At 38.2% G+C, this 288358-nt stretch overlaps 6 protein-coding genes and 1 long non-coding RNA gene across 14 annotated transcripts; 1 reads left to right on the forward strand and 6 right to left on the reverse strand.

Moving 5' to 3' along the window:
* Window positions 1-3912: 3912 nt before the first annotated feature.
* Window positions 3913-6870, forward strand: LOC122417742 (uncharacterized). Its single transcript, XM_043431540.1, has 6 exons — window positions 3913-3990; window positions 4066-4131; window positions 6356-6382; window positions 6469-6558; window positions 6635-6664; window positions 6793-6870. Exons 1-6 carry the CDS (start codon window positions 3913-3915, stop codon window positions 6868-6870), a joined length of 369 nt encoding a protein of 122 aa, XP_043287475.1.
* A 63573-nt stretch (window positions 6871-70443) lies between these two features.
* Window positions 70444-78628, reverse strand: LOC122418181 (uncharacterized). 3 transcript variants are annotated; one of them, XM_043432250.1, is made up of 12 exons: window positions 78612-78628; window positions 78254-78363; window positions 77104-77237; window positions 76609-77017; window positions 74144-74674; window positions 74003-74065; window positions 73027-73560; window positions 72870-72950; window positions 71580-72083; window positions 71441-71503; window positions 71073-71110; window positions 70444-70675 (listed from the first exon to the last, which is right to left on the reverse strand). In XM_043432250.1, exons 3-12 carry the CDS (start codon window positions 77211-77213, stop codon window positions 70633-70635), a joined length of 2376 nt encoding a protein of 791 aa, XP_043288185.1. In that variant the 5' UTR covers window positions 77214-77237; window positions 78254-78363; window positions 78612-78628; the 3' UTR covers window positions 70444-70632. The 3 variants fall into 3 exon arrangements, with proteins under 3 accessions (XP_043288185.1, XP_043288187.1, XP_043288186.1); XM_043432252.1 differs by lacking the exons at window positions 78254-78363; window positions 78612-78628 and adding an exon at window positions 78423-78571; XM_043432251.1 differs by lacking the exon at window positions 78612-78628 and having other exon boundaries at window positions 78254-78571.
* Window positions 78629-79449: 821 nt separating this feature from the next.
* On the reverse strand, window positions 79450-81655 carry LOC122418182 (rac GTPase-activating protein 1-like). Its single transcript, XM_043432253.1, has 4 exons — window positions 81599-81655; window positions 80859-80929; window positions 79753-80277; window positions 79450-79642 (listed from the first exon to the last, which is right to left on the reverse strand). Exons 2-4 carry the CDS (start codon window positions 80901-80903, stop codon window positions 79589-79591), a joined length of 624 nt encoding a protein of 207 aa, XP_043288188.1. The 5' UTR covers window positions 80904-80929; window positions 81599-81655; the 3' UTR covers window positions 79450-79588.
* A 4164-nt stretch (window positions 81656-85819) lies between these two features.
* Window positions 85820-203264, reverse strand: LOC122418142 (uncharacterized). Of its 6 annotated transcripts, none has more exons than XR_006262448.1 (4): window positions 203220-203264; window positions 88107-88221; window positions 86150-86677; window positions 85820-86037 (listed from the first exon to the last, which is right to left on the reverse strand). It is a non-coding gene; the product is annotated as an uncharacterized lncRNA (long non-coding RNA). The 6 variants fall into 6 exon arrangements; XR_006262445.1 differs by lacking the exon at window positions 203220-203264 and adding an exon at window positions 89236-89263; XR_006262444.1 differs by lacking the exon at window positions 203220-203264 and adding an exon at window positions 89105-89123.
* Window positions 89996-93063, reverse strand: LOC122418140 (rac GTPase-activating protein 1-like). Its single transcript, XM_043432199.1, has 6 exons — window positions 92906-93063; window positions 92361-92497; window positions 92171-92297; window positions 90952-91482; window positions 90813-90875; window positions 89996-90384 (listed from the first exon to the last, which is right to left on the reverse strand). Exons 2-6 carry the CDS (start codon window positions 92468-92470, stop codon window positions 90361-90363), a joined length of 855 nt encoding a protein of 284 aa, XP_043288134.1. The 5' UTR covers window positions 92471-92497; window positions 92906-93063; the 3' UTR covers window positions 89996-90360.
* On the reverse strand, window positions 157654-158599 carry LOC122418141 (pancreatic lipase-related protein 2-like). Its single transcript, XM_043432200.1, has 2 exons — window positions 158418-158599; window positions 157654-158303 (listed from the first exon to the last, which is right to left on the reverse strand). The coding sequence occupies exons 1-2, from the start codon at window positions 158464-158466 to the stop codon at window positions 158053-158055; spliced, it is 300 nt and encodes a 99-aa protein (XP_043288135.1). The 5' UTR covers window positions 158467-158599; the 3' UTR covers window positions 157654-158052.
* Window positions 203265-262650: 59386 nt separating the features above from the next.
* LOC122418276 (protein escargot-like) lies at window positions 262651-266359 on the reverse strand. Its single transcript, XM_043432410.1, has 2 exons — window positions 265878-266359; window positions 262651-265730 (listed from the first exon to the last, which is right to left on the reverse strand). The coding sequence occupies exons 1-2, from the start codon at window positions 265996-265998 to the stop codon at window positions 264238-264240; spliced, it is 1614 nt and encodes a 537-aa protein (XP_043288345.1). The 5' UTR covers window positions 265999-266359; the 3' UTR covers window positions 262651-264237.
* Window positions 266360-288358: the final 21999 nt, after the last annotated feature.

Here is a 288358-nt window from a genome sequence, read left to right on the forward strand (position 1 = left end):
ATCTATTTTGCTCTGAAACTTGAATTTTTTGGGATGCCACCGTGGAATTCAACAATTTACCATGATTTATGATCAGGACATGATTTGGAACCGAAAAAAAAAATTTATGCATTTTATGAAATTTCAGTTTCGGGAAAGTCCGTTTTGCCCAAGAATTCAACTTTGTGTCCACTTTGCCCCATATTACCCTATATTGTGAGCAAACTATTAAATTAACTGGTTCGGGCTATTTTAATGAAAAATTTGATCCGCATTTGCATTTGTCTGGAATTTGACAAACATCACCATCACCATGGATAGAGTCGCTTCATAAAAGAAAATCGGCGGAACATTTTTTTTTTTTTTTTCGTATCTTCTCTTGACAATACTTGACAACGACGAAATGTTGATAATTAAATTTGAATTACGTCACGTTCTATGAACAAATTTCAATCGTCGGTATAAATTAATCAGTAAGTGGGAATAAAAATGATTCTTGTAATTATAAATTGAGTTATCATGCAAAGAATAGCTAGCTGTGATGCAAAAAAATCTATATTTTTCTTCGATCGGATTTAATACCTGCCTAAAAAGTAACTCTCCCAAAATGTGGGTTTTAAATTAATTTTCAGAGATTACTTCAGTGAGTTTAACATTTTTTTTTTACCAGCGATAATGGCATAGGAATTTCTAGTTTCCTGTGTCGCAACGAAAAAATTTATATTTGAAGAGGCGATGACTCATCTGCTTAATACTAACTACGTTCCCGTGTTTTGTTTGGATATACGTCATTCCTTTTCGTTGTGCCTTAGCAGTCACAACTGTTTTCGAGGTAAAAAACGTAAAATTCGGAATTATCATGGGAAATATAAGCGCAAACGTAATGAATAGGACAAGGAAGACGACGTGGGAAAGCAGTTGAAAAAACTAAGGAAGCTGATTGAACAACAACAACAACACGATATCAATCGTCTACACGAAGAACGTAAGCATAGCCTCACTTTTGAGGACCTTCAGGGACTTATCATGCATAGCGACAGGAACAAGTTAGTTTCCTTATTTGTCGCTCGGAAAATTGCAGGTGGGTGTCAAGCACACCTTTTGCCTAGTGTCAAGTACACTTAATCTTTGATCAAGCACACCAAGAAATGCCATTGCGTTTATAAACAAGTTTTATTAGACAAAACTACTACTTTCAGGTGAGTCTCGATGACGACGTTCGCGGGATGCACACTCAGGAAGTGAGTCAAGATATTGGCCAAGTCACTCTCGTTATCGTTCTTCAAGCAGGAGCCGTAGCTCAAGAGAACGCTCTCGTAATTCTGATCGCTGCGGTACAAGATCTGGTGAGGAACGAAATATGGCGTCAGTCAGTAGACAAACCTCGCCCATAGGAGAAGAGCTAGAACTCCAGCCCCCTCACGAGCCAACAATTCAATCTGGCTCAGTTGAACCAGTTACAGCGATTTCAGCCGCACTGATGTCAGCTACTGCGGGAAAAATCTCGCAATCGTCTACGACGAATGTAAGTGATGATCCAGCTTTGATCCCAGAAATCCTCGAGGCGATGGGAAAACTTTTAGAGGATGAAAACCAGCGAGAAACAGCGATACATAATGATATTACCATTCGCTGGAAAGAAATATTAGAAAAAGGGCTCCCAGAGGAAGAACGAATGGCACTATTCAAGAAGCATCTCATACCTGAGAACTGTGCGTTCATTGAACCACCAAAATTAAACTCAGTGATACAGTCATCGTTGCTGGAACCTATTGTCGCCAAGGTAAAGAGAATTGCAAAAAAGCAACAAAAAGTTTCAGTTTGTTTAGCCACCCTCGGATCCATTTTGTCGAGCCTTCTTAAGGGCATCACCCCGGACTCGCTGACACTCATATCTAACCTGAGTGATGTGGGAAGAATCCTTGCGGATCTACAACGCGATGAAACGTTGACGAGACGGCTGATTATTACGGCAAATTTAAATCCGGCGTTAAAGGAAACTCTTAATGCGACCCAAACTGATGAGTAGCTTTTTGGAAAAAATTTGGACGAGACACTCAAAATTGCAAAAACAATCGAACAATCGACAAAGGATTTGAAACCGGCGGGAAAAACGCCAGCTTCTGTAACTTCAAGGGCTCCAAAAAACAAGTCTTACATGACAGCGGTGTAGACATGTCAACTTTTACTGCATACAGCATACGACATGCTTCTACCTCTGCTGCAAAAAGAGAGGGTATCAGAGCATCGATGTAATTCGAAAGACTGCTGGCTGGTCTGCAAGCTCAAATACTTTTGCTCGATTTTATGATCGAAAAATTACGGAAGACCAGTCAACATTTGCCATGGCAATCTTACAATTAAGAAGTAAGACTGTAAACTAAATTTAACGAATAAATTGTTTTTTATTTTAGCCTCGAAAACTGTGTTCACAACACTAACCGTACTCTTCTATGGCTTTGAACATCTACAATTGCTGATCCTAAGGAGGAGGCGCGCAATACAATTACGATAGAACTTCACTTAGGTAAGTTCGTTTAATCGTTTAATTTTGGCCTCGATCGACGTGGAATGTTTTATAGAATACGAGCCAATTTTGTAATTGAAAGTCTGATAACCCGAAAAAATATTCTATCTCCAGTTTAATTTCATCACCTGATAGCTTTATTCATTAGTAAATGCGTAGCCCCGTATTCAAATATATACAGGTGACTTTTTCATTTCATTATCGCTCTGTAGATAAGCTCCGAATCGATTCGAATTTGAAATTTTAATCACTGAGGCAACGCTTGATTATTCAAATAATACCTTCTGTGTAAATTTCCAATTTTGATCATAAAACATTATTATTTCCGCAGATCTAATTATTTTTTGGCCAGGTTTTGAATTTAACCATTTAATGAATTATTCCTTACCAGCAACTTCAATTATCGTAGAAAATGTTTAATAAGTTCGGAGATTATTGAGACTTCAACCCTAATGGACCAGTGAATCATAAAGAGTAGAAAAAAAAACTTGAAAGAGAAATCCGAATCGGATTTTTTTGCAACTGATCAATAACGAAAATCCCGGTTCGAACTGATGTGAGTGTGGGGATTGTGGTCAGGGGCTCGCTGCTCCATCAGATTCAATTCTGCCATCAATAACTCCGGTAATTCTCTAAACGAAACATGATGAATTTTACGTTTTTGGGGTCCTTATTTATCGACATTTTCTGTTCGATATTTCCATTTTTCCGGGTCTTTTCGTTTCCAATTGTATTTTCCAAATAATTTGATTCAATTTTTTTTTAAGGGGGGTTTTTGCTTTAGAAAGTCAAAAGAATCGATTGTTTTCGGAAATGTTTTTAGAATAGACAGAAATAACTCACCATAGCGAACTTTTCGGTATAGTTTCGTAGATATCTCACAAATACAAAGATATTTTTTTAATGTGAGAAATATACATGGTTTATGCGCCAAGCCTGATTGTCGAAGTTTCTCAACTGTGTACAATGTGGAAATCGTAACTATTGTCTGTGAAACGAAAATTCTCATTTTTTTTTATTTTTTATTTTCATGCATTTTCCTTCCATGTGAATCTATAAAACCCGAAAAAATTGCGAAATTCTACATTTGCAGCACAGTGAAGTGATATTCTTATTCTTTAGAAGCGTTTTTTTTTCAAACTCGCTGAAAATATAGAATTTCGCATTTTTTTAGGGTTTCTATAGGTTCATAATTCTTCGCTATATTTTGAGCATCACGTATTTTCTTGACATTTTCTCAAGTGTTTCATTTTATCTTTACGACTGTATAAGCCAATAGCCAAACCGATCGAAAAAAATATGATCTATTGATAAGGCGAAATACGCAATTTGTTGTTGAGCGAGAAGCATATAAAAGCGACATTCGTTGGTACAATGATTCAAATTCCTTCGACAAACGATTCAAGATGAAGTCGTACTTGCTTATTGCTCTATTTATCGTTGGTCTGCAGATCTCCACCGATGGGATTGTAAAAGCTCAACAGGTTTGTCAAACGCTGATTTTGTTTTTTAACATCAAGAAGACAAATGTGAGTTCAAAGATTTTTTTTCTCTTTCAGCAATATACGTGTCCACATTCTAACCCTCCAATAGTTTGTCCTCACTCTGATGTTCACAACTGTATAGTAAGTTACAATAAAATCATCGTTACTATAATCCTTGTTTAAATTATATCAATTGTGACCAAAATTTTCGTCAATTAGACTTTTTTAATGGCACAAAAATCTTTCTCTCTCTTTCGTCGATTTATTTGATCGAAAAAGATCCCGTGGGCGCCAGTCGCGAAGCGACTCGACGAGGAAAGAGAGAAGGACGGTTGACCGGCTTTGTTCAGCGGGAAGGGCGGGGCGAACTAGAGAATAACTGGCAAAGCAAAATTAAACAGATGATATTTTAATTATTGTTTAAGGAGAGTGGCTAGGGATGATACAATGTTGCCATGCTAAACCATGTAAAATACATTAAAAATTTCAAAATGATAAGAATTTAATAAAATTTGGTGAACATATTCTTTAGAGTTAAATTTGACAATACAAATTTTTTAAGATTTTTCTTCTACACAGTTATCGAGTAATTTATCATTAAAGTTCACGTGTATCAGCATAGGGTTTCCATATATATATATAGGTATACATTCCGGGCATAAGAAATCTGCTTTAATGCGTAATTACACGATAACTAAGCAGAAGAAAATTTTGAAAAAAATTGTGTCTTCGCACTTGATGTTGAAGAACATTATCACCAAATTTGATCTATTTCTTATCAATTTGACGAACGTAGCCACCCTCCTTAACAATTACTTTGAAAATTACAAACGTTAACCTCGATGAGAATTTTATCGGAAGATCGCGAAATAAAGACGGGAGAAAAAGTCGCGAACTCACACACACACCTTTCTGATCGGGAACCTACACACTCTACAAATTATACCGAGCTCGCGTTCCTTTCTGTCACGGATCTACTCGTGGTCAGAAAATAATTTAAGATGGAAAATTTGATGTTAAACAATTACGGGATGAACAAAATTATCGAGCCCCCGATATTCGGTTACTCAGCCGAGCCATTACCCTTCACACGCGTTTGCAATCCCGATCCACTCATTCTTTCTCACTCACACTTCCACACTTTTCCCGACCCGTTCCCACGACTTTGCTCGAACAAAACAATTATTAACCAAATTTGAGATTTTCGAGTCGGCCACGCAATTAGCCCGAACAATAATCTTTCTCGGGAGATCCACGAGATCGGAACACGAGCAAAAATACTACTGGCTGAATCGCACATGTCGGAATCGCCACCGTGACCGCGTTTTTCTCGAGTTTCAATTTCATATCGGGATCGATCGTGAATAATTTCTCCCGTTTCCAAAAGATTACGAAATTTGTCAAAAAGGACAATAATTTCCGGGATAATCATTCCTCGAGAGTTCACTGAACAAAACGGACAATGAATAGAGTGAGACTCACAGTATTACACGCCCTCGAGATCACACGTCTCGCACCCGCTCGATACATCACGAAAATCTGAGGATATCGATCCTCGTTACGCAGCGCGTTATCATCCCCCCTTTCCCTTTTTGCTCCAAATTTTCATACGTTAGACGACAGGTACGTCGCACGAAATCTTTACCATGGGCGTTAGACAGGGCCCCGAATTTTCGCGGGATTAATCATTCGATCTTTTTACCATTTCTATAACCCCTAGCCCAGATTCGATGTTTACTATAGGAATAATAAGGAAGGAGGAATATTCGTTGATGACTCCTTACAAATTTCAAATTCTCGATCTTCTCGAACTTTCGGGAACATTCCGTGGAAAGTGATCTGTAATTGTGTGTGTTGGTGTGACGTGATTGTATTTTGCGTACGAGCCCTGCTCGAAGTACGTCGACGTTTCAAATGTTCTGTCGCCTTCAAATCATGAACTCCTGACTAAATTCCGATCCTGGTTTTAATTTATCGGGATGACTCGCATTAAAATAAAACAAAATAAATCGCGTAGGATTAATTAGTTGTTTACCATAATTTTTATTCTACAAAAGATTTGCATAGTCGATGCGTGGCCGAAGTAACGAGCTAGCGAGACGGGAAATTGTCTTCTCGAGTCCTATTTTTTTCTCACATTCTTTATTTGTGACAACCGTGAAAAATAAAAATTGTCACACAATATTATATAATTCTATAATTTACTGGTGAATTTGATTTAGTTAAAATTTATTAAGTATTCGTTTATTCAAAATTGATGTATTTTAATTATTTAATTTTAATAATTAAATTTAATATTATATAACCAAATCTGTCAAACGGTACACTAGAGTTGTGCTCCGCTAACGAAATGTTTTTTTTTTAGGCTTATTGTTCCTCCAAAGTCCCAAAGGTCTGTAATTTATTCATTACATTTTCTATTTATTTTACCGTATACGCAAACTGCATTGTGATTCTGAAAGTAAATTTTCATTGCAGAAGCCCGAATTAGTCGGTGATGCCGGATTTCCATGTTTGAACACCCACCCCCGGCTAATGTGTCCGTCTTCTTCCACTGCTTATTGCCAGGTTAGACATACTACCTTCATATCTTTGCTTATTTGTGCAACAGTGAAATTGATAATTTCTCTATCGTATGTTTCAGACCTTCTGCGCCAGTGCTGAAAGAGCGCAGGTTTGTGTCAATTCAATCATTTTCGATAACCCTTCGATCTTAGGTTTACCACTTTGTTTTGCTGTCACTCAGTCCCCTCTGTGCCACTCGAATAAAAATTCAAACTTTCTTTTTACAAACGATATTAGCTCTATCGTTTCAAAATGGAAGGCTTGAAAGGAAGATTTACGCCGAGGCTCGATCAGCCGAGGGATTTACTTCGATAATCATCCTGAATATTTCTCGATCTCTCAACTCACATTATGCATCATTTTCTTCTGAATTTGTACTCATTGAAAATATACTTCAAGAGATTATGTGAGGTTTTGAAAACGAAAAAAGTATATTTTCTCTACTTCTGAACAATTATAAATAATTGTAGGTCCTGTCGATTACAACGAATAATTTTAGTGCGAATTCAACCAAAAAATGAACTATTTTCTTAATCTTTCGATCCATCACGAGCTATACTTATCTACTAACGAAAAGGACATCGTCGAGTTTGGGAATGAGGAAATATTTTGAATAGAACAAAGATACTTTTTCACAAGTAGTTTCATAAAGGTTTCCGATAAAATGAAGATGCGTTACATTTTACCTATTTTTTTTTTCTTCTAAAAACGAACATTTTGTCATTAATTTTGATTGAAAACAGGCTGCCGGCTATACCGACTAACCACACTCCATCAATCGATGTGTGGTGATTCCAATGTCAAAGCTCGCAGACAACTAGGCCGATGGAGTTATTGATATTTGCTATGAAAGACCCTGTGAACACCTCACGATATTGACATTCAACGATGCTGGCGAAATCCGATTTCCTGATTCTTGGCACACTTCACAAGCAAAATGCACTAGATTATGTATGTGCTGGAAGGGTGAGAAATTGTTTAACACGAATATTGCAAATATATTTGGAATATTGAATAAAAATATTATAGACAAGCAACGAGATGGAGCGTCCTTTAATTCTTGCTATTCCCTCGCTTTTTCCTCACTACAAATTTATTTAAAAAATCTGTAAGATGGATAAACTTAAGGGAAAGGAATAAGAATTTCAAATGATTGAAATTTTCAACAAGGCCAGATAACTCAGTTATTCTTTCACACATTCATTACTTTTGCATCGTATTTTTTTTTTTTTTTTTTTTTTTTTCGATAACGCCGAAAAGCTGCAAACAAATTATCGGCAAAAAAGATAAAAGAAATATTTTCCTTTTTTTTCATACTTTCATACAATGATGTTACGAGTCATCGAGTTATGACGTCGCAGCGCAAAGTCCCTAAAAATTAAACTAAAATCCATTTCTACTGAATTTTGTCGCGAATTCGTCGAGACTACGTGAATATTAAAAATATCAGAATTTGCGATTTAATCAGCCGATTCCAACTGTGGTTCATTTTGGAACACCAGATTTTTCTCGTCAACGCAACGAATACGCCGGTTACAAAGATTATTTTATCACAAATTGCACACATATTCGTCACAACCGAAGACCCCACAGTCATATTCACTGGAAATTCATTTGTCACGATTACAATAAAAATTGAAGACCGTACATAGATATCCTTTACTTCGGGAGGCGCCACCATCGATTTTCGAGAAAAATTCGGAGTTTGCAAGTGAAGTTACCGATCAGACTGGATGATGGCGAAAAGTTCAAAAATCCATCGATCGACTAGTTATGAGAATAAGTTTCAAAGAAAAATTCGAAACTCAGTGCTCGTCGAAACGATGAAAAAAAAAAACTCCGGCCGAATCTCGTAGAAGTTTATCGATCTCAGGGACAAAAAATTACATCGATGTGGTAGCATCATAAATGTCATCTTTCCACTACAGCCTGAAATATCCGATCGTGTAATTTGTTCAAAACCGAGTAACCGTGTCGAAGAATTATTGCATCACGCTTGGGGTAGAAAGATGCTCGATTTTACTATATATCATCGAAATCGTTGAATCAGAAAGGCCACGAAATTCGATCTCGATTGACCGTTCTCTAACTTCAAAGATCGTTCATCAGATCAATCCGTTTAAAAATAATTAGACGAGCGAATTAATCTGTTTCCCAACAAAATCAGCAACGCGCGTAGTTATTCCTTCAGGATAGAAGTGTTTATGCTTACGTGCTCGATTTACTATTATACAAAAACTCAATTTTTCCGCCGAATACAATGAGGTGGGACGTCCAAATCATTCGTATATTTTGCGTTCTAAATACGTTGATAAAGAAATGGCTAACATCGATGTCATATCGGATCAATGTGGAGAAAAAAAAACTGTGGATTCAATAGCAATTGATGTTATGGGAAGAGTTTTATTCATTTAACTGCAATATTTTCGAGAAGAGTGAATCTGCCATGCAGTTTGATAAAAAAGTATTTTGTTCGTTTAAGGAGGGTGAATCACGAAATCAAAATAATCAGAATTTGATCAAATTTGGTGATAACATTCTTTGGCGTCAAGTATACAAATACAATTTTTAAAAAATTTATATTGTCTTATATATTTTTAAATAATACATGTACCAAATTTTATGACATTCTTATAATTTTCAAATTCTTTATATTTTTAACATGGAGATTAGCGTGGCAACATTGTATCGTCGCGATCCACCCTCCTCAAGGAGGGTGGCTACATTCGTCAAAATGATAAGAAATTTATGAAATTTGGTGATAATGTTCTTCAGCATCATGTGCGAAGACACAAATTTTTTCAAAATTTTCTTCTGCTTAGTTATCGAGTAATTACGCATTAAAGCAGATTTCTTATGCCCGGAATGTATACCTATATATATGGAAACGCTATGCTTATACACGTGAATTTTAGTGATCAATTACTCGATAACTGTACAGAAGAAAAATATTTAAAAAATTGTATTGTCAAATTTGGCACTAAAGAATATGTTCACCAAATTTTATAAAATTCTTATAATTTTGAAATTTTTAATGTATTTAACATGGTTTAGCATGGCAACCCTCCTTAAGGAGTTTCGGTACAGGCGATACAATGTTGCCATGCTAAACCATGCTAAAAGCATAACAAATTTCAAAAAGTTCAGAATTTTATAAAATTTGGTGAACATATTCTTTAGTGCCAAATTTGACAATACAAATTTTTTAAGATTTTTCTTCTACACAGTTATCGAGTAATTGATCACTAAAGTTGACGTGTATAAGCATAGCGTTTCCATATATATAGGTATACATTCCGGGCATAAGAAATCTGCTTTAATGCGTAATTACTCGATAACTAAGTAGAAGAAAATTTTGAAAAAATTTGTGTTTTCGCACTTGATGTTGAAGAACATTATCACCAAATTTGATCAATTTCTTAATATTTAGACTTTTGTACCGAAACTCCTTAATCATGTTTAGCCTTGTGATGATCATACATTTCATTGGCACCCCGGAATATGCCATATTTCGTTGTTCCAATGACTCTTTTTTTTCAGTGTGGCAGGAATTCAGGTTTCATCTGGCTTTCTTACTGTCTTACACGATTATCCTGATTTTCTGGATTTTCATGAGATGGCCTGAATTCAAATCATACTCTTGGAGGATGTTCGACATCCTGAGATGGCGAACATGGCCAGCAATGATGAAGAAAATAATTTCAGAGTGATGGGTAACCGTTTTATTTAACTAAATAATCAATCAATGTGATGTGACATTGGCTCTTCGATTTATGCATTCATGAGTGAACATTGTTATGGTCAATACTGAAAAATACGCAGCAGCACATGTTTCGTTCGTTCAAGCCTTTCCTTTCCTCCTTATGATTCATATTACTGATTCTTGTCATCTTTTTCAATCCAATTTAGCTTTTTCTTTGGAATTTTATTTATACAATGCAGAAAAACGTTTGCTCCTGAAAAATCATAAATGATAAAAAATACGATTTATTCAACAATTCGGTAATTATGCAGAAGTGGGGCTCCACCTACAATCCGGCTAATGTTTTTTTTTTAAAGTTCTTTATGAATGGAAAACGTGATAAGAAGCAATATTAAGGTGGCGCATGACCTTATTGACCCAAAAACATCACACAGATCGCCATAGGAATTTTTACATTCGTTCAAATCAATGTTTGGGTGTACTTCCGAAAAGCCCATACCCCAGATCGATCTGAAATTTGGTATACTTATGTATTTTGACGCGCTGATTACGAATATGATAGGCAAAATGGCCGCATTTTTTATTTTTAAGGTCAAATCTCGAAAAAAACGATTTTTCAGGGTTTTTCGCGTTTATTGCGATAAATATTGACGCTAGAAAAATTTATATATGATGGGAAAACTACACTACATCTAAAGATGCTCCAGACCCGCCCAACGATTCCACACACATCCAAAAGTGCTTCAGACCCGCCCAACGATTCCACACACATCCAAAGATGATGCAGACTTGATTGGGGGTATGGGCTTTTCAGAAGTTTATCCAAATGTTTCGAATATAAGTGCAACTTTATCGAAATTTTCGGAATTCCATAAATTTTGAATTTATATAATTTTTAATGGTTTTCGCAACTTTCCGCTACCATAAAATATATATTTCCTTGCCATAGTATAGCCCTGAATTCATAAAAAAAATTTTTTACTCCCAAAAACTAAGAAATGCACTGGGATTCTTTTCAATGTTCAAAAAAAAAAAAAAAAATTCGAGTCAAAAGTCCTCAAAAATTCATGAAATTTTTTTTTACTATGTTTTTAATTCAATGCACCTTGGTATTGAATGTATTGTGAGCGCTCTCAGCGCTTACACAATACTCTAACATATACGTCGAACGCACCCTCTGTAATTCAATTCAAAATTAATGATATGAATAATAACGAAGATTGCCAATGTTTATTTTGTAAAAATTGTATTCTTTATCTACTGAATCATGGATTCAGTGCCAAAATTGTGCGGAGTGGGCACATGATGCATGTGCAAGTGTAACCTCACATGATGGTCCGCAAGCATAACGCAAGCATCTGTGCAAAACGTTTTTCACGTTTGTTTGTATTTGTATATCTGCGATTACTGCTTCGCAGATTACTATCGTAGACAGTAATCGGAGATATACAAATACTTTTTGTATATACAGATACTTTTTGTATATCTGTGCAAAAACGTTTTTTGGATATTGATTTTATTTTTAAATTCGTTTTTTTTTTCAAATTCTCTTTTTTTTACATCACTTCCAAAGTGAAAACGTTTTTGCACAGATATACAAAAAGTATTTGTATATCTGTGATTACTGCTTCGCAGATTACTATCGTAGACAGTAATCGCAGATATACAAATACTTTTTGTATATCTGTGCAAAAACGTTTTCACTTTGGAAGTGATGTAAAAAAAAGAGAATTTGAAAAAAAAACGAATTTAAAAAAAAAATCAATATCCAAAAAAAAACAAGATATTTTGGAAAAAATATGTTTCATGTTCTTTTCGAACGAGTATAAAAATTGAAAAAAAAAAGAAAAAAATATCCCTCATTTTTCGGGTATCCCGTTTTGCCCCGGTCTCCCCTATTTCAAACTGCTTCTTCCTCTCATGAATTTTTTTCGTTTTTATACATTTTTTTTGTACAAAATTCATGAAATGAAAAAAAGTGGAATCGTCGCCTCGAGTTGGGCGAAGAAATGGTTGAAAAATTCTTTCACGGATTTGACAAGAGAATATTTGAACCAACAAATTTTTTGATCGTTTATAAATCTGATTTCGTTGGATGAGCAATATTTTCCTTACCAAATTCGAAATTTTCGTAAAGATGCGTTTACAAAAAACAAGATAAAAGTGTCCACAAAATATTGAGAAAGAAAAAACACGTAAAGTAAGAAAGAAAGAAGAAAAGAGAGAAAAGGACGCGGGAGGAGAAAGATTCACTAGAGCGCGAGTGACCGAATGCACTTTCCCATCGCGGTGGCTGCCGGGGCGCACGGTTTTGCATCACGACGTGCTTGGCCACTTACAGCGTCGCGCTCCGAGCTCGCTCTGAGCTATACGGCAACTAATACGTGCCGGCTATTATCCGCTATGTTTATACGTTGCCCCGACTCAGTGCCGATCGAGAAGGGCTCAACTCGCAGGATCGCCAGTGCTGAGCCTCTCCTCGCTGGGACTTTTTCATTGAAAGCTGTCGACGTGCCCATGTCCAGTCGTGTATGGGTCAGCTCGAGGGCGGCGGTTGAAAAGACACCAGACGCCGCCAAGACGCCGTAACAAGGAGATGATCCATAGCTATAATGCATTTTATTACCTCCTCAGGCATGAAAATACTTGGTAAAAAATTTTCTGCACGTGCTTCCCGAGCCAACAAAATTGTGACACAAATCCCTTTGTATTTTGCTACTCAATGAAAAACAAAAGTTCACGGACAAACGTCTAATCTCGATCGTTTTAGAGTGCGGAAAATTTATGCAGAATTTCGTCGTGAAAAACATCGACAGGATTTATCTTTCTCTCTGCTTTTTTTTCTCCTCATTATTGGGATCGTTGAATGGGAAATAGTTCGTAATACTTCGAGGCAAACAGTTTCACTTGGGGGAACTTTCAGTCGGTTAAACAAAAGTTTCGATTAATTTATTGTTTATAAAAAATTAAAAAAGAGGGCTTGAAGCATATTTGAGCGGTTTTGTGGGATTTTTTTGTACCTTCGTTCATATTTTTCTCGATGGAAGTACGTGTGACTCGACAAGCTGGCAATGCCTGAGTTTCTATGACCTTTGAACTTCGTGGAATCGAAAATTTCAACTGCCAATTAAGAATTGTGTTAAAGTCAATCATTTTTATCGTTTGGCATTCTCTTGCCGGATTTTATTAATCGATCGATCAAAACTCATCCTGAAAACCGAAAATTTCGATTCCACAAACGAAACTGAGCTGGAGCTGCATTTTTCCGCATTTTTCCTTTCAATATAAAGCTGCAACGTTTCTTATTACTTCCGTATTATTTACATTTTGAGTTACTGCCTTTATAAATGCCCTCAAGATGTTCGTACATCACATCCCAAGAGGGTGATGTGGTCCCGGCAACGTGATTTTTTATCTCCTCCTGCTAGAGGATAATCCACCGAGAAGCCGAGACGCCTTGCACGTCGCGGTTCCCAGGCAATTCTATGAATACGAAATACGAGGTCGGCCCGCGAGGCCTCCGCTCATGCTACTTCGCTCAATCATCTCGGACACGCCCGCCATATTGACTCTGCATAAGGCCTCCCCCGTGAGTTTTTCTTCAATGAAAAAATCAACCCTGCTGAGAATTTCAACGAAAACTTTCATCACAAGAACAAAGCTTGCTTCAAGTCCATCATTTCTTACGAACGTCAAAGTTTTTCAGTAAAATTTACGATTATCAGTGCAAATCGAATTTCTCTGAAGCCTTTTTTCATTCACTTTATATTTTCATTTGCTCAGAACGTTTTCCCAACAAGTTCCTTTTCAGGGGATCCGACATAAATATCTTGTGCAATAATAACCGAGCAATAATATCCTAGTTATTTTATCCCATGCACAAAATATCACGATGTCAAAATAACCCAATACAAATTATCTCTGTGCACAAATTTCCCAAATTGTATATACAAAATACCTATAAAAAATGTTTACACAGTTTGGGAATATGTTGATATCAGGTGTACTTCTGTCCATAATTATTATGGATTATGGATTTTCTGAATAATTATGAAACAATCACAGAAATAAAATTGGAGCAAACTGTTCGTTAATGGCACGACCATCATAAAAAAAAAATATCGGAATCAAAAAAAGATAATTGTAAATATTTTTGGGATGTATATAGAGAGCCTTGTATTACCGATTATTTACGTTTATTTACGTGGACTTGTGCACAACGAAAAAGAATGTAATAATTTTTTTTGTTTCCGATCGAAAAACAATATTTTGGGGCATTGCGTCACGTATGCTTGTGTTGAAATATGCAATGTTATCCGAATATTAAGCATATGTTTGTTTGTCTTGTGATTTGTGTTTGCGTAGAATATTTATAGACTAGTTATTTATGCAGGGATTATTAACATGGGATATTTTTGACGTAGTGATGTTATTTTTACTGGGGATAATATTTATACTGGGTTATTTTTGTTTGGGTTAATATTGTCGGGATCTATTGACCTAGCGCCCGTTTTCGGTTTTAAGGTAGATCATGCCCGTGGGATCGTATTTTATGGGTGTCTAAATTCGGTCGATTTTTACTTCCTAATTAAATATATAATCACTTTGAATTAATGTCAGTTATCAATTGGAAATTGTAAATACAGTTTTTCGATATTTTTATCTTTTCGCGAATGAAATAATACAAGCCATTAATTAATCGGAGATCCATCACTAACTGAACCCGAAATTTTATTCCTCTCTGGCTACGATACTGAAGTGTTTTATGTAAAAAATCGCTTCAGATAACACAAAGGGAAATGGATAAAGAAAAAAGTGCTAATAAAAAGACAGCAGGCTACGACAAGATTGGCCCAAGCCAAGAAGAAACGAAATGCCGGAATAAACAAATGTGAGGTTATACGAGTGCTCGTTACTAACTTTGATTAATTTTTTAACTAATGTATCTCTATTGCTAGTAAAACATTCGAATTTTTTTCCAGATCTTCGTTATATTATTCATCACTGTTGTTGTGTACGCTTTTCATAAACTTCGTAACAACGTTCATTCCTTATATGGAAAGATAAACGATTTTTTACGCACAGTCCCTACAACCATGTGTATTTATTTGTTTCATATTTAAACACGTTTATCTAAATAAATTTGATACGCGTGTCAGTCGACTAGCCATTGAACTCTGTGTAAATTTCAAGCCATTTTTAGAAAATCATGTCGTGCATGAACTACCTTAATTTTTGATAGGAAAGCTGTGAGCCTCGCATTGAGACACATATTTTCCAGATTACGTAAGTTTTCACAAGTTTATTAACATCTTAGAAGAGAAATTGACTGCGCATTAAGCAGAGAAATTCATAGACAACAACCTTAAAGACGAGTATTTTATCAAACGGAAACCATTCCCACAAGGTTCAGAATTTCGAATAAATTTTGATCCTTTCATCCGCCTTCGACTTTTCACAAAATTACATTGACAAAAAAAACTTTCGATTTCATGATCTCCTTTGTTTTCATAACACCAGAAATTTCCAGGCAATTTTCATGCTTTTTTATATCACAGCTATTCCGTTCTTATCTCAGTCTAATTAAATGGATTTTTTCGTTCGATTTGTCCACCGGAACGAATAGAGGGGGAGGTTACCAGTGGAGTGAGGTTAATTGAGGTTAAGTAAGGTTTACACAACATTGATGCTCTTTCCATGCTCTTTTTTTTCTGGGCCAGCCACAGCAGCAGCAGCAGCAGCAGCAACAGCGGAACATTTATTTTCCTTTATTGATCCTTTTTTCTTGTAGTATCGTAAAGCCTTCGATTCTGTGAGTCTCTCAGAGCTGTACATGAGCAGGAGATAGTTGATGCAGCTTTTGCGAAACGAATCTACCGATGATCGTCAGAATAATAAGACACCGGCTATGTACTTACATTTCGTCCAGGAGATCGTTAGTCTCCATGAGCGAGACCGGAGCCCTCTCACTCTTGTTCTTCGTCCTCCGCGCGGTCTCCGAGGCATTCTGTCCTACGCTGTGCAACATCGGCCGCATCGACCAACCAGTCAGGTGTGACGGAATGCATACTAACGCCGGGGCATAGGCTAACGACTACCGAGAGCTTGCCTTCTTGTAATTGTTCGACCGGCGGTCCAATCTATAAATATATGTCTATAGATATGTACTTGACGTCCCGTCCATCTGGCGATGCCCTCCCGCCTCTTGGAGGCTCTCGAAATCCTTGCGATATTGGCTAATCATTCGGAGCAAGAATTAATCACTGGGCAAAAATACCAAATCGAAAGAAACTCTTGCTTTGCCAACTTTCAATTTCGGAATTATCCACAATTCCATTCTGCAAAAGGTACGTTCAATCGGTTCTTGAAATAAGAATATTTGGCACAGAAAAATTTATTGATTTTAGTTTTAGAAAGTTTTGTCGATTTTTTACGCAAATTATTATTATTGTTTTTTTTTTTTATTTTTATTGCTTCGAAGTTTTATTATTGTATGATTTCTTAGAGCTCTTCTCATTTTCTCTTTTCTTAATTTTTTAAAAATTTCCCATTCTTTTATTCTTTTATATAGTAAACAAAATACTTACTTTTGCTAAAAAGCATGCCAAATTATTTTTTAAGCATCATCAGTGGGGAAGATACAAATTTTATTAATAACTTTCTTTTTAAATCTGAAAAAAATAATGAAGGTGGGAAAATTAAAATACGAATTGAGGAAGATGTTCCGGACCCACCCAACCACTTTTATGAGTTTGGAGCAATGAATGCTCAAAGAACGAATGATTACAGTAGCTGAGAAATCGGAATTTCGCTTATAAAAACAATATTGTGTTTTTTTTTCACTTTTCCCCATTCTTTAAATTCATCGTAATATAATTTCTGATCAATATAACATGTTGCCAAAAATTTTGGGACCATTTTTCACCGATGACAATAGCGAAGAAGCTGAAATTTCATTCGGATTCTTTCAAATTTTGTTATTTTTGGTTTTTGTACATTCCCCCACCCTAAAGTGAACCCCAATTCGTTGTTAATTGATAACAATACTGAAAAAATAAATGTTAGGACCCTTTTCAACAGAACTAAGTATCGTAAATATCTACCAAATGAATCTTAGTTCGATTTTTCAACAGTTTCGTATTTAAAGGAAAAATAACACATTTCTCATGGCAAATCTCACATGCGAAATAATTGACCAATAAAATATGATAAAAAAAAGTGAAAGAAAGTTGGGAAGCTGATACGCAGCTGTAAAAATCAACGATATCACCTGGAATTATATAAAATAGAATAGATCATTTAAAACGTTTCCACAGCATCATTATTATTGTAAAAAAAGAATTTTAAGGAGGGTGGCTACCTTCGTCAAATTGATAAGAAATTGATCAAATTTGGTGATAATGTTCTTCAACATCAAGTGCGAAGACACAATTTTTTTCAAAATTTTCTTCAGATTTCTTATGCCCGGAATGTATACCTATATATATGGAAACGCTATGCTTATACACGTGAACTTTAGTGATCAGTTACTCGATAACTGTACAGAAGAAAAATCTTAAAAAATTTTTATTGTCAAATTTAACTCTAAAGAATATGTTCACCAAATTTTATTAAATTCTTATCATTTTGAAATTTTTAATGTATTTTACATGGTTTAGCATGGCAACATTGTATCGTGCCTACCCACCCTCCTTAAGGGTGAATGATACAAAAGTCGAAATAATTAGAAATTGATCAAATTTGGTGATAATGTTCTTCAACATCAAGTGCGAAAACACAAATTTTTTCAAAATTTTCTTCTGTTTAGTTATCGAGTAATTACGCATTAAAGCAGATTTCTTATGCCTGGAATGTATACCTATATACATGGAAACGCTATGCTTATACACGTGAACTTTAGTGATCAATTACTCGATAACTGTACAGAAGAAAACATAAAAAAATTCAAAATAATCAGAATTTTATAAAATTTGGTGAACATATTCTTTAGTGCCAAATTTGACAATACAAATTTTTTAAGATTTTTCTTCTGTACAGTTATCGAGTAATTGATCACTAAAGTTCACGTGTATAAGCATAGCGTTTCCATATATATAGGTATACATTCCGGGCAATATATCCTTAAGGATATATTGCACAGGCGATACAATGTTGCCATGCTAAACCATGCTTACAACATAAAAAAATTCAAAATAATCAGAATTTTATAAAATTTGGTGAACATATTCTTTAGTGCCAAATTTAACAATACAAATTTTTTAAGATTTTTCTTCTGTACAGTTATCGAGTAATTGATCACTAAAGTTCACGTGTATAAGCATAGCGTTTCCATATATATAGGTATACATTCCGGGCATAAGAAATCTGCTTTAATGCGTAATTACTTGATAACTAAACAGAAGAAAATTTTGGAAAAATTTCTGTTTTCGCACTTGATGTTGAAGAACATTATCACCAAATTTGATCAATTTCTAATTATTTCGACTTTTGTATCATTCACCCTTAAAGAAGGAAACTCTGGCTCGCTTTACAAGAATCCTCGTACTTAACTTGTGAATCCCAAATGAAATGCACCGGCCCAGATTTTTTGCAGCTTCCCATATTTGCTCGAGTAATGCATCTCGTGACTGTTTAGTGGCTGAAAAAGCAGTTGGGCTGATTCGTTAAAAGGAAATATCTAGAGAAGATGAACACGAGAAAGCCCTCGAATTCTACAGGCTTACGAAATTACCAGAAGCATCTTAGTTCAGCGAGGATGCAGCTATGGATATGTAGACAGAGCAAGAGAAAAAGAGAGAAAGAGTCTCGCTGGGCCCTGTTACACAAGATTACAGGCCGGGACTGAGCCACCTCATCTCGGCGAGGTCATAAGTCCCGTACCTGCAGGGAAATGCATTTTCCTTTATATCGTGTTCAGAAGCACCGATGCGCTATTCTGCTAATTCGGTTTATCAGCTTATTGCTAATACGAACTCAGCGAACCTGCATCCTTATTGCTTTACTTGCATTTCCTTTTAGAGATGGCGTGATTCTCGCACTCCTCGCGTTACGATTTTCCACTGCAATCAGCCTGAAAAACTATCCTCGCAAGAAATTTTATTGATAAAAAATCCATTTGGAGTTAGGATTCAAAAAATTTCGTGTTCTGACGAAATTCAAGATTGCCGAAGAATGTACGTGCTGGCGGATAAAAAAAGCATCGAAAGACGAATTTCAATGAAATTTACCAACCGGAATAAAAAAGGAAATTAAAATGAAAAACGTGGAATTCAGAATTAGGCTTGTTTTTTTTTCAGAATTTAACATAATTGTTTTTTTTCTCTCCGAATTCGTTTTTTTTTTCTCCGAATTTTATCTCGGACGCGTTTTTCACTCTTGTGCCCTTTCTGTTTTAGATTTTACTTTTTTTTTAACGATCAATGTTATTCGGGAATTCTATTGTCCAAAATGAAGGAAAAGCTTCAAAACTTGGCCACGTATATTTCAGCAGAACATTATTTATTTTATAATTTTCTGCCAATCGATGTTAATAATTATCTGAATTATTTTATTATTCAAATTAAAGATTCCAATGAAATTTTATGTTTAAATTACATTTTGAAATTATTTGATCGCTTTGTCATTTGATCTCTTTACTTTGGATGACGATTCAATAATTCCACCGACACGCAATATTTTCTCACCCCTTTCTGACGTTTCCACTCTCCATTGTTGACCCGGACAAATGACACGTGGGCGGTCGCCAGTGGTGTCCCAGTCACCTGATACCGACGCACTTTTTCAAGTTCCCGAAACTCTTTCGCTTCCTGTGTCTTCAAGCTTCGGAGATTTTACGATTTTCAGAATTTTCGCATTTAAAAAAAATGTTTAAAAAAAATGAAAATTCAAAAATTCAGTCACGACAATCAATTCGAAAGAAAGTCGAAAGAATTGCGACGCAATAAAATCTCTATTTTTTCTAACTTCACATTTGTCTATTATTCAATATTCAATCAATAATTATCAAGTTAGATTACAAATATGATTTAAATAATTTGACTTGAGAATTCGCAACTTTTTTTCGGAATATTCCATCAATTTTTTCAGGCTTGAAACTTTATATGATTTTCCTTGATGCAGCCTTTCATCACGAATAATCGTAAAATCGATTGACCCTCGTCGTGACGAATCCCTGGCAACGAAGGATCCAACAAGTTGCTAGCACATCCGGAGTTTATGCAAAAGAAGAACAAAGCAGTTGGCGCATATGAGGCAAAAAATTGCACCGGTTAAGCGGAAGAATTAAGAAAATTCCCAGGCTCTTGGATCGCGTCTATAACGGTCAGGGAACGAGAGATCTGCGGTTTACGGGTTAAGTGCGAGAGGAAAGCCGCGAGGTGTCGAGAAATACAGGGAAAGCAGAGGGAGTCGCACGCCGGAGAGACAAAGAGGAAAAAAACAATGAAAAACAAGCAAAACAGGGAGGAAAGGAAAGTGCACAGTGTTTGGCCGTTCGAACAGATGGGAAAACACACTTAAAAACACACTGAAAGAATCATCCTGAAAATCATTAAAAATGGATGAGTTCGTTAGTAAGAAAGCCAAGTTTGCCAAAAATGAATCTGTTGTTGCTGATTATTTCAGTCGCAAATTACTTTCCCACGTCGTAAAATATTCATTTTTTACATTTCTTTGAATATTTAATTTTCTGTTTCATTTTTCTGACGTTTTATTCAAAAAATGGCTAATAATATTTGAAATTTATTTTCAATTTTTATGAGTTTGCATTTCCATGTTTTTTTTTTTTTTTTTTTTTTTTTTTTCATTTTTCAAAAATGTTTTATGATAATTTTCAATCTTGTATTTTTGTTTCTTTATTCATTTTTATTTTTATTTTGCTCCTCATTGCTTTCAACGATCGAAATAAACTTAATTGATTCTCTTTATCGTTAAGTTCTTTACCGAAAAATGCGTTTCTAGAAATAATTCATTGGACAAATTTTGAAAAACGATTTCTTCGAGTTTTTCTTTAAATAATGTTTTTTTTTTTTTTTTTTTTCCCATGATTTTAACGAGGAATAAATGGGGAAAATGAAGTGTCCAATAACTGTGGCTTCGAGGCCGATTTCTGTGTTGGAATCGCAGCTTCACACCTCTTCGAGAACGAGACCGAGCTCGGTGTATGCCGCAGGCTCCTCGCAGCCACGGTGAACTCGTCTAACAGTCGCCATTATATCCAACGAGAACGGCCCTCGGAGTGGGCTTCGGCTCTTCAAGAGGGAAAAAGAGAGTAAAAGCCCCGGGTGAGGACCGCGGACGTTTGACCCCCGCGAGAGCCGCCCTCGCGAGAAATATGTGCACCTTGAAGAGTTTGAGATTCGCATGTCACGTTTATTCCTCGTGTTCGTTTTAAAACTTCTTGGAAATGTATTTCACGTCGCGTTTAGACTCGACAACGTTCAAGTACTTGGCACTTGTTCGTGTTTTCTACAATTATAGGAAAATTGTGATAAATGGCAAAGTATTCTCGTGCAAAGCGAACTGAGGTGCGGTGAGATTACGCTCATCATTGGAACCAAGTTTCCCCAGCTTGTTCGAGGCGCCGCACGATTTTCTTTATACCCTTTAACGACCCCTCGCGAGGCTTCAACAAAAAATCTATTTTTATAGAACTGGAAAACTTCTCAAAATTTTGGAAAGCTCCTTCGCTCTTTCTCTCCCCCAGACACTCGAATATTAAGAGATCATTTACCGTTTTTTTCCTATTTTAAAAAAAAATCACTCCCGGGGCAAAACACGAATTGTTTTAGTAAATTTTTCCCATTTTCTTTACTGCAAATTCAACTCGACTATCCCTCAGAAGAAGCAGTGCAAATTCTTTGTATAAAGCATTATGAAAAAAAAAAAAACAAAATTCTTTAAGGAAGTTGAAGCGATATATATAGGACATAATACGAAAAATACATTAGATTTTATTATTCCAAATTAATGAATTGAAAATTTACGTGAATCTTCTTGAACAGCGCTTAATTATGTGTGAAAAATTTGGAGAGGCTTCACCGCCTGGTAATCGAGACATTCATTGTTGAAAATGACAAGGTTAAACATGGGCTCTTATGGAAGCTTTCAAAAAATTGCTAACTTCAACAATAAATATCTCAATTTCACGACGGTGAATCATCGGCATATCCCGCCAGAAGTTTAATACTCTCTTAAGCTTTCTGTTTAAAAAATTTTAATGTTCAAAGTTGGAAAATAGTTTTAACATAAGATACGCTTCAACCTCCTTAAGTATATGAAAGAAGAGATTTTGAAAGAGTTATATTATTTGTTCGTTTTTGGTAAATATAAAAAACTATTTTACCCCAGTCGCCTATGAGATCGGTACGAAGTAAAGGCCGGACCTGATCGAAGTTAAATCCCAACAAATATGTTTTTTTTTGTTTCCACCGAAATAACTAAAATCACTATAGTTTTATCTGAAGATATGAAAAAAAAAAAAAAAACATTTTTGCTAAATGCATGAAAAGGTACTCGAGAAGATTTTGAAAATGTAAGTTCTCCCATGTAACCGAAATCTATTTTATCAAGAATATGAGATCATTAAAAATGAAAAATAATGAGATTTTTCGGTAGATTTCCGAGCACGAATCATTCATTATATGACCGCATTAATGTGGACCAGTCCAGCTTCGTCTTAGACTGTGGGAACCTGATTTGGTTGCATTCGATTCCTGACGTACAAGAGCACGTGCGTACGGTGCACCGTAGGCAAGAAACTACCCCCCGTCGAAGCTTCTCGCGACTCTTACGTCACTCTCGCCACTCAGAATCGCATTGTCCTCGAGAAGAAACGACGAAATAATAAATTCGTTCTCCTCAATGGCACCTCTGTATAGATTCAAAACCGTTGAGAAGATGGTTATCGTGTCTTTACAACGTTTTTTTGTTCGACGACTGAAAAGGGGGTTGATTTTTCGTGCTAGCTTAAAGGGGGTCCCTGTTGAATACCGGACGTACAACTTCATCGGTCCATCAAATCGTTATTTCAATGAACAAATACACTTTTCCAAGATTTTAATCCAGGAAGAAATATCAGGATAGGAAGAGGCTCGAGGAAGAGTTGGATTGAAACCTCAACGCCAAAACACCCCTGATTCTCCTGACTCGGTTGACGAATTTTTCATTTCTTTCTGTCGATCGCAAATCATAGTTAAACGGCTGTAACTAATTGGCAATTTTTCCCAATTCGTTTCATTGGCTTGAATCGACGAACTTTGAGGTTGTTCCTTAAAATTTTCGAGGTCAATAGATGTCTACAAAAATGTTTCTATTTGTTGATGAATATTTAATGTACTGTTTTCAGGAAAACTGAGATTGGCGAAATTGACAGTTGAAGTTGAGTAAAAACACTTTTTTGCTTATATCAGCCTGATTAATGAAGAAATTCATTTGAAAAACGATAGTTCGGATGAGGACGATTATATGGAATGATTTTTAGTTAACCCGCACTCAAATGATAAGAAATTACCGAAAATATGTGATTGCAATAAATTTTCTATCAACCTGCTTAAAAGATTAAGGGAGGTTCTGCTTTAGAAAGTCGAAAAAATCAATTGTTATCGGGAATGTTTTTAGGATGGACGAAAATAACTCACCATGGCAAACATTTCGGTTTAGTTTCGAGAATATTTTAAGTGTAGAAAAATATTTTTTTAATGTGAAAAATACTAATTTGTACATGGTTTATGCGCCAAGTCTGATTGTCGAAGTTTCTCAGCTGTGTGCAATTTAGAAATCGTAATTATTGTCTGTGAAATGAAAATTCGATTTTTTTTTTCATTTTCATATATTTTCCTTCCGAGTGAATCTATAAAACCGGAAAAAATTGCGAAATTCTACATTTAGAGCACGTTGAAGCGATATTCCTCCTCTTTAGAACCTTTTGTTTTTCAAACTCGCTAAAAATACAGAATTTCGCAATTTTTTTGGCTTTCTATAGGTTCATATGGAAAGAAAATATATGAAAATGAAAGAAAAATTTGAAATTTTCGTTGCAGACAATAATTACGATCTCCACTTCGTACACAGCTGAGAAATTTCGACAATCAGATTTTGAGCATAAATCATGTCCAAACTAGTATTTCTCACATTAAAAAAATGTCTTTGTACTCTTAAAACTTCCTTGAAACTATACCAAAAAGTTCGCTATGGTGAGTTATTTCCGTCTATCCAAAAACATTCGACTTTTTTGACTTTTTAAAGCAGCACTCCCCTTAAAATAAACGTATTTCTGAATAATAATTAATTTTATCATTCACAAACTTGAAGCTTTCACAACTTGAGCGCTGACGTCACTCAATGTATTATCATAGGAGCTTCGTCTCTTGCCCCCACCCTCTAAAAAGATTAAGCAACAACCTTAAACATGTGGCATTAAGTTGATCGATAACATCACCAGTTTTCTGGACCAGGTGGTCGTGGAATGGTCGTTCGCCCATTTCAAAATTCTTCCCTGTGGAGTGCCAATTACGGGGCCGTTGACGTTTCACGTAGTTTCTTTCTCTCTTTTTCTTTATTATTTTCATCATCGAAATATTCCCATAGTGCCGAGGCCACTCGATCGTCGACTTTTTTCAACTGCTTCAGCGGTCCCAGCGTCTGCGTTCCCTCGTGTGCGCACACATGCACATGTTTACACGTTGGGAGTCCCCTTTTGATGGTCCCGATCACGTTTCGCGATTGCTACCCTCCAAATAAACCGCGAGTACACTTTGCGCTGAAGAAAGAGTAAAAAAGAAACAAAAAAAAACGTCTTGAAAAAGCGCCCCACGGGGTGACCGGGCTTGCAGGGTCCTCGAGTTACTTTGAATCTCTCTCTCTCTCTCTCTCTCTCTCTCTCTCTCTCTCTCTCTGCTTGAGCAGCACAGTTACCTATGTGCGTACCGGAAATAATGAGCCCACATCAAGGCTCAAAAAACGTTGTCCACTGATCGGAAAAAACGTCAAAGACACGCTGCTCCACTGCGTGAAACTTGCGTGTCAAGAAACGCGTAAAGATTTGACGCAAAGTACTATAAAAAAAAAAAAAAAAAAAAAAAGAAAAAAATGCTTCAGAAGTTGTGCGCTTTAGAAATAAAAAATTGAGAAACGATAATTGAAAGTGACGAATTTCGAGATCCGCAGTTTCGAGAACGTTCGTTTCTTCTGACTTTTCTTCTTGGCGATGCTTTATCTCCTCAGTGAAAGCCTTATCGACCCAGTATTTTTCAATCAATCCAGTCTGGTGTAATTTAATGATTATTTTGTCCAAGCTCGCACGATACTGAAGGATAAATTTTCGTTCCACAAGTAAGGTTTTGCGATTTTCATTACAGGAGATCCTTTGCGGTTGTATGGAACCATCAATGGACTTTGCATCGCTTTCCCACATGAAGCAGATAGCACTTCTGGTCTTATATATAATATTCGGAGACAATGAGATTGGGGGGATAGTGGTTTCATTTTCTTCCTCAAATTTTTCAGGGCACCAGCAAAAATATTGGACATCTTCGGCACCATCATTGAATTGACATACGAAGTCAACCCGGAGTTGTCCAAATCCTCGAGAGACTCGAACGCGATTTCCCCATCTTCTTGCCAGGTAATGTCCGTTATTAAGGCATAAATCGTCGAGGATTATATTGCAGATAAGGTGAGTAAACAAGCAAAAACAATAGGTTCCACATTGCCACGAGGTTGTTGGGGGCGACCGAGATCCCAAAAAGTGTACGTCCGATGTTGAACATTCGCCAGGAATATAATTTATATTTCAAGCATCGCATGAAAATCCAAAATATGAGAATCACAATGAAATTTAGAGAAAACCCTATGAGTACATTTTTGGGGAATGGATCTCTCGAAATCGGAAAAATCGGCACCACTGCGCACAATCGATCGTGAACCACTGGCACTGTCCGTTGTGTATCGTTCCAGGAATCACTTCCAACGTCTTTTAACGCTGGCTGAATATCTAAATGATCCACTTCCATTTTAATATAGAGGGAGCGCGATACATCCGACTTGTTCGAAATTCGTAGTCCTATTAATTCCGCTGAACAGTTCAATTTGTTTTTATTACATCGAGCACGTAAGCACGAGGCCCTCTGTTGATGTTTAAAGTACCTTTATTCGCTTGCAATCTTAGAGGGTGACCCTGCGCATGTAGATAATTTTGTTAGGTAACAAGCCATTGTGCACTTCCGTATTCCAATTATTTTTGGTACATTCATTCGTGAACGGATCGAGCTGATGGATGGGGTGGGGATCAAATGATGGAATGGCTAAAATTTCAAACAGCTAAAATCTTGAGTTTATAATCTTCGAATGATAATATGGAGACAGATAGATTCGACTAGAGCTTTAAATGCCGAAAATAAATAAAGCAGAAACTGCAAGGTTCGAAGCACGTTTACATCGAAAATAGAATGTAATAATCGCCCATAGGACGATGACTAAAATATGGATTTTTCAAAAATTCGACTATCACTCTGTCGATTCATAAATTACTACAGTCAGCGATACTGTGAAAATTCACAATTTTGAAAATATAATAACGAAAGACCAAATATTACTGAAATCGAAAAACTGAAACACCAAAAAGTCGAACAGTCAAAATAGCGAAACGTTAGAAAGTCGATCGATCAAATTAAAGAAATGCAGTGGAGCTCCAAATATACGCGTCTCACTCACTCACTTACTCAGACCGGTGATCTCCAATTTGAAACATCGCCATTTTGACTTTCGCCTTTTCGAGCTATCGCTATTCTGCATATATCTAAGTTTTATAGGCTCGAAAAATTCACTTTCGATTTTTTCCTACTCTATATTCTGGTCTGTCTGTAAAACAATTACTCTCCATTTTTGAATTCGAAAATATGAACTTTTGACATTCGGATGGTCTGTTAAAATTGCATTCGAAATGAAAACTATTGAAATATATATTTTCGGGTAAATACGAATTCAAAGAAGGAATTTTTGATTAAACACGCAATCTGCTAAATAATCCATCGGGAATAAGAATTTCGAATTACTTATTTTTCTCCAAACTGATATTACAACTTTAAAAATTTCGAAATATCGACCGTTCTACAATTCAGTTATTCGATATATTGAACCCCACCCTCTGCTTTATTTATTTTCGGCATTCAAAGCTCTAGTCGAATCTATCCGTCTCCATATTATCATTCGAAGTTTATAAATTCGAGATTTTAGCTGTTCGAAATTTTAGTCATTCCAACATTTGATCCCCACCCGTTTAAAAGTGGTTACATCATTTTCATTCCAATGCCTCAACTTCCTTAACCGCTGTAATTACCGTTGTTCTCTGCGGCCTCGAACTCTCGTATACGTCAAACATTTCCACCAAGAGCTGTGTTCATACAATGGACGATGGTGCACGTACAACTTTCTGCACTTTCTGGTATTATTCAACACGCATTGCCCGTCGATTTACTTTTCCATCCCCCATTTAAAACGCCATTTACGTACTCTATTCTTTTAAAGGGGTGGGGATCAAATGTTGGAATGACTAAAATTTCGAACAGCTAAAATCTCAAGTTTATAATCTTCGAATGATAATATGGAGACAGATAGATTCGACTAAAGCTTTGAATGCCGAAAATAAATAAAGCAGAAACTGCAAGGTTCGAAGCACCTTTACATCGAAAATAGAATGTAACAATCGCCCATGGGACGATGACTAAAATATCGATTTTTCGAAAATTCGACTATCACTCTTTCGATTCATAAATTACTACAGTCAGCGATACTGTGAAAATTCACAATTTTGAAAATATAATAACGAAAGACCAAATATTACTGAGGTTGGAATACTGAAACACCAAAAAGTCGAATGGTCAAAATAGCGAAACGTTAGAAAGTCGATCGATCAAAATAAAGAAATGCAGCGGAGCTCCAAATACACGCGTCTCACTCACTCACTTACTCAGACCGGTGATCTCCAATTTTAAATATCGCCATTTTGACTTTCGCCTTTTCGAGCTATCGCTATTCCGCATATCCAAGTTTTATAGGCTCGAAAAATTCACTTTCGATTTTTTGCTACTCTATATTCTGGTCTGTCTGTAAAACAATTACTTTCCATTTTGAATTCGAAAATATGAACTTTTCACATTCGGATGGTCTGTTAAAATTGCATTCGAAATGAAAACTATTGAAATACATATTTTCGGGTAAATACGAATTCAAAGAAGGAATTTTTGATTAAACACGCAATCTACTGAATAGTCCATCGGGAATAAGAATTTCGAATTACTTATTTTTCTCCAACCTGATATCACAACTTTTAAAATTTCGAAATATCGACCGTTCTACAATTCAGTTATTCGATATATCGAACCCCACCCCTTTTAAATGCAGAGCTTCAGAATCCATCCCCACAGTTCCGTGTCTACGAGACAATTATTCAATTGATTTCCTCTCATACAAAAAAAATAACTTCTGACGTGGTGCATGTATGATCGTTTCGTCACAGTGACTGGACTTCAGAAGCTTTTCAACTTGACGTAAAATGTAAGAAATAGTGGCATGTCAGGTTCACTGACAAAATACGAGCATATCGAGTCTCGTGTTCTCGTCTGCTTAGGAGCGTGAGAAAAGGGCAAGAGAAAAAATTAAGGAGAATTGAATTCTCTTTTAAGGACAGATTTTTTTGAGTCTCTCGTCCCCAGGAGCTATTGAAATCGTTGTATCCTTTCGAGAAAATAAAATTAAAAAAATAAAAAAAATAACAAAAACATAGACGTATTCGAGCAAATGGAAGAATCGAGATAATAAAATCTCTTGACAGGACAGGAAGGAGATAGAAGGATACTCAATAAAAGATTCATATATTCCGGTACGTCTCACAGCAGATCTCGGGTGTGAGGCTAAAAATACACCCACGCATTTCGGAGATAGCCCGTGAACCTGTCGCTAAAGGGCGTGAGGAGTGAGAAAGAAAAGTGGGGAGATGAAAATGAAGGAGACGAGGATGAAAAAAGTGGTGATTCTGACAAAGGCACGCGGCCTCATTCATCCTCGTCGTCGCCAGCGTCTTTTTTACTCTTCTCCTGCAAACGTTTTTCATATGTTAAAATGGGGAGCCGAAGGAACCGGCTCGTCTTCTCCCTGCAATGCTTCAAAGAACATTCCGAATGCGCATTTATTTATCACGTATTCGTGCGCACACTCCGCTATGGAAATTACATGACAATTTTTATATGCAGGAGATTTTAGATCGAATCTGTCTGTGCGAGGGAGCCTTAGCATTAATCATTTTATTGCGTCGTGGATAAAGCTTCATTTTCGTGGCAATAGAATCTGTTGCTCTGTAGAAATTTAATCTTCAGAACCACCAAATTTACCCGCACTTGTGCACTTGTTGACGAAATACGCACAAAAACGAGTCTCGAGAACTGTGATCACTCAATTCTATTATATTTTCAATACACTCTCAAACCGCGTGCACTCGTGCGCACTCAGGTACGAATTGGGATTTCATGATCTCAGATAAGTTTTTAAGGGCGAAAATGAAATTAAAAGTGCAGACGCATAAGTGGAAGATTTTGAGGTTAAATTTAGTGTTCAGTTTGTGGTAATATAATGGACCATCGATGAGAAACCAGCAAGAAATATTCGTTTCAATTTCAAACAATAAGTGATTTTTTATATTTTTTTGTTATTCGAATTTTGCCAGGGTAAATTACAACCACTTCACGATTCAGAGTCAAGGTTTTACAGTGAGTAGATAATTAGACATTTGAAAGTGTGATACGACTCTCGAAATACCTTGTCCAATAATATATTTGCGTAAAAATATTCGAAAATGAAATATTTCATTGATTATTTACGAGTTTGGGAAAAGTTCGATAAAATCAGACTCGAAAAAGCTAAAATTCATTCAGTGCGTGCTTAGTTTTTTTCCATAAGTTATTTTCTAGCAATTGATTGATCGACATTTCCACTCATTGATTAACAAACTCAAATCCCCAATGAATAATTTTTTCGTCATCGCAAGAAAAAACGTTCGCAAACGAAACGTTCACCGATAATATAAAATTGGGAAAAAACTTTGAATAAATTATTTAAAAAAAAAGAGTTTTATTTTCGATCCTCGAAGAGTGTTTCGCACGGTGCCCCAAAGATGCTCCCGTTTCGGCTCTCTTTCGTTTCACCTGCGAAGGCTCCTCTGCGGATAACGCGCCGTGATTTTAGTGGCGCGTGCACTGCGGGATCTCTGGAAAGAAAATTTGACCTCGTCGCTGTTTTCTTTATCCGGTTGCACGGAGCAAAGTCTTCGCCTAATTTAACCACGGCTGGGTGGCTCGTGGAGCAAGTTGGTGGAGCGAGCGGGGCGAGTTGAGAAGGTTCAAAGAGTCCCGCTCGGAGCGGGACTTTACTAGGACAGAGACAATGAGGAGCCTCGAGGAATATTTTTCTCTTTCTTCCATTCTGTTAAAACCGCGTAGTCGCGCGGTTCGCTTTGCCGTGCCCGCGTTTGCAAGTGCACGGCGAGGTGCATCTTCGGCATAAAAATTCTCGTATCCCGCCAAGATCATCGAAAGTACTCGCAAGCTTGTACTTCACGTAGGAAAGAAAAAAAACGGTAGAAAAAAGAAGGTCGAGTTTTCGGCCGAGTTCCCCTCGGCATGATCCGTCCCCGCGCGCGCAGCAGCTAGGAAAATTCTTCTTTCACGCAAAGATTTAATCTCGGTGTTGAAAAGAAAGTTGACGAGAAAAAACGAGGATAAAAGCGACGGCAGCTCCGAGACGAAGCTTCACTGCAAAGGCTTTTACGAGTCTCGGCAAAAGAGTCCGACGAAATAATGAAAAAAGAGAAAAATAAATATTTTCCTTCGCCACAGACCTGGAAGAGAGGCGCGCGGGCATCTCCTCGAGGGAACGAGCCAACGATTAAAACTTTTCGACGACCATTCAACGCGCATTTTACAGATACATGTGTTTTTCATTGCCACGTAAAACCACCCTCCTCGCTGACCGTCCTCGTCCTCCAGTTGGTATTTCATTCGGTGCTTTATCACGATTATAAAAACTCGTATGATACAGCCTTCCCACAGTTTTTTTAATTGTCCGTTTATTCCCAACTGCGAACCCGCCGGCATGATATAAGACCGCATGGATGCCGCGGCCTGCCAAAAAATATCATCTTCGAGAATTTTTTTCGAGAAAGGAATAAAAATGTTCGAGCAGGGAGCAAGGAAGACCGAAGCAGCTGAGAAGTATTTTGTTTGTTCGTCGAAATCGAAAAAAATGCTATTCAAAATGCTGTCAAAAAGTATGAAGCCAACGAAAAAGGCGTTGGAGTAAGACAACAGGAAAAAAACGTAATCAGAAAATATCGAAAGACCGAGCAGTAACTTTTTATATATTTGTTTCATTTCTCCCCTTTTTTTTCACTTTCTTATGCGATAAAATAGTTGGAGCTGAAGTGACTCGACGCGGAGACAAAAAAATTGGGGTTTCAACAAAATTTCAATGGATTCATTGATTAAATGGTGCGATTCGCAGGCACGAATAAACACCGCACACGTAAATCGTCGAGCCACCGAATTTCTCGATTCGATCATCGAGCAAATGTTTCGCGATTATTGCTCGGAAAATTCAGGTTCGAAGGGGTGACGAAACGGAGTTTGTGAGCATCGGGAAAGCATTAAATGACGTCCAAATGGTCCGACGATAAAATAGAGCAGAAAGACAGAGGACAGGGGAACGATCACTTCGCGGAGATAGTATTTCTGGATTAACGGTCGTTTATGTACAGCAAGCCACTCGCGAGGAGCCGTTCGGCGCACGTTACGAGCCGCATTACCGGTAAATCTTCCGATATAAGAGCAGAGCAACTCAGGTTCGCGCGGATGTGGGTGTTTGTATGTGTAAATGTGCTCGCGCGTCGTTTCGATCTTCCTCCGCTCGCTCGGTATACACACATTTGTACATTTTTTTCGCTCCTCTCGCCCAACTATTTCTTCCACCTCAGCCTCCGCCTCGTGATTCTCCAGCATCCTGGGCGCGGGTGCTTTCTCGCTGCCAGCGATATACGAGAGATTAACCTGTTCCGAGGGATCCATGATGGGCGCTGAGGCCGCGCCGCAGCGCTCTATTTCTCCACTTTCGATCAATTTTCCACACACCTGAACCCCGAGGGATATTTCTAGCTCATTTTTCCAAGCCTCGCGGCCGATGGCAACTCGCACGCGTTCAGTTCGAAGGAACTTTGGAAGGAGCTCAATCGTTCACGAGTACTTTGGAGGGGTGGGGATCAAATGTTGGGCTAAAATCTCGAATTTATAAACTTCGAATGATAATATGGAGACGGATTGATTCGACTAGAGCTTTCAATGCCGAAAATAAATAAAGCAGAAACTGCAGGGTTCGAAGAACGTTTACATCGAAAATAGAATGTAACAATCGCCCATAGGACGGTGATTAAAATATCGATTTTTCGAAAATTCGACTATCACTCTTTCGATTCATAAATTACTACGGTCAGCGATACTGTGAAAATTCACAATTTTGAAAATATAATAACGAAAGACCGAATATTACTGATTGAAATACTGAAACACCAAAAAGTCGAACGGTCAAAATAGCGAAACGTTAGAAAGTCGATCGATCAAAATAAAGAAATGCAGCGGAGCTCCAAACACACGCGTCTCACTCACTCACTTACTCAGACCGGTGATCTCCAATTTGAAACATCGCCATTTTGACTTTGGCCTTTTCGAGCTATCGCTATTCTGCATATCTAAGTTTTACATAGGCTCGAAAAATTCACTTTCGATTTTTTGCTACTCTATATTCTGGTCTGTCTGTAAAACAATTACTCTCCATTTTGAATTCGAAAATATGAACTTTTGACATTCGGATGGTCTGTTAAATTTGCATTCGAAATGAAAACTATTGAAATATATATTTTCGGGTAAATACGAATTCGAAGAAGGAATTTTTGATTAAACACGCAATCTGCTGAATAGTCGATCGGGAATAAGAATTTCGAATTACTTATTTTTCTCCAAACTGATATGACAACATTAAAAATTTCGAAATATCGACCGTTCTACAATTCAGTTATTCGACATATTGAACCCCACCCCTTTGGAGATTTTCGGAAACAACGGTAATTAATAACGACGAGAAATTTTCAATTGTACGAGCTTTTAAAATGGCGGAATGAAACATTATTTTTCTGCATTACGAAAGGTTCGACATAATTTTATTTACGTGATTTTTTTGACGTTTCACGTTTAAATCGATATTGCCTACACAGTTTTGGAAAAATACCTTGTCTAGTCGTCTGCAAACCGTACGAATAAGGTTATGCTATAAAAACAGCGCTAAACTGCAACAAGCCGAACGAATAACATGCGTTTATTCTTCCAGATGAAATCGATGCAACGGCAGCAGCAAATAGTGTAATCAAATAATGATCTATTTTCAGGCGCGTAGGAAAGCAAATATTCGGAAAGCAATTCACATAAATTATCAAGTATAACCGAAAATATTCCTAGAGAAGATGTTGACTGTAGTGGAAAATAAAAATGCGTGAAATAAATTTAACAAAAGCAGTGACACATTACGAAAATACACACTTTTAAACGCATTGTCTGGTCGTCCGGTTACCGTATATTTAAGATATTAGCCTATTCGTCCGGATTATTAAAAAAATTGGTGTTAAAAACAACACCGATTTAACACCACCGAGTGGTCTATATAGGTCCCTCCGTTTTGTGTTACCAAACGGTGTAAATGTACGGTGTCAATTTTTTTGTGTAAAATCGGTGTTATTAGTTAACACCAAATCACTTAACACATTTTGGTGCTTTTATCGATTGACACCGAATGAACGTTCTATGAATAATGGAACTCACAAAATAATGACACGGAATTGTGTAAAAAATACAACTCGTCAATTCTTCAATGTTGACAAATAGTTTTTATTTTTATTTTTTTTTTTTTTATAAAAAAAAAATATTTTTTCGTTGCCACTTGACAACATTCTTCACCCTATGTGCATCTGTGGCAACTTGAGTTTCTTAAGGAGGGTGGCTACCGACGATACAATGTTGCCATGCTAAACCATGTTAAATACATTAAAAATTTCAAAATTATAAGAATTTAATAAAATTTGGTGAACATATTCTTTAGGGCCAAATTTGACAATACAAATTTTTTAAGATTTTTCTTCTGTACAGTTATCGAGTAATTGATCACTAAAGTTCAAGTGTATAAGCATAGCGTTTCCATATATATAGGTATACATTCCGGGCATAAGAAATCTGCTTTAATGCGTAATTACTCGATAACTAAGCAGAAGAAAATTTTGAAAAAAATTGTGTCTTCGCACTTGATGTTGAAGAACATTATCACCAAATTTGATCAATTTCTTATCATTTTGACGAGTGTAGCCACCCTCCTTAAGAAAAATTTCCTACCTACATGGGGGATTCGATCCGAGTTATCTACCTATATCTACGACCTAACGGGCACGCACGCTACCTATTACACAACCGACTACTTGTGAATATCTTAGAATAAAAAATGATACGAACTTTTGTCCAGTTCGGTATATTTTCAGTAATTACCACATGTTTTATTATATAATACTTTCGTTGGAAAAATCATTTGGAATGAGATTAAAGTAAAATAATAAAAAGTTGCGGTGACAAATGAACGTTCAACTGCGAAATTTGAAAGTGCCGGATACATATTGCTGCTCCAGTTGGAAGTGCAAGTTGGAAGTCCAGTTGGTCCGGACTTGTAGCAGCTCAGCGCTGTTTTGATAACATAACCTTATTCATACGGTTTCCGGACGACTAGACACAGCCTTCTTTATTTATGCTTGTTCGGTTATTTATAACCTGAAATTAAAAAATGGCATAAGTTTGAACTCATTATTGTTGTTTTTTCGCTCTAATTATATTTGCTTTTTTTCCTATTGATGCCTGCCCCCTGATGACCCTGATGAATCCTGACGAACCAGGAATCTCAAACTTTCTGCCCTTGTAGTGTAATATACTATTTAAGCAGCTCTGTGATTTTTTGGAAGCTATAAACCATTGATTGATTGTAAAGATAATGAATTTTATTGAAGAGTCATTCGTGGAAATTGAATTATTAAAAGAATCGTCCATAGGAATTAATCGGTTGATTTATTGTTTCTGAAAGGGCTATAAAATTTTTTTTCTTCATTCAAAAATTTTTCCTGTTCAATAAAACTAAAAAATCCACATTCCTTTGTAAAGTACAAAGTAGATCCGAAGCATATCTTGGTCAACTGTAAGCGCGATTTCTTCCCAGCGAGTCAAACCGTCGATTCGAATCATCCACCAGTTTTTTCCCACCAAAATGATCTCTGCGATCACAATAGGTGACAGGTCAAAAGACCCTGAGACAAAATATCCCGTGCCAAAATATCCTAAGGAAAAATATCCTCGGAAAAAATATCCTCGGGTCAAAATATCCTGGTATAAAATATCCTGAGACAAATAATCCTCGGGTCAAAATAAATTGGTATTATAAAATATACTGGGACAAAATATCCAGGAGTCAAAATATCATAATGACGTAATATCCTCGATTTGGAAATATCCTACACTTGTAAGACCGAATGTCTTGGATATTGAACCCTCCGTGTGTGTGTGTGTGTGTGTGTGTGTGTGTGTTCTACTTCCCTGCGTGCCCGCAAATTATGGAGGGTATTGTGTCTCATGATATTTAGTTCCGGGGATATTTTGACTCCCGGATATTGTGTCTCGAGATATTTCGTCCCGGGGATATTTTGACTCCCGGATATTGTGTCTTGGGATATTTCGTCCCGGGGATATTGTGACCCAGGATATTTTGACCCGGATATTTTGTCCTGGGACCTTTTGTCACGTAACCTCACAATAATTATCAAATTTATAAGAATCCGATCTTATCGATACGTTTCGAAATCGTAAAACGAGGTTGCCTCCTTTAAAAAAACAAAATATAAAATTCCCTTAATAAAAAAAGTGTCAAACCTCAGCCACTGAGTTGCACATTGACGTTTCACTCTCCCCGCCGTTCCTGATTCAATCTAGCGTTGACTGCTCAACCATCGCAGCAGTCTCCATTTACTAAAAAATTCTTTCCAAGCTCGAGCCTCGCAGAAATCGCCTGCTCGATTGATCATCACTCGAAACGAAGAAAAAACAGGGGAAAAAAAAGAAAAAACCGAATTTTCATCCCGATAACATATTGCTGCAATCGAAAGAAGAATTTTTTTTTTCAAATTAAAAAAAAAAACAACAACAACAACAACGCAAGACCAAAGAGTTACGACGAAATAAACGATCCAGTTATGTATAGCCACTGCAAGAGTCTCGCACACGTACGATAAACACGTACAGAAGTACATTTAAGGTTCAGCTTTCTAGTGGGTGTGCCCGCGCCAGGTGTTATCAGGTGTTCGCCATTCTCGCCTCACCGAAACAAACGTAAAAATGCGAGGATACGCTTCGCGTATATATAAATGGTGGTGAAATTTCTTGAGCTCGAGAATATACACGCGGGAACACAATCTTATTACAATAATCCACGAGGCTACCTGTTAATTCGTTTTGCTATCTCGACGTCTCGATCTATATATATTCAAAGCTGGCTCGCAGTTGGTTTAACGACAAATATGTAAATAAAAAAAAGGTGTATGATCGAATGGCGTGCGGTGCGTCTGTTCCCTTTTCCGTCTCGTGATCTCTCGTTGATCGTCGTCGTCGTCGTCGTCGGACCGCGCCGCGTCCCGGAACTCATTAAGCCAAATCTTCTTACAACTGGTGCTCAGACGCGTTTATTTATTGTTACTTAACCTCGATATTTTTTGTGCTGGTTGTTGGTCCGCGGAGAAGCAGGAAACGGGCCCGAGAGGAATAAGCTAATCCGAGAAATGAATTCAGTCGCGCGCGGCCCTGCCAGACACGTCGATTCTTGGCATCCGAATACCGATAACAATGCGCGCGACGTACACACACGCACGAATTCTTAAGGCCAAAGACCCTCGTAAATGGAGTTTTATAGAAATTTTCATGCGTTTGAGTCCCCCGACGTGTTTTCCTGATGGAAAAAATCCACCCCCCGCTCGCCGGGATGCCCCGTAATTAAAACAAGCGTGACGAGGCCTAAACGCTTCCGGCGCCCCGTGCATGTTCCGGCCACACACGTTTTTTCTTCCTCCTCTCCTTTCACCTCGCCATGAAGACCGGAAGCCGAGCGAGGGTGCAAAAAAGAGTAACGAGCTCTCCCAGCAGCCACGTGAGATCTTCTCCCGAACGTGTGTACGCGGTCGATGACCTTGTAATATTGAGCGAGGGATCGACTACTATCAATCATCTTCTCCGATCCCCGCTCTCCCTCGTGCCTCTCGTCCGCCGCTGCTTTTTTCCATCCCAAAAGACATCGTTGCCGGGTTAAAAAATTGAAATTTTCAAATTGCTTCCTCAAGATGGTCAAGATATGCACGATGCTCGAAGTTTCCTCTGCGAGGTGCTATATTTATCATTTTGGCTTCCTCGGAGAGAGGAAGCTTCGAGCATCGTGCATCTTGACGATCTTGAGTAAGCAATTTGCAAATTTCAATTTCCAGCATTTTTTTTTTTTGTATACGAGGAAATAATGTATTTTCTCTACATTCTTTTACGAACTTTAATTCATCTCTTTGTTTAAATCCATAAAAAACAACTGAATGACGAGCCGTCAGAAAAAACAGTTTGCAACTTTCAATTTTCATCGTTTTTCTATTTACACTGAAATTAAATGATTCCGAGAACTTTGGTGAAAAGTGTAGAGGAAGTACAGACTTATACACACAATATATTACAAAATTTCCGAAAATTAAAGCGGTTAGACGATTTTTTAAAAAACTCATATTAAAAGCTCAACCGATATTCCCCAAATTCAATACCAACCTTCCTCTATTATGATAGTCGATTTATAAAAAAAAATTATTAATAAATCTGTATATTTTCGAAAGTTAGAGCGTCGATACAATTTTTATGAAAATTTCAAAACGTCGTCAGATTCGTAATTTTTTACAAAATTCTGATAAAATTATCAGAGAATGAAGGGCTTGTACAGATCAACATCTGTGCAAAACGGTAGCCCCGTATCTCAAACCGTTTCCGTTTGAATAACACACACATCCGGACATTTATTCTAGATATGATTTTTCAATGTTTCGGAACATTTTGAGCACATTGATATTACTGAAAAAAAAATGTTTCATCGTCACAATGCAAAAACAATGAAAATATTTGAATCCCGGGCCGCAGAGTTTCCGGGGTCGAAAAATTTGCCTCGAAAGCTAACTCGCAAACTTATTTGAGTGATCTCCATTCGCGCAAAAGAAAAGCCTCTTATTCCCGAGGCCGGGAAAGCGGGAACGAACGGCGCAAGGAACAATGGGGAAGGAGATGTTTGTACAAAGATATAGAAAGGTGTATTACCAGTCAGACATTCGAGTGATGGAGAGTCGAATGAAAAAATTGGGAGGTAAGTACTTATGGGCTGCGTGCGCGTGGGCGGAGGTGCAGAAGGTGGTTAACGGCAATCATCGGCGATTGTCTTCGCGGAGGGTTATATATCCTGATGCATATGCGGCTCCGCATCGGCTATGTGTGTATATTGAAGATCAGTCACCGAACACAGCATCAGCTTGCGGAGATAAATCCACGACAATGCTGCTCGCTGGGCTTTGGTACTTGGCTGCATGCGCGCGCGCGCGCGTATTCAGATTTTATTAGGTGGCTACGGACGTGACGATCGTCACGTACACGTACACGTATCCTCTGAATTTCCATTGGGAGTGCGTTAGATCGTCGTTACGATGACTACGCCAGCGTAACAACTGCTATTCCTACTCGATTTATTCACGAAGCGAAGCTTCTTTTACCCTTTTCCCTAAATTATTGTGAGAATTTGATATTTCGCTGTCCACAAAGCGATACTCGCAGTTTCCTATCGCGCCCCGAGAATTCCCGAGGGGTGCGCCTCCTGTTGAGAATTATATGGGAGAATTCAATGTTACGAGAGGCAACGTTTTTCCTCACTTCGAAATGTTTGCCAGGAGATATTGCAAGCCGAGTTCTGTCTCGATGTTGTCTTTCGACATTTCGGCCTAAATATTTATCCTCGGCGCGCTTCCTCTCGCTCCGAGTTCTCGCGAGTCGAGTGGAATTTTGGTTAGTAATAATCGAACGATCGATGGAACGGGTCGTCCGATGAGCCGAAAGGCCTTCAAAGCGATTATTGGATATGGGAATAAAAAAATAAGTTTTTCTCTTTTTATTATGTTGGGAAAAATATAAATAATGAAATAAATCTATTTTGTTCGATCTTTTAAATCTAATTGTCATTTTTCCGAATAGAAACAAAAAATTGAGAGCTGCCCGGAAACTAAAAATACTTGAAAGCAAAGTTCGATCGAGACTCAAAGCGTTATTTTTATGCACGATCATTTCGTACTGATTTAAATAAGAAATTCTATGCATTTTATTTCGGAAAAATTTATTGGAAATATTTGAAAATTAAAATTCTATGCTTTTTATTAAAAAAAGTTTTATCAAGGGTATTTAAAAATTAACAATTCATTCATCAATATTTTTAATAGAAAATATAGAAACGAAAATCCAAACAGGATTTAAAAATCTAATAGAAATAATGGAAATATCAATAGAAACGAGTTCACTAATAGTTGAAAATGATGTTCTCACTTAAAAAATATGAACTTAATCAAAAAATTTTTCCAACAAAAGTTGTTGGTTTTGCGCTGAAAAATTTTTTGGTAATGAAAAAAAGTTATGTTTCCATTCGAAAAAAACATGTCGGCCATTCTAACGCTGCCATTTTGAATTTTGGATCCACAAACCAATTTTTATCAAACGTCCCCCTTCAACCCCTAAAAGTTTTGTTCCACACAATATTTGATCCGAGCAATATTTTCCGAGAAAAGTCAGGTGTAAGATTAAAATGGGACACCCTGTAGAACACGTCGAAAGAAATAATGGTTAATAAATTGTACCTGATCGGAATTTCCGTACTTTGTGATGCAATAAAAATCTGAAAAAATTCAGCAACATTTGGAAAGTTATGAACTACAATTATCAATTATAATATTGCCGAACAGTTATTAATAAATTGTTTAAATAAATAATTTTTTAACAATTTTACAGTAAACCCTTGTTTTTTTTTTTACGAATCGAATGTGCGCATTTTTCTGAATGCTCATGATATTTTTCAGAATTTTCGTGGATTTTTGAAATTCCCTTTATTAAATTTTTTAAGTGCCTCTATTTGTACATTTTTGATCCAGTAACCTTGAGACTTTTCAAAACTGATGGTAAATATGTTTTCTAAAACATATCCAAAATTCAAAATTTTTTCAAGAAATTTCAAAAATCCACGAAAATTCTGAAAAAATTCATGAGCATTCGGAAAAATGCACACATTTGATTCGTAAAAAAAAACAACAGGTCACCGCAAAATTATTGAATAATTAATTGTTTAAACAATTTGTTATCAACTTTTGGGCAATATTATTATTGATAATTGTTGTTCATAGCTTTCCAAATGTTGTTGAAATTTTTCACATTTTTATTGCATCACGAAGTACAAAAATTCCAAACAGATATAATTTTTAGTCGAGCTATCAATTAATAAAATAACTAAAAAAATCGATCAGCTGCACGACTCATTTTTGTTTCGTTCGAATTTCCTCTAATTTCGTTTATTCCATCAGAAATTGGTTCGTTCCACCATCAACTTGTTCCAGCATATCAACGAATTATTTCGCCTCGTCTCAAAAGTATTTCGTTGCTCGTACCGAGCTGACTATTTTGGTGAAGCGATAAACAAAACCTGTTTTTCCAGTGGCCTCGATCGCGATTTATCGTTTTTCGATAAATTCTTCATTCATAATGAACGTTACTGTCAGATGCAATCTGCACACTTTCAATGGAACCTCATGCCACGCACAGTCCATGTTTCTTCAACACGAAACAAAAAAATTACACACGCCTTCGGGGTGGGACGCTTTTTCCGCTTCCGTGGGAAGTGCCTGCAGGTTGCATTTACATGAGGAGAGATCACCGGGCACGAAAGGGGCTCTAAAGTGGTGACTGATCCCTTATGCCAGGTTCTTTCGTCTCACTTTTTCTTCACTCGTTATTTTTCCCAGCTAGTTTTCTTTCGCTGGGTCCCTGAGTCAGCATCCTTCTCTCCCCTCTCATCCCGCTCGTGCCCTTCCGATGAGAATGATCTCGTCGCATTTGATCCTTTTCCCTTCTGCTCGATTTCACCTTTCCTCGGTATACCCTAACGTACACTTATATTATTATCCGCCATATTTATTCTTCGTGCTCTCCTAAGTATTATTTACTCGGTTCTTTATGTCTACGAATATGCAGTGTTTATAAAACTCTCCGTTTTCATATATACGCCATTCCGCGTCACGTTTCCCTCTCATTTTATTTTAGATTCGTGCTGAATTGAAAAATATCGAAATTGGCTCTGGATTTGTGAGGAACAGGAAGCCAATGATTGGGCAGATTTTTCACAAATTAATCCTCAAAATTATGGGGACGAAGCGGAGCTTCGGAAGAGGAGAAATGATTAAATTCACATTTGTTAAATTGATTTTCATGTGACACTAAAATTCGAGCAGGAAAATATTTCACGAACTTCTTTCGGGTATCACGAAATTTGGGGTACTCGAAGCAAATTTTTTCACAGTGGAACGAAACTTTGATGAGAACGATTACAAATTTTTTGTAACAAAATATTTCGTTCGATGCATTCGACAGTATATTTTATGCTTCGTTTCCTGTTTAAGTCGTGAAATTCGAATCTATTGAAATTTATCATTAACGAGCCCAAAATCAGTGCTGATCCTTACCAAACGACGGTTGAAAAAATAAATTTGCTTGCCCAACGAATTGTTGGCCCATCGAATCTCACGATCCCCCAAAATCTTCGTCAAACCGACATTTGTTTCTCAGTGCAGTTGGATGAAAAAAATTGCGTTACAGAGTTCTACAAATTCATATAATTTTAAATAATAAAAAAACCCACACGAATCTGTTTTGACTCGCAGAGCTGTTCCATTCCCGTCCACCTGTGAATTCGTCGGAATTGGGAGGAGAATTCCTCATGAAAAAATGATCGAACAAGGCTCGTTTGAAAGCTCAAGAATCTCGAAAGAAAAACTGATAAATTTAGTCGCCGTTATTTACTCGAAACAGCCCATATAAGCATTTTCTATCGAATCGCAATAGATTCGCAGGTGGTTCGGCTTTATACTACTTTGTAGGCATTTTCTGTCGTCTATGTATGTGGCAAGCACTCACCATAAGCAGAAAACGAGGATAGCCGAGTCTCCGAATCGCTGAGAGCACAACATATAAATATACGTGGATATATTTTGTATGGAGTTCACCGACTGCGGTCGTGCGAAAGCGACTTCCTTCGATCACGTCGTCAACGATACTCAAACCATGCGAGATAAACTATAAGCCAATTCGATTTTATCCAAACTCCAAAGAGAAACGAAGACAATTACGTAATGTACATTATCATTTTATGCTCGTAATTTTTTTATATTTTTACACCGGTATATTATTATATAAGCTGGGATCGATCGATAAGAATTATATTTTGAGAATAATATCGAAGGTAATGAGGAGGGAATGCTTCGAGAGATATTATAAAACGATTATTAACTCGTCGAATGGATTATTATGTTTGGTTTGTGCATCAAGCACGCTGAGAAATACGTGCATTTTGTAGGGACGTATCTTGATCAATCGAAAAATAAATCGATATTGAATATTGGTGGGTGCTGGTTATTTATTTCTCGAATAAAACTCATCGGGAGAATTTTCCTTGGAAACGTTTTGTCTAACAAAGAGTTGAGTTTCGTAAACGTCCAGCAATGTTCTCGTTGACGTTTTTCATGATTGACAGCTGTCACGAACGATTTTCATTAAGTTTTTTTCCAAAAGTTTTTTTCACTCTTGACATATCGAGCGAACGAATTTTGTTATTATGGCTCCATTTCGTGGGGGTCGAAAACTCAACGTTTCTTTGACGGAACCGAAACAAAAAAGCTTCCCCACTAATCCTGTAAGTCTTTTCTGTCTTGTCAAATTCGTCTCTCGATATCCATCAAGAAAAAATGAAACTTTTTCAGTTACTACGATAGTTGCTTTCAGAACGCATGCTTCAAATGAAGAATAATGAAAAAGTAAAATTCGAACTATTGAATTAACGGAAGACGATTATTTTTAAAGCGCACATTTTGGTATTACCAAATTGGTAAACTAAATAAATAAATAAATAAATAATTTCCCAAATATTCCTGGGAATTATTCAAGAATAATGAATGCGCAGGATTCGTTATTAAAATCGAATGAAAATAAATGAAAAATTGATAAAACGTTGACAGTTTATTGCGAAAAAGGTCACGAAGACTCGAAATTCGACCTTGTGCATCGTTCGGTTGGTACGAAGCGGCTGCCAGTCTCGAGGGGTGAAATTAAGAGAATAGGGGAGCCCCCTCCATTTTGGTACCAATGGAAAAATCACGTTTGTATTACCTTGTTACGTTTTTGCCCGCCGTATAATCACGTCCTGCCATAATACGCCGAGCGTGTATTATTATATTAAGATTCTCTGCCTCGGTCCCTTTTCACCGTCTCTTTCTTTCTCGGCTCTCGTCGAACAAGATACGAGGATCAGGTGAACGACGAGCAGATTACCTCCGTGCCTTCGATCCAGCGTTTACTCAATCTATATATCTGTAAGACTCATTTTTTTACGGCGAGCATACTCCGTGATGGCAAATAACGAATTTTCATTTTCAATTAGTCAAATCGACCCTGACGCATTAATTTATTATCGATTTTTATCAAGTAAATTATAGCTATTAGGTTGTTGAGTCTCGACTTGTTCCAGTCGAGATTTTTCGTTAAAAACTCACATGTAAAAACAGTTGGCAGTATCAGTGACGAAACCATTATTTATTTTACGTTTGTAAGCAATTGAAATGAGGTTTTCGGGCGAAGAATTTGAGCGGGGTTTATTTAATCTCAAACAAATATATAGAAAATATCAGATTTTCGAAAATTTTCCCAATTCTCGAATTCTCGAACTGTTTGCATATTAAATTTTTCAGTTTGTCGTAAAACCTCATATTTGGTGAAAAAAAAACGATTCCGAGGCCAATAAATGAGTTCTGGAGTAGCATTTTGAATAAATTCCCCGAATTCAATTCGAATTTTTGTGGTGGTGCACCGTAATTGACACATTTACACTCCGGAATGTTGAGCGTAGAAAATTTTTCATTATTCACTTCACGAAGAAACGTCTGAATGTTCCTGTGGGAAAAATATTTGTCGTCCATTTCCACGAAAGAAAAGGAGAATAAAAAGTCTCGAATATTTCTTTGCCAGTGTGAAACCTTACGGAAAAGTCTGACTCTCGTTCGTCCCTTGTTATATGTCGAACGGAAGTAAACGTCGGCGAGGATTCCTTTTCGAGAATTTCGCACAGGAATGCGTTCGGGCCATTGAAAAAAATATTCTCCTCTTCAGTAGTTTATCTATAGTAGTGGAAATCTCACAATGAAAAGTGCATTCAGGGGGTTGTGTTTCCCATAGCACCTGAAAGTGACCGCAAGGTGGTCCATTGCCAGATTTTCTCAGCCCCCCTCCCCGAACTTCTTGCACTACGTTCCCCAAGGAGCTCCCCTAACTCCCATGGGGTCCCGTAGGTCCAGGACGGAGGAATATCACACCGGTCCTTGGAGCACGCACCTGTCCTGTCCTTCAGCCTAAGCGAACATTGCTACGTCATTTTTCTCATAAGCTTGAATCCTTCCTTCCTTTCTTCGGGGGTCAAATCGATTTTCGATATTAGATATGACTCGAATCTTTTTTATTTCATTATTTTTGTGGTAACAATAACTCATTTTGTGGGGAACCAAAAACCTCTCGGATCATATTTATTTTCGGATTTTTTATTTTTTCATATTTTCGGTTTTTTATTTCCATTTGGATGAAATGTTTCGGAAGTGATTTCCTAAATCTTGGGAATATTATTAGAAAATTTGTTTACTTCGAATGCTTGTCGTTCTGCTCGTCAAAAATGCGACATCAAAAGACTCGTTTTCTGAAGTATTCGACAGTATATTGTAAATATTTCAGCAATATAGAAAAAAAGTGGAAAATCTTTTATCATGCGATCGTAACACAATTGAAACTAGGATAAAGGTAAAAAGTCGTCGTGTTTCGTATTTTCATTTACTCGTTGCGTTGATGAGAAAAATCTGTTCTCCGAACCCGGACCGTAGCCGGAATCAGCTAATTAAATCACGTTTTTTGGTACTTTTAATATTCGCGACGAAATCTGTTAGAAACGGATTTACTTTGATTTTTTAACACCTCGCGCTGCGTATGCGGTCGCTCGGTGACTCCTTAAAAATTTTGTCACACCGAATGTCCGATGGGCAAAAAACTTTTGAGTCCCTCATTTCATTTAATATTCGACGTTGACTAAAAAATGTAGTTCGTGCCATTAAAAGACTAAAATATTCCTTCGTTAGTAATATCTCGTCTGAGAATCAAGTTTTTGAATGAATAATTGAAAAATAAAGCCCTTTCACCTGTCGCCCGAAGCGTCAATGTATCGGAGGCTCGGTATCGAGATCTTTCCGACTTTCCCACGTGAGAAAGAGCGGCGAAGACAGCGATATATTCCACATATAGTTATATAAAGATTTGAAGAGACGTTGGATGACTGCTGGCTAATCAGTCGAGGAGCAGCCCGCCCCCTCGAGAGAAAAAGGTACCACACGAAAACATGCACAGAGAGCCGGTAAGAAAGAACAAATGAGATACAGATTCAGATTGGACCCGAAAGTATGAAAAATCCATGTGAAGATTTTTTTATTACTCCCCCACAGAAAATTTGCCCATACGAGAGAAGTTTTGCCGATGGCTAAATCGCGATCGCTGCCATCGATACTTGCACTCCTTACTCTTTGCCATATTCTTGCAATCGGTCGTTAAGATTAGAAACCTGTACGAATATAAATATTTTATAATTTACCGCGAGGCCTCGTTGCGTGGGTGCGGTGAGTATCCATTAAGATTCATCTTTTCTTGGCCACATTGTAAAATCTTCAACATAAATTATCCAGAATTCGGTACAAGTGTGTTCGAACCTGAACTGTGAGTTGATTCGGATCGACTGTTAAAATTCAGATGATAAAAAGACCGAAAAGGTCTTTCAAAATCGTTCACACAAATATCGCTCCGCTGGCAAGCGAATGTGTGCTTATTCGAACGAGTTATAAATATGCTCAAAATCATTCCACCATGATATTCAAAATTTTCGATATATCGGCGAACGTTTTTCCAAGCATTTTCGAATGCACGAATATTGAAAATCCATACCAATTCGACAAATCCATCGAACCACCAACAAAAATACGACCATTCGCAAGAATTTTCTGTAAATATTCAAGCATTTAAATTCTCCCCAGCAGTTTCGAAATCGGATTATTTTATGATGAAATTAAACGACCATAAAAACGTGGGGGGGATTGGAAAAAGCAATTCTGCAATTGAAGAATCGTTCGAAATTCAGCAAGATTCTTGGATCGAATTGCCACGAGCGTGTCAACGTTGTTGCAGTCGTCTCCCACATTCGAGTACTGCAGAGTGAATGCAACTGGATACATTTTAATAGATTACTCAGATCTTAGATCTCTATTTAAGAAAGACATGAAAGACATAATATGTACTTATGTATATATCTTGAAGCAGCCATAAAAATGTAGCACAGGCTTTACGAGGCCTTAATAGGAGAAAGATCCCAAGATAGAATTTACATTCCCGCTGCAGCTGATGCAGTCTCGATTCTCTCTTTCGTTTTGCTTTATTTCATTTATTTTTTCCTCATTCACCTCCCCCGATTTATCGAGAGAATAATTTATCAAATGGCACATTCGACAAGTTCCCTCTCTTATCCTGCCTATCTATTGACATATACGGAATATAAAGCATGCAACGTTTGAATCCGTGCATACGTTGCAAACTTGGTGCAAATTTGGACTCTTACAACAAGCTCTAAATGCACAGATATCTTTTCGAAACCGTCGAACTCGAAACTTCTCATGACTCAATTGCGCATAATCAAGTCCGAGAGAAATCGTGATTTCGTCGAGCTATTGTGAAGCCTCTGAAAAATGATTCTGCTTCGTCAATAAAAAATTTGACGAAATCTACCGAATGAAATAAAAATATTCTGAAAATCTGATTTTGCTTAAAACGCCAGTGTTTTTAATGAAGAATAACTGACTTCGTTTCGCATTGATCCTCCCTCGATGCTCCAAGCTCCAAGTGAAAACTCGGTCGCGGACTCGAGAGCCAAATCGAAGCGCGAGTGGTGTGTTTCTGTTCGTAAAGTAACGCGAGTCTGGAACGAGGAGGAGAGCTGGCCGATATAAATTAGCGAGCAACTGGCGTAAGCCAGGGCGTACGAAAGATAAATATCCGAAGTGAGAGACACTTTCCGAGGGGTTATTCGTACATAGAAAATGTGTAGTTAATCCACGCCCTGGATATCTAAGACTCGGGGACCACCGGCGGGGCGTCGATAATTATTCGTCGTGATCCGATGCCGAATCTCTTATGAGCATAAAAATAAATGAGCGCGTTGTGCACACACGAGTGTGCCCAACAATTTCATTTCTTCTGGTGCGCGGCTGTTGGAGCCGCACGTTTTCCATGCGCCATCATTTTTTACCTTCTTACCCGGTCGAGTATCACGTCGCGAGGAAAGTCCCCCCGTCCGCGTCGGCATATCGCGTCGTCGCCGTTGCACCGGCACCCTGAAAGTGCATTCGGTCTTATAATGTACACAGGAGAGCAGGGCCGAGGCGCGAGGGGCAGGGGGGACGACAATGTGTGAGCTGCCGCCGCGCAGGGCACCGCAGATATCGCCACATGCTCGAGAGCACCTCCACAAAGTTCTCACGAGGTTACGAGAAAGCGATTCTTCGCCGAGCAAACGAGATCTATCGCGCGCAGCTCAGTTTCCACCGGGGAGAAAGAACGATGAGCTCTGCATATAATAGTCACGGCGCGCTCTCTCACTCCCGACACATTTACACACACGTGTGTTACGACGTGCTGCAGAAATCGATAAACCAATGCAGCTCTCCGATAACCTCGTGTAAGTTTACTTTCAGTATGTCGTGCCTGCGAAAACCATCGCTCGGGGACCAGTTATCAAGGACTAGTTTTTTAGGGACTTGGCTCAAAACGAATCTTTACTCAATATACTCCTCGACAAATGAAAGTCATCGAAAAAGTTTGTTCGAGGAGAAAATTACGAAGGTGGGTTTGTCCTCGAGAGGAGTCAGACTTTCGTCAGACTCTCGAATTCAGGCTCAGCAGGCTTTTCAACTCTCCGATTTATTCCTCCCGATCCCGTCAATTTAACATTTTAGGCATTCGCTGTTTCGCTCTCGCGAATACTAAATGGCGCCTGCTATTTCGCCTGATTTTTCAATTAATTATTCTAGTCGCTAGCTCAATTACTATGATGCCAAACCGAGGCACCAATTACCATCGTCGACGACAAATTGTACGCACTTGAATATTTCTTTCGATACAGATTCATTTCGATATTTCCGTGTTTTTGATTTTTATTTTCGAGTCTAAAAATGTTCAAATAAATGGCTCTTCTTTATTCTAACCTACGTTAATTTTTATTTCGATATTCTTGTCGTTCGGTCAATTTATGACTCAAAGTTTTCACCCCCCCCCCCCCCCCCCCCCCATCCAAAGATTCAAAGGATAAAATTTAGAAGGGATGGAAAGAGGGGAAAATTGGAAAAGATTTGGAGCGTCTTTCTGCCTGCGGATTGAAAGCTCTAAATTGTGTGAGAGCCGAGGAGCGATTGCAGCATTTTCAAAATCTGTTGCTGTAGAGTGTCAAAGATCTCTGCGAGCTTCTTTGGATGCGTTTGGAAGCGCCAGGTATCGGGGAATCGTACGTGTGAACCTCCTCGGCGACGTTCCTGGCTAGAATAATTTTTTCAGGGAGTGTACAACGAGTTTGAGAAAATCGAGTAAGCCTGTTCACGTGGAATAGCTTTAACATACATTTAAGGTTTAAACGTAGTTACGAAGATAAATAATTCCGCACGACAATGGATCCGTCTTGTTCCTGCATTGTAGCAGGAGTACGTGCTTAACCAGATAGTTTATAGAGCATTATGCCTAATAAGTGCGCGACGAGGAGTCCGGAGGGTAAACCGAGAGTGGAATGGTGAATCAGCATAAGAACGACGTCCTGATATATTTATTTGCAGGTCAATTCAGCGCTTCCCAATGAGAGGAAACAAGAAGATCGCGAGCGTCGTAATTGGTGGAGAATCGGCGAAGAATTTCTAGGAAAGTGTGCAAATATCTAAGCCCCCGAGTTCTCCTGACATAATAACAAAAATGATGAAAAAATTAGCTTAGTTCCCGCACTGTTGTACAAGCCGCTCCTTCTCGGACCTAACAAGAACCGAAGAAACGGGTGGGGTTCAATATGTCGAGTAACTGAATTGTAGAACGGTCGATATTTCGAATTTAAAAGTTGTGATATCAGTTTGGAGAAAAATAAGTTATTCGAAATTCTTATTCCCGATCGACTATTCAGCAGATTGCGCGTTTAATCAAAAATTCCTTCTTTGAATTCATATTTACCCGAAAATATATATTTCAATAGTTTTCATTTCGAATGCAATTTAAACAGACCATCCGAATGTCAAAAGTTCATATTTTCGAATTCAAAATGGAGAGTAATTGTTTTACAGACAGACCAGAATATAGAGTAGCAAAAAATCGAAAGTGAATTTTTCGAGCCTATAAAACTTGGATATGCGGAATAGCGATGGCTCGAAAGGCGAAAGTCAAAATGGCGATGTTTCAAATTGGAGATCACCGGTCTGAGTAAGCGAGTGAGTGAGACGCGTGTATTTGGAGCTCCGCTGCATTTCTTTATTTTGATCGATCGACTTTCTAACGTTTCGCTATTTTGACCGTTCGACTTTTTGGTGTTTCAGTATTCCAACCTCAGTAATATTTGGTCTTTCGTTATTATATTTTCAAAATTGTGAATTTTCACAGTATCGCTGACCGTAGTAATTTATGAATCGAAAGAGTGATAGTCGAATCTTCGAAAAATCGATATTTTAGTCACCGTCCTATGGGCGATTGTTACATTCTATTTTCGATGTAAACGTTCTTCGAACCTTGCAGTTTCTGCTGTATTTATTTTCGGCATTCAAAGCTCTAGTCGAATCTATCCGTCTCCATATTATCATTCGAAGTTTATAAATTCGAGATTTTAACTGTTCGAAATTTTAGTCATTCCAACATTTGATCCCCACCCGAAGAAACTCTTCGTATCCCAGGTCCCAAAAGTGGCAGATCCGTTTCGAGATAGAGATCGATTTTATAATATTGGGTCAGCAGCAGGAAATCGAGGAAAAAAAACAAACAGAAAAAACAACCCTCGAAGGATTCTAGCCCGACGCCTGGACCTCTCGTGCATCCTGCTCCTGTGGGAAAGCATCCGTCCAGTCTCTATTATGGTCCACAAGCTCCCAGGATGTTCCCATGCATGTACACCCATCACACACCGCACAGGCGTGTGCTCGTGTACACAGGAGGGCAGGATATAGTCGGCGCGAGCGCCGTATAAAAAGGAAAAGATGGATACGCTCGTATAAGTATACGGACGTATATAGGGTGGGACCGTAATATTTGCTGTACGAAAAAGATCGTCATTGGTCATCGCTGTATTTCTCGATTCGATTGGAATCGGCCGATATGTTACCGAAAATCACGGTAATTTATTTGTGAGGGTTTTCGAGGTTGCTGTGATTTCATTTTCATGTGATAAAGCATGAAATTTTCGCAGTGAAAAATTAACAAATTTCACCCTGAACCCTTATTTTTCACATTTTTTCGGGGTAGCGAATTTTGTTTGATTTGGATAAATAACTAAAAATTTTCGTGTCATATAGCATGAAAATCCATTGAAACAACGAAAAATTTCACCCTCAGCCTTCGATTTTTCCCATTTCCAAGGGTATAGTGAGGTGAAAATCGACTCAGCGAACCAAAAAACCATTGTATACCAATTTTTGTCCAAATCGGTTGAAAATTGAAAAAGTTATTTCAATATGTACTTATATGATACAAAACCAGACTTTTTTTTTGTAAATATATGATCCAATACCAGTCAACTGGTCAATCGAGCCAAAAAGACGAAAAACCTTTAATATCATAAATTCTACAGAGTTTCAAAGTCCTTTGCGGAGTTCCAAATCGAGGAAAGTCCCAATAAAAAATGAAAATGTGTTCTTACATATAATCAGGCTTCTCTTCATCTTTGCAAGCTTGATCTTTGGCCTCGAGAAGCTATCATGTGAACCTGCTGTGAATGATCTTCCGCGTAGAAACTCCGCGAAGATAGTCGTTGCAGAACTAATCGAACGTCACTGCCCTATTCCTTGATTCGAATCAGAATAAAATTCAATCGTAAGTGCAAGCTTAATAATGATTTCAGAAATATGACAAATTTTTTGTATTGTGATAAGCATAAGGTTTCAAAGTCCTTGTTTTAGAAACATGATCGTATCTTAACCAGTATTTGGTAAATAAATAACCAAGTTGGTGAAGAAAGAAAATAAATGGATAAGATAATTTTATTGATAAATTTGTAGTATACAAATTCCAGGATACACCTTTGATTTGTTTGGACAGATAGAACTCGTACTATGAATGATATCGATATGATTGATTAATAGTTGATAAATTGATAAATTCATTAAAATCGGTTTTAATTCTAAGATGCGGAACCAAAGATTATATATTAGACCACGATGAAAGGTCACAAGGTGGAAATAATCAGACAAGTATTGATTTGATGATAACACTTACTTTTGATTCGGTCGATTTAATTAATTGAACAACCCAATTCAATAAGGATTTCAAGATACTCCAATTATTAGCGACAAATAGCAGCTTCATGAATTATCTTGACCATAGCCTGATTTTATCTATTGATGAAATGCATAATATACGTCTTTCTTTTTCTTGTATGGGCTTGTTTCATGGGTTTTGGTAATACATCAATGAAAATAGAAGTAAACTTTAAACAAAATGTTTTAAAAAACGATTTAAAAAAACTCCCGACTGAAAAGAAGTAGAGAAAAAAATGAATGTTATTGAAAAACAACATTGTCAAAAACATATATGCATTTCCAAAAAATGATTTCCTTTAGAAACTCCTTTTCTTAAGGAGGGTGGCTACGTTCGTCAAATTGATAAGAAATTGATCAAATTTGGTGATAATGTTCTTCAACATCAAGTGCGAAGACACAATTTTTTTCAAAATTTTCTTCTGCTTAGTTATCGAGTAATTACGCATTAAAGCAGATTTCTTATGCCCGGAATGTATACCTATATATATGGAAAGGCTATGCTTATACACGTGAACTTTAGTGATCAATTACTCGATAACTGTACAGAAGAAAAATCTTAAAAAATTTGTATTGTCAAATTTGGCACTAAAGAATATGTTCACCAAATTTTATAAAATTCTGATCATTTTGAATTTTTTTATGTTTTTAGCATGGTTTAGCATGGCAACATTGTATCGCCTGTGCAATATATCCTTAAGAAAATAGCAGTAAACTTTAAAAATACTGAAATAAAATAGATGAAATATGTAATTAAGATCAATAAGAAACCATTTAATTGTTAAATACACCTCCCTTCAGATTCTATTCTTATGGTTAATATTGATTGATGGTAGGTAAGTCATTTATATACAAAAATACAAATTTTAATGTAATTGTCGAAGTTGAATAATTGTGCAAAGAGTGAAGGTGATAATAAAAAAAATGTAATCTCACAAAAAATTAAAATACATTATAAACACAATGGAATTTAATTTTCATCGGGAGATGTCTCTAGTTCTTATTCATTGATTTGATTAGACAAACAAAACAAAAATACAACGTCATAACATTTATCATTTTTAATACTATCCTCGCTCTACGTTGTTGAATGCTGCACGTCTGCTTCAAAAGTTTGATTTCATTTTGCCACTCGACGATCCCCTCCATCCAATGAACTTGAGATAACTCCTGTACTGCGTGCTAGTTAAATGAATGCTAAATTTTCAAAACGCTTTTAGACCAAGTTTAACGTACCGATTAAATCTATTGTAAGTGGATTTTTATTACATCATATCTCATTAGGATGTAAAAATATTAAAAACTCTAGTTTTGCAAAACCGATAAATGCAAATTTCCACGCTGACACATTTTCACTGGTATTTTTCAAATAATTATCTGCGTTTTTTCATCGATTTTATTGCAACAAGTCTCATTTTGTTGGTCAACCGGTCCTCTATGAATCCACCGTGTAGTAGTTTTTTTAACTTGATCGTTTAACTGTTGCAGCCAATTGTTCATTAAGTGAAAAAACTTTTTCATTCATAATTCCTAAAGGAATGAGTTTAAAGGAAAATCTACGTGGTGAATTCGCAGAGGATCAGTTGAGGAAAAAAATGAGACTTGGTGCAACAAAATCGGTTTAAAAATACAGATAATTCTTTGAAAAATACCTGTGAAAATGTCTCATATCATGGAAATTTGCATCGATCCAGTTGTTAGTTTTGCAAAACTATCATTTCAAATATTTTTTCACGTTAATAAAATATGCTTGAATATACATATCTACTAACAATAAGTTCAATCGGTAAGTTGAACTTGGTCTAAAAGCGTTTTTAAAATTTAGCACTCGTTTGACCTGCATGCAGTGCAGGAGTTGCCTTAAAAAACTGCTTCCTCATTCTTCGAAATTCAAATCCATTCGAAGAGACGAGTATTATTTTCTCACCCTGTAGTTATGCGCATGTATTAAGGACGTATGAACGATGCGCGAGAGATTCTCGGGCACAGGTGAAACTCGAGAACCTTATAGCCGCTCATCTCACAGATTTACCTTTTTTGCCCCTTGAGCGTTTGATCGTTGGCGATGCCCCGTCGGTGGGTACAGAGCTACCTCTCGGCCGGTTCACTTGTTCCGGTGGGAAAAAGTATCCCTTCGAGGTCCCCTCTTTTCCTCGCTTCCCCTCCGCTGATTTTTGCATATATTAATCTATTTTCGTGCCAGTCGGGGTATCCTTCTTATTCTCGCGCAGGCTTTTCGTTCTCACTGCGGAGCCTCTTCGTCATAATGGGATACCGCTGTACCTGCTAGATTCTATTATGCTTGGCGTATATACACGCCACTATTGAACCCTCGTTTTCCTTCGGGGCTGCAACTTGCCACTAACGTGACACAAACTCAAATTTTTCGCTCTACCTGTCGCCCTCGTAAACGTTTGTGTTGCCAGCTCAATGGAAACTGGATACCTACCTGTTGGTCCTGCCGATGGGAAGATTTTTCACTCAGTGCATTTACGCTTTTTTTTTTCTCTCCATTGTGTACCTTCCACTCTTTCAAATTGGGATTAGATTCTCTCGGAGCCGAGGGGGAAAAAGCATTTCGACAATGCGATAATGTACTGTCGAAAAAATCCACTGTGATTTCTTCCGTTTTTGTGTCCTTTTATATCTTTTCACCCCCCCAACGAATTATTATATAAACGGTGAAGAAAATCGTGATCCATCGTTCTTTCTACTTAACGTCGCTTTAATATTCGAGATTAGATGAAATAATGACGAACGAGATACATTAAAACTAAAGCTGGCTACGATTATAGGCATATTATGCTTCTCGGGAGTGACGTACTAAACGATGAAAAATGCCGGCTTTCTCGCGGCTCTTAACGTGATAATTTCGCATACCAACACCTGCCGCGAAGCGCACGCTTCGCTCGTTTCCTCGATGCATAAGCCCCGAGATCACCTCGCTTCCATTCCTTCACGCTCATCCTCCCAGCTTTCTGTCTCTCTACTTCGTGGTTTACTTAGTCCCGGTATGTCTGCTCCGATAATATCTTGGCGCGAGCCTTTCAACCACCGGACAGACTGTAAAGTTACAGGATTTATGTTGATTCACTGAATCTTCACTTCTTGGCTACGAGTACCGAAAGAGGCCTCGGTAAAAAAACTCTTTCGCGAAACAACAAAATTCCAGATATTTCGAATAATATATACGAGATTCGTTATTAAGAGCGGTGAAACCCTTTTGAACATGCGCGGAGAAGACTTGAATTCGTAGGTAAGTTAATCATTCGAGTGGATAGTAAGATGCATTCACAATAAAGTCGAATTGTTGAGGACTTGTATACATTTATGATGGGCAGAAAAATCGAAAATTCTTTCATTGGATATTCTTCGAGTAGAAATAAATATCTGAAGAATATTCTAACCGAATTTCATAAATAAATAAAAATTCAAATGCCTTTGCAGTGGTCACGCGATTACTAAATTAATCCGATCCACACCAAATTTATACCACTCATTTATTTATAGCTAGAGCCTGGACGAAGGATTTCGTATTTGGTTGGAAAAAAAAATTGTAACAAAAAAACCAAAAATTTAGCACCTCAAAAAATGAATTTTTTTTTAAAACAGTCGGCATTTTTTTTAAGTCAAAATTTTTACAAATCCTCCGTCCAAGCTCAAGCCATTATTATAATAAATAAGTGGCATAAATTTGGTATGTTTGGGTTGGTTATTCGTTGCATTGATGAGAAAAATCTGGTGTCCACGAATCCAGACCACAAATCCGGGAGAAATGTATTCTAGTTTGATTTCTGGACACTCGGCGCTGAGTATGCTATCGCTCGAAGACCTACCGCTGTTATCCCAAAAAAAAAAAACAACTCTCAAAAAAGTTTTATCGAAAGAAAACAAAAGTCTTATTAAAAATTTCCGTATAGAATTAAAATTCATCCAATTACCATTGCTCTTCCCATCAAAGTACTAGATGGACAGGAAGCCCGAAGATTGTGTTCTTGCAAGTCTTGGCGTGGACGTCTTCTAAGAGAAATGCAGCATTAGCCATGGTGACCTTATTCCCATAGCTCTCGTTTACGCTGAATCAGTTAAGGAAGTACCCTCGGTAAATCAATTAACAAATAGAAAATTATAAAAATTTGTAAAGATGTCAAAATCTTTCGAAAAATGAGTCAGTTAAAATTTTGTGACGTTTGGTTGACTTTGAAAAGAGATATCAATGATTTAATTTGAAGCAGTTAACACGAAGTCTTATGTGAATCTGTGATTCAGACGCACTTTTTAATTTATAACGTTGAAGTTGACAAACAGATTTTGATAAAATTTGGAGAAGATATAAACGAATGTCCAATGAACATTTTTCTTTTTGGAAAACATGCAAAGCCTGCTTGTGTTCTAAGCTAAGACAAGATTTTTGAGCAACACGCAAATGTGGCAACACCGCAGAATTGTAGGTTATGGCGCTTCATTCGAATATAAGTTACAGCGACACTTTCGAAACCGTCCGAACATGCGCAAATTGAGTCAACGATAGAAACACAGTAATGCAAAAGAAATATTATACATTTGTAACGAACATTTTGTGTGTTTCATGCATCAATTATTTTCGGAAACAATAAAAAATAGAAAATATGAAAAGAAGACACCGTCAATTTAATCATTTTCGAAGTTTTCTTTGAGGTTAGGGATGTTTCTTTTCCCGTACACACTTCGGATTTATTTACCCACTGATGAAAAACGAAACACGCAGAAGCTGGGTTTCCTATACGCGACTATACGTAGATTTAAGGAGTTTCGGTACAAAAGTCAAAATATTAAGAAATTCATCAAATTTGGTGATAATGTTCTTCAACATCAAGTGCGAAGACACAAATTTTTTCAAAATTTTCTTCTACTTAGTTATCGAGTAATTACGCATTAAAGCAGATTTCTTATGCCCGGAATGTATACCTATATATATGGAAACGCTATGCTTATACACGTAAACTTTAGTGATCAATTACTCGATAACTGTGTAGAAGAAAAATCTTAAAAAATTTGTATTGTCAAATTTGGCACTAAAGAATATGTTCACCAAATTTTATAAAATTCTAAACTTTTTGAAATTTTTTATGTTTTTAGCATGATTTAGCATGGCAACATTGTATCGCCTGTACCGAAACTCCTTAATGCTTGTACGTGAGCACGTACACTAACCCAGGGGCTACGGTGTTGCCGAAATATATACTACGTTACCCATATTGAAGACTAAAACTCTCTGACTCACTACGTACCGAGGGTACTTCGTTAAATGGGACAACTGATAGTCCCACGAATCAGAAAAGCATCCGAATCTATTGCATATAGTTTTTTCTAAATTCGGAGAAAAAAAGTTGCAACCCAGAGGCCGAATAGGTAAAGCAACTGTTCCGTTCGTGACTTTAGTTCAGGGCCACATCGATGGAGCACGTGGGTGCTCTCGGTGTCTGTTGCTTCCACACACAACTTGTCACTGTTCATGAAAATGTTGTCGCCTCTCCTGGGGCCGGGTGCGATACTTAATTTCTTTTGCCTCTTTCTTCGCATGTGACACGCTGAAGAGACCAACGATGATGGGAAGTTGACCTGGTGACTTGCTAGAGAGAAGACGAAAGAAGCAGCGGGTTGTTGAAATCGTGTAGCTGCTTTATCTTACACGGAGAGACTTTGTAACGAGAAATTGAAATAAGAGTTCTGGCCTAAAAGTAAGTTAGTGGGGGCCGGGTTGAAATTCCGAACTGTGAGAAATCAAAAGGCTCAAAATTCCAAAAATCTCCTTAGTGCGGTGCGATATATCTATATATTTAGTCCCAGCTAGATTTTCCGAATTTTGAGCCTTCTGATTTCTCTCAGTTCGGAATTTCAACCCGGCCTCGTTTAGTGAGTATTTCGGATAAAGTGTTTTTCTGTTTTTCTCAAGATTTTGAGGAGTCGAGAGGGCTGTTTCGATCTAATCAGTTGGGATCGAACGCTCGAACGAATATTAGAAATTATAAAAAAAGGACTATTCGAGACCAAAGACAAACGAAAGATCCTCCTCCTTATAATTATTGCGAACTATACAATATCAAAACCTGTAAATAAATTTCGTTCGATCTTTTAAAACCATGGAATGATTTCTTTTAAAAAACCAAATAAAATAAAATTGTTACAACTTTTATGCGAATATTTCGGATGAATACATAAAAAAATTTACTATGTTTTGTAGCAGCCCTGTTCCATATCACCATTCTGTTACATTTCACCAAAGTGCATAGTTATTTTGATGCCGAAAGCAGTTATATCAAATTCTATACTATGTACGACAGGCAAAATTCAGGTCTCAGACATTCTTGCGTCAAGAAGTAAATTTACTTTTCGACAAAGATTTACTCGGCAAAGTCCGCTCATGAGCGAAGCGATTGCTTGAGATTTTACTACGTGCGGCTAGTTAATTTTCACGTTTATACTCGCAACGCCTCATATAATTGGTGGGCGCATGAATTTTGCTACGTTATCGAGCAAAATTCAGTTCGGCAAAAAGTAAAATACGAAACTATGCAATTTTTCGTATAGCAAAGAGAACCGATAGCTGTCTTATCTTCTAAATTTTCATCAAATCATTTCATTATTTACTATGTTTTTGATCAAAATTCTCTCGCTCTTCATTTTTGATATAGCACAGCGCGTTATTTACTATGGACTGTGGTAATGGCTCCCCAAAGTTTGGCATAATCTGACACACTCTGTAGCGATTATTATTATAATATCGATGTGGTCTCTCGAGTCATTGGATAAAAAAGAGTCCGTTGGTGCATGTGCCGCAGGAGGGACTCCACCGAAGTCAGCGGACTCTGCCCTGGCTACGTTAATTTTCCTGGACAAAGAGTACTTTCCGTATCCATGTGGGTCAAGCAGTGAGAAACCGTTGTGTGTTGGTGCCCTCTGTGGTTGCTTGCTCCGCGTATTCGTGCACCTTCGCTGTTTGTCGGCGTTCTCATTGTCTTTGCGTACCCTGCCGACGAAACGAACCTCGCCAGTTAGCATGATACGCTTACGGCGCACACGTACACAAAACTTCTTGAGGCATTAAAGTCTCTGGAACTCGGTTATTTGACCTCATCGCGCCACACGAACCTTCTACTTTGGTATTCCCTTTAAAAACCCGAGCCACTAGAGTGCACGATGGAAAATTCGTTACCGAATTCATTGCTCGACGCTCGGTAAAGGCTGCTGAGAAACCAACTGAAACTTCTGTTGTGAATCAGCCACAAGACTCTCCTCCTTGTCTCTTTTTGTGCTCACCCTTCGCGCGGAGTCTCGTTGCGGTACGCGTATTTTCATGTGTCTGCCATAAGCTCGCGATTTTTATGACTTCATGCGTATCGGCAGGTTCTTCTTCGGCATACAGAGACGCGTTTATGTCTGAAATTTAAGGTGGTACGTGGCTCAATAGTTTCGAAAATTTTCGACACTCGCTGATTTACGGGTCGATTCAACGTTAGTGGAGGCCAAGAACACTTGATCCTAGATTTTTGGTCCTTTGAGTATCATAAATAAATGAATAAATGATTATGAGACTCGGTGCTTTTCAGGCAAGTCTTTTCCAGTGGGAAGGCATCTGGAAATCATTTTATGAACGCCAATTCTTTTGAAACTATCAAAAGTGATTTTATCATCGACCAGCATATCGCTCTCTGAAATGGCACATCAAAGTGAGTAGTGGGGAGTTCGGAGAAAACGAGGTACTCCAACGAATACGGGAATCCTTACTTTTCAATCTTTCAATTTTTTATATTTCTCCAAAAATCAGTCAAAAATAAATGTATTCCAAAATTTCTTTTGTTATTTTTTTTCGTTTTCATATTAAAAACAAGTTTTTTGTTCGTTTGTTGTTGTTGTTTTTTTTTTTAATACTTACTGCACAATGATGAACTTTGCGGCTCTTTTGATAAAGTAGGCAAGCATTTCAAAAATCCGCGAAAATTCTGAAAAAATTCATGAGCATTCGGAAAAATACACACATTTGATTCGTAAAAAAAAAAAAAAAAAAAAAAAAACAATAGGTCACCGCAAAATTATTGAATAATTAATTTTTTAAACAATTTTTTATTAACTTTTGGGCAATATTTATTATTGATAAGTGTTGTTCATAGCTTTCCAAATGTTGTTGAATTTTATCAGATTTTTATTGCATCGCGAAGTACGGAAATTCCAATCAGATATATTATTTTTGGTCATGCCTATCCATCCAGTTATACCTTAAGGAGCATGTTAGAAACATAAAAAATTTCATAAAGTTCAAAATTTTATAAAATTTGGTGAACATATTCTTTAGTGCCAAATTTGACAATACAAATTTTTTAAGATTTTTCTTCTACACAGTTATCGAGTAATTGATCGCTAAAGTTCACGTGTATAAGCATAGCGTTTCCATTTCTATAGCTATACATCCCGGGCATAAGAAATCTGCTTTAATGCGTAATTACTCAATAACTAAGTAGAAGAAAATTTTGAAAAAAATTGTGTTTTCGCACTTGATGTTGAAGAACATTATCACCAAATTTGATCAATTTCTTAATATTTAGACTTCTGTACCGAAACTCCTTAATTGCGAGCATTTACGGAAAGTTTTTTGATGGCTGGGGGTGAGAAATAGACAGAGCTTTGCGTCACTATGACACTATTTTGAAGGTTCAACCGTCAAGAAATGAATCAGCAAGCTCAACCAAATGAACATTTGAAGACGATTCCTCGTTATTGAGCCGGTAAGAAAACGTGAAATATTAGAAAATGGGACTTCTTATATAGTCCGTATTGGAAGTTCCACTGCAGGGAAAAATGAATCAAGTAGAATGATCGTCCTCATGAGTTTGCTGCACGCATGAGTTATTTTGACAGATCTGAAGTATGATTGAACTCACCTCGTAGTTTTGAGCTCAAGACACGAGTGAGTTTTCTCGTAATTTTCATAAACTTTCGCAGGAAAGGAGGACGCGTGGCTCTACCCTGGGACGGTGGGTCCGCTGTACGGACACGCTGAGCGGTGTTTAAAATATGCGTAAGTTCGAGGATACATCGGGTTGTTGAGTCGTTCGGCATTCGTGCTTCGGAGGGATCCTCCGGAGCACAAGTCCTGTACTCGGCCATCCGCCTTTCTTTTTCTTACGAAAGCGAAGATACGAAGATAAAAATCTAGCGCTACTTTATGAGCTGCGGGCGATTCTTTATGGCGATGGGGTCTTAGGAGTTTCGCGGGCTCGCACCTCGCAGCCCTTTCTCGCGTGTTCCTTCCCCTTCATCGCGAAAATCTTTTTCTCTCTCTCTCTCTCTCTCTCTCTTCTGCTTTATTCTTTTCTTCAGATGTTTTCTTACTTCAAGCTTCTTTTTGCTCTTTCCCGCTGCCATTCTCGGGCCCGCCACTCGCACAAGAAACCTGAAAAAAAGGCTCGAAAGACGTGGAGGCAGAATAAGTGAAAGAAGGCAAAAAAATAGCGAGAAACTATGGGATGTTAAGGCTTTTTTTACTCCTTCCAGAGTACGTACGATATCCCGCGAATTCTCTTTCCACTGCGGCCTACCGTTCGCGCCCAACAGCCGCGTTGACAGCCTCGCGCACCAACGCGAACGAAACGATTTTTTAAAACTCTTTCTCCCGCTCGGATGTGCGCTCTTACGTGCTGGCACGAGCGATGACCATCGGACCCCGAATATACGCCCGAGTTGCCCCCGGTCTGTCTCTCTCTCTCTCGCGAATTCTCTCGCCCCGACGGAAATCGATACGACCCGAACTCGCGAGGGTGGGGCTTCTTGCTTTCTTTTTTTTCCCCCGTTTTTCGTGCCTCCCAAGAATGCGAGGAAGTTCACCCGTGATTATGTATGGTCCGTTGTATCAGGGGAAATAAGGAGTGGAGAACGCGGGGAATAGCTCTGAGCTCCGAGAGAAGCCACCGTCGTCACGCTTGTCCGTATACCAGCAGTTTATTTCAATCAGGGAACCACAAATCTCCAGCTAGCTGCTCCACGCACTCACTTTCTCCCTTTTTTCTCACTCACTTACTCGACCCTTTTCTCCCTCTGCTTTCTCTCTTCTCCTCATCGTCGCAAAGCCAATTTTATTATATCCATAACGGCTTCGGTACGATAAGGATGACGAAATATTTTCATAGGCCCGCTCAAAATAATGTGCAGCCATATTCTTATTTCCAAATGATTTTGTTTTTTTTTTTTTTTTTTTTTTTTTCATTTAATCACAGTTTCTAGAACAAATATCTTCAGGGGGGAGTGCGGACGCAGGGTTAATACGGACACTGCAATATTTTAATATTCCGTAACCCCCACTCTTACGCACTCGAACTCATGCGATATGGATGCTCGCATTGTTCGAGGCGTGAAGCGGTTAATTTTCGCGGAGTCAAGATTGATGATAAAATTTCGTACATTTTTAATTAAGGTTGATGGGTGATGGCTACGTGATTATTGCAGCAATTGTATTTTTCGAAAATTTCAAAAGACGAAACTTGCTTGAAAACAATAATTTTATTATTTTAGAAATATAATTGGTAAGGAACCAACATTTTAATAGAATTTTATTATTAAAAAAACGTTTGAGGAGTTCATTTTGACTAGCGTGGTGCAGCAGCCATCGCTGCTGTTGATGCCACGCTGTCAGTTTTGTTTACAAACTTTATAGGTTATGCGAAGTGAGTTTACTGTCCAGAGTAGTATAGCAGTGGAGGAAAACGAAAAAATGAACGATCAAAAAGTTTACGAGGATAAAAATCGTCGTTTTGTAAAAATTTACAAAAAAACGTGGCGAAACTAACGAACGACAAAATATGACCGAAAGGTCAAACTGACGTCACGTGCGAACGTATATTGAATGCAGCTTTGTCAAACGTTACTGATCCATTTGTCGTGTAATCCGAATGATTTTTCATCAGATATTCTCTTTCATATTTCAGCCGATTTTCAATGGTAAGGTTTAAAAACTAAAATACTCATGTATTCTTGAATATCCACGAAATACAACGATCGATGTTTTTTTGCGAAATTTTCGATATAAGTAACGAAAAAATTCAATAACTTTTCATGTGTGTACGGCTTTCATAGAGAAAAGTCGATATTCAATAATTAATTTGCTGCTAAATTACGCGGTAACTAGCGTCGAAATTTTGGAAATCTATTCAGTACGTATTCAACCTTTTTTCCGTGCTCTCGTGATTCCTTCCCATCCAGCCCTTAATTGGCCAAACATTCGATGTATCCTCAACGCATCCATCACGTTATTACGCAAGACACATCAAGGAAATCGTTATACCCGAGCAAAATCAATCGTTTGCCAGGATTTGGTTCGTGACACGAAGCAACAACGAGTCGAGTTTTTACTGCACTGGCTTATTATTCTTGGGGAAAAAACGAAAGAAAAACAAAGTTATTGGAGTCTGCATTATTATATCTTTGACACGCTTCATCGTTCGGAACGATCAGGAGGCCGATACTCCGTTAATTATAACAGTCGAGTTCGTACAAGGTTCATCTTTACCTTAGATGCATAAGCAGATAGTAAAAATTCTGTCTGCACACCTCCTTTACTCTCAGCGAAGATTTTTCCAGCCTCAGGTGTGCTTGTCTCGTGTCCCGCCTACAAATCGTACACAAGATATCGAATTTCCGTTGTTCGGTTACCGCGCTCTCACAGCATCCCGACGAGACCGAAAGGACACTATGGAAAAAAAATGTAGCGGGAATGAGCTCGATTGAGAGGTTATCGGAATCACTTATAAGCGAGGGACTCACGACTTTAGCGCCTCGCCTAGATATTCCTTCTCACTCTTTTCTCGTCGCCTATTTCGCCTGAGATAATTGCCCGTTTCTGGACCGAAAGCTCGCACCTTTCCGCTCATATCACAAGCTCCGATCTGAGGCAACCTCAGCATCCAATTTTGTATTATGTTTTGTGATACATTCGTGTTCCTCGTGTTTTTATGCATCAAAGCGCAACCTTCTAGCTAGACGCCGAATCGTGTCAGGATAAAAGAGACATTTTGCTCCGAAGAGTGATCCGAAACTCCAAGTTCTGCTTATCTCGTCGATTTTTGGTAACAGTAAACCACAACTTCGTTTTTCATAGAGTTTCGCTGAATATTTCGTCTCTGGGGCTGCAATGAGCTCGACGAATTCATTTGCAATATATTAAATGATTGGCTCATTTCTCAATGTGCCGAAAGATTCACGACGGACCGAAAAACCGAAAAATAACTAAACAATTTTGTCAGCTTTTTTTCATCCAAAACATATTTACAAGTGTACAAAGTGTCAAACTTTTTACGTACTGTAAATGCTCCATTTCCCATGAAAGAAGCTGAAAAAATTACCGAAACGTCGAGGAAACGGTTCTGCTCAGTTGGGGAAGAAAAATCAATAAAAACTTGGCGTTTCGCATCAAATTGCTGGTTTCCGATTCGATCAAATGTTCGCATTTCATCGTAAAGAAACGTTAAAATTATGAACGCACAAAAATGAAGTCGATACTCGCAGCTCTTCGATCTACAACGTTCCTTTTTCCTTAAGGAAGTTGAGGCTGTACAGTCATTTTTTTTACCCAAAAGTGATGACCTGTACCTTTCAAAAGTTAGGCCAGTTTACAGTTTGGCAATGTTGCATACACTTTAAAGAAAAGTTGGGGAAAAAAAAGACGAAAAACTGGTGAAAGCTCAGTCGAAAACACGAACAGTGACGATCCTAGCCTCAAAAAACTGCAGGGAAAACAGATTATTATTAATATAATCTCAGCAAATCTCCTAATAAATCTGAAAATCATTGACATTATTCTGCAAGCCTTGCTCATGTTGCCCAAAAAATTTCATATTTTTAGCATCATTTTTAACGGAGATATCACTGAATGTGTCTTGACTTCCATAAGATTACATTTTTCTCAGCAACGACGCTCCTAAACTGTCTGAAAATTTAACTGATTTTTTTTTACACTTCACTTTATAAGATGCAATCGGTTTAAAAGCGGTGACATCATTTTCATTCTAATGCCTCAACTTCCTTAAGGTAGGAGTCGCGCGACAATCGATACTAGACGAACTCGTGATTTTTAAATTATATAATTTTTACGTGATAAATTTTCATATGGCTAAAGGATTTAATAGGTTACCGAAGATTGTATCAAGAAATTTACGATCAAAAACAGAAATATAACATGGCATTTTACGAGAAACCCATGGGTGGGGTTCGAGATTTCGAATAACCGAATTGTAGAATGGTCGATATTTCGAAATTAATAAATTCGTCATGTAAGATTGGAGAAAAATAAGTAATTCGAAATTCTTATTCCCGATCGACTATTTAGCAGATTACGTCTTTAATCGAATATTTTTTCTTTGAATTCACATTTATTCGAAAATATATATTTCGATAGTTTGCATTTCGAATGCAATTTTTACAGACCATACGAATGTCAAAAGTTCATATTTTCGAATTCAAAATGGAGAGTAATTGTTTTACAGACAGACCAGAATATAGAGTAGCAAAAAATCGAAAGTGAATTTTTCGAGCCTATAAAACTTGGATATGCGGAATAGCGATAGCTCGAAAAGGCGAAAGTCAAAATGGCGATGTTTCAAATTGGAGATCACCGGTCTGAGTCAGTGAGTGAGTGAGATGCGTGTATTTGGAGCTTCGCTGCATTTCTTTATTTTGATCAATCGACTTTCTAACGTTTCGCTATTTTGACCGTTCGACTTTTTAGTGTTTCAGTATTTCAACCTCAGTAATATTTGGTCTTTCGTTATTATATTTTCAAAATTGTGAATTTTCACAGTATCGCTGACTATAGTAATTTATGAATCGAAAGAGTGATAGTCGAATTTTCGAAAAATCGATATTTTAGTCATCGTTCTATGGGCGATTGTTACATTCTATTTTCGATGTAAAGGTGCTTCGAACCTTGCAGTTTCTGCTTTATTTATTTTCGGCATTCAAAGCTCTAGTCGAATCTATCTGTCTCCATATTATCATTCGAAGTTTATAAATTCGAGATTTTAGCTGTTCGAAATTTTAGTCATTCCAACATTTGATCCCCACCCGAAACCCATCCCGCCAACACTCTGATCGCAGAATTCATTTCCTTATCGATTAGATATAGTTTATGTTAAAATTGCTTCTCATAAATTATATTATAAAGATTCCAATATGACCATAAAAATATAGGATCATCGACTCATTCGAAGAGAATTTTTTAAATAATCTCGATGAAAACTCAGAAAATGGCAGGAGATCGGCTGCCATGAAGTGGCTCGATATGCTTAGCAACGTTAAGAATGTATACATATATGTATTAGGGTGCTTCAAAAAAAATCTATATTTTTTTTTTTCGTGGGCCGAAGAGGGGTGTTAGAATATGTAAAAAAAATGACTTACTCAAATTTTCAGATCTTTTGAAAAATATATAACGGTCCCTCAAACGACTTTTGTATTTTTTTTTCCTGTTTTGGGGACAAAGGTCATGAAAAAAATCATAAATCGTTATGCAAACATAAAATGCACTTCTCCCTTGAATACATGAAACTTTACCTTTGTGTTGAAAAAAAAAATCATTAATTAAACGGTCCCTCAAATGACTTTTCTGTTCGTATGACATTTTTGTTCGTACTAGTGCACTTGTACTTGTTACATTGTAGACCGTGAAGCAATATAAACAGAGCTACTGTGACCACGACAAGGACGAAGCTCAACAGCTACATGAGCTAGGGGCTTCGCAAAAAACATGGGAAAAATATGCTTCATATTCAGCGCAGAGAAAAATTATTTCCGAGCTAAATATTCAAAAAACATATAACATAATTTTGCAATGAATTTGCGTAGTATACTGAAATACACATGTTCAGCGCATTATTCCAATGTATTTTATGCTCACAATATTTCACTTATTCAACAAAGAAAGTGCATTTTATGTTTGCATAACGTTTCATGACTTTTTAAGACTTTTTCCATGACGATTTTCCTCAAAATAGGAAAAAACATAGAAAAATCGTTTGTGGGACCGCTAAATATTTTTTTTTTAATCTCAAAGTTTGGGAAAGTCACTTTTTTATATGTACTAACATCCCTCTTCTGCCCACGAAAAAAAAAAAAAATCGATTTTTTTTTAAGCACCCTAAAAAACATATATAACATAATTTTGCAATGAAATTGTGTAGTATACTGATGTTCAGCGCATTATTCCAATGTATTTTATGTTCACAATATTTCACTTATTCAACAAAGAAAGTGCATTTTATGTTTACATAACGTTTCATGACTTTTTAAGACTTTTTCCATGACGATTTTCCTCAAAATAGGAAAAAACATAGAAAAGTCGTTTGAGGGACCGCTAAATATTTTTTTTTTAATCTCAAATTTTGAGAAAGTCACTTTTTTTACATGTACTAACATCCCTCTTCGGCCCACGAAAAAAAAAAAAATCGATTTTTTTTGAAGCACCCTAATATGTATACTTTTCGTGATAGCCGGCAAGTTTGGAGGCTAGGATATCTGTCGACTGTCAGGTAAGAAGAGAACCGATATATATATATGTATATATTGAAAAACCGAGTCAAATAAGCAATCGTAAGATATTTCTAATAATAAATTATTAAATATGATCTTGTGTATGAATTTATACGAATACAGTTTAAATTGTCCTAAGATTTATTCAATACAGAAAACCTTTCTTATAACCTATTTTATTTCAACGATTAATAAATAGTCATTTGACCATAGAGTCGCGCGACTCTTACCTTAAAAAAAAATGCTGGATTCATAAATCATTTGAACGTAAAGGGAAAAATAAAGTGTGAGAAAAAAAGTTCAATTTGAAGACGACCGGAATAGAAAAGAGCCTGAAAAAATGGCACATAATGGACTGAGAGTCACGTTTTATGCAAGAACAGAGGTCTCGTGCTTTCGTCTCGCGTGTGCGTGATGTTTCTGTCCGAGATTCGACATATCACAGTGAGCTGAAAATAAAATGTCTACCTACATAGTCAGGACGAATTCCAGTGGTAAATCGTGGCTGTGTGTTGCACTGACACTTAGCCAGGATTGCATGCTAGCACTTTTTTATTTATTTTTATGGCTGTTTATGTAAAGGAAAAAAGAGTTGAGAGGAGTTGGCTCGCAATCGGGCGACACGAGAGGGCGTTCTTGCGCGAGTAGATTAGCGCTAAAACTGCTCCGAGGTGCTATGCTGCATCTCTAACCCTTCGCTCGCGAGTAGCTCGCCTCCTTTTCTCCTGTATATCGTTATAATGCGACAGGAAAGAAAATGAATGCGTTCCTCGCATCAAATACTGGCAACGGGGGGAAGGAAATAAGAAATGAGAAATACACACAAGATGTGCTCCGGCTCTGCGGAAGGCAGTGTTTCCCTATCTCGTTCTGTCTACTTACGACAACGCATTCCTCTGAATTTCCAAGGGTGAGAGATTTCTCGAGAGCCAAGGAGAAAATAAATGTTCGAGATAACCGGGACGACGGGAATTCGCTATAAACGAGCCAGAAGGTGCACCAACTTGCACCGAACCTGCTTTTCTTACTTTAAATACAATCGAGAATATATCTTTTTTTCTCACATTTCATTCATTCGTAAAATTGTTTATACGACCAAGCTCTACATTTTACAGCTCTTATTCTGATAACCAAAAGTCAAGCTGTTTAGAATCATTTTTCAATTGCTTCTTGAGAGATTTCTTGCTTGAATTTCTTTCCAAAGTGTCGTCTTCTAGTTTAAATTTTTTTTTTTTTTTTTTTTTTTTTAAATATTTCAATATTCAGAATTATTTATACATTTCAAGACCAATAGAACTTTCCAGTTTTTCTGTAAATTTGTAAATTTACATTTCAATTAGATTGTGAATCGTTGTGGTGATTGACAATTATTCGGCTACTAATCGAAAACTAGTCGTCGATAATCACGTTTACATCGTGATCATTATTGGTTTCGGTCACCTGCGCTATTATTCTCATTCGTATGTTGATTTTTCAGGGTCGAACGACGTCGTTTGTTGTTCGTATCTTCTTCTACTCTGTTTTTCCTTGAAATTCTTCAAACTTGTCGAACTTGTGTTCATGTGATAAGTGTAAGAACTCTTTATGCTTTCCTATCTTATCCGTGGTAGCAAAGGATAATCAACAAGGAGTAAAAAAAATCGGAAAAAACGTGGAAATGAATAAGATGAAAAAAAACAAACGAGAGACATAATTGAAAAAATATGACTCAACGATAACAGAAAAAGTTTGTTGTAGCAAAAAATTTGTCCATTGTGAGGAAACAATACTTTTGCAGTACGTGCCATATTGAGAAGTTGATTCTTTTGTACTCTTATCGGATGCCTCAAGTTTCTCGAACAGCATGTTCTAATTGGAATTATAAAAATGACTTATTCAACTTGCAGTAAATTTAACAATCGATTGGCTGTCAATTGTTTTCCCTCGAAATAATAGACACAGTAAATACTTCTGTGTCACGTCCTGTATTTGTTTTTCTATCGATGCTTTCTCAGAAAGGACGTAACGTTTCGGATGAAACTTCCAGAAGTGTGAGAAATTCAAATCGATTCTCAAGTCTGATTGCGCCTGATTTCTCTACAAGCATAAAAACTAATAAAAATAGTTGGAAAGAAATGAGCCGAAAATTTGAGCGAATTGGAAAGAGAGATTCGGTGTAAACTTTTGCGAATTTTTTCGATCACGAACTTTTTTTTCTAACCAAGTTTTTTCACATCTGTCGTTTTCTTGACACGGATTTTTCCGCTTCTCAAAATTTTATCCTGATTTTTTATATCATAAGAAAAATTACAGTCCATTTATTGTACTGTTCGGATGCTTGTTTCGGTATAATTTTATTCCAAGAATCTATCAATGCGTTTGTTTTGAAATTCATTTCCGATCGTTCATACTTCTTTTTATGCGTTGACTATTTATTAGCAGAACTTCTGCACATTTATCAAAATATACATGAGAACTTTATAAATCACCTTTTCACCTTTTTTTAAAACTTTTATTGAGGCCAATTTTGTATATAATAATTCATAGCCAAAGATTTATGATAACACGCTATTTAATTCTCCTTTAATAGATTTTCCATAGGCGCAGGGAAACTGCATAAAACCTTGTTGGTAAATTATAATAAATACACGAATAATTAACACCGAAGAATATGTTTCTCGCAATGGAAGAAACAATTATTTTTTTTTGGAAAGTACTGCAGTTTTCTTATTTCACTTTATATCTATGGCTGCAAAACTTCAATTACATTCGCAAGTCGGGGTAGCCTGTGGAAGAAGAGAAGAAGTTTGAGTTTCAAAAAGAAAAACACTTTCGTCATCGCATTATTATGCAAGCATATAAGGGCATTGTTTCGGACGTGTTTTAGAAACGAATGACAAATAGTAAGGGAGTTTTCTGGCTAAAAATTGTTCAGTCCGACATTAAATACGAGATGACGATGATGCAACATGACCCAAAAAATCTGGTTTTCCTATTATTTTTCGAAATCCTCAAAAAACTCTTTGTCAGAGAGCGTTCTATCAAGTACTGTGCATTTCCAATCAGAGACGCAATTATTCATCCATTTGGACGGATTTGTTACAAAAAACGAATATTTTAAGGGGGTTTGCTGAGAGACAATGAGCAAGAAATTTGATGAAATCGAAAGTAAATTCAACGTACCCAGAAGTTTCCAATTCGTCGGACTCGTCCCATAGCCGCTTTAACAAATTGAAAGCAAATGATAGCATTAGAGTCTTGAAATTCAGTTTCAGGCTGAGTTTCAAAATTGAAAGGAAAAATCGAAATTGATGATTCAACGTAACAAATGAAAAACGAATGGAAAGAAAATCAATCGCTACAGGACACCCTTAATCCGAGCATCACGTTTCCCATTGTTTTCGAATTTCTATGAAAATTCTTTTTGAAATAGTTGATTTTTTTGTAGGCGAATTTAAAAAATTTTTTAAATGAATTTTCGTATACGAATTTGCATTTTCTTTTACACCGTAGTAAAAGCTTCCAGTGGCTACGAAAGGCTGTTATATTACCTGGGGGACATAAGGATAAATGAAATCATCGCAATGCTTCATCTCCAACAACCTTTTGAAAATCTGCGAACAAAATCAAATTGATAAAGATTTGTGAAAGAGGAAAATGTCAAAGGAATAAAATTGATTAGACACCAACCCGAATTTGATGTTCTCGTCGAGAGCTCCCACCAACCACTATAGGTCCAAAGATTTCGGCGAGAAGATCAATGATTTTTTCATCTTTCTCTTCACTGAAGGCTCGTAAATGATGAACGAGATACATGAGAGTGTCGCGATTCGGTGGTGGAAGTTCCCAAATTACTGCACAAAGTTCTACACGCCAGCCTTTAACCTCAAAATTCGAATCTAGTTTGAGGAATTCATCTCGAACTTCATCGGTTATGAGTGGATCCCTCAACTGTGTCAAAAATGTTTTCAGGGTCGAGGCCACTGTGTGTATGTTGATTTTGCTCAAATCCGGCACTTCTCTGGATACGTTGTAGTATTTTGTCAACCATTCGGCTTCACCGATGTCACCGTCTCGTTCGTACAAGATATCGATCTCCAGACCACGTTTTTTAATTTCTTCTATACATTTGACCATCAAAGATGGTACGTATGGTGCCCTGTTCGGTGCATAATCAGCGATGTTTCCCTGTAACTGCAGATTTTCCATCATTGCTTTTGTATATCCAACGATATTTTGAAAAACTTGGCATTCGACTCAGATTAATAAACATAGAAATTGGTAGCAAGTCGCGTGATATACGTGTTTCGGCTCTTGCGGGGCCATCTGAATTTTGAGGTCGCCGAATTCGGATCAGATTGTCAGAATGTAAAATGACGAATCGCATTATTTCACGGATCTAGAAACTATTTTTCGTTTTTTTAATTTTTTACCGGATCCAGAGATTTTTGAGGCCACCGAAAACAAACTTTAAAATGAAATTACACAGAAATTCGGATTGCGATGCAACGGGGATCTTCCGTTGTCAAGGTCGTTGAATTCGATTAACAACACTGTTGAAGGTCGTTAGATATCAAACGAGATGATCAGATGAAACGCAACACGCGTCATAATAAAAGAAAAATCGATGAATTCACGATAGTTACTAGAAACCTTTAGAATAATCTGAAATTTAAAATCGCAGCTCGAAAAACCTGATCTGTAATATTGAATTTCCGAAATTAGACATTAAATTTATATTCAGCGATTCCGAAATCCCCCGGATGCCAGCTTTCGAACTAAAAAAATGATTTTTGGGTATTTTGACTCGCTATAAAGATTCTTCCATTTTGAATAACCGAAATGTGACATCCGATTTGAATACGGCAACTTTGGATAGCAATTTGCCAAAGCTTTTGAGCATTGAAAAAAAAATGCTCAAACAATTTTCGGATGAGTTTTTGCGCCTCACTGTAGATGCTGGGATAGCACCAACATTACCTGAGAAACAGGAGGAAAACGAGAGCGCTGAGAATAAATGAAGTCGTCACAATCTTCCATCTCCAACAAGCTTTTGACAATCTGCGAATAAAATCCGACCGATTAAAAACTGTAGAGCGTAACAATCCCAAAAGATGAAAATCGACGAGAAACTGACCATAGTTTGATTTTCTCCTTGAGTGACAAAAACGGGCGTAGCAAAATTTCGAGAGCTATTACCGACGAGTATGGGCCCAAAAATAAAGGCGAGACGATTGATGATGCGTCCTTGTGCTTCATCGTCAACGATCCGTAAATGGTGAAGAAGATAAACAAGAGTATCACGTTCCGGTTGTGGAACGTTCCAGATCGTTTCACAAAGTTGTTGATCCTTTTCCTCTTTGGAAGATTTCAAAGTGGCACTAACGAAATTCTTCCGGAGATCACTGTTGATGAGTGGTTTCTTCAGCGATGTCAAAAATATCTTCAGAGACGAGGTAATCGTGTGGATATCGACTCCGCTCAATTCCGGTACTTTTTTGTTTACAAAGTATTCGGTCACCAATAATTTGGCTTCGGCGAGATTACCATCCTGCTTGTACAAGAATTCCTCCTTCAAACCTCGCTCTTCAACTTCAGCTATACATTCGACCACCAAAGACGGTACGAATGGCTTTGCGTCCGGTGCATAATCAGCGATATTTCTCTGTACCTACGGATTTATCATCATTGTTTTCGTGTATCCAACAATATTTTGATAACCGGTAGTAGTTTGCATGAAAAGATGTTTCATCATGGCAAAACTGTTCCCCAAACCAGTCAAAACTGAGGGCATTTCTTTCTGGTTATTCACTTATTTTGTATTTTCTTTCAGTTTCCAAACCTTAAGGTGTTGGGTGTATTAAGCCAACGTTAAAATTGGGAGTCCTATCAAGACAAAAAATTTGGAAAAAAATTCTATCAGAACAAAAAAAATTGGAAAAAATGCTATCATGGTTCCTCAGTAATCAATCCATCAGGGATGGTGAGTAAATTCATCTAGCTCGCAGTATGTTTCGTCTGGAAAGGCTTTGCATCAAATTTCAGAACTGCCCAAATGATAGTGAGGTTCGATAGTGCAACGGCAATTGTATTTATTTAAGGTAAAATATTACCTTCAAGCGATAGGGGTAAATCAAGTCTACGCAGGAATCCATACGCATCAAGCTTTCAACAACCTGTGAATAAAATAAAACCGATGAAAATTTGTAAAGCATACGAAAGTTCTAGAGAACAAAAATGGATAAAAGGCTGACCTCATTTTGGTCTCTTAGCTGATCGGAAAACGAAATGAAATCAAAACTTTGAGAGCTCCCACCGAAAAAAAAGGGCGTAAAGATGTCGATGTAATCGTTGCTTAATATTCCGAAGTCGTCATCACTGCTGATGGTTCGTAAATGATGGATAAGAAAAGCAAGAGTGTCACGATTCGCCGGTGGAAGTTGCCGGAGTGTTTGGCAAAGTTTTACATCCTTTTCTGGTTTGTTGGTTATCACAACCGTGCTGAGAAAAATATTCTTGGTATCACTAGTAATGAGCGGCTCCCTGAGCGATGCCAAAAACATTTTCAGGGTCGTGGTGACCGTGTGTATGTCGACTGCTCTCATGTCGAGTACTCTTTTGTTAAAAAGGTATTCTCTTGTTAATTCTTTGGCTTCGTCGGTGTTACCGTCCTTCATGTACAAGAGTGTCTCCTTCATACCACGTGCTTCAATTTCGATCGCGCATTGGATCACCAGAGATGGTACGAACGGTGCAACTTTTGGAGCGAAGTTAGCGATATTCCACTGTAAATACATTTTTTCATAACTGATTTTTTTTAACTCCCGACTGCCCGCAGGGCCAAAAGACGGGAGTTATGCGTTTCACTGCGATCAGTGGGTGGGGGGATATTCCTTTGTCGCCAGTTTTATCGAAAACGGTGATAGTTGTCTTAACCAATTTTGTGCTTGTCTTTCTGTGAGTGGCAGAGAGTGTTCTAAAGCAAATTTAATCAAAATCTATTGAATATTTTCCTTTTTAATTGATATTTACTCAGTTTAACTCAGTTTAAATATATCGCATCATATTCGACTATCGACTACTTCACGCTGTTCTGGATCGCCTTTCATTCAGCTCTCAGCTATTAGCGATCGGCACTACCGATGGCGGCGCTCGTGTCCCACACGGAAATATGGCGCTATTGAAGTGCAATTTTGACAACAATTTAATTAGTTTTTTTAACAACGATTTTTATTAGTTTTTTTTCCTAAATTATTTCTGGAATTAACGACACGAATGCAAAAAAAATGCACCACTGATTTGTTACTCTTCCAATTTTTTTTTTTTCTATTACTCAACCCATGAATCGAGACGTCTGCTGTTTGTTGTGGACACTGCATGTGAAACGGAGAATGCAAGCTGATGCGAAGCTAATAAACAAATTGGGAAACTTGACAAAAGAAAGGCTTATTGTGTGCAGGACACTGAATTGTCGGATATTCAGCTCACAGTGATGTTACAACATTGTGTCACATTTTTGGACATTTTTTCTCGAAGTACATGTTCAAAATATACAGTACTTATTGGGACAGTTAATCATTCATTTTTTTCTTAGTACAACGTGTACAATTAATACGACGATCGAAAAAAAAAATCAACAATTTCATTAACTTTTTTTCATTCAATAAGACTGATTTGATGGTATTCTACAAAAAAATAAAAAAATAACGATTGATAGGCAAAAATAAAGGAAGAAAACTCCCGACTGAAAAAATTATATAATGTATTGAAAAATATAGTTCAAACGAGAAAATATCATGTAAAATAATAATAAAAATTATTGGGACTGAGAAATCGTAGTGAACTTTAAAAAGTATGAAATAATAAATGTTTTAGTAAATAAAAATTATTGGGACTGAGAAATCGTAGTGAACTTTAAAAATTATGAAATAATAAATGTTTTAGTAATAAAAAAAATGAGTGTTCGAAAAAACAACTTTGTTAAAAAAAATGTTTGAAGAAAAGGTTTAAAAAAAATTTATGTTATAAAAAACAACTTTGTAAAAATAATGTTTCAAAAAAACATTTAAAAAACTCCCGACTGAAAAATTGTAGAGCGTATTTAAAATAAAACGAAGTCGAGAATAAAATGAATGTTAGAAAAAAACAATATTGTAAAAAAACGATATGCGTTTCCAGAAAATCATTTTAAACTCTTTTTCTTAAGAAAGTTGCAGTAAACTTTGAAAAGACTGAAATATAAAAATAGATTAATAATAAGATAGATAAGAAACCATTTAATACAACTCACTCGAGATTCGATTTTTATGGTTAATATCGATTGATGGTAGTTGAGTCATTTATATATGAAAATAAAAATTTTAATATAGTAATTGTCGAAGTTGAATGATTGTACAAAGAATGAAGGTGATAATAAAACAAAAAATTTTATGGGTTGGTTAAGAGAATTTCGGGGATTCTCGAGCGTTGCCAAAACATCATCGAATCCTTTGCCAAAGTAAAAAAAGGGTCGAAAACATGTGTGAAAGAAGAAAAAAAGAGAGAAAATATAAATGAACGGTTTATACTAGATCCAATAAACAAAACTTGAGGCGAATCTCAAACTCTGTTGAAAATCGGTGCGTCGACCGGACTTTATTTCCTGCGCGTTTTATGACAAATATAAGTAATCTCAAGATGAAAGATTCGTGTTCACTATTCATAGAAAAAAAATAATTACCGCTGGACCAGCTCCTGTGATAGTATAAGATGGTGATATTCGCGAACCTGGATAATGAAATTTTCCGCCGTAAGAAAAAGCGATTCCGTGAGTATCGCGGCCCCTTCTTTTACCCAATGTAAACCTGCGGATCTGCGAATCATCGCTGAGGCTTGGATCAGCTTGAATTGAACCCGAGGCTCTCCTCTGATTCAACGTGAAACTGTGGATTTTGTGATCATCGCGGCCTCCAAGATTATTTTCAAAAGAACTGCTGGGTCTCCTTGGATCCAACGTGGAATAGCCGACTCGGTTACTTATACGGTTGCCAATACGATTTATTCTCTCGAACGTCGAATAACGGGACTGTACGTCGTCGTCGACGTCTTCCAATCTATAGCTGTGACGGTCTTTCTTTCTGAACGTTAAACTGCGGAAAAACATGTTCACGTTCAATGATCAATGGCTGTGTCGACGAAATATCAAAAGTCCGAATTCCTTATGAATAATGTGTACTTTTTACGCAAACCAGATAAAGCTTCCACCATTTTCCGTACTGGGGACTTTCGTTGTTGCACATCTGCAGCAGGCTTCAACGAGTTTCTATTATTCGATCCTGATGCCATTTTCCGAACGTTTGGAGCTCGAAACTAGAACGGAAAATCATCCTAACGTACATTTTTTCGATAAAAATGTTTATTCTTCAGTACGGTTTTTTTCGGATGCTACGAGATTCGAGAATTCGGTCAAGTAATGCCATTCATGAGTTAATTTATTGGCGCTATCAACAAAGGACAAAATAACACGCATGTAACTAAGCGTCTGCTTTGTCGCGAAGCGAAACATAATTAGACTAAGTTTTCGGCGCTGAATTGAATCTCAAAAAAATTGAATTCATCAATGAAAATTCGTTCGATTTCCCCTGGTTTTCATTGACTCCACAAAGTTTAAGTGCTTTTGTAAAAATTTCCATTTCAATAAAGCGGGTGTTATATTTACGTGTACAAGGAACGCGATTACTGAGTAATGAAACAAGTCCGTGAATAAGAAATAAAAATCAATTAAGCGATCGACAAAATGGAACATGCCAATAATATGGATCAATGACTTTAATAATCGTGAATATTTTGTGGCGACTCGAACAAAATTAAGAATTACTTTTTCCGTCAGCTTCTTGGGTGATCAGCAGATATTCGTTCCTTAAGGGGGCTACCCCGGGCAACGGGTTGGATTTTTCGGGCTTTTTTCGCTATTTTTCTACGCGGTAAAGAAGAAAAATATGGACTTTTGAAATTTGGAAGGTTCATTCATTGATATTTCAACTCTACATTGAAATTTTTTAACTCCGATATCGCGGGTAGATTCGGCGTTCACAGCAGTTCGAAAAAAAATCATGCCAAAATACTAAAAATTGAAGAATTTTCGGAGATAAATCGGAGTTAAAGAATTCTGCCATAGAGTTGAAATATCAATTGATATTTCAAGCCCATGTGTTTTCATTGCCACGAAAAATTTCGAAAAAAACTCGCCCAAAAAATTAGACTTACACACGGAGTTACTCCCTTAAATGGCCATCATTGGCGAATCATGATACTTAGGTGGGGTGGCTCTGAGTCACTTCTTGGACCAAAACTTATATCGAATATTTCGATAAATCGGACTTTACCTCAATGAATAGGTGTTCTAGGGGGCGTGAGAACTCACGAAATCCGGCCGAAACGGATTTTCGTTTGATTTTTTAACACTTGGCGCTGCGTATGCGATGACTCTCAAGAGCTCCATTCAAAAAACCGAAAATGAAAGAAAAAATTGAAACGATTTTTGTTATGATTTACCTGAAGGACAATGTATTGAAATCGTGGAGAAATGGAACGCCAAATGAACAAATTTGAAACTTGCGTTGGTCAAATTTTTTTAAGCAAATGTAATACTAAAAGGAAAAACACTCGCTTTATATGAAAATCACGACAGGGGGGCACAAAAAGAAGGGAGTGAGAATCGTAACGAAAAATAAAAAGTACCACCTTAAATGGTGCGATCGGATTTTGTGGAACAATAACAAAAGTTGGATCTGTTAACAGGTAACAATATTTTTTCTTCGCGTGTCATAGTCGCTTTGTATGTAATCTTGTCAAGCTTAAAATTTATTCAAAGCCTTTTTCAAATGGGATTTGTGATGAAGACTTCTGCAACTGTTAGTGGGTTTCACAATCTTGTGTATTCCATTTCGCATGAATTTATTTTTATCGACCACTCCACTTTCTCGGAAAAAAAAACGAGAATATTCTAGATGGAATTTTCAGAAGAGTGAGAAGGTGACTCAAGTTTTTTCATACTAACAAACTCCAGTTATCGTATTCAATTGTTAAAAGTCGTTTTCAAATAGTCCTTGTTGAAATGACTCACGATATCCCCTTTTTTTATTCAATAAGAAAAACATGTGGATGCAATCGAATATTCTGAGATGAAGAACGATTCCTAAATCAATTTGTTTCCTGAGTAACACAAAAATACTTATTCCTATGTACGCTGAACAATCTTTCTTTCGTTCGTTCATCATTTGTCTGTTGGATGGAATGAATTCTCATGATTCGTTATCTTGTTCGATCGAGGAAATAAATTGGAGTAAAATCGGTTATTTCACTAATTGAATAAGACCCGATAAGACTCTTAATACAACCAACAAAGCGAAGTGCTTTGTTCGTCCAAAAAATTGCGAGACCTCGTAAGCTCGGGTGGTGGCTCGTTCCATGGTGGCCGTGCCAAATCGAAAGTGAACGATACCGTCAGAGATCTTAATATTGAAATCTTGATTTCCAAAATTGCGAGGGGGAAATGAAATTGACGAGTTCACGCAAAGAATTTATTGATTTGACAGGATTCCTTTATTTCATCTTGGCACTCAATGTACAAGTAGACAATTGTCTGCATTTTTTCCAAAATCACACATCAGTTGGATTCAATTGTACACTGCTGCCAGACATTTCGACAGAGAGTAAGGTTACCAGTCATCATCGTTGTCGCAATCTTCCAATTCCAACAAGCTTTCAAAAACCTGTAAATGAGATGAAATTTTGATATAAAATGAGTAAGAAAACTGGAAAACTATAGCAAAGTAGGAAAATATCAATAGCCTAAAATTGACAAGACACGCGAGACACTGACCTGAATTTGATCTTCACGTGAAAGCATAAGCAAAGATGGAGTAAGATATTGAGAGCTCCCACCGACCACAATGGGTCCAAAAACCTCGGCGAGATTTCGAATGCTGCTACGTCCATACTCAACAACAGTTCGTAAATGTCGGAGAAGATGAACGAGAGTATCGCGATTCGGTTCCGGAAGTTGTTCCATTGCATCACAAAATGCTCGATACCTCTGTCCTGATTCATTGATTATAGATGCTTCAATAAACTCATTTCGAACTTGATCGGTGATGAGTGTGTCGCTCAACGAAGCCAAAAATTGTTTCAAAATCAAGGTAATTGTTTTTATATCGATGTCGTTTAAGTACGGCATTTTTTTCATTTTAAGGTAATCTGCGACCAATGCTTTGGCTTTTTTAATGTCGCCGCCTTTTCCGTACAAGGATTCCTCCTCCGTATAACGGAATTCAACTTCGTCTAAACATTGCATTACCAGAGATGGTACGTATGGTGCCTCGTCAGGCGCATAATCAGCGAGGGTTCCCTGTAACAATATTTTTTCGTCATGAATTCTCGTAATGACCAAAAGAATTTTCAGAAAATATAGTGGCTTTTCCTTCGGATCACGAAACGTGTTAATTGGTAGCAGGTCGAAGGTCGTTAATCAATTGAGATCAGCAGAGCGCCTGAATCTTCGATTTTTTAATATTTATCTTTAGTTTCGAATTTGGCACTGGAATTTGTTGGTTCCGGTCCTTGTAATTAATCCAAATTTGGAAGGAGCACGGAAAATTCCCTCCCAAAATACAGGCCCACGGCTGCCGATTTTCAAGTTTTTGTAGAGTCTGGAACTGATTTTCTCCACTCGGATCGATAAGCGATCGATGTTTCGGATATTGAGTCCAACATACAAGCCATGTTAGACTGTTCGTACATAGCAACAGAATCGATTTTTTCAAAATAAATTGTCGAAATTATTTTGTTTATTTGCACGTGGTGATAAATACCGAGCTCTCATTGGATTCAATTATAGGTCGAAGGAAACAGCCATTTCGAGTTTTGAAATGGATTGACAGCTAGGAATGATCTCTGTGTCTATAATTAGTACAAATAAAAAATAATTACCCTTCTCGAGTCCCATGGTTCTTCAGAATCGGATGTAGATGACATTACATCAGTATTTTAAGGCTAGAAGGCTAGAAAATGATCGTTCGTGTGTACATTTTTTCGTTTAAAAATTTTCGTGCGTTTTAATCAAGCAACCAGTTTCGAAAGTTTCAACGTCTGAAAATTTAGAGCCCTCCCAAGCGGTACGTACGGCACCGCTGAGTGGCACACACGTTATTTTTTTTGCTTTACTGTTGAGAAGAAACAAGATGGAATATATGTGCACTGTTGTGTTAGCAGATTCGATTTTTTTTTTGAAAACTCAACGAAACGAGAAAAAAAGAAAAAAATGAGAAAAACAACAACTGTCATGGAGGTATATTTTTGAGGATTCAACAAAAACACGTCGTCGTTTGGATAAGGGTTTCTATTGACGTGCAGGAAAACTGTCAATCCGATTGATGTTACTCAAAATATATCTAAAGCTCTGGTTTCTAATGAATATTCGAAATTATTTTTAAGGGACTTAAATAATCCGTATACTACTGCTATATTGTTTTATGTATCGAAAAAAGGATAATATAATGAATTACTATTAATTTGACTTTTGACTGTTTAATTAAAATTCGTACTTCAATAAATGTCACGGCAATTTCCGAGATATGTATTATCATAGAGTTCTTATATTAATCCTGGAAAATGGCAAAACGGAATATTGGATGAACAAATTTGAGACGATAAATTTTTTGACTCGTTACCTTGTTAATGAACCACAGCAATGATGATACTGAAGTGGGATAACATCGCTTGATATTTTAATAGTGGATGGGAACACCGGAGAGAGAGAAAAACGTGACAAAGAATAAAACGTGCCACTCACAAATGTGGGCGAAGAAATTTCGCGGAAGAATAACAAAAGTTTTTTCGGCACGTGGCACGAGACGTGGCGTCTTCCATCATGTTGATTGTATTTTCAACGTTGCCTCAAGTTTCGTGAACAGTGCTTTCAAATAGGACTTGTGATAACGACTTTTTAAGCTCTCAGTGGTTTTTGCAATACAATTTTTTTGTTTGTAATCATTTTCGTAGGAAACGATTTACATAATCCTCTCATATCACGTTCCAGATTACTTTGTTCTAAAGATTATTCGGCTTCCACGGAAAGTTACAAAACTCGATGGATAAAACTTCTAGAAGAGTGAGAAGTTTGTTTCGTCGTATGCTGTTGTCACAAAAGTATTGTTTTCAAATCACACTTATCCAAATGACTCACGATTCTCCGTTTGCTTAAAAAAAAATGAAGTATTCGGGGATGTATAAAAATATATTTCAACACGAAGAACAATTTCTTGATGAATTCGATTTCCGGGTAGGCAACAATTGAGGAAAAAATATTTTTAACGATATTTATCCGAAATCAATTTTTATTTACTCAAAGTCGTAGGCATTTAGTTTTTCCAAAAGGAAAGAGGAAAAATAAGAAAGCGACTAAATAGCTGGACGGGTATCACAGGCTGCGTTCCACAATAATTTCTCATTATTTATTTTTAGTACCATTAGCCGCGCATGTATTTTCAAACTTTGTTTACCATGGATATTTTCCGATGAGTTTAGACCCGAACATTAATCGCCTATTCTGGTCCCAAAATGGTTTAATTTATTTACAAATAATCACAGTCAGATTTATAGTAATGTTTGTAGCGCTTATTTCAAATCAACTTATTTTTACAGAAATAAGGAATAAATCTTTTCGTAGACATTTCATACACCATTAAATCATTCCTCTCAATTTACTCAATCTTCCGAAGAATTAGAACCCTCGCTAGGCAGCATGAAAGTGCAGATTTGCAAATAATATTTATTTTCACTTTACTGATGAAAAACAATAAAATTTATCTGATTTCTTTGACTAAGGGAAGGAGAGTAAAATGAGCTATTTAAACTATATAACAATTTTTTTTCAGAGTTTGGCCATCCTGTGGATTGCACAAAAAAAATTGTGGTTAAAGTATGTTTTTGGCAATCGTATAATAACATGACCTCATTCCGATAGGGGCTTTTAGAGACACAAGAAAATTTCCTATTCGATTGATACCTTCAATCAGAATGAATTTGGGGCTCAAGTCTCAAATTTGTATTCATTTGGAAAAAAAAACACGTCCAAAAAGCTAGACTGTCACACGGAGTGACTCCCTTAAACGGCCATCATCGGTGAATCATGATACTTAGGTGAGGTGCCTCTGAGTCACTTCTTGGACCAAAGCTTATATCGAATATTTCGATAAACCGAAAAATCGAGAATCGCGCTATTCATTAAAGTGAAATTCCACCCTAATATCAAGTGATCTATTTGATTGGACTTTACCTCAATTTACCTCAATGAGTGTTCTAGGAGGCGCGAGAGCTCAATAATAGTTTACTTTAAAAGAGACTTTAGGATGACTTTAAGAGTCATCGAGCTCACGTGACCAATTCAAAATCGAAGGTGGTGCCTCCCGTAGGGATAATTATTTATTATAGTAAATACGGTCGCTATCACATGTCAGACGCCTCGTGTGCATTCTACCGGGTTTCGTCGTGAGTCTCTATTGCAATCGTGACAAACGAATTTTATAATGATCAGTGGATTGGTGTGAATCTGGCTCTGGTTATATTCGCGACGAAATCCGGCCGAAACGGATTTTAGTTTGATTTTTTAACACTTGGCGCTGCGTATGCTATCGTTCGATGGCTCTCAAAAATGGAAGGCCAATTGAACAAATTTGAAACTTGCGTTGGTCAAATGTTTTCAAGCAAATGTAAGACTAAAAGGAAAAACACTCGCTTTCGATGAAAATCACGGCAGGGGGAACAAAAATAAGGGAGTGAGAATCGTGACAAACAATAAAAAGTACCACCTTAAATGGTGCGATCGGATTTTGTGGAACAATAACAAAAGTTGGATCTGTTATCAGGTAACAATATTTTTTCTTCGCGTGTCATAGTCGCTTTGTATGTAATCTTGTCAAGCTTAAAGTTTATTTAAAGCCTTTTTCAAATGGGATTTGTGATAAAGACTTTTGCAACTGTTAGAGGGTTTCACAATACAACTTTTCTGTAAATGTTTTTGTACGCAATAAGACTCGTGATACTCTTGTGTATTCCATTTTTATTGAAATTTGTTTTTATCAAACACTCCGCTTTCTTGGAAAAAAAACGAAACTTCTAGATGAAATTTCCAGAAGAGCTCACTCTTCTGGAGTCAAGTTTTTCCATTCTAAAAATTCCGTTTATCGTCTGCTGTTGTCACAAAGTTGTTTTCAAACTGCATTATTTGAAATGACTCTCGATATCCCCATTACTATTCAATAAGAAAAACATCTGGATGCATTTAAATATTCTGAGATTAATTGGTTCTGTACAGTACCGGCGTTAGAGCCACTGACACCCCGGGCAAGAATATTGTGGCGCCCACTTAAGGAAATCAATATCGAGTGTTAATTTTTTGCAAATCAAGAACCAATGTGATAGTAAACGTTAACGAATATTAAAAATCTTTCTTTTGGCGTTACCCAGAGCAAACGACGTGGACGTAGAAAGTTTTGTAGCTCCTCTTTTTATTTTTTTTTTTTACTTTTTTGTATTTTTTAAAATTTTTAAAATTTTTTTTCCAGTTTTTTATTGTATGCTCATTTCATGTTATTTTTTTTTCATTTTTATCGAACATTTTGCACCATTTTCTTAGTTCTTTTGATTTGATTGCATTCTTCAGTAAAATTTTACTTTTCGGGCCTTTTTATCCGCAAACATTCGAATTAAATTTGAAAAATCCAACTGTCCAGCGATTTCATTTTTCAATCGAGAGGTTAGCGAGATCAGAGAGTCTCGATTGAGAAATTGTTGATCGGAGATACGTTTTTATTAATTTTAATTTTGAAAAACTCCGGTCTCCACTTGCAGCCGTAACTGGAATAGTTGCAAAAATCCGGAATGCAATCCATACATTTGGATACAGCTCCTGAATATTGCGCTGTCGTATGAAATTGAGGACAGTTATACAGGAAATATTATCATCTGGGAGAAAGTGCTTCAAGCTTACGAGCTCGTCACATAGTGCGTTTCCGTCGATATCGGAATTAGAATTAACCGTAAGCTTTTGTTCGAGATTAGCACAGAACACCGCGAGTTCCTTTTTTCCGGAATGTTCTTAATATCATGTAAAAAAGCCCACGTTTTGATAAAATCTTTCTTTTATTGACATTAGAGTGACGTCCAGCAACTTGTTGAAGAATTCAACTTCAAATTTTTTCTCAGAAGATTCAATTGGCTCATCCATAGCCATTTCACCAGCCCGACGTTTTATACGTTGTAAACGTTTTTCCGATTTAAATTCTGGGTTTATTTGAAGTGTTTCTGCTAGATCTCTTGCAGTGGAAGTTCTGTAACGTAAAAAATTTCCAATGTACGCTGAACGGCTTTTCTATGTGTCATTTGTCATCCGGAAATCTGTCTGTGGATGGAGTGAAAGCTCATGATTCGTTGTCTGGTTCGATCAAGGGAATGAAATGGAGTAAAATCGGTTATTTCACAGCCTTCGATAGCACCTTTTAGACGAGAATTAAAAAGCGGGGTGAAATCGACTATCTTTACAAGTTCGTTGTACAAATTCTCAAACAGAAGATCAATTGAAAATTCTGGAAATTAATTATATGAAAATTTTGTAGATTGTGTCAAAATGAACAAGTTTAAGTGCAGGCAACAGTTTCAGCGGAATTTTAATGCTGACTAGAGAATAGCGAGCGTGAAAACTTTGCAAGATCGAAAATAAGTTCAAGGTCGTCGAAGGAATTGCAAGATCTGTAGGTCCGGCTGGTGGCTCGTCCCATCGTAGCCGTGACAAATTGAAAGTGAATGATACCGTCAAAGGTCTTTATATTGAAATCGTGATTTATAAAATTACGAGGTGTAATCGGAATCAATGAGTCTACGCAACGAGTTTATTCATTTCAAAGAATTCCTTTATTTCATCTTTGCACTCAATGCACCAGCAAACAATTGTGTGCGTTTTCACAGCATCACATAGCAATTAGATTTGGTATACATTCTGGTCAAATCTTTTGGGCTCATACAAATGGGTACAATATATTAGCACAAAAGAAAAAGATTACACCCAGAAGCCATCATCGCAATCTCCCAGTTCCAACAGACTTTCAAAAACCTGTAAATGAAATGAAATTTTGATTTAAAATGAACAAAAAAAAAGTAGAAAACTAGTAAAGCGGGAAAATGTCAAAGTACTGAAATTGACGAGAAACACTTGGGACACTAACCTCAATTTGATCTTCTCGTAAAATCATAAATAAAAATGGGGTTAGATATTGAGAGCTTCCACCGACCACAATGGGGCCAAAAACGTAGGCGAGACGATGAAAAATGTCGCTAGGTCCTTCCTGAATAATATTTTGCAAATGTTCGAGAAGATAATTGAGAGTGTCGCGATTAAACCGTGGAAGGCTTCGCATGGCATCACAAAGTGCTTCGTGCTTTTTTCTTGAATCGAGGATGCGAGATGCTTCGACAAAATCATCCCGAACTCCATCGGTAATGAGTGCGTCGCTCAAAGAAGTCAAAAATAGTTTCAAAGTCAAGGTAACTGTTTCTGTATCGATGTTGCTCAAGTCCGGCACTTTTTTATTTCCAAGGTACTCTCTAACCAATCGTTTCGCTTCGATAATGTCGCCGTCTTTTCTGTACAAGAATCTCTCCTCCACACCACGGGCTTCAACTTGGTATATACATTCGATTACCAGAGATGGTACGTATGGTGGCTTATCCGGCGCATAATCAGCGAGGGTTCCCTGTAACAATATTTTTTCGTCATGAATTCTCGTAATGACCAAAAGAATTTTCAGAAGTTGTGGCTTTTCGTTCGGGTCACGAAACGTGTTGATTGGTAGCAGGTAGAAGGTCGTTAATCAATTGAGATCAGTCGAGCCTGAATTTACCTTCCGAGTATCGATTTTTCAATATTTATTTTTATTTTTGAATTTTCGCGCTGGGATTCGTTTATCGCTTTATAGCCTGGTATCAGATGATTACACTTGATCCAAAAATAACTAAATATTCTTAATACAGATATAAATATTACTGACACTTCGTAACGAGCGATTGGGGAAATACTATGAAACGCTCTAGGAAAGCGAATTGCAATAAAGATGAAAACCATAAAAATTTTTGGACAAAAAAAATTTGCAAAAAATCAGAAAAAATTTCAATGAACTGGAAATGGAAAAGTAAAACTATTTTCTCTCTTAAAATTTTATGAAAAACCCCACCCTTTTCGATTTATGACAATCAATGTATACTACTTCTTCGCTGCTTCATGTAACGTGAAGATAATTTATCGTTACTAATTCAACCAATTAATTGAACTATATCCCTCAAAAAATGTTATGGGACTTTCTCAAACATTTTTGAACTTTGATGGCTCACGAAAGTCATCAGAAAAATTACAACGAGATCGGAAAACATGGAATTTTTCGAAAAAAACTTTGTTATCACTTTGCAGCATGAGCCCTCTCAAGAGATTTAATGAGGTTGCCAGCAGTAATAATTCTAAATTTTCAAGAAAAAACAAGAGAATATATGATTACACGAAACTAGGAGTAAATGCCAAAGCCGCCAGTTAAGGAGGAACATCAGCTTGAGAAAAATGGTAATAGCTTAATGAAGCTTTTAGAATACATTTTTGGATATGTTTTTTAAAGCCTCTCCAATTTTTAATCCATTTAATTCAGCCATTTTTGTGTAAATCATTTTCAAACTTGGAATATTTAACACCTACGTATGGGAAATAATTCCATACTCAAAAACAAATAAAAAAAATGGTGATAGGTTAGATTCGTACATGTTTGAATCAGGCAAACAATATCGAAAGTTTCAACGTCTGAAAATTTGGACCCCTCCGAATGTATTCCGCAAATTAGCGAACGTTATTTTTTTTGCTTCACTGTTGTGAAGAAAAAAAAACAGAATTTATGAGCACGGTTGTTTTGACAGATTTATATTTGAAATCGTTTTTAGGGGACTTACTTCCTAATCGTGGGTATACTATTTTCTGTTTCACTTATCGTGAAAATGATTTATCTTCATTAATTCAACTAATTGATTGAACTTTATCCCTCAATAAATGTTATGAGACTTTCTAAAACACGTGTGAACTTTGATGGTTCATATTAATCCACGAAAATTATCAGAAAAATGACAGCGAGCTTGATTATTACTTACCTGAAGGACTGACGGATAATCAGTTGTAATTGTGAAGAAATGGAAGACCAGATGAACAAATTTGAAATAGAAAATCTACTGGTCCGATGCGCGAAGTTTTTGGAGTCGATGTAGACTGAAAGGAGAAAAAATCGATTGACAGTGTAGTAGCGGATAGAGACGAGGGAAGAGGGAGCAGATAAACGTGACAAAAAATTCAAAGTGCCACTCAAAAATGAGCTAATGAATTTCGCGGAATAATAATAAAAGTCGTGTGTATTGTTAGGAAACGATAATTCCATGGTACGTGTCGTTTTCCATCGTTAAATTTTTCTTTTCTATAGTTTCCTCAAGTTTCGTGAACATTGTATTCAAATAGAACTTGTAACAATGACTTTTCCAATTGTTAATAGGTTCCACATTACAGTTTTTTTGATAATCATTTTCGTACGAAATGATATACACAATCCTCATATGTCACGTCTCGTACTTATTTTTTCTAACGATCTCCCAACTTCAAGAAGAATGAGTAACTCGTATTACCTCATGCCGTTATCACAAAAAAACAGTTTTTGAATCGCACTTGACTCCCTACTTGCTATTCAATAATAGAAATTTCTGGATGGATTTGCACAACTCAATATTTATATTGACTCATTTTTATGACGTATTTTATTTATGACGTAAAAAAGTTTTCCCACAGGAGCTGAATTTCTCTCCATCATTCGTCGTCTAAAATTTCGTCTATTAATGAGATCATGCCCACGACACGAGCGTTGAACAACTGAATTTTTTATCATGATATAAGGGATTGGTGTTATTATATTCTCTCAAAATTTATAGATTTAAAAATTAACATAACTAATCAATTAGTCCGTTGTAATTATCAATTATATAAAAAAAAAATATCATTATTAGTAAAAATTTGACTAGTTAACTTTTTGATTTGGCAACTTTGTTGTTGGTGGAGAGATATATCTACTACCTTGCCAACGGTAAACTGATAGCTTGTCACTCACATATGACTTGATACACATAACCAACAATTTATTTGAATTTGAGGTTACGTCATTATTTGTGATTACAAATATTTTTATTATCACAATATTTGTATAAATATGAACAAAAAACATTTTTCTATTAATTATACCGAGAAAGTATACACGCCTGTACAGTACCGATACACTAATGTAAGCACGTCAGAACTAAACACGATATACGTTGATATACATATATATAAACAGCTGATAGAGCGGTGTTGCCGATGTCGTACCGAACCTAGTATTCAACGATTCAGCGATAATCGTAGTTAATTTATGATTTCATTCTTAAAGTTTCGGTGACCTGATATTTTTATAACGCCATTAATAAGATAAATGTTCAACGAATACGTATATGATTTAATTTTTTTTTTCCAGCATTTACGATCCCTTAAATTTGATTGAAAAATCACGATCCATTTACTGCCACTACGATGTCCAATTTTTAATACTTATTTTCTTGCTTAAATGTTCGGTAACCTCCCCTCAATTTTTTTTACCATAATTTTCGAACATTTTTCTATGCTGTGTAAAAAAATCAGATTTTTCTGCAGATTTATAAATAGTGGCCATGATCTCATTAATGATGGTACAAATGTCCGTGATTCTGTAGCGGACATGACATTTTCGATCGAGGAAATGGATCGGAGTAAAATCTACTATTGAATCACAACCGAAGAGTCGTACTGCAGATGTTAAAAAAAAGTTGTTTTCAAATCCTTCTAAAGAATTCTTTGGAAAATTTTGGAGGGTCATTTTAGGTTTAGACTCTATATTTTATTGGTTCAACACTAACTGAATCGACACCAACTAAATTATTAATTGATACTCTAAATTCATTCAATTTCAGAAATAATTCTTAGTTAGTCATTTATGGTAATGTGCATTGTTTATTCAAAAACCATGTGATATTACAAAAATGCGGAGCAAATTTTTCCCCATATACATTTAAAAATTATTCTACTTCCAATACCCCCAACTCTAGTACATTTTTCATGGGCGGAGGGCAACTGCAAAAAACTTTGCCGATAAATTATACAATCTCTTCATTCAACACGAGTGGAGTCGACTTTGAAGTGAGGGCGTTAAATTGAATTCAAATCTTACAATGAGATGCCAAAAAAATTAAATTATCGTCAAGTATTGACCACGAATATTAGTTTATTTTTTGTTGCTGTTGTTTTAGTGACATTTCCATCTTATCGGAGAACATTACGATCATGTCATATCCATATTTACCAGCTGCTCAACCCCCACTCCTGAAAGAAGAAGAAGAAGATTAAGTTTAAAACGAAACAATGTCATTAGTGCTTGAGACATTCTTTGAACACGTTTTACGAAATAATAGAACATAATCAGTGCCTTTCATGTGAATTCGAGAAGTTCGAGAATACAAAAACGTCGTCTGAAAGTTTTCAAATGTTTTTTACATAAATGAATAATCAAGGATTTCCTTGACTCAACCGTAAACACCAAATGAAAAATGTTTGACCTTGACGCAATAGAAATTACGTTATTTCTTTTCGTTTTGAAAATTCCCGTGAGGTTTTTTTGAAAAGCCTATTTCAAATGATTTTTGTGCATTGCAACCACAAAATGAATGAATCATTAATTTCGGTAGTATTATAACAAATTATGGTGTTTGAATATCGCTTGAGATGGGAGCAATAAGTAGAAAGTTTCCTACCTGAGACTTGAAGGAAAGAACGTTATCGTAAAAACGACTCATTTGCAGAATACTTTTAAAAACCTGCGAATAAAATATAATCGATCAAATCTCGTGAAGCATAAAAATTTCCTAGGACTAAAAAAAATAAGAAACCGACCTCTTCTTGATCTTCTCGTCCAATGATGAACAAAGGTGGAGTGAACAAATATCGAGAGTTTCCACCGATTACTATAGGCCCAAAAACTTCAGCGAGTCTGTTGACATTGTTGCTCCGCGATATCTTGCTAATTGTCCGTAAATGACGGACAAGATAACTGAGGGTATGTAGATTCGGGTACGGAAGTCTACTTATTGCTTCGCTAAGAGCTGCATCCTTCCTGTTTTTGTCAGATATAAGAGAAGCGCGAACGAAACGATCCCGGAGTTCATCCGTGATGAGTGGCTCGCTCAATGAAGCCAAAAACATTTTTAGAACCGAAGTAACCGTATGTATATCAAGCCCCCTTAAATACGGTACTGTTTTGTGCATTCGATAGCCTCTAACCAATGCTTTGGCTTTGGCAAGATCGCCGTTCACTCTGTACAAGAAGTGTGACTTGATACCACGTGATTCAACTTCGCTGATACATGCAATTATCAGAGGTGGTATGTACGGTTCTTTATCCGGCACATAATAAGCAATGTTTCCCTGTAACGATATTTTGTCATGATCGATTTCGTGTATCCAAAGCATATTTCGCATATTTCTTACTCGCAAATACCAAAAAATGTTCTAGGATTTGTTGTGGCTTGAAAAGAAAAATTTGTGAAATTTATTTTCCCCTGACATTTCTTCAAACCAACGCATCCTTGACCGATTTTTTCTAGAAGTAGTCAAAGTGCATTGTATTCAAGTATGAAACGAGGGGAAAAAAATTCTTGAAAAAAAAAAAAGAAATTTTATTTTTTTATTTTTGGTAGAGTGTGAAAATTTGATAAAGTAGAAATTAAATAATTATGTTATATTTTCGAAGTAGCCTGGGCTCTCCTCATTGAAAAATCGCGTATTAATCCATTTTCTATGTTTTTCTCAGTATCCAAGCCTCAGGGAATGGGAATCATGGAGAGTTTTTCGATCGATCTGTTTCCTAGTATCGGGTCCGTGCAGACCGACAAAGCTTGAAAAAAATGTCTAATCGATTCCCATGCACTTTCTTGAGTCTTGAAATGCGCTTATTTAGATGATTGATATAATTCACAAGATTATTAATCTACTACATTGATTGTTATTATTTTGGCAATTTTGGATAAGAGAGCATAGAAATTTCATCAACGAAATTTTATACGAATGCATAAGCCTAATTTGGCATGTGAAATTTGTAGAAAAGAAAAATTACCGGTGTGACAATACTATCGATTGCTTTTGGTAGTGGCCTGTACACAGCTCGAAGCGAATCTTTGCAGTAAGTATGAACGAGTTTATGTAAATCACCGCTTACCCGCACTCCTACACCAACCTCTATGCTGCAGAAAAATTTGTACAGACGATTAAAAAGGAGGTTTGGATTCAGTTCCCATAATGCGTACCTTCCATGACACACAGCACATGTGTTCACTAATTTTCTTCGTTGAAAATTGTGTTCTTGCGAGTCGGAACTCGATCTCGGTGTTGCTCCAGAATACGATGTCGATGCCATTTTGTGGATGCGTTTGAAAGTGGAAGGCTGAAAAATAATTTTACGCATACAAGTTTTATTTAAATTTTCGTCCATATCTCGTCATTTTAGTCGTGATGTTGAAGTAATCAATGAAAACTCGGCGTTATTTTTTTAGATCATCTTTAGCACAACATTACAGTTTTGAAAAAAGTTTGATCGGAGAATTTCATAGTATAAAAAACTATTCAAGAATTAATCGGTAACATTTAACATTCTGCAGTCATGTTTCTGAAAATCCGATGGACAAGAAAAACGTAAAACTTATAGAGAGATTTTTATTTTCATAAACGTAACGGATTCGTTTGTGATTTGATATTCTGTCAATTGTAAACACTCTGTTGAGAGAAGCATTTACATATTAATCTCCAAAAATTATCGAAAAAGCTTCAACGAGTTTGATTTCCATCTACTTACGCAGAACTTGCTGATGCGATCAGTTGCAATTGTGAAGAAATGGAACACCGAAGACCAGATGAACAAATTCGAAACGGCCCGTAGACGAGAAAATGAAAGACTGAAAGGATAGAAAATCGTTTTATACTTTCATGAGCGATGGAGACAAGCAAAAAGGGGATTAAAAGACGTGACAAAAAATAAAATCTGCCAGTTACAAATAGGCGATAAGATTTCACAGAACAATAACAAGAGTCATGTCTATTATCGGTAAACAATGTTTTTGTATCACGTGTCGCATGTAGTCACTTCGTATGCACTTTTATCGATTCCTAAAGTTCCTCGAAAATCGTTGCCAAACTGCACTTGTGATAACGACTTTTTCAACTGTTCGCGTACTCCACAATAGACTTTTGTTTCATAATTCTTATCGTACAAAATGAATCGCACAATATCCTATTGTATTTTTTCTCAAAAAAATCGCATATCGATGGCTGAAACTTAAAAAAAAATGATTTGGTGGCTACCAAGAATCTTGGACGTGAACAGCTCGCGTTATCGCGTTCTGTTGTCGACTAAGCATTTTTTTTTCCAAATTACACTGTTTTGAAAATAAACTGCCCAGATGGATTTTAACAGTCCAATGTAAAAACTGCCTCCCCAATAATAATTCATTCCCCGCCGATGGATTTTCAGTAGAATAAACTTCTCGTACAAGATAAACATTTTCTCGGTCGTCCATCAATCGATCAATCGTCCGTGGATGAACACTCAATATGAGGACTTTGTATGCGCGTCATACTTCCGAAATTTTCATTTTCAATCAGCCCCGAATTCTTGGTCGGTGATTCGAAGTTAGTGAGCCCCCCGAATGACTGTGATTGGGTGGGGTTCAATATGTCGAATAACTGAATTGTAGAACGGTCGATATTTCGAAATTTTAAAAGTTGTGATATCCGTTTGGAGAAAAATAAGTTATTCGAAATTCTTATTCCCGATGGACTATTCAGCAGATTGCGTGTTTAATCAAAAATTCCTTCTTTGAATTCATATTTACCCGAAAATATATATTTCAATAGTTTTCATTTCGAATGCCATTTTAACAGACCATCTGAATGTCAAAAGTTCATATTTTCGAATTCAAAATGGAGAGTAATTGTTTTACAGACAGACCAGATTATAGAGTAGCAAAAAATCGAAAGTGAATTTTTCGAGCCTATAAAACTTAGATATGCAGAATAGCGATAGCTCGAAAAGGCGAAAGTCAAAATGGCGATGTTTCAAATTGGAGATCACCGGTCTGAGTAAGTGAGTGAGTGAGACGCGTATATTTGGAGCTCCACTGCATTTCTTTAATTTGATCGATCGACTTTTTAACGTTTCGCTATTTTGACTGTTCGACTTTTTGGTGTTTCAATATTTCGATTTCAGTAATATTTGGTCTTTCGTTATTATATTTTCAAAATTGTGAATTTTCACAGTATCGCTGACTGTAGTAATTTATGAATCGACAGAGTGATAGTCGAATTTTTGAAAAATCGATATTTTAGTCATCGTCCTATGGGCGATTGTTACATTCTATTTTCGATGTAAACGTGCTTCGAACCTTGCAGTTTCTGTTTTATTTATTTTCGGCATTCAAAGCTCTAGTCGAATCTATCCGTCTCCATATTATCATTCGAAGATTATAAACTCGAGATTTTAGCTGTTCGAAATTGTAGTCATTCCAACATTTGATCCCCACCCAGCCACGAGAGCGCGGTAGTCGAGCGATCGAAGGTGAAAAACTGAAGGAAATTCAAGTGAATTTGAAGAAACGGCTCAACTTAGGAGCGAAATCCGCACTGAATGCGCGGAGGTTACGACCTTTCGAATCTCGTTGGGCATCGCGGCGAGTAGCTGCAATCACACGGAATACCAATGTGCATGCAAAACCATTGAGGGGAGTTCGGTGGCTTGGATATACACAGGGAAATTTGCACACCGGGATGCCACAGCGAATTCCTTCGATTCCTTTCGCTACCGTTTAGTCGCGGCGAGTATGCGACCCAGAAACAAGACCCCGACTGGCGCACACCGGATTCGGTAATAAAACCCGTCAAGCCGCGTTATTGAAGGAACATAATTACAAAAAAAATTAAGTTACGTTGTGATCGTAATGTCGGTTAACGTGAAGGATCATTTTAATTGAGATTCTAACATGTGAAAGGTGGAGAAAGAGACTGAAGAGGTGAAGGCAATGCTGCTGGTATCGGCTCACTAATTACCCAGTGAGAGTAGGAATGCAATCAAGATTTCGATGTGACGATAAAAAAATAAATAAATCCAACAGGATAATAACGCTCTGCGAGAATGCCCACGATTACGAGAGACGAGTGTCCGAAAATCAGAAGCCAGTATTCTCGACAATCGCAACGATTGCATCACTCGCTAAGAGCTAATAACAACATCAAAGCAGTCTTGACGCACTCAATTAGATCGTAAGATCTCGAAACACTGTTCTGTAACATAAAACTATCGTGATAATCTTTTACGCGCTATAATATATGTGAACAAAGCATTTAAACTGGGTTTAAAGCTACAGGGATGCTGGACAAATGATAAGGATTGAAGAATATCATTTTTATCTGATTCTCGATTAGATAAAGGCATTTATGGTGAGAGAGATCTTGAAACAAGACTCCAAGCTGGAACATTATTTCATCTGTGGTGGCATGCTGCGGAAAAAGGGCGACAATCGGTAATATCGAGGGAAAGAGAAAAAGGTTCGTAAAAGGTTATGCATCGACACTAATGCCCAGCAGTGGCTACTCGATAATTAACTACTAATTAATAGCCACCGATAGGAGTTGGTCAATGTTCACTTTGCTTTCTCGCCACCGTTGTCTGTCTCTCTCCTTCCCTTTTGCTCCTTCGTTTCGCCACTGGCTTTAAATTTTTGAGTTCTGCTTCATCTTTTACTTTCTTGTTCCCGCTACTTGCATTCGTCCCTCAGGTAATTCGCCTGTAAAAGCTTTTTTCGTACTTTTTTATCTGCTTCTCTCGCTTCTCCACTGCGGATTATCCTCAGGCCCCGATCGAGGAGTCTCGATCGAAGATACGATCGACTTCGATACGCCCGCACTTCGGACGTGCAAAATAAGTTCTTCGGTCATATGAGAAAGAAAAAATTAAGAAAGAGATGGAGCCTCCCGGACGATCTCGACTTTCCAAAGTTCTCGTTTCTTATCGATCGCATCGTTCCTCAACGTAGGCATACCAATACCCTTGTACGAGGTGTCTCGGCAAGAATCGTCGATGTACTGCATCGTCAAGAGCGCTCAGGAGTTGGCTTTTGTCGAATCACTGGGGAGAGTTGTCGGCCCTAAAAACGGGTGGGGATCAAATGTTGGAATGACTAAAATTTCGAACAGCTAAAATCTCGAATTTATAAACTTCGAATGATAATATGGAGACGGATAGATTCGAACAGAGCTTTGAATACCGAAAATAAATAAAGCAGAAACTGCAGGGTTCGAAGAACGTTTACATCGAAAATAGAATGTAACAATCGCCCATAGTACGATGACTAAAATATCGATTTTTCGAAAATTCAACTATCACTCTTTCGATTCATAAATTACTACAGTCAACGATACTGTGAAAATTCACAATTTTGAAAATATAATAACGAAAGACCAAATATTACTCAGGTTGAAATACTGAAACACCAAAAAGTCGAACGGTCAAAATAGCGAAAAGTTAGAAAGTCGATCGATCAAAATAAAGAAATGCAGCGGAGCTCCAAAATACACGCGTCTCACTCACTCACTTACTCAGACCGGTGATCTCCAATTTTAAACATCGCCATTTTGACTTTCGCCTTTTCGAGCTATCACTATTCTGCATATCTAAGTTTTATATAGGCTCGAAAAATTCACTTTCGATTTTTTGCTACTCTATATTCTGGTCTGTCTGTAAAACAATTACTCTCCATTTTGAATTCGAAAATATGAACTTTTGACATTCGGATGGTCTGTTAAAATTGCATTCGAAATGAAAACTATTGAAATATATATTTTCGGGTAAATATGAATTCAAAGAAGGAATTTTTGATTAAACACGCAATCTGCTGAATAGTCCATCGGGAATAAGAATTTCGAATAACTTATTTTTCTCCAAACGGATATCACAACTTTTAAAATTTCGAAATATCGACCGTTCTACAATTCAGTTATTCGACATATTGAACCCCACTCCTAAAAACGTGGAAAAGTATCGAATTATAATAAGCATTAATTCGTTGATTCGTTAAATCATTTTAAAGCTGTCCTACCAATAAAAGAAATAAAAGAAAAAAGCATTAATTCAGAGCCAATTTCTTGACGGTTTCATCCTTTTTATTATTTCGAAGCATCCGCTGAATTCAAATAAGGATTTAAAATGACAAAAATTTTATAAATAATAGTAATTGGTTGCACGTTGAATAATTACAGGAAAAAACTGAGCACGATAATTATTTGTTTAGGAATCAAATGGCAACGAGGGAAAACGTGACTTGGATCGGTTGAAAGATTGCAAAATTCGAGTTAACCTGATCGTCGGTATTTTTATGTTCAAAGTATCGCGAAATTGGACTTCCAGTGATCACAGTTGCTGCGACTTGTTCGTTGCTGTTTATGAACAATAGGCTGATGATTTTATTCGATAATTCGAACTTTAAATAAGTTTTCATCGGTGTCTGCGTTCGTTTTAACGAGAATACGAAAAACGAGGATTTCGAATTCTCAAGTGAGTGCAGCTTCTGATGAAAATATAAAAAGATAATTCATATGACGAGTGAAAAGAACGATCGTCGTTGAGGGTTTCACTGCAAGGAAAAAATAGTTTTGATATTCCGATCCCTGCTCGAACGAGATCGGCGTAATTTTCTTAAATTTCATCATCTTTTCCACTTTCCTCGTTGATTTCACGGTCCATACATATGCATAAAAACGTCGAAGCTCGAGCCCCAGGACCGGGATAATGCCCTATAAGGTCATTTGTCGAATCCCTTTCCCTCTCCATGGGGAACCAGAGTTCTTGTCTCGTGAGCCGCGACTGTCGCCAGATTTGGCAAGTTTTACCTCTCGAAAAAAAATGTAAAAAAAAGTAAAAAAAAAAAAAAAAGTGTGCGAGAGATAATCGAAAAAGGGGGGAAAAAGAGATTTCTGGAGCTGAAATTCTGTTCGACTGTGGGCTGGAGCTAAATAAATGCATTTCTCGAAGCCTTTTGGGGAGGCACACCTGTGCGTGCATGGATTTCGTGAATCAATGTAACAATTTCCATTTATTTATAATAAACGACGTTTTTTTGAATCTCATTCGAATGAAAATTAGCTCACAAACACCAAAAACGTTCGAACGCCTTTTATCACTTTTTGTAGTTACGTACAATTCGTATATAAATATATATATTTTTACATGCTGTACACGCATATATTTGTACGTGTCTATATTGGCTAAAGAGAAAGTGAGATTGAATGGCCCGAGAGCAAGGAGAGATCAGAATGCGTTTGCAACCGACTGATTTGTTTCTCGCAAACAATGATAGATGTAATCACTAAAATAGCTTTTTTTCGATTATATACATCATACGATTGTTATTACCTCTCTTATTTGTCAAGACCTTGACTCCAATATTCGAAACATCCGTATCATTATACGTAACACTATTGAAAACTGGCCAAGAATTGAAATACAAACTCCGAGAACAAGATTTTTTCATTTTTTCTTAGTCTCTATTCAACCAGAGCGTTTCAAGGCGAAATAATCGTTTGGTAGGAATACGATGAAGGCGTTATAATGCACGATCATGAATCTCCTCTGACTCCGGACGATCAAGAGCTCGCACTACACATTCCTTTTTTAATATCGATCGTCGAAATATGCTGGCCATTGAAATAATAAATGAAATGTCGAGGTGAACCAAATGCATTGCTGGCTTGACTCCGTGAGATAAAAAATATCGTTAATGATAATAGCCAAGAAACAGTTCGATGTGTGATTAAAAAAACGTTTGCTGTTGTTTCGAAAAATTCGAATTTTTCATCCCTCCTAAAATATTTTATGAAATTCTCTGCTACGTTATTTCTGTACAGGATTTTATGACGACCAAATGGCATGAATTATCGTCGTGGGACATGGCAAATGCAGCATACAAAGAAGAAATGTCAAACTCCAATGGAGTTGATCGAATGAACCATGAATCGTAAAATATGTCGAATGTAACGTTTAGTCATAAATTAAATATTTATCTGACTAGCATCATTTGAATTTTGATAAGATCTAGAAAAAATGAAATTTACATAAAAATAATGATTTCTCAATGACACTCGAGTTTTTATGAAATTTGCCTTATCACGAAATTCATTGAGAGATAATTCACTAATAATTTTTCTCTATTCTCGAATTTTCAAGATCGAATGAACATATGAAAGATCAGTTGCAGTGTCATCCTGAGATTTGAGAGCAACGCGATAGCGAACCTATCAGAATCGCGGAAAAGCAATGAACCAAAACACGCGTCCCAACTCTGATTTATAAAAAGAAAAGATGGAACATTTATTCAAACAATTGGTGTTGTTGAACGATTTTTTGTTCGAACGAGATATTTATTTCAACGTCCTGTTCGCTGCAACCTTGGCAACTTTTTTCCCCGACTGCAAACTTTCAGTATATTTTAACTGCATCGCGTGGGCTGATTTTTAGAATCAACACAATCGCTGTACCGAAAAGCGTTGTCTGACAGGTGTCCGGACCAAGTCGCCAAACTGTTGGCAAAAATGAGTGAAGTAAAGAGAACTACTTTATTTCCGTCCCCGCGTCAAATTGAAATAAGAATCGAGCAAAACTGAGGCATTTCTCTCTCGAATTTGAACTCGATTAAATGACCAATAAAATGCTCGTATGCGTGGCGAGAGTGAAAAGTTTCAAGGCCAAAACCGACGGAAAAAGCATCGAGAGCCTGCAATAGAACGAAAAAAAATAGCAAGCCCAGCACCACGCGAAAAAACGGAGAATAAAGGCGCGGGGGAGTGCGGAAAGGAAGAGCGAAGCTGTGTGGGAAAGAGAGGGCTTCCTGTTGGCCGCGGATGCTCGTTAAATCGCGGCTGGGTCAAGAAGATTGAGCGAGAGAGGAAGGGGAAGCGAGAGAGTGAGAAGGAAAGCGCTAAGTCTGGCCCAATTAGCATACGCCGGCGGGTCTACATTGGGGAATACACCTGCTTGAAGAAAAAGAGAGAGATGGACAGGAAGCGGAGGGAAAGAAAAAAGAGAGAAAGAAGCCAAAGCAGCGTGGTCGCCCGCCGGCTCTTCTCTTTCCTCTCCGCGATGTTGTTCCTCCTGCTGCTGCCGAAGCTGCTGATCGCGCACAGGTTGTGAGCGCACGAAGAAGCAGGTGCCTCACCTGTTTCGCATATAGCCGCGGGTCTGAATACACACACACAGACACACACACACACACACGTGTGGACTGCGACTCATAATATTGAGCCGCGACCACGCGATATTGTCAACGATCTAAGCCCCCGAGATCCCCGGAGCTCAACCCTCAATTTGTTCCATTTCGATCCTTCCGAGAGTAGAAACTGCGCGTACGCAGTTTCGATCGAGAACCGTCCGATTCTTTTGTGTACCAATTTTTCGAGGTTAGTTAAATTCCTGAATTTTTTATTCCAAGACTATCGAAATGCGTCTAATTTTTGTACGAATCCTCGGCAACGAAGCGGTTGGAAGTCTCAAAACACTGGCACTATCGTCCGATTTTTTTTTCAAGTGATCGCTCAACTTTTGGTAACAGTCCAAAAGTCTTTTCGGAGGCATGATTTTCGACATGGCATTTCGAAAATTGTATTTCTGACTCGGAAACTGCGCCCTAGATATCGTCGGTGTAGAAAAATTGATCGGAGCCCGCGATCTGGTTTCGGTTTCGTAGCTTTTGCCAGTGAAGCGAGGCTTGAAAAGCTTCTCATTTATAGAAATAATCGTGATTGAATAACGCGAAAATTTTATTGAGAAAATCTCGATTTTTTTCATCATTTTTATCGGTTGAATGGACCCAGAGCGAATTTGTTCCAGTTCACCGGTTATTTTATTGGTTTGAACATTCAAAATCTTACGTTCACCCGAGTACAATTGACCGACGAGTGAAATCGACGCGTTTCCTCCACAGTCGCATTTTCTTACCTCTAAAATAATTATTATTTCGTTAAGGTCGATCCCCCGCGACAGCCCCAATCAAAAGTTATGTACCCTCTGCATATTAAAAGGGTTGATAATTCGTTCGGATCGCAATCAATAACTTTGTAAAGAACCTACATATACGTACTCGGTGCCAGCAGATATAGTACAAATATCATTTGCTTTCATAAAATTTATTCTAAAAGTATTTGTGATCTGACATCGCGAGTAAATTTTTTGACGGAATTATCCGGGCTACGCTTCGACACACATAAAAGGTTGCCTATACAGACGACATTCGCTTGTTCGCTTGCAAAATATATCGTATGCAGCCTAAACCTTCGTACTTCTCGAGACTGGGTGGGGTTCAATATGTCGAATAACTGAATTGTAGAACGGTCGATATTTCGAAATTTTTAAAGTTGTAATATCAGTTTGGAGAAAAATAAGTAATTCGAAATTCTTATTCCCGATCGACTATTCAGCAGATTGCGCGTTTAATCAAAAATTCCTTCTTTGAATTCATATTTACCCGAAAATATATATATATTTCAATAGTTTTCATTTCGAATGCAATTTTAACAGACCATCCGAATGTCAAAAGTTCATATTTTCGAATTCAAAATGGAGAGTAATTGTTTTACAGACAGACCAGAATAATATAGAGTAGCAAAAAATCGAAAGTGAATTTTTCGAGCCTATAAAACTTGGATATGCAGAATAGCGATAGCTCGAAAAGGCGAAAGTCAAAATGGCGATGTTTCAAATTGGAGATCACCGGTCTGAGTAAGTGAGTGAGTGAGACGCGTATATTTGGAGCTCCACTGCATTTCTTTAATTTGATCGATCAACTTTTTAACGTTTCGCTATTTTGACTGTTCGACTTTTTGGTGTTTCAGTATTTCGATTCCAGTAATATTTGGTCTTTCGTTATTATATTTTCAAAATTGTGAATTTTCACAGTATCGCTGACTGTAGTAATTTATGAATCGACAGAGTGATAGTCGAATTTTTGAAAAATCGATATTTTAGTCATCGTCCTATGGGCGATTATTACATTCTATTTTCGATGTAAACGTGCTTCGAACCTTGCAGTTTCTGCTTTATTTATTTTCGGCATTCAAAGCTCTAGTCGAACCTATCTGTCTCCGCATATTATCATTCGAAGATTATAAACTCAAGATTTTAGCTGTTCGAAATTTTAGCCATTCCATCATTTGATCCCCACCCATCCTCCTCGTTTTTTATAAACTTCCTAATTTTAGTACTAACAGTAGAATTAATAATGTGCTGTTTGCCTATGCATGGTCCATATGTTACGTGTTAATTGAGTCAATTTCAATTACATTTATCTCCGGTTCGGGATGGTGAAACTTGTTAAAATTTTATAGAGGTGTTGTTCATATGTTAAACAATACGTATGTCAAATTTAAATAATTTCCTAATTTAACTGTCTCGTGGAGGAACCACCTTAATGAAGCACCGGGGGAGCACGGTTGGTCAAAAATATAATTGAAAATTCGATAAATAAATGAGGGCCGAGCGAGTTGATGGAATTTCGTCGAACCGAGTCTCGTCGACACGAGGTCAGGACCAGACCGTCGCTCGCAAACGGCTAAATACGAGAAAGAATAATACGCGAAAGAAAGACAGAAGAGAGACGACTCGTGAATGCAAAACAGGCACAGGTTCAGCCTCCTCCCTGTACGTATTAAGCGTGGGAGAGGAAGAGAGAGAAAGAAAAAAGAGGGAAGACCAATTCTGGGACGACGAGTCCGGAGGCGAAACGCCGTGGTCCAGAGCTGAACTCCGTTGACCCCGTTGTGTGCACCCACACCCGTTTTCTACCAGTTCTTCTCCGTGTCCTCTCCTTCCACCTTCGAACTACCTTTCCGATCTCCTCTTCCTTTTTCCTTCTCTACACTCCGTGCATTTTCGTACTGTATATATAATTTTTTTTTTTTTTTTTTTTTTTTTTTTTTCAATTATTTTTCGACGTTTGATAAATTTTTATTACAACGAGGGTTTTATTTTTGAACAAAAAAACATTTTTTACATATATTTACTCAAGTGAAAACGAAGTTTGATATTTCTTTACTACGTCGAATGGAAATTCCTCGTCATTGGAAGGCTGACATTTGGAAAAATTCCGATAACGAATCGTTATCAGCAAATCAGTACACGAATGAATATATTTATTATTTTGGCTTTTAATGCTTCAGTTGACTTGCTTGTATACGCGGACAAGTTTTGGCGAAGGTTTCCATTGATTATTTCAAATAAAGAAATATTATTTGGAGCAAAGACGATTTTTTGGGTGGAAAAGTGGAAAACTTTTTTGTCGTTGGAAATCGGAGCTCACTCCTAGCATTTATTGCTTCAATTTTCTGCATTTGATTATTACATTACTGACGTAATTGGTAAACATTCGAACTCTGGTGACCGGCGATTATTTTGATCGAGTCCTCGGGAGCGGGTGTTGTAATGGACACAAAAAAACTGTTAATCGAAATTTTCACTGATTAATTATATTTTTCCATTTTTATGGCGTTCGAAAATACGCTGTCGGCACGTTTACGAAACGGATTCGCATCTCCGAAGTCGTCGAGAATTGCGGGCGTAAGACGATTATTCGATGATGCGGATCGGCCCGCGACGGACCATGAGAATATTAGTTCTTCGCGCTCGCGAAGTTCTACATCGAAAGGCGAGTCTGTAGAATCGCGCGACTTCACTGCGGAAGACTCGATCCGTTCGGAGCTCGCGAGAGAGATCTTTTGGCGAAGCGAGCGATTATCGATTTGCCACGCGCTTCGATGCACCGTACTGAGAAGAATCTCTTTTCTTGTCCCTCCCCGAGATTCAAAAGATCGAGGAACGATGAAGAAAAAAAACGTGCACGGCGAACCTGCAATATTCACACTTATCCGGTGTTGTTTATCGGCCGAATTGAAGCCCTTTTCAAAGTGTTCAATACTCTTATTGTATGCAGCTTGACAAACATCAATCTCCACAAATTACGCTTCTTGGAATATTTTTCTTGCGTAACGCTCGGTCATTTTTGTTGGTCACAACTTAACAGTTACATGCAAAAGTTAATAATAATTTAGGAAAAACTGTGCTGATACGAAACAAGGCGCTTTAGTTTTTTTACGAGGATTATAAATTTTTTAAATTTTATCTTTTTATGTCATGTTTTTAGGGATTTCGTTTTATCAATAAATTCAATAATTGATTATTTATATTGTTTAATCGATTAATGATAATAATAACAATAAACGAGAATTGCCACGAAATAGGGAGACAATTTTTCGTTCTTCGAGTCGATATCTCACGTTTCTTTCTCTCGAAAAATAGGGTGGGATTCAATATGTCGAATAACTGAATTGTAGAACGGTCGATATTTTGAAATTTTAAAAGTTGTGATATCAGTTTGGAGAAAAATAAGTAATTCGAAATTCTTATTCCCGATCGACTATTCAGCAGATTGCGTGTGTAATCAAAAATTCCTTCTTTGAATTCGTATTTACCCGAAAATATATATTTCAATAATTTTCATTTCGAATGCAATTTTAACAGACCATGTAAATGTCAAAAGTTCATATTTTCTAATTCAAAATGGAGAGTAATTGCTTTACAGATAGACCAGAATGTAGAGTAGGAAAAAATCGAAAGTGAATTTTTCGAGCCTATAAAACTTAGATATGCAGAATAACGATAGCTCGAAAAGGCGAAAGTCAAAATGGCGATGTTTCAAATTGGAGATCAACGGTCTGAGTAAGCGAGTGAGTGAGTGAGACGCGTGTGTTTGGAGCTCCGCTGCATTTCTTTATTTTGATCGATCGACTTTCTAACTTTTCGCTATTTTGACCGTTCGACTTTTTGTTGTTTCAGTATTTCAACCTCAGTTATATTCGGTCTTTCGTTATTATATTTTCAAAATTGTGAATTTTCACAGTATCGCTGACCGTAGTAATTTATGAATCGAAAGAGTGATAGTCGAATTTTCGAAAAATCGATATTTTAGTAATCGTCCTATGGGCGATTGTTACATTCTATTTTCGATGTAAAGGTGCTTCGAACCTTGCAGTTTCTACTTTATTTATTTTCGGCATTCAAAGCTCTAGTCGAATCTATCCGTCTCCATATTATCATTCGAAGTTTATAAACTCGAGATTTTAGCTGTTCGAAATTTTAGTCACTCCAACATTTGATCCCCACCCGAAAAATAATGTAGAAATTTGATTTTCTTTTTTTAGTTTTTTGAGGAATAATTCCGGAAATACAAAAAAATATATGAAAATATGAAAAAAGAAAAAAAAAGTAAAATTCAGTTGCACTGCACAAGAGTCCGTCCGAGCGCATGAAAAGGCGTTGGCCAAGTACATCAATAAGCACAATAATTGTCAAATTAGGGTCATTTGCTCTCAAACGATCGGTGCAATCGTTTGATTTTACTATCCGAAGGCGGCAACGAGTGCGAGGGGATCGAGGAAGAGGCGAGAGAAAAGACGAAAAGAGCAGAGAATGTACAAGGAAAAAAGAAGAAGAAGAAGAAGCCGATAGAATTACGCGCGTTTACGCACCTGCCGACCCGTATGTCCGCTCACGTATAACGTACTCTCGCATAGAGAATAAGATAACAAGAACCAGATTACTGTATATCTTTTATATCGAAAGCCGAGCAACGAAAGGGCTCGGGGTCGCCTGATTTTTTCGACGAGATTCTTCGAGTTACGCCCTTTTCTCTGACAGCAAATCGTCCATCGTTCGCGTACGCGTATATTGAGAGAAAGGAATATAACCGTGGGTGTCTCGTTCATTCCTTCACTTGCTCGCGATGACCAAGAAAGAAAGAGAAAGATGAACTCAGCGAAGACGACGGTGGAACAGGTGACAGAGGGCTGCTGCTGCTGCTGGCCCATACAAACCTCGTTCGTTCCACATACCTAAGCAGCCTCCTCTAACTCCCACCTATTTTTCTCTTTCCTTTCTTTTTGTCCTCTCTCCATCCTTTTCCGTGACGCATAAGCGAGAAATTTACAGGATACCCCGTCACTCCTTCCATTCTCTCTCTCTCTCTCTCTCGCTCAATATATTTACCATTCTATCCTCGACGATAATCCTCCGTCTTGAGCAACTTTGTAGCCTCTTGATTACCATTCGAAACATACTTTTCGCAGTCGCAATAATCCAGTTTCCATGTGCTAAACTTAAACTGCACTCGATACTTGTATTTCAAAAGTTGTTGGTGATATCATTCGCGAAGGAGAACACAGAATCCTGGAGGGTATTAAATAAATTTCTATTTTCATGCGGAAAAAAAACAGTTTTTTCATGCTTGCCTATTTTTTTTTCTCGAGCGAAGCATTCGATACTGACGTTTTCTTGAAACTGTCGAACGAGTTTCGTAAATTAGTGGTTGAGTAGTCAGCAATTTTAGAGCGATAAATTCTTATGCATCTCCCGACAATGTTCATTTAAAAAGATACTTTGGGTTGAAAATTGAAGAGCTTGCAATCGTTACAATAATATTTGAATCGTTTGAGAAGCAAGCGACCAAAAAAACATTTAAAAAAGAAAAACAACAAAATCCTGATTATTAGAAAAGCAATTTCGGTTCAACGATTGAATCACGTCGATTTGAAGGCTTCAATTCTAGGTGTGTTTGCGTTTCTGAGACCTTTCGTTTCCGCTATTTCGAAGATTGCGAGGTCAAACATTTTCATTAATCAACCGAGCCCTTAAACGTTATTGCTTCATGAGTCCACGAAATTGCGAATTCCTTCAAATTTTCAAACCAAAGTTATTTCTAAATGATTTCATCGACTTCTATTTCGAATCAACTTTCAAAATAATTTTTAGTGGCCTGCAGTACACGAGTCTTATTCAACCTCTTGCTGAAGGAAGCTCAGTGATATTGTGTCGCCTTTATAATTACACACGTGCTTAATTGATCGAGAGATTGCACACTTAATAGCTAATTAATACGAGTCTCTTGCGCGTCTCATTTCGTCCGTGGATCACGGGCCCAATGCCTTGTGTATCTCTCTGAGTCGAGGAGCTAATAAGCATTCGAGTTCGCGCCCGGGCAATCATATAATAACGGGGTTTAGTTCATTTTCGTGGGTAACCCCGACAAGCAGTAGTCCCGTAAAAGGCCCCCAGGGGCTTGGCTTTCGCAAGGGCCACGGTAATTGGGCCCGAACTCTCCTGATCTCCGGCCGAATAATATGCGACGCGTAATACCTTTTTGAATTCCTTGTCCCGCCACCATACCCTGATTATTGTCATTATTTTCGATCATTCAATCGAATGATTATGGAGCGATTAAAAAATCGTTGTTTTTGAGAAAATTCAAAATTTCTCAATTACCAAACTACACGGAGAAAACGGATTCTTTTTGTATAGTGAGAAATGTATGATTTTTCAAGAATTTAAAAAGTCTTCAGGCACCGATTACAAACAGCATAGTATTTTTTGAATTTTTCAATTTTTCATCCCTTGAATTCTAAACAGCTTTATGGGATAGCAAATAGTGATGCACGTCCGAGAACTATATTTCGTTTTGTTTTCGAGTGTTATTCATCATGTCAGACTGGCACTTACTGCTAAGTCGAAATTCATTGCAAGTCACAAATTTGGACTGTCAGCATAGTAAATTCTATGATAAATACACGAATGTACACCGAATACGTATGACATTTTACCATACATATAGTTTTTTTTTCAGAGTTGCCCGAGCATACTTTACAATATAAAACGTTTCAAGTGGCTGAAAACATTTTTTACTATGCTTATAGAGAAAAACACTCTTAAGTCTTTTGAATAAAATGTATGAGTATTGGTCTTTTCACTATGGTGGATAGAACAGTTCTCATTACTGCTCTTCGAATTAATGCTGCAATCCAGTTATATACTGTCCCCGAGATACTATATTCTTAGTACTTTCCTCCAGAATTTTCGGCCTTGTTTTGTCCGTGTGCGAGATTTTTTCTGCTGCTTAAAGAATTTACGGTATGCGGGATATTCGTGGGAATTATTCGAAAAAATGTCCAAATTGAGTCAATTCTTGGCTATTCGATGGAATTCCGTTTATAAACTTCAATTTCTAAGATTTTTTGCGATCATTAATGTGTTTTAATAAATTTGAGTGTTTGTTTGTTTTTTCTAGAAACTGTCAATTTCGAAAGCACTGATTAAAAGATTCGTGGGTGCCGGCAGACTTAAATCGTACAGAGTGCGAAGCAAAAAAGTTTCATTCTTTGTTGAGCGAGATGTTGTTACGTTTTTTGTTATCGAATGTCGGTTTGATAATGGTTGATAATCGAGGGATCGAAACTATTGTAACGATTTCAGGTGAACCTCGAATAAACACGATTAATTTCACGAAGAAATATTTAGGCAGAAATTGTATAGTGAAATGTTATAAAAAACAATTTTCAGTCGGCCACGTGCGATTTTAAACTGGCTGTTTTGATGGTCGTTTATATTTTTATATTTTTATTAATATTAATGGAAATGCATTGACCCCGGGCTACACTTATTAGCACCTTATCCACTTAGCCTCTTCTCGGAGAGTTCCATATCTTTCACTTCTTTTCTCGCTACGCTCAGAGTCCTCTCTTGCTGTTTTTATTCAGGTGCTTCTTTTTCTTTTTCTTTTTTTTTTCTTTTTTCACTTTCCATCTCTCGGGGCAAAGCGTGTCTCGTTTTATGAGGATTTTTGCCTCAGGCGACGTGACACTGTCGTGTCTGACGTGTATTTTGTGCGTGTACGTGTGAGGCTCTGATTGTGTGGTGTACTGAGAACGCCTGACATGGAGAACGCGAGAATACGATGCAACAAGTGCGAAATATTGTATAAAGAGGGTCCGAAGAACGAGAGAAATCAAATGGGCGAGACAGAGAGAATATCCGAGGAAAAAATAAAGAAAAGAGAGAAAGGGGAGGGGAGGGAGAGAGTGACGTGAAAGAGGAGATCCGGAGTTCTCTCGAGCGTCACGCGGAATCGTGAGTGCAAAAAAACCAATTGAAATTAATTTTCTGCTCACTTTGAACTCCCTTCGAGCTTAGCTCCAGGAACATCCAATTTTTCTGCTATTTTCTGCGGTTCAAACTCGTCGTCCGTATCAAGATACAACCGATTAATCTTTCGTGAGTCATTTAAAACCTAAAATTAAGTTCCACCTTTTTGAGATGCCATGCTCATGATCACGGTGAGAATGTCATTCCAGAAACGTCTTATCGAATCTCAAGAATAAAAAATTATATAGCAATGAAATTAATTTGATTTTCAATCACGAATAAACCTTGAGTCACAATCCAAAATTTTCTGGTACTCATAAGTTTTTATCTCAGATCGAAATTGCAATGGTTTTTCTTCTTTCGTGGAAAAAAAAACAAGTCCACGAAAAATGTTTTTCTGTCACTTCACTTTCAATTTTTTCGACCATCTGTCAACGATTTCCCAACCCCGTTATTTCGCTGCAAATATGAAATGCACCTCAATCTCCACACGACTAAATGAATCCCTCTGCTCAACTTCCTAATCAGAAATTAATACCATTTTCAAATATAATCTCACGTTCAAGTACATAACCCCAGTCACGAGAGTGGATTATAGTGTCAGATTGATTTCATAATTATTTACTAGCAGAGAAAAATAAAAATGGCTGTGAACGACTACCACGAGCAACTTATTTTTTCGAGTTTCATTTGCACTTTCCACTCGTTATTTTGATTGGGATTTCTTGCGGTCGAATCTCTTCTCTCGTTCACTTCGTGATGGCCGAATCAGACACTTCTCCTTCTCTCTCTCTCGTCCTCTCCGAAAAGGGTAAGTACCCAACGAATCTGGCAGCTTCACATATAACCTGTGTACATGCGAGCAAGCGGTGATTCCTCCGGCACCGCGCGAGGATGCACGCCGGGAATCCATTACGCGAGTGCCTCGGACGAATAAATTTCCATAATATTTGGCAGGTTGACACGCCTCTTTCGCATATTCTCAGCCAACTTTGCCCGCGGGGCCAGAGGAGTCTTTTATACATTTATATACAGCCGCGCGAATGCATACGTAATCCATAAAACGCAGAGCAATCTCCTCCCGAGATTGTACAATTCTCTGATTTCCCTCATTCTCGTATCCTCCCGCATGGAACCTTTTCCCGAATCGATCTTTTCAGCCGAATTTTTTTTTCTTTGGCTTCGGAGCCCTCCAAGATCGCTTCCACTCCCAGCACGATCTTATCCTCCTTGGAAACCGATTTTTATTAATAAATTTGCGATCATTAGATTTTGCGGATCAAATCGGGACGAGGACTGAGAGTTTCTGTGAAAAATCGAATTTTTCATTGTACAGACCGTTTTTCGTAGAGAATTATTTTCTGTGTCAGAAAATCGTCAGGATCAAATCGTAAACATCTTCATGACATATGCATTTTTAAAATAATTTTTCGACAAGATCCGATATACTTCCTGAGGCGATGCGATAAACAGTAGAGAAGCGAGCCTCGACTTCAAAACTCGCGGCATTCAATGGATTTATCAAACCGAACACATACACTGAGAAAAAAAAATCGTTGCAACAACGGAATGTCTTTAGTTGATATTTTTGTTACTTGATCTAACTAACATCCGCTTGCGATAAGTAAGAAATTGTTCATTTATCCGAATCACTAAATTTTTGTTTATGTGAATTAACTAAGCGAGTGAAATCAAATCATTTGTTCGAAGAACTCGAAGTATTTGTTTATTTCTACTTAATTCGCGTAAACATTTATGATATATTGATTTGAATATCAAGTACTGAAGTATCTAAACGGTTTTGTTGAGGATAATAAATATTTTATAAATCGAATCATACTGGTCAGTTCAATATAACTCAAAATTCGTTGAAATGTATTGTTACTTTAGCCAACATGATTTGTGGTAAATAATAAATAATTTTGATAGTCGGATCTTTTCTTCATGTTGCTCAACAAAATCTTATCGACGACGACCGAAATCAATTGTCTATACAAATGTCTATCTCGAAAGAAAGTTCAGAATAATATTTCGTGTATATAATTTAGTTAAACGCGGATTTAAATATTCCTTAATTAACCAATTAAATTTCTATCCCATCAAATCGTTGATTTCTTTTATTTCAATTGTTAGTACAAAAAACTTTTTTGTATGTATTCCTAGTTTTCGGATGCATTAACTAAGCGTTATTGATAATTAAATAAATGAATAGTCTACAGAAGTGTATTCCATAAATGAATGTTTTATTGCTTTTGATATAATACAGTTAAAAATCCTCTTTTTCTTTCGTGACCACGAAACGAAATTCTTGTTGAAACACATAGTTATTTTTGTTACTTGAATTTATCCAAGCAATACTTTGATAATACTTTGAAAAGTATTTACATCTACATCATTTTTAAATCCGAAAACTAAGCGTGCTGAATAATTAAACAGATATTTAATCCATATGAATTTTCTAGTATGGATAATAGTTTTATTAATTTGTTAATGACTTAGTTCAGAATGACTATTATTCCTGTAACTACCAAACTAAATTTTTGTTGGAATAAATAGTTTTTTTTCAGCCTAATTAATACATTGTAACGGCATAGCCTAGTACGACTTCTAGTGTGGCAGAAATCAACTAGAGGGCTACGGATGGGGCGCTTTCGCGCTAGCGGAGCACCATCCGTACGCCTATAAAATTTCCAATCTTTCCATTCTCCTCCTCATTATTCCTACCAATAGAGTAATAGTATACTCGGCCACAGATCAGAAGTTTAAGCCTCCACGGCGGGGATTTTTGGTGTTATATCAAAAACTTCCAAAAATAATCTAGTATGCTATTAAGAAATTATTGACAGTTTACTATGTGTCTTCTATTTTCTTTATGGCTATATCGCACCGATGCGAGCCATATTTTACGAGTCTAGTAGTGTCAAATACTAACAAATATTTATTTGGTTTTGAAGGAGATAAAAGATACGTGCCACAATGACAATGGAAAAAGCCTTTGGGTTTTAAAAACGAATCGACTTCGTTGTTCCGATGTGACAAGTGTTTTATTGTAAACATGGGTGTCAGGCTGTCATCATTCAGTCGAAAACTAAGAATATCTTGTATACTTACTTCATCCCAGTTCTCAGTTCCGTAATTGAGATAAGAAAAAATTGAAGGAGTAATGCGTGGAGTTAAATTTAAGACGCTATGACAGGAAGAAATGAAAAAGGTGGGGTTTTGAATATTCATACACGGAACGATGGAACATGAACAGACAATAACGGCACATGTTACATACTCATGACCAGATGGCGCTTGAGTTGCCAAACATTTTTATGAGGTCTAAGACTACCAAAGTCTATTGTTTTTGTTATATTTACTAAGATGTATATTGGGATCTGACATGGAGGCGTGGCCTAAAATTAAAATGGCGCAGATGAGGGTGCAATCGCATAGGTTAAGCCCGTGTATGGTATAGGCTCACCATGTAAATATAGCATTAGTTATAAATATTTAGGATAAAAAATGGTAGTTTTAATAAAAAGTGATATTTATCGATGATCCGGTTCAATTCATAGTCATTAAAACTTCTTTTTTTTTTTCTCTTTTTTTTTCTTTTTCTATTTTATTTTTTTCTTTTTTTGGATTATTCGTGAGGTGTAAACACATCTACTCCCATTTTTGTTTAATTTTGCGCAAAAACACTAATGTTAATTGATATGTATCAATGAGCAATGCACCCTGGTTATAGTTGGAAAATTCAACACCAGATGTCTCACGAATTTTGTCAGATCCCAATATTTCATGAACTGGCAATAAGAAAAAAATATACGCACGCAGTTTCTATCACTTGCTCCTTTAGGACTTCTATGAACGTTCGTATAACGCAGGCTAACTCATTAACACTGCGTAAATGAGAGAAAGAGAGAAAGAAAATGTGCATGCGCACCACTCTCTCTCTCTCTCTTGCTCCTACAATGATTCCAGGTCAGGGCTCAAGACTAAATGTAAGAGTGGGGACGATAGGCCTACACTGTGAGGTTATTCCTGTCTCTACCGACGTATATCTCTATTCTCACAATTTTCGTTCGCCTCTGGGTGTGATGGGTGTGATAGAGAATGAAAATGTTTTTTTTATCCAAAAAATTGTCAATTTTCGTGTTATCTTTCTGATTGAAAATACCTTATCTGCACAATTCCTTCAAATTCGTGAGAGCTGTGATCCCATAATAATCTCTTCCAGTGTCATGTCACTATCCGCTGGACATTTGATACCCCTTCGAAAATATTTACTAGCAATATTGCATTTTTGCTCTTCGGTAAGAGCTTGAATCTGTGCAGATCACGCTTGTATTCGTTCTGTCCGTAGACGGGGGCCCTGTTTTCCTGACAGCTGTCATCCTCTCGCTATTTCAATTCATCGTTACTGATTGCCCCTCTTGGCTACCTCTCCATAGCATAGTACTGCTCGATGTTTGTGTAGTTTTCCGCGTTTTTTTTGGCTTGCTAGATTCTGCTTCGTTTTTTCTTAAGGCGAATCTTTTTGACATATCCACATCGAGCCTTCCGGAGCTTCTGTGCCATCTGTCCTCCCTGTCAAAAATATCTTGTATTTATTATAAATCACTCTCTTCAGTAGATCTTCTTAATTGTAGTCTTGAAGCTCCTTTTTACTCTCATTCCTTTGAATAAACTCTGAAGTTGATTTCCGAACTGTATCTTCGCTTCTGGATTTACATCTTCTTGACACACTGTTGGGAATGCTTTCTTTTGATGAACATGTTGTTACTGCATCGTTCAATCTCCTAGGTACAGATCCAACAACATCGACTCCGTTTTGTTTGTGACTTTCAAACAAAAATTTATTATCACTTTCTGTATCTAAAATTTCTATGATATCCTGTTCGCTGCATTTTTTTGCTTTCTTCGTCCGATCTTACTATCCTCTCCGGTGCTCTAAGATTTGATAGCTCGGCCGATATAAGCACTTTTCAAATAATACGTTAAAACATCAAGGTTGAGAAGATTAACAGAACAAAAATACAAGAGATTTTTAACACTGAGGAAAGATTGCACAGAAGCACGAATATATCAAAAAGATTCGCCTTGTGAAAATATGAAGCAGAATCTGGCAAGCCGAAAAGGACACGGAAAACTACACAAGCATCGACTAGCACTATTATCCTATCGGAGGTAGCCGAGAGGGACAAATGTCAGCAACGATGAACCGAAATAGCGAGAGGATGACAGCTGTCAGGAATAACAGGGCCTCCGTCTATGTTCAGAGCGAATACGAGCGTGATTAAAGTTCTTTACCGAAGAGCAAAAACGCAATATTGATAGGGAATGTCTTTGGAGGGGTATCGAATGTCCAGCGGAACATGACACTGGAAGAGATTATTTTTGAATCACAACTTTCAAGAATGACAAGAAATTCCAGATTTTCAATCAAAGAGATAATACGAAAATTGAGAATGTTTTGGATAAAAAAAAATTTCTTCCGATCTCAAGAATCAGTCCGGATCTACTAAACAGTCTCCCAATACATTCTTCTTTGTAGCGCACTGTAAATCCTATTTCCTATCATTCCTTTGGATGCTTGGAGTATCCGGAAGGGGGTTCACGATGTCCAACAAAAAATATCGAATGATTTGGTATTCGTGAGATATCATGAAAAGGAAAAGGACAATAAATTTATAAAAGTCAACTACGTAATTAGAACTTTCAGCGCAGTACAGGATTTAATCCTTCCTCTTTGCAGTCGGGACATTATTGCATCTTTTTTCGAAGCATTTTACGGAGAAAATTCGGGGGATAACCATCAGCCAGGATTTCGAAACAATCGAGTAGCTTATTGAGTTTCTCGAAAAAATCGATCAAAGCGGGCCTGTCAACCCGGGAAAAATAGAGAAAACTCCTCAAACACTCTCAAATCCAAAACAAAATCTGAAACACGACAAAAATGAAGAACATCCATTCAGAATACCACAGTAAACTAACTGGAATAACCAGGGAGGATAGCAAAACAAATTCAATCGAGGAAATCCGAACTGGAATCAAAATAATCGAGATAACAATGGTGGATATTACGATAACCAGCGAAATTGGAATTTCAACTATAATCAACAAAACGGGAACAACCGTTCTAATTGTCAACAAAACCACAATTAAAATTGAATTCCTCCAAAGAGAAGTTGGGAACCCAACTAAGATTACAACCAAAATTCAAGACCTGAAGAAAACAATAGAGGATATAGGCCGTCAAACGACCTAAATGATCACAGACAAAATAACGTAGTAGAGCAGCAAATGCAAACTATCAAGATTTATCATCTTCATGAAAGAGCCTCAACCCCCAACGTCCACGACGAGAAATGAATAAACGTTGAACCCGTGCTCAACGATAATCAATTAAACAAAAATAAATAAACTTTACGAAATGCAACCAAAAAAAAACAAGAAGACAAAAAGAAGAAAAGTTCTTAAAAATCACAGGATGGATTAACGAAGGACCTCAACAATATTCACAGTGAAAATGAAATTAAAAACAAAATGTACGGAATAGAAGTTCCTATAAACACAATATTCACGGATACGAGAGAATATGTTTTATTTAAGAGAAGAGTCAGTGCCGATTTCAGTCTCCTGAGATTTCCGCAAAGATCGAAGGCATTTCGCTAGCTGCTGTTATATATTCAGGTTCGAGAATAACTACGAATTTTATTTGGAGTACAATGAGGTTTTGAAAAATTGTTCACTTTCACTTGTCATGGGAGTGACGGTGAAAGGTGCAATAAAAAAAAGGGTAAACGACAAAAGTTAAAAATCAGATAATAGCTGGTACAGAAATTGAAAAAATAAGGACTTATGGGAAATTTTTACTAATTTCTGGCTTAATTAAAGACGTATGTTGCTTGAGGTGGATTCCCTGTAACCACTAAAGAGTTTAATTGACCTCGGAGAAATATCTCTACAGGTGAAGTACGACTATACTTGTTGATGTAGTACCCACGATAGGGCCTTATGAAAAGCATAAAGTTGTCGGAATTGTTAAAGAAAAAATTAATGAAGAAGTTAAGGGAGAGAAAAATGAGACAGTGCAGAATAGAGAAGAAATTGATGAGCCAGAGAAAAATTTGAGTTCTACAGGAGGAAAAATTGATGAGATTTTCAAGCCAGTCTAAAATTTGATTTAAAAAAAAAAAAAAAACTCTAAAGATATAACGTTAAAAGAGCTTTTCGTTACAATTGTCACAATAATTATGACATAAAGCGCTTGTAGTTCCTCCGATTACACAATAGAACAAGCCGCATAGCGAGCGATAAGGTCGAGCCTAATAACGCGAGGATTAATTAGCGCGAAGGTGGGTTATCGCAACGTGAATTAGTCATCGCATGTAACACGTATTAACAATCCTTTCCCGAACGAAACTCCCTCGCTTTCATACGTTATTTAACCTCTCAGTTGATCTTTCATAGCCGACGGGCACATTGTGCAAATTATGAATTGGAATGGTTTTTTTTTATTTTCAATTCATTTCTTTGCTCTTATAATGCAACGCGGATAAACCTAATGAAGACACGCATTGCATGTGTTCCCTTTAGTATTATTTAACACTCGATCCAGACGTATTGTGTGGTTAAGACATTATTGTGTTGGTTTGACTATGATCAATAGGGCCATTCATTGCGATTGTCTTTTACCAAGTGCATGGTGTAACACAGTCGACGTTTTTCTTAACAGGCTGCTGGGAAGACTTATTGGCAGCGTTATCCAATTGTCAGCCACTCTCTTTGTTATCAGGCGTATTTTAATGGTTGAGATAATGACCAAACCTCGAGAGATAGGGTGCAAGATTTTTTGATTGTTTTATCTATTAAGGAACGTACGTTTGAACATGAATTCATTTGATTTAAGACAGTATTTGAAGCATTTCGCTCATTAGCTATCGTCCGATATCATTGGAAGATCACGACAATCGACGATCGTTAAATTCCACGAGTTATTCGCTATTAGCGCAATATGGCTCGTTCCTTCGTCGTTCTCTCGTTTCATGAAAATGCTCGGGTTTACGTTATTCTCTGTTTGTTTTGTTTTACGTAAAGCCCCATGCACCGAGGGTCAGCAGGCCCTAAAGCGTGGAGAAACTTCGTTACCCACATCGAGGAAGTGAAACGAGACTTTAGAGGCTCACATTACAATAACTGGTAGCTCTTGGAACGTTGCAGGATTCGGGATCGCTCTACGCGCGCGCGCCCTTCTATTCCTCTTTATCTCACTCTCAGAATCAATTTCAACCTATGAATTGTATTCGCTTAGTTAGCTTGAGATAAAAGCTGCGCGATAGCCTCGGAACCAGAGATGGTGTGTTATCGTCCATGCTTAACTGTAATATTTTCCATCGGTAGAAAATGCAGGTGCACAGGTGCATCACGAACCGATAGCCTTTTTAATCGGCTCTCCCAGCCAAATGGTCAACACAAAGTAGGACATGATTTTCTCCCGCTAATACGCTCAGCTCCCTACAATTAAATACCATCCAGCATGTACAAAGAAAAACTATCAAAATCCCAAAATAATTCTCAAATACTCCCAAAAAATAAAGTGAACAAAAAGTTGATCGTATGTTTTCCAAGTTTTCAGAGCTCCAGCATTCGTGATGTTGGCCCCTCGTATAATTACTGACGAATGAAAAAACTTGATGAATTATGAAAGAGAGTGTCGAGCCAATGCAGAAAAAAAGACATGCATAGAGACATCGAGAATGCACTATTTCTAATGTACATTTATTTATTTATTTATTTATTTATTCAGCAGAATTTCTTTTCCCTCAAGAAGGTGCACGTACTCGTGACTCGTGGACGTATAGTTTTTTTGTTATTTACTTTCTTCGACGTCTTACATACCGCGGCGGATCGGTTGGGAATCGGCACATGCTAATACAGGTAAGGTGAGTGTGCGCGATCCCCACAAGAGAGGCCCACATGCTGGCAGGTAATTAGAGCCGTGAGAAATGTCCACGAGAGGGTGACTCGTATGTATAAATATATGTGTTTTTTCAGACAACATATACCTATAGATAGATAGACATACGTGTTAGTTGTAAATGCACTAATCTCGTTTATCGTTGAGAACGAGAAGAGATGTGAGAGGGCAAGACATAGACTCGGTTTTCTGGTATACAGCCGGAGCGATCGCGCTTCCCTCAGAGGACACATCACGTATTTAATCCTCGAAGGAGAAAAAGAGAGCCACCGTTTGTCGCCGCGGGTGAGATCCTTCCTTAGTCACATTGATATAGACGGGGCACGGGAACTCTCGTGAATCGGGTATATGACGGGGAGCGATGTTCCGATATCACGCAAATATATAAAACATGGAGAGAGATAATTAATAGTAAATAATTGACAGAGAAGTTGGGAGCGAAGTAAAAGTGGCTATACAATTTATACGATAGCGGATTACCGCTGGAAGTGTTCGAGAGATCGAGATTCCTTTCGAGGAATATTCGATGTGGAAAGGTAACAAAACGTTGAAGAAGCAGCAGTTGACCAATTTGCGAGTTGTTTTTAGTGGATAAAGCAAATGAGTTATACATGTGAAAGTCATACGGGTTTATTCGCGTTCCTGGCTGATGCAAGTGTGAGAGAATGCCACAAATTCGCGAGTGCACAGTCTTCTGCGAGGAAAAGAGGAAGGTGAGAATGTTTATACACGTATAAGCGAAACGGTCTTGCGAAGATGGTGAGCATAGTGGGAGGCGGGGGAGTCTTAAGAGATCCGGAGTGCTGGGGCCGACGAGATTCAGCACAGCCAGCGAACGAGTTCGGTATGTTGTTTAAATAAGAGCAACGAGAGGAGTAAGAGTACGCGCGAGAGAGCCAAGGGCAAAAGTTTTTGTTCCTCTGCGTCGATCTACGGCGCAAGTGCTTCCATCTCCCCCTCCCCGGCAGCGTGTTCCCTCTCCCTCTCTCTCTCTCTCTCTCTCTTTCTCTCTCTTTGTCGCTTACACATTATCCTGCGATGCGCACGCGCGTTCTCTTTCTTTTCGCTGTTGCGCAGACGATCGTAAACGCGTGCGCATGCATTCTGCTCTTATTTTTCGTCTCCTTTAGTTGGTGCGATGTGTAGGTGTGTAAGTGCGTAACTGGAAGAAAAAAAAACATCAAAACCGGTGCGGAGGAGGACGCACTTCGTCGCCGAGGAAATTTAATGCGCACCCTCTTATGAGGAGCAGGAAGAACGGAGCCGAAAACACGTGGAAGCTATTCGACAAGTGCACCAGCACACAGCATCTCTCTCACAATATTCAGGTTCATGAGCCTTCCGGAAATTTATCGATTTTCTATAAAGCTGCTCTTTCCTCGAAGCAAAACTCTTTTGACTCCGACTGTATCCTTAACGATATGCGATTGTCGCCCCATTAGATGCACTTCAGGACTCGCATGGGGTATCTCCCGAGTTTTTCCTCGACGTTTGCCCTCCATCGCAGCACCAGAAAATATCCGAGTGTACTATGCACTCGGACAGGAAAAGAAGTTCCCCTATAATGCTGCTGTTTTATCTCTCTGAGGGCACATATCGTACAAAGCGTGTGTTAGCCACTCGCGGCTCCACCAGATTGGCTCAGTATTCCCGACCAGTGAGCCCTCATATAACGAGATGAGAACCGTAACAGTGCATAGACCCTGTGCGGACTCCTCGGCCATGTTCTTCCAATCTTACTCCTCCGCCTTTGTCGAACAATGGTATTTCTCCCCGCGTTGACCATGTTCTCCCATCATAACTGCTAAGATGCTCCTCTCTCACCAGAGAAAAGGAAAGATCAGTTAAAATAAGAGAATGAGAACGGTTCGAACAGAATAATGGAGAACAAAAACAGAATCTGAGGAAATAAGAAATGGACGCTATGCGCTGTTATTGATCTCATCGACTACAATATGATCATAAACTGAAAAACCATCTCCAGTCATTTTCGCCCAAATCCTCATCAAGTGAACCACACAAAAACAGTGTGCCGTTACATGACCTCCCAAGCTCCAGAGTTCGGGTTTGATTTTCTGATTTGAGCTTAAGGCACGACTTAGGGATCATCTCTAGTGGGGTTGCAGGGTCAAAATGATCAAGTTTTTGGTCCAACGTATGATTTTCTAGGATTCAAGTGGCAACGATTTTTTAACGAAGACTGTTGGCGTTCTAATAAAAATAATAAATTTATCATTTCCAACCTCAAATCCTTTGCGGACATCATTGCTGTTATTACCGTAGTTGCAAATGGCACATCTCGATCTTTATTTAAAGATTGTTCAACGAATCTGGCTTATCCCTCTTATACCAGTGCGATCCATATCTACATGGCCGACATACAAAGAGAATAGCATCGAGATATAGGTGCTTAGGTATTCTCTTGCGTAGTACGTAGGACGCAGCCATCTTAGAGATAAGGTACGCGCTATGGACACTCAAACGCACGTACCGATGCACTTCTAGCATACTCTTGAAAGACGTTAGGAACGAGAACGTTTAGAACGTTCCTTTTACGGAATATCATCGTCGTAAGAGCAGCAGTTGTGATTTCCTTCCTTTTCTCAACATCCCTGCAACTCCAACGCGACATCACCGTGATATCAGAGACCGGAAGAAGAAGAAACGAACTGCGAATAGAGGAGAAAGAGGGAAGTCAAAAATGTCGCATTATTCTCCTATATGGTGATCTGCTCGACCACACTACTCACTTGGAAAATTTATCCCTCTTGTTCCACAACACGGACACACGTAGCTTTCAACGTATCGGGTTGAGTTAGAACTTGCTTCAATTGTACTGACCCAAATATAGAAGAGAAAGGGGCAGTAAACTCAAATATTAAATGAAAGCGTACCCGAAAAGTCGTTAGAAAACTTATAAGCAGTTAGAAGCTTAACCAAATCGGATTAATACGCTCGAGTTACGGTGAAATTCATATTCGATTTATATTATTTTAAAAATTCTTTTTGCTGTTCTAACCAAAATATCTGAGCGTTTAGTAAAATATTTCGAGCACTTTAAGCCGAATTTCCATTCCACTGAAACACATTTTGTTCCATTGAACCAAAATTTTTCGCGCAATACGAACATCAAAATATTTTTGAGAAAACGCGAAAATTATTTGTCAATGTCAAAAGAAGTTGGTTGAACTAACAAAACTTTGGAGCTCTCGTTGGAGCTAAATAAATAGCTAAATTACAACTAAATATCGTCGAATGAAACTAATTTATTTATTTATCCAAACGACTACCGTTTGGTTTATTCGATAATTAGGATTAAAACCATTCAAAACCCACATAGTTCTTCAAAGAAATCTTCATGATTCAGTTGAATGAACTGAATTATGCATTCAACAAAACTGGATTACTAAATTTCTGTTCAACAAATTGGATTAAGTTCTATAAAAAAAATTCCGTTTACGCAGTGCAGAGTTTTGAAGTCCCAAACTAGAAAAATATAAAAGTGTATTCACGGTTGATGAATTTGGGATTAAAAATTTCATCGTACCATAAAAATATAAATTGCGAGCAAGTCTCCACTGTTCAAAATATCTCAAAACGGTTCTATTGAAAATATCTTTCCTTTGTTTTTCTGGATAATCAATCACTGAAAATTTGCTACGGTCTGAATCAACCCAAAATCACAAGAATCCCATAGCAATTTGTCAATATTTCAGGTGCTATCAATAATAATCAAAGAAAAGGACCTATTACTCCGTTGCTTCTCTTAGAAATCTATGAAATAATCATCGATTATACAGTCGTTAATGATCGGTACTTCAAAGTATAAAAAAAAAAAAATGTTTTTCCCATTCGATTCCGACTCTCTTGGTAATCTCGAACTATTAGGACATCTGAATCCCTGTCATATATAGGTAATGACGTGTTCCTCGATGTCGTTCTCGCGGCCTATCGCAATACACGTAATTATAGACACCGGGCGAGACGCCAGAGAGATATCTTCCGAGGTGGTCTCTCTCTCTCTCTTCCTCTCTCGAGGCTTGGGAGAGTCGATCGAAACGAGGCTACTTTTACACTGCGGTCACCGCATGACATGTCTATAGATATAAGTATACAGACTAATGCGTTATATATTCCGTGCCACCATAAGAGAGCATTATAGGGGGCCCAAGTCGCCTGGCAACTGTGACGTTTTGCATAATACGACGCGACGGCGCTCACCAGTCCTATCTATCCTCTATCTTGTCCGGCCAATACACGAGAGAGTTTACTTTCCCGATGACGTTGTGGCGACGAGATGGTGACCATATTTTTCGCGCTGATCACAGAAAGATCCCAGTTTGGAACAACGGGACCGTTCGGTACTTTCCATTTTTCTATGCGTGTCTAAATCTCTCGTTACCTCTCGAGTCTTCACTTTTTTAACATCGCACGTAAGAAGGATCATCAGATCGACGTTTGGAAGGGGAGTCCGTTACTCTCCATACGTTTATTCCCGCCTTGGAGAGGTTCCATGAAATAATTCCAAACGACGATTTCAAATGACAGTAAAATTAACTTGATAGTCGTCAAAGAATCCTAAACTGTGCACATTATTGACTGTAGAGTAACTTTGCTCTACTCCACCTGATTTGGTGATAAGTCGCCTGCACTATTCTTATAGGAAACGTTGATGGCCGAGTGATCTGCATCTGTTTCATGTAGGATTACAAAGTACTATAATTCTGATGGACTGAAGCTGCTTCCGGTAAAACGTCACAAAGTCCTCGAATGTTGATGATATTCCAACTTCAAGCTCATGGTCGAATGCCTTATCTGACGACTGAAGAGATACAACGATTAGCATAAACTCGATGGAAATTAAGGAGTTCTATGTATAAACTATTTCTATAAATCGTTACGAAGATGATATTTGGATTGCCGATCTGTATTCATCGTCTTTCGAAGGCGGAAGCTCTTGGAATTCTGGGACTTCCATGAGGAAGTGCGTAAAGTAAACAAGGGCCACCATGATGTGGTAGAACCATAGAAGCAATACATTATAAGGATTAAAAAAAGTGATCACACCCACACAAAAGCACAGGCGGCGTGATGTTAGAGTGTACAAGTGCAGAGAGCTGAGGAAGGTCTTATCTGAAATATGTAAGGGGTAGATATCTGGACCTCGTAGTGGTCAAGGAGGCAAAACATTTGCATCGAGAATTCAATATCCATGGAGCAAGTATAGATTCTATGAAGGTCTGCATGGAGGTGAGTGTGTGACCCTTATCGCGAACTGTGAGCGACCTTTCACCGGTGAGTTTGCAGGACTCTGGATGAGTGCATCTCATGCGATCCCCCGATAGATATTCTTCCTGCTCTCCCTCCCAGTTCCGCAGGCCTATAGAGATACTAAGATGTGGAGGTGGCCGTATTTGAGAGACGGGAGAGTATGAGGAGAGGGAAGAGAAGTAACGATAGAAAGAAGAATCCTTGGAGAAGCGGGCGCGCGAGCGCCTCGAACTCTTTTCATCCTATAATAACTCGAAGAGATAATCGAGCGAGGAAAGAGTTTGCACACATATGTATCTACTTTAATGCGATACGAGAGCATGTCAGATCAATGTGTGCGAGGAGTACGGAAAGCTCTGGTGAGATGCACCTCTTGAAAGGCTCTCCGAACAATAAATAAGACTTCAATGTGCGCCAAGAGAGAATGTTGAGAGCCTGAGATGATCCTACGAAAGAGAGACTGCGATGGACCGCGCGCGCGCGAGATGAGATCGATGCACCGATGCACCGAACACGAGACATCCTGGGTGGTAATAGGCTAATGCTCCATGTGGGTGCCCATACAACACCGTTACCCGACGTAATGCTCGCTCGCGTTGGCCAGTCTTCGACGTAGTCTTGCTACACTTTTTTTTTATTTCATATTTGACCTCGAGAATTCTCTCTCGGAAAAACTCAACTTCGAAGTATCAATAACGAGAATACGACGTTATTAACTGTCCCACAGAACGAGCTGTGGGCAACTAATAATCATAATCGCCATCAGTCATCGACGACTAAAAGAATTTCTCCTCAAGCATACGGGGACAAGTAAAAAGTACCGCGTTCTTCAAAGAGAGTACGCCCACGCTGCGTAATCCGCTTTTATAAAGACGAACATCGTTTACCAGGTAAGTACACACGCGGGTCACCCCAAAGGTCACGCGTACATAATTTATAAACGCTTATTATCTCTCCACCCGAAAAAAATCGACATAGTAACGAGCAAATGGCGGAGGGAGGACGGTGGAGCCAAGGGGGTTGGGGGTCATAAAAAAATATGAATAACAAAAAAGTGTCCCGGAGTGCGGGAGAGTAATTTCGCGACGCATCTCCCGCGGACATAAACTGGATATGCCCTGTACGACGTGAAAGCTCCGGGTCCGGGATAATAATCCGATTTTTCATTGGATGCTTCAGGGCGAAAGTATATATCCACCGGATAAAACCGTCTCCCGATAGAAGGACGGAAAAGAGTGTGGAACAGAGAAAGCGAGGGCTTGTTTCGTTGGAGATATATGGAGACTCGTGGCGCGCGATCTTGCCATTGCTATCTTCGTTCCTACGTTGTTTTATTATTCACGCAGCTCATGAGATTCGTTCGGTGGTTGAAGATTATTTTACTTCCATCCAGCACGTGTCTGCTACGAAACCTTCCACCGAGGGACGATTCTTCCTTTTTTCCTCCCACTTGTCCAGAGGAAATCAAGGCACTTGATAAGACAGTCGTTTTCACTTGGCTCGCGACCTGGACAAGGTCGCTCACCCAGCTGGAGCAGTTTTCAGTGATCGCAAAACTCACTCGAGCCGTTCTTCTCCCTTATCGTCCTTCAAATGTACCAATGAATTTCTCTATTCGGCTATGAACAACCTTTAGCGCGGTTCTCCCTTTCGGAAAAGAATCCCAGCAAGGAATAGTAGTTCGTAGCCACGCGCTGCATTCTGATGTCTACATATGTACGAGCACGAGGAGGAAGCCTTCTCTCGTCGAGTTTGCCCTGCGCACGCGAGCCTTCGACTCTTTATTATCCCCTGCAAAGTATCTACCCACATACAGGGTGTCCTGGCTTGATGAAACAACGCTAAAAGCTCCAATCCACGATCCAGTTCAAGAGTCAACCATTCAATGAGGCCTACTGCGATCTTCTCATGTCTCATTATTCAGAGATGACAACGGAGAAGATTTGGATTCTTAAATTTTTGTCGAGATGATTCTAATCTCAAGCTTCAGCCGTCAGACGTCATCTATATTGGCACACCCGGTACGTGCGTTCATATTTACATGTCCTCGATACGTATGTGGTCGGAACTATATGCACCAGCTACATTTTACACCGGCCACCTTAACCACCTGTGCATCGACCTCCCCTGTTCATGGTGGATGCTCTCATATACAGTAAATATACGCTCTCGTTCAACTCTTGCTTCTTTTCCCATTCCATTTTATCGTATTTCAGTCGTTTCCTGAGATGGAGCGCGCTCTTGGAAGCGCACGCGTATTCGAAATACAGCCTGTGTCATAAAACTGCTCGTAAAGAAACGAAACGAGTCGCGAAAGATCGAGACAGACCGAGTCCCCGGAGCGTGATCATAACCCACTGGATTACCATTTGATATAAACTCCGTCCAAGTAGTGTGGCAAGAAAGAAAAAATACCAAACCGGACATCGGGGAGAACATTTGCTCGAGTTCAAGTTCACCCAATACAGGCCAGAAATTGTGAGCTACGTTTCTGGAAAGGTGTCCTGTGAACACATGGACCGTATACTCTCGGCCGAGAGGACATGCAGCGCTATTCTTCAGAGCGATGGACAATCCTGGTCACGTTCATGTCTCCTGATGGCATGTGCAGTCCAACCGGAGCAAAAAAATCTGAGTTAAGCTGAATGTGTCCCAACAAAGCCTCTAGAAAATGCAGCGATATATTCGATGCAAATGAGCCCGGCTGGTTTTACCAGCAGTTCCCTCGCGCCCCACTTCGCCTTCTCTTCCTTTCTTCTTTCCGGGTAGTTACGTCAGAGTGGGTGGTGCGTTTGCACGAGATAAAGAAGGAAAAAAATTTCTCTCTGTGAGCAGGAGAATCACTGGAGGATGGAAGCATAGAACGATACCCGGGAATGAGGGAGACGCAATTCGATCCAGATGGTCTCTGTCTACAACCAAAAAGGACTGCAGCAACTCTAGCCAAGTCCAACTGCCATCTTCGTGGCCAGAACTGTCCGCGCACTGTGCGACGGAGTCTCTCCGTCACTTTTTCGTATCATGTAGCTTTGGAAGAGTCCAAAAGAACCCCCGCAAGGAGTCTCCCGGGTAACGCGATCCGGACAGCAATCACCTCCTTGTTTTCTTCATTCAGCGCTTCCACGTGGTTGCCAGAAATGATCTCCGGGCCGGTGGAGAAAGATAAATGCGAACGAGTCTGCTGAGATAACTGCAGATAAACAAAAAATCTTCTTAAAGGATTTATCGCAAATAACATGTGAGTTACAATGACAATAAGGAAAACTCCAGTAAAAATGTGTGGAAGATTGAAGACTCGAGTGAACGCAATGCATCCACGTGATAAAAATACATTTTACATAAACAAAATTTTGCTCGTATTTTAAATCCATCAAAATGTAATTCAGCAAACATTTGGAATAAATCCATCATCGAGATTCTCTTGAAATGGATTTGGTTGAGATTACAGCCAAATAAACAGTGGCCATTTTTGAACCCAAAAATTGTTGAACAAATTCAAGAAAAATGTTCTTCGTCGTAAAGGAATGTCCGGTATGAAAACCATAAAGAATAGAGTTACCAAATTATACAGAACTCTTTCTTCTCATTTCGTGTATATGCTAACTCTTAAAGTTTACACTACTCTTTCGATACTCTCCAAGTCAATATCTTTTTGAATTCATCGCCTAGTATATGAACTTAGTGCTAACATCCTAGCGTTACCCGAAAAAACGAAAATAGGAATGTTTTTTAGGAGTGTAGAAAAAAAAGTTCCAGGCCCGTCAACAACGATCTTCAACGAATATCAGAGTAATCGTTATCAATTGCATTGTCAGGCTTTGGAAACATTTTTTATGTTATTGAACGAGCCGCAGCATTTTTGAGCGCACTTTTTCATCGAATGTGAAAATGTACTTTCTGAAAATAAAATTGATTAGTTCGATACGGGGAAGAACTATACGCACAACTAGTTCATACCTCACTGCTTCGTGTCAGCGTTGTGACAGTACCTGTTAAGATTCCAGTCGAATTAGTTGAGTGCCGAAATTCCGATGAGAATGAAACGTCGACAGGGAACGAATGTGTAAAACTTTTGTAACTTTCTGCAAGGTTTCAATATCGAGCGGTGTCAAATGATTTAATCTGGCGCGAAGAGGATCTCTGTGTTTTGTCGCCGGTGGAGTCTCGGTTCTCAAAGTCACGTGAGTCGATCGTTGATGCACGCGATCGATCGGTCGAGTATGTTCCTTCTCGCTCGAGCGTATTCGTGTTGTGTTCCGCTCTAGCTTTTATTTTCTTTCCTTTTAAACGATTCTGAGATGCACCAGGGCGCCAAGCGAGTATACGAGGACAGCGCTCGGCGTTGTCGGGGAGAGATCGAGACGCGACGGCGCGCAAGCGATCGCCTCTTGGTTGCACACGAGGGATGGCGAGAGAGTTCGCTGGCCGATTAGGACGCAAATCATTCAGGTGCCCCGCTGGCTAGGTGAGCTGTGCAGTGCGGAACAGCGGCAAGACGCGGAGAATGAGCGAAAGGAAGAGAGGAAGAGCAGAGGCTGGAAGAGCAAGAGGAGGAAAGGAACAGCAGGATCATGGGATGGGCCGCAGTCACGTGTGGCCTGATCACGTAGGTTCACGTTAGCGAACGAGAGACTGCCGTGTGTGCTCGTGTGCTCCGGAGAGAGAGAGAGAGAGAGAGAGAGAGAGAGAGAGAGAGAGAGAGAGAAAGTGCACAGGCCGCTGACAAGCCGGACAATCCGCAGGGAGTGCGGCTTCTCAACTCGCCGGGAAGTCCGTGCAGTTTCGATCAAAGAAAAAATAAAATAATAAATACTTACACACATACGATCACCCAGAGATAGAGACAGAGAGAGAGAGAGAGGTAGACTTTAAACATAAAAATGATAAAATAGGCTTAAAAAAGGATGGAAAGAAAATGACGAACGTTAAGACACAAGAGACGCCACCCGTCGCAACGAATTTGCGTCGCAGACATTGCACATAGAGAGTAGAGATACAGAACTTTCATCTCCGCTGTCGGGAAAGCACGAAGGGAATAGAATTTTGTCGTGGTGGGCTCCGATCAATCTTTTCAGCATCGTGCGCAGTGACCGCTATTAATAAACGAAGCCAATGAGCGAATACGTAACGGTGATTGATGAAAATCATCCTATTGGAACTCGTTCTTCTTGGACTTCTCACGATTTTTCAATAATCCCAATCGCAATTTGCGTGCTGCGTACCTGAAACTAATAAAAAGAGGAAAAACATGTTACGCCAATAAGAGAAACGGCTGAGTCCGTTCGGATGCACCGGTACCGGAAAAAAAAACGGAGAGAAGACGAAAGAAGACCGGGAATGAAAGGGAGAATCGTGTACGCGTAGTCGCAGAAGGCAGGAGAAGCCGGAGGCCCTCTTTCCTTGCCATGAATCACGCCCACGCGACGAGCCTGGACCTCCCGATAATTAATGCTCATTTAATTCGGCGTTCATCATCCGGCCGGAAAATATTTACAAAAGATTCCGTTCGTCGTATCTTCACATACATGCTCACCCAAATATGTGTGGCACAATGCAATTCATGTATATTTAAATCGCACTCCCAAGCTGACGGAACACGTTGCCAAACACGAGAGAAACCTTATCGTCGTAAATACCATTGTGTGGTCACTTTCATCGCATTTTTTTTTTTTTTTTTTTTTTTTATCAACATAGAGAGAGATCCTGACCCTGATCCTGATTACGCGCACACCAGTCAAAGGGAGAAACTAATTCTCCATTGAATGAATTACGATGGATATGCAACAAAAATTATATGGATGCTATGGTTGATTTTACACGTATAGACGACCTAAGTGACGTTCAGTGAAATCAATTTGTTCGGTTTTTATATTGAATTCAAAATTTGTATGATCCAGACAAAAGAATGATTGAAATATAAAAATTATCCGCAGAATCTGTTCTTCAACAACTTCGGTTATAAAATGCATGCAAATATCGTCAGGTGGACACGAACTAATAGCGTATTGGAACGCTCTACACGTGGCTGAAATCTCTAATCATACAATTGGGCAAAGCGGATAGACAACATCAAGCAGGTGGTTTGTTTCGATTCCTCTTACCGACGGTTTCAGCGATAATCGAGTTTTGAAGTTAATTTTTTTGAACACTTTTTATTACGTTAATATTTGTAAGATCCTTTTGAACCAAATTGTCAGTTCTAAGGGATCTTTAAAATCAACTGATTGCCGTAGCAGACTGCATAGCATCGTTTTATACCCGTGATCTGCAGCTGAAGAAAAAAAATTGTTTATTTTTTTCAAAAACTGTACTTTGCATTGAAAATTTATTTCCTCAACATCTGGAGCCCGGTTCGGTAGCAGCGAGAATTTTCGTTTTTTATCTGTAAAATCGTCTTTGGGTATCGGACACAAAAATACATCAGTAGACACGGACTAAATAGTGAAATAATAAAAAAATTGCGTAGAAATCATGAATAAGTTTGTCTGATGTGTCATGCAGCTGATTTTGAACATCAAGATTCCACACAAATCGGTACGAATCGCAAGAGCGAAGAAAGAAAAGATCCTCGTCGAAATCGACGTTGAATACATTCATGTATGCTGGGGTTCTGTATGCGGCATGCATTGCGTTCCGGACCGATTACAGATAGGATCCTTTGTCAACGTTCGCCCATCCTTATCGGTTCTGATGCATTCTGATCTCTCCGAGGAATTGCTCTCCACAGCGGCGTGCTACACCACCGACGTTCCTCAGCAGCTCCGATAGACTCGTGTGAGCGTTTTGCAAACGCATTTGTATAAGCAAATACACTTTACCATATCCTTGAAAATTCTTCGCCGGACGCGGCAGCGGGTTATGCTAGTATTTTATGCGATAAGCAAACTGTAAACTGTCAATACGAGCAAATACCCATGACTCCATATAAATAAAACAAAGTTCGCAAATGAACGAGGTGATTGGAGATTGCTAAACGAGTCGTTACTGTTTGACTTTGAAAATTTTAACACAGATATTATTTTCGATAGAAATTTCAATAATTTAAAGAGTAATTCCAAATTTGACCGGCATTTTGTTTTTTTAAATCTTTCAGAATATTTGAAATCATTATGTCATAATGCATTTTTAACCTATTTGGGCCATGGGCAAGTTGGATGAACAGATTCATCCATTTATGCCCATCAGAGATTTTCGATTTTTTTTTAAAGTAACTAAAAAATAATTTTCAAAAATTTTTTGAGTGATAACTGCTAATCAGTAAATCAGCAGATTCCATGGACCCAGAGCGCGACAATTTTTAATTCAGCAACGTATTCTCTAAAATATTGTTCCCAAATCGAGATTTTTAGTATTAAAAAAATGTTGAGGTTGTTCAAATGTTTGTAGTATCGCTAAGCGTAAAAATCCTGGTTCCTAGAATTTGAAGTAATCTGAAAGTTTCTGCTGAACTGAATTGAAGAGAAAAAAAACAGAGAAAAGTGTGACATTGGAGGGAAGGATTTAAAGACCGGTTGGGGCGTGAGATCGCAGTGGGAAGATTTTCGTTCACATTTGCTCGGAGGGTCGTAGAAATAATGGATCTATAACCACGAGATGATTTTAGAGGAACGCAGCAGCGTGTCTCGCGTGTGTCTCTTTCAAATGATCGGTTCTTCATGCGCCGTTAAACGCACACAAACCCAGACGTATAAGCTCGATAGAGACCACCAGCGGCGCGGAAAGTCCTGAGTGAGCGTGCGCGCCATTTGCCTTGTGCCTATGTTCGCGTTCTACTACGTGACCCGCGGGTGACCCCTTTGCCTTGACGTCGCAACCGTGGCGGCGGTTGTCTGACGACGACAACGACCAGAAGAGTCCTATTGTGAGCAAAGCCCGAATCATTTGGAAAGATTTCTTTCAGATCCAGCGCTCCCAGATTGCCATCGCAGTTTTCCTTCCCGCTGCAAGCCAATAATTCTTTTGTATTACTGCTTAATTACTCGAGTAAACTCTAACAGTATTATGAAATCGTGAAATTTCATTAAAAATTATCGTTTGATGATCGAATTTTTATCGAATTTTAGTAATCGATTAAGATGAACATCATTTTCTCAGCTACGCTTTGCAGCTATTTAGCTTTGTGGCATCACGAAGATTGAGTACGTAAGTATTTCAGAACAGGCCACACTACTCTATATGACTGCGAGGAGTTCGGGTAAAGGTGAGATACGACTCGAGTCATTTAGACTGACGTTAGCTCACTACTTATTCTATGTTTTAATGACAGAAGTGGGTGAAAAATGTTCTGCTAAGCCAAAAATGTAAAGAAAAATATCAAAGCAACGTCGATGATGTAGTAATTTCTTCATATTCCAAACATATAAAAGTCTTATTACTTAGCACTCGATTACAAAAATAAAATCAATTCTTAGGATTAGTAAAACAGAAACGAAGCTACTTCATCTTTTAAACGAGGAGGCTTCGTGTTGGTCCCAGAGTGTCGCTTGGTCCTCAATCTCATGCGATGAACAGTTACGTAAATCACGTGATTGTGGAATCAATTTCGAGTGAAATCTTGCTTTTTCCAGAATCTCTCTTCGTCTTAATGGAATATTCACAATGTAATCACTCACCTGTCACAAATCCTTGGAAATCTGGAGATTTGTGGAAAAGGAAACTTCCACGATGATGCAATTTGAAAAGAAATGACAAAGAAATAGGCAAGTATTGACGACACTCAACCGAGGAATTGAAGATCATCGACGTAATGATATTTATTATTATAACTATTATTATTCGAATTATTATTATTATAGTAATAATTAAAAATCAATGGTAATGGCCGGTGTTTTTTCCCATGAGGCTAACCTGTTCTTGATCATCGTACCCTACGAGTGCCTCTTTGAGGAGCTTTGAAAAAAAATATACTTGCAAATCCATGGTTTCATTGAATTTTTATGGCGACTACGTGGACAGTAACTTGGTCGTGTAACATTAATTTTTATTCTTATTTTTAGCTCCAAAAAGAATGTTTATTTTAATCAATCGCATCCTCAATCTCATCGCTCATAGAGCCTCCAATTTCTTAACTAACTAACTTTCGGGCTCGAATCGGCAACGAAATTGGCAAAGAACCGAGAAGTCACAGCCCGATTCGTGAATCTAAAAAATTACAAATAAAATGTTTTCTGCCAGATATGCACCTGTTTCCGCGTCGTCAAGTTACGCAAAAAGATTGCACGCGAGGGTTCCGAGTACACTTGATGTCTGAATCAGGGTAGTCGGTAGCCAGGTATCGGTGAGTCGATAGGCTCCGTAGAATATCCTAATCCGTAGGAGTGTTAGTGCCTGTGGAATGCTAGCGAAGGCCACGACTAAAAGAGTGAGGAAGGGAGAGTGGTGTATGTCGAGTGTATTAACCCCGGCGGGTAGGGCGGTAATCCGACACCGTAGAACGGAAGCCGCGGGTGCAGCCGTTTCCGCAGTGACAGATGCGATCCCGTCCTCGTCGGGGTTTTGCCGCTGCTGCTGCTGCTGCTGCAGACCGATCAAGAAAGGAGGGGCTCACTACCGCGTCGCGTGGAAGTCTGTGCTCGAGGGGGATCGCGAGCATACTTCAAGATCCTACGACGACAAACCCTTACATCTGAAAGGGTACATCAACTGCTCTCTGTCAATAGCATAAAACTACTGTTAATCCAACAGCATACGTCAAAAGCTGCGCAACCCTGAGATAAGAAAGTGTTAGAAAAAATACTGGAGGCGCTCGAATGAAAGACAAAAACCCTGCCAACCCTGGGTCTGAACTTTGGAGCCTGGAAGGAAGGAAGGATAGGAACGTTCTAAGAGGGATGATATACAACAATGAGCCTCTCTTTTAATACCAGTATTATTCATGTGGCTGTAAAACGATTGTCTAACCACAATATTTGTCTGACTTTATGAATGAAGCTGAGACAGAATGTGCTGCGGTCGAGACACCGAAAGGGAAAACGACGTGTAGGAGGCACGGAAAAAGGTGTATATACCTCTCAGCCACCAAAGAGCACTCGTAAAATCATGTTCAAAGCAAACACAAACGGATCTGCTCTTTGAGGGAAAAGGGAGAGCGACCTTTGCTTATAAAACACAAGTTTTTCGTACACATCCTTATGATCGATCTTTCCAAGGTGGAACCTGAGAATGGAGGGCCAAAATGTGTTTTTTTGTGTTCCTGTTTTGTCTGGTTCCTGTTCCTTCTTGTCAGATCGAATGCTCTTGTTTCGTGTATCCAAGATTCTAAGCTTCACCTGGAATAAACATACAGTCAATAACTGTTCATTTTGTGCCAGGTTTTTATGCGAACAATCCAATTTTTGTGTATAACTTGGCCTCCAATTCAGTGCATCCTTCGGATTGAGCACTAATTTAATGAATTTAATTTAAATGTAGATTTTCTGTCTCTTGAAACTTCTGAACATAAACTAAGGACGAACCACCCAACGAAAATTTGCTGGCTTGATCCATGACTGAGTATCTGGTGTGAGCTTCACACGTGCGTTCCCATAAAAAAACGGAATTCGATCGGAGTTTCAACGACAAAGTAATTGGATCAAATCGAAGCTCGCGGGCTTGTTTAAGGTGGTTCCTCCACGAGACAGTTAAATTAGGAAATTATTTAAATTTGGCATACGTATTGTTTAACATATGAACAATACCTCTATAAAATTTTAACAAGTTTCACCATCCCGAACCCGAGATATATGAAATTGAAGTTGACTCAATTAACACGTAACATATGGACCATGCATAAGCAAACGGCACATTATTAATTCTACCGCTAGTACTAAAATTAGGAAGTTTATAAAAAACGAGGAGGAGCTAGAGCAGGATATCACAGATATTTTGAAAAAAATCAAGGTGATTGACCATATAGTTTGACAGATATAGCCTCGAGAAGTACGAAGGTTTAGGCTGCATACGATATATTTTGCAAGCGAACAAGCGAATGTCGTCTGTCTAGACAACCTTTTCTGTGTGTTGAAGCGTAACCTGGATAGTTCCGTCAAAAAATTTACTCACGATGTCGGATTAAAAATACTTTTAGAATAAATTTTACGAAAGCAAATGATATTTGTACTATATCTGCTGGCACCGAGTACGTATATAGGCTCTTTACAAAGTTATTGATTACGATCCGAACGAATTATTAAGCCTTTTAATATGCAGACAGTACATAACTTTTGGTTGTGGCTGTCGCAGAGGATCAACCTTAAGGAATAAAATTTGTGGAATACGATTTCTCTTTGTTTTATTTTGCTCTGTAAATACTTATTATTCATAACTTTAGCTGAATGCATCAGAAATCAGTGGTTGTTAAAATATTTAGTAAAAAACAATCAGAAACTTCGCAAGCGCAATTTTTTTGAAAAATGGCCGACTCCGAATGGAGTTGAATGTAGAAAAATGATTTGAGTGACCAAAGATGAAAATTCTCAATGAATAAAATGTCCAGCCGGGATGGTGATTGCAGACGCCTTCAACATTGATGGCAGACGATTGAGCCTTTCCAAAAATGAGAGATGAAAAACGAGTGACCTTCCATTTCTCAATAGTTTTCAATTTGTTTGCGGAAGGAAAACAGTGAGCGAGGGGGAAACTCAATTTTTTTCCATCAACCAGCCCCAATGAAGCGACGAGGGATGAGTTTCCCGCGTGTGCTGTTCGAGGGAATATGCAGGGGGGGGAGGCAAGCTCCCCTCATCCGTTCGGACGCTTTTCCTCAATTGGGCCGGATAAAATAGTCGGGTAATGGGTGCGAGGCACCGAGGCGGTTCCCACAGCTCAGGGAAGCGTGTGAAAAGCCGGATCGGGAAAAGCCAGGGCTCGTGAGAGACAAACGCGACAAGTGTCTCGATGTTATTGACTAGCAATGGGACTGGCGAAGATTCGTCAACGTTTCTCACGTTCTCAACTCCGTTCAGGTTACCTCTCATACTGAAACTGCAGAGTAGTTTTCACGATTAGCGAAAAAAACGTAGAGTCGCAGGTGCCTGGATCCCAAGAATGAGGCGATGGCAAATATGAAATTTTTCCCTCAGCTCGATGATTCTTTATTTTTTGCCTGTACATTTATCGAAGCTTATGCGGTACAAACAGCAATAACTTTTTCCTCTGGACTGGGGGCAGGACCGAGCCAAAGAGCCGCTCTCGCTCGACTCAGGACGATCGCGTGTTTCAACGCTCCCGGGATCCCCCCCTCATCCTGGCTCGTTTTTTCTCTTTGCATCGCTTCCTACCGGTGACCATGCAAATCCGAAGGTACGAGGTGGCAAGCGGAACGCGAATAAACCTGTCGCCCTGTCGGGCTTTCGTAAAAGTTAAAAGCGACGAGAGAGCAAGATGCAAATAGTTCAAGAGAAGAGATGCTGCGGCGCGGTAGCGAGGACACGCCGGAGAGGTCTGACGACGACGACGACGACGACGACAAAGAGGACAACAGAGCGACGACGAGGGGACTAAGATCCTGTCGAGCTCCGGTTGCGTGGCCGCCACGCAGGTTTCTTCGCGGCTCAACGCGTCGTCGCCTCCTTCCTTGCAGGAGCTTTCTGCACACACTTTTCTTCTCAATGCTCTCTCTCTCTCTCTCTCTCTCGCTTCGCTGATGCTGTTTTACTATGGCGGCTCGGAGGCAGGGATCGGTGCGAGGAATCGGCGTGGCTAAAACGGAAAGCCGAACATAAAACCGCAGATAAGAGCCGCCGTACGACTCCTCTACAAGGAAGCAAGCCCTGCGCGCGCTCGTGGATGTGGACGAACGAGCGTAGAAAAAAAACGATTTGAGGCTGGACGAATAAAGGAAAGAGAGCGCGAGCGAAACAGCCTCGGGAGAATCCTCCCCCAAGACTTTTGCCGCCGCTTGAATTACGATCGCACGATGGGCATTAACATTTTTGCCGCTCGTCCAACAAATTAAAGCAATCTGGTTCGGATCCTTCTCCTATCGTTTTTCACGTCCTTTTCTCCTGAGCCTTCCGTCTAACGTGCATGCTCAACCGTCCTCCACCACGCGAGAGATTCTTACTTATTGATGCTGCGATTACTGCTCCGAGATCGACTACCGCAACCTCATTTTCCCTTCTCTACCATCCCCTGCTGCTCCTCTTCATGACAGAGGCACATCCTCGTAAACAAGTTAAGGCTCGATGCTCCATCTGAATCATACGAATCATCTCTTTGCGGAGCAACATCGAAAACAAACCATTTTATTATTGTTTTAAAGTTTGTCATGATGGAAAATTTGTGCAATTTAATGCATTTATTTAACACGAGGAGACGCGACTCTAAAAACAAATTTTTTTTACATTTTTTTCAAGCAAACAAAGTTAGAAGTTGATCTTTTTCTTTCAAGCGAAGAATGGTTATGGAAAATTTTACTCGTCAAATTTTAATTCGACCATTAGTGAATGAATGTTGAAATCAGCAGCGGTTGGAGGTAAACTTCGGAAAAACGCTACCCAAAATTTTGAACCCGATCAGCTATCGCGGTGTAATCGAAACTAAAAACTGAAATTCCGTCGAAAAAATCAGGTCAATTTGGTTGGGCTCATTCTCGCATGTCGAAAATGCAATTTTCAGACTTTCTATAAGTAGTTTTCATTTCGCAGCTAATTTTTGTTCTGAGTTTTTCTACAGAAAGTAATTTTCCTCAAATACGACAATGATTTTGAAATTCGATTTTCAGGATAATTTTGAATTCGTTAATTCCTGAAGTACGTAAAACTTCGACTTAAAAAAAATGTTGTTCTCGGTCTTCTGAAAATTCGCTCGAGCCTGCTCCACAGTACCGGAAGCCTTGAGCAACAACAAATTTTATTTTCAAATACATTAGATTGTTCGATCAAAATGTCTCACCAGGAACGCTTTCGCGTTGGCGTTTTGATCGAAAAACAGAGAGAACATCGGTTAGTCCGTGTACAAAAGTGAATCTGATTTCAATGGATATCAGTCGAGTGAAGACTCAAACTTAAGGTTGATCCTCTGCGACAGCCACAACCAAAAGTTATGTACTGTCTGCATATTAAAAGGCTTGATAATTCGTTCGGATCGTAATCAATAACTTTGTAAAGAGCCTATATACGTACTCGGTGCCAGCAGATATAGTACAAACATCATTTGCTTTCGTAAAATTTATTCTAAAAGTATTTTTGGTCCGACATCGTGAGTAAATTTTTTGACGGAACTATCCAGGTTACGCTTCAACACACAGAAAAGGTTGTCTATACAGACGACATTCGCTTGTTCGCTTGCAAAATATATCGTATGCAGCCTAAATCTTCGTACTTCTCGAGGCTATATCTGTCAAACTAGATGGTCAATCACTTTGATTTTTTTTCACAATATCTGTGATATCCTGCTCTAGCTCCTCCTCGTTTTTTATAAACTTCCTAATTTTAGTACTAGCGGTAGAATTAATAATGTGCCGTTTGCTTATGCATGGTCCATATGTTACGTGTTAATTGAGTCAACTTCAATTACATATATCTCGGGTTTAGGATGGTGAAACTTGTTAAAATTTTATAGAGATGTTGTTCATATGTTAAACAATACGTATGCCAAATTTAAATAATTTCCTAATTTAACTGTCTCGTGGAGGAACCACCTTAACACACGAATGTGATAAACTAACCGTCATAAAAGCACGTTGGCAGCCCTCGAAATTTCCAGGCGCACAGCATCCCAAAGCATCACTCAAAAAATCATGAAGAATATCGTATTCACAAATGTAGCTCCAGTTCGGGCTGATGCGCAGGTGCGCCATTTTGGCCTAGTTATTTGTCACATTTTCAAGGCTCGCGCAATCAGAAGAGCAAGATAGTGAGACTGTCACGATGATTTTGAAAGATTCCACTCGATTGTTCCCCGTGACATTTCGTTGGCGTCTTATTATCTTTACGCCGAAGGTCCATTGTTCCATTTCTTTGAGGTCTTGATCGTAGCAGGCTCGCCGCGCGTAGTGGCTCTTAACAGTATCCATCCAAGGCTCTTCTCAGCCGAGTCTCCTTTCTGTTGAATACATTGACCGTCGGTACACAGGGATATGCTCAATACACAACGGGTGGCTCTGTTACGAGAAAAAGGAGCACCATCTCAGCTGCGGGACTGTGGTGCGCGAGAAGGCATTTTTTTCCTCTCTCATCATCCCATTGTCCTCTAATGAATCCGTAGATGCTGACGGAAGCGGACCTCTTAGGCTGCTAGCAAGACACATAGGACAGGTTGCTACATCTCTTCTTCATCGCCCTCGCTCGAGAGGCTTTCTTCCCTCGTTGGCATCCTCGCCTCTGCCCATTCCAGCTTTTGCTACCATCTTTATTCGCTCGAACTGCCTCTCCCTTAGCTCTTCTTTGACTCTGACTCTGGCCTTGTAAAGCCTTTCGAACACGAACTGTATACGCGATGGTAATCGAATATGAATGACCCCGGAGGAGTGACCCGAGTCACTGGAGACTCCGCTCGCGCTATTCAAATGAAATCTACATACCCGTGAACCCCCTTAACAGAGTAACCCTATAATGTAGTAGCCGAGAGTTATCAAGTCCTACTCGTGTCCGTCCTTTCTTCGAGTCCAACAATTCGACTCATCCCAACACCGGCTATTCAAAATAAAAGGACAAAGGATGAAGCACAAAGTTTACTTGGCAGAATCTCTCGCGCTCGGCACAACCGCACCGAGGCTCCTTCAAGGTCAAGATCCGATTCACACTGGGCGTGTGACCTTTCCAACCAGCCGCGCGCCGAATCCATTATTTACCCGATCAAGTAATAAATAACTGATGCTCCCGGTTATACGGATATTCCGGGGTCGTGAGAGATTGGCTTGCTCGGCCCGCGCGCTCGCACTTCATCCCCCGTACACACATACGCGTACCATCCTCGCACTCTCACACTCGCATCGCGATCGGTATTCTATAGTTTCGTCTTTCGATTCTTCCTTACAGGTGAACCGATACTAGCCGGAAGGTTTTGACGAGGGGGACCATATTCGAAATGCTAGTTTTTGAAGATTTTCAGGCCCAAATTGTTGAAAATTCAAAACTTTTAAACTGATAATATAAATACGAGCTGTTGATTCCAATTTTTCGTTGGTTAACAGCATTTTTTTGTTAGGGGCAAATCAAGTTTGTAAATCGAGAATTTGAAATTATCCCTCCGAAATTATCGCTTAGCGACTACGGTAGTTGACTCGGTCTCTCCGCTTTGGGACGTCATCGAGGCTGGTCGTCAGACGAAAACTTTAAAGAATACTACAGAAATAGACAAATCATCGATCGGTTGGTTTGAGAACTTTGAGAACGAACATTTACAAAAGTCGAAGTCCCAAGACAACCGACTGACGAATTCCATAAAATATAATGAAACAAGACTCTTGTTAATCGAATACAAGCTTAAAATATTTCAACGAAACTTTTGTTTTTATTTTCCTCGTCGCGAAAAGTGTTGATTTGAGCCACAAATTCGGTGTCCGAATCAAAGAAATGTTTCATTTTGTTTCCTAAATCATTTTTCTTCCACGATAAAACTTGATTTTCTTTCGATTTTTTTTCAATACCTTTTCTGATCGGAAGGAATATTTTCGTGTGAATCTGTCAAATCCGTTGGAGGCTTTAACAAATGAGAGCCGAAGGATGCGAAGGTTTTCATAGTCGGCATAAAAAATTCATGGCGATTGAAAATTGAAATATATCGTTTAGCGAGAGTCCTAAAATGTTGGTGTTGTCCCACAATGTGTCTGATTTTCACAGTAATTTTTCAAAGCTGATTCTTGGAGTGCAGCTATTCTTTGGGCCGGGGAGAGACGTTTATGGAAATTGGCTGGGACGTCGGTTGGCGCGCAGCGAGTCTCTGGATCTATAGGTATCGTGATCGGTCGTCGGTTCGATACGATCGAGAGCAGGGTATCGAAGAGGAGGCACCTGTGCACCCCGGTGCCACCGTGCGGAGAGCCCTGGGAGGTGCCGTTTCTTCTCTCCTTTCTTTCGTTTTTTCTCCCACGAAAGAGAACGGGAGGCGCGCGATCAACAAGCAGGCAGGAGAAGCTTACGACGAGGAGCGAGAAAGACGCGAGAGGACAAAACCGATCGACAGATGCTATCACGAGCCGCAGGTCACTGGCCGCGAGGGCACCTTCTATCCTCCTTTAAATATGGAAGAATCCGTGTGGGATCGCGATAAGACTCGGTCGCTCACAAAAGCTGAGCTTACCGACTCACTTTTCCTTCTTTTTCTACTTCTTCTTATTCTTCTTATTCTCTCACTGTCATGTAAATAACGTCCACGAAATGAAGCGAGTCTTTCTCAATGTCGTGATTTTGTCGTGGTTCAAACGACCCTACGAGACACTTTTTTACGAGTGTAGAAAACTTCCTCGCGCCCGAGAACGATCCCGGCTGCAAAAATTCGGTCGTTTCTTGCTCGAGTTATCGCTCGACTCGCTCTTCTTTATTCATCGACTTTCTAAGCCATCCGCGGCCTCCTTCCATATCGCGGGAATTCTCTCCTCTGTTTTTATGTGTTTTTCGATCGAGTACGCACTCGCTCCTCGACATTTCAATCGGGAATCCGGCGCGTCGACTCTCGTTGTTTATGATCCAGCGGACGAATCCAGCACCTCCCAGCTCTCGATAGATGCGTGAGCGGAAGAGGAATTTCTCGGAGATGAGGCAGGTTCCTCATTGATATTCCGGAGAAAGGAAGAGCCTCCGAGAGAGAAAAAGAGAAACGACGCGATCGTGAGGACCAGCCTAGGTGGCCCGCCACTAACTTATGCTCGCCCATCACCAAAACTATCCGAATAATACCCGCTATCTTAAATAACCGGCAATTTATGGGTTTACACGGATTATCCAACGAACTGGGAGGGCAACTTTACGACTGGTAGTTACTTAATCACGCGCTCGCTTCGCAATCGCATTCTCGTTACTCGCGCGGGCGCGCGAGCCAACATTCCTCCGAAGCACCTTTATGTGTATATTTTCTCTCATCATTCTCGAATTAACGTTTTTCTTCATTCATTCCATTCGGCTTAATGAATTCTGACAAATGTTTTATTCGAGTGTGAATCTTCCGAAGATCGTCCGACCACTGGAGAACACCGTCGATTCGTGTCCGAGGATTTAAACTTACGGCTGATGTGCTTCGCACGTTGGAATCGATGGACAAGAAAGTAAACGGGTGGGGATCAAATGTTGGAATGACTAAAATTTCGAACAGCTAAAATCTCGAATTTATAAACTTCGAATGATAATATGGAGACGGATAGATTCGACTAGAGCTTTCAATGCCGAAAATAAATGAAGCAGAAACTGCAAGGTTCGAAGAAAGTTTACATCGAAAATAGAATGTAACAATCGCCCATAGGACGATGACTAAAATATCGATTTTACGAAAATTCGACTATCACTCTTTCGATTCATAAATTACTACGGTCAGCGATACTGTGAAAATTCACAATTTTGAAAATCTAATAACGAAAGACCAAATATTACTGAGGTTGAAATACTGAAACACCAAAAAGTCGAACGGTCAAAATATTGCGAAACGTTAGAAAGTCGATCGATCAAAATAAAGAAATGCAGCGGAGCTCCAAATACACGCGTCTCACTCACTCACTTACTCAGACCGGTGATCTCCAATTTTAAACATCGCCATTTTGACTTTCGCCTTTTCGAGCTATCGCTATTCTGCATATCCAAGTTTTACAGGCTCGAAAAATTCACTTTCGATTTTTTGCTATTCTATATTCTGGTCTGTCTGTAAAACAATTACTCTCCATTTTGAATTCGAAAATATGAACTTTTGACATTCGGATGGTCTGTTTAAATTGCATTCGAAATGAAAACTATTGAAATATATATTTTCGGGTAAATACGAATTCAAAGAAGGAATTTTTGATTAAACGCGCAATCTGCTGAATAGTCGATCGGGAATAAGAATTTCGAATAACTTATTTTTCTCCAAACTGATATCACAACTTTTGAAATTTCGAAATATCGACCGTTCTACAATTCAGTTATTCGACATATTGAACCCCACCCAAGTAAACGACACTAAAATCCATATCAACCGTCGGTGAACCGTTCGGTGAATTCAATTATAATTTTTTCAAATGCAAACGTACAGCGAGAGAATCTGTGAAGAGAATCCGCATCAAAGAGAAAAAACTAGAGCAATAAAATCGTTCGCTGAGGGTTTTAACCCGCAGACACCACACACTGGAGTAAATCTGCACCCACGAAAATCTCAAGTGTCTAGAACTTCAAAACTCCTTTCTCCAGTTCTTCTGTAACAAATAGTATATTACGACCCAAGGCCCGAAAGCATCCAGCATTCGGGCCGTGGGTCGTGTACTATTTTTCTTGATCCCCTAGCCGAAGGTGCGTTAAAAACGACTTTTTATGGACAAAAACGCAGGAGCATGAGAGCTCATGTGATTTTGACGATATTTCTTTCTATCGGCAGTCCCGCGAAGTGCAGTAAAGCTGCAGCTTGCAAGAATTTTTATAAATTTATTTTTCTCATTTTACGATTTATTTTCTTTATTGTAATTACATAAAGTGATGTTGAATACACAATTGTTGAAAGTACAATTGGAAAAATACCGAAAAATACTAAATGATCTTTCGTGCGAGCGCTCAACTTGCATCGTTGTGCATGATTTTGATTGTCCGAATCTTCATTGTTTTTTCTTCTTTTACATGTAGGTGACTGAACAGTTGCCTGATTTTTGAAAGGTCGTTTTATTCCTAGCTTGGAATCTGAAGCCTCTATTTTTTTGTTACTCGTCGCTATATGGCCGAATTGTCGCCAAGCATAAGTAGTTGCCGCTGAGCATCTGACGGATGTCAAAATTAAAGTGGGCGCGTAGAGCGCACTGTCGCCACGGAAGTTGCTCTTCCTGCGGTCTGAAATGCAGCCGGAAAGTGCGTACTTTCGGTTAGGCGGGCAAGAAAACTTTATTTTTCAATTGTTTCAATGATTGTAATCGACTACCAAGTAATAGTTACCCCTAAAAAGTCTCGCTGTAAAATTAATTCCATACATTCATGGATGAAATAAAAAATTTTGAAAAGTCGAAGTGCGATGATAAGAAAATACAGCTCGTCTAACGGACGTTTCGTACTCGCAGGTATCTCAATTGTAGACTGACTTCCGAGGAAAAGAGAGTGCGAAGTTCGAGTCACGCTGCGAGACACTGCTGTGAGTGTTTCCGCTCATGATTTATTCTCAATAAAACGGACTATCCATGTCGACCAGGCAATAATTTTTTCCCCGCGGTCAACGACGTTGAAACTCGTGATTGCTCTCCAACTAAAAATTCTGCCCTAAAAATGTTCTATTTTATAAATCTGTCATATAAAAATTGAATCGCATATCAGAAGATTTCAAATTCCCCGAAGACATATAAAGAAACAACGATGCCACTGAACCGTTTGAAGCCCTTCCAAAGTACCTTAAAAAGCAAGTCCAGGTCCACCGTTCGAGATAATTGAGTTATTACTATTGACTTTCGAATCGTCAGATTTTTTCAATCGGCATACCGAACCGCAGCAGGTGACAGAAGTGTACGAACAAAAAAGTAGAAATTCGTAGTCACAAAATATGAAAAAATCTGAGCACCACTTTAGTCGTGGTGCCCGAAAAAAAAGTCTAACAGATTTAGAGGCGGATTTAGCTCCGTGTGGCTCGTGTCGTTGGTCACAAAAGTGGTAAATTCAGAAAGATGTATAGACATCTAAGTCGTTTCGATCTACAAATTCTCATATACATATATATATATATATATTAAGGGGGAGTATGGGAGATGAAGCGACGATACAGGTTGTCGGGACGTGTGCGGTTGGAGCCGCACCTGTAATCGCGGTCTCCTCTCCGTCTCCCCTTCTCTCTCTCTCTCTCTCTCTCTCTGTTTCTCGTCCCGTGTAGTCGCGTGGGCGTTCAGAGATTCCCGTCGAGGTTTCCCCCGAGGAGGTTCTCGGATCCTGACGCGGACGGCGAGCCAAGCTCATTTATAAATATACATACGTGTATGGAGACTCGCGAGTACGAACACACACAGAGTGCTTTCTGGGCGACACGAAATCACGGCTCATTTCTTTCCGATTGTATCGCAACGCGATAAAGAATCGATCCGATGATCCCGGCGTCCTCGTTATCCCTCTCGTTTCACTCCGCCGTATCCACCGCTTTTTTTATTCCTTTTATGCCCTTTTTCGTGTCGCTGCTATTATTGGATCGCGCGCGCGCGCGCGCGAGCCTCGCCAGACGGAGAGTGAAGATCTCGAAAAGCTTCGTGATCTCCTGGCTCAGCCCAGGCACCGTCGATACAAATACACTCACCAAGTATTTTCTGCATATGCAAACTCAATACAGAGAGAGAGAGAGAGAGAGAAAACAAAACACGAGCCAATGGTCACGTTGGATAAACTTATGTCCGAGACTCGTCTTGTACGTATTTTGTATTAGCGATACGAAATAACAAGTAAATCGAGAGAAAGAGACACCGAAGTGGACAAATCTCTTGGCGATTCTTGAGGAAAATTCTCTTTATCAGGTACGATGAGAATTCAATAAGATTGAAAAAAAAAATCAACAGATATTGCGCTCAATCGTATGAACTTTATTCTCATCTTTGTTAAAACGAAGAGGAACCCAGTCGAGTCTCAAACGCTCGCAGGCCATTTTTCATCCTCGGATAAAAAATCTAAAGCACTTTGGATGGCATACCAATTTGATTTTTGTTGTCGATTTCATATATTCGTAATAAGTGAATCTTCTTTTGGGCTCTCGAATCCAATTTTTTTTTTTTTGGTTTTAAATGCGGCCATTGGAGAAAAATCATTCGCTCTCCACTGGTCCCGAGTGAAGGTTACATTGAGGTTTCTACTTCTAAAATCTTCGTGAGGAAGAGGATTATGAGAAAAAAGTGGATTCGAGTTGTTCGAGTGATCGGTGAATTTGTGCTCCTGCCCGAAGAATTGTGAAAGGCGAGAAAGCGCTGAGAGAGGAGCAGGAAGGGAGAGACGATCCGTAAATTACTTGAAATAATGATGTCAGCTTTCCTAATGAGTTTAAAGTGCCGGTTTGGATTGGGGGTGGCTCATAAAGAAAGTACGTTCGAGAGCGAGGAGCAAAGATTTCTGCTCGGGCACGAGCCTCACCCGGCACATTTTTTCCCCAAATGTGGACACTGTCAGATAGGACCGTCAGAAAATTACCTCGTTTATTTGCAATATCGTAAAAAGTCTTCTCTGCATGGGCCGAGTATCTCGGCGCGGTTAAAACTCGAAAACGTTCCTGTAAAACCGACGATAATTCTCGTCCGTTTCTTTATTTATTTTCACTCACTCCTCCACTCGATTTTTCTCGGTCAAGTTCGCGCCGAATTCTTGTTCAGTAATTAATCGATTCGGATTATTTAAATCGATGGAAATTTGATAAAAGCTCCGGACAACAAAACGGATTTTAGCTTCTAAAATTTTTATTTCAACAAAAGTTTCGCTACGCTAAAACGAAACTTCGTGATGGAACGATAAAAAATTTCGTTTCGTCGACAAAATATATTGTTTTTTTCTTTTCTCTTTGATTTTTTTAACAATTGTTTATTCATATTTCATTAATTTTCTTGTCAATCTGCAGTTTTAGACTTTTTCTACCTTTTCACGCGAATCTTCGATCAAGAACTGAATAATAAAAGGCGCTCGCCTCCGCCGTCACATTTCGCAGCCCTCGTTCCGCGCGCTCCTTTCTTCCTTCTTTTTATATTTTTTTTCTCTCAGTACTTTCCTCAGTCTGAGTCGTCTTTCCGTGCCCAATGTATCGGGGGCTGGCTTTTGCATGGTGCCTGTGGACGGGATAATGGTTGGCATAAATTAAAATACACTCGATACTCGAAAAAAAGCAGGTGAGTTACGAGCCCGGGTATGAAGTAACTCCAAAAGTGCTTTCTCCCGAACCATGTAAATGGGTGCACGCCGCAGTGTTGTGTACGTAAGAAAACGGCTTTATTGGCAATTTGTCGTGAGTGATTTTCGAAACTTTTATCTCGAGAGCTCCGGCTAAGCCTGGCTCTCGATTTCTCGTTGCCTCAGATTTCTGACTCGCCACAAAAGATTCTCAATTAGTGCGCGGTGTCACCGTAATAATGTGCGAGTCCGAAAATCCCCGCGCATCGCAAGTTAATTAACAAACCGTATTTTCTCACTGCGAGAGAAAATAACTTCCAAAAATGGGGATCGAGGCATTTGCTGTTCTATCGATATGAAAGCAAGGCGATTCGGGCGTCCGGACATGGGACGCAGCATCCATAATTCAATATCCTTTCAAAAAATTGGATCCCTTCAGCCAATATTTTTGGGCAGCGCAATATTCATTACAAATCCGTTATCAAAAGGAGCGAAAATACGATTCATTTATAAAACCCAATGGAGAGATCACTGCCGCAGTCAAACAGCGAGGTGAACATTTTCAACTGCGGCACTACAATAGTTGCTGGAAGAATGAAAGAATTCGTTGAAAGGTGCACGTTCCCAGTGAGCGAAGGATGAGAATGAAAGAGAGAGAGAGAGAGGGAAGGAGAGAGAAAGAGGAGCGATTGGGGGGGGGGGGGGGAAAGAAAAAAGAGATTAAGAAGAACGAAGATAGGGAATATAATAGTGAGCAGAAGATTATGACGCCACAGAGATGATCTTTGGTCGGGCTGGCGCGTTCTGCACGAGCCCCGCAAGGTATCTAATTATTATAAGCATAAATTGTCTGAAAATAGCAGTGCCCACACTTGCAGTGAGAGGGAGTGAGAAAGACAGGAACTGTCGAAAGACGAATGAAAGTGCATTGAAGGGAGACGGTTGTGAAGAGAAAAGAAATAGAAAAAAAAAAAAAAAGAGAGAGAGAGAAAAAAACATTAAAAAGGAAAAAACGGAGAGAGCATTGCAGTGGTTTTTGCCCTTTTTTGGCCCGCTCATTCACTTTTTTTTCATTTATTTCACGATATATAAGCAGCATGAAAAAAAAAGGAGATTCTCACGTGAATCTTGGCGCATGAACGCTTTTGCTAGCGGTTCGCGAGTGTGTACCTGCAACGAGAGATAATCGCATACTACGTTCAAAAGATTCTGGACGGATGGGGGAGAGGAGGAAGAAAAAGGATGATGCTGGACCGGAAACGCCCGCGCATTCCACCCGCGTGTGCGGCCACACGGAGCGCACCGCGCGCGCACACACGAGCTATAAATTGCCGTTAATTTTGCGCGCCGACGAACGATGCATGAATTACCATAAATTTCGGCGTAAGTGACCACTCGTTAGCTATACAATGTTTATAATATCGAATATATTCACGGATATATGCGGACGTGAATTAAATAACGAGAATTCAGAAATAATCATTGTTTTATCTGCCCGGGCTCGTGCCCTCTTTCTGCGCTATTATTGAGGTTCGCCTCTTCACGGAGGTCTGACACTCGGAATGTTACCTTTTGTTTTATTCGACTCACAAAACTTCACTCGTTCCAGTGTTCCATTTGTCTACTCGACGATTTTTCACATTCCTCCGAAACATTTATCAAAATATTGTGTGAATTATGCAAAAAATAGTTTCGATGACCAAAAAAAATTGATTCGTTTGAGATTTGGCTCGCTTCTTCATTCTTTTGAGCTGAAAATTAAAAAAAAACAATAATTTTTCGGGAAATTTACGAACTTTTCCTGAGGTCACTCCCAAGTTAATTCTCCGCATTTCCAACGTTTTTCAATGAAAATTGGTTGCTTCTCATTCTTTAGAAATTCGATACATAATTTGTTCACTACTCCAATAAATAATTTCCAAATTTTCATTCGATCGTCTGAACCGTCATGTCACGCTAATTCATTAATTAATTCATTAACTTTTCAACGATCCCTTGGAATCCCGTCAAATTTCACAAGCATCTTTTGCTCCACAACATTTCGTTGCTTCCGAAATTTCATGGAAATTTCTCCTTAAAATTCTCAAAATCTGATAAATTATTGATTCACCGTAGTTTCTACATATTTAATTTACAAAAATTTTAGCTGTCCCTTCAAAAACACTCACGAAAACTCGCCATAAAATTATTTCGAGAATAAAATTTAAAAAAAATCAAAAAAAAAAAAAAAAACAAACACACAGCATCCGATGATTTCGAGCCTTCTCAGAGTGTTTCAAGTTCTCTCGGCGCGTCATTCGATATGAAGAAATGCGACAGTGGGATCATTGTCTCTCGAAGCCTTCTTAAATTATGTTGGATCAGCTCTTCACTACATTTTTAACTCGGATACAGTTTCAGGCATGCGTATAAAAGTGTGCGCAGGCGCCACGCGGTCGTTGAACAGGCGCACCGGTGATATCCATTCTCCCGAGAGACGTTAATCCATCTCGACGCACGTGAAGAAGCCCGAACGCGCGCCACACATTAGTGACGGATCAAGAGAGAACGGAAGATCTACGAAGGGCCGAGAGAGATAAATCAGATGGAAGGAATACGTAAGCGGGAGTAGAAATCAATGAATGTCAGGAAAGAAGCAGCGCGCGGAGTTTCCGTCGATTAATTTCTGTCGTACGCGGCGAAGGCGGCAAGATTTTCATCGGGCGTTTCACGAGATGGGGATCGGAGGAAGGAAAAAGAAACGAGGGAAAGTCAACTCATCGTGATACTTTTGGCCTTGCGCAGCGAGAGTACGCTACAAACGTGCGATCAAATGATCGATCGATTTGTCGATTGTGTTCTGTGTCAACTTTGGGATAAATAATAAAAACAACAAAATTACCACGTGAAATATAATATGATGCTGCGTAGACGAATCTGAAGATATCGTCGAAGATTCACCCACGAAAGATACGAAAAGCGATCGAAAGTGGCGCGCAAAAAGCATCGTGAAAAGAAACAAATTCGAAAATATAGTAGAGAAATAAAAATATGGAAATAAAAATGATCATAGCAAATTGAAAATTATGCTGAATGTCTTTGCGGCTTCCGTAAGAAAGAGAAAAAAGTTACGCGTCTCCGTGCTCGTAGAAGCATTCGCATGTATATTTTCGTGAGGATACACATCTACATCTCGCGAGCTGCTTCGCCAGAATCAAGAGTTACGAGCCGCGAGTGTCTCGTATAATCCTGGTTTATATTCGCCAAGTGCGTAACGATCGGACAAAAAAACGAAAATAAAAGAACTGAGATTCGTTATTCGTCGGATACTGCTCGTATCTGGAAGATCACACATAAAAAAAAGACTCGAGATGGACGATTATGCGGATTATTATTAAGGAGGTTAACTCACCGTAACAGAGTATTAAATTAGAAAATGATAAAGCAGCATTAGAAGGGATTAATGGTATTAATAGCAACGGCTTTCGTCGCAAACAATGTTTCGCTTTTTTCATCAGAAATAACAATCTTGCCTACTAGAATTATGCAAGCCCAATTCATAATCCATTTTTATTCCGAAGCAACATTCACGATTCGTTCATTTTCGCTGCTCTTAACTTATTTTGAGATATCAATCCGGATTACTGCTTGTCACGGTGAAACGTCAAAACATTCTAATGCCGTGCTTTCTATTCAGAACTTTAATGTAACTTTCTTCACCAAGTTTCTCATTTAGCAACAATGTCAAGAAACGAGGTTTTTCTATAACAGAATTCGTGCAGGGCTCAAAAAAAGTTATGAAATCTCGCCCTCACTGCGATTATACTCTGTAAACGTTAGAATCATAATAGAAGAAGTTGCAGCCTCGTGAAATATCTGTGAGAAGTCCAAGTAAGCGTTTTGATGAAAACACCAAAAACTTGAGCGAACGCTAGTGTCGATTTCCGTTCCTCCCATTTTCGGGGGTTCGCCAGAAGATAAATTAACTACGAATCCGATCGGAGGACACTTGAGCCCCTGCAGAACTTTGCGTTAAGTTTGACTGATTCTGCGTACAGTTCAGTTTCATACATAAAAATATATTATGAGGAAAAAAAGTTTTTTATCCATGATTTTTATACTTATTGGTAACATTCGAAAATAGAATTCATACCAAATATATTCAGATACAAGATATCTTCCTTGTGCATTATACAGAACTTTTTGAATGATAACCTGAAAAATACATTTAAAATGCACCGAACGTATTTTTCATACAAAGCGAAAAATAATCAGAATATCAATTTTTTTCTGATTCTGATTATGAATCCAAAAAGTTAATTAGCCTACTTTTGCGAACCTAGCGGCTGGTTTATTAAACTAAAATCCCGAATCGTCTGCATTGAAATAACGTCTTTTAAACCTACAATGAGATGTTTCACATTTTATGTCAATTTGACAACCGCAGGGTGCCTAATTCTTTTGCACGTGGTTGTATGACCAATTTCAACGGGTGTGAACATTGAAATTTTAGGTGTTTTTATTTATTTTATAAATAAGAATTAGTTGTATGGATTCACACAAAACTTTGTACATAACTTTTGTATAATTACAAGTGCTGTAAAAAAATTTAACAATTTTTTTCAACCTCATACGTCTGCGCACGACGTTGGAAATAAAGTGGGCACTTTTTGAATTCAGTCTCAGTAGCGTTCACAGCAATTCACTAAAATGGAACACATTTACCATTTCAAAATATCGTCTAGAAAAAAAATCCGAATTTTTGTGAAATTTTCAGCAAAAAACTCTTTATATAAATAATAATTGAAAAGTTTAAAAAAAGGCTATACGTCCGTCTGAAAAGGTACGTTATTTTTACAAAATCCTTTTTGAATGTAAACAGTTTGAAGTACAGTTTTTAGTAGTACATTTTTGTGTTCAAAATCAAGTGTACCAAATACACGAGTTTTTTGCCACTGGCACCAAGACTCTGTCCCTTTAGGACAGTTTTCGTGCATCGACTTTTTGTGCTCTTTTCGAACCCTTAATTTTCAAATTTTCACTTAAAACTTGAGATATATATTCATTGGAGTGTTAACTAAAGATTTATGAAAAAAAATGCATTTTTTAAATTTTTCTTATTTTAGTTTGACCAATTAAATCAAATACTTACCCTCCTTCGTTCGGCAACATCATTTTCGATTCAAATCCAATATCGTATCTCATTTATTTCTCAATTGAATTTTTTGGTATATTATAATTTTATTTCGAAATAATCTCATAACGAAAAAACGTCACGTTACATAATGAGAAAAATGTTTACAAAAAATGGACATTTTTTATTCACTGATTGAATTCGCTTGGAATTTCCAACTTTTGATTTTTCCGCAACATTCAATTTCCCTCCACTTCCCTTTTCTCTAATTTTTCTCATTCGATTGACCCACCAGGCTTGAAAAAATATTAATTTCAAATGATAACCAACACAATTCATGGCACGATAAAAGCCCTCATCTTACATTCTACTTACAAATGAATATTCGAAGGTTTGTTTAACGGGTAGATCCTTGCCGAATTCGTCCAGACGAGATACTGGCCTGAGGCAGAAAAGTCAGCTTTGGATGGGCCTATTTTGGCGGCTTTGTCCCAACAATTTCGGAATTCCGACCCAACCTTTTTACACTTAAACTAGGGTGCATCCCGCGCGCTGAAGCGCGCGAGCGGTTTTCTGGTAGCGCTGAACCGCTCCTTTTATTGCGACAGCATCTTGAAGCCAACCTATTTCGGAGCAGTTCAATAAGAATAAACACGAGTACAGAGGGATGGCTCCATATTTTTCGATTTCTAGGCATATTCTTCTACTATTTTCGATGCTAGGTCGACAGCTCCACAATTTTCGATATCTACCCAAGTAAAAAATTACACCTTGGCTCCCCTCTGACTCCTAAGTGACTACTGTATGTCGAGTCTTTGGGTCCACGGTGTGGCTGATACTCAGCTACGGTTTGGCAAAAGTCTGGCGTTTCCAGATCACACTATCGATAGGTGTGTTTTTTCGAATTTTTGGAGCTTCCAAACATAGTTTCAGTCCATTGCAGGCTCTTTGAACTCAAAAATCTGAGAGTTTTTTGAAGAAAAAAATATATTGACCTTGAATTTTGTCTTTGTCCTTGGATAATCGTTGACCGAGTCGATTTATCGAAAAGTGATATCGGTCGTCTTTTATAGAGCGTTGAATTCTCTACAAAAATATGCCAAGAACTTTTTGGTATCTTATGGGAAATCGACAAGAGCGATGCGCACTAACTTGATATTAATATTAAGGACTCATGTTTTAGCTGGTCTATTTTGATATTTAAACGAAACTTGTGAGCTTGGTTTCGAACGAAAATAAAAATTATTTTTTTTTTATCACCCCAATATCTAATATTTTTCTATATGTAAGCTGTCTGTCACTTTTTGTGATTCAAAGAAGAGGAAATTTTTCTATTATAGAATTCTGCCTTTCATTCAATATTACGGATATGTTTAATTACACAGGCACACAAAATAAAAAAGTTGGATGTGCGGCGGATACCGTAATACTTTTCCTACGTATTTTTAACTATCAAACCAATATTCGAGGTTAAAATTCAGATCCTGTGTACCATTTTTTCGATAACTTCAAAAAATAATGTAAATAGCCCATTATTCTCATTAAGCGTCATCTAGATCGCTATTTTAATCTATTTTAATCTTATTGTATTTATTTTTCATTTACATTAACACTTTGAGGGAAGGTACATATATGTACCACGTTCTTTCTCAAGTTTTTTCCTTTTTCTCGTTGTATTTTGCAATACATTTATACTTTTAAGTACTTTATAGATTCTTCAGGGCTCATATATTATGAGATACTTATGAGAAAAAATAATTTAAATATAAAATACATGTTTTTTTTTCAAAACAAATTGGGTTATTCTTAAAAGGAGTCTCCAAGTGCTTAAAATTTGTTTTACCTGTACTTGATATTGAGTACCATCATTTTTTTTAAGTTTTTTCCGCACGCTCGAATTTTCAAAAAAATTCTTCAAATTTTCCAAAATTCAAACTTGATCTAACAGTCTCCATATTACGTCCGCCATCTTAAATTTTTCAATCCTGATACAAGAATCGTAATTAACGATCCCAAAAAGCGTTAGATTGTCTATCAGTTTTGAAAAAATTTCAATAGAAAAGTGTTCCCTTCAATGAGTTAATGATGTTTGCACTTTTTCAACTTTTATTTGTCATTGGCAGGAATTTCTAGAAATAACGTCTCACGTTCTTCTTTCTTACCGTATTGTCGAAATTTTTTTTTTTTCTCTTCAAAGAACATCTTTCAATTTCCAGTATCATAAAATACGACGCCTATCCTAATTTCAGCCCTTTAGAATATTTTTTAGAGGTCGCTCATCGCGATTCTCTATTTCCCATTTAAATAATCCGGGAAGCACATCACTGGCGACTTTTAAATTTTGCAACTCGTGGACCGGTCAATGTAAGATAATTCCCACAACAGGTGTTTGTAGAAAATCGAGTGCTCTATAAAAAAGGTCTCTTGCCACTTTTTCAGCGAAACTGTTAGATTTATCACGATACGTTATAGGAACTTTTTTGAAGATCACGTCATTCTTACAAAAATTATCTCATAAAAAAATTCAGATTGTCATAAATTAATAATTTACTGTATTCCGAATTCATTGTTTGGAGGGGAATGACTTTTTTCATTGAGTGGGGTCATCTTGACAGCATGCATTATTGAAAATCTGCAAGCGTACATATAGAAATGAATAAACATAACAAACGCCCATATGAAAAAAAGAATGTTCATTTCAGATTTTTTTTTAACAATCTGGGAAACGTTGGCGGTGTTCTTGAACAACCTTCATAAAATGCTGCAATTGTTCCTCATGATTCATTAAACAATGATTATATCGTTCTATTGACGCAATACTACACTCTGCAACACCGTTCACCACCCTCAGATTTGTAAAAAAATTCCACATTCTCTTTATATCTTTGTGGTTAGACCACAGTGAAATATCGACTCCCAGGAAGTCGTGGGGTACATGAAAGTTTTGAAAAATGTCAGCGAATCTTTAGATACAAACTCACTTAAATCCTTCCTTAAACTTTTTTCTAATAAATCAGAACAAAGCAAAGTCAACCGAAGCGAACGCGTAAAGTGAAGTGGAGTGAAGTAAGCAATAAGTCTTTCCGTTCCGCCGATAACATAGGACCTACATTTACGGTGTAGCTCCAGGCGATTTTTTTAATAATAAAAAAAATTATTTGACAGAGAATTAAAAAAATTCTAACGTCTTTTAGAATCTCCATCCATAGTAAACATTACAAAGTATTTCCAAATAATAAACGCCATTCGCCTTCAAACAATGAGTTCGGAAAGCAGAAAATTATTAATTTCTGACAATCTGAATTTTTTTTGAGATAATTTCGATGAGAATGACGTGATTTTTAAAAAAGTTCTTGCAATGTATTCTGATGAATCTAACAGCTTCGCTGGAAAAGTAGCAAAAGTTAAAAATCTACTATCGGTTCAACTTTGACAGTGAATAACTGTTGAAAGAGAATATTTATTACCAAATGATAAGAGATTTTTTTTATAGAGCGTTCGATTTCCTACAAAAACCTGTTTTGGGAATGATCAGACATGGACCAGTCTGCAGGTTGCAAAATTCCAAAGTCGCCAGCGATGTGCTCCCCGGGTTATTTACATGGGAAACAGAGAGAATCGGGATGAGCGACCTCTAAAAAATATTTTAAAGGGCTGAAATTTGGACAGGCATCATATTTTATGACACTGGAACAATTGAAGGATGTTCTTTGAAGACAAAAAACAATTTTTTTATTGACACACCCTAATGTCTGTAAATCGACAAATATGGGGCCGTCGATCTAGACATCGAAAACCGTACAGAAATATACCTGGACATAAAAAACTATGGAGCTGCCGACCTAGACATTGAAAACCGTAGAGTTTATCTGGACATCAAAAGCTCTGGAGCCGTCAACCTAGATAGCGAAAACTATGAAGAAATATACCTGGACATCGAAAACCATAGAAAAATATACGTACAATGGAGTTGTCGGCCTAGAGATCGAAAACCGTACAGAAATATACCTAGACATCAAAAACTATGGAGCCGTCGACCTAGACGTCGAAAACCATGAAGAAATATACCTAGACATTGAGAACTATCAAGCTGTCGACCTAGACGTCCAGAACCGTAGAGAAATGTATCTAGACATCGAGAACTATCAAGCCGTCGACCTATACCAAGAAAACCATGGAGCCATCGACCTAGACATCAAAAACTTTGCAGCCGTCGACCTGGATAACGAAAACTATGGGGAAATATACCTGGTCATCGAAAACTATGAAACCGTCGTCCTAGATAGCAGAAACTATAAACAAATATACCTCGACATCGAAACCTACGGAGTCCTTAACCTAGATAGCAAAAGATATGAAAAAATATACCTAGGCATCGAAAACTATGAAGCTGTCGACCTAGACATCGGAAACTGTAGAGAAATATACCTAGGCATCGAAAGTTATGGAGCCGTTAACCTAGATAGCGAAAACTATGGGGAAATATACCTAGACATCAAAAACTATGGAGCCGTCGATCTAGACATCAAAAACTATGGAGCCGTCGACCTAGACATCAAAAACTTTGCCGCCGTCGACCTCGATAGCAAAAACTATGAAGAAATATATCTAGACATCAAAAACTATGAAGCCGTCGGCCTAGACATCGAAAACTATGGAAAATTATACCTGGACATCGAAAACTGTGGAGCCATCAATCTAGATAGCGAAAACTATGGGGAAATATACCTAGACATTAAAAACTATGGAGCCGTCGACCTACACTTCGAAAACCATGGAGCCGTCGATCTAGACATCAAAAACTTTGCCGCCGTCGACCTCGATAGCAAAAACTATGAAGAAATATATCTAGACATCAAAAACTATGAAGCCGTCGGCCTAGACATCGAAAACTATGGAACCGTCGACCTCCTAGACCTCGAAAACCATGGAGCCGTCGACCTAGATATCAAAAACTTTGCCGCCGTCGACCTAGACATCGAAAACCATGAAGAAATATACCTAGGCATCGAAAACTGTGTGAAAACTGTATGAAAACATACCTAAACATCGAAAACTGTGGAGAAGTATACCTGGACATCTGAAACCATGGAGAAATACACCTAGATATCGGAAACTATGGAGTTGTCGACCTAGACATCGAAAACCTTGGAGGAATATACCTAGGCATCAAATAACATGGAGAAATACACCTGGACATCGAAAACTATGAAGCCGTCGACCTAGACATCGAAAACCGTTGAGAAATATACCTAGACATCAAAAGTTATGGAGCCGTCAACCTCGATAGCGGAAACTATGAAAAAATATATCTAGACATAAAAAACCAAGGAGAAATATACCTAGACATCGAGAACTATGGAGAAATGTACCTAGATATCGAGACCTATCAAACCTAGGCATTGATAACTATGGAGAAATATACGCAGACATTAAAAACTATGGAGCCGTCGACCTAGAGGTCGTAAATCACGTACAAATATACCTAGACATTGAAAACTATGGAGCCGTCGACCTAGACGTCGTAAACCACGTAAAAATATACCTAGACATAAAAAACTATGGAGTCGTCGACCTGGATGTTAAAAACTATGGAGAAATGTACCTAGACATCGAAACCCAAAGAAAAATATACCTAGACATTGAAAACTATGGAGCCATCGACCTAGACTTCAAAAACCTTGGAGAAATATACCTAGACATCGAAAACTATGGAGCCGTTGACCTAGACGTCGTAAACCACGTAAAAATATACCTAGACATAAAAAACTATGGAGTCGTCGACCTGGATGTTAAAAACTATGGAGAAATGTACCTAGACATCGAAAACCAAAGAAAAATATACCTAGACATTTAAAACTATGGAGCCGTCGACCTAGACATCAAAAACCTTGGAGAAATATACCTAGACATCGAAAACTATGGAACCGTCGACCTAGACATCAAAAACCTTGGAGAAATATACCTAGACATCGAAAACTATGGAGCCGTTGACCTAGACATCGAAAACCAAGGAAAAATATACCTAGACATTGAAAACTATGGAGCCGTCGACCTAGATAGTGGAATCTGGAGCCGTCGACGTAGACAGGAAGTAGAAACGTCATCCTGGGCATCGAAAAACATGAAGTCGTCAACCTAGACAACAGAAGCCATGTAGTTGTTGTCGATCTGGGCATAAAAAATCACTATTAAGTCGACCTGGATTTTGACTACCACAAACCGTCGACCTCGTCACTGAAATTTGTAAAATTAACACGAAATTTCGGACCTTGAGAAAATTCGTATATTTTCATAATCATCCTACGATAAATCTATTACCATTCGAAGTACGAAATAAAAAGCAATTCGCATTTCAATTCAATGTAAATATTATTTCCTATTTTCGTGCTGAAAAAAACTGGAGCCTGAAAAACATGGGTTATGTTATTTTACACTCGAATACGAATACTTTTTTATTTGAATGTGCTGTTTCTCTGTGGGCCATGTAATTAAACGCTGTTGGTTGATATAATCAACTGCGCATACACGAACTGTCAATCTGACAGTTGAAACTATCAAACTAAGAGCAGGACTTTAAATTCGAGATTTCAAAGCGACCAATCACAGCACGAATAAAGAGGCTTCAAGAGTTCGATATTTCGATATAATTCGATACATTTCGAGCTCATGAACTTTTTATTAGAGGATCCGGTAAAAGATACGTTCGGATTGACCGATTCTGCGAACAGGCGTGATTTCCTTCACAATCTGGCTGATCCTGTCCAACATTGACGTAGAAGTCGATATGACCAAGAGCTTCTTCGATGCCCAGGAAGCCTGCATCCGTGTGGATTATTTCGAAGTATTGCGCACCCCCTTTAGAAATTCTCCGACCCTCGGGGGCGAACGAAAACAACGGTAGCACTGGGTCCAGTCCTGAATTGAAAACAGTAAAAACAATGATGACCGTAAAATGGGTTCGAAATGCATGAAAAATCTTCGTTCATTTCCATTCAATTTAACCGCGGAAAAAATTTTTTGGAATCGCACCATAAACGCTCTTAAGCAATCCGTACAATGCGCGACCAGCGATGCCCATTACGTGAGCACATCCTCACATTCCCATCCTCGCTCGATCGTTTCACCGATTTTAACATCAACGACACGGACTTGCGACGCCGAGATTGCGTAAGAATTCATTGATATCGAGCTCCAGTCAACAACGACCACGCTGTAACCGCCCCTTTTCAAATACGCTGCGAAGAGAAACATTTTTTTAGCCCTTAGTGTGCACACCTTCACAGCGAGACATTTCGTGCACATGGGGTCACTTCGACCCCAGGTCATTTTTGACATCGAATATCTCGGTAACTATGCGCTTTTCGGAATAAAAGGTTTAGTCACTTTTTGCAGCGAATTGATCCAACTTTGAGGCTGCAAAGTCGGATTTCCAAAAAAATCTTTTTTCATTCTTCAAAAACGTGCTCAAAGTTAATAGTGCGCATAAAAACCACTTTTTCGGTTAAATCTCTCGTAAAAAATTAAATTTTGAGTTTTGAAAAAAATCCTTACAGAGTTTTACAGACAAGGATCCATGCTTTAAAGGAAAAATAGTCCACTTTGCAACTTTTCCAAAAAGTCGATTTATTTTGGAGTATGAAGTGGCTATGCTCCCTACTTTTAGAGAGGGGATAACGATTTCTTAATATTGGGGGTTTTACTTATGAGATACTCATCTGTAAATGCTATTCATGTGAGAAAAAAATTTTGGGGTCAACCTGACCCCAGATGCACACTAAGGGTTAAGTGATTCGCGATTCTGCCGTTTTTAAAGCTCCATGAGTTTTCGTTCATTTTTTTTCGAGTCCTCACCGTCGACGATCAGGGTGCACGATGGATTGGACTTGCTGTTCATCCATCCGTGGGTTATAAAAACAGCCGGAAGAAAATAATTCCAAGCACCGGATATTTTTTTCTCGAAGGTTGTTTAATTGAAATTCAACGTTCCGGTGTCTCTTACTATGAAAATAAAATTTCACTTCGCCCCCGGACGTACAACCTTTGAATTTCTACCAAAATATGAGTCTTCAAAGATAGAAAAAAAATGTTTGTTCTTGTATTTTCAACTTCAAAAATAAAGCCAATGAATTCGGGAATTTTGGATCGTAAATTTGCATCATTTATTAAAAATTGATAATGTAGAAAAAATATTTTCCTTCATCTTTTTTGAGGATGAATAAATATGATTGGAATAGAAAATATTTCAAATTTTCAGTCCATTGCAAGTTTTCGTATTATCATCTTTCCATAAATGTAAGACAAAGTGTTGGCTTTTTTTATCTATTCAAAAAAAAAAAATCTTTCGAGTTTTTTTATTACCATTGATCCATAAAAAAGATATCAGAAAAATAATTTTCTGATTTGTTGTGATAATATCGGTAAACACTCGTTCCATGTTGATGTAATTTTGCTCGTCAATTTCGACGATTCTCCTGGTCACGAATTTCGGTGAGCTTCAATATTTTTTTCCTTCTGTACCGAAAATTCTTGTCCCTTCCCATAATGCATTTGATTTTTTGGAATTTTCATGTACAACTACCAGAATTTTTAAGTCAGACGATAAGAAAAATTAACATTTTTTCTATCCAACAGCCTTTTGAGCGTGCTTTATTTCCTTAGAAGTTTCATCTTCCTCTGCAGCTGACTCAGTGAAGCCATTTTTCATCGTTTTTTTTCTTGATTCTTTGTAAATGTATTGGCGAAAACTTGACAAGCAGAGAAGCTCGAAGGGCTCCGAGATTTTTCGACTCCCACGCACTATTCGTCAAAGTCTCAAATACACGGGCACCTGCAGAACGATCATTCGTCCAATCAATTGTCTGGTCGACGCAAAATGATGCCTTTTACGATCCTCCATAATTAGGAGTCTCATTATTTTTGAATTGGCGGTCGATCCGCGCGGGTGGAGCTCGACTTTTTGGTGAATCTTTCACATTTGAAGTTTGTATATTTGTGTACACATGTAAACACGCACAAATGATAAACGATAATGGACGTGTTGAGAAATCCAAGAGATAAAAAAGCGACGCGAAGAGAGAGAGAGACGAAAACGTCGATCGAAGGTCTCTTACGTACGGAGATAAATGCAATCGCGAAATCAACTCGACCCACGCCACTAATGGGCTGCAAAGACGTGCTTAAAACCGTCTCCCCCAAATCCTCCGGCTGAGTCCTTCCTCCTGCTCTGCCAAACATTTTCATTTATTCTGCCGCTCTCCTCGTTCCGCATGCGTGAAAAAAGACATAAATGTTTAGAATTCGAGAGGGAAAAAAATTCCAATCTTCAAAAAGGGTGGGGATCAAATGTTGGAATGACTAAAATTTCGAACAGCTAAAATCTCGAATTTATAAACTTCGAATGATAATATGGAGACGGATCGATTCGACTAGAGCTTTGAATGCCGAAAATAAATAAAACAGAAACTGCAGGGTTCGAAGAACGTTTACATCGAAAATAGAATGTAACAATCGCCCATAGGACGATGATTAAAATATCGATTTTTCGAAAATTCAACTATCACTCTTTCGATTCATAAATTACTACAGTCAACGATACTGTGAAAATTCACAATTTTGAAAATATAATAACGAAAGACCAAATATTACTCAGGTTGAAATACTGAAACACCAAAAAGTCGAACGGTCAAAATAGCGAAAAGTTAGAAAGTCGATCGATCAAAATAAAGAAATGCAGCGGAGCTCCAAACACACGCGTCTCACTCACTCACTTACTCAGACCGGTGATCTCCAATTTGAAACATCACCATTTTGACTTTCGCCTTTTCGAGCTATCGCTATTCTGCATATCTAAGTTTTATATAGGCTCGAAAAATTCACTTTCGATTTTTTGCTACTCTATATTCTGGTCTGTCTGTAAAACAATTACTCTCCATTTTGAATTCGAAAATATGAACTTTTGACATTCGGATGGCCTGTTAAAATTGCATTCGAAATGAAAACTATTGAAATATATATTTTCGGGTAAATATGAATTCAAAGAAGGAATTTTTGATTAAACACGCAATCTGCTGAATAGTCCATCGGGAATAAGAATTTCGAATTACTTATTTTTCTCCAAACTGATATCACAACTTTTAAAATTTCGAAATATCGACCGTTCTACAATTCAGTTATTCGACATATTGAACCCCACCCTTCAAAAATATGGTTCTTGAGATCGGTGCCTAAATTTTTGTTGACATTCGATTAGTCTGATCAGCAAAGATAAGATCGAAATTACTAATAATTGCGATTGACGACGACTAAGTTTTTAACGTAAAGATTTTATTTTACTTAAACGAAAAATATATTTCATTTCATTTTTCTCTCCTCGCGTGAAGAAATGATTTTTCTGAAAATATTTATTTCCAATGACAACAAGATTCGTCTTAGTCTCGGTAACGAAGGTTCAACTGGCACAGCAATGGTCTGAAATAAATGAAATTTATTTCTAAAAGAAATTCCACTTCTACAACACCGCATATCTTAATGTTTATTTGCAAATGGTCGTTTCATGTATAAAAGGTGCAATAAAATGCTGTAAATGTGCTATAATTAAAACGTAATACATGGCCCATCGAATATCGAATATAATACCCCCTGAAAATCTGTGGCTGGGAGGATACTCGAGAGAACGGATGTGAGGGAACACGAGTGACCGCGAGACCGCTCGGTTTTGCGTCGAGACAGACGAAAAGAGACGCTTGCACCGGCCCACAGCACGACAGGTGCCTCGTTCGTACATGTGTCTGGATATATCGTGAGTCTCGTTTTACAAGATTTCAGGCTAAAAACCGTTTAGCCACATGTATGTTTATCGAATATATGTACAAACATACTCGACGAGGCGATTCTTACGTCAGTTGTGCTCGCGTGGAATTTGGAACCCTCGATATCCGGCAACACATTTTTTACATAAAAATCTTCAAAATTTTATGAGCTAATAAAATTTTAGTACTGAATTTGCATTTTTTGCTCCGTACACGGCTCCTTTGGCAATCTGTTTTGATTGGGTTGACTTTGAGTAACGATTCATTGACAAATGTAAAGATTTAAATTTCAAAAAAGTTCGACAGTTCTTTGTGAGTCGGTTCCGAATGAATTTTTATTCAGAAAAAATGGAATTTACGGGATTTGGTCTTTTTTCAAATACGCTTTTCCCGTAATTTGCACGAGAATGACGCAAATTTCCTCTTTTTTGTAATTATCTACAAATTTTTTATCGAAGTCGATATTTTTCAGGCCAGTTTAGCCAATTTTTCTATGGTTTAACGATTTTTTCAAAAATACTCTAATTCGGTACGAATTCAGGGACTGAAAATTCAATTTTTTTTGTAGTTAAAAAAATGTTTCGTGCAATCGTAATATTTCAAAAATTTTAATTTTCAAAATTCGTTGAATACATTGAATTCTCAAATATGGGCGTGGATAATAATCATACAAAATTTACTGGAAAGCATTCACTGTGTTCTTCCAGAACGGATGAGGGGTCAGAGTACACTTCCTACGCGGCTCTCGACTCGCCTTACAATCACTGGTAAAGTAGCGGAGATGATAGCACATCGAATGTACTGTATCGATGAAAATCATAATCTTAACATCACTTTTTCGGTGTTGTTGAAAAGAAAATGCGATAACTTTGTCTTTCGACATTTTTACCTACTAAGAGAATGTTTCAGTTCGATAAATTTTGGAGGATCAACTTATTTCACAAACGAAAACCGTTTTTTTTTCACTCTATTTAATTTTATTAATTTTATTTTCCAACCAGATTCATTAAAGATTTTTTTATTTTTTTTTTTTTTCTTACTAAATTTCAGTTCGACAAGCTCGCTCAAATACACGAAAGTTTATTGAATCTGAGTTGAATGCTGAATTAATCCGGGAATAACGAGTAGAAAATTCGTAGTGTAGATTTTCATTGATTTTTTAAATATAAGTAACAAAATTTTACAAAAATACTAATCAGCCAAAAGGTCTCATTTCCTTTTGCAAATCAAGAAGGACTTTCGATACGTAAAGAAAAAGTTTCAGGTATCTAAAAATATGTTGATAAGCATCTTCGAGCAGTTATTATTAATCCCAGGAAATTCCGAGCCTCAAATGTGGATGGAAAATGTCAGCAGTAGAGTTCTGAAAACGACTGAATTTTTTCGTGATTTTTCTTAATGGCGAAATTACGAATATTTGAGAAATCTGAATGTCCTGCCCCAGGAAAATAGGCCGGTCAATCAAAATCGATCCAAGTGCGGTGAAGGTTAAGTGAAACTGCTGCAAGTGAAATTAACGATACGTCAATCAGGAGAAATATAGTGCAAAGTTGCCTTCTCAAAGTTAGGCAACAGACACACGAGAGAAAACGTCTCAACGATCTGAAAAACACAAATTAGATCGACGATTATTCATCGCTCGAAACATATTTTGCTATTTTTTCTTGACGTCTCCATACTCGAGTATCGAAAGCGCTAATAATCGATTGAGCCTTGAATTCAGGTGAATGAAATACGACAAACGGACACGCCCAAACAAAAATTATCCCTTTCTACAAAAACGCTTCGTTTCCACGCTCCAAACTGAATTCTCTGTGTACGTTACCTCAGCCGAAATACGTCGATCCAAAGCACCCATCATACCCACTTTGAATCTGATCGCGGTAATGAAACGAATTGGCGCGGAACAATCGAGGAGTAAATGACTCAAAATAAAGGGCATGCACAAAAAGTTTGACACTGATGATCGCAGCGAAATGAGACAACAAAATATTTTCGAAATAAATACCAAATTATTTGGAACCGCTGAAACGATTCTCGTTCGTCCAAAAAAACTTCACCGCACCTCAAATTCGAAGTTCATAAACTCGAAATTTGAGTCATTCTACAATTTAATCCCCGCCCGTCTCAAGTCCATTTTAACAGCCACTTCGTCCAACAAAATGGATCAACTCGAGTATATTTTCCTCAATAAAAACTCGTTTGTCCAAACTAAATTTTGACCGGCAACATTTACGCCCACATATGCCGCTTACTATCCTTGACCGCACTTGCGCAAGTTGATCTTTAGTAAACGTTCGGGTAAAACGGTGACGTGTAAGTTGGTGCTCCGATACATGCAACTTCATATTGAACACATGTGTTTAAAAGCCCCCAGCTAACGCGGATATAGGATTTTTTTCAAACGCATATAATATATTTCTTACGATTTCCCGGACACCCGACTACGAGATGTACTGTGACGAACACACGTGTTCGTCACTCTCCTGCTATATATAGAAACGTATGCGAGGATCCGTGAAAGGGAAGGTCGAGCAAACGCGATCTTCTCATCTCGTTGGTAAGCCCACACTCGCAAGCGTATACTCGGTGCAGCTTCCTCTTCCGGTGTGTGTCGGTGCGCGCATGTTCGGCCCACGAGATAAAAGATTGAGCGCATGGTGCAGCATGCGTCAGGTGACTATACTTGTATATTTCTATCACTATATTTCTACGTGAACAATGCTCGACAAAAGAAATTGAGGGAGTTGAGACGAGCCCCGGCGTGAATACTCTTCGGTAGGTGGCACAGGATGCTCCTCCAGGCCTCCCCTCTTTTTACGTAAGCATGCATTTAAGGTTGATGGCTGGCGGCTACGTGATTTTTGCAGTAACCGTATTTTTTGAAAATTTCAAAAGACGAAACTTGCTTGCGGAAACAATAATTTTATTATTTTACAAATATAATTGGTAAAGAACGGACATTTTTATACAATTTTGTTATTAAAGAAAAGTCTGAAGAGTTCATTTTGACTAGCGTGGTGCAGCAGGCTGCCGCTGCTGTTGATGTCACGCTGTCAGTTTTGTTTACAAATTTTATAGGTTATGAAGTGAGTTTACTGCCCAAAGTAGTATTGCAGTGGAGGAAAATGAAAAAATGAACGATCAAAAAGTTTACCGGGATAATAATCGTCGTTTTGAAAAAATTTACAAAAAAACGTGGCGAAGCTAACGAACGACAAAATATGACCAAAAGGTCGAACTGACGTCACGTGCGAACGTATATTGAATGCAGCGTTGTCAAACGTTACTGATCCATTTGTCGTCTAATCCGAATGATTTCTTATCAGATATTTTTTCATATTTCAGCCGATTTTCAATGGTAAGGTTTAAAAACTAAAATACTCATGCATTCTTGAATATCCACGAAATACAACGATCGATTTTTTTTTGCGAAATCTTGGATATAACTAACGAAAAAATTCGATAACTTTTGATGTGTGTTCGGCTTTCATATGCCGGAGTGACAAGTGTCAGAAAAAAGTCGATATTCAATAATTAATTTGCTGCTAAACTACACGGTAACTAGCGTCGAAATTTTACAAATCTATCCAGTACATATTCATTTTTGCCCACCGAAAATATCATCGCGTAATCAATGCTTGAAACTTTTGTATCCAACCTGTTTGGCGGATCGTGTTTGCGCGCGAAGATATCGAATTCCAACGATTTTTTAAGCTCGTTGTGCTCCTAGCGGAGAAGGTTTTTCTTCAAGTTTCTCAAAAACTGGATGAAATATTTTGCATTTTGGAAATTGCTGGAAGTTGAGGAGAAAATAAAATGCGAACTTTTGCGGTAGCGGTTTATTGGGCCATTTTAAATAGTATTCTGGTTGTGGGTCGTTTCTCAATAAACCAAGCTTTCGTCGGGTCGATAAATCGTGGCGGACAAACTCATCTAGAGTTTTGTTAATTCAACGACGTTTTTGTCGGGGTGAGCAATATTTATTTGAAGCAGCGAGTCAAGGGACTGAACCAACCACATTTCTTTTCGTTTGTTCAATAAAAATTGTGCTGAATCAATTAATTTGTTGAATTTTCTTTCTCGAATCCAACGAAAAAGTTTGTGGAATCCACAAGACCGTTGAATCCAACAATTTTATTGAATTAAAAAAATTATTGAATTACTTCCGTTGAATTCAACGACAATCCTGCTAAATTAACAAAATTCCTGAATCATTATTATATTGGATTCACAGAAAATTCTTTTGAGTCAACAAAATTGTTGAATTGTCTTCGTTATTCCATCAATAAAAAATTTGATTGCACCATCAAATTCTGATTCCAGTCTGGAAATTTTCAGCATGAATAAACGTGTGCAATAAACTTTTAACAAATTTTTGTACCATGATCCAAAACGAGGGTGTTTCAACAATTTCACAAGTCAAAATAACATTTGTTATATTTCCAATAGATTTTACACTCAATTTATATTTCTACAGTTGCGTATATTTCATCAAATGAATTATAAATATTTTTCATTCATTTGATCACGAGATAGAATCATTAATCGGAAAATACACGTGAACGAAGAACAAATTTATAAATTCGATTATGCAATTATAGATTCGATGATGCACTTATAGAAATAAGATGATAAATATCTGTGATTTCAATTGACAAGCTCCTAGACGTCAGGCCTGGGCTACGAAGATTATGGACAGAGGATCTCGATCACTGCGATGTACAACGAATCGCAACGAATATTATTCAACGTGATCGCGTCATTATAAAATCGAGTCGTATTTCTGTCTCGGTCGTCACGGATCAGAAATAAATTGAATCAGAATAAATGCTCGTTACAAATTGCCCAAGAAATTCTATTGAATGCCTCATCGTTTGCCAGCAGTTAAGGTGACTCCTGTACTGCATGCTAGTCAAACGAGTGCTAAATTTTCAAAACGCTTTTAGACCAAGTGCAACGTACCGATTAAACTTATTTTTAGTAGATATGCATTTAAGCATGTGCTATTTACGTGAAAAAATATTTAAAATGATAGTTTTGCAAAACTATCAACTGATAGGTGCAAATTTCCATGATGACAAATTTTCACAGCTATTTTTCAAAGAATCATCTGTATTTTTAAACCGATTTTGTTGCACCAAGTCTCATTTCGTTCCTCAACTGATCCTCTGCGAATTCACCACGTAGATTTTCCTTTAAACTCATTCCTGAGAGAAATTATGCGAATGAAAAAGTTTTTTCACTTAATTAACAATTGGCTGCAACAGTGAAACGATCGAGTTAAAAAAACAACTACATGGTGGAATCATAGAGGACCGGTTGACCAACAAAATGAGACTTGTTGCAATAAAATCGATGAAAAAACGCAGATAGTTCTTTGAAAAATACCAGTGAAAATGTGCGTCAGCGTGGAAATTTGCATTTATCAGTTGATGGCTTTGCAAAACTAGCGTTTTTAATACTTTTACATCTTAATAAGATATGCTGTAATACGAATCCACTAACAATACATTTAATCGGTATACGTTAAACTTGGTCTAAAAGCTTTTTGAAAATTTAGCACTCATTTGACTAGCATCCAGTACAGGAGTTACCTTAAAAAATGATATTTTACCAAAAAAAAAATACAATTTTTGGCAAGTAAAAATCTCGGTCAAAACCTGTCAGATGGTGCGCTCGTCACCCACGCCCCCACCGGTGCTCTCGCTCGCCGATAAGCGAGATCGTGTAATAGCTCACTTTCGGTTCGTTGTTCCACTGTTATGCAAGCTATAATAGGCTAATAATGGCCACGGGGCCGGTGCGCGAGAGATTTCTGATGAGTATATACGAGAGGGATGGATATTTAAGGGGAGCTATATCTATATGGAGGTGTAAATTTTCTTAAGGAGTATTGGGCCATAAGAACGCGCAGGGTGGAGCCGATCACGATATCGAGAACTGACGTAAGCATCTCGTTTTGCTCCTCTCTCGTGTATTTCAAGATTGCCAGACGAACTAATCTCGCCAGCAGGAGAGACGCAACATCACGATTCCGTACGAAAATATTTGGGTCACGATAAAACCTGTTTTTTTTTTGTTTTTTTTCTGTTTTTTTTTTTAAATGTCCGCCAATTACTGTAATTCGGAAAAGATTGATCAGTTGAATTTTTGTTCTCCCTTTTTTTTCTTCATTCGTCAGTGTTTTTTTTTTATTTTTTTTTTTTTCGTCAATAAATATCTCTTCGTGTCATCAACTTTGCGCATAATAATGCGTGCCGAATTGATGCGAATCTATTCCAGACGCAAGCCTCACATCCGCAATGCCAAACATTCGAGATTCGTGAAGAAGCGGATCGTTATAAATTACATCACGCGCTGCTAAGACCGTAATCCGGATTTTGACTTGAGGTCATTAATTTCCTGTCACATTTATCAGCCTCCGTAATCGATTGGGGCACAAAAAATGGAGCATTTTGCTCCGTGCGCACTCACCAGCCAACGTTTCTCCGTGTTTCGTAAGTGATTTCGTTACAATGAGAAATCACGGGATTAAAAAATCCGCTGGGGCGATAAAAAGAGTGGATGGAAATGAGCAGAGCCGACCAATCAAGGATTGAATGAACACACGCGTTTCCAGGCACACTTGACAGCCTTTTTTTACACGCAAAACAACTTGCTGGAATAATATTGTTGTCCGTATATTTCCGGTTCCATCGATATTCGACGGTGCAAATCGTTTTGGGTCTTTCGAATTTTTTCAGTCGGACAAATGTTTCAGAAGATCTCGGAAACCAAGTTTTGCGGCTTCGCTAATCTGTTTAACTGATCGAGAAAGCTGGGCTGAGGAAAACAATTTTTCTAACTTTTCGAATATTCGCTTTTCAAACGATTATTTTCGTAGTTGAAAATTGTAAATTTTTCGTGCAGTTCTTTATAGGTAAAAAAAAAGATTCTTGAAAAAAATGAAAATTTTGGGAAAAATTTTTAAAATCAAGCGATCATGTTTTATTCAGTTGAGTAATATTTGAAACAATCCAAGTCGAGGAAGACGAATTTAAAAACATGTGAATCCTACGATAATATTTCGGAGAGTTTGAAAACGTTTATTTTTTTATTTTGTATTTTCTCTCATAACGTCTATTTCCGCCTCCCAAAAATCCGACTTTTTTCATTTTAGTCTAAAACGATTCGTGAGAGAATCGATGAAAATTGAAAAAAACATTCTTCAATATTTTCAATTTACCGTAATTTGATTGGGATTTTTGAAAACTGGAAGAACGATGAGCTGAAAAAACGATGCAATTTTATGAGTCTTTTGAACAAAGGTTCATCACAAAATATGAGTGAGACCAACACGAAAATAATTGACATGGATTTCGAAGCAATTCAACAAAGGCGATAGAGTGTTGAGTAGGCTGATGTAAAAAAAAATATGGATTAGTACAATACATAAAAAAAAAGTAATTTTCCCAAAATTTAAGATCGTGCTCAAACCACTTTTCAATATTTTCCTGTTTTTTCTCAGAAATCGCAGAGCAAAAATTTTTTTTTTGCTCCCATAGCAAAAAGTGTTGGTGCTCCATGAAATCATAAATCTAATAAAAAATGTTCACTCTCAAAAAATTTAAAGGCTACCTCGCATAATTTATTTTTTTTTTATATAAATTTAGCTACAAATCATGAGATTAAAAAACGTGTGACTACAAATGGTAATTTTTGTCGTCTTTCCTGAAAAAAAGGGAATGTATTTTGCAAAAACAGTTTTTCAAAATTACATTTTATAACAAATATTTTTGCGTTTTATCGCGCGATTGATTTCACATTTCCTGTATTTTTTTCAGGCATCGTACAAAAATGAAAACATGCCAAATAAAGCTGTGTTTTGCCGAATTCCAATTCTTTATTTCAAATTCTGATATTGCACCGTAGAAGACGTTAAAATTTGGAAATTCTCCAGTTTCCAAATGGGTTATAAAAATAGATAAAATATTTTGACCGAATTAGAAAAAATGAAAGACTGATGGATGCAAAATCGCAAATATTTTCCATCAAACTTCCAAAATTGGTGTCTCATCGTTTTGGCAGATATAAAAAAAAAGTTAAATTAACAAGATCGAAATAGATCTATTGTAAAAAATTGGCATCCTGTGAAAACTCAAATAGTTCGATTGTAAACGAACCGTTCGGAACTAAAAATTTTTGCGATTTTGCATTCATCAGCTTACATTTATTTTCCATCAAAATTCAGTCAAAATATTTGACTAATTTTTATAACAAATGGAAAAAGTAGAAAATTCTAAAATTATAATGTCCTCTGCGATGAAATACCAGAGAATTTCAATTCGACAATATTTTGAAAAACTGTTTTTGCAAAATACTTTCACCCCTTGTTTTGGAAGGGCAACAAGAACACTTATTTGTAGCCACACGTTTTTTAATTTCATAATTTATAGCTAAATATACAAAAAAAAAGAAATAAATTATGCGAGGTAGCCTTTAAATATTTTTGAGAGTGAAAAATATTTATTAGATTTATGATTCCATGGAGCACTAACACTTTCTGCTATTGAAGCAAATAAAAATTTTCTCTTCGCGACTTTTGAGAAAAAAAACAGGAAAATATCGAAAAGTGGCTTGAGTACTATCCAAAATTTTTTTTAAATCCGCAATTTTGGAAAAATTACGTTTTTTTTCATCTACTAACGATTTCCGTAGGAGTTCCGAGAAAAGAAATATCGATTTTTTTTGCATCACCCTGGTGTTGAGTGATGTATAACTTGGCCAACGCCTCTCGTAATTTATGTGGCTTCTCCTGCAATTTCGATGGGCGTTCACCATCGCGCACCGACTTTTCTCCTCCGGCTAATTTTTTTCATTTTTTTTTATTTCCCCTTCTTTATCGTGTGCGCGCTCGGGCTCGCGCGAGCAAATATAACTGACGAACGAATGCGGTCGTTTCGGCAATTCCGGGGTGGGATAGGTCACGAATTCTCGGATTCTCAAGCGCGTTGCGTCATCGAAACGAGAAATCTTTGGATCAGCTGTTCCTCGCGATCCTGCTCCGAGTATCTCCAAATACCAGTAGCTCAATTTGATCGTCGAGCTATTGGGCAATCCTCTCATTTATCGTGCCATCCCGAGCCTTTAAAATCTTTTACGTCCGAGCGATGAGTCAGTCGTTTCATCAACGTTCGGCTATAATTCGTTCAACTTTTCATCAGGTTGAATAATTTCAACTGAAAAATCAAGAAACGTAACGTTGTGTTTTCCAATATTCGGGAAAAAAATGATTTCTTCTGTTTCACGATGGCAGAGCATAAAAAAAATGTTCAACTTGTTTTTTTATTGCAACTTCAATCCAATGCAGATTGACTTAAGAAGGGATCGAATAGGAAGAAAAAAAAATGTAAAAATCATCCAAAATTTTCCTCTTTTCCCATATTTTCAAATTTTTTCAAAATTTCTCTTTTTTAATATTTTTTTTTTTTTTCATTCAAAAATTTTGAAAGGATTCAATTTTTTTTTTTTTTTTTCTAGAAGAGATGTAAAAAATTGGGACGAAAAAAAAAATTTGGCAGTTTTTCGAGTTCCCAGCGTTTTAATGAGATCAAATAAATAATTAGAGCAACCGCGGACGATTTGTTGAATGAACGGAATATTTCTTAGGATGTATACTCTACAAAAGCTTGGTGCGAATTGGTTGGAACTCTTTTCTCAGCGAAATTCAAAATTGAAATCGAGCCCCCGAAGAGAAGTAGTAAAATTTCGAAACTCCCTAAAAATTGAATGAGGAAGAAGAAAGAAAATGGAGTCGAAAACGCACCGAAAGTAATAGCGATCGTAGGAGCCAGAAGCCGAAAATTGGCCGAGTCATCGAAACAGTTACCGTAAGACGCGTGCGACTCCAAAAGTTAACGGGCTCGTTAGATCGATTATAGAAATTGTTAAGGAATTCGACATGCGCCGTCGAGGAGAAAAACGATCGAGAAATCGGGCGAAGCGATTGGTCGATAATGAAGCGGGCACCGGGACGAAAAAAAGAACGGAAAAGGGCAAAAAATTGACACCGAAAATGGAATACACGCCGAGGCAAGTTCTCGAATGTGAGTCGGAAGAAAAATGCCGAAGGTGGCCACCGGACAACCCGTAATTAAATGAGGTTGAGCAAGCCGTATTTTCTCTCTTATTCGCGTGCGCGCGCGCGCACGCGCGGTCGCAACGCACATACTCGTACTCGCTTTGGCGCGTGCGCATAATGTACCGAGTGACTCGACTAAATCTTCCTCGATCTTTCTCTCGATCACGAGACTTCTCTTTCACCCATTCGATTCACTAATAAAGTAGCAGTGCTGCTCGATCGCATTGCTCCACAGTCGCGGAGCTGAGCTTGCCCAACGAATATTCATAATTCAACCTCAAATTGACCCGGTGGAGGCAAAACGGATTAACCGAAACGACGCTCACCCAGACAACGAGTCCGATATCCAAAAAAAATTTATTCCTCACACCGAACTCTCTCGTGCGCGGCGCAGGTTCAATATTAATGGAAGCTTCACCTGCGGAAAGGGAAATCGTTTGAATATGAATTGTGACCTCAGCGGGCAATCTCACTTCCTGACGAATTCATTGAAAATCAGTACTTTTTTTGGGTGGGGTTCGAAATTTCGAATAACCGAATTGTAGAATGGTCGATATTTCGAAATTAATAAATTCGTCATGTAAGATTGGAGAAAAATAAGTAATTCGAAATTCTTATTCCCGATCGACTATTTAGCAGATTACGTCTTTAATCGAATATTTTTTCTTTGAATTCACATTTATTCGAAAATATATATTTCAATAGTTTGCATTTCGAATGCAATTTTTACAGACCATACGAATGTCAAAAGTTCATATTTTCGAATTCAAAATGGAGAGTAATTGTTTTACAGACAGACCAGAATATAGAGTAGGAAAAAATCGAAAGTGAATTTTTCGAGCCTATAAAACTTGGATATGCGGAATAGCGATAGCTCGAAAAGGCGAAAGTCAAAATGGCGATGTTTAAAATTGGAGATCACCGGTCTGAGTAAGTGAGTGAGTGAGACGCGTGTATTTGGAGCTCCGCTGCATTTCTTTATTTTGATCAATCGACTTTCTAACGTTTCGCTATTTTGATCATTCGACTTTTTAGTGTTTCAGTATTTCAACCTCAGTAATATTTGGTCTTTCGTTATTATATTTTCAAAATTGTGAATTTTCACAGTATCGCTGACTATAGTAATTTATGAATCGAAAGAGTGATAGTCGAATTTTCGAAAAATCGATATTTTAGTCATCGTTCTATGGGCGATTGTTACATTCTATTTTCGATGTAAAGGTGCTTCGAACCTTGCAGTTTCTGCTTTATTTATTTTCGGCATTCAAAGCTCTAGTCGAATCTATCCGTCTCCATATTATCATTCGAAGTTTATAAATTCGAGATTTTAGCTGTTCGAAATTTTAGTCATTCCAACATTTGATCCCCACCCCTTTTTTTTATTTTTATTCCTGGAAGGATGAAAAAATCGATTTTATCTTCATGAAAATGACCTTAAAGGGTCTTAAGTAAGTCCAAATTCAATGAGCAAGCATTTTTTGAACCTTTTCACTCTGACTCACTCGAAGGATTTGGAAGCATTGTCCAATCAATCCAAAGCATATTATCGCAACGGAAGAAAAAAAGAAAAAACTTAATCACCAGAAATTTCCGCGACCCTTCATCTCCGGAATTCTTTGAAAAATAAATAGAATATAAGCGAACGGTCAAAGGCACTTTGCTGAAAAGAGTTTTTTCATATCTGATCCGATCGTGCGACGCGCTTCGCTCGCGTCGTTTTGCCAAATCATAAAAAAGCAGATTCCTCGTTCCATTGAAATTCGAAACGAATCGGTTTCGTGGTTTTCCAAACACATCGGGTGCGCTGGACATCCGGACAATTCCAAACTATAGTTAAATTCCCACGAAAATCTTTCACGCGCCAATAGTTTATTTTTCATTCTAAATAAAATAATAAATGAGACTCTCTTCTGCTGCGGCCAAATTTGTCAGTTCCAAAACAAACTCGTTTGAAAAAAGAACAGAGAAAACATATTTTCAATCGAACGACAAAATTCCAATTTTTCCATTTCCATCTCTCCATCTGCCCGACACTTTTCATCTTTTTTTTTCTATCCCCAAGTTTCAACGAGTAGCGTGTGAAATTCCAGCGATTCCGGGACCCGCTGCGCTCGCGATACGGTATTCGAAGCGCGGACGTGCAAGGCAAGCATAAAATAAAAGTAGCTTCGAGCGTAATCAGGAAAAGTTGGTATTAATCATATCGAATGGACGCAGCAGGGGGTAGAAAATAAGACGATGCACGTTTCACCTGCAATCGCTGGAAGGGTAAAAAATCTAATAGCAAAGCACTTGGCATTAGCCCGTACGATGAAGATTTTCTCGCGCTTGATGAGGCGGCTTCACCGACGTGCGAACTCGCAGACTCCCGTATCTGACCCCTCGCGCTGACCTCACTTGGCTCCCCGGCGAATAGAGAAGCACACAGCGGGAAAAAGGAAGAGTGCATATAAGAAGAAGAATAACAAGATGAAGCGTAACACAAGAAAAAGGAGGATGACCGAGAGGGAAATAGCGAGGGAGAAAATGAGAGATGGAACGGCGCCAGAGGAGCGAACACCATCGCGGATCTCTCATTCGAGGGAAGAAGTTAAGAGCCGAGGTAACACGTCTTGCTTTATCGGATCGTTCCTATCAACGGGACTTCTAACCAATATGACTGTATAAAATGTGCTTTAAACGTAGAGGCATTTTAAACCGCTTGAGCATTGCCAATGAAAACTTGACCGTTGAAACAGATTCATTTTGTTGGGATTGAAATTTCATTGGAAATGTTTGTGCTCGCTTGGGAATTATTTCGTTTTGGCAACTGGTCGATATACGAAAACTTTTAATCAATCGTTTGAACAAATCTAAATGGATTTTTATTCCAACTAGCAAGTCACTTTTGGCAAGTGGTTGATGAAACATTTTTAATCAATAAAATGCACTGGGGACAAATCATTTTTTTCTGACTGCGGCAGGAAATTTTGTTGGGACAATTGATGGACAATCATCAAATTGTGTGAATGATAATCGTTTCGATAAATAAATCAATTTGTTTTAATTTGATGATATTTTGTAGCATAAATATACGAGCATGCATTTGTTTAATCTCCAAAATATTTTGCTACACCTCCTCCCAACAGAATATATTTTTCTCCATCCGAACGAATGATTTTCTCCCACTTTTCAGCTCGTCAAAATAGAAAGATTTTCAAGCATCAACATTTTTTTCCCCGCCCCCAAAAAACGAATCTCCTCAAAATATTTTTTCATCTCATTTCAGCGCTCATCCTCGCGCGATTAATAATTTCGACTTTGTACAAAGTTTCAGTTGTAGAAAAAAAAACGCAAACGCGATTCTGACGCTGATGGAATTTTCGTGCGTTACTCGGGGATCACCCTCGCAAGATGATGGTTACTTTCTCGATTTTTTTCTCCAAAAATCCGTTGATAAAACATCGATCGCCTCTGGCAAGACCTGTCCCAATGTCCGGTAGATCGATAACCCGAAGAAAGGACTAACGACTCCGGAATGTACGTCAATAATGGTGATCAAATGTGTGCTACATTCGACAGTGATTGATGCGGTGCTGATTCACATTGAAATGAACAGATGCGGTTATGAATCTTCGCACATACGCGTCGTTTTATTCAACGAGGATCTGCGAGCCCAGTAAAGTACCAAAAATCTCTTTTCCATTAATGGCGACAAGAATAAAAAATATTTAATTCTTTTTTCCAATAACAATGATTAATAAAATTCTTATAAAATCCGTATCGAGTAAACCCGTTGGAAATAACGAGTGAGATGTCGCCTTGAGGAGTAAAACTGAAAAAAATCCCTTTTCCGACAATTTTTTCCGGCTTGAAAAAAGGCAAAAGAATAATAATAATCGGCGGAGTTATTAAGCACATATTTGAGTACAGAAGAAAAAATTATGCTTGAAAACCATTTGAAAATGAATCGATACGAAGGGAATTTGAAAAATATTCATTTCCGAAGTTTCTTAATTCGTCAATAAAACATGGTAAAAATTCAAAAACGTGCACGGAGAGACTTTTATACGAACATTTCGGATGAATTTGCTAGAAAAATTTGCTATTTTTTGTAGCAGCGCTGCTCTATATCGCCATTCTATTACATTTCACCAAAGTGCGACAACTGAGTCTGCGACATTGTCACATTGAACGATTTATCGACATGCCAATGTCACTCGTGTCTTTGGCGAAATGTTAAAAATTGGTCAATTGGACTGGACAAATTGCTTGAAATTTTACCATGTGCCACTGGGTAATTTCCATGTTTGTACTCGCAACGTCTCGTATAATTGGTGGGCGCATGAATTTTGTGTTATTGAGCAAAATTCAGTGTGGTAAAAGGGAAAATACGAAACTATGCAATTTTTCGTATAGCACAGAGAAACGTTATCTTATCTCCTAAATTTTCATCAAATCATTTCATTATTTACTATATTTTTGATTTTTTGTGATAATGGTTCCCCAAACTTTTGCATTATGTGACACACTCCGTAGCGATTATTATTATAATATCGATGTGCTCCGACGTTACTATAAAAACATAGTAATTTTTGCTATAAAGTCTCTCCGTGTGGTCTTCGCAAAGGAGAGCTTAAAAAGTAACAATAAAAAAACGAGTTTTTTCACGCCCAAACAGCCTCCCTTTCCCAGAGTTTCGAAGCACCGCTTCGAGTCACCAGAAAAAAATAGATTTACAAAAAGTAGTAGTCTCAAAAGTTACAAGATTCACTAGGAATCCCTGCGTCTTAAAACCACAATCAGATAAAATCTTTGTCCCGAGGATAAAGCTGCTTAATTGACGTTGAATGTGTGCTCGGAGTACGTGGCATGTGGCCCAATGACTGGCGAGTGTACCAGCCACAGAAGCGGAGCGGGGGGGAGAGAGTATTGAAAAACGTGAGGCGAGTACGAAGTAGCGAGGAAAGTAATGAGGCGTGGTCGATCACCTGGTAGCAGAGGATGAGCAAGCATCGTAGCGGCGTTGCACCGTTGCAATCGTGATGATGCTGCCTCGGCAGTGGCGGCATTGCTTCTTCATTTTGTATGGCTTATGAAGTTCGATCGGATGATCCTCTGGCTCTCGCTTTGCTCTCGCTCTTCCTTTATCTTTGTGCCTCATAGCACGGATGCTGGGGTTACGACCCTGTGCAGCCTCGGCGAGAAGATCGTTCGGTCTCTTTCTCGCGGGCTGCTGCTCACTTTGGATTCATCTCTTCGATGGCCGATGGAGCTATTGCTGAGGCTGAGGCGGAGGAGCGCTGCGCACAGCTTATACAACCTCAAAGCGACTTTCTTTTTCTCTCATTCTTATCCGCATCTTTCGACGGGATCCAGAGGCAAACTACCAAAGTGGACATCCCCGCGTCGCTCTCTCTCTCTCTCTCTCTCTCTCTCTCTCTCGTTGGCACTTAATACTTCTCATTACTCGCTCGTTTTCGCTGGAATTCCCATACCGACGATATAATAATCTCTAACAGCATTTTGCCCGTGTGCCACGACGAGATACGCGCGTTGAGGTGAAAAAGAAGGAACGCGCGTGTGTGCTGCGCACCGTCGCGCGAGCCTTTTGCCACGGCCATGAGTTTCGTCGTCGTGCGCAGCCATATAGCAGCCTCACTTCGGGTGTTGGAAACGAGCGCTGCTACAGCGGAGATGAAAAACAGCAGCAAGTCGCGGTTATTTATCGAAAAAGCAACTTAACTTTTTTCTATTTTCATTATCAAAGAAATTATCAAGGGATTGTTTAAATAATGTGTTACTTATTTGTTGGGATTGATCGATTTTTAATATTATGAATTGAATCTAGGTGCGATCGATGTTAAAGAGCTTTCATTTGATCTTTTCTTATATTTTATTTTCAATTTTCTCATTATTGAATTTACCCATTAGTACAAACTTCAAAGGATTCGCGTTACTATTCCTGAATTCAGACACTCGCTATTCCAGGCATTCAAAGCTTTAGTTTTTCGGTAGTGATCCAAGGAAGTGTGATTTTCGTTAATAGGGTATTTTACACAATGTAAAAAAATATATAAAAATGCATGATTATGATAGATTTCGTAAAAACGAGAAACGTCAATATTTATTCATAAAAATGCAATGCAAATATTATAATTCAGTTTTAAAAATCGTCTTTTTTCAACTGTTTTTCAAATGTCGAAAACGCCATCCGCCATATTGGATTCCAACGTGACGTCACTCCGATAGTAAACAATCTAGATTCTTATTGTGGGCTCTGTGTTATTTTGAAATTTTACAAGTTATTATGCGCGTTTGTGGACTTTTATCATTCGCATTTGATTAAAATCGCATTATGGAAAACGGTTTTATGAAAGCAGATAGTACAAATCTACCAATGATAAATATGTCGATGGTGGCGATGAATCCACTATTTTTGTGGCATTTTTACACTTGTATTATTGCATTCAGGCACGAGACACCAACGATATACCACTATAACTCATTATTTTTACAAATCTTATTACTCGGTCTTTCGCAATTGTATTGTTTACTAACGGAGTGACGTCACAAACCGAAAAACCATGGCGGCTAGCGTTTCCGCGCGAAAATTGAAAATCATAAATAAAAAATAGTTTTCAAGACAGTTTTCGGTCTTACAAAATTGAAATAAAAATTCTACTGGTTTATTACAATCACAGGATTATTTTAAAATAGTTTTCAAAAAAAAGGTGTAATACCCTATTGTTGTTTTCTCGACAACTAGACGGCGTAGATCCTACAATAATTCCGGGAGTAGACGCACGCTGTAGATTTCTAGCATATTTCCAAATTTCGATTTTCGTTCGCGCGAACTTCCTTAATCTTCGTCCCTTTTCTTATCATTATTTTCATCATCGTCCCAGCGTCGAATTTCTACTTTTCGTAAAGGAACATTTTTTCTGTATTTTGTCGAAAAAAATGTTTTTACGGTGAGATTATTGCATGTGTGGCCTTTCGTCGAAAGATCGACGATCTCTGTTGATTTATTCTCATCAGCAGATCGCAGGGGTCCGAGATCGTTCCGCGCGAAGGAGCTCGTGAAACTTGATCATTCGCTGCTTCGGCATCTCCAACTATAGAACTTGACATTAATTAATCAACATTTCACCGAGTTTCAAAGATTTTCATTTTTTTTCGAGATGAATCTTGTCAACGCGGTATCGAAAACCGAATCTCAGAGTGCGCTCCGGGCTCCAGAAATTTCTTGAGTTTAATGACAACACTTTTTTCTAACTTGGTTGAAATTTCAATTTATTAATCTCGGCTTTCCCAGCACCGGTGGGTGGCCGGTCAGCGCTCAGCTTCGGCCATTTCCCAAGCTCAGTAGCCTCGGGCCAACTCCACACACTGGGATGGGTACATGACCCCTGCACCGGCTCACGCATCAATCTCTGCGTGAGCAGGAGTTTAGCCGAGTTCCTGGTCGCCTCGAAAGACTTAAATCGTGCAATGCGAACACTGGAAGAAAGAAAATTCATTCCAAGCTAAAAAACGACTCGCTATGAACCAAATTTCGGGGGCAAAATTTTTCAGCGTTAATTATAATAATATCAGAGGAGTCTCGGAATCGATAAATATAAGACTAAATTCGACTGAGAATGAATCTCCATTGAATATGATGAAATATTTTTCAATTTAAATCTTGATATGGCTTCAACAGGGCTACCCAAAAAGATTGACTTATTGACCTCACGAGGCCCTAGTTTAAGGGTGAATATTCGCTATCCAAGATTGCGCGATGATATTTTTGGTAGGCAAAAATGAATACGTACTGGATAGATTTGCAAAATTTCGACGCTAGTTACCGTGCAGTTTAGCAGCAAATTAATTATTGAATATCGACTTTTTTCTGACACTTGTCACTCCGGCATATGAAAGCCGAACACACATCAAAAGTTATTGAATTTTTTCGTTAGTTATATCCAAGATTTCGCAAAAAAAAAATCGATCGTTGTATTTCGTGGATATTCAAGAATACATGAGTATTTTAGTTTTTAAACCTTACCATTGAAAATCGGCTGAAATATGAAAAAATATCTGATAAGAAATCATTCGGATTAGACGACAAATGGATCAGTAACGTTTGACAACGCTGCATTCAATATACGTTCGCACGTGACGTCGGTTCGACCTTTTGTTCATATTTTGTCGTTCGTTAGCTTCGCCACGTTTTTTTGTAAATTTTTACAAAACGACGATTTTTATCCCGGTAAACTTTTTGATCGTTCATTTTTTCATTTTCCTCCACTGCAATACTACTTTGGGCAGTAAATTCATTTCATAACCTATGAAATTTGTAAACAAAACTGACAGCGTAAGTAACATCAACAGTAGCTGCTGCACCACGCTAGTCAAAATGAACTCTTAAAACGTTTTTTAAATAATAAAATTGTATAAAAATGTTGGCTCTTTACCATGTATATTTGTAAAATAATAAAATTAAAATAATAAAATTAAAATCGTGATACTCGCCTTTCGGGAGCCCGATCAGGCTTCCGAATTAAGGCCCCAAGTACGTTAGGGAAAACTGATCGGGGTCTCATCGCAGCTTCTACCAAATCGTCGCACAAATTGTTGCAAACGAGTTTTCATAAGGAGATCAGATTAATCAAAGCCGAAATAAGATATTTCGGAGCCCGAAAGATCCACCGAACAAGGAACGGAGGCAAGGTTGGAGGGGGCAAAAGTAATTGAAAGCAAAATTCCTCAATTTTTCCCACGTCGAATAATTCCGTTCGTGATCCATTCATTTTCCAATTACGTGAAATTATAATAGCGTTGAAATTTCTTAATGAAAATACATCGCGGAAGGGATTAATGGGAATTAGCTTGAGCACCGAATGAACGTCAGCCCATCGTGTTTACGGATGTTTGCGAGTGACACGAGAGATCGAGATTGAGGGAAGAGATGAAAGCAGGGAACAAAGTTGGCGGAACGATCTGAAGAAGGGGCCTGAGGAAAATGCTGTAACTTGGTGTGTTCGCTACTTTATTCCCTCATTCTTGACTCGTGGTTTACACGACGAGAAAAAGAGCTTTAAAGTCCCGGTAGCAATGTGCACGAGCAAAGCGAGAGGCTGGGGAGAATCTTCTCATCCGAGAGTCGAGGCACGCGCGACTACCGGCACGCACTCTTCTCGCGTGTCTAACATTCAGCGGCGCGGAGAAGCTGAAGCAGAAGCTACATTTATTCATTTATACGCGCCCGTATATTAAGGTGTATGGCTCATTTAGCGGCAATTTGACGATATTTTTTTAAAGATGGGTCCACCCAACGAAATTCAGTTCGATGAAGAAAAATCTGGCAAACTGGACAACTCTTTCGTTAGCTATTAAATTGTTTGTTAAATTCGTCTCGTAAGGTGTGACGAATTTTTTGATTATCCGGTTAGGAATGCGACAGAGAACGAGGATCGACAAAAGTAAACATTTTTTCATGCAGAAGGGGCTTGAGTTGGGAACGAGTTTTTTAAATTACTTGTGACCATCCAATAATCAATGTTCGAAGAAATCAAACCAGACATCTGAATGCCGATTAATTTTATGAAGTTTAAGGTAGATCGTGCCCGTAGGATCGTATTTTAAGGGTGTCTAAATTGGGTCGATTTTTATTTCCTAATTAAAGATATTGTTACATAGAGGATCGATTTTGGATTATTCGTTTCTCTTGGTTGATGAAAAATATTGGTGGTTCTTTCATGTGAAAAAATTCGATGGAAATTTAATGGGGTATTTAGATTAAATTCACACTTGTCAATAAATAGGTGTTTATTTCGAACAAATTACAGACTCATGATCTCAAACAAACATTAAACTCATAAATTTCAACAAGGTCTCACAAAATCGACAAACAACTCCAACTATAGAATTTTGTGAGACGACTAATACGAACGGATGTATTATTCGTAGTTTGATAATTGTGCATGTGGATATCGCTAACCAATTAAGTAAATAATTGAAACAGAAAGGATTACCTGATCTGTGTAGATAATGACTAATAATTGTCATTTTTCACCGTAACTTTTTTAAGCAAACCATTGAATAGTCAACTGCGTAGTCATTTCAATAGGGTATTTTACACCATGTAAAAAAATATATAAAAATACATGATTATGATAGATTTCGTAAAAAGTAAACGAGAAACGTCAATATTTATTCATAAAAGTGCAATGTAAATTTTATAATTCCATTTTAAAAATCGTCTTTTTTCAAATGTCGAAAACGCCATCCGCCATTGGATCCCAACGTGACGTCACTCCGATAGTAAACAATCTAGATTCTTATTGTGGGCTCTGTGTTATTTTGAAATTTTACAAGTTATTATGCGCGTTTGTGGACTTTTATCATTCGCATTTGATTAAAATCGCATTATGGAAAACGGGTTTGTGAAAGCAGATAGTACAAATCTACCAATGATAAATATGTCGATGGTGGCGATGAATACACTATTTTTGTGACATTTTTACACTTGTATTATTGCATTCAGGCACGAGACACCAATGATATACCACTATAACTCATTATTTTTACAAATCTTATTACTTGGTTTACTAACGGAGTGACGTCACAAACCGAAAAAACATGGCGGCTAGCGTTTCCGCGCGAAAATTGAAAATCATAAATAAAAAATAGTTTTCGCAAGACAGTTTTCGGTCTTATAAAATTGAAATAAAAATTTTACTGGTTTATTACGATTTATGTAATATAAATTTTTTATGTAATCAACATGAACCAAAAAAAACAAAACCCATCAACATCGTAGTAGTTCAGTATTTTCTTATTTTCCAATTTCATATGTTTCAACAATCATAATTTTTGGCAAAATTCACATTACAGAATTCACCGTCGATTATATAGAAAATTAAATATTCATTTGAGCATTTTGAACAGATATCATCACTTTAAATTAATGTCAAAGATATTAATTCGTAATTGTTAATACATTTTTTCAACTTATTTTTTGGCGAATGAAATTACAAGCCATTAATTGAACTTATACTATAGTTTTTATGTAAAAAATCGCTTTGTAAAGCGCAAAGGGAAATGGATAAAGAAAAAAGTATTAATAAAAAGGCCGAAGATTGTAAGAAGAGTGGCCGAAACGAAGAAGAAACAAAAGCAATAAATGTGAGGCCGCACGCATTCAACCAATTTTGTTCAATTTTTAACGTAATCCTTCATTGTTATTGTACACGTTTTTCATAAACTTCTTAAGAAGCCTTTTTTCGTTATATGAAAAGATAAACGATTTTTTACGTATACTGTGCATTTTTCTTCACATCTAATCACACTTTAATCTAAATAACCAATAAGACGAGCCCTTTAAAATGTGACATACGCCTGAGTCGACTCAGCGTTTAAGCTCTGTGTAAATTTCAAGACTTTATTAATAAAATCGTTCCCTGCACGAACTACCTTAAACCGAATGCAATTAACAGTGCAAAATAATAATTTCTCTCCAATTCAGTAGACAATAAAAAGTAAATTTGAAACAAAACCATTCCACAAAATGTTCCGTAAAGTGTGTTAACGCACGAAAAATTTAAGGCGCAGGCAAGTTTTCATTCTCCTCGGAAAGAGCCGTGCGAAAAAATGCTTCGCATCGTTCCCAGCTCTGCATCATCCGCCGACAGATAATAGGGCGCAAGTAACATGATTTAACATTTCGAGTGAGCAGCGTCGGGCTCTTTTCATTATACTTTAAGGTGTTGTGTGCAAACGCACACAACGTGTGTGCGAGTCTTAAGTACATAAAATGCACGTACAGGTAAGAGACGAGTACACATAAAGTGTGTGTAGCATCACCTCTCCCATCTTTTGCCCAGTTGCACTTGCTTGACGCCGCACGAGCGAGCACACACGCGGCAGATTGTATCGTCAATGTCTTAACCGCGTTACGCCTCCTCACTTCCACTCGTGCGCCTCTTTTCTGCCTTTCCTTCGAACCGAATGAGCGACGAAGAGAGAGAAACGTTCGGTTCTAACGCGAGAGACTTCTTCCCGTTATCGAAGAGAAGCTTTAAAAAATACAAAAATTACAAAATTTCGAAGAAAAGAAACAATTTTTTCTTCATTTTTCCGGCTCAATTGTTTCGGGATAAAAGAATTTCGAAATTATCAAACAAGTTGCAAGTTTTCATCGATTAAGCTCGTGATAGAAGAATTTTAATCAGAATTGCCAAAACGGAGCTTCCGTTTCATTCGTCAAACAGCTCTTTTGCATAGTTTTTCTGGCGAATTACCTGGTTCGGTCAAATTACTTCGGAATTGAACCTGCTTCAGTGATTTCTCTGCTTTTTCGTCTTTATCGACACAACTAAACTCGATTGCTCACTTAAAGTTTTCTCACTTAAAAATGTCCACCAAAAGAATGGTCCGAAGACAGTCACGACCGAATCGAATGATAAATTTAACCACTTTTTTTTACTAGTTTGAGGATCGAGCCACTAATTAGCACGCGAGTCTGAAAACTGACTCCAAGCCCAAACTCCTCGATGTTTCAAAATACGTAATAAATAGGAAAAAAGTTAATATTAAAAAACCGAAAACACTAAAAAAACATCAATTTTTCCGAATTTGGTGCGAATCACACAAATAAATTGCACATGCAAATCGTCCATTCAATGAATTATCTAATTTAATAATCTTTGCCTCGTGCAATAAATGACTTCGTGAAGCGAGTATTGGAGAGGAAATATTCGCAGCGAATGATGAGTCATTCACAGAGTCGCATTTGAAAGTTACTCAACGAATGATTTCTGGTCAAGGATGAAAGATATTCGTTAAGGGGGGGGGTAAGGTCAAATCATACGAAAAAAGCCATGTTTTTGTGAATTTTTTACTGACGACACAGTAAAAATATCTTTACTTAACCAGTGGTACATTGAAGTTTGATATTTGGAGAACATCTTCTCAAATTTTCCGAAAAAAAATATTATAAAATACGGCAATGGCAGCAATTTTTCGGACGTATCTCCGAAAAAAGTAGGTTTGCGGTGCCCCTCGTAACTCGCCGCTGTAATCCTCGCTAACTCGTAATCCGAAATCAAAAAATTAAAATTCATTCGTTAGATAATAGTTTTCCCCAGGTAACGCTGCGAGGGTTTTTCGAATTTCGAATTTTTCAATTTTTCCGTCCACTTTGAAGGGAAAATCACCATTTTTTGAGAAAAAATCGGCTAATTTCTTATTGCAAAATGAAAATTATTAACAAAAAAAAAAAAAACTCTCCAGCCTTACCTAGGGAAAACTATTATCTAACGAATGAATTTTAATTCTTTGATTTCAGATGATCCAGCGGCGAGTTACGACTTTGAAAACGTGAATTGTTGGAAAAACGCTTCAAAGTTTTAAACACCAGATATTATTATGCATTTAATTTCAAAAATAAAAAAAAATTGAAAAAGAAAATTAAATACCTTACCCCCCCCCCCCCCCCTTAATTTGTATACGAAAATCTTGTTAACGCGGGGGAGCATTGAAATAAAAAAGTAAGAAAATTGGGTGGCCACGCAGTTGTTTAAAAAGCAGCAGGAGAGCAGCAGGTTCTCCTGCTGGTTCGTACGGTTCTCGAGCACATATTAGCGGCATCGATGATGGCGAGCCGGGGCACGCACTCCAAAGTGGTGGCACCTGCTGAGCTTCTCGCCTCCTTCTCTTCCGCGCAGGCTACTTCGTGACATCGAGAGCTGTAGGCCAAGGTCCGGTGACCTCACTTCCTTCCTTCTTACTTGCGGCTCTCCCGGTGTTTCAAATATCGAGCGTGCCTTACGCTACATTGACACCAAAATTTCTACATAATCGTATCCAGGAAGTATGAATTCAATATCCGAAGGCTCGTGGGCGCCTTCGAATGGATTTTCTGTTCGGAGATCCATTTGGGAAGTGGCTCGAAAACATATCTTGAGACTGGGAGAAACACCGATTTTTCTTCGATCGAAATGCTCGGGAAAATGGTTGGGCAAGTTTTGAAAAATCGTCAACGAAAATCGTAATCAGATTTACCGTGATTTAGTATTTTTTAACGATTTTATCGATAAACTCGATTTTTAAGAATTTCCTCGATTTTCCCTCACCGATTTTTATCGATTTATTCAACTTTTTAATCGAATCTAATAACATTTCGGAACTCCCCGCCCCTTTCAAACCACTTCCGACAATGAATTGACCCGCTTCGATCGAAGTTCGAACACACCGCCTCTTCACAAAAAACTGCTTTACCGAAAACCGCGAAGAAGCAGGAAATCTTCTAAATCTATGTCGATTCATGATCGGAAGCAAGTGCGAGGAGGATCCCCGAGTATTTGATAGCTTGAGTTGAGCCAATAGAGTCGAATCAACATCGACCACCTGTGGAGGCTTTTAAATTCGAGTAACATATATTCGTAAATAAAGGAGTCATTGGTGTCTCGTGGCTTTGGTGGGCATCCGGGATCGTCGAGCGTCACCTGGGACCCGTCCGGGTCGCCACTTCCTCACCGCTCGCACCCTTTTTTCCGGGCGGCTTGAGCCACGAACGCATAAATAATCAACACATGTCCAGCGCTGAGGAGCGAGGGGCCCAAGTCCGCGGACGTTTTCTCCCACTTACGACTTTTTTCGGTTTCGTCGAGGCCTCCCTTCACCTTCGTTTTTCAATGCATACAGCTATTTTAGACTCCCCTGTGTCTTATCCGTGTGCCCCCAGCCGTGAATTCCACCAACCCTGCTCGTTGACAACGCGAAGGCATAACAATACACGAGCGCCCGCGTTCCTCGAGTTCCGCAGCAGGTGAGCCCCCCTCGATCGACCAGGCGAGACCACCGCGCACGTTACGTAAAACAACCCCCTTATTCTGAGGCCCCTTCGAGCGGAGCCTTTCCCGCCAAAATTCCTGCAAGCGGTTCGACATTGAATGTGCTGCCAGGGATAATCGAGGCGGAAATCAACTATCGTGGGTGGCAAAATTCATGATTATCTTTGGAGATATAAAAAGTCAAATTGAGGAGGGGAATTTTTACATTTTTTCTTCGAAAATTGTTGAATTTTTGTAATATTCTTTTGGAAACGCGAAAAATTTTAGTTGACAGAAAAAAGTTGCTCAGGATTTCGTTTAATAATTTATCAATTTTTTTTTTCTCACTGTTTCAATAAATATTACATGGTTTTGGCAAACAACTTTATTTTATTTGTGTTAATTAACAAATAGAAATAATGAAGTATGAAGAAAGAAGGTATATAATTGTGGAGTGATAAAATAAATATGAGCGAAACGAGGTTAAACGAAAAGCAAGATGAATCAAGTTTACATTAAAATCCGTGCCACACTGATGATCATATTCAATTCTCAATCAAGTAAATTGAAGACACGGAGATTAATCGGGGGTTTGCTTGGTGTCTTCAAATCATGTTTTTATAAAACAATTACAAAAACTATCACTACTAGATATTAGAAAATTTAATGAGACAAATAACTTGAGACTTTCAGCCAAAAAAATTATATAAATAAAAAACAATTGAAAAAATTTTATTAAAATATTTAAAAAAGTATAAATCAGAAAAAAAATCATATTAAGAAAAATAAACATTTTTTTTTATATAATTCATATTTGAAATTAAATTATATATTGTAGTTTTGAAATTTTCAATGGGACTAGAGAAAGCGCTTTTCTCTATTCAGAAAGTTTTTTTTTTGTTTTCCTCGGATACGAAACGAGGTTCGTCGCGTTGCTTGTGATTCGAAAAAGCATCTGAACTTTTTTTTGCTCTTTTCATGATCAAAGAAACGAATGAAAAATTTATTCTCGTAATTATTGAAATAATGTGTAACTTATTTGTTGTGATCGAGAAATTTTTAATATTACGATAGAGATTAAGACACTTTCGTAGTAAAATCGTCAAGCAAAATGTGACAACAGCCATTTTCTATTTATATCCGTATGCATATCTATATTTTAAGGAGGAACATCAGCTTGAGAAAAGTGGTGATAGCTCAATGAAACTTTTAGAATACATTTTTGGATATATTTTCTATAGCCTCTCCAATTTTTAATTCATTTCATTCAGCCATTTTTTAGTAAATCATTTCCACCAAACTTGGAATATTCAACACCTACGCATAGGAAATAACTCCACAGACCCCATCTTTTCATACGCAAAAAGAAATGAAAAATCGTGATTGTTTAGAAAAAAAGTACTGTTCCACAGTTTGAACTCTAAAGAACATGTGTGCAAAATTCGAGGTCGTTTAATTCTGCCATTTTTTAAATATATATCACATAAATTCCACCCAAAAATGCGACGTTTTTTTGGGGGTTAATCCCGTATAAATAAAGCAAACAGGGTTTACATAACCGAGATAATTTAGATAAAAACAATGAAATTCGTATTTACGTAACCTCCCTTTACGTGAAGCTGATATTCCTCCTTAAACCGACTGGCTCAAGGTGTTTTCAAACCTTCCACAGTTTATGTCGTTATTACTCTCGTTAGCCTCATAAATAAGCGTTTTTCTTTTCCCATTCCCGCGATGTTTAAAAACATTCTATTTTCTTATTCTCGCGTTTTTGGCTCTGAAGTTGGCCGGATTTTATTTCATTAAATCCAAATGGTCGCACAGGAAGTGTGCCTGCCACAAGAGCCTGTGAATACCCCTTAAAAAATGCGATTTTCGTGAATTATTTTCTCGACAACTAGACCCGTAGATTCTATAATAATTGTGAGAGTAGATTTTTAACATTTTTAGCAAACTTTTTCAAACACTGTCAATCGAACGAATGTTGTCTGGGGAATGGAAAAAAAAGTTTTTTTCTCAAGTCCATAGCCAAGTGGAGGATTGGAATTTCGTGCATTGAAAAACGAGCCAAAGTTTTTGAAAGAGAGAGTAAAAAAGACTAAAAAGAGACAGGAATAAAGAAATGTTGAGCGAGGCTCTCGCGTCTGGCAGGTATATTCAGGAGGTTCGCCATGCAGCGTCGAAGCAAAGTGTGATGCGCTACGGACGAATATAAAAAAAGAGAGTAGAACCGAGGACCGAAGTAATCCGTAAGAGCGGAGATAATAATAATGCCAAGAATGTATAGAAAACAGGCTATTTATCGGAGGTTGAAAAAGGTAAAGAGTGGTAAAGCCAGGAGAGAAAATAAGTATAAAAAAGAACAACTACCGATCGGTTTGGTTTTCGGTACTGCAATTTACGTGCCAGATCCGAATTCGCGCAAACACTATCAAATTGGCGTTAAGCTGTGGATTTAAAAAAGAATTAACGCCAGAGAATATTGCCACGAGGCTTACAAATCGACAAAATATCCCGAAGATTATCGTCGCTGCGATGCCATTTATTTATATATTCGTCGAGAGTATCGCGATCTTTCGATTCGGAAATCTCTCGATCGTGGCGAGCCAGTCCATAAAAAGGGAGAGAGAGAGAGAGATAAGTGAAAGAAAAACTGGAAGAGGCCTCGATCCTTCGTGCAAACAACGAAGAAAAGTAATAAAATAAAGACAAACGAAGGAGAGAAAGCCCGGTGTAAGAGGAGCAATGCATGCACGCTAAGATTCCTGAGAAACAAAAGGGCCGAAATGCCACTCTTCTCGACGAATCTCACCGCACATCGAAGTCTCTTTCTCTCCTAATGGATCAAGCATCCATTCAACGTTGAGCTCGCTAGGGGAAGGGCCGACGACGCTGAGTAGTTCAAAGGAGGAAGTCGCGATCCGCTAATCCGAGAATCTTGAGTTCGCGACCTGAATAATAACACAATATATTAGTGTAATGTACCAAAGTGGCGCTCGACAGATGAATATCTCGATGGGCCTTTTTCCTCTTATATACGATCCCCATACGTGTATGCAACAGAATAAACCCACCGTTTAAAAATAAATGCACAAGAGAAGTTCGACTCCAAATCGCTTGACCTTTGAACCTCGAGATCCTCTGATTCAACCACGATTAGTATTCTCTCTATTTCGAAAAAATAGTCCGAAACCTCGGAAGTGGACGTGACCACGAAAATCTTGGATTTTAGTACAATCGCTTTATTCTTATCAGTGTTTAAGGCAGAGGCCAATTTAACAGAACAGGCTTCGTCGAAAATTTACGTAAAGCTGGATCGGTGGGTGCTCGACTCACGAAATCCTTTTTGTCGCGTACGGAATTTTACGAAAATATGGGAAAAGCGATCGACTCAAAATTTTGATGAGACTTTAAGTTCGTGTTGGGGAAAAAAAATGTTAAAATTCCAAGTGAATTTTGAGGTTTTGCGACTCGTCCGAAAACTCTTTGAAATCGAGTTCCACAGTTTCTATAAATTCTGCACACGGTGATATTGAAAGGGTTTAAATTATTGTCACACGAATAAAACTCGGAGGAAACGGGGCGAAAGTTCGAAATTTTCACAGAGCGTAAGCTTTCGTGAGAGCGTATGAAACATTTTTTAAAAATACGCAGAAAAAAATTGTACATTGAATATTTTTGCATTATTGCAGAATTAATGTAAATTCATGAAATTTAAAAAATATTCCTGAAATATAAAAAATTCGTTGTCATAAAAATCTACAAATTTGTCCTACAAAAATTGTTTGCGTTTAATCTTTGTAAATAAATGTTTACAGAGCTCAAAAAGTGTCACGAAAACGAATGAATTTGCGCTGAAATGAAAACCGAAAAATTTCCTTCCCGTTGACAAAAGCTCCACCGCAAATATCAGCAAACGTTAAAGGTTTTCTCAAATTTCTCTTTTTCTTCGTAACCGTTATTACGACTTTTTCTTTCCCTCCGATTCGTCGTTCTGCGAGAATTTTAAAAATGCTATTTTTTCGAGTCCAACCAAGTAGAATTCCGTGTTTGGAAATATTTCATCGTGAGCTCTGTAAATATCGCGAAACTACGAATCAGCCGTCAAATAAAAATTTCAGTCGTTAAATTTTATTTGTCGAATTTTGTGTACTCTTAGAGCCGAAAAATGTAGAGAGAGAGAGAGAGAAGGAGCATAATGGAATGCTCGCTGCATACACGCTGCGCACTCTGCTCGTGTGTCACGACGGGTGTACAAACTTTGGACACCAATATATATTTTTTTCTCACCTCCTTCTCCCCGTCTCTCTTTCTCTCGCGTCCACTTTCCCGCATATTCGGCCAGAGACACACGCGCGAATGTCCGAACCGCGAGTTACGTTCCTACCAAATTTTTGTGTTCGTACACACGTAATACCTACCGCGTGTACGCCTCTCCATTTTTTCGAGACACGGGACATTCCTCGCGGATCTAAACCCGCCGGAATTTGTCGACGGAACCGATGCTGTTGGAAGGTGGAAAAAATGATTTCCGAGCTCTTTTTATATCGCGTTTTAATAAATGGTGCTTCCGCTGAACCGGTCCGAAATTTCGCCCGAATTTTCCGAAAATTGAGACGCCGAGTCTCGGCGGTAAATTGGGGACGCCGAAACTCGTGCCGAGACTCGAAAAACGCCGGATTTTGTGGCGATCGCTCGTTGGAGCAGGCGAAAAGAATTTTGGAGCATCGTCGATAAAACACGTTGCACTTCGACCAAGAAGAATTCATCTTCGACAAAACGACCCATACAAATGTGCTAAAAAAAGAGATAAAAGGCCGAGAGAACGAGGAGCAGCGGGAATGGCATCGGTGACGGGAGAATTGGCGCCGGGAACACGTCGCGGGTGTCAGGATTTATCACCTCTCGCTCGTCGTCGTCCTCGGGCACACGAGGATACCCCGTGGTTTTTTCAGGATTCACGTTCATCGGTCCATCTACCGGGGATCCATTGGTATACGGGGGCCTTTAACGCCGTTTCACCGGAGATCGATGTACGTCCTCGTTTCCTTCGACCCGGCCCCAGAGATTCGCCCCGCGTCAGGCACCTAAATAAAAATTCCGATTTTGCAATTCCCCGCGTTTATGTTCGACTCCGAGACGTCCCGCGCCGAAGAAAAATGTCTTTTCGTGGCCCAGCTGAGTCCATCAAATTCATTGACGAAATTTCCAAGTAAATTGAGTTTTTATAGATTTTATTGGACAGTTTTAGAAAATTTATCTCAACGATTTTCCTAACTTTCCTAACATTTCTTCTTAAAACGATTTTGCACTAAAAATAAATCGGATTTCAGGCTTATTCGTCGACCCACAAAACTTCGGAGTGAAAAAATAGAAAGCGTTGAATTCCATTTTTAATAAAAATCCAAACTTTTGCAGACTTCAGACTTTTTGAAAATGTTTATATTTTTCGATGTTGAAATAAGCTTTTGGAATTTCTAGAAAAAGACTCTAAAAATTGTGCAATTCTTTGAAATACAGCTGAATCTGTAAGAGAAATAAGAGCAATCAAAAGAATTGCGAAATTATGAAATGAGAGAATTTCGTTGGCTTCGAAAGATGCAAATTTTGATAGAATTTTGAAATAATTTTTATGAAGGTTTCCGAATGCTCGAGGGGGGTTGTGGCAAGCACAATTTTCATACGAGCTAAGCACGAGGGTCACAGTAAATATACATAGAAAATAGGGAAGTCCCAGCAGTGAATGTGAACTTTTTCCGAAAAGCCTAATAAAGGGCACGTGGTCACAGTTCCTCCAAAGGTACTTTATCCAGAGCCCTGGCAGGTAATTTTAAAACCAACAGGTAGCACCGGAGTGTACGAAGAACCGTACACAGCCACGTTGCTGCATGTACATTTTTTACCTACGTGCATGTATGTTCCTTTCCGATGTTTTTATAAAGCAGGAAAGTAATATTTTGTCGTTCCCATCGACTGGGCTTCGAAATACGACTCACCTGCTACCGGTACGGTACGAACCTCAGCCATGCCTCTACGGTGTTTCCTTTCCAGCCACGTTTTTTTTACTCATTTTGTACGTGGATGAAATTGTGAAAAAAATCCACTAAAAAATTCAATGATTTCCGATTTAGTCGAAATCAGCGTGAAGCTTGTCAATTACGTTTTCGAATTTCGGGTGCCTTTTCGCCTCTTTTCAAATTTCAACGACTTCAATAACGCAATGCTCGAAATTTTTATCACGCTGATGCACAATGCTGCGGAAATTGGGAAAAAAGATGGACAATTTAGCGTTGAATATTTTCGATTTTTTAATCTTTGAATCTTTGAACTTTGATTTTTGAAAAAAAAAATGTTGATTTTTACTTTTTATTGACTTCTGAACTGCCATTTTGCAATCGAAATTTTTGAAGTGCAGTCACATGCTCTATGAGCTTTATAGAAATCACTGTGAAACTGAAGTTTTTTCGCACTGGAACTACAAAAGAGCCAGAATAAGGGAAAAACAGAAAAATTGGATTCGTGCTAATTTCTATCAACGCGCAGTTGAATACACTTTCGAATCATTTAAAATTGTTTAAAATAGTTATTAAATAATAAAGAGTAAAAAAAAGAATAGATAGAAATGTTCATTGCCTACTGATGCTAAATATTTCCCAAACGCACACACAACCTGAACGGTGAACCAAATACCGAAACCTGAGAGGAGGCCTCGATGCTTCGGTAGTTTCCTAGGTAACGAGGACAACACAATTTTTGTCTCGGGGGAGAAAGAAAAAATCAGGGGTAGAGAGAAGATCATCGATAGACAAAGAACGAGATTAATTGAGAAAAATAAGGAAATCACAATTCCTGGTATATTCCTATTGGTTCAGTTTTTTATTTCATGATCCTCATAATCAAGGTTAGTTTACGACTTATTAATTTAACTCAACTATAGAATGTAAGGTGCAAGACATAGATAAATCTCAGCTCACATGATTGTATCCATCTCAATGTCGAACCTCTATCTCACCGTGTGAGTCCTGTCTTGCACATCTCGTCATCTCAAATTTCGTAATTCTCTCTCAATCTCAAAATTGAATGTGAATTATTCTCCTCGAATTTCCTCTTCGATTCTCAGTGTTCGATCACATGAAATCATGTTTCTTCAATAATCGGTACGGATCAATAATATAATTTTTTCCAGGGATTACTAAATGAGCGATTCTAAGTTCCACACATACATTGAAAAAAAATATTGACCGAGTCAAATTTCGTTTCTGTCAAGACAGATCCAAATAATTTGTAAATGCTGGAATAAATTATTAGTGAAATTAACGAAGATTTGGTTAACAAATTCGTGTTGATATGACAAAATTCTATCAAAATTAACTATTTTATTGGAGCATCTTAACAATTTTTTTCTTTTAGGCAATTCGTTGATTGAGATTTAAAGGGATTTTTGTTGAATCACCACTAAAAAGTGTGCGTGAGCAAATAAATATAACCACAATTGTTCGGACGCAATAACTTGGGTTCTCTGATTCGATTTATCTGCTCATAAATGAAATTCGACTCATCAAATTTTCGTCCAAAAAAGTGACGTAATTACCATTAAAAAATGTTTTCTCCATATAAAAGCATCCGTCAAAATATTTCGGTACAATTTTCACAAAGTATTTTGCGAAATTCCCCACTTTCAAGTGTATCTGCCAAACCGAAGGTTTCGGTATTTTCAAGATGAGCAAATTGCCCTGCGGATGGAATAGTGCCAAGCATATGGTAAGGTTTGAGAAAACTGAAGACGTCGAGACGAAAAGGAGGCACGAACCTGTGAGAGTTTTTCAGCCTCTTCTGATCTCTTTTCTCTCTGTCTGTGGCACATATTTTCACTCGATGAAGGAACTCACGTGGTCTCGTTTCCCCTGTGAACAGGCCACGAGAAAATCGTGATTTATGCATCATCACGTACGCAAGATTGTAAAAATCTTTCGTCCAATGACACGTGGGTTTCTACATATCAAATGTTGGAGCATCAAATGTCAAAAATCTTTAACAATTAAAAAACTTTTCACATGCAAATTCGTTTATTCAACATTTTTGTTATTCAGCTATTTTATCGAATTCTTTCTCAATGGAGCCAATTGTGATCAATCGTTTTTTGTCATAGAGAGAGAGAGAGAGAGAGAGAGAGAGAGAGAGAGAGAGAATTCAATGAGCATTGCACGAAAATAATGAAAAGGTAAAAATGAATTTTAAGGGGGGATCCTGCTTTGGACAGTCAAAAAGATCGATTGTTTTCAAGAATTTTTTTAGGATAGACAGAAATAACTCAGCATAGCCAACTTTTCGATATAGTTTCAAGATTATTTCAATAATCTAAAAACATTTTTTTCATGTGAGAAATATTAATTTGTACATGGTTCATGCACAAAGTCTGATTGTCAAAGTTTCTCAGCTGCGTACAACGTGGAGATCGTAATTATTGTTTGAAACGAAAATTCCAAATTTTTTTCCATTTTCATGTATTTTCCTTCCATACGAACCTATAAAAATCCGAAAAAATTGACAAGTTCTATATTTACAGTACGTTGAAGTGATATTCTTCTTCGTTAGAAGCTTTTTTTTCAAACTCCCTAAAAATGTAGAATTACGCGAATTTTTCGGTTTTTTATAGGTTCATATGGAAGAAAAATATATGAAAATGGAAAAAAAATTTGGAATTTTCGTTGCAGACAATAATTACGGTCTTCATATCGTACGGACTTATTTCCGTCTATCCTGAAAACTCCAAGGGCATTTGGAGATGTTCACAGTGAAAAATGAAAATTTTCACAAAAATGAAATCACATATTTTCAATAATATATAGCAAAAAAATTGATCCTATTTTCATGAAAATTTACACTCCGCACTGTGGAAATTTGGGAAATTTCAAGCATTTACCCAATTTCTATTCTTCTAACGTTTACTTTTTCGTCATCTATCTCCATGTAAAAAGTTTATTAAATTTCAGTTGAAACCGATGAATGAGCGATGAATGAAAAGCAAGACTGATTAATAAGGGTACACTTGTTCCGGGGGTTCTCGAAACCTTCGATTTATCTGGGGATTCCACAAATGTAAATCCACACAAAAGAGCTCGAGTAGAACAATGGAGGCACTGGTAAGAAGGTGTGAAGGAAAAAAACCCAGGCGGTCACCAGCAACGCCACCAGCGAGGTCTCATTGATCCAGCAAAAGGGGCTCTAAACTCTAAATAGGGGATATAAAGAGAGCGACTGGTGGCAAGGAATAGTCGAGTAAGAAAAACTTGGGGAAAGACCAGAAAGGGTCATCATCATCGTCTTCGGTCTTTCCAGAGTTTTAACGACGACCCTTAAGGTGCTTTTCTCCATTGTTGTGGCACGTAGTAGTGGAACGTGTGCCCAGCAATTTGTTGCTGGTGGTTTCGAACCAAAATTTCATTAATTCATTCGCGTTGGCACTCCTCGACACTTTGGAAATTTGAAAATTTTTCTTCATCTTCTAAAATGTTCACCAAACAAAAATTTTTTTCAAATTGAAAAAAAAAAAGAAACATTCTCAAATTTCCACTAAATTGTTCGAATCACCGATAAATCAATGAAAATAAAAACTCGTGTAATTCCGATCAATTAATCGAATTTGTCAAAATTTGTTCTCGCGTTCATTAATTCGTCGAGAGACATTCGACGACATTTCTATCATAGCGAATGAACGCACAACAGTCGAAGATCCATGATTTTTTAACTACTCGGCGAAGAACATTTGCAAAATTTTGGTCACTTTTGTATCTGGGAATTCATTGACGGGTCTATAAAAACTTAATGCCTCAACCGAGGGTTTGCTGGTGGCACAATTTTCTTAGTTAAATAGCCACCAGGAACAGAGGTGTGGAATTGGCTGGTGGCGACATTGTCTCGAGTCTGGTGTTCGCGCCCGGAGAAAATTTCCTCCGGGGAAACCCCCCAGTGACCCTCGAAAGCTTCTCAGAGCACTTGCATGGATTGAGGAAAGAGAAAGCGAGGGAGGGACGCGCGGAGATTGCGAGAGTGTGACGAACCGAGTGGCAAGTAGATTAAGGCTCTTTATAAGCTTGGAAATATTGCTCGTCCGAATTGTAATATTTTACGAGTCTTATTTCTGGGCAGCATTGAAAATTTAATGAGAAATAAAACGAGCTCCGTGGACACACGTTTTTCACACGTTTATTCCTCGCCACCGTGCTTTATTCGGGATTCTCCCATGGATTTTATTGACCGAGCGCTCGGAAACATTGAGCTTTAAGGGTGCGGGAAGCCGCGGAAAACGTGAGGAAAGATGAAATTTTGAAAAAAAAAAAAAATAAAATAAAAAAAATTTAAAAAAACATCGAAACTCGGCCTTTAATCGCAAAAGCACTCGCAAACGTCTTTTTCCTCGATAGGCGTTCCCCGGTTCGAGGCTCTTCGACCCCCGGCACACCCGGGAGGGTCAATCGTATGCTAATTGCCAGCCAAAACACAAACGTTTCGGTTCCCGAGTATATATAGACACACGTACACGCCGATATAATAAATATGTATGGCATCTTCGAGGCAAAGTCGAACAACTACTTCACGATCAAGATTATCCATTTTCAAACCATTCTGAAATTTTTAACCTTACGACCGAATGGATTCTTTCGAAAATTTCCATTTTAGACCGCGGAGTCTAGGGATGCATAAATTATCGCGAGGATGGCAAATGAAAAAATCGTTTTCTCGCGAGCGCACATTTTTTTCGGGGTGGGGATCAAATGTTGGAGTGACTAAAATTTCGAACAGCTAAAATCTCGAGTTTATAAACTTCGAATGATAATATGGAGACGGATAGATTCGACTAAGAGCTTTGAATGCCGAAAATAAATAAAGTAGAAACTGCAAGGTTCGAAACACCTTTACATCGAAAATAGAATGTAACAATCGCCCATATAGGACGATTACTAAAATATCGATTTTTCGAAAATTCGACTATCACTCTTTCGATTCATAAATTACTGCAGTCAGCGATATACTGTGAAAATTCACAATTTTGAAAATATAATAACGAAAGACCGAATATAACTGAAGTTGAAATACTGAAACAACAAAAAGTCGAACAGTCAAATAGCGAAATGTTAGAAAGTCGATCGATCAAAATAAAGAAATGCAGTGGAGCTCCAAATATACGCGTGTCACTCACTCACTTACTCAGACCGGTGATCTCCAATTTGAAACATCGCCATTTTGACTTTCGCCTTTTCGAGCTATCGTTATTCTGCATATCTAAGTTTTATAGGCTCGAAAAATTCACTTTCGATTTTTTCCTACTCTATATTCTGGTCTGTCTGTAAAGCAATTACTCTCCATTTTGAATTAGAAAATATGAACTTTTGACATTTACATGGTCTGTTAAAATTGCATTCGAAATGAAAATTATTGAAATATATATTTTCGGGTAAATACGAATTCAAAGAAGGAATTTTTGATTACACACGCAATCTGCTGAATAGTCGATCGGGAATAAGAATTTCGAATTACTTATTTTTCTCCAAAATTTTTCTCCAAACAACTTTTAAAATTTCAAAATATCGACCGTTCTACAATTCAGTTATTCGACATATTGAATCCCACCCTTTTTTCGATTCGTGACTGGCGCGCGTACAAAGTCTCGAATGATTTTCTCAGCCAAAAATGACAATTTTTTAATTCTCTCGGTAAAGGAACAAAAAAATTCAATTTTTACGCTTTCCGTTCGGTCGGAAGTTCAACAACGCGAACGACCGAAATCGTACACTGCGCGTGGGCGTCCTTAAACAAAAGCGATACTTAAGGGGTCTACTCTAATTAGAATTTTCAAAGAATCGAATTGTTTTATTGCATTTTTCGAAAGTCTATATATTTATAAATGTCATACTAAAATTTTGTGAAGTTCTGAGCAGAGCAAGTGTACTTTTGAGCGAAGTTTACTAGGCTCTCTGAGCGCGTTCGTACGGTAGCGCGTACCTGCTTTTGTTTAAACGCGTTTTTCTCAAAATTACGTTTTCCGACGGCTCGTTGAATCTCCGAAACTGTTCAACCGATCCTCGCCAAAATTTCGCCACGTGTTCTTTTTGTGATTACAGCACCGCATGTCATAAGAATTATGAAATTTTGGGTGGAACTATTTATATTTTTTGCAAAGAACGATGAAAAAAAAACGTGCTTTTTCGTAATTTTTAGAAAAATGGCCGCCATTTTGTCATTTTTTGAAAAAACGTTTGACACGCACTATTGAATCTACAAGCATTTTTATTTTTTTCCTCCGATCATCAATTCCAGAGATTTCGCACCGAATTTTGTACAAAAACTGCGTAAAATAAATTAAAAAAAAAAAATTTTGTGAATTTCATTAGTGTATTTTTTATTCCTAACACTTTTTATATCCATATTTATAATCTATACCGGTCAAAAAAAAATCGTGAGTCTTATTGCCCGTCTGATTAGGGTAGACCCCTTAAAAGAGCCCCGAGTTCATGAATTGCCTCCCCGAATTCAACGTTGAAAATTCCCACGAATTCGTTCAAAGGATATGAGAGAAAGAGAAAAAACTCATCGGTGATGTCGTCTCGGAGGAAAAAGGATTTTTTAAAAGCGTATCTAACAGGTCTTTGAACCACGCGATCGCAACATTGAACGCGATGCTGAACTCGGCGAGCCTGGGCTCGGAGAGCCCCGAGACGAAGAAAAGACGAAGATAAAGATGGAAAGAAAAAAGGAGTGCGGGAGGGAGGGAAAGACGAAGAGCCTTAATGCCCCGTTGTCGTTGAATTGTTCTGCATAAATTGATGATGCATGAATGTGAGATCGCGCGCGCGCGCGCGAGAGAACGATGCACGCATCGAGCCACACCATGAACGCCCCCCCCCCCCCCCCGCCGCCCCCTCTGGCTTCCTTTGCATCTTCAGGAAAGATGAAGACGGATACGAGACCTCAAGTCGAAGCTTTATTCTTCAAACCTCCATACACGAAGACCGAGGACACTCAGAAGGGCGTAACTACCAGCGTTCGGCCCACCGCGGACCAAGAATAATGGCTTTTTGTTTATTCCTCCTCGGAGCGAGTGTGTGCTCTTTCGTTCTTTCGTGATGACGCTTAATTATGCAACAGTAGATTACGACAGAGGAAAAGTGAAGTCTAAGGTTGAATTAATGTTTGTCGATGGCGAGGGAAATCTCCCCAACTCTTTTTCGGCTTTTTCGTGCGTTCGTGAACCTGCCTAAGGAATAAAAAGATTTAGGTTCTTTGCTTGCTTCCCGAAAGACCATGGAACGTTGGGAAAAGCCGTTCTGGAATTATGGTCGTTGGAAATAACGTAGAAAAAATAGGCTTCTCGTCTTTTCGATGTGGGGGTAAAGGCAAAAGGTCGTGGGCTTTTTATCCTGAATAACTATTTTAAGGTACTTTGAACTCCGAAATTGGGAAGCAAATTTATGGTTTCGAATCTGAAACGATTTTCAGAAAATTTTTGAAAGGGTGGCTTTTGGGTGGCAGCTTAAAAATTTACGACGGAGAAAAGAATTGCGAGCGACTTTTTATCGCGAAAAAAGTTCAATTTGATCGGTCACTTTTAGAAAGGAAGCCGCATATGGACGTGAGAGTCTCTAGAAATCTTTGTCACTTATCTCGAGTGCTTAGGAACCTCAGACGATTTGTTTTTCTCAGGAAAAATTGGACTCGCTTGAAAAAGGATAATTCAACACGATTGTTAAAAAATAATTTCGTTGCTTAGCAACAAAAATAAATGATGTTTCCAGCATTTGCATTTCGAGATGAACTTTTTTCAAATTGTATGATCCGCTTCGAAATATTGATTCCGCACATTCGAGAACACAAGATTCGAAAACTCGTTATTTCGGCGATCCCCTGATAGAGGAAACACCACGAAACAACAATAGAGCCATAAAAAGTACGAAAAAACAGGATTTCTGTGCTGCGAATGCGTTTATTTCTCATCTCGCTCGTCTGCTCGTCACATGCTCGTGAGTTTCTTACCTGTCGACAGACTCCCTCTCACGTGTGACACATGCGTGGAAGTTCTCGGTTTAAAAGCATGCACCTGCATTAATGAGCTTCATCCGAGCTCATCCCTGCACGGTTTTTCCCTTCTCGCCTCGTCGTCCCACACTTTCGAGCGTTATATTGCGCTGTAACCTCGAGGTGCAATTCCTCGCTCTCACTCTCTTGTAACATACGGAGAGCAGAAGTCGCATGTGCGCACAACTTTGTTCGCAAAGTATGGCCCTGAGAAAAGGGAGAACGATGGACGAGGCACGTCATCTGTATTTTTAAATATTTAAGGATTCACCTGCGCCACACGTGTGCAAACGAAAAAACTTTCGTACCTTGCACACTTCGGAGAGATTTTTCCCACTGATTGAATAAATCATTCTTTTTTATCAAGCCAAAAAATCTCTTCCGGCTCGCATATTCTATTTGAAAAGTACTATTTATTTAATTTCTGAAGCAAAAAAATGGGAATTTTTCCCATTTCCGTTAAAACTTGACGACAACGTTCGTGAAATTAAAAAAAAAAAAAAAAAACAAAAAAATTTCAATAAAATTGAAATTTTTCTGTTCAATACGGTCAATTAAATGTTCGCCCACCCAACAAAATGTTTGTCGTTTGAAAAAAAGTTTCGAATCAATTTTTTTTTCTCAAATATCAAAGTTTTGACATATTTTACCAAATTTCGTGTGGTTTTAGTTTTGTTTTTTTTTTTTTTTTGAAATTTCTTGTGTTCACTTCCGTACAAATTGACGATGTACGAAGAGATGCTGGGCCATTTTTTCATTTTTCTATTTTGAAAGAAATTTTTATCGAATTGTTTAAATTTAATTTGATAAACATAAACTCTGAGGCTTCTATGATCGGTGTTACAATATTTCGACTAATTTTTCGTCAAATTATGGGACATTCGGAGATGCACAATCTCCAACGTGGTGGTGGACGTGATTCACCAGCTTCATATCTCAAAACCTGATTCACTTCTCTCTGTTGAAATTCTTTTTTGTAATATTACAGATTAGAGAAGTGCTGGCGCATGAAAAACTTCGACGTATCGTAATTTGCTTGAAGGGGAGCACGTGCCAATCGTGAGGTTCTACAGTCCGATTCAAAAGAGTGAGACACCTCTGGATTAACATAATTTTGATGTTTTTTTTGTTTCGAGAATCGTCATTTTCGAGTATTTTTGAGCCACTGATCGAAATTATACGAAATTTTTGACTGAATTTCAACAATTCAGCAGAATTAGTCCATATTTTCGATCGAATTTAACGTTCCTCGAGACTGAACTTGAGAGAAACCCTGAAAACATACGCTGAAGTTCAGTGACGAGCGATTCGAAGTTCCAAATTCCATTTTCATTGATTTCGTTCAATTTATTTTCGAGACAGGGTTTTATCTTGAAATTTTTTATTTTTTTATTTAATTGAAAGTTCTTTAAAAATGTTCTCTTTAATTGAATTAAATTACTTTATTAATTAACTAAATTGCTAAAAATAACTAAAAAAAAAAAAATAAAAAATAAGTAAATGCAATTCCATTCAATTGTATTCCAATCGAAACCGGTTGAGAATTGAATAGTTCGAAGCCTCTCGTCCATCGTATTTTATTAAAAGTCACTCAACTGCGTCTCGATTCAGGCCCATTTACAGTGTCGCTACATTAATGAGATCATGCCCACCACACGAGCGTTGAACAACTGAATTTTTTGTCATGATAAGGGATTAGTGCTATTATATTCTCTCAAAATTTATAGATTTAAAAATTAACATAACTAATCAATTAGTCCGTTGTAATTATCAATTATATAAAAAAAATATCATTATTAGTGAAAATTTGACTAGTTAACTTTTTGATTTGGCAATTTTGTTGTTGGTGGAGAGATATATCTACCTTGCCAACGGTAAACTGATAGCTTGTCACTCACACATGACTTGATACACCTAACCAACAATTTATTTGAATTTGAGGTTACGTCATTATTTGTGATTACAAATATTTTTGTTATCACAATATTTGTATAAATATGAACAAAAAACATTTTTCTATTAATTATACCGAGAAAGTATACACGCCTGTACAGTACCGATACACTAATGTAAGCAGGTCACAACTAAACACGATATACGTCGATATACATGTATATAAACAGCTGATAGAGCGGTGTTGCCGATGTCGTACCGAACCTAGTATTCAACGATTCATCGTGAGCGATAATCGTAGTTAATTTATGATTTCATTCTTAAAGTTTCGGTGACCTGATATTTTTATAACGCCATTAACAAGATAAATGTTCAACGAATACGTATATGATTTAATTTTTTTTTTCCAGCATTTACGATCCCTTAAATTTGATTGAAAAATCACGATCCATTTACTGCCACTACGATATCCAATTTTTAATACTTATTTTCTTGCTTAAATGTTCGGTAACCTCCCCTCATTTTTTTTTACCGTAATTTTCGAACATTTTTCTATGCTGTGTAAAAAAATCAGATTTTTCTGCAGATTTTTAAATAGTGGCCATGATCTCATTAAATTGAATTTCGTTCGATTAAAATTACAGTTTCATCATTCAGAGCCCCATTTTATTTCTCGTTCAATAAAGTTTTGATAAATGATTTTTTTTCAGTTTTTTGTTTCTCACTTTTGTAGCCATTCCTTTCGGGGAATTATCGAGTCGAATGGGTCGTTTGGTTGAAACGTTATTTTCTGCACACTCGAACTGCTGTCGAATCGTTTCGTAATTGAAGAGAAAAGCGAATATGTCTCAGGATGCCAACGCAACTTACAAGCAACCAACGATTCTCGAGGCATCGTTTAGCCAAAAACTTTTGACCTCGGCTGTATAAGTGCGATTTGTATGAAAAATATACTCTGGTTAGAGCCGGTGGGTGCACTCGCTTATTCGCGGTACTTTATTGCTCCGAACTAAAGGTTTACGCTAAAAAACACGTACGTGTCGCGACAAGAGCGAACATTTATTCGAGGAAACGAATGCTCAACTCTTTCAGCCTCTCGCTGTCGTCCCGAGAACGTGCTGAGATCACGCGAGATGATTTCATCGCGAGAGGGCCAACGACGTAGTTTGATAACGTTTTATTATTTTCTACGCTATTCGCTTCTCCCTCGCTTCGTCATAGGAGAGATTCAAATGGTTGAAAAATTCGAGATATTCCGTGCTGAATTTTGGAAATATTCTGACAGCGCAGGTGCAGAATTCGGGATTCGTGCGTTTTAACTCCCGGTCAGAGTCCTCCCTCGTTCTCACACCCTCGAAAATGAGGATTCAGATGTCTCGCGCCAACTCGGAGAACATCGTTAACGATCGAAATCGATTAAGCCGTGCGGATACCCTCGCGTGCCTCGAATTCCAGAAAACGATCCGGACGCGGGAATCCTCGCGGCGGAGCACTGCCGCACGCGGAGAAAGTAGAATTCAACTCTTGTCTTCACCCACACTAAAACCCGATCGTGTTTTTACCAACCTCGGCTCCACAGGACCTTCCATTTCGACCTTTGTGCCACTCCAAAAATAACGAATCCCACAGCAACGACTGCTTCTCGCGCAGCATCCATTTTTCACTCCCCTCCTTTTTCTCCGTTCACAATTGATCTTGATGCGGGCTTATCGGATTCCCGATCACAAATCCAAGTTTCACTTCAGATATCGCAGCTCTGAAAATCGTGTTCAAGGAATCGGATATTTGTCGAAATCCTCCGAACGAGCTCCAAATTTACGTGGATTTTCAACGGAAACGATCGATACTTTACTAGCTTTATCAATTTCTTAAATCTTATTGGAAGATTTGAAATTGAAGAAATTTTCTTATTGAAAATGAAATTGAAGTAACGGATTTGAAAATTGAGAAACAATTTAAAAAACACTTCGAAACGAAAATGTGATCATGAATTTTGACTCACATTGAAAAATGGAATAAAAAGTTACGAGGCGGCAATGAAAAAAGGTGAAATTGTGGTTGCACGTTTTGATAAATTTGCCGATTTAATCGATCAGATTGAGAGAAATTAATTCAAAGCGAAGAAACAATTGAAAAGAGTAGAATTCTCATTTCCAGGAATTTTGAACTAAAAACAGGCCAAAGAGTTCGCGATCGTTTCGAGGCAAGAAATTTGGAGACGAGAACAAAAGCGGAGAGCTCGAACGAGGCTAATATCGATCGAGATTTAAGGAGTTTCAGTACAGAAGTCAAATATTAAGAAATTGATGAAATTTGGTGATAATGTTCTTCAACATCAAGTGCGAAAACTCAAATTTTTTCAAAATTTTCTTCTACTTAGTTATCGAGTAATTACGCATTAAAGCAGATTTCTCATGCCCGGAATGTATACCTATATATATGGAAACGCTATGCTTATACACGTAAACTTTAGTGATCAATTACTCGATAACTGTGTAGAAGAAAAATCTTAAAAAATTTGTGTCGTCAAATTTGGCACTAAAGAATATGTTCACCAAATTTTATAAAATTCTGAACTTTTCGAATTTTTTAATTTTTTTAGCATGGATTAGCATGGCAACATTGTATCGCCTGTACCGAAACTCCTTAAGGACATTTGTTTCTTTCATTCGACAGAATCGGGGTGCCAATCATCACGATATGGGAAAGCTTCGGCGGATGCGAATAAAGATGGAAATCCCCATATAAAATACCGAACGTGGTAGGTAGAATTGTATACGCTTTAAGTGAGCCACAATTCATCGATCTTACGAGGTTGTGTCTGATGAAACCGTTCGAATTGTTCTCTCGCGCGTTCGCCTCTCCGGAGACTTTTTTCGTTGAACCTCCAACACCGAGAGACTTGTCGATCGCAAGATCGCGGGCACGCGTTATCGGACGTTGGATTAAACAAAATAAACGCCACGTCCCTTCAAGCTTTTTATCGCCTCTTACACATTCGAATTATTGCAATTTTATCTTTTTTAGAATATGTTTCACACCGAAAGACACGACGCCTGGATGCAGTTATTTTTCTAAAATATGTGGAGAACACTAATTTGAAAACTCAATTGAAACGTCAAAAAACTTTGGGTTTCAGGGGGTTTTTTTTACGGCTCGAATCGAACCAGTTTTTTCGACACTTTCCTACATTCCTTCAGGAATTTCAACCCCCCGGAAATGAAATATTTTCTATATAAAATTGCACAGTTGTCATTGAAAAACCTTTCCGAATGTTCTCGTAAAAGTTTAATCAGAAAAAAGTTGCTGGCATCCTGAGAAATGCGCTAAAGCAATCGATGCAAGTTCTTTTTTATTAAGATCGCTGCATTCATCAATGCATTGACATAAAATAAAATAAAATTTTTTAAAGAAAATCCGACATTATTCCATTGAAAATATAAAATTCGGACTTTCGAAAAATGGAGAACGAAAACTCCATTTTCGTTCTGGAAAAACAATTCAACAAACGAATCGCGAACTTTTTTCAATTAAAATTAAGCTCCAATTTTGATTCGAGACATTCTGATCCCATCTTCATGACGACCCTTCGTTATCGAATAAAAATGTTTTTTTTGTTTCCTCCCAAAATAATTGAAATTGATGCAACGTCGATTAATAAACATTTTATTCGACGATTATTCAACAAAAATCCAACGATAATGATATTTATAAATTATTTAAAAAATCAAGTGCATCAAACATTGACGTGTAGGCACGTTAATGCGTACTCGAGGGCAGTAAAATTTCAGAACGTAAATCACACGTGGCTCTTGAGGTCTGAACGGTCTGACGAAAGAGTATCCTTCGCGAGTGCGATGGATTTTGAAGAAAAAATAAAAATAAAATGTTCCGTGTATAGGGAACGAGGACATACGAATATGTTTGCTTCCCTCGCGCGAAGGGTGCGCTTCGTCTGGGGCCCGTATGGTGAACATTCCTCAGGTTCTTTTTTTCACACCTATAGACGCATTTATGTGGATGCAGGAGCGAGTGTCCTCGCTCAAAATTGCACGTGAATCCCGTCGTGGCCTGCCTCGGAGGCGCGTTCTGGAGAACATGTGGCGGAAAACTCTCTCGTTTTCCCTACGCTTCCATATCGTAAAATCATCGGAACGAATCTCAGCGTGAGTAAACTTTCTTCGGACCAAGTCTTTTGCTAATATTTTTCACGTTGTGAGAAGAATCCTGCTTCGACGGGATGGGGAAAACTGAAAATTCCAACGGTTACTCCTTCGACTTTGCCAATCGAAGGAAAACGCGTAAACTTAAAAACAAAAAACAAACATCTCAAAAGGTCTGTGAAAATACCGATTTATTAAAATATCCGTAAAAATGTCGAAATATTAAAATAATTTTGAAAATCGTAACAACTGACTCTTATGGCTCGTTCCTGTAATTGTGTTTAGTTTTTTTTTTTATTTGTCACTCGGTAATGAGTCAAAAGTGAAATATTTTTGAAAATTGAATGTAAAATATTTGAGGAAAATCCAACATTATTTTGGAACTGAAACATAAGAAATGGAATATTTATATTATGAAACTATAGAGACAAGTACATTTGTGTATAAAAATCAATGAAAACATGAAAAAACTTGAATTTTTTACGCCTCGAAAGCGGATGCGGGAATTTCATCAAATTTATTTTTGACACTGTCCAGTGGCTTCACTTTTGAAACGAATTGACCATTATTTTTTCCGGGTGCAATTATACCGCTAAACTTTTATCTTTTATGATATTTTTAAAGCATTTTATAACATTCTTGTGATAAAAATATTCTCAATGTAAGTGTTTATTTATTTTATTAAGAATTTATACTTCCATTTAATCAACATAAAGTATTTGCCAACTCGACTAGTCACAGAACGGTCGAACTACCTTAAAATTGAACGAAAATAATATGTTTTGTTCGGAATGGCCAATGAACGAGTTCATTCAACAAAAGGTCACTCGAGTCTGGCATACTTTGGTCCAACTATTCGGATTCTGTTGGACGAACGTTCCCGATAACTCGCGTGAGTGTCCGTTGTCAAAATATCTGAGCACCGAATCGCCTGAAAGCTCAGAAACGGAGGGGAAAAGATGCGATGACAAATGAGTCGAAGCAGCGGCGTCGATCATCGAACGAAACTGTTTCCCGTGATTCCTTAAGGACTTTTGAATAATGATTTTGCTTTGCGCAACAAAGCTCCCCGCGTTTGGAAGATGCCTCGTCGCGGAAGGTGCCTGAAACGTAGCTGATGAAATGGAAGCTTACGATCGTATCGGAGATCGTGATCGATTATAATGGTCAACGCGCTGTCAAGAGGCCCTTAAAAGGATCAAACTACTTTGGAAAAGTACGAGGATGTTTGTGCGTCGGCGTTTCGGACGCGGTTCAAGTTCGTGGGAGCATCGAGTTCAGTCTGACGAATACATAAAATTAGTATCACGAAGAAACGGAGGGCCGCGAAAGACGAGGAGCGGCGAGAACTGTCAGCGCGTCTGGCGTACAAAATCGGGCGAGAAAATATCCCTCGAGTCGTCCCGGGCGCCCTGTGACGCTTCCTGAAACGCCGCTGCCGACGCCGCCGCCGCCGCCGCATTGGACCGCGCCGATAACATCTCGGCTTTTAGCATAAATTTGTGTTTGACGTGGGCGCCAATTAACATAGTAAATAACACGCGGCAGGAGTTTACGTTCGGGGAGCCCGACGATCGATCGATCGATCGATCGATCGATCGCCCACTTTTCTCCTCTCCCTTTTTCTCAAACACCTTGGTTATGTCTCGATCGACGGTGCCAACACTTCGTCATACACGCTCGCAGTTCCTTCTCAAACGGGCTACGAAATGGAGGGACAAAGAAACGACAATTTTCTTCGCCATTGTTTTATTTCTGATTATGTATATGAGAATGTTTTTGTTTCTCGGCTCAATGGGAGGGAGAAAAAACCTCTGGCAGCCACTGGAAACATTGAAGGCTTTATATCCTACATTTTCGACAACAAATTTCATGAGTTTAAACGCCCATTGTGGACAGGAAACGATTTTGAGAGAATGACAAATTTTCAAAATTTTTCGAAACATGGAATATTTAAAAGTGATAAATGAGAGAAAAAAAAAACAAACGTGGAACATCAAAAATTTTCAAGATTTCATTCGAAGCCAATTGGAGGATTTTATCGATGACAAAATTAAAAAAAAGTACGTATTTATAATTCGGATATTTGTATTTGAAAGTTTGTGATATTCCATATAAAATTGAAAAATTTATTTAAAAATGTGAAATTTAAGAGTACAGACATTTGGAATAAAATAACGAAATAATATTGTGAATACGAATATTTAATTAGCGAATTTTTTTCATTTCGATTATATAAAATCGTAAAAAAGCCGAATATATACGAAAATTTATCATTCCAAAAAGAATGAAACGATAATTGTAGTGCAATTTCAATGATGAAATTTAAACATTGGTCAATTCTGACAGCAAAAATTCATAAAAAAGCGTGAATATAAGAAATTCTGTCACATTAAATAAAGAACAAAAGGAAAATATTATTAGTTTGAATATATGAAAATGAAAAAATTTTTAATTCCTTGGTTAAAAATTCATAACGTTCGATAAATAGGTGGGACACATTTGTGGAAAATCGCTGAAGCATAATATTGTTGAAAAAATTAAATAATCCTTCGTGACGGAAGAAAAAATATTGAGGCAGGAAACCGTGGTCACTGATGGGACCGACTGAAAAGTGCAGCGAACGAACGCGCAGTGTCAATACAGAGGGAATGAGGAGTTGACTGTTGGGAGATATGCCACGACTCGTATCTTTCATTTTATTTAATGCGAATGTTTGAGCTCGTTGAAATGCATGTAAAGCTTCGATATCTGTGAGTATACGGGGAATTCCAAGCCAGATCGGTCATTTTTGAACCCTACTCTTTTCGATTTGGTGGAAACTTTTTTTATCTTTTTCTACTGTCAAAGACATTTTTCAGAATTTTTTCAAATTTTTTTTCCCGACCCAAAAACCGTTATGAATTTTTCAAAAAAATGTCGTTATTTTTGTTTAAATTGACATAACGCTTTCGAAAATTGACTTATTGGGCGGTTTTTATTTTTTTCAGTTATGTCTCTGAATGTACTTTTCAGAAAAAAATATCCATGTCATACAAATTGTTTTTTTTTTCTTATCCAGAAGACACTTTGACATTTTCTAAAATCTTTTCTTTTCTTTTTTACATAAAAAAAAAATCAATCCAGCTTATTTCTAATGGCATCGCTTGGAAAATCTTCTAAGATGTACCAAGAACCTTAAAAGTTGAAAAACAATTATAATTATATAAATGAAAATCGGTAATCGTTTGAAAATTTCAATTTTTTATAAAAAAAAAACCAGGAAAAATTAAAAACAGACCAATAGCTTTGGTATTTTTCTAAACTACATTTGATAACGAAGGAAATGGAATAAAATTTATGATTTGGCCGATTTTTGGTAAAACTATGAGCTTTTGAAAATTAAGAAATACGTTTATCCGGATGAAATTCATTTCAATTTTCACCTTTTACACACTCTACGCTTTTTTCTTTCATGTACTTATAGATTCTGTAGTTAAAGCTATTCAATAAACTATGTTTTTTTGGGTATCAAAAAAATCATCAAAAAATATGAAGAGCTGTCTTAAATTTTTTCTGATTTTTTCGAAAAAAATTAAAGTTTTTCCAATTATTTTTATAACTATCATTGTTTTTAAAATTTTAAGATTCTCGGTACATCCTAGAAGATTTTCAAAGTGGTGCTATTATTAGAAATAAGCTGATGTAATGAAAAAAAAGAATAGAAAGCGAAAAGATCTCACTTGAAAAATTACAGAAAACTTGTAGAAAATGTGAAAGTTTTTTCTGGAGAAACGAAAAAATAATTAAAAATGACAATCATCCCAAAATTTTCGTTTTTTATCTAAATTTTCAAAAAAAAAAAAAAATAAAATAAATCAATTTTCGAAAGCGTTACGACACTTTAAACAAAAATAACTCCATTTTTTTTTTAATTCATAACTATTGTTGAATCGAGAAAAAAAATTGGAAAAAATTCTGAAAAATTTCTTCGATACAGTGGAAAAATATAAAAAACGTTTCCGCCCCAAATCGAAAGAGGTCGCATTCAAAAGTGATCGATTTGGCCTCGAGTGCCCCATATACAAATGTGCGCAATGACAAGTTACATGAAAGCTGTCACAAAATGCTATTATTAGGGAAAAAATACATGGGAACCGCCTTCGCAGGTGGGCAGGTGAAGCGGATCGATATTTTTTTGTTTTCACTATTTTCATTGTTAACCGGGAGTATATGTCAGATATCCATTCGTATACGAAGGCATACCGGAGGTTCTAAATGCGACGATGGCATTCGCGAAGCCGCGGGGGGTCGCAGTGCAAACAGTGACAGGTGCTGCACGCGGCTTTTCCCGCGCTAAACATTCTCGTGAACAACAGAAACGTACGCCTCGCGATAAGTACGATTCGATTTTTCAGTTTAAAACTTGTGAAAACTTTGAAACTGGACGAATTTTTATGGGAGATGGAATTATTTACGTTATTGGACGGCGAATGAGAAATTGAAAAAGCAAATTAGTTGATTGAGTCGCAGCCGAATTTATCGGAGGAAAAATTCGACAATTTATTGTACCAATATTTGTTATTTCAATTTTTTATTTATTTTGATAAACATCAAATTAATGAGATCATGGCCACTATTTAAAAATCTGCAGAAAAATCTGATTTTTTTACACAGCATAGAAAAATGTTCGAAAATTACGGTAAAAAAAATTGAGGGGAGGTTACCGAACATTTAAGCAAGAAAATAAGTATTAAAAATTGGACATCGTAGTGGCAGTAAATGGATCGTGATTTTTCAATCAAATTTAAGGGATCGTAAATGCTGGAAAAAAAAAAAATTAAATCATATACGTATTCGTTGAACATTTATCTTGTTAATGGCGTTATAAAAATATCAGGTCACCGAAACTTTAAGAATGAAATCATAAATTAACTACGATTATCGCTCACGATGAATCGTTGAATACTAGGTTCGGTACGACATCGGCAACACCGCTCTATCAGCTGTTTATATATATGTATATCGACGTATATCGTGTTTAGTTGTGACCTGCTTACATTAGTGTATCGGTACTGTACAGGCGTGCATACTTTCTCGGTATAATTAATAGAAAAATGTTTTTTGTTCATATTTATACAAATATTGTGATAACAAAAATATTTGTAATCATAAATAATGACGTAACCTCAAATTCAAATAAATTGTTGGTTATGTGTATCAAGTCATATGTGAGTGACAAGCTATCAGTTTACCGTTGGCAAGGTAGATATATCTCTCCACCAACAACAAAGTTGACAAATCAAAAAGTTAACTAGTCAAATTTTTACTAATAAAATGATATTTTTTTTATATAATTGATAATTACAACGGACTAATTGATTAGTTATGTTAATTTTTAAATCTATAAGTTTTGAGAGAATATAATAGCACCAATCCCTTATCATGATAAAAAATTCAGTTGTTCAACGCTCGTGTCGTGGGCATGATCTCATTAATTCATTCAATATTTATCAACAAATAAATTTATTATATATTATATAAAAATTCATACTTCAATTCGACGAATTGAACATTTATTACAAAACTCAACCATCAAGTAATTTTATTACTCCGAAGTTTCTTCATCGACCCCTTTCCCATTGACAGCTTTTTCGAAAAACCAACCCGAATACGAATAAAATCAACTTTTCTTCGTTGTTTTAACGAAAATAATAACGCTCTCAAAAGTGGATTGCAGGCTCAGAATCGCTGCGGGCATAATGAAATATTCGAGCGTTTTTGTGTATAGACATTCACGAATATTTTTCTTTTCGGATCGTATATTATTGAATAATATACTCTGAAGAGTCGAGTCTCGATGAGATGCACACAGCACGAGGAGTTTAGCATAACGTGTGCCGTGAAAAAGAGCGGAAAAAAGGTGAAAAAAAATAGGAGAAAGAAAGAAAAAAGCCCGACTGGCTGATCCCCATCTTCCAGTCAAGTGGAGATTTCTTCGTGCGCTTCTGCACACCTTCTCCTTGGGTTATACTACATACCGTAAACTCTAATCCTCGGTGACGTTGACTGATTTACACCGGCGACATATTCCCTGCACACATGCACCGGGTACAGAACGAGGAACGAGGGAACCGTCGCGTACATGTGCAGATAAACATAGATATTGAAGGGACGAATTTGGCCTCGCGAGCCCGAACCAGCACTGCAAGTGCGTAGCATTGAGTTTGTGAAATAAATTAACTGCCCGATAAAAAGTAGACTCTTCGATATTTACGACGCAGAACGTTGAAATTACGCCAAGAGTTTCGAAATTTCTTTTCAATGGGAAACAATAATTGATTGTTCATTCTTCGAGGAATTGTTTCATTCGGATTCCTTGCGAATCGTCCAATTCTGTCTTGTGGCTATGATTTTTGGATCACTGATCAAAATTGGAGGGGAATTTTCGTCAAAAGTTCATCAACCTTCGGAGAAACCGAGGAACGAAATTTCGGTGACGAGCTCGAATTTCATTATAAACTAGGAAAAAAAATATTTTTATGGAAAATAATCATGAAAAAGAACAAAATAGTGGAGCCTATCGAGCAAGTTGTCCATTTTGGATATTGACAGCATCGAATCGTTAGTAAAACTCACAAAATGTTTGAACCAGCATTTTCCAAGCATCCCGCGATGAAAGATAAATCTCGAAAAACGTTTTCCTCCTTCTCAAAGCTTCGTCATTTTTAACCAAAAGAAATTCTTTCCACTTCATATTTTTCCCATTTTCCAGTCACTCCCCGTCAAACTGTCAACAAAAATGTCTGCCTCACAGTTACAAACAAAAGTAGAATAATAATTTTGACATCACTGTAAATTTTGAGAGCCTGCTCGATTTTCTTTCCAACTTAAAATCATCCGAATGTTCCGTAATGAAGGAGGGATTTGAAAATGTCGGAGAAAAGTGAAAAGTTTTTGAAAAAATATTGGTTCCATCAAAACGAGGAGAAAAATAATGTTCGAGCGGTAAATCACGCTCGTTGGCTGGACTGGTATATGCATACGAATGCGTATGACATATATACATGAATATATATGGTCACCGCGAAGTTATGGTGCGCAATATGCACCCTGCGAGCGAGTTCCATGCGCGGGTTATGTCCATCTCTGGGTGAACTCGGGGCAAATGAACGGACGAACGGACAGGCCAGGTTTGTCGTTAAACGTCGCGTCGAACCGCACTCACGTGGGCAAGAGAAAAACTCTGGGAAGCGAGAAAAATAAGAGAGAAAGAAATAGAGAATCTTTCGGTGGAGACGCTCGCGGGGTCTGGTTAATTTTTATTGGGCATAAATTTGCCAAAATATTCGCGGTCGACGTGTACGGCCCGTAACTCTCGTAAGCGGCGACTCTCCCCATTTTTTCTTCCTCCTTTTTCTCCCTTTTTACACCATTTTTTATCTTTTCATTTTCATGCGCGCTCCTCTCCCTTTATTTCTCTTTCACCGCGCGCGCCCACCTTCTCGCTTCACTTTTTTTCCACAATTTTTTCCCATCATGCCCCCCCATCGATTTCTTTCGCCTTTTCGTCCTCTCAAAAAAATCGGTTTTTTCCCAATCTTTTCCAACACATTTCCAGTCTTTTATCCTCTATTTCGACTCATTTTTTCCTCTGATCGTACGGGAAAAGAAACATCCCTAACCTCAAAGAAGACTTAAAAAATGATTAAATCGACGGTCTCTTTTTTTTCATATTTTCTATTTCTTACTGTTTCTTCAAATAATTTATGCATGAAACACACAAAAAAATGTTCCTTACAAATGTACAATAATTCTTTTGCAATACTGCGTGTTTCTATCGTTTACTCAATTTGCGCACGTTCGCAGACGCTTACGAAAGTCCTGCTGTAACTTATATTCGAATGAAGCGCCATAACCTACAGTTCTGCGGTGTTGCCACATTTGCGTGTTGCCCAAAAACCTTGTCTTATTTCCAGTCATTTATTATAACACAAGCAAGCTTTGCATGTTTTCCAAAAAGAAAAATTTTCATTGGACATATTCGTTTATATCTTATCCAAATTTTATCAAAATCTGTTCGTTAACTTCAACGGTTATAAATTAAAAAGTGCGTCCGAATCACAGATTCACAAGACTCCGTGTTGAGGAAGTACCCTCGGTAAATCAATTAACAAACAGAAAATTATAAAAATATGTAAAGATGTCAAAATCTTTCGAAAAATGAGTCAGTTAAAATTTTGTGACGTTTGGTTGACTTTGAAAAGAGACATCAATGATTTAATTTGAAGCAGTTAACACGAAGTCTTATGTGAATCTGTGATTCAGACGCACTTTTTAATTTATAACGTTGAAGTTGACAAACAGATTTTGATAAAAATTGGAGAATATATAAACGAATGTCCAATGAACATTTTTCTTTTTGGAAAACATGCAAAGCTTGCTTGTGTTATAATAAATGACTGGAAATAAGACAAGGTTTTTGAGCAACACGCAAATGTGGCAACACCGCAGAATTTTAGGTTATGGCGCTTCATTCGAATATAAGTTACAGCGACACTTTCGAAACCGTCCGAACATGCGCAGATTGAGTGAACGATAGAAACACAGTATTGCAAAAGAAATATTATACATTTGTAACGAACATTTTGTGTGTTTCATGCATCAATTATTTTCGGAAACAATAAGAAATAGAAAATATGAAAAGAAGACACCGTCAATTTAATCATTTTTTAAGTCTTCTTTGAGGTTAGGAATGTTTATTTTCCCGTACACACTTCGGATTTCTTTACCCACTGATGAAAAACGAAACACGCAGAAGCTGGGTTTCCTATACGCGACTATACGTAGATTCAATGCTTGTACGTGAGCACGTACACCAACCCAGGGGCTACGGTGTTGCCGAAATATATACTACGTTACCCATATTGAAGACTAAAACTCTCTGACTCAGTACGTACCGAGGGTACTTCGTTAACTGCTTCAAATTAAATCATTGATATTTCTTTTCAAAGCCGACCAAAGGTCAAAAAATTTTAACCGAGTCATTTTTCGAAAGATTTTGCCGCATCTTTACAAATTTTAATAATTTTCTGTTTGTTAATTCATTTGCCGAGGGTACTTCCTTAAGGGGCCAAAAATTGGAAAACTGTTCCCTTATTCTAGCTGAGGTGAGACTTGCACGGTGGCAGACCCTAAATACGCGTTTCGATTCGCGGGGAATTTAAGGCGGAGAGCTCCTCGACTCCGTCTCTTGCGGGTAAATTACGAAAAGTGCATATTTCGCCGGGTCCGAAGTAGTTAATTTTTTTATCGGATTCGCGCTCGGAGGATGTCGAAAGCCGGACGCATTGTGTTTCGCTGTTCCGAGTACAGTTGGAGGCCTTAAGAAAGTGAGAAAAAAGGATTTTCCTATCGGAAAGCCTGCAATTATAATCGTTATTGGGTTCTAAACTTCGACACCCAGGCGCGAATTTGAAATACGAACTTTGGCGCGATTTATTTATGCTTCTATAATCGCCCGCCGAGCGGAGAGCAGTTCCGCGCGGTTCGCCTGCTCCTTTTTATTGCCCCCCTTTCGAGCTCACTGGAAACGACGAGGCTGCTCATTTTTATTAAAGCTTTCGTATCACGAGCCGATAATGGGACTTATTTGGGCGAAAAATCGCTGCGGAGCCTGTTACGAGCTTAGGAACGTTAAATATTAATCGTTTTATCGTTGTTAATACTGCCAACATTATTATCCACGAAGCGCGGAGCCGCATCGGAGCGCCGCGTTTACAGCGCTCGGACTCTCCGCTCGAACTCCTTAACGGGGGGGTTCGTCGTCGAAACCCTCCTCATCGGGGTTATGTGTGGTCAGAACTGTAATTTGGCAGCAGTATAAATCGTCTCGTTCGAACGGAGAAACACAAATGAATAATGTCAGACCACCGAAACTATCTTCGTATTGTGCATATTTCATGGGCTAATGCATCTGCTCGGAGGACGTTAAAAAGATACGAAAAAATATTTATGTGTTGGCGCAACTAAAAGCTTGTCGATGAAACCAAGATTTTTGTTGGATCAGCAAAAGATCGTGAACGAAATCAAATTTGAGGCAAACGAAATGGTTTTTTTCTCACTGCGACGAAAAAAGTTTTGGAGAATCAGCTAATTTTTTTTTCGGTCCATCTCCCCGGGATTTCCGTTATCAAAGTGGAGCTTTTATAAAATAAAACAAAAAGTCGAAGGGTAGTTGAAAGATTTGTTCAATCGGAGAAAGAGTTGAAACGAAACTGGCTTCATTTTTGTCGAACTTTATTTTCAATTATAGGAAAATCAAATTTTTCCATTTTCAGAAACTTTTCTCATTAATATTCGAGAGCAGCGTCCCGCAAAATATTTTGTGGCTCCGATTACTTTCGATAAATTCTCAGTAGGCATTTTTTTCCTTTGAAAGCAAAGCAAAAAATTGTTCCGAGCATCCTGACAAAAGATGAGTTCCGATTGAAAATAATCGCGCGATGAATCTAACCGGAAGTGGTTAAATTTGAGTGACACTTTAGCGAAGCATTTTTCCCCTCAACAGGCAAATAACGTTGAAGATTTAAGGAGGAGGCTCGAAATTCCTCGGCCGGTATTGGCGAGCCGTCAAGATCAATAAACTGTTCCAGAAACCACGGATATTTATGTCTTCTTAAGATATTTTACCGAAAGAGAGGCGTGCGAGGGGGGAGAGAAGAGCAGCCCGAAGAGGAAAATGACGAGCGAGCAAAGCGAGCGAAGCGAATAGCGATAATAAAAAAGTGAGGATACGGGGCGCGCGTTCAGCAAATTATACACGGCTAAACGGCCTGATTTATGCGACTCACGGTTTACTATAATCATCATAATAACAATAATAATTAAAGGGAAGAAAAGCAAAGGGCGAAAAAAATTATCTTCTTTATACACACACACACACACACACATTCGTATATGGGAGGACGTCGATGTACGGGGACACGTGAATGCGCTTTACAGCCGAGCCTTAATTACGAACATTAACCCGCAGCAGTGTAAACTTCTTCCTATACGAACAAACGGAGTGCGAGTGCATGGAATTTTTAACAGTTATATATATGGAAAAAAACTTTCATATATTTACACGCGTATACGCGCCGATCTCAACGCATGAGCCAATAGAGGGTGGTCCAATTGTTCGTGGCCTCCTCCAATATTTCCATTAACCCTGAGAATTTTTCTCTCCCACTTTTTTTCAAGCTGTAAAAATGGGTGGGAAAAATGGAAATTTTTTAAATCGATGTACACTTTGGAAGAGTGGTCAAAGAATATTTTTTCTGCAAATACAATTGTTTTATTCGGTACTGCCGCCGGGTATAGTGTGAGACTTTTTCTCAGTGGCGGGAGACTAAAATCGGTCGGTGTTCGGTACGGTTGGAGGGGAGCGTGAGATGGAAATGAAGTGTGGGGGAATCTCTGTTGAGTGGGAACTCGCAGTGGTGGGAAGTTTCAATGAAATCTAAAATTTAAGAATTAAGTAATCGAGATTTCGATGGAACTGAAAATTCAAAAATTCCGTAGTTCGAATTCCGATGGGATTAAAAATCTGGGTAATTTGAAAGCTTTCAGTACAATTTTCAAATTTTTTTGTAAATGGACGGCCCGAACCTTTGAATGAAAAATAACGAAATAATGCAGTTGGAGCGAAAACCAAATAAACGTTGATTCGAAACGTACTTTGTTGCATTCACGTCGATTTTTTTGACTGCACGAAAATTGCAATTCAGTCTCAACGCTTTCGAGACTCAACAAAAAATTCGATTACTTTTTTATCATTTATTGCGTGATTATTATTGAGTTATTTACTCAAATGAAAATTTCTTCGGCCGAAGGGACTTTTTTCTGTCGCCAACATTTTTATCAGTAAACTTTCAACAGTCGCCCAAATTATTTTGAATTCGCACACGTCTAGCATTGAGAGATTTGCCCGTAGAAAGAAGCCGCCCGCAGCCTCGACTCATTTTCCAAAAAAAGCTCATTTCCGAGCCCAAAAAAATGAAAAAGAATTTCGGAATTGAAAAATTCGTCCTGAAACGAAGCTTTTCCAAGATTTTCCCGATTTTTTGTGTCACCCGGTACATCGAGGCTCCGAGCCGATAAAATATTTGTGAAAAAGCTTCCCAGAGCCTTAAGAAGCAAGCGAATGGTCCTTTCGGAGCTGCGTCAGCGCGGCCACATTCTCGCAGTAATGTCCCAATGACGATAGCTTTGAAGGGACCTTACATTGAGGTGTTATTCAGCGGGAGAAAATCCTTTCCGCATCTGCGCAGACCCTCCGCAAAGTTACGAGGGTGATTATTAGCGCGAGCTCGCGCTGTAATCATGCCAAACGGACGTTACTTGTAACCGGCACAAAGTGCGTTTTCGAAGCTTGCAATACTATTCGGAAGCAAGTAAATATTTTTTCTTCTTTGCACAAGCACCTTCTAATTACTGTTATTTTTGCTGCCCGTAACGGTGTTACGATCGCGTCGAATTTTCCGCGCCGAACGGCAGGTAGCAGGCGAACTTGAATAAACATATCGATCGATCGCTCGCGTTTCGTTTCTCATCGATAAACAAAAATCCACGAATCTCAATTTCAAAATGTTCCGCATAAAAAGAGCAAAGAAGAAAAGAAATTATTTTCTCAGCCTCGTTCAACGTTCAACTCCGTTTTCGAGGGTAAAAATAAAACTCCAAAAAATGAGCGTTATCTTGACGCTCTTCCTCGTCGCATGACTCAAATTTTCGCCACAAATTAAGGAGGGTGGATAGCGACGATCGATCGCTCGCGTTTCGTTTCTCATCGATAAACAAAAATCCACGAATCTCAATTTCAAAATGTTCCGCATAAAAAGAGCAAAGAAGAAAAGAAATTATTTTCTCAGCCTCGTTCAACGTTCAACTCCGTTTTCGAGGGTAAAAATAAAACTCCAAAAAATGAGCGTTATCTTGACGCTCTTCCTCGTCGCATGACTCAAATTTTCGCCACAAATTAAGGAGGGTGGATAGCGACGATACAATCTTGCCATGCCAAACCATGTTAAATACATAAAAAATTTCAAAATTATAAGAATTTAATAAAATTTGGTGAACACATTCTTTTGTGCCAAATTTGACAATACACATTTTTTAAGATTTTTCTTCTGTACCAGTTATCGAGTAATTGGATCACTAAAGTTCACGTGTACAAGCGTAGCGTTTCATACATTCCGGGCATAAGAAATCTGCTCTAATGCGCGTAATTACTCGATAACTAAGCAGAAGTAAATTTTGAAAAAAATTGTGTCATTTTGACGAATGCAGCCACCTTCCTCAATTGAAATTTAAAATCCTCGAGGAACGAAAATACGTCGAGAATTAAGGAGTTTCGGTACAGAAGTCTAAATATTAAGTAATGAACATTAATAATCAAACGCGAAAAGACAAATTTTTTCAAAATTTTCTTCTACCTAGTTATCGAGTAATTAGGCATTAAAGCAGATTTCTTATACACGTGAACTTTAGTGATCAATAACTCGATAACTGTGTAGAAGAAAAATCTTTAAAAAATTGTATTGTTAAATTTGGCACTAAAGAACACTGTTGACCAAATTTTATGAAATTCTGAACTTTTTGAAATTTTTTATGTTTTTAGCATGGTTTAGCATAGCGACATTGTATCGGCAGTACCCCGAAACTCCTTAATGAAAAATCGGACCGATGCTCGCCCTCGAATCGACCAAAACGTAAGAAATCTGGTGGTGTATTTTCTTCTGTTTCTCTACACATAAAGCGTGATCGTTTGAACGAGAGACGTTAAGTGGCACGGGCCACCGGGCGAGATACGTGCACGTATCGCAGCATCCACACGAGACAAATAGACGGGAGAGTGTGAGGGGGGTGGAGAAGGGTCCGATCGATCGAGTCGCACGTCGAGTGGATAGTTACATCCGGCACTGTTTTATCGCCGAGTTATCGAGTCTCGATCGACCCCCCTGCCCTCTCTCCTTGGCCGCAGCTCTCTCGAAGATCCTTCCTCGATCGTGCTCGGGCATAGTGCAAGCACCAACTCCGCGTATGTAAATCTGTGGGCATGTGATACCGAGAGACGTGCGGGGCAGTGAAAAAGGATTTTTTTTCATTCAAAAAGCGTTTGCGCTGGATCAGCGAGTCTTGGCAAACTCGATGAAAGTCTGTGGCTCAAATAAAATTCGATGGCAACATTTTTCTTTCTGGAAATTCATTTTCACCTCGATTCGCGTTGATGTCGCGATGATTTTTTTGAATTTACGAATTCCGATTGGTTTGCACGATATTTTTTGGAACAACGAATATATTTTTATTACTCGTGAGCGAGCAAAGTTTTGAGGGATCACGCGAACTTAAACTTCGTAGCGAATTGTGGAACCAACGAGACATTTTTTTAATCTCTCGTCACGCCGTTGAGTAATGAGGAAAAGAAACTATAGTGGAGAGAAAAAGTTCCTTCGGGCCTCAATTTTCAGATCGATGTGGGCAAATGTTTTTTTTCGTTGGAAACAAAATAATTTGAACGAACTTTTTTGTTTATTTGTTTCCATTTCGTTCGCTCATTCCGAAGATACGATTCTGTCAATTTTACGACTGCGAGGTCCGGTCGAACTTTTCACTGGAGCAAGTTGCCAAATTTTGTGATTTAGTGGAATGAACTGCGTCATCTACCGTTCGATGAAAAAATTCGTTCGATTCAAAATGTTTAACCTAAAAAAAAAGGATTTTGATCGATTAAACTATTTTTTTTTCAGGGGAGGTCCAGAGCAGTGAGCGCTTTTTCGAAAAATTTATATTCATGCGTTTAAAATATCAAACAACCAAAGTACTATTCGTTTCGTGAATAATTTTCTTTCCAAAACAAGAAAATAAAGTGGAAACCGTACACGAAACGTGTCGTAAAAGTGTCGAAATTGTTTCGTTATTTTGACCTCTCGAAAATGAATCTTTTTCCTATTTTAGTGTAGGAAATCCGTTGAGTTTTTACGACTTCGATATGTTTCTCGAGCAAGGAATTGACGAAGAAGAAAAGATTCGTTCGATAAATTCCGGCGAAGGTCCACTTTTTGTTGCGGTGTTCGAGCTTCGGAAAAGTTCATATCGCGAAGAAAATTTGTCTCAAATTCCGTTTCCTTAAAAAAAAATATCACCTTACGGGGCTTTTAAGAAAGAAAACACGAAAAAACTTTAGTTTCTCTCTTTTTGTTACGAATTGACCATTCTTTTTTCTCAGTGCCATTATACCGATGTAAACTTTCTTTCGCACAATAAAATAATATGTTCCGAAGGTTATGTGAACTTGAAGTGTCAGACTCAATCTTTAACTAGTCAAATTGAAGTATAAATTTTATCTTTTATGATACTTTTATTGCATTTAACTACAGTCTTGTAATAAAAAATTCTCAATGTAAGTGTTTATTAATTTTATTGATAATTTAGACTCCAATTTAATCGACATAAAGTAGTTGCTAACTTGACTGGTCATGGAACGGGTGAACTACCTTAAAATTGTAGATCTTTATAAATTGCGAAAAGCCTGCTTTCAAGTGGGCAGCGTGACGAGCTATTCTGCGAATTCGAGCAAGTTTTTTAAATCTTCAAATTCCACGTTGTTTGTGAGCGTTCGAGAAGATATTTTAAAAGCCCGAACGCATTAAAATAAACGATCGGTAAATCAATTTCATGGAAATTTGAAAATGACAAGGAAGCAACCCTTACGGTTCTATTATATGGACATAATGTATAAACGAGATTTTACGATGCACCGAGAGACGTTACGTTACGAACGACCCCACCGAATCGCCTCGGGCTCAATCGCTGCACCGGTGGATCGAAAGGTGCACCAGCGATCCACACCGGTAGTGATCTACCGATCTCTGCTATCGAGACTATCGCTACTCGCCAATCGTGATCGGCCTTTGGGGCAGAAAAGTTCAATGGACCAGTTGAAACTCGGAGGGAAAAGATCACATAGCAATAAAAAAACATAATTTATGCAGCAAAAAATTTATTTTTCTGCTAGAATGCTCGTTAAAAACTTTCCCCGGACAACGATTTTATATCATCTTCGCAAGAAATTCAGTGTTTTTGTTCACTCGTTATATATTTAAAAAACTATTCGTTGATCCGGACACGAGAAATTTCTCGAAGCAAAATATTAAGTTTAATACGAGCAGAAACATTTTTCTCGATGAGATTAAATGATTTCCAAATATTTAGAAACTATACAGCGTCAAGATTTCAAGACTGAGCACAAAAATTCGATTCGTCGAACAAAAGCCACTCGGTTAGAAGAGAATTTGACAGATTCATCAATTTTCAGAGCATTGAAATGTATTTTTTTCTCCTCGTTCATGGGAATTTCTAAAAGCTCATTAAAAAGGAGATTTTGTTGAAACCTCAAACTTGCTCAAATACGCTGAACGCTTTGTCCACGCAAAACAATATTTTTCATCGCGTTTAAACAAAATTTCGTGACATCGTGAAAAAGTTGTGTAGTAAAATGCAAAATTTTCATTCCCGAACTAAAAAATATCTGAACAGTGAAAAAAAATGTGCCTACTTTTCAGTTGCCAAACATTTATCCCAATCATCAAATTCATTCAAATCCACCAAACCGCATTTTCCCTCTCAAAAATATTTTCTCCCCCCCCCCCCCCCCCCCCCAAATTTTTCCCGTTAAAACAATAAAGCCGTTTTCCCCCAAAAAATAAAAGTGTGCCCAGCCGAACGTTTCCGTTTGATTAAAACGAATAATTTCGGTCCCTCGCCTTCGACTGAATTTCCCCCAAACTTCGAAAATCCAATTTTCCGCTGATTTATCCTCGAAAAATCGTACATTCAGGTGGATCCGAACAAAGATTTTTCAAGTAAGTGCAAAGAGTCGTCGTCGTCGTTGTCGTCGTCGTCGTCGGGTTTATGCGAGGAAGCAGAATATACATAATGACATGTACATACATATGTATTCTGTATTACGTATGTACGTCGATATAATAGAGTACAAGAGCATTTCACTGCTGTTTCTTCAGGCCCCTCTCGCCCCCCCTCCCTGCACAGCTTCTCCATCACTTGAATACATACGTATGTATGTATGTTTTACCGTTTGAATGAGAAACGAGAGGACAGAGAGCATATATAAAATACACTTTTGCTCGGAGGCTCTCCGGGGCCAACGGAAAACATTTCCCACAGATCAATGCTCTCCTCTCTATTCGAGAGCACGAATAACGCTCTCTATATGTACACACCGAAATACGTGCATGGGTCTGTGTGGAGAGCGATCGGATCGATTAGATCTCCCGGATTGCCGGACCCGCGCGCGACTCAACATCGTAATTCATTGAGCCCTGGTGAGAGTGGGATCGAGCGAATAACGTGGATAAAACAATGTTATGAGGGATGTATTAGTGGTGGGATAGATATTACGAAAAATCGTAACGATCGTGGGGAGGCAGCAACGTGTGCTGCATGTATGTACGAGCTCTACAGGCGATAAGGTTAAAAATCCAATGTTTAAATTGCGATAGATAAATATTAAGAACTGAGCATTCTTATCGGGGGATTACAATCTCATCGGGAATGAATTGCGAGGGCTGGAGAGACACACCGCGCGCTGTTCAATATACGATTTATATTTATTCGGTTCGCCCTCTTTTGACGCTGTTGTACACCACACGCGGCTCGAAACACGCGCTTGAAATCTCTCCAACTTGCCTCTTTCCTTCTAATGCTTTTTGACTCTAATTATTACGATTTTTTATCCTTTTTATAGGTAAAACGATTCTGATGGAGAGTTGCACTGGTTTGTTGGCTTTGTAATGTGAACGCAGCTCGCGCGAGGAGTCGAATGGAAACGTTCCAGAAGGAGAAAAAAATTATGGAAAATTGAGTTTTTTATTTGTTAGTTTTTTTATATGTAAATGCTTCGATTTTTATCACTCAATTCTTATACAATTTGATTTAAAGTTTTTCTTTTTTTTAATTTTGCTTTGACATTCAATTTTGCGTCAATGACGACGAAAAACTTGGAGATTCGTTGTTGCGATGCCGATTTTGAATAACTCTTCGTTTTAAATAACGTCTTCATTATTTCATAAAAACTGTTCACAAATTTACTGTGATAAAAATTTCAAAAGTCCTTCTCATCTGCTGATTATACAGTTAAATGATTGTAACAAAAATGACTCGAAGAATAAAAATCTTCTAATTCCAACCTCGCAATACTCGTCGTTTTAAACAGCGCCATTAAATAACATTATCATTTCGATGTCAACTTTGAATAAGCTTTTCGAAAATATAAAAGCATTTCGCTTACTCTGTTACACTCGTGTGTACGTGGCGGCAGGTGTCGTTCGTTTTTTCTTTCGGACCACTGCATACCGCGGCTACGTAATTTTTGTACCAATTTTGTGTATTGGTACAAAAATTGTACGTATTTATTACTTTATAAATATAATTGCTAGAGGACCCACATTTTTATACAATTTTATTATATTAAAAAAAAAAAAAAAAAAGGTTTGTATAACTCATTTTGACTAGCGCTGCTGCTGATGTGTCGCAGTGAATTTTGCTTAAGGCGATGTATGTAAAAAATATCGACGTGTCAAATTTTTCATGAATTTGAAATATTTAATAGAGTTGATCACGCTGCATCGATTGAAAAAAAGAAAAAAACGGTACTCAGCCGATGGTTAAAAAGAAATATTGAAGAATTAAAGCCACATTTAAATCCGTGTCATTTATACCGGAAAGTGATAAAATCGAACTAAAATGATAAAAAAAAGTGTACGAATCGTTGTCAACGCACGGCTACAAAAAAATTTTTTAGAAACTTCAAAATTTTATCGATTTTTTCAGGCAAAAAAACCCACTGTTTCCGATGGCGTTCTGTAGTTAGTACGGTCGCCATATTGAACATGTAATTTGATTGGCTCGCTTGTGCTTGACCACAGTTATCAAATTGGATATTAATTTTATTAAAAATCGTAAATTATCATTCAAAATGACATAGTTTTTTTTTTTTATTAAAAATTATAAAATGCAAACAGAAATGATTCGCCATTGACATTTTAACATAAGACATAACCTTAAAAAATAAATAGATGTATTGCGGAATTGACCTTACATACATCCTTAAAAATTTTATACTCTACGAAGTGAGTTTACCGTCCAAATTGTAGAGGAGGAAAAACGAAAAAATGAACGATAAAAAAGTTAACCGGAATTAAAATGCTCGTTTTGTAAAAACTGACAAAAAAACGTGGCAAAGCAAACGAACAACAAAATAGAAAAGGTCGAGCTGACCTCAGGCGTGAACAGCGTTGCCAAACGCGTCACCAATCCATTTGTCGTGTAATCCGAATGATTTTTTCTCATCACAAATATTATCAAGCGGGCCTCGGTAGAGTTTTATTTCAGCCAATATTCAAGGATAAGCTTCAAAAACTAAAAAACGTATGCATTCTTGAGTATCCACGAGAAAAGTCGCGATATTCAATAAAAAATAACATCGCGTAATCTTGGATAGCGAATATTCACTCGTCTACCTTGAACCAATTTTTCCTCTTTCGTACAATGTTAGAACGCGCGCATGCGCGCGTTATAACTTGTACACACAAACAAATATGTACGCTTCGAAAGGTAAGCATACGGAAAAATGAGTTCCCTCGAGCGACAATTAGCTCGTCCCTTCGCCAGCTCCGTTTCGAATGTGCTTTTATTTTTGTATTTTTCTTATACACGTGTCCGTAAATTTTTTAATTTTTTTTTTTCAATTTTTTTATTTTTTTTTTTAATTTCATTTCACCTGAACTCGTCTGGCGCAACAGGTCGGTGGCTGGATAGACGGAGACCGAAGATATATAATATCCTCGTGATGAGAAGTGAGAAACGAGCGAAAGCCTCAAAATAAAAAGGAATAATGTTGCGAGAGCCCAGCTCTCGTACATCGAAGACAGACGAACCCTATTCGATCGTTACAAATGACACTCATCAATAAAGAATTAGCATGCGGGTGAGGTTCGTTTGCAGCTCGTATAGAGCCAATCGCGTACATCTTTCACTCCAAGAGATAAATATATTTCATTATTTCTCAAACTCCCGGCGCACATCGACCTTTTTCTTCGCATGGCGTATCAATAAAAATCGTTATTGATTATTCTTCGGTTGTATTCCATTTGGAAATTTTGATGGAAACAAAGGAGCCAAACAAATCGATTTTTTTTTTTTTTTTTTTTTTTTTTTTTTCATTTTTCTTACTCTCATTACTTTTTCTTCTTCTTCTAGCTCGCGGGGTCGAAATAATTCGTAATGTTTTTTTCTAATTTTTCGGATAAAAAAAAAGTAGGGCGAGGTCGGGTCGATTTATTTTTCAAATATTCTTTCGCCGTTTTGCTTTTTATTGCTCCTCACACGCTCCATCGAAGAGCTTGAAAAAATTGATTAGTTCACAGACAATAAATATATGTTGGCAAAAGTTTTTTCGCAGCTCGAGAAACTTCAACATTCCAAAGCTCGCAATTTCGGCTCGGACTTTCCGTCCGATTTTCATAAATTCGTTCTTTTTTTTTTTACGAATTTTCGAATCGTGAGCCTCGAAAGAGCCCAAAGAAAAGTGGCCAGAAGCTGCGAGCCTGGGGGTGGATTCTCGCGAGGTGGACCTCGCCGTAGCGCATACAAGTGCGACAAGCTCCCGCTCGCCAACAGCCTCACGGCCATTCGGGGCTAACGAGTGCGCATACAAAATCAACACGATTCTGTCGGGGTCGTGACGCTGCGCCTACACGATATACACCGACGCTCCACCTCGTGCTTTTTATACGTTTTAACGTCTAAATGTATATGGAGGCATGCTCCACGTCGAGAGAACCCTGCGCATATCTCGAGAGCATAATCATAAAGAAAAAAAGATGAATGTAAACGGAAGAGTATCGCATATCGATGCATGGGAATTCGCAACCTGTGCTGACCCAGTTTCTCACGACGTCAGAGCAACGCGTCGATTCTTCATTTCCAATCGCCCTGCAAATACGTGCCAGACGAATTTCGTCGTGAGTCTGTCCGGAATAAATGTTTTTTCATTAATCTTTTGTGTGTTTGAGGAAAAATTCCTCGAGAACGCGCCGCGAGCATTGATTTTATGAGATGAAATTTCGGTAGTAATTTGGCTCTCGGGAAGTGGAATAAAAAATGCAACTTTTTCTGAGGCATTTCGAAGAGCATTTTTTTTGGAAAATTTTGGTCCGAGTCGAAGAATCCACGTTACAATGTGTTCCGCGCTGTTTCAGATTTTTTAACTGTAGACACAAAAGCCGTTCGATACCTGCCGAAAGATATTTTGATATTCCAAGGACTGAGAGAATGGGAAAACGGAAATCACCGTCACCGAAGTGAGCAGGGAAACACCGTTAATGCCTAAGCAAATTTTCACAGTGCGAGGCGTGTTAATTTTCATGAGAATTTGACATTTTTGCTGTCAAACTTTCCAAACTTTGGCGATTATTATAAAATAGAATTAACTCGCTTATTATTTATAATGAATTTAATTGAAAATGGAATTTTCATGAAAATGAAATATTTTGCTTTTTACTGGGGGGTTTTTTTTTTTTAATTTCCACGAAAATGAAAAATCTTTCGTTCTAGAATTATTTTCATCGTGACAATGAAAATTCAGCTCCACAACTTTCGTCAAATATCGTCTTGATACTAATGCATGAACATTGGAAACGTTCGCTCGATAGAAGAAATAAGACTGAGAAAAGATAAAACGGAATGTTCAAATGCACCAGGACACTTTCAATGTTCAATTTAAAATACGATTAAATCTAAAAAATTCAAATAACCAATGACATAGTTTAATATAAAAAAAACTAATTAGAAAAAATGACTCAATTCACAATGGAATTAAAATAAAATAAAGTAAAGTAATTAACTGAATAATTAAATAAAAGAAAAAAATATTTTTTAATCGAAAAAAAATTGTATGAATTAAATTAAGGTAAAACTAAATTTAAATTAATTTCGAAAAATAAATAACTTTTGAATTGAAAAAAAAATTCAATGTGAAATTGAATTAAGTTAGCGAATTTTTAAATAGTGAAGCGTGAGGGAGACGCCCTATGCTGAGATTATTGTAAAATACAATTTACTCTGTAATATACAATAATATAATAAATTTAATTAAAAATGGAATTTTCACAAAAATTCAATATTTGAAAAATCCATTCGTTATCTAGAATGATTTTCATAATGAAAATAAAAATCTAGCAACGTTAAAATTTCAAAAAATCCGAGATTCGTTTAGATTTCCATTCTCGCATAAAACATAATAAACTTTCCACGAGTACCGGGACGAAGAAATATTTATTCTCTAAAAAACGTTGAGATGAAATTAATTTCATGAGGCTTCGGTTCGATAAAAAGGGAGGAAAAAATATGAAAATGCTGGGAGAAAGTAATGAGTTTCCGTCGCGAGGATATCGACCGAGGTGAGCAGATTTATTTGGTGAATGTCAAACGATTACGAGGAGTGAAAAAAGTGAGTTTCGGAAGGCGACGACTTTCCATTCGTCAATCCCAGCGAGTCTTATTTGAGCGATTGTGCTGGGGATCGCGAAAAAGGTCGAGGCACCAAAAGGGATTGGAAGCCAGGCGCAGGCGTGCGTACGTGTGCGACGTTGTTCCGGCGTGTTGGTTTGCCCGCGAGGTGCAAAACAATTCATTACCCGATGACCCCCGACCCGGGTACGCGCGAGCTGCTCATTACGAGGTACTTTGATGATTCCCGAAACGACGAAGAGAGAAAACGAAGAGGGAAGGAGAAAAAAGGATGGAAGAGAAGATGCAATGGAAATTACGATAAAAAAAATTGAATTTTGCCAAAGGCTCGCGCGAAAGGATCGACACTGAAGCGCCGAAAAATAACCAACAAGAACGTCGAGTTTGGAATTCTTTCGTGGCTCGTGAGTGCATCAACTTCCAAGTGCAATCGCGCCGTTGCACCGACAACATCTGCGTCGTAACGTGGCTTTTTCGATTTTTTATTTCTTTCGGTTATCATTTCATCGCCATTGCCAATCGACTGAGCGAATATAAATTCTCTTTTTCAGATTTGAGGGAAAAAACGAAATTTGATAAAATGAGTTGGTCGAACGTCGTGCCGAAATAACGCGAAACAATTTATTCGCGCTTGCAATTTTAGATGCGCCCACGTAGCATATTTTTGCGCAGCACTATTTTTCCTGTACGTAAAACACGGTGGATCTGACAATTGTTTTGTTGGACAGAAAATATGTTTTAATTTCGCCAGAACATTGTGAAAATATCTCGTACTTTCTCGAACGGCCCCACCGAAGCCTAAAGAAGCGGATTTCGAAGAAACATCGATCGGGAAATTGAGCACAAAGAATGAAAAATTTTGTCAAAATCCACAAAAATTTGGTGTTTCTTGCATCCTTCGTTTTTACTTGAAATAAAAAAATTGCATTTTCTCACCGCGGTACGCCGCGCGATAACCGAGCATCCGAAACGGAGGCATTTCGCCTCGGTCGCCGTGCGTCCCAAACGAGCCAATTTTCCTTCACACCGATCCGGGCAACGCGAGCAGCGCCGAGAAAGAGAATCTCGAAACTCGTTCGCTTCTTTTTAGTGGCATTCGCTTGTGCCTGCTCGTTTTCTTATTTTTATTTCCGTCATCCCGCGCACTCTCGCTTCTCCCCTGAATTGTACAGCTCCTCGTGAGCCTGTGTTTGTACCGATTGCGGGGGAGAGAGAGCGAGAGGGAAAGAGCGCAGCTCGAGTTGACGCGCGCGGGCCGTGTACAGAGCGAGAGCGTGATAACGGTACCGGCTGTTAAACGCTACGTTATTCCGTCAAATGAAATCCCCGTGACCCGGCCTCTCACTCTCGCGGGGTCCCGCGTGTATTTTTTTCTTCTTCTTTATTCTCTTTTTGAGTATCTCCGCGGGTATGTACGTGTGTATTGGAATCGAGTACGAAAACGAATCCTCGTGAATTTTCGTCTGCTCGCGCGCGCCAAAAACTGCGCATCGTTCCGTAGCCCTGCGCTTGCCTTTTTCCCCCTTTTTTTTCAATCTTTCTCCTCCGGGCGACTCGCTCGCTCTTGTTTACTCCGTTCGATTCACCCCGATGCTTTCTCTCGTGTGTACTCGCACGCGCGCGCCGAGAAACAAAAGATACAACAAATCCGAAAAGTACAGTCGCCTTTCACCCCACCGCGTCGCGTTTCGTCTTTATTTTTCAATTCTTTTGTTCTACGCAATCGCAGAATTACCTACAAGTCCCTACAGAAAGAAAATTCGACAGAAGCTGAGTGCGCCGTTGAAAACAATGTTTATTTACGCATTCCCAGTTCCTGGTTTGTTTGGGTTTGTTTCTCAGGCGCGTTTCTAGCCGGTTTTCCTAGACAAATAAATCGTGTTTGTCGAATATTGTTCAAAAATACAAATTTAACCGAACTAACACGAGGTAATTTTGATAAGAGTGCTCGTGTAATTTCAGTCGATAAAAAATCCTACTTTCTAATGTATTTTCATTATCCTTTAAGGGAGTTTCGGTACAGAAGTCTAAATATTAAGAAATTTATCAAATTTGGTGATAATGTTCTTCAATATCAAGTGCGAAAACACAAATTTTTTCAAAATTTTCTTTTACATATATGGAAACGCTATGCTTGTACACGCGTGAACTTTAGTGATCAATTACTCGATAACTGTGTAGAAGAAAAATCTTAAAAAAATTGTATTGTCAAATTTGGCACTAAAGAATATGTTGATCAAATTTTATAAAATTCTGAATTTTTTGAAATTTTTTATGTTTTCAGCATGGCAACACTGTATCGCCTGTACCGAAACTCCTTAATGAAGTTTCTGCGACAAAGTAATTTAAATAAATTAAGTCATCGATTGCATCCAACTGCGCTTGTACATCAAATAAGCTCTGGAATGGAACGTAAGATTGTGATTGTATGAGGGAACCATTAGAAACAGTTTTATAATTAATGCATACCATGAAAATTATAATTCATTATTGAAAAATGATTTTATTCCTTTTGGCTGTGCTTTTCAGGAAAAATAATTTCATTATGATGACTAAACGTTGGTTTTTTCTTACGTGCCTGTCATTTCCGAATAAGCGTATGGAATTTTAGAGGTTATTAAAAATCACACATTTTCCAATATATGTCTATGTTCGTCCAAAATTTTCCAATCGATAATTATTAAAAAATTCCAATAGAACCCAGTAAAAAAAAGGGAACTGAAATTCTATATTAGAGTACTTTTTAAGCAACATTAATCAATATATTTGTAAAATAACTTTTTTTATCTGTATGTAAGTTTCTGAGAATCTAATGAAATGAATGTTTGGAAATCATGCTGACTTCGATGCTAATAAACTTTATTATTCAAATATTCTGTAGGCATTGCCACATTATCGTCTGAAAAATGAACCCCATGCTGAAAAAATGATAAAAATAATTTTAACAAGAACATTGTTGACAAGATTGGTTTTGAGATAACCTAAAAGCTTAAATCTAACGTGATACTTTTACCTGGAATAAAAAAAAAACGACTATGTAATTGTCCTTCGACTGCGGGGATTCTGTTCCATCAATATCTTACACAATTTAAGGAGGGTGGATCGCGACGACACAATGTTGCCACGCTAAACCATGTTAAAAATATAAAGAATTTCAAAATTATAATAATTTAATAAAATTTGGTAAATGTATTCTTTAAAAAACTATTAAAAAATATATTTTTTTTAGATTTTTTTAATACAGGTTATACATCTCGTGCATAAGAACTTTGATTTAACGCTGAATTATTCGATAAACATGTAGTAAAAAAAATTGAAAAAAATGGTATTTGTATACTTGATGCCAAAGAATGTTATCACGAAATTTTATCAAATTCTGGTTATTTTGATTTTGTGATTTGTGATCGACCCTCCTCAATGTAATATCGGCTAGCCGAATTCGATTTTGCAAAGTTCTTCTCTTCAAGTCGTATTTGAAGTTTAATGGAAACAATAGAGCTCATCCCCTCACTTTCAATTTTTTCGAAACTTGCAAGGATAAAAATTATAATCCGACCAAAAATATAGTCAGTTAGCTTCTCGTGTCAGGAACACTATATGTCGTCATTAGTATCTGTGACCATATTCAGCCGTATATAAAATTTGATATTGCGCACACGGATTTTTTTTTTGTACGATTTTTCAGCTGGTAATTACTCAATTTGTGGATTCCCGATTCTAGAAATTTTTAAAACAACTTTCTTTTTACCAGATAATTTTTTTATTGTCTTTCGTACAATTACGAAGTAATTATATACTATACGGATTTTCTATACTGAAATTCTTTTTCGATACGAGGATTCTCGTTCGTAGATGAGATTTTCACGAGTTCGGACTCAGAAAAGTGTTCAACCTACTCAATACTTCAGTCGGGATGGCACTAAACAAGTTTTTTTTTTTTTTTTTTTTTTTTAAATTATTTTATGAAAGTACACGGAGAGTCGTGTATGAATAATAACCAGAAGCCGTTGAGAGGCTTGTGATGAGGAGAAGTTCATTTCAATGAACCATTCGTGGATGAATATGCGCAGGTGGTTTTAATAATTTCATCATTTATATCGCGGACCCGCTCACATCCGCTTTGAACGTTAATTCCTCGTATTTTCAGCTTCATTCTTTTCTCCCATTGCCGATGCGCTTTGACTCAGCGGGTCGCTCGTGCGCGGCTTATAACATTACAATTGCTAATTTTTCCCATTGCGGTTTCGCCCCCTCCCCGGCCCTGGTGTCGGATGCGACGAAGCCGGCAAACCGCGTCCTCGGTAAAGTTTGCCTGTCATAAATGCGCGAGTGACCGTTTTCACCCCTTTTCACTGGTGGCGGACCTTCGAATCGTACGAAGGAACAATAGTCCGGAAAGTCTCGGAAGAGAATCGCCAGCGAATTTGGCAATTTGCCAATCCCTTCACGAATCATCTTTCTTTCCCTCCCCGTCACAAGAATTACACACAATTTTAGTCAAATATCATCTTAATAAAGACACTTTCAATGTTTAATCTAAAATACCATTGAATCTAAAAAATTAAACCAACTAAATAAATAAATAAAAATAACTAAAATAAATTTTTTTAAAATTAAAAATAAAACAAATTCAACTTTTTTTTTAAATAAAGTAAAAGATATTGTTTAATATAAAAAAAAAAAACGGATTAAAAAAATGACTCAATCCAATGGAATTAAAACAAAATAAACCAAAGCAATTGACTGAACAATCAAACGTAAGAAAAAAAGTATTTTTTAATCGAACAAAATTGTATGAATTTAATTAAACTGAAACTAAATTTAAATAAATTTTGATAAATAAAATATAACGTTTGAGTTGAAAAACAAAACTCAATCGTATTGAAATGAGATTCGAAAAATAAATGCAATATTTGAATTGAAAAAAAAAAATTGAATGTAAAAATGCCTTAAATTGAAAAATTTTTAAAAAGAGAGCGAAATTCATACAAAATTGTATGAATTTAATTAAACTGAAACTAAACTAAAATAAATTTTGACAAATAAAATATAACGTTTGAGTTGAAAAACAAAACTCAATCGCATTGAAATAAGTTTCGAAAAATAAGTGCAATATTTGAATTGAAAAAGAAAAAAAAAAAAAAAAATTGAATGTAAAATTGAATGAAGTTGAAGAATTTTTAAAAAGAGAGCGAAAGGGGGGTAAGTAAACGGAGACAAACTCGTTCCTTCATTTCGGTAATTCTCTCGCGACACGTTTAAAGCGAGTACGCGCGCACGAGGCAGAAATAGTAGGTCGAGTTAATAAGCCGAGGCATTGTGATTTTTAATATCGCAAAGCGTACACGTCGGGCTTCTCGTTTTTCGCCGGGACCGGGCGGACCATCGCGGTGTTCCCTCGCGCCCCGTTTTTTCTTAAATATTCGCGGCGCGCATCTCGTCGCTGTATATTACTCCGCGCGTCCTGCTCTTTCCTCTCGCGCCGCGCATGCACCCGTCGCCTTCTTCCTTCCTCCCATATACGTATACAAAGGTTTGCGCATGTACCCAAAATATATGTATATGTTCTTGTCCACCTACGCCTCGCTCGTATCGCGAACAACAAAAAATTAAGGGGGCAGGGGCGAGGGAGGGGGACGAAAAAAGAGAGGAAAAATACGAGAGGAGAAAGGGGCTGCGCGAAGGGGAAGAGAAAGGGAAGACTCTCGCGAGTACCGGTGCACCCAAAACGACGAAACACACACACACACACACACACACACACACACACACACACACACACACACACACGCCGGGGAGAAGAGACTTTCGAGTTCCTCGACTTTTTGGCCCGAAATACTGCTGACCGAGCTGAAAAATCTCTCCCTCTCTCGCATGGGCGAGGGGGATCGTAAAATTTCCGATTTAAAAGAGAGATTAATCGATACCCAACGATTTTTATCGCGTATATAACCCTAACTCTCGTGCCCCCCTCCCTCGGCCATTTCCTCCATGTTTGTGCAGCTATATGCGTATAACCGTGTACGAACATACTTTTTTACACTTTCTTGGTGCACTCGGGCGCGACGTTTCTTCGATGGCAGCAGCCGCGCGCACATACAAAACAACTCTCGCTCCTCTCGTTAAATGGAAAGATGCTTTTCGTGAGATTTCGCGGGGCTCCATTCTTTTGTGTTTTATGCTCCCTGGCACCAAACTGCGCTCGCGGATCTCGCTTCTCTTCTCTCGTTACCGCGCGCGCGCGCGCACGCGCGCACGCACGAACCTCGAAACGGTCGTTTATTGCGCGTGTGCGAGAAAACTCGTTTTCGGTTTTTCTCTTTTCACTATTTTCGCGAGTTATTCTTTTCGGTCTGAAGTAAGCAGCCAGGAAGTGCTGAATTTGTTTCCCGATAAATTAGTGCTTGAAATTTTTCACGAAATGAAAAAAAAATATACGATTGCTGGAACAATAATAACTGGAAAAATTATGACACTGATGACCAGAATCGAAATAAAATGGCAGAAAAATGGCACCCGCAAGCTGCTTGAAGGATCGAACATTTTTTTCAAAAATAGTAAAAAATTTTATGAATTTTTCCGAATAATAATACGTGATTTTTCAACATTTCAGCTGCATAGAAAATGAATTTCACGTAACGCCATAACTTCAAGCAAAAAAAAACAAAATTTACACAAAATGGTGAAAAATCTTTCGAAAAGGCGCTCAATAACGGAAAAAGCCTTTTCACGATTCTCCCTCATTTCACTTTTTAAGGTATTACTGGATGAATAAAGAAACTTCGTGATGGAATAAAAATCTGAAAAAATTCAGCAACAATTGGAAAGTTATGAACTACAATTATCAATAATAATATTGCCCAAATTATTGTTTTTTTTTACGAATCGAATGTGCGCATTTTTCTGAATGCTCATGACTTTTTTCATAATTTTCGTGAATCTTTGAAGTTCCCTTTTTTAAATTTTTTAAGTGACTCTATTTGTACATTTTTGATCCAGTAACCTTGAGACTTTTCAAAACTGATGGTAAATATGTCTTATTCTAAAACATATCCAAAAGCCAAATTTTTGAAAATTTATCTCAAAATTTTTTCAAGAACATTCAAAAATTCACGAAAATTCGGATAAAAATTCATGAGCATTCGGAAAAATACACACATTTGATTCGTAAAAAAAAACAATAGGTCACCGCAAAATTATTGAATAATTAATTGTTTAAACAATTCGTAATTAACTTTTGGGCAATATTATTATTGATAATTGTTGTTCATAGCTTTCCAAATGTTGTTGAATTTTTTCAAATTTTCATTGCATCACGAAGTACGGAAATTCCAATCAGATATTATTTTTGGTCGAGCTCGATTCGGCTGCGCAGTTTAAAAAATCCGAAACCGGAGCCTCCCTCCGAAAAATTGCCATCATATTGCCGTGCGTTGCGCCATCGCCGTAGGACTGAAAATAAAAAATGAAAAAGCGGGTGGGGTTCGATATATCGAATAACTGAATTGTAGAACGGTCGATATTTCGAAATTTTAAAAGTTGTGATATCAGGTTGGAGAAAAATAAGTAATTCGAAATTCTTATTCCCGATCGACTATTCAGTAGATTGCGTGTTTAATCAAAAATTCCTTCTTTGAATTCGTATTTACCCGAAAATATGTATTTCAATAGTTTTCATTTCGAATGCAATTTTAACAGACCATCCGAATGTCAAAAGTTCATATTTTCGAATTCAAAATGGAGAGTAATTGTATTACAGACAGACCAGAATATAGAGTAGCAAAAAATCGAAAGTGAATTTTTCGAACCTATAAAACTTGGATATGCGGAATAGCGATAGCTCGAAAAGGCGAAAGTCAAAATGGCGATATTTAAAATTGGAGATCACCGGTCTGAGTAAGCGAGTGAGTGAGACGCGTGTATTTGGAGCTCCGCTGCATTTCTTTATTTTGATCGATCGACTTTCTAACGTTTCGCTATTTTGACCATTCGACTTTTTGGTGTTTCAGTATTCCAACCTCAGTAATATTTGGTCTTTCGTTATTATATTTTCAAAATTGTGAATTTTCACAGTATCGCTGACTATAGTAATTTATGAATCGAAAGAGTGATAGTCGAATTTTCGAAAAATCGATATTTTAGTAATCGTCCTATGGGCGATTGTTACATTCTATTTTCGATGTAAAGGTGCTTCGAACCTTGCAGTTTCTGCTTTATTTATTTTCGGCATTCAAAGCTTTAGTCGAATCTATCTGTCTCCATATTATCATTCGAAGATTATAAACTTGAGATTTTAGCTGTTCGAAATTTTAGTCATTCCAACATTTGATCCCCACCCGAAAAAGCCAGGTGATTCTACGACCCCGGTTTTCCCGCTTCGCCATCGACAGAGTGAAAAAAAAACGAGTGAAGTGAGAATTACGAAAATAATGAGACTCGAGATTCCGCAGCAGGGGCAGCATCAGCGTGGCATCGCGATGCGGAGCGTCTCATTATTAGGAGTCGATTCCAGTTGCATAAGAGCGCGAGGTGGACGTTTCGATCGCAGGGAATGATCGAACAACTCGTTGCTGGACGTACGGTCGACGATTCGAAGAGAAAAAAAATAGAAAGAGATACAAGAAGGCTCGCAGGTTGACCCGGCGAGGGGGGGGCCGTGGTGCGCGCGGGGTAGACCCGGCCGTGTGGTCCGGTCGTGACCCAACCTGTCGAGATCGAACGGGTCTCCCTGCTATAGGTGTTTGCGGGAGTATAAGCCCGAGAGACGGCGGAAAAAAAAAGAGCGTACTGCTGTGTGCCACGGGAGACTCTTTTCCAACGAGCGCGTCGTGTGCGCCGAGCACCGCGCGCGTATCTTGCTCACCTCACCGAGAGAGAGATTACCGATCGTTAGTCACTTCCCTTCGGAGCTGCTGCCTCGCGCTCTCTTTCTACTATCGTTGCTTATTCTCTCTGAGCCGCGCAGTGTCGAGAGGAGCGCGATCCAGCTCGCCATTAGGCGTCACGAACTTCCTATGGACGTATATCCACGTACAGGGTGAGGCGCGCTGACTTTTGACACCTCGAATAGCTTCGGGGCGATCCGAAGATCGAGCGAATGGGCGTTGGGGGGGAAATCCGTCTGGGGATGCTGGTGACGGGATTTTGCTTCGAAGATGGTCCTGGAACTGGTTTCAGGCTCGATGGTTGGAAAATTGTGGATTCACCCTGTAGATCCCCCACCCTCCTGGTCGGTCGCCGAGCCTGCATTCGTCGTTGCGGAATAGTGATTGATTCTGTCAAATCCCGAGGAGATATCGTGGCGAATTGAAGCGTTGATTTATTTATAAATGATCGGCTGATCGATGGGTGAAGAATATTTCAAAAAAATCCATCAGGCGTGATCAAATGAGGAGCAGGCTGAAGAGAGCCGAGCGCGTTTCGAACTTTGACACCGTTGTTTATCGCACAGGGAAACGTCATGGATGCTGGGATTAAATTAGTCTGACTCACGACGCACTTTCGGCGCGCGAGCTGTCACTTTCACAGACGAAAGCCTCAACGCTCCTTAATGACTGGAATTAATGTGGGAATCATTTGGTCGCACCTTTCTCGGACGATAACTCATCCGAACTGCCCGGCGGTCTCGCAACTGAGCCAAATTGCTCCTCTTGTTTCATATTAAGGGGGTCCTACTTTAGAAAGTCAAAAAATCGATCCTTTTCGGGAATGATTTTAGAATAGATATAATTGAATAGATTTCAGTGATATTTCGAAAGTACGAAAAGATTTTTTTCACGTGGGAAATACTCATTTGCACATGGTTTATGCACGAAGCTTGATTACCCAAGTTTCTCAGCTGCGCGTACAATGTGGAGATCGTAATTCTTGTCTGTAACGAAAACTCCAATTTTTTTTCCATTTCCGTATATTTTCTTTCCGTGTGAATCTATGGAAAGCCGAAAAAATTACGAAATTCTATATTTACAGGACGTTGAAGTGATATTCTTCTTTATTAGAAGCGCTTTTTTTAAAACTCGCTAAAAATATAAAATTTTCCAATTTTTTCGGGTCTTTCCGACGGAAGTTCCGACGGAAGGAAAATATATGAAAATGGAAAAAAATTGGGAATTTTCGTTCCCAATTTACTCCCAATTTAATTTGTACAAATTAGTATTTCTCATATTAAAAAAATGTTTTTGTACTTTCGAAATATCCTTGAAACCGTACCAAAAAGTTGGCTACGCTGAGTTATTTCCGTCTATTCTAAAAACACTACCGAAAATAATCGAGATTTTTCGACTCGTCTTAAGGAGTTTCGGTACAGTCGATACAATGTTGTCAATGACATTCGTCAAAATGATAAGAAATCGATCAAATTTGGTAATAATGTTCTTCAACATCGTACAGAAGAAAAATCTTTAAAAATTTGTATCGTCAAATTTGGCACTAAAGAATACGTTGACCAAATTTTATTAAATTCTTATAATTTTGAAATTTTTTATGTACTTAACATGGTTTAGCATGCTGGCGAATTGTATCGTCGCTAGCCACCCTCCTTAAGAAATAAAAGTTTCAAAGAGTTCAGAATTTTATAAAATTTGGTCATCATTTCTTCATTACCAAACTCGACGATACATTTTTTTCAGATTTTTCTTCTACACAGCTATCGGGTAATTAAACACGAAAGATCACGTGTATAAGCGTATAGAGCGTTTCAATATTTATAAGTATACATTCCGGGTACAAGAACTCTAATGCTTAATTACTCGACAACTATGTAGAATAAAATTAAAAAAAAAAAAAATTGTGCCTCTGCACTTTACGTTGAGAAACTTGATGACCAAATTTTGTCAATTTCTTAAAATTTATTAACATGTCCCGAAACCCCTTAATTCATAGATTTTTATTGCAGTCGTAGGAGATTTCGCTTCCTGTTTCTCCACAACCGGTATCGCTCTCGAATATTTTGAAACGTCTCGATATTCCTTCTTTGGATAAATCGTCAGAGCAAGATCGCGTTTTCTCGTTATTTTTGACTGTTTTTTTATGTTCCGTCGAGGCGTTTCGCTTTTGTCTGTGGAAAAGGAAAAATTGGAGTGTGACCAAAAATTTCTGTCATTTCCCCTATATAAATAGTGGTTCTACCAAATTTTCCATCCTCGTTTCCGCGTCAACTCGGACTCAAGATGCTCTTTCCATTCAGTTTGGTTTGCTAGAATAAGTTGCTACGAAAGGAGCGTCTGGGAGTGTTCCCAGTGGGAAAAGAACGATGGAGAAGGAAAGATCGGGCGTTGCAATTTATTTCGCAGAGACGAAAAAAAAGCTGGGAAGAGTGGAGTTTGAATGGAAAAAGGAAGAAAGTGCGTTTTAATGGGAGGTTAACGGAATAACGAGTCGAGAGGGACGGGCTTTGATGCACGCAACGGTCCCCCTCCCTCTGCGCTTTCAACCTCATCTCCGCGGGACGGAGTGAGTGATACTCGCACACAAGCGCTTGATAATCGTCGTCCGTATTAACCCACTTGCCGGGGCGTCACTCCGGGCACGCGCGCGTCCTCTCTCGTCTCTTCTCCTGATGCGCGCGTGCTGTCTCGCGCATCGCGCGTTCCACCGCGACGAAGCGTGAGAACTGGCGGCGGCGCGCATGCGCGTGCGCGCCGCCGGCCTACTCATTTATCGGCGCTGATACCAGCGTCAACCAATCCTTCGCATCTTTGCTCTGATAAGTTCACCCATTTGTCAGACTCGATGGGGGAGCCACGCGGGAGGGAGAATTCTCTTCCGACTGGGGAAAAGAAAAAGGCGCGAAATACTCTCGTTGGCGACACTTTGCCGGAGTGACGGAGACCCGAGAACTTCTTGGCAGGCTCGCGCGACGCATTTCGATCTCGTTTGCGCTTTCAGCCAGGATTCCGGTGAATTTTCTATTTTTTATAATTCAAATGCTAATCTTCGGGGTTTTAATGGAAATTATACTCGGGCTGACCATTTCGTTACATTTGTGTCGAAAGATGCAAAGATTTGGGACTTACGGGAAACTTTATTTCGCTCTTGGCCGAGCATCGCAGTTTCCACGGATCCAGCAGTCGTTTTGATTCTTTTTAAACCGAAATTTATACTATTTGGCTGCTTCAAAAATGACGCAGCCTTTTTTTGCTTCTTTCATTTTCTTCAAAATTTCTTTTTCATACTTTTACACAATGCATTTTGACTGTTCCTTCCGAGCAGCAGGCGAAATGCATTGTGTAAAATTCCAGAGTGCTGCTTGCGAGGAGCAAAGTGCATTGCAATGAATAGGAGTTTTAAAAAACTGGAAAAATTTTCGAGGGATTTTCCTCTAAATTCATCGTTAATTGCAAAAAATTTATAGTACATTTCTTGCTGTTTTTAGTAAGTGTGCAGTGAGTAGTTTGTAGAGTAATGAATAAAAAATTTTTAAAATGCTGCAAATAAAAATTTGCGAATTGCTTCCTCAAGATACTCAAGATGCACGATGCTCAAAGCTGTGAGGTGCTATATTTTTCATTTTGGCTTCCTCATAGAAGAAGCTTTGAGCATCGTGCATCTTGACCATCTTGAGGAAGCAATTTGCAAATTTTTATTTGCAGCATTTTTTTTGTATACAAGCAAATAATGTGTATTTTCTCTACCTTCATTTACGAACTTTAATTTATCTCTTTGTTTAAATTTATAAAAAAAAAAACTAAATGACGATCCATCAGGAAAAAAAAGTTTGCAACTTTCAATTTTCATCGTTTATCTATTTACAATGAAATTAAATAATTCCGAAAAGTTTGCTGGAAAGTATAGAGGAAGTACAGACTTATACACAATATCTTACAAAATTTCCAAAAATTGAAGCGGTTAGATGATTTTATGAAAAACTCATATTTTCGTAAAATTCAAAAAATCATAAAATTTAAACCGCTCAACACCGATATTCCCCAAATTCAATACCAACCTTCCTATTATGATTGTCTATTTATAAAAAAAATTATCAATAAATCTTAAAATTTTCGAAAGTTAGAGCGTCGACACCCTTTTTATGGACATTTCAAAACGTCGTAGGATTCGTAATTTTTTACAAATTCTGACAAAATTATCAGAGAATGAAGAGCTTGTATAGATTGACATCTGTACAAAACGGTAGCCTTGTATCTCAAACCGTTTCCGAGTTATAAGCGTTTTAATTTTGCAGTGCCATATGACATACACACACACACGCACACGCACATCCGGACATTTTTTCTAGATAGGATTTTTCGATGTTTTGGGATATTTTGAGCACATTGACATTGAAAACTGGAAAAAAAAAATTTTCATCATCACATAGCTTCCTCTATGAGGAAGTAAAAATTGTAGAGTAATAAATAAAAATATATATTTTTAAATATATTAAAAAAATAAATAAGTTAAAAAAATGAGAAGAAGCTTCTCGAACTTCGGAAAAGTCTAGTGTTTCCCTAGGTGGCTCTCGTTTTGCCTCGATTTTCGTAGCTCGATGGCTCTGAATGCTCGTCATTTTATGAAAAATAATCTAATAAATGAAGAGTTTCCTAAAAATGAATACGAATGTGAAAAAAATAAGTGGATTCTCATGCTACCGAAGAAAATCGTTGGACTTCGCTCGAATCTTCGTAATCTTACGACTCATTGACTCCCTTAATTGTTGCGAGAGTCGAAAATCACTCGTATGAGAATCTGGGAGAGAATGATCTTGAATGAGCAAGGAGGAACTTGGATCGATGCGAGCAAATTCCAAAGGGGAAAACTGAACGCAGCAAGCTCATTTTTTGAGGGTATATAAAGAATTCTCGAAGATCGTGGACACACGTATCGCAATGTGACGTGACCCTGTTGACTCTCTTGAGCCATGGGCCAGTGCACAACTCTCGAAGTGAGACACGAACCAGGTCACCCTCTCAGGATCGCGCGCAGCCACTTTACAACACTTTACCTGATACGACTTCGAAGCTAAAGAAGCCAAAAGTGGAATCTCTCGTTTCTTGGGTATCGTAACACACACGTCCCAGAATTCTTCGTTTCACTGACTCACTACTCGACTCGATATAAAACCTTCCAATCGCTCGGTTCCAATTGTCCAAAGATAAGAAAAATTCGACTCTCAAATTCTCGCCAACAAGCACCGAATTTTAGTTCAATTTTTTCATCACATATCTTTCTGCTGTAAAATTTTTTGCTATCGTAAAAAACAATACAAATAATAATAATTTTATAATTATTTTGAAATCGAACTTTAACCGCTGGGCCTCGCAATATTTTGTTGAAATCAATTTTTCTCTAGTATACACAAAATCATAGAAAAACGACTGAACTACTAAAATAAATAATCACTTAAGGCAGTTCATCCACGAAACTATTTTCTTAAGAACGTCTTGAAATTTACACAGAATTTCAACTCACACGCACGTCAAATTTGATTTGCTTTGTTTTATTGGTTATTTAGATAAACGTGTTTGAATACGAAGAAAATTACGTAAGGGACTATGCGTAAAAAATCGTGCAAACTTCCATATAACGAATGAACGCTTCTTACAAAGTTTATGGAAATGTAAAGAATAACAATGAAGCATATAATGAAGATCTGGTTATAGATTGAACGAAGTTGGTAAAATGAACACTCGTAACCTCACGTTGTTAGCTTATTTCGACATTTGGTTTTTTCTTGGTTTGGTCCATTCCTGTCACACTTCCCTTTGGGCTCTCTAAAGCGATTTTTTCTCGGATTTTTTAATATAAAAAACTATGGTATTTTAGCCAGGGACGAATGAAATTTGGAGTTCAGTGAGCACTGACATTAATTAAAAATGATAATATCTTTAATTAGGAAGTAAAAATCGACGCAATTCAGACACCCTTAAAATACGATCTTGCGGGCATGATCTACCTTAAACATGTTATTAAATAAAGAAACTTGTTTTGTGATAAATGCTTCATTCTTTGAATCGAACGAAGTGAAGAAGGGTGTTTACTTCGAGACAATTTTTCTCCGATTAACGATGAAGTTTACGTCATCGATATTTTGTGTTATAACTTAACCCTAAAAATTTACATCTGTGTGATCACATATTTTCATTTACTTGAATTATATATTTAATCAAGATTTTGTCAGGTAATGCAACAAAACCTGTTCTTATTTCTCTATAATTTACATTTCTATCGAAGCAATCTTATTGCATTTGACAAACTCTATTCTCTAATTTATTGCTCGCTCATACTTTTCTCTAATTCAATTAATCTCGTAATGAAATTCCTTCTCAAAGCCTTTATATCGATAACCTCAATTCTACAGTTACGTCTCATTAATAAATTCTCAAATTCTCAAACTGGAGGATGCCACGGTACACAATCGTCTCACACGAGTCTCGTAAAAAGCACTAATCACTGAATCCTAATGAAATTGTTATTGCATTTTAGAAATAGGGGAAACCGGGGCAAAGCGGGATACCTAAGGAAATATTGAACTATTTTCAGAAGTTTGGAAAGCTCTGTCTATTTTTTACTCCCAAAAACTAAGAAATGTACTGAAATTCTGTTCAATTTAAAAAAAAAAAAAAAAAAAAAAAAAAAAATCCGAGGCAAAACGGGGTACCCATCAAAAACTCATGAAATTTTTTTTTACTAAAAATTTGTATTCTTTATCCACTGGATCATGGATTCAGTGCCAAAATTGTGCGAAGTGTAACCACACATGGTGGTCCGCAAGCATATATCTGCGATTACTGTCGTAGACAGTAATCTGCGAGGCAGTAATCGCAGATTTACAAATACTTTTTGTATATCCATGCAAAAACGTTTTCACTTTGGAAGTGATGTAAAAAAAAGAGAATTTGAAAAAAAAAAACGAACTTGATGGAAAAAAAACCAAAATCCAAAAAAAAAAAAAAAACAAGACATTTTGGAAAAAATATGTTTCACGTTCTTTTCGGACTGGTATAAAAATTGAAAAGAAAAGAAATAAAAGACAAAAAAATTCTCTCATTTTTCGGATATCCCGTTTTGCCCCGGTCTCCCCTAATAAATTCCCTTGAACAGAAAGAGGTTCATTTTAACAATGACCTTAAAGGTCAATAAATCCATCGAATTGCACATCCTCCCACCAACTTGGCGGCGGTTAGTTTTTTACTCGATAATTTTTCAAGTGAAAAATTCCTTGGTCGCACCATATAATAACGTGCAAGACGCCGCGTATAAAGTCAGTCTTCCTGCGGAAGGAAATTTTTCTCTCGACTGGTTGATGATGCGAACGATGACAAAGGCGCGCGCGCGCACACGTGTTCCTGGTCTGGCAAAAGCTCCGCGGAGTGAAAACGCTCCGTCTGGGTTGGGACCTCGTGAGAGGACACACGAGGACCACCTACGCGTTCCAGCGTTAGTGCCACACCTCGGATAATGACGCGAGGCGAATCTCCAAGTGTGTGAGTGGCTATACGAGGAGCGTGAGCCACCAAGAAGTTTTACCGATTCTCCCAAGCACACCTGATGATGACCGGTTCGTGCTGCGAGATCGCCCAGTTTGTCCATCCAAACTCGCTGGACGTTCGCCATGCGAAAACAAAAAAAAAAAAACTATCGAGCCCAGGCATGCCAATCCCAATGATTATCTTCCAGGGTTTCCGGGTACGAAAAAATACTCGGAATTTCGACATTTGTCACATTCGCCTGTCTCCCAAATGACTCGGTGACCTTGCAGTCGAATTTCAAACGCCGAAGAGTCGACGAATCTAAAGTCGAAGCCAACGAATCGATGAAAAATTGTAACCTCTTTTGCAACTCATCGCGTAAGGTAACTCCTGTACTGCGTGCTAGTCAAATGAGTGCTAAATTTTCAAAACGCTTTTAGACCAAGTTCAACGTACCGATTAAACTTATTGTTAGTACATGTGCACTCAAGCATTTTTTATTAACGTGAAAAAATATGAGAAATGATAGTTTTGCAAAAGCACCAACTGATAAGTGCAAGTTTCCGTGCATGACACATTTTTACAGGTATTTTTCAAATAATCGTCTGTATTTTTTAACCGATTTTGTTCCTCAACTGATCCTCTACGAATTCACCACGTAGATTTTCCTTTGAACTCGTTCCTTCAGAAATTATGAATGAAAAAGTTTTTTCACTTAATGAACGATTAGCTGCAACACAGTGAAACGATCAAGTTAAAAAAATCAACAGATAATTTTTTTAAAAATACCAGTGAAAATGTGCCAGCGTGGAAATTTACATTTATCAGTTGTTGATTTTGCAAAACTAGCGTTTAGATATGCTTTAATACAAATCCACTATAACAATACATTTAATCGGTACGTTAAGGAGGGTGGCTACACTCGTCAAAATGATAAGAAATTGATCAAATTTGGTTATAATGTTCTTCAACATCAAGTCCGAAGACACAATTTTTTTCAAAATTTTCTTCTGCTTAGTTATCGAGTAATTACGCATTAAAGCAGATTTCTTATGCCCGGAATGTATGAAACGCTATGCTTATACACTTGAACTTTAGTGATCAATTACTCGATAACTGTACAGAAGAAAAATCTTAAAAAATTTGTATTGTCAAATTTGGCCCTAAAGAATATGTTCACCAAATTTTATTAAATTCTTATCATTTTGAAATTTTTAATGTATTTAAAATGGCAACATTGTATCGTCGGTAGCCACCCTCCTTAAACTTGGTCTAAAAGTGTTTTGAAAATTTAGCACTCATTTGACTAGCATGCAGTACAGTAGTCACCTTAATTCAATTTTTCATCGATTTCTCTCGTGACCTTCCACAGGAATAATTTTTTAAAAACACTTATCCAAAGTGTATAGTTATATTTTCGTCGTTTCTAATCTTCGTAAAGATCTGATTAGTTGATAACATTTTATATGAAAATGTGTAGTCGGCGGCTCTCTCAAAGTCTTTCCTTCTGGAGAGCACCAATGAAAAACGAATCGAGAGGATTTGCTCGATCGATTCGACTCGAGCTTTGTTCTTCGAGGGAGCGTTTCAGTGGATGGGAAAACTTAGGCGGTATCCGGGAAGCGAATGCTCCGCGCGAGGTGTCGGTGTCTTTTCAAGCCTGCTGGCCATCTGGTGATCCAGTTTTTTAAAGGGCCAGAGGCAAAGAAGCCGCGCTTCGTTATGGATGTAAACAGGTAAGCGAAGGAGAGGGCGAAAGGGTGAGAGTGAAAAATGGCCGGTTCATTTTTTCAGGTGCTCACGATTTATTTTCTCCGATTAATTGTTATTTTTATTAATTTATATTTGTATTTTTTCCCCTGATATTTTTTTAATTTCCACTCAACCGATCTTTTCTCGGTATTTTTTCGTGCCGGGGAGCAAGAATTTTGGGGATGCTGCTGCGTTAGCGTCGAAGCGAGTGCTAACCCACAATTTTGGGGATTAATCAGCGTCGGAATTAATTAGTTGGCCGCGATGCGTTTCTCCGAGGATCCTCCTGCTCGGGCTCGTTTCAGCGTGTGATTGATTCAGGTGCATTTGTCCCACACACGACAAGCCGAAAAGGGTGTCATTAACCTTGCGTGTCGCTTCCCTCGCTCCCCGGAGCTATTAACCCCTTCGCGTACGCGGTAAATATATCACGTTAAGGATGTAACGCGTCCTGATTACTCGACGCGATCCTGGGTTATTGACCGAAATTTCGAATGCCATTTAACGCCGCTGCTTCATCCCCGGCTCTGACTTCCTCCCCAATTTATGTTATATTTCTTTTTATTACTGGCACGTCGCTCTTCTTCTGGGGTCACAATAATCGATTTTCATTTCTCATCGGATCTATTTATTGGCGACACTCCCTGACACCTGCGTGAGAAACTTCCTGCCTGTTTATTTTTCCATGAAATATATTTCATTCGCGATTATCCAAGTGTCGATAAAAGGGACCGAGCAGCTACCGAAGCGTTCTGTCACCGCAGGCGTCGCGACTCGTTAATTTTCATTAGTTTTTCACTCAAAAAATATTTCCAACTTCCCGCCTGTTTTCCATATTTATGGTTATTGCTACATATTTTTTATTTCATTAGTTTTTGTGAAGAAAAAATTTATTTTTTCAATGAAATTACCGATTATATTTCTTGTCAAAAACCTGTTTTGCCCGAGGATTATTTATTTTTCAATGAATCATTGAAAAAACGATTATTTTTGAAGAAATTATTCAGAAAAAAAAAACAAGTTTTTATTGAACAAGAGTGAAGAGATTATTTTAAAAAAACGTTCTCTCTACGCTTATAATAAAACAAAAGAATTTCAGAAAACCATTTCGAATTAATAATTTAGAAGAAAAACATTTTTTTTCAACACTAATTTTGTTTTTCATTTATCCAAAGTATTGGATTTATTGTCGAAAGTAATTTCTCATCCTACTCCGTTATTTTATTCCACAAAAGTGTTGATTTACACGTTGCAATCATTACGAAGTCGCCCTCATAATTTAATCTTTCAATGAATTCACACTAAAATTGCGTGGGTCATTATGAATGTGATTTACAATCGAACAGACACAATGACCGATAATAAATAATCGTCGTAATAGAATGAAAGATTTTTCATTGATGACAAATGTGGTCCGAAGCAATCTGTTTTATGGTGTATTAAGGGATCAAAAATTCAATGAAAAAAAAAAAAAAAAAAGAAAAAAAAATGAAAAAATGCTGGTTGCACCAGGGCCTAACCTCGGGTTAAAAAGCATCGATGTATTGATGCTTCTACGAGGGTGGTATACATCGATCGTATCGCGTGTTGGCAAACTACTCTTCTCTCTGGCTCGGAGCGTTGCCACAGAGCCGTTAACCGATCATTAAGGAGGATAGCTCGTGAAAAGTACAGTAATGGAAGGATTTTTTAAACCCTGCTCCAATACGTTCATAGATCTTTCTTTCTCACTCTCTTTCGCTTCTCGTGGTCGCGGGGCCTCGCACTTTGCCAATTTAGATAGAAGCCAACGAGCATTATTCTGGCGTATCTTTAGGCTTGATTTAAAGAGACGCGACTTTACACCATTTTGCGTAAAAAAATTCTTTCAATATTCATCACACTTTTGATCGAATCAATCATTTTTATCGGCGAGTAGTGAAGCTCATTTTTCTCGAGGTCAACGAAGCACTTTTATTCTCGGTTCACTTCTAATTCAGACGTTTTTTTCGAAGATTTACACAAAGAAAAAATTACGAAACGTTCAGCCGGAAGATGCACTCTTGGGTCAAAGTTTGTGCACCTCTGCAGACCGTTTTCTACGATCGCTTTTTCTTAACTGTTAATCCTAGCCATGGGAGCGGATAATTTTTCCCGAAACATTCGTTAAAATAATTTTTTTATTTCATCACATAATTTTGTCATTTTTTCATTAAATTTTTATAATTTCGACTCAACGAGTGCCTTTTTTGGGGTTTAATGAAACTGCCAAAATGTTTGACTTTTGAAATAATTAAGAATTTTCTTTAAAGCAAAAACAAATTTTCAATATTTTCAGTCCCATCGGATCAAATCCACGAGAACTTTGCGCAAGTTTCTTCCCATTCGATCGACCGAGCAGACGATTCGGACCCGAATATGCGAAAGTGTTCAACAGCCAGATCGTTCGGGAACTTTTCATGCTCGACGCTCCTTTACACAAAAGAGTCACGTTTGAGCCCCCCAGAGGAGTCCGACCCCGCGGAAAATTCGAATTTCCCAAAGTTCTGAAATGGAAGAGTAAAAAATGAAATTTAGCTCGGAAAAGGTCAGGGTAAAACGCATCTTCGAGCTGAGTTTTTTCCTCCGCTTAGAGGTTCACGCTTCCAAATAACGCACGTCCGGTTATCGCGACTGTATTTTCGGCTGTTCGAGAGCAGATGACGACGAAGCAGTTGTGCTTAACGAAATAACAAGTTTAAGTGGCGTATCGAAATCAGCGCGAAGCCATCGCTCTTTTTTGATGCCCTCGCTGAACGAGAGGGAAAAACTTAATGAAATAAATGAGAGAATGGAAAAGAGTCGTGGAAAGTGTGCCGGTGGTTGGCGAGCGCGGGGGGAATCTCAAAGGAAAGAGGGAGAAAAACGATGAGCAAGGCATGACAGGTGTGCCGCCCTCCGCGTACAAAACACACGCCAAAATATCGTACAGCGATACACATCGGCAGCGAGAGCCATCTGTTGTGGACGCCGCCTTAAGGAGTACCCAGCAAGAATTTCGGAGCAACAGGTTGCTCTGTTCTTCTTACTCCGGCTTGAAAAGCCTCATTGTTTCTGCGTTCTCCCTCGGCGTGTCTCGAGCGCCGATCGTGGGTGCTCCGAGGATATATAGAAATAATGCTCTCCGGGGATCCGGAGCCTGGCGCAGCGGCTAATGAACCACCAGACCTCTCCATTTTTCCTCGCGCTCTGAACACGACACCGCCACTTGGCCGCGGCTCGTCCAAAGCCTCGTTCCCGCGACCGCTCCATTTTCACTGAGATCTTCTTACAGGCTCAACTTGTTTTCTCAATTCTTCAAAGTTTCGGCAACTCGAACACTGGAATTAAGGCGGTGGGAAATATTTGAATCTCACTTTGCTACTTCCAGTGTGGGCCTGGAATTAGTTTTCGTTGAAAATAAACGGTTTATTTTTCAGACACCGAGCTCTTGGGGAAATAAAAAATGTGGGGAGAATGATTTTTTTCGTGAACTTTTCATCTTTCATTAATACTCAAACAATTTACGACGCAAAGAAAATTATAAAAATAACGAATTTTTTAATATTCTTGCTGATTAATATTTTTTAATTATTTCTCGAAATTCGTCGATGCGTTGTAAGCTCGACATTTTTTTTCTCTCGTTTCGGCGAGCAAAGCTTTTTTTTAGAAAATTAGTTGCCCGTGAAAAAATGTCGTTGAACAACGTGCAACAACAAAATCCTGCAATGTTTCAACGAAACTTTGTTTTCAGTGCGCGCAGCTGATGTTCAATTTTGTCGTTGAGCGCATTTTTATCATCAGTGCGAATTTGTAAGGAATATATTTGTAGAAAAAAATAAGAATTTGCATGAAGTTTACGTGTCAGAAAACAATAATGATTGAAGGCGAATAAGCGATTGAAAAAGTAGAATTTTTCGGCTAACACGAGGCTTCGTATCTCGAGTAAGAGTCTCACCGCGAGGGAACAGGTATTTGTATGCAAATATATATGGACAGAGTGATACGTCGAGAGGCAAATAATGAGTGGGGGATAACAAGAAAGAAGAAGCGAGAGTTCGATTACAATATCGATTCGTGGAAAAACCGCAAAGTGCGTGCGAGATCTTTATATGACGAAGAGAGAAGCAGAGAGAAAGGTTTTGATGGCGCCAAGCACGCGAGATTTTTTATTTTTGGCGCCAGAACGTCGGGACATTTTTGACAGGTTCAATTAATGAAGTTTCATCCTTTTTATCACGTTTCAACTATATTTTATTTCCCTTTCAATGTATTTCTCATTCGCACGAAAAATACCAGTTTTTATATTCGAGCAACGTTTTTTCCGTTTTTTCGGTTACACTTGCTCTTAACCACGCTTGCCGCAAACCAATTTAAAGCTGAACGATTTTTCCATTTTTTACTAATAAATGCAGCCTCAATGCAGAGCATGCCCGAAGGACCGCACTTTATGGGTGTCCAAATGACATCGATTTTTGCTTCCTAATTAATGAGATCATGCCCACCACACGAGCGTTGAACAACTGAATTTTTTGTCATGCTATTATATTCTCTCAAAATTTATAGATTTAAAAATTAACATAACTAATCAATTAGTCCGTTGTAATTATCAATTATATAAAAAAAATATCATTATTAGTAAAAATTTGACTAGTTAACTTTTTGATTTGGCAACTTTGTTGTTGGTGGAGAGATATATCTACCTTGCCAACGGTAAACTGATAGCTTGTCACTCACATATGACTTGATACACATAACCAACAATTTATTTGAATTTGAGGTTACGTCATTATTTGTGATTACAAATATTTTTGTTATCACAATATTTCTATAAATATGAACAAAAAACATTTTTCTATTAATTATACCGAGAAAGTATACACGCCTGTACAGTACCGATACACTAATGTAAGCACGTCACAACTAAACACGATATACGTCGATATACATGTATATAAACAGCTGATAGAGCGGTGTTGCCGATGTCGTACCGAACCTAGTATTCAACGATTCATCGTGAGCGATAATCGTAGTTAATTTATGATTTCATTCTTAAAGTTTCGGTGACCTGATATTTTTATAACGCCATTAACAAGATAAATGTTCAACGAATACGCATATGATTTAATTTTTTTTTTTCCAGCATTTACGATCCCTTAAATTTGATTGAAAAATCACGATCCATTTACTGCCACTACGATGTCCAATTTTTAATACTTATTTTCTTGCTTAAATGTTCGGTAACCTCCCCTCAATTTTTTTTACCGTAATTTTCGAACATTTTTCTATGCTGTGTAAAAAAATCAGATTTTTCTGCAGATTTTTAAATAGTGGCCATGATCTCATTAAAGATATGATCACCTTCAATTAATGTTATTAATTCGAAATGGTAAATAAATTTTTTCAAAAAAATGCTCAAATGAGCTGATGCGAGCAGGTTATACGAGTACTCATTACCAATTTTATTCAATATTTAATGTAATTTATCTTTATTACTGGTAAGACAATCGTCTCGAATTTTTTCCTAAACCTTCATTATATACTTCGTTGTTATTGTGCACTTTTTCATAAACTTCGTAAGAAGCGCTCATTCGTTATATGGAAAGATAACGATGTACACGCAGAGACTTTTATTGCAAAAATTACTATGTTTTTATAGTAACGTCGGAGCACATCGATATTATAATAATAATCGCTACAGAGTGTGTCAAATAATGCAAAAGTTTGGGAACCATTACCACAGTTCATAGTAAATAACGCGCTGTACTATATCAAAAATGAAGACCGATCGAATTTTGATCAAAAACATAGTAAATAAGGAAATGATTTTATGAAAATTTAGGAAATAACATAGCAGTCGTTTCTTCGTGCTATACACGAAAAATTGCATAGTTTCGTATTTTCCCTTTTACCGCAACGAATTTTGCTTAATAACATGGCAAAATTCATGCGCCCACCAATTCTATGAGGCGTTGCGAGTATAAATATGAAAATTAGTGGCACATAGTAAAATTTCAAGCAATCGCCGTCCAGTCCAATTCACCAATTTTTAACATTTCGCCAAAGACACGAGTGAGACATTCAGTCATTCGATGTAAGAATGTCGCAGACTTAAATTTTGCCTGTCGTACATAGTAAAATTTGAGAGAACTGCTTTCGGCATCAAAATTACCTTGCACTTTGGTGAAATGTAATAGAATATTCGTATAAAAGTCTCTCCGTGTTGGTGTAAACTGTCTAAATGTCAAGATTTTTTTAACAAGTTAGTTTCGTGGATAAACTGCCTTAAAAGTGCAAAACCGATGAAATTTTTTCTCAAAATTTTCTTTAAATTCGTTTTAGAAATATTTTTCAAAAATATCTATAATAACGATGATAAAATAATGAAATTTGAATTGTTTTGGGTCTACAATAAGATATATCGTTGAATTTATTCACGTTCGAGTGGGTCTCCAAAAGCAAGTAACTTCGAGTTGGAACCGATCGAGAATAAAATCGACGCACTTTATTCTGACGTTGAATGTACAGCAGCAAAGGCTTGCTTGATTGCCAGTAGAAAGAGCGAAATTCGTTGAAAATTTTTGCCCGGGAAATTCGATACGATTCCAGAGCGTTGGCTTTTTAATTCGGATAATAAATAAGCTCGGGCGTGCGCGCGCGCGCGCCGTGATTTTTTCAATACGAAAAAGTATCCCTTGAGCGATATTTCGATTGGCAATCTTGACTGTATCAATTCTTGTGTTCTCTCCAGCACTGTCTCTCTTTGGCCGGCGAGTGTATGTGCCAATACGAAATTGCCGTTCGAAAAAGAAGGAGCCCGAGGCCCTCGAGGTGCATGCCAGCCAGTGGAATAAGAGAGAGAGACCGAAGGAACGAGAAAGAGAGATCGAAAGATCGACTATCGATACCTGGAACGAGAAGTCTCGAACAAGGACCACGACGGGGATATATCAGTTATTCGCAACTCTCGTTATAAATGAGCTATATATGTGTGTCTTTCCAATCTATAGTTATCTCACCACTCGCTATTTCTGTTCCACGCGAGATCTCACGTGCCAATAAGATAACCGCAACTTTGAGCGATATATCGTGGATATATAATCGATACGTGCTATAAATCCTCTTATTAAACTGTTCTAATGTAAAATACCTCGGCGGTTAACCCTTTCGCTACCAAACTGACAATGCACGCGCGTATATCTCGATCGATAACGCGGCGATTAAGCGGTAGTGCTGCGCGTACCTACTTCCGGTTTGCTTTGTATATTTCATTAAAATTTTCATTTTATTAGCAGCTTTTCAAAATTCTTTTTTTTAGTTTAAAGTGGATCAAGTGCGGATGGTATGGAAGAGTAAAATGAAGTTTTTTCAATCAAATGAGATTATCGCTTCGGGACATTGAAGTGCTTATGGAATTGCTTTCGCGAAAAGCAAAACAGTGCGAAAACATTTCCGGATGCTCCGAACGGATTGAAAAATTTATCATTCGAAAAGTCGAGAATTCTCGTGGCCCCCCGTCGAGAGGTTCGACGATTATTAGAACTCCGATTTTCATGAATCCATGAACTGAAGATTTCGGAATTCTCGATGCAAACTGTCTCACTGTGAAATCCGCTATAGAACTCACACAGTTTTTCACTCACGCACGATTTCTTTTTATAATTCAACGTTTTCGCACTCTTTTCGATCTTTCTTCGGTGCCGAAAAATTAAATTACAAAAGAAAAAAAAATGAAAGCAAAAATAAAAAATTAATTAAAAAGTGAGAAATTAAAATTTTTGTAAAAAAACAAAAATTTTTTTGTTTTTTTTTTTTTACAAAAACGCTTGGATTTTATGAAATAAAAGTTGAAGAGCCAAAAACACTTATCTGCGGTTAACGAGCAATGACGACATAAACTGTGGAAGCTTTGAAAACACCATGAGCCAGCTGGTTCATTGATATGCATAAGCATATAAATCGAAAATGGCTGTTGTCACATTTTGCTTGACGATTTTACAACGCAAGTATCTTGATCGCTATCATTATATGAAAAATTAATAAATCTCAACAATATACATAATTTTAATAATTTCGAGAATAAATTTCAATCGTTTCTTCGATCATCGAAGGAGCAAAAAGTTCAGTCGCTTTTTTGAATCACGCAGGTAACCCACGATCTTCCTTAAATATATAAAAAATAATAAATAATTACGAGTTGAAACGAAATTGGCGTTATCGAAATAGGTAAAAATTTGTTTTTGTTTTTATCAAATTTTCATGAAATTCCAATGGAATTTGAAAGAAAAAAAAATAATTTGCGTTTTCGGCATATGTTAAAATGTCGCCAAACACGCCGAAACACGCGACTGTTTGTTTCAAACCGGAGGAGCGAGTCATACGGCGAGGAATCCGCTGAGATATTTTTTCCTCGACAAACGTATACATACAGTTACGCCTCGTTGTCACCGGTAAAAGAAAACGCTGCTTCATTTTTTCTTTTCGTTCAACGACGTCGCGAGATTGAGCAGCGAAACGCGAGATGATGAGGCGTGAACGGAGCACGCTTCTCGACGCTCTTCTCTATTTCCTTCATCTCTTTCTCTCTCTTTTATCAGCACCCCCTCGCTCTTTAGTCACGACGAAGAGCGAGAGGAAAGGAACGAGGGGGAGAGAGGATCGAATGAGATCGGTCACGCCGAATCAACGTCAGCAAGACTATCCTCCTCTGTACTGCTCTCCTCGCTGCATATCGAGTATCGTCTTACCTGATCTTTAATACGTGTAGATACTACAACTGTGCATACAGGGTGAGGCAATAATTCTAGCTACCTGGAACCCGGAAATTCGATGATTAAATAACGTGAAAAAACATTCGAATAAAATTGAAATTTTTTATTAGGAAATCTGCGAGTTTGCGATGCAAATTTTCGAGTTCGTCGTTTCTTAATGCTGCTTTTGCTGCTTGATAATTATCTCAGGAGAACAACTCGAATGCAAAATATTTGCTTCCGAATCCGTAAAAGATGCAAGCTATTGCGGGGACAAAATGATTTTCCTTGCTCCCTGAGCTCGCGACGAGTGCGACTCGATGACCGAATAAAGACGAATCTGTTGATTCAGATTCGTTGGGCACGATGGAGTCGACAATATTTGAGATTCGTTTGAGAACCTTAAAGAAAAGGTTTGTCAATTGTTTAAAGATGCTTCTCAAAAATGCAATTTGACATTAAATAATTTACGTCCAGTGACGACGAAAAATGAAGTCGTCGTGACAGAAAAATATTTCAATTCTGTCGAGTTTTTGAATAGCAAGTATAATGAAGACAGAATATGAAATCGAAAAATCGGGGTTGATTGTTGGAGGAAAACGATCGGTGGTTTATATCGAGGACTGAATTTGCAAATTTTCATGTGCAACTGTGGAAGAAAAAATGTCTATTGGAAAAACCCTGCAAAATTCATAAGAGTTATTAAATCATTGAAAAATTTTCATTTGCGCGAACGTGCAATAGCGAAAGAATCTTTCTCGAAAATTTCGTTCCCACAGTCAACTATTTTTCAACACAAATATCAATCTCCGATTTACCTCATTTTCAATCCAAAGTAAAAGACACAAAAAATAGGAATGAATGAACAAAAAATTGGATAAAATTAGAAAACTGCACTAGATTAAACCGAAGTTGAAAATAAAAGTCTCATCCATTAGACAAATGATTCAAAAATTAATTTAAAATTCACTCCAAAATCCTTTTGTCGCAAGACAAATATTTTTCCATTTGATAAAAATCTAATAAAAAAAATTCAAAAAATCAAATAAAAGCTTTTCAATTCCATGACACTCGCGTCATCGAGCCTGAGCTTGACAGACTCGTGGCTGCTCCGACTCAATGAGTGAACAATGAAAAAAGTGGAACACTGAAGCGCCCGCGAAAGCATGCAAGAATCGAACAATTTTAATTGACTTTCAATGCCCGAGTGAGAATAAAATAAAAAATAAACACGAATCGATGTTTCTACATGGAACAGCCCATGTTTGTACATCTATATGCACATTATGTATAAAATGTAACACCTGGCACGAGGGGATCGTGCTTGCACGGTGGCAAAGCGTAGTCGAGGATCTCTCAAAGCGATCAGGATTACAACAATGGGTCACGTATCAGCATGGAACAATTAAGGGGACTTGTAAGAGGAGAGGAGCAGGCAGCGTCTTCCCGGAAGAATTAAAAAGCTCCGGTAGCCTGTATACATACACGCGAAAGCGTCGTTGGCAGCAACAGGGCCGTTAATTACACGTTTTGAGGGTAAAGATACCCCAGATTAACGCCTTTTTTAGTATTTAAACGTTTTATGGTCACAGGTGAATCGATGCTGAATCGATTCGCGATCCGAGATCAACGAGGGTCAGTCATCGACGACTCGAGACGTTTTTTCTTCATCGAGTGACAAAAGGGAGCAGTCGGAGGGGGTCGGTGAACAATGCATGCTCGTGGGAATATTTATCGTAACGGATAAGTGTGCATTCAACCCTCTCCCGTATGAATCATAAAGAACAATAAAAATCATTCGTTTTAAAAGGCAAATTCTGCAACCGGATTGCAATGTTTTATGAAAAACTCTTTTCCAGGCAATAGAGGTTGTTGGGGATAGCTGGCTCGAAACAGCCAACGCGCGAAGTCGATTTTTTTGAAATATTTTTTCTCAATATTTATATGTAAAAATTCATCGGCGTCGATTTTTTTGAAAATATGATTTTTTCGGATAAATTTGTAGGCGGACATTCACCTGCGTCGATTGCTCACAGTTATTTTGGAGTTCGCTTTTCATGGCCCTCGATGACGATGCGAATGGCCGATTCGTGTGACATTTTGGTTTTCAATGGAAATATTGAATAGAAATTCAGCACGAGAGCATGCAGCGTTTCAGCCGAGTCGTACACTCCGTAATTTTTCGAATCGACGCGATTATCGGTTTTTTTTCCGTTCGCACAACGTCCGCAAGGCTAATAAATCCTTGGAAAATTCCGTCCGGCTAATTATCCGGATTAAAGTTGAAATAAACGAAAAGGGACCGCAGAGGCTCCGGTGCGGAAAGTTTGAACGCTGAGAGTTCGCGTAACGGCCGCAATGAGCGGATATTGTAATGCGCGCGGGTATGGACCGATTGCGAGGTCAAGTATGTAAATAGAGTTGTACATTAAAATCGTGTCGGCGAATTATAAAATAGCCTCGAGCCTGAACAAACCGAGTCTCAACGTTTCGCTCGAGTTTTAAGATTTTATCGAAATTTCTTGCTGTGCAAACACACGCGGCAAATCCAACGAGAAATACGTCCATTTTATGGCCTCGATTTTTTTCTCACTAGCCTGAAATCGCACCGACTGAAAATCGCGTTCTAACCGAAAGTCCATACGCTCTCGAACGCAGTCGAAAAAAACGAGCCCCGCGCCGTACTTGCAACCCCCCCTTGAAGACTTCCGAATAACGAAATACAGGGCCAAGTTTGTACACCCGCGGGGAAAAACCAGTCTCGAAGGAAGTGCATGCGGGTCAGTCATTCATTCCCATTCTCAGTTTTTGCGAGGACTCCCTCGGAGCGTTACTCCCGGTCCTTTGTCGCCAACGTCCCTTACCCTCCGCTATACCGAGTGTCTCATTTTCATTCCTCCGTAAAAATCGTCCTGGAGCCTCCGCTCGATGGTTATCGATCTGCGAAAAATCTAATAACGGGAATGAAAAAGAGCGAAGATTTTTATATTGAATTTTGCGAAAACAAATGTGGTGAAATAAACGTTTTCAAATTCATAGAAAATGGCATGCACAAGTATTTTACAAACGATTGTTTTTATGCTTTTTTTCCTCGGAATTGAAGTTGGGGTTGGAATTGAGAAAAAAACGATTTTTTTTCGATTCAGTTCGATTTTCGTGCAGCTTCGCGTCCAGGGATAGAGAAAAGCTCGCGTTTTTGGCACCTTTTTTTTTAGTACGGAAAAATTGCGCGGGGAATCTTGGGCGAAACTATGGGAATGGGACACCCGGTATTTAAAACGAAGAATAAAGAATGGTCGGTTTAAATCCTACCGGTAGGTACGAATCAAGGGCCCGAGCCACTCGCACCTGTTCGACCGCGCTATAGCTGGCCGCAAAAGCTTTCAGGAGAAAAGTGTGTAAAGGGGAGAGCGAGGGGGGAAATGAATTTTTTTCTTCTAATTTACACGGCTCTCGGAGCGCTCCTTAATTTTTTGCAAACGCGATTATTTCGCTCTCGTTTTAGGCCCGATACTTCGTGCACTTTGAAAGGTTTCGGGTACGAGGAAAAAAGTGGACGCAAAAATAGTTGGAACAAGTTCGATTTAGTTTTCTGTTTTTCTTCCTTTTCTTTAAAAAATTTGAATCAACGTGGCTTTGCTAATTTTGCGGATACTTTTGAAAAAGGATGACGAATGTCGAGCCGGTTTTTATGACCCGATGTTTCACACCTGCTCGAGCAAATGACGCGACAATAAGAAGCTCAAGAATGAAGGAAACAGTTCCCCGGTCTCTTCCGTCGATGAGACACTCTTCAATGTAAAAGAAAAGAAGGACGAGAGCGGAGTGAATGAAGAAGAGAAACTTGAAAAGATCCCCAGCGAACCTGCGATTCTGCCGAATTCCTCGGCCGCCTTGGTTAAGGGTATAAACCCGAAGGACAATGGGCGTCCCTCGAAGCTCCAGGGTGTAATGACACCGGTAATATTGTGCACGGGGAAGTGCGACGAAAACCGATAACATTTTCGCCTCGTAAATCGTTTTCTCTCTAATGTTGCAACAATGATCCACCTGCTAAGGAGTATTCTTCTTCGACAGGTACTTTGAAAGTTTGTAGATAGTTTCGCTCACCCGAGACTCGAGACGAGTTTTTCCCAAACCCCCAAGTATTCAGACCCTGAAAAATCCAAATTTCGACGTTTTCCCAACAGTTTATATTCGTTTATGATAAAATAAAATTGAAAAATTAAATCAAACATTGATTTGATTGCAAAGATTATGCAGCAAGGTAAAAAAGATTTTCAAAATTCCATCACTTCCGGTACAAACTCCCATTAGAATAGACAAAAAATAAAAATCAAATTTGATCGATAATATTTTGCAATGACAAACTTTCTGAATGCCACCGCAGTCGTGCGGTTAAATGACAACGAATAAATAAAAATTTACTGGTCAACGATTAAACTTGAAGACAACCGAGTGAAAATGAAAAAAAAACCGCCCACTCAAGAAAGCAAATAAATCTACAAGAAGAAAACAAAATTTCGAAATGTAAATAATTTTTAAAAATGTCAACTCATGGAAGTATATCGGAATGAAAAAGTTGAAAATGAATGAAAAATTTGTGTAAATCGTCTATATTCTTCTTCGACAGGTACTTCGAAAGTTTGTGGATAGTCTCTCGCTCACCCGAGACTCGAGACAAGTTTTTCCCAAACCCTCAAAAGTATTCAGACCCTGAAAAATCCAAATTTCGACGTTTTCCCAACAATATTTATATTCATTAATGATAAAATAAAATTGAAAAATGGAATAAAAAACATTCATTTTATTGCAAAGATTATGCAGCAAGGTAAAAAAGATTTTCAAAATTTCATCATTTCCGGTACGAACTCCCATTAGAATTGACATAAAATAAAATGAGATAAACTGGAGATTGATATTTGTGTTGAAAAATAGTTGATTGTGGGAACGAAATTTTCGAGAAAGATTCTTTCGCTAGTGCACGTTCGCACAAATGAAAATTTTTCAATAATTTAATAACTCTTATTAATTTTTCAGGGTTTTTCCAACAGAAATTTTTTTTTTCGCAGTTGCACATGAAAATTTGCAAATTCTGTGCTCGATATAAACCACCGATCATTTTCCTTCGACACGAAAGTAAATAAATCTACAAGAAGAAATAAAAATTTCTAAATGTAAATAATTTTTTTAAAATGTCAACTCATGAAAGTATATCGGAATGAAAATAGTTGAAAATGAATGAAAAATTTGTGTAAATCGTCTACATCGATAGGAAATGCCCGCGAGTAGACTCGTAGACCATCGTAGATGAAAGTTGGCGGAACAAAAAAGTTCGAACCCCACGAGTAGACTAGAGGGCAGCACGCTGCAAGAGCTGAAAATTGAATCGTTTCACGTGCCGAGTTGGACTCGAACGTAGAAGGCGAAAGAGCGCGTGGGACCCTCGTACACATTTGGATGTATATACAGATATAGAGATATTTGTGTGGATATAGGAGGAGGGTACATGTGCAGCAGGTAGTCTCCATTGGGAGGCAATGAATCGAACGTTGCACGACAAACGACAACGCCATATGTTGTTTGCTCGGACGCTAAAGACCTTTGTGTAATTGTGATCACAAATAAACTCTGCACGTTTAGTGATCGAGAGTGAGAATAAATGGAAAATTTGAATGAGTATGAAAGCAGCATTGAATCAAAGTTGAATGAAATATGGAGAATGAGATTTGTCGTCGAGGCGTTGTAATGAGTCGAAAAAAGCGAATTTTCCAAAATATTTATCGTCGATTAAAAGACGGATTGATTTGTAAGTTTCGAGGGGATGAAATTTTATAAAATTCATGCATTTGCGATGTTAGGAAAGCAGTGGATAGCTCGGGATCGTAGAAATGAAAAAATCTTTTGGTTTAAGGTTTGATTCGTTATTTATTTCGTATAAAATACTATCTCTAATATATATAGACGATAATTTGTATGCCTCTTAGCGAGAGCTTTCTCGTTTAATTATTCCAAAATATGTGTCATCGCAAACGTGATCAAACGATGAGAAAAAAAGGTGATTTTTTCGAGACGCACTCGAAGCAAAATGAGCTTCTTATTCGTCAGCAATTGTATCGAATTTTCAGTGAGAACTTTAAGCAGCGTTAACTATATTAGTATGGCAAGTTGGAGAGACGGCACCACTTTGAATGTTCCGACGGAAAAACCGATCGATGGCCTCGTGAAATATGGAAGGAATAAAAACATTTTGTTCGTTTGTTTTTTCTTGTTTTTTTTTTTTTTTTTATAAAGGAACTCGTTACGAGTCGTATTTTTATTGAATTTTTCTTCTCACGCCTCTTTCTCATCTCTTCTGCACCTTCGTCGATATATTCTCGACGTAAATATATATATATATAATAAAATTTAATATATTTATAGTATAATACAATGACTAGTTTCATCGAGTAACTTAAAAGGGTCTATAAGCGCTAAACAAAATCATCGAAAAATCTGGCTTTTCCGTACGTCTTTGACGGATCCTTTTGAGATGCAGTAAGGCGTTGAGCTCGCGACGGAAGTCGCGAGCTCAGTGCCTTTAATACTTAATTGTATATCGATATTTAGAGTCTCGGATAACATTAATCCCTCGCACCTGCCTCGATTCTCTATTTACAGTCTGGAACATTGATAACCTTTCAAGATCGAAGTATTCGATGAATCGACGAAATAGAAACGAATAAAGAAAAAAAAAAAAAAGAAAAATGAAAGATTTATAAACGTGCTGATTTCGCAGGACACTTTGGTGCACGATTTTTGGGAGGTCACGACTCGAATGATCAAACTTAAGCCTAGGAACATAAATTATTAAAATATACTTTCGATCCTCCTCGTGAATCGACATTATATAATATTTCAATATATCTTTATAGGCTATATAGGAATTATAAAATATGTTTTCCTTTTTCTCGCAAATTGTCAAAAGAGAGTGCGCGGACAAAAAATATGCGTAATCGCGAATTGGGATGTTTTTGATGAAATGGCACGAGAGTTTCACGGCAACCGCGTCAAACGGCGTAGAATATAGAAAAAAAAAAAAAAATAGATAGAAATAGTACGTGAAAAAAGAAAGCGGTCGTTTTAAAGAGTTTTCCGTGAAAGGCGCACACACACACACACACACACACACAGAGACACGCACACACGATACCCTAAGTACAAATAATCGTTGTCACTAGAAAAAAAAAAAAAAAAAAAAAATCCGATTAGCTCGAGCTCGTCCCCTTCGAGGGATAAAAAATGTTCGAAAATGTATAAAGTAAAAGTCCTCGTTGATAAATTCGTGCACAAGTGGGGGGTCGTAAAAATATTTTTATGATAAATTACATATTTACACGGCGAGAAACGCACTCGAAACGCGACTTTGTACTCGTGTCACTAAACGTTAACTGTGTTGGTAAGGCACTCGAATAAGACGAATTTTGTAGTGGTTTTAATAGCGTTGAGAGAGGTCGGTTAATAAAAGTGAGGAATCAACAGGGGTAGCCGATGGGAACGGCCATTCCGGGGCAACCGCCTTCCTGGTGTTTCGTCAGGAGAGACATTCTGCTGAAAGTTTTGCTGCACGAGGTGCACGAGTACTTTTTAACGTCGCTGTGCGTCTGTAGATGAGCTCGGAGATTGCTGCGGTCGGCGAAAGCGCGATTGCAGTGTTGACAGCTGAAGGGTTTTTCGCCGGTGTGAGTTCTGATGTGTCCTTGGAGGAGCCACGGCCTCGAGAAGGCTTTGCCGCAGAGGTGGCACTTGCAGGGGAGGGTGTGAGTGCGTATGTGCATTTTAAGGGCGCCCATGCTGACGTATACTTTCTCGCAGTACTTGCAAGAAAATGATTTTTTCGTTTGGCCTTCGGCGGCGGCGCAGTGGAATTGCTGGTGTTTCGAGAGTCCGGAATACGTCGAGTAAGACTTGCCGCAGTCGGGACACTGATAGCGGGGCGACGTCGTCGACGAGGAGGAGGACGACGAGGACGAGGAACTTGCCGAATTCACCAGCTGGCTCGACGACGACGAGTGGCTGCCGTCGATCTTCATTCCGATCAGACTCGTCCCTGCGGATGTGCTACCCGCCGACGAACGCCCACTGTCACTTCCCGGGGAGGAAAGATCCTCCGGTGTAACCGGAGGTGGCGAACGCAGGGAACCGTAGCCCAGAGAACTCGTCGGTGAGAGACCGCAATGATCGGGGCTCGCGGAACTCGCCCAGTGAGCGTAACTCCGGGCGATCGGACGCTGGATCGTCGGACAAGTAAGCGCGACGTGAGGTGGCGGCGAAACTGCCGGATGCTCCGGGGACGAGTGAGGATAAGCGGCGATCGGATACGAAGGATAAAGTTCGGCTCCTGGATGATGATGATGATGATGATGGTGCGAGAAACGGTACGCCGCCGGGTAAGGAAGATAGTGAGGCGGGTACAACGGCGCTGATCGGGCCCAGGCCGGAGTCGGATAATGCGCCACCGGCTCGATCGGAGCGTTCAGGTTCAACGGCTCGAGGGGCGTCTTATTCGCACTGATAAAATGTCCGGCTGACGGAGCCACCGCACTTGTCGAAGCAGCTCCACCGTCGTGCTGGATTATCTCGAGACGCTCTTTCTTCACGATCGGATACACCGGGGCCATCACCACCGGCGGGCTTGGCGTTTTTGGAGGATACAATTGATGATGGTACGTCGATGGATTCATCGAATCGTTCTGATGCAGCTCGTTGTTGTGATGGAGACTGTGCTGCTGCTGCTGCTGCTGCTGCTGCTGTTGCTGCTGATGGTGATGCTGATGATGAATCAATGGCAAACGGTCGACGATGTCGTTCGGTGTTGCTGCTGACTCGATGTCCATCGCCGGAGAAATTGATCTCGTGCTCGCCGGCGACGTCGCACGATTCTTCGACGCCTTGCTCAGATCCTCTGGCTTTGTCGAGAGATTCTCCGGCTCCGGAATATCGTCGGTCACGACATCGATTATTTCTTCTGTAAACAAAAAAGATTCAAAGATTCGTTAGTTTTGATCAAATTTTTTCATAATTTTTATGATTTTTTGGTGTTTATCGTAAATTCAATGAAAATCGCGAGCATTTCGATCGATCGTTCGGATTTTCGCGAGTCGATCCTCCTCACCTTTGACAACTTCTGGAACTTCGTCGTACAGCATGACGTGCACCGGCCGCTTCTTGAGCGGGCAGTGACTGTAGCTGTTGTTCTTTTTGACGAAGCTTCTCGGCATTTCTTCGACGAGCATGATGAAAGTATCGTTTCGTTCAAATGTTCGCCACCTTCCCAATAATCCAAGTTTTGGGAGGCAGCACACAATTCACGTATTCTTATTTTTATATTTAAATCGTGCACTTCACCAATATATCTTTTCTTTCGTTATTTAACGACGAGGCGAAAGAAAATCTCCAATAATCCGGTCGCTCCGAGTTTCGATTTTGCTCGAATCGTCACTTCACTATCGTCGGCACACGAAAAGGTTACTCTCGGCCCGAATCCCAATAATTATTACATTCGTTGTTCCGAATTTCAATTCAGAACGAAAATAGACGTAAGAAAAAAGTGGGAAGCGCGTCAATCCGAGCGAGTTTGCTGAGCGATGCCACGAGTTCGGCTTCCAGCCGGTCTGTGACTGGCAGGGGTATGCGCTCGAACCTTTTATAAGCAGTGCTTCCCCCACCACAGGGGTACGCAGGTGGCCCGCACGTGCGATACCAGAGCGCCAATGCCTGGCCCCACGGGGCCCCACTCCCGGCGTCCAATGGGGAGACGCGCGGTCGCGGGCCGCTGGCCAATCGCGCCCGGAGCATCTGTTTTTTCTCCCTCTCGCTTCCCCGGTCCCTACGTGTGGTTGAGCTCAGCGGGGAGATGGAGGGGGGCCAAGGCGCACTTCCGAAGGCATCCCCACCGCGCGCGTTTCACTTGGCATGCATGCGAGAGCGTATGCGCGGTGGGGGCCCCTCGTAGCTGCTCGTTCCCTTTACCTGTCGAGGCTCGGCGAGCGGCACACCACACGGGGCATACTGCCGCACGAACTTGGCGCATTCGCGCGAGCCTCTGCGCGGCCGATTGTGTCGGCCCCCTCGCGCGAGGGACCTACTTGTGTCTGCATGCGTTTCTTCTCTCTGTTCGACGCTCGCGCACCGGCAGATGCTCACATTTACGACCCCTCGACTCCCCGCTCTTTGCCGATCATTTTCTCAGCAAAATTTTTCCTTTTCTTCGATAACGAGGACCGCGGGGCTCGCCAACTTTCGAATTGAAAACTTTTAGTGTCTTCTGCAACTTTTAATTATTTTGGTTCCAAACTAATCACCGGATCACCGGCATTCCAATGACTCTTGACGATCGCACCGAGTTGATCAAAGAAACCGACCAATTATTCATTTCCACTGTTAATAATTGCTGCTCCTGGCCACAATGCGATTAAGGCTCACTACGAATCGTAGGAGAAAAATTTCTATCGGTCTACCCGTCCGTGTGTACACCGGGCGCTCGATATGCGAGTGTTGCAATCCGACGTCGTTCCCCTTCTCAAATTCACCGCGTAGTCTGTCTCCCCCCCCTCTGCCAACCGAGGGGTCACCCTCCTGATGACGTTCTCTCTCATTCAAACCGATTTTCTCTCTCTCTCGTACTCGCGAGCTGTCTATTCCTTGCTCGATCTCCCTTTCCCAACAGGCAGCACCCCTCCGCTTCTCAGTTTCGAACGTAACGGTCGTGTCGCGTGCCACAGCATCGCCCACGCGTGCTCGAACCCACACTCACACTTAGGCATACGCGCACACGGAGACTCCCCCGAACGCAGGGCACGATCGAGCAGACTCTGGCGGGCACGCGTGCTTGATGGACCCCACCGATATTATTCTCTTTGGATGTGCGGAACCGGCGTGCGAGCGATATTCATCCGGACTCGTGTGCACGCGTTCTGCAACGCTCATCTTTAACGACGCGTTGCCATTGCCAAAAAAATGATCGAGCTCTCGTTACAGGCTTCTTTGTTTCGCTTGCTCGTTTTTCTGTCTGGTTCGTTCATTTGACCAATCAGTCGCTCCAAAAGGCCTGCTGCATGCTCGATTTTATTTACGAAATTATATTTCATCGCGTCACCTTTTCGATTCGAGGAATTTGATTATCTTTTGATACTTTAGCGGATCACAGGCTTCGTGGCGTTCGCCGCGGCGCAATGACTGAGAATTCAGCGGGTTATTTCGACTCGGAATTTTGAGGGAAAAGTCCAGTCGAATTTAGTCCCTTCGAGCTGATGATTAATCTCGTCGCCGTTCGAGGATTAAATGGGGGTACCAGCACTATTGTAATTCGAGGTGAATTATCGTGAGGTAAGCTCGGCTGGTCGACACATGGGAATCCGTGACTCACTGCGAGCCCTGCCCCTTTTGACCATCCTGCGATTCCTTCGGGTTACGATGTCACCAAAAGTAGCAGGTATGGCACGGGAAAATCCCGCGTTGGGAGGCAATCGGTTTAAGACGTTCTTAGGGTTACTCTGGTACTGCATGCTGTAGTCAAATGAGTGCTAAATTTTCGAAACGCTTTTAGGCCAAGTTCAACGTACCGATTAAACTTATTTTTAGTAGATACGTATTCAAGCACATTTTATTAACGTGAAAAAATATTAAAAATGATAGTTTTGCAAAACTATCGACTGATAGATGCAAATTTCCATTATGACACATTTTCACAGCTATTTTTCAACGAATCATCCGTATTTTTTAACCGATTTTATTCCACCAAGTCTCGTTTTGTTCCTCAACTCATTCACTGCGAATTCACCACGCAGATTTTCCTTTAAACTCATTACTGAGAGAAATTATGAATGATAAAGTTTTTTCACTTAATTAACAATTGGCTGCAACAGTGTTAATTAAGTGATCGAGTTAAAAAAACAACTACGCACGGTGAAATCATAGAGGACCGGTTGACCAACAAAATGAGACTTGTTGCAATAAAATCGATGAAAAAACGCAGATAATTATTTGAAAAATACCAGTGAAAATGTGCGTCAGCGTGGAAATTTGCATTCACAAGTCGATGGTTTTGCAAAACTAACGTTTTTAACATTTTTACACGTTAATAAGATACGCTGTAACGTTAAACTTGGTCTAAAAGCGTTTTGAAAATTTAGCACTCATTTGACTAGCATCCAGTTACCTTAAGCACGGAATTTTCAGTTTTAAAGGCAGGGGAGCGAGCGCGACTCGAAGCGTTTTATGCGTTTGAATCTTCGCTATTTCAGAATGGCTGGTTGCATCGGGAACGCGTGGCTCAGTAGAGCCGAACGCAGCGGGGGCACGCGCCGCTCGACGAGAGGGGGAAATATCCTGAGGAAGAATCGATGGAGGATCGGAGAAAGTCCGACTTATTAGCATCAACAGCTCATACGCATTCGCGGGAACCCGAGAAATCATTTTTTCCAAATAATTTGACTCCTGAGCGAGGCTTCTGCTTTCCGGTGACGAGGAGCAGCGGGAACTTCCGCAAAGAGGAAATACCCATTTTCTTAAAACTCTCAGAATTTCGCTGTTTTTCGAAAACCATTCTAGCTAAAATCTCTGACAGCGAGGTGTCTTCGCCTCATTCCAAAACCGCTTATTTTCGCATACGTTGCCCCCCCCCCCTCCCCCCCCCCCCAGAAATTCAACATCGACCATTCAATCCCTGCGCTCTACACTTCGAGTTAAAATCCCTAATTGGGCCAAGTGATTGTGGATGAAATTTCAGAAAGTAGCTAAAGCCGACCTCCGAGGCTCAAGAAAATTAGAACAAAATCGTTTCCACCGAGCCTCTGGATCAAAGTCCACAAAAATCACTAACACACTATAAAAAGGATCGTAAGCAGGGGGTTGGAGACCGCTTGGTATTGGACGGTACGTTTCATCGTCGAATACGAATGCGTGCGTACGAGTTGTACGCGTACAAGCACACGGAGCACGTAAACCGGTAGTAGAGAGCGATCGGAAGGAAGCTGCTTCACTTTTTGTGCGGCTCGAGTGGCCCAGCAAGGGTCGTTTCAGCGTGGAAGGGGCGGCAGAGGAGGAGGAGGAGGAGAGAGGGGGGGGGGGTATACATCGCCTCACCTTTCGAAAACACCTGGCGATTATACCGCTGGATGTTTTATGCCAGGCGCATACACACAGACACCATATGCGAGACCGACGATGGGGCCCCACCGAGACTAGTCGTGGACCCATTTTTCGATGCCCCCGAGCAGCTCCGTCCTTCTCCCTGGGGAGGTTCTGCCTCGAGGGGAGAAAAAAGAATCTCCCCCCGGCAACCCTCTTCTCGTGGACGGGCAGCGTGTCGAACAACACCGACTGCCACCAAGCTTTTTAATATCGTTTTATAATTAACGAGCTTTATAGAGGCGCTGCGTTTTACTGGACAAAATATTTATTGGTTCTTTGGGTATTGTGAGATCGGGAATTTCAGTATGAAAGTTACAGAATTCGTCGATATTTTAATTGCTTCGATAATTTTGGTTTTTCTGTCTTTGTAACGGTGAGGTAGCTTTTTACTACTCATCGAATGTTGGATCGTTGCACTGGAATTGAAATTTCACTGGTGCATATGTGCCTCTCTGACCTTGTTTTGTTCTCATTCTCATATTTCTAATGTTTAATGAGATCATGCCCACGACACGAGCGTTGAACAACTGAATTTTTTATCATGATAAGGGATTGGTGCTATTATATTCTCTCAAAATTTATAGATTTAAAAATTAACATAACTAATCAATTAGTCCGTTGTAATTATCAATTATATAAAAAAAATATCATTATTAGTAAAAATTTGACTAGTTAACTTTTTGATTTGGCAACTTTGTTGTTGGTGGAGAGATATATCTACCTTGCCAACGGTAAACTGATAGCTTGTCACTCACACATGACTTGATACACATAACCAACAATTTATTTGAATTTGAGGTTACGTCATTATTTATGATTACAAATATTTTTGTTATCACAATATTTGTATAAATATAAACAAAAAACATTTTTCTATTAATTATACCGAGAAAGTATACACGCCTGTACAGTACCGATACACTAATGTAAGCACGTCACAACTAAACACGATATACGTCGATATACATACATATAAACAGCTGATAGAGCGGTGTTGCCGATGTCGTACCGAACCTAGTATTCAACGATTCATCGTGAGCGATAATCGTAGTTAATTTATGATTTCATTCTTAAAGTTTCGGTGACCTGATATTTTTATAACGCCATTAATAAGATAAATGTTCAACGAATACGTATATGATTTAATTTTTTTTTTCCAGCATTTACGATCCCTTAAATTTGATTGAAAAATCACGATCCATTTACTGCCACTACGATGTCCAATTTTTAATATTTATTTTCTTGCTTAAATGTTCGGTAACCTCCCCTCAATTTTTTTTACCGTAATTTTCGAACATTTTTCTATGCTGTGTAAAAAAATCAGATTTTTCTGCAGATTTTTAAATAGTGGCCATGATCTCATTAATCGTATTTCTTCTAGATTTCGATTTCAAACAATTATCCAGAGTTTCAAAAAAAATTTTAGTGTATGATCGAGATTAGAAAGTCTGATTTTTGGTTAGTAAATTGATTTAAGGTAGTTTATCTGGGAAAGTATTTTCTTAAAGTCTTATTTACAGAAAGTTCAAATAGGAAGTCGACTCACACGCACATCAAATTTTAAAGGATTCGTCTCATTGGTCGTCGAGGTAAAAGTGTTCAAATATGATGAAAAATGCTAGACACGATGCCTTAAAAATCGTTTATCGTTCCATATAACGAATGAACGCTTCTTACGAAGCTTATGAAAAAATCCACCATAACAATGAAATATATAATGAAGGTTTAGGAAAAAATTCGAGACGATTGTGTTACTAGTAATAAAAATATATTACGTTAAGGAGGGTGGATCGCGACGATACAATGTTGCCACGCTAAACCATGTTAAAAGTATGAAGAATTTCAAAATGATAAGAATTTAATAATATTTAGAATAAAATTAAGAACTTCGATTTAACGCTGAATTATTCGATAACCATATGTGGTAAAAAAATTTGAAAAAAATGGTATTTGTATACTTGATGCCAAAGAATGTTGTAACCAAATTTTATCAAATTTTGATTATTTTGATTTTGTGATCCACCCTCCTTAAAGATTAAACGAAATTGGTAATGAGCACTCGTTTGCTTATTTCAGCATTTTTCTTCTTCTTGGCTTGGCCCATTTCTACCACTGTCTTTTTATCAACACTTTTTTCTTGATCCATTTTTTTTTGCATAAAAAACTATAGTATTTTTGCCACGGACGAATGAAATTTGGGTTTCGGTCAGCGATATGGACCCCCGATTAATTAATGGCTTGTAATTTCATTCGCCATATGAGACACAAGTTAAAAAAATTTATTTACTATTTCGAATTTATTACTCTGACATTAATTTAAGGTACTCCTCTCACGAACCCGAGTATTCTACACATAACTGATTTTAAGTAACGGTAAAGTAAAAGTGCAAATAGATTGGCGAATTTTCATAATATTCAATAATTCACATATTAAATACAATTCTAAATTCATGATACTAACTGTTTCACAGACAGAAAAAAATGTAAAGAATTCATGGTGACGATAAAAATAAAGGGTTACCGAATGCTTAAAATAGTTATCATCGATACAAGTTGTAAAAATGCCACCAAAAAATACGTAAATCCTTCTACCTCAAAGTGGTTCAATTCTTCAATTCGGGAGTAAAAATTGATAGAATTTAGTTACCCATAAAATACGATCCTTCCGGCATGATCTACCTTAAACTACAATTTAATATTGGCACACAAGTTCGATGTAACCTTGACGAAAAAAGTCTCCCCAGAAAGTAAAATCATGGATGTTTCGTCTCATTGGTTTCGTATACATTAATTTATGAGCGCACTAATTATGGGATCGAACCTGGGCAATCAGAGTACGAGGAATTCCTTGTTCGTCTCAAGTGGGTTGGGAACAGGGTCCCGTGGAGGGTCTCAGTCCCACGGGGGCCCGGGTCGCGAACACATTTCTCCAAATCTAGGCACGCTCGTACCAATCTGTATACAGAGATTTGTTCGTGTAAACTGTGAATTACATTGGTGAATACACAAGCGATGAGATTGTACTTGGTCGTTCGAACGTCACGCCTCGGGGATGAGTCAGTGTGAGAAAAAACTGGATAATTCCTGACTCACGCGGGTTCGGATTAGAATAATTAATTGTTTAGAAGAGAGTTACAATTGGGAGAGGAAAGCTCGTCACTTGGATTCGAACTAACGATATTTTTATCAGCGTGACTCAATATTGACGCTCGGTTTATTCCCCTTTTTAGAAATTTGGCAAACACCATTTTCCCCTTCGAACTCTTCAAACACCCAAGATTTCCAATCTTCATTACATTTTTCCTCTCTCGCAGGGCGTCACTCTTCACACCGCCTGGCTTATCTCTCAAAACTTCGTAGTTTCTCTCGTCATCCTATCGCAGATTTTAATCGTTGAATCCTGCTTCGGTACGCATGCAGATGACAAAGTTCACGCTCTTTCTCATCCTCGGTGAAACTTATTTTCACCCTAATCTGCACTCCAAACATTTCCTCGAATTTATCCTTCGTCGCCGCGATTCCTTGGCGACAGAGCACCTCCAAACTTCGAAGCTCCGGGACGCGATAAAATCATTAACGTGTTTTGCAAATATTTTCTCTCCGCGAGTTCGTTATATTTCATAGTTTGCTGAATAATGCGAAAAATTTACAACGATCTCGTATTTGTTCAATCGGAAATAGAATTTCAAACGAAAACGAGATTATTTTATACTAAAAATCTACGAGCATTTTCATCTTCAGCATTTTTCCGTTCTCGTAATTTGATTATTCGAATGAATTTTGAAAATTCGAAATATTTCATCGATTCATTTTTACTGATAAATTTGTCTAGGCCATCAATTTTGACGCAATTTTCGCAGTTCTGCAAAAAATTGTCGTAAATCTGAAAAAGGCCGTTGTTTCTCTAAATAAATTTAGTTTGAAAATGACGAAACGAGTTAGTCGTCAAGCGTGTTTCTGTTCAATCTATTTTACAACTCAAATCGAAAAAGAAAATAAATTTTTTTTAAAAATTATTTATTAAACTTCGTTCGTCTCAATCGATTCGTTCGATTCGAAAAAAATTCAGAAATGTTGGAGCGAGTTAGTCGCCTTGAACCAACAAAGTTTCACTGCAAATACACAAATTCGTGTTCGCGCAAAAAAGTTTCATTAAAATAAACAAATGCATTCGAACCCCCGAACGATTCTCGCTCAAACAATGAAATACTTGAAAAATATGTTTCTTCAAATAATTCCCTGAGATTTAACGGCTCATTTGAAATCGCGACTGTAACGATTTTTCTTGCGTGAGAATTGAGAAGACAGTTTTTAATGACGAACACGAAACTGCAGTTTGATCGCAGGTTGCAAACAGTGCACCTGGAGCAATCCAGCCGGATAGTCTGGTGAAAAAAGTACGAGGTGGATTTCGCTCACCCCAAAAGTCTACGGTCGCTTCTCCGACCTTCTTTCACTCGTTCTCAGGACATCCTCATTGTCCTCGGGTGTGTTACGTGTACAGGAAAAACGAGTATACGTACAAACCTGGTCGGCTGATGAATCCTTTTGTGTACTGTCTCGAAGTGCTCCGCGGGACTCTTCGTTTTTCCGGATCTTTTTTTTCCGATCTTACCGTTGAGGGGCAACGAATTTTCCCTTCCGCATAAACGGGGGCCTCGATGCGCGTCACTCAGAAATGTTTACCTCGCAATTGTGACTTGTCTCGAGGAGGGAAATCCGAATGGGGATATGTTGGGCCTGGAAAAGCAGGTCGTAAAAGATTTTTTGCCCGCTCGATTTTTTTTTCCATCGTCGCAATGCGGCTCGATCGATAAATTTTCGGTTGCCACTCGAAAAATCCAATTGACGAACTCCTCTGGATTCTCGGTCGACGAGATTACGGCGAGAAAATAATAAAATTGTTTCGCTCGCGCGCCACTTTCGAGCGTGTGAAAAATGGATTTTCTGATTATCGAACGAGTGAAATTCTATCGGTCTCTTAAAAAGTGTTTCTCCGTGAGAAAATGGAAAAATGAGTTCGACGATGAAGGAAATTTGGTCAGAAAATCAAGCCGAAGGAAAACAAAATCGACGAACTCGTTCCTCGGATTTGAAAAATTATAATTCCATCATTTCTGAGTAAGTTCGATCTGAGTAAGCCTGAGAATCGTAACTTGCGCGTGAAACGTCTCCAGATGAATCGCGTCGTTTAAGGTTGTTTAATAATTTGTGGGCGCGAGGTCCTGCGCGTGTGCTCTGCCTCATAAATTTTTGGTACGCGAACGTGTCCACGAGAAGAATCGCAGCAGCAGCAATTTCATTGAAATTCTTTCTCTGAGAACCATCGGCTCGGTTCGCCTTCGTTTTTCTCGGCTACGAGAGGGAAAAGTTCTCGAGTATCCGTGACGAATTTTCACCGAGCGTTAGCACCAGCACCCGGGGCTCGGCTTGCAGGGGTCGCATCGTTTTGCCAAACAGAACATTTCCAAGCACATTTTTAAAACGTCTTTAAGCATTTCTCTCTCTCTCTCTCTTCTTTCTTCTTTGGCAGGGCCTCTGACTGCCCGAAGAATTAGTCACTTGGCGAGAGCGTCTTCGCTGGTCATTCATCGAGAGAAACGGATACTCGGCGCGTCGTACCGAGGCACAGGTGGCATCGGCTACAAAAACCGAGCCTCATTGTACGGGCCTTTGCAGTAATAAGAATGGAAACGAGACGATACCAGTGAAGAGAATGCCGAATTCGAGCCACTCGAGACACGACGACGTTGGAGCAAAACTCGCGGTGTGATTTCGGGCTGGAGGGATGAGAGTTTTTCAAGGTCGAATTAGAGTCCTTGGGTTTGATGCAGTGTCAAAAATCGTGAGTGAGTGTGTAGACGAAATTTCGGTCGTTTTTAAAGCGACGTCGAGAAAGCCCGTCGAGGAGCGAATGCATAACGAAATAAATTCGAGTCCGCAGGGCTCTCGCGCTCTTCGAGTGGAGCCCGAATTCGGGGGAACAAAAAAACGAAATAATCTCAAATTTAATTGCCCGTTCGTTAGCTCCTCGAGGAAAAAAAACTTCTCAAGCCCCGTCGCCTTTCTTATCGACATAAAAATTCACTCGTATCGACCCCGGTGCGCGTCGTACTACGTTTCAAAATCTCCAAGAGTCTCGTGTCCGACCTCGTTGCACGCCGTTACGAGCCTATTTGGGGTTCTCGATCGGCCTCACGGTCGTCCGAGCCCTCGAAAAACCGATCCGCACGTTGCGACTATTCTCGGCTATTGACGCGAAGGAAAAATTTTCATCGAGTCGTAAAAAAATATGAACGTGAATCATTCCGAGTGCCCGGAGGTCGTAAATTCACTAAATTCTCGTCTACCCAAATCCTTCGGAGACTTTTGAGCACCCCTGTTTCAACGAGCACGACAATGCCACCTTGATATTTCGACGATCTTAAATGAACGCTAACGCTCTCCCTCCCTGCTGGTGCAACCGGTAACAGATTTTTTTTCTCTCTCTCTCATTTTTTTCATGTTCAACGGACCTGCATTTCCTGATGAACCGCACGCAGTCGTTGGCATCTCAACGGTGAAAAAAAAGAAAGCTGAAAAAATGCTGTCGAGTTGCGTCGACCACTGGACCACTTTGCAGTCATTTCACAAATTCCAATTCTTCAAAATCAGCTCATTGTTTCCATCTCGAATACGTTCAATCTCACGAGTAATTGTGGTGACGAAAATCGAAAAATTCCTGTGAAAAAGCGCGTTCAGTCGTTTTCCCATAGTTTTTAATGATTTTCATAGAAAAATCGAAATAATTTATGAAACAGCAAAAATTCGGGGAATATTTCAGATCGATAAAGTTAGAAAATCAATATTTTCAGCCATTTATTTTGGGTCGAATTGCTTCGACACTTCGTTTGACGTTCGATAGCATTCGCGAGCATTTATAACGGCAGATTCTCCGCTGCATGAACATGAAAATGGAAAAATGTTCAGGGGTGGAAAAATTCTGGAAAATTCTTCAATTTGATTGTCCCAAATCGAAGTATTCGACGACAGAGGCGAGTGGCTAATAACTGTGCCGTTGTGAATCCCAGGCGAACGTGAAGCCAGATGCCTTTTGTAGAGGCTCCCCCAGAAAGAAACGTACAATGAATCAAGGCAGCTTTTTACTCCTCTCTTTGCCTCTCTCTCTCTTCTTTCTTACTCGGTCAGGGCTGGAGCACGAGTGCTGAGGAGCGCGCGCGCGCGCGCTCCATCCCTCGACGCGTCGACTTCCTTTGTGAGAGTACGAGAAAGATTTTTCCGGAGAGGACCTGCCGTAATTTTTTCTTCGTTTTTTTTTCCTTTCTTCCCTTGAAACCGCGCACCCTGCATTACACCGGCTGGGATTCCTAACCGGCAGTTTTGAGCGAGGAAAGCATAAAAACGAGGCTGTTCCAGTTACCGAGACAAAGCTTATCTGGAGCATGCGCCGGGGCGCACAGAAACCGAATAATATCAACGCGCTTACAGCCTGAATTATCGGGGACCAACGATTTCTTACCAAAAGTTTGTTGCACTTGGAAAACTGCAGTCCAGTTTTCTTGGAAATATTTTATGGGGAAAAACCTCCGTCGCCTCTACGGTGGAGTAAATCGAAGATGATTTTTTATCTCCAATTTTAATGGGGAAAAAACATTTTATCTCGAAACAAAAATCTCAAATAATTTGACGTTAATGCAGGAATTCCGAAGTAAGAAAATTTTCTGTTCTGACATTTTTCCTCAAACTTTATGATTCTTTTGTCAGGTTCAATTGGAGTATTTACATGGGATTTTGAAAAAATCAAATTCATACAGAAATTCAGAGAAAAATCTAGTCCGCGCGTGCAACATTTTTAAAACGCTAATTTTTTCTACACTCAAAGTTTATTGTAAATGGCCTTTTGAATGAAAAAATTTCCAGAACTCAAGAAAAACGGAAATTATAAGCTCGCGCTCTTTCGAGTTTTCTATGAATAAAAAAAAATCACGACTGACCCAATTTCAAGCAATTGAAAAAATGTCGAAATACGTAATCACGTTTGGGCGCGAGACAAGGTTCGACATTTCGCCGGGTGTTTTCATACTTTTTTTCGGCTTTTGATAAAAAAAATATTTTCTCAACACGCCAAATAGACTCGAAAACAATAAATTGCATTTATAGAAATTTCTACCTGTTTCAACGAGTCCCCAAACGATTTCAAATTCCTTCAATGATCTCGATTATATTTACAGGAGCCCCGTAGCCGGGCCACCCTCATTTCGGTTTTGTCTTTTCGTCCAAAATTTTATATTCACACGGCCGAGTACCATTCGACGATTTTCATATACAAGACTTATTATTCGAGGCCTCGAGGTTCGTCTGCGACAACAACGATGTAAAATAAAAATGCGGCTCGTTCGAGCGCGTCTGTATACAGAAAAACTCTTGATACAACGCAGTCTCGAAGGCTTTGAAGAAAATAAAACCCCGTCAGGTTCTTGCGAGTTTGTTATTGTAGACATTGCGCGTCCCATTGCCCGCAAGTTCTTTCTCTTTCTATCCGTAAACCGTTTTTCAGAGAGATGCCGTTGAATGGACGGCTGGGGGATTCTGATTGGGGCGCGCCCGCAGGTATTTGCACCCCTTGCGTCAGGCACTCGTTCTCGCTTGAAAGAGGGGGCTCAATAAAATGATGGGTCGCAAGGGAAAATAATCGGGAAGATAAAGAGCCCTTTGAAACGACTTATTCACGGGAGATTGAGAAATTCTATGGGCTCGAGTCTTCAACCAAGTTCTTCTTTCTCCACCCGAACGCGAGACTTTCCTCGGCTCTCATTGTCTTAGACGCGAGCGAAAAAAGGGAGAAAAGTGTGACCTTTTCGGTAGCTTTTACGAGGCCGAAAGCCGGCAACTTATCCACTCAGGATCTCCGAAAATAGAGCCTCAACGGGGCAAAACAACAAGAAAATATACAGAGGGAATGAAGAAATCTTTGATCTCTTGAGAGATCGCTCGCGAAGAGGCTCAAATGACAGGGAATGCCAACGTAAAAAAGACGTTCGGACTACACATTTTCATGGCGCCGGAATCCCCAGCCGAAGATAAGTTCGCGCGCGTCCATCCGCTTTCCCGGAAACCAAGCATATGGTCACCGGCGATCTCGCTACCCTCTGGAATCGATTTTTCCGAGGGACGATCTAACGCGGAGCAAGAAACCGGGCACGTGCCCCATCGGGGGTCTTTTTAGGGGCGGGCAGGTGATCTCTTTTCTCTCTCTCTCTTTCTCTTTCTTTCAGAGGGAATCCCTGAAAGGTCATCCCTCTCTGGTCATCCACTCCTCGTGGACCAGATGACCATCAACCGTTTCTGCACACATGCCCTTCGACCCCCCCCCCCCCCCGCCCCCCTTCTTCCTTTTTCCCCTCTCGTTGTGATGAGTTTATATTTAGATGAGGAGGACAGTGATTCGAAATATTGAATTTTAACGATGCTCAGCAGGGGGTGTGTTCAAATGGTAACTGCGAGCTTGCGGATACGTTTTCGGGAAGTCTTTGATAAAAATACTCATGCTCTGATAATGGGACCTGTTTCTTTGACGTCGCAACGCATCCACAGCATTTTAGGCTGGTAAAATAAACGAGATACGATTTATTGAATTTTGTGAAAAATTCGGTGATGGAAAAACGTGTAAAAGGTGGAAAAACGGAAAAAAATATTATTTATTGTGATTTATCTGGAGGAGAAATTGGGACTTTGCTTAAAATTTAACTTTTTTTACAGGCCCGAAAGGAATCGGTTGCGAAGTTTGAGTCGTTGCGATAAAACGCGAGATTTTAAAGCTTTTGTCCAAAATAGCAAGAGACGTAAAACTGTACAAATTTTGGTTCTCAATGTGTCAAATCTGCAGTGGCTATTCTCGTTCTCGTTCTGCTCGTTATTACGATACAGGATTTTCAATGGGTTATCAAAATTTTGGAAAGTTATCTCAAAAAACGCTTTTCAAAGACCTTATCAAATAATTATTAAGGAGTTTCGGCACAGTCGATACAATGTTGTCATGTTAAGAACATGAAAAAATTTTTAAAGTTCAGAATTTTATAAAATTTGGTGAACATATTCTTTAGTACCAAATTTGACAATACACATTTTTAAAGATTTTTCTTCTGTACAGTTATCGAGTAATTGATCACTAAAGTTCACGTGTATAAGCATAGCGTTTCAATATATTTAAGTAAACGTTCGGGGCCTAAGAACTCTGCTTTAATGCTCAATTACTCGACGACTATGTAGAAGAAAATTTTGAAAAAAATTGTGCTTTTACACTTTATGTTGAGATCTTGATCACCAAATTTTGTCAATTTCTTAACATTTATTAAGCTATCGAAGGATAAAACTGTTTTAAGGAGTTTCGGTACAAAAGTCTAAATGTTAAGAAATTGATCAAATTTGGTGATAACGTTCTTCAACATCAAGTGCGAAAACACAAATTTTTTCAAAATTTTCTTCTACTTAGTTATCGAGTAATTACGCATTAAAGCAGATTTCTTATGCCCGGAATGTATACCTATATATATGGAAACGCTATGCTTATACACGTGAACTTTAGTGATCAATTACTCGATAACTGTGTAGAAGAAAAATCTTAAAAAATTTGTATAGCCAAATTTGGCACTAAAGAATATGTTCACCAAATTTTATAAAATTCTGAACCTTTTGAATTTTTAAATTTTTTTAGCATGGATTAGCATGGCAACATTGTATCGCCTGTACTGAAACTCCTTAATTATCGTCGTTTGACGATTACTGCTGTTGTGACTTAATCGTGATATTGGTACAGAAATTGAGTCTGTTCGTGTGCATGCCAAAATGGCATGTTTCATTCGAAGGTTTATTTTCGAAAGACTGAAAAAATATGATGAATGAATGAAAAATCTGGGAGTAATCTTGCTCAGGATTGTTCATTTTCTAAATAAATTTAATTTGAGAAAAAATTTGATAGAATTCCAGAGAAAAGTAAACTTTGCTGTTAATCTTTTGTTCAAAATGGTGCTTTCCAAAATCAACAGATCAATAGTAGAATTTCGAGAAATTTACGAGCTTAAAAAAAATCGGGTGAAAAGAGACTCGGGAACTGGCAAGCATAATTTCTTGACACTTATCGAGGTACTTACGTGACAGAACGGTCACTACGGCTCAATACGATCGAGAAGAAAGATGAGAAAAGGGAAGGTGCTCGAGGAAAAAAGGATGTGGAATGGAGGGTGCGAAGGAGCGATAAAAATCTGTGGCTGCTTCGCCGAGAGCTGACTTTTACAGCCTTCCGAATTTAAATGCGTCTTCCTCCCGTTCCGGGCTCGAGATTTTCCTTGTTGTTTAGAAATAAATGAATCCAAGGGAATCTCTCACGTTAAACAAACTTACGTAAAAGTCCCGGAGAGCTGACCCAGTTTTCATGACTCTCGACGCTCCGGAATCTCTCGTCGCGCGAAAGGACCTCACGCATATGAAAAACTGCGATCGCTATCTTCTCTCGTTTCCAGGGCGTGCACAGGCCCTGAGTGAGCGATACGAATCGCGTGTCCAAAGTCGAAAAGGCGTATCCGCGTAGGCTTGGCCTTTGGAGAGAAAGCTTTTCAGTCGTAGCAGGAGCGCGGTATCAGCGACGACGAATCGCGCTATCTGCTCCGTGTCTAACCGCAGCTTGACCGAACCGTCATTTTTACAGCTCGAGTGTACGGTAGATCTGGAATTTCGGATCGTTCGAAATACCGATTGGAACAAAAGGAAAGGATTTTATTGAGGAAAAAGGGAATTTCAGTGGCTCGGAGGGGATTTGCTGCGGTTTAATTTGAAAAGAAATTCGTTGACGCTCGTCCCGAGTTTGTTTTGGCAAAACTCTCCTCATTCGATTTATTACCGATCGAACGCTCGCGTCCCGGTGAAATTACACAGACACGCTTGCGCATAAAATATCGAGAGCAATAAATTTCATTCCCGTCCCTTTCTATCTTGTCCTCGATGAATTTCTTTCGTCGAGGCATCGCGTCATCGCCCCGACGATAACGCAAACACACAGAGACGATGCGAATGATCGAGACCCAAGATGGCGGCTTACTTCCGCCTCATCGAGCAAACCCAAGTTGACGAGCTCGCGGAGCCGAGCTCGATCTTTGTACAAACAACCATGCAAGCGGGTTCATCTCGCCAACTGCGGACTCGCATTCTTCCGTCTCTGCTCAGCATCGCCTTCGCTAAAATCATCTTTCATTTTCACTCAGTGTTTACACTTTTATTTTATGTCTCGACGACAATTGCTTCGGCGATTAGGAGAAATCAAATCCCGTTAATCTTGCGCCTGATTTTTTTGCAGATTCAATAAAAATAAAACGTTGGCAAACCGTTTGAAAATATTTTTTTTAAATCTTCGTCGCATAAAAATCCATTGAGTTGCACGGAATTACAGTTGATTCAACTTGAAAAAAAAAAAAATTATTTTGACTAAAATTCCCTAGGGAAAAAAATGTTGGCACAAGTACATTAATGGTCCCTTGTTTCCTGATCATATCACGAAAAATGTGAAGAAAATTGTATAATAAAAAATTATGAAATCAAGTGTAAATAATTACAACACAGCAATTAAAAAAAAAAATCACAAACCATGAAAAAACATTATATTTAAAAAAATACTAATCTGTTATTATTTTTGGGAGTGAAAAAAAATCAAATGGAACAGAGAAAAACGATAATTTATCAAGAAAATCACTAATTTAAAGACCCAAGTTTACTGCGAAATCATCAAACGATATTTGATCGAGAAATACTGAAATTATGATATTTGATTTACCGATGAAAACAACAAATTCAAATGGTATCGACTGACGAAAAGCATCGAGGTTTTCCGATCCGGAGAAAACTTTTCTCTGTGTGGATTCCTTTCAAAAAGGGCTGAAAGTTTTATATATATTTAAAAAAAAATACAAATTTGTAATTATTTTGTATAGTGAAAAGAAATTCAAGTAAAACGTGAGAAATAATAAATCGAAAAATCGCGCTTGAAAGCATTTTGGAAATCGATGCACCGGGTTCTTCTCGTCGTATTCTAACAATTAAATCAATTGAAAAAATGTTCCATTTAAGTTGCATGCAGCATTAAAATTTATGATATCAATCGGAGGTCAAGTATTTTATGAGTAATTCCCAATTTTAACATTATGAAATTGTTCTGAGAAGCGTTCAAATTCAGAAAAAAATTTTCCCGATCCGATTGGATCGGTGCAAATTATGTATAAATATGTGTTATTTTGATTATTGATATACGTATTCTTAAAATGTCAAATCAATTATGAAAATAGGATTTTGGTCGATGAACCAAATTTTTTCTCACTACATTTCAACTGCTAAATTTTCGTGAACGTTTCAAACATTCTCAGCCCGAAGTTGTTACGACCCGGAGTGCTTTATTTTCGTTTCTCTGACTCTTTTTTTTAATGTGACGGAGCAAAGATTTTTGGAACGTATAAAAATTATTTTGCCAACAATTTTCGAGCTTTACGGTTTCGAGGAATCGTGGAATTCGTGCAAATTCGTGTTTTTTTTTTTTTTTTTAAATTACAATAATAAATTTCAAAACGTTTCGATTTTTTCTTCTCTTATACAGAAAGTGCAACTGTTTTAAACATTTTTACCGTTCAATAATCGTAACGAGAATCCTGTCCAAAAGTAAAAAAAAAAAAGTACACGAAAAAATCATCTCGAATTCAAAGACTTGAATCAAACAAGCAACAAAAGTAGTTGCTACTTCAAAATTCTCCAAAAAATCTTCGTTTCGTTGTAACCAATGTGAAAGGATGAAAAAAATGTGATATTTTTCGACATCCAGCGAGAAAGATCTAAAAAAAAAATGAGTAAAAAAAAACGTTGAAAAAGTTAACAAAAGGGTTTAAACGAAGCGCCCGTATGGGAGTGCCCGGAGCCGGGGTGAGCAACAGGTCTCAGGGCGAGTGGTTGAAGATTTTATTTCGGACGTTGTTCCTCCGGTTCTTCCTTTGTGTCCTGGGCGCGCGAACCTGCGGCGCGGCTCTTCTACCAAATCGAGAAAGGATTCGAATAATAATAAAAAAGGAGCGCGATCCACGTTGCGCAGCTCGTGAGGAAAGACTCGTGCAGGGTTGAACGAACCCCCGAACGCGTTCGCAGGACAACCGCGAGACTTAGGTGCACGAGGATAGATATTTCTGTTGTATCAAGTCTACGAATGTGGATAGATGCGTATATACATTTGAAAAGTTGAATGCACGTCGGCTCGCGGTGAAGAAGGCTGCGGAAGCTTTACCAACGCGTGCGTTCATAATCAGCCTCGACGTCCGCTCCAGCGGAAAGATCCACCGTTTTTTTTCTCCGAGTCTCCCCGTTTTCCTTCACCCTTCCTTCGCTCTCGTAGACGCGGACTTGTGGAGCCAACCTGAATGTCCGCGGGAATCGAGGAGGCGATGAAAACATTCGTGCGGAGTGTTCTAGAAATCGGTGCGGACGGAGCGCTGTCAGCGGTTCTAACGTTGCTTTTCTTTACGAGTTCGTTATTCTTTGTCGTTATTATATTCGTTTCGATTCTTCAACTTTGACTTGGGTTGAAAGAAATTTTCAGTGTCAATTCTTCATTCATGATTTTTTTTTCAGTTTTCCTTTGGTTTTTTTTTGTCAATCGCTTTTTCAATGAGACATCGAACGTTGGCAATATTTCACTGTTAATTGGGTCGAAATTTTTACATTTTTTTTTTAGTTTTTTTTTTTTTTTTTTTTTTTTTTTAGTTTTAGTTTTTGGTTTCAGTGAATTTTTTTGATTGTATATTCTTTTATCTTTTTTCAATTCGATTGAACGTTGAGAATATTTCAATGTTGAGTGCATCGAAATTTTTGCAAATTATTTCGTTTTTTTTTTAATTTAAGATGATGGATCAGTCGGTAATCACAGCCGTGAGTGCGAGAGAGATAGCTGCAAATTTTGAAAAGGAAATTTTTCCACATCGTTCGTCTGATCGAAAAAATAAAAATGTCATCGGATTTTTGCGATCGTGCTGCGTACGATGACATTTTTATTATTTTAATCGGACGAACGATGTCAAAGAGTTTTTCAATTTCAAAAATTCGAGGTGTGATTACCGCGACTGATCCATCATCTTGAGACGACATTTTTATCTCATTCAATTTTTATTTTTTCGAAATTTGAGACTTTCTAGGTGTCAATTGTATTTACATTCTCTTTTTATTATTTTCGGCTTTTTAAATTATTGTTTCATCATTTTTTTTTTTCCATTTTACTGGAACTTTTTTTTTACGATCTAACGAGATTCTTTCGAATTAATTGTGTCAAAATGAACCCCTTTCGGTTCAAGAAAATACACGACTTCTGAAAGGCGATAAGAATTTGATTAGGATTCAGTATTTAAGAGGAAAAATATTATGATAATTGATCCAGAGAGCAAGACTAATCTCAAACGAGAATAGAATTTTCACGAGACTCGTGTGAGACGTGTTTTGCTCAGTTTGAGAATTCGAGAATTCATTGATAAGACATAACTATAGAATTATTGAGGTTATCGATGTGATAGTTTTCGAACATGAACTTTATTAAATTAGAGAATAAACACGAGTGAGCAATCGAATAGAGTTTAGACATTATCACACACAAATACAATATGATTATTCCAATAAAAGTGTAAATTGTAAAGAAACTTCAAGTTTTAGTATATTACCAGACGAAATCTTGGTCAGCTGTAATTCAAGTGGAAAAAAAATGTATTCCATTAATTCATCTCCATTTCTCGTTCTTTTGATCACACACATGTAAATTTCATCACGTTAAGAAATCTTCTTGTTCTTTGGCAACGCAAGTACAATTTTAAGGAGATTGGATCACGACGATACAATGTTGCCATGCTAAACCATGTTAAAAATATAAAGAATTTCATAAAATTTGGTAAATCTATTCTTTTAAAATATACAAGACAATACAAATTTTTTTAGATTTTTCTACCATATAGCTCTCGAGTAATTGAACACTTAAATTCACGTGTACAAGCACAGGTTTTACATATATACAGTTATACATCTCGTGCATGAGAATTTCGATTTAACGTTCAATTATTCGATAACCATGTGGTAAAAAAATTTGAAAAAAATGGTATTTGTATACTTGATGCCAAAGAATGTTATCACGAAATTTTATCAAGTTCTGATTATTTTGATTTCGTGATCCACCCTCCTTAAGGGTGAAGACGTAGTTATAACACAAAATACCGATATTAGATAAACTGATTGAACATTTCTATGAAAAATTTTTTCTCCTTTTTCACCGTTCGCTGAAGACAAACTGTTTCCAAGCAAACAAACGTTTTTTTTTCCTTTGTTCTTTTTTTCGCTTTTATATCTATATTCATTTATATATCCGAACTAGTCAAAGACAGTGTAATCATCTTCACTTAAAACAATACCAATCGATAATATTAATACTCAATTCAAAGAATGTAGCATTGATGAAACGACGAGTTTCTTCATTTTATAACATTTTTTAAGCAGATTGATTTTTCGAAATTTCTCAGCAATATCATTTTTAGTTCTTATTTTATCACAAGTTGAGAACATTTTTCTGTCAGTTGCAATTAGTTATAATTGATTGATAACAGAGCGTGAGAACTTTCGTTTCAGCGGTTCGTCCGATGATTCACTGCCATGAATTTGCTTACATCCGGGCCATGCAGCATCCCGCATAGCAGTGAGAAAAACTCATATTTTTTTCGCGAGGATTTGGAGAAGGTTGCCTATACCGTGTCAGAGGATCTGAAGCGACGTTCCGAAGCCCCTGCGTACATTCGTCATAATCTTATGCAGCAATGAAAGGAAATATTCTTCTGGCATTTTGTTCCTTCGCCTTGCGTGGCACAGGACGTCTTAAGACGTTTCGTAACCGGACCAGCACGTAGCCGGACATAGAGAAATGTCTCGCGAGTCCTAAAGTCTCAAAAGACCCTGACTTTGCTTGCCGCTGTATACTTTGTCCCATTATTCACACACGTTATGCACGATAAAATTCTGACGAGATCTCTCGACATCCGGGACATTGAGGAAACTGAAAGGGCGTCGGTGGAACGCCGATTCTATTGCTCGCGCGCTCAGGTTTCATCACTCGAAGTCGCTCGAGCATTTTCACGAGCTTCATTGCTCCGTTTTAAAGAAAAATACTGTTTCGGAATTCAAGGTGAGAAATCACAGGAATTAAGGGGGTTCTTGAATTACAACACCGAAAAATCCACCGTAAATGGATCAAACACTTTGGGCGAGCATGATCGTTTTTTTATGTTCGTTAAAATTCGGATAAAACGTTTTTAGTTTCTATTCAAAAGTTTTCCACGTCGCGGTCGTTGCTTTTCTATGCGAAAATAAATTTAATGCTCCGACGAAATTCTTGATGGTTCAATGAGAAAAAAGAAAGAGATTGCATTTCTCAGAATCAAACCAAATTTATCGACTTATTATTTTCACTTTTATTTAAACTTTTGTACATGGAAAAAATTTCAAATACTATTGAAAAAGTGCAATGACGTTCGATAAGACACTTTGGAGGGAACTACACATAAAAATGGAAAATAACTTGCGGATTTTCATATTAAACGAAGCCGCAAAAAATGCACTTTTTGAGGTCCCAATTGAGGCTCTGCCTCGAGTTTGAACTTTCCTCGTTTCGAGCATAAGTTTCGCAGTAGCTCTGGCAACTTTCTCGTTATTCGTCATCATTTGGTCTTAACAATAATTTCTTTCTGGCATTTGTATTTGGCGTGTATATGCGCGCGGTAGCGGGCGGCGAGAAAGAATTTTCCTTTGATCCGTATGGAGCGCTCGAGACTGTTGCGGAGAGTTTCACAATGTGAAACGCACGAGCACACGTGTCTTGTACGGGGGGAGCCTCACGATTTGTTATATTGTATATTTTATATTGAGTCACTACGTACAATTTTCGATGTATAATTAAATAAAATTCAATTGATAATAAAGGCTCGGAGCAGAGCCTCTGAAAATGCACGTAAGCCCTCCCGTACGCGAGTGCTGCGAGTACAAGAGAGAGAGAGAGAGAGGTAAGCATTTTGCAGAATGGATTACGATCGTAAAAGCCCGGCAAAATAATCGGCAGGTCACGATCTTTCGCGGTGAGATCGCGAGAACTCCTCGCGAGAGAATCAACGGAGGAGAGAAAGAGGCACGGAGAGGGGACTCGAATTATCCGCGTGCTCCGCTAACTCGCGGTGGGAGTTTGTGACGTCACGCGATCTCTGCGTACAACGCGAAAAACGTTACGTCGCTCTAAAAACTGAAATTCCCAGCTGTTTTTTTTTTATCGGAATTTTTGTATCCAACCGAGTCTTTTTCCGGGAGTTACAAAAAATCTTGAAACAACGCAATTTTGTATGATTTTCATTGATAAAGATCAAG

The sequence above is a fragment of the Venturia canescens genome, chromosome 11 (genome assembly GCF_019457755.1).
Source record: "Venturia canescens isolate UGA chromosome 11, ASM1945775v1, whole genome shotgun sequence".
Taxonomy (NCBI): domain Eukaryota; kingdom Metazoa; phylum Arthropoda; class Insecta; order Hymenoptera; family Ichneumonidae; genus Venturia; species Venturia canescens.

Coding starts and splice junctions, on each gene's coding strand:
- LOC122417742 (XM_043431540.1), top strand. CDS start 3,913: ATGAAGTCGTACTTGCTTATTGCTCTATTTATCGTTGGTCTGCAGATC. Junction 3,991..4,065: donor GGATTGTAAAAGCTCAACAG/GTTTGTCAAACG, acceptor TTTCTCTTTCAG/CAATATACGTGTCCACATTC. Junction 6,559..6,634: donor CTTCCACTGCTTATTGCCAG/GTTAGACATACT, acceptor CGTATGTTTCAG/ACCTTCTGCGCCAGTGCTGA.
- LOC122418181 (XM_043432250.1), bottom strand. CDS start 77,213: ATGGCATCAGGATCGAATAATAGAAACTCGTTGAAGCCTGCTGCAGAT. Junction 77,018..77,103: donor TTATCTGGTTTGCGTAAAAA/GTACACATTATT, acceptor GTTTTTCCGCAG/TTTAACGTTCAGAAAGAAAG. Junction 70,676..71,072: donor GACGAATTGGAAACTTCTGG/GTACGTTGAATT, acceptor CTTCTTCCACAG/GCTACCCCGACTTGCGAATG.
- LOC122418141 (XM_043432200.1), bottom strand. CDS start 158,466: ATGGGCATCGCTGGTCGCGCATTGTACGGATTGCTTAAGAGCGTTTAT. Junction 158,304..158,417: donor ATTGCTTAAGAGCGTTTATG/GTGCGATTCCAA, acceptor TTTTCAATTCAG/GACTGGACCCAGTGCTACCG.
- LOC122418276 (XM_043432410.1), bottom strand. CDS start 265,998: ATGCTCGTCGAAGAAATGCCGAGAAGCTTCGTCAAAAAGAACAACAGC. Junction 265,731..265,877: donor AGTTCCAGAAGTTGTCAAAG/GTGAGGAGGATC, acceptor TTTTGTTTACAG/AAGAAATAATCGATGTCGTG.
- LOC122418182 (XM_043432253.1), bottom strand. CDS start 80,903: ATGTCATCTACATCCGATTCTGAAGAACCATGGGACTCGAGAAGG. Junction 80,278..80,858: donor AACCATGGGACTCGAGAAGG/GTAATTATTTTT, acceptor ATATTGTTACAG/GGAACCCTCGCTGATTATGC. Junction 79,643..79,752: donor CACGTGAAGATCAAATTCAG/GTCAGTGTCTCG, acceptor TCTCATTTACAG/GTTTTTGAAAGCTTGTTGGA.
- LOC122418140 (XM_043432199.1), bottom strand. CDS start 92,470: ATGGCATCGACATCGTATTCTGGAGCAACACCGAGATCGAGTTCCGAC. Junction 92,298..92,360: donor TGTGCTGTGTGTCATGGAAG/GTACGCATTATG, acceptor ATTTTTCTGCAG/CATAGAGGTTGGTGTAGGAG. Junction 91,483..92,170: donor TCGATAGTATTGTCACACCG/GTAATTTTTCTT, acceptor ATATCGTTACAG/GGAAACATTGCTTATTATGT.